A 288,358-nucleotide genomic window follows, 5' to 3' on the forward strand; every position below is an offset into this window, starting at 1 on the left:
GAGCCGTGCTCTGAAAAGAGTAGGGACTCTGTTAGGCACCACACCCCACAAAGGAAGAACTACCCGATATACACAAGCTAAAGATTGGCATCACTGTTGTTAGAACAATAAATTATATGTAACGAAGCAGTAACACCCTTGAAATACAAAGACTGGGGTAATAGTCATTCCATGATTCATTCATTAAAATATTGGTTGAGTAACTAACACCTGGACCCCATGCTGAAAGCCGGGGATAAAAAGTTAAACAAAATATAGGCTATGCTGCCACAGAGGGCCCCGAGAAAGACATGTAAATAAGCAATTTCAGTACAGTGGGTGAATACAGTGCAAGGGGAAGTTGTGGAGCAGAAGATAAGATAGAAGGATAATGGGCCGTTTCGAAAGGAGGTGACGTCACAGCTGGGGACCAGAGCAGTGATGCAGGAGAACAGGGAGGGGAACCTCTGTCCTTACTTGAGCGTTGTGTCATCGCTCTCCAGAGCCTCGGAGAATTTGGAGATGACTCAAAAGAGGACGGAGGGGTGGAAGTCCGAAAGTTGTGACCCACCTGCCAAGAGTGACGGTAGTGGTATGGCGGGATCTTGAGTACTGTCAAAAGTATAATTCTTAAAATGCCAAAAACCATAGACAGGAAGCGTATGTCAAAGTTTCATTTAGCTCATTCATGACGGAAGCCACAGAATGATTCCAAGGCAGACACAAGAAATGGATGTACATATAGTCTATCAGAGAAGACTGATTGGGGTACCCAGCTGGCTCAGTCAGTTAAGTGTCTGATTCTTGACTGCAGCTCAGGTCATGCCCTCAAGGTCATGAGATGGGAGCCCTGAGTCGGCTCTGAGGGGACGTGGGGCCCGCTTAAGATTCTCTGTCTCTGTCTCTCTCTCTCCCTCCACTCCTCCCCCACTTCCCTCTTTTCCTCTCTGAGAGAAGAAGAAAAAGAAAACTAGATAAAACTATTGAATTAGATATAAAATTCATTAATATCCCCCAAGGCAGTAAACTGTCATCTTCTCGGTTGATTTCAATAACAAGCAGAAATCACTTGCATTGCTCCTGGACAAAAATGACTTTTCCTCTCAGTCATTTCTTACATATTAACTTCCAACTTTTGTCATAAAACGTTTGGGCCCTATTCGTTAGTAAATAGTAAGTTAAGTCAAGTCACATTTGCGGAGAGTCCAATGATCCCAAGGTGGGGTTGCTAAGTGAAGCTTTAGCATAACAATTAGAATCCCACCACCGTATTTTGGATAACTTTTAAAATAATTGTAAATTAATTAATGTAAACTCATTCAGATAATGAAAAAGAGCAGTAACTTAAATATTTCAATTATTTAAATAATTGTAATTTACCAAATCTGAAGACCTCGCACAAGAAGAGCTGTGACCGTCCCCAGTCTCCGCGAATGCTAACACTTAAAGTTACAGAAAAAAACTCTTTCTACCTGATTCCAAAACCTGTAGATGATAACCATCAACACCGCAAGCTCTGTTTTTACACTGGTTTTCTCATTTAATCACCTTGCCCACCCCATGTAGTGGGTTTTACTGTATTTAGTTTCTGTAGTGGAGGAAAGAAAGGAGCCAGAAATTAAATAACTTGCTCCAAGTATAATTTAGTGAAGCTAAATGGGAGGGCAAGTATATAGATACTGATACTACATAGATATTGATACTATAGAATAGTATCAATGGAAATTTAAAATATACATATCATCTGACCCAGTTAATTCTCCTTTAGAATCCATTCTAAAGAAATGGTTGCTGCTTGGTACAGCAATGTTTATATTCGCAAAGGAGAAGGGAGGGACGGAGGGAAGGAAGGAAGGAAGGAAAAAAGGACAAGGAAGAAGGAAGGACAGGGAGGAAGAGAGGGAAGAAGCGAAGAAAGGCAACTCTGAGTCATCGAAAGGGAAGCAGTCAAATAAATTAGGATATATCCATATTGTGGAATATTAAGCAATCTTAAAAATGAATGAGGTAGACCCACACTGACCTTCAAGATATATTGTTCGGCAAAAGGAGCAGTTAGCAGAATAATGCAGTTATGTGAAATAAACGGTTTATAAAAGGCGGTAAAGGGGGGCGCCTGGGTGGCTCAGTGGGTTAAAGCCTCTGCCTTGGGCTCAGGTCGTGATCCCGGGTTCTGGGATCGAGCCCCGCATCAGGCTCTCTGCTCACCGGGGAGCCTGCTTCCCCCCTCTCTCTCTGCCTGCCTCTCGGCCTACTTGTGATCTCTCTCTCTCTCTCTGTCAAATAAATTAATTTAATTTAATTTTTTAAAAAAGGCGGTAAAGGGCACACCTCAGTTGTCACTGGTAATTGCCTTGGGCAAGGGGAGTAGGGTGGGGCAGTGAGGGAGGATAAAGGAGGTAAGAGGAGAATTTTCTATTTTTTTCTATACTTACACATTCCTGGAACCACTTACAACGGAAATTGATTACTTACACAATTTTCTCAAAATAAAAAATGGTACCGGTTCAGGAAGGATTACCCAACTGATAAAAGAAATAAAAGTTACAACTCAAATTCAGGTCCGGTTGACCTAAAAGCTGTAGGTTTGGCAAATTATTATTCACCTCAGTGATCACCCATGACTGCCTTTCCCCGGGGATCTTCCTGAGACGTCGTCTACCACATCTGCCTGCGAGAACATTCCTTTAGCGTTAAGGGAAGGGAACTGCTTTGCTTCTCCCAAGACACGAGTGTGGTTTGTTTTCTTCCCGAACAAAGGGAATTCTGTATACCAGAACATAACTGCTTTTCATCTTGATTACCGAGAAACTCTGAGTCAAATCCAGCACCCGACTCCCACATTCTGGTCTCAAGGTAGACGCTCGATTTCAGACACAAACTCAAAGTTAGTTAAGTTGGAATCCAGGTCCACATCAAAATACGGCTATGGAGGGTGCCTGGCGCTTCAGCTGGTTAAGCATCTGCCTTCAGCTCAAGGCATGATCCCATCATTCTGGGATCTAGTGCCGCTTCAGGCTCCCTGCTCAGTGGGGAGTCTGCTTCTGCTTCTCCCTCTCCCCTGCTTGTGGTCTCTTGGGTTCCCTCTCTCTCTCAAATTAATAAATAAAATCTTTAAAAAAAATATATATATATATATATATGGCTACAGAGTCAGACCCAGCATATGGAGCTAGATCTCCTTCAGCCACTTCAGCACAAAGTCAGGATTCATCCTAACAGACAGATAATCAAACTCAAGTGTGCCTAAGCATCACCTGATGTTTGTTACTCATTAAAAATACAGATTTTTGAGACTCATTCTCACAAAAAAATTTGGGCACAAATGTTCATAACTACCCCAAAAAAATTAAAACAGCCTACATGTCCACCTAATGAAGAGGTGAACTGATGTATTCATAGAAAGTTGCCTCTGGGGGACCCCTGGGTGGCTCAATCCGTTAAGCGGCTGCCTTCGGCTCAGGTCATGATCTCAGGGTCCTGGGATCGAACCCCGCATTGGGTTCCCTGCTCAGTGGGGAGTCCGCTTCTCCCTTTCCATCTGCTCCTCCCCCCTGTTCGTGTTCACTCTCTCCCTCTCTCAGAATATATAAATAAAATCCTTTTTTAAGAAAAAACTTGCCTCTGATATCCATAGGAAGTGTGTAGGGAGGGAGGTCTGATGCTGCAAGTATGTACCATACATTTGACACTCAGGTGACCCACTGGGACATCTCTTAGTGCTCTATGTTGAGTTTCAAAGGTAAAGTGACGAGTGCAGTAGTAGACACAGTCTGAGAAGAGCAAGGTAACCAGAGGCTTCCACACCTCAGGGAGGAGCGTCAGAGTCACTTAACTGGACAAGCCACTAGATCGGCAGGAGTACCAGCCCAGGCACACAGAAATCTAGAATGGGTTGCAGGGGTGAGGGGTGAGGAACATCAGTTATAGCTTTGATACCAGCTATAAGCTCAGGGGCTAGATTTCATCCTAGTAACTAACTCTTCCCTTATAAGCTCCCAGGAAATAAGACCGACGAGAATTCTAGAGGGACTGTTCCCAGATAGGACAAGCTTGCGGTAGGATGTGGGGGGAGCTGAGTAGCTCAAGGGGTGGACTGTAATGGTTCCTGTGGCCCTCACTCTGCTTCCCTCTTCAGAGACAATTCATCTGTCCTCTAGTGCTGGAAAGGCTAATGGCCAAAGGCTTACAGCTGTGCCCCTCTTTGGGAATGGCTCTTAGCCACAGGACACGAACCTGCACGGATGGCCATCTCTTCCCAAGGGGGGGGGCCCAGGCCAAAGACGTAACTGGCTTGTAGCTGTCAGTCTTAGAAATGGAAAGTTTCTCTTTTTTTTTTTTTTTAAAGATTTATTTTATTTATTTGACAGAGAGAGATCACAAGTAAGCAGAGAGGCAGGCAAAGAGAGAGAGGGAGGGAAGCAGGCTTCCTGCTGAGCAGAGAGCCCGATATGGGACTCGATCCCAGGACCCTGAGATCATGACCTGAGCCGAAGGCAGCGGCTTAACCCACTGAGCCACCCAGGCGCCCCAAGTTTCTCTTTTTTAAATCAAGTAAAGGGGCTCTTGTTCAAACAGATTTCTGGATAGACATTCTCAGGCTTTAGCAAGGAAGTGGGGCTAACTGAATATGGGGGGAGGGGTTATCTGCAGGCCGGCTTGAGCTGGAAGTCCACGTTGGGCAGATGTTTCCAGCTTTTTAAGATTCTCTCAATCCATGTCTGCGGCTGCACACACCCCACCCCAGTCCACCAACCTCACTAGTCGGGGTTCTCAGAACAAGGCGCTCTGCCCTCTTCCCCTCCCTCCTTTCCTACCCAAATCCTGGCTCCGAGGGTCTTGATCCTGACCCCATTTATCTGATTATCCTCCTCACCTCAAACCTTATGACTTCTTCAGTTTGCAAAATGAAAATCTCTGTTTGCTTGGTTTGTCTTCTGAAGCTCTTCTTTTGGGGGGTTAACTGTCTAGTGATTCCTAAAGATATCCGGAGCGTGGAGTTCTCCTTCTCTTCCTGGAAGAGGGTTTTAGATGATGGAGATAAGGGGAACATGGCAGAGCTTTCGCTGTGCTGGGAGACTTTTCAAAGCCATGTGGGGTCCAGTTCCCACTCCTGGGTCTTCAAGTCACAGTGCTCATAACCTCCGCATCCAAGAAGAGGACTGAAAACTTTAGAACCATCCAAATGCCTTTTTGGTTTTGGGCCAGTGACCCTTGAGATTCAATCTACTGGCATATCATAGGAAACTGAAGAGCCCTGACCTCAGAGAGAGAATTATTTAAAAGCTAGAGCCCATGCCATCCTTAGTATATGTCCTGATTCCCTTATCTTTGAGTTGAGTCACTTAATTAGCTGGAATTCAGTGAGCTTAATTGGTGGATTAGAAACAAAAATAATCACTAATATGATTGCTTAGAGCTTGAATTGAAAGCCTTGCTCTGCTCCTTTTGAACTATAATTAATTTGTGTGTATTGTGAAATAAGAGCACGTTTGGAGCACATCAAAACACATTAGAGACATGAAGATGTGCACTGCAGTTGCAGGGACATGTGCCAGGGGGCGCTCTGGGCCAACACTTGCGTTTTACTCTTAAACCTTCCGGTTTTGGACAAAGCGGGTTTTTGCATGAGATTAATCCGGAGTTTGTTTTTGTTTTTTTACCATAAAATATCATCATTTATTTCATTCTCTTTCCTTTGCACACATCCCATTTTGTTCTTTTTTAATCTTCTATTCGTCCCCCCCCCCATTCTATGCTACTTTTTAAAATATTTCTCTCTCTCTTTCTTCAGTAGCTTCTCTTTTCATCCAGCTTGTCTCTCTCTAAGCCCAGTCCTGATGACCAAAATGACATATGCGCTAAGTATTGTCAGGGAGGGAAAACCCAAGAGCACACATGCTGGAGGTGGTATCAGTCAACACGACCAGGGACCACATTTTTTGAGCCAAAAAGTGGGATATGGGTTCTGATAAGTACGGGGGTACCTTTGAGAGCAGCCAGATAATATTTTTGGAATTAAGCCTATTTAATAAAGTTCAAATCACATAGTTATGGACCCTGTATAGAGAGGACCTCAATCACACAGCCTCGTGTGCTCAAAGGAAATTCCCCATCTAGGCTGTGATGAGCCACTCGTTTTCACTTCTTAGACATAACTCTCCCAACATTCATGTCCCAACCCTGGATTATACAATAAAAATTAATGCATCACATCCACAAAGCCTTTATTGAATTCACATATTTACCTGGGCAAGAAAGAACCCCGTTTGATTTTCCTTGTTGGTTCACTGGCATACAGTGCTACCTTGAAAGATACACTGGGCATCTCTGGACACAGAACTAATATGTGTTAACAGGAGAACCGAAAAGATAGGGGGCATCCAGCAGCAGAGAAAAAGGTAAAGCCAGATGGGGTACCTAACCCCAAAACCATGGTAAGAAATCTAGCTGTAGGACAGGACTGACCTGGTCCCAGAGAACATGTTGCTGGTTTCCTGGTCAAGAAGCAGGAAAGATGTTTACTTGTTTTTCTATGCTTCCTGTCCATCTCTACCCCAACATCCTTACTTTCTGCCCCTTGTTTCCCCTTGGATCTCTGACCGAGTTGTGTCTTGGAAAAAGTAGTCACAGATTCACAAAACGACAGATCAGGAAAAGGGACTTCTAGCCATCTCTTCCAATCCCCTGAATAAATATAGGAGGTGCCTGGTGCCCAGAGAGGACCAGTGACTTGCCCTGCTAAGAAGTACCAGAGGAATGAGACAATGTGTCGTGAACGTAGCCCAAGAATCAGGGCTTTCTCTACAACACCATGCTTCCCTTCTCCGGAAGAATTGTTCAGGCAGTGAGAAAACAGTAATAAAACATTATACCCTATCAGGAGAGAGAACAGGGGGCATTATTTAAAAAAAAAAGAGATGTGGAAGAAGGTACTCGGTAGAATAGGAAGAAGAAAACAAAAAATAAGATGGAGAGAGGGGGTAGAGGCATGGGATGTTCTGAGCTACAGTGACGTCACCAACCAGTGCTAAACTAAACGGTTTAAAATCATTCTGTGGACTCCATTTCTAGGTGTTTATCCAGAAGAAATGAAAACATAGCCGCAAAAAAAGAATTTATACAAGAATGTCCATAGCAGCTTTACATATAATATTTAAAAATTAGAAACAGGCCAGGTGCCCATTAACAGCAGGATGAATAAACAAAATATGATCTATCCAGACAATGGAATGTTGGTCAGAAATACCACTGATAGTCACAAGAACATGGGTGGCCCTCACAGACATTGTGCGGAGCGAAGGAAGCCAGACAAAAGAGTCTATACTGTTCGATTCCATTTTATGAAGCCCTAGAACAGACGAAAGTGATCGGCGGTGGAAAAAGTCAGAACAGTGCCTGGGAAGAGGAGGTTGACAGTGGTAGGGATTAACTGGGAAGAGGCAAGAGAACTTTCTGGTATAACCATACGTTCTATGTCTCGTTAAGGATTTGGATGACACGGGTATATGCGTATCATTGGGAGAAAACTTTATCTTGAAAGAGAGAGAGGGAAAAAAAAAACGAAGAAATGCTAAACCCTAAATAAGGATATGGCAATTCACTTTGACAAGCATCTGAAGAAATAAGATGGGCTGATGAATGGAGAGAAAGGAGATATATGCGAAAGCAAATGCAGTAAAATATTAATTGGACAGTAAGGGTGGTTGGTATATGGGTGTCCTCAGGAAAGTTCTTTCAACTTTTCTGCATATTTAAGTTGTTTCATTAAAGTATTTTGAGGAAAACTCACCAAAGGACACTGTACTTTAAAAACAACAACAACAACAACAAAAAAACCCAAGCTGCTCTGCCTGAGGATTTTTAACTGGAATTTTCCCTGAACATAGGACAGTGAAGACAGAAAGAACATTCCTTGGTGTTTCCAGAGGAAGCATGAGATCCAGTAATCTGAATGAATTTTTCCAAGTTCATTCATTTCCTCCTTCCTACCTACATCTTTGGCCTGCCTCGTATTCTCTACCACTCATAGTCAGATGTACAATCGATAACACCCAAGTATTTTTTTCACTTGTCACAATCCTAGGTCATTTGCTTTCTCAAGAGATCTGGGTGCCACATCGAGCTCTGCTCCACCGGGGACCGAGCTCCAGGAGCTGGTGTGAGAACACTGTGTGCTCCTCTGACCCCCAACCCGGGCAGTGAGGAGCTCCGATGGGCAGAACTATCGCATGGGTTGGAACCCTGGGAAACAGGACTCACAGTGCTAACCCTGGGAGGACGTCATCACCCTGGCATTGGCCATGGACACATTATATTTGCAAGAGTCCTAGTTTATTTTTAAACTATGATCATGAATTAATTCAGTGGATTTTCTAAATATTCAACAGTCACCTGCATGACAGAATTTAGCGTAAGCAGACAATGGATTCTCACCATCAGATTCACTTTTAAGATGTAACCCTACCATCTAAAGGAGAAGAATCACTAATTCCATAGTAATATAAGGCAATTTTTCTGAAGAGTCTAGGAAAAAAGGATTCTCATTTTTAAATAGTTGGGCTCCAGACTCTGAAGACCAGAAGTGAAATAAACACTTGGAAGTAATTTGTAGATGCTGCTCTCCATCCCACGGGTGACATGATTGGTTGCTTTCTGGTAGGAGTCCAATAAAACCCTGATGTGTGCGGGATAGAAGACAAGTCCCCAGCTCCCTGGAGATCTGATATGTCCAAGACATCCCTTTGCCCTGACTCATTTTACGCAGAACGACAGAATCGTAATGTAAATGAGAATCCCAGCACTTTTGCTTGTGGTTCTCCGGAAGAACTTGCCACACTTGTTTGCTTATCACACCCTAAACTGGTGACGTTCCTTTGTGCCTCTGAGTTTTGTGCAAGTTATGCCCCCTACCTGGAAAGCCTTCATCTGTTTTGCAAATCCCTAGTCATACCTAAAGACTTACCATAAATGTTACCTCCACAGCGAGGCCTCCTGTGGCTTGTGCAAGCAGCATTCAGTATTTTCTTTGTTCTGTTTTTAAGTAGGCTCCACGCCCAGTGCGGGACTTGAACTCACAACCCGAGATCAGGAGTCGCGTGCTCTACCGACAGAGCCAGCAGGTGCCCCAGAATTCAGGGCATTTTCCTCCAGCATTCCTCTACATCTTCTCGATCATACTGCTATTATAACGCATACACAGCGCTGTAATTATTTGTGTCCCTGTCTTTCTCTACACCAAACCGAGAATCCACAAACCACAAATGGGTGCGATTTATCATTTTATCCTCTGGACGCAGGGCACAGAAGACACGAATGGCGGGCGGGAGGCTGTGCGGATCAATGATACTCTGAATCCTCACTTAGGAACTTCAAGTGCGTGGGCACGGGCTCTTCTTCCTCATCTCACACACCCCACGAGGTGTAACTCACTGTTTTGCACATAGCAGACAAAAATCGAGAGCTGAACAAATGAGATCTCACAATAATGGTAACTACAAAATCAGTGAAACCTTCCCCCCCACCCCAATTTCTCCTTTACTGTTTTAATCCAGATTATATAGTATCTTCCACTCCAAAGAGGAAAGAATTCACTAAAGAATTTTCCAGATTTACTCCGTCCGGTCATACTGGAGTGTCCTGGTTTTTAGGAACCATGGGAGCCATTTGTCCACCGAAGTCTCTAGCAAAAGTAAGCAGGACCTGCAGCCTGCCTATACTGCCTTTTCTCCACACCTTGGCCTCTTCCGCCCAAGCCCCCTACAAAATCAGTGAAACTTTTCCCCCCACTCCTCAAAGTTCAGAGCCAAGGACATACACTGGCAACCCAACCACACACTTGTTTTGTTCACACAGTATTTTTATGTTTTCAAGTTAGCTGCCAAAATGTGAAGAGTGGGCCATTTCACATGAAAATGCAGATGAACAGCTTCTCTTGGAAAATCCAATCTGGACACTAGACCCCTATCTCTCGTGCGGCAGTGACCGGCTCAGCTGGGCAGTAGGAGTCACCACTAATGGGATGGGGTCACCACTAAAAGGACGTTGTCTCTCCAGGGCCATGGCTGCCTGCTTCACTGATTTGCTTTACCTTCCAGAAGCATCTGAACCTGTGCCTCCTGCCCTAGGGGCGGACCCCCACGAGGCAAACCTAGGGGCATACCCCACCCAGGTTCGAGGCTTTGGTTGGCCATCCTCATTCCTCTAACAGACCTCATAGGGAACTCGTGCAAGTCATGGCCACCTCTGGGCCTCAGTTCCCTCAGAAGCCAGCTGAGGGTGCCTAGAAGAGGTCACAACCATTATTACTAAAATGCCCCTAAAATGAACAGTTTGGAGTCCACATCCCAACACCTTGCCCTGCCCATGAACTTTATCACTGATGATTGCCCCTAAAAATGTAAGTGCTTGGGTGGCTCGGTGGGTTAAGCATCTGCCTTCAGTTCAGGCCATGATGCCAGGGTCCTGGGATCGAGCCCCATGTCCAGCTCCCTGCTCAGCGGGGAGTCTGCTTCTCCCTCTTCCTCTGCTCCGGTTCTTTGTCACCCTCCTTCTCACAAATAAATAAAATCTTTAAAAAAAAAAAATGTAACCACTCTTCAATGACACTGTTCATTACCCACAAAGGCATAGGAGGGCACAGTCAGGCCCTAAGTACACACTTACCTGTCTTCTCAGTCCTCACCCGCCTCTACCTCCGAAGACTCCTAACACCCACCCTTGAAACATTCTGCTCGCTTGGCTCCCATAAATTTACAAGCTCTGCACGGTCTGTCCTCTCCAACTGCTCCTGTGTTTTCTTCCTTTTCTTTCTTTCTTTTTTTTTTTTTTTTAAACCAAATATAGAAATTCCCTAACGTTGTAGTCATTCCCTCGGACCATGTTTCCCACGGCTGCTCTGTCTTCTGGAAAACAGATCGGCTGTGGTGGCCTTCACCGCAGCTCCGTGGGGGTGACCTCTCCCTCTCCTGGGCACCAAACCCACATTATCACTGAACCCTCACCTCGCCTTCCCTGCACCCCAGCCACGATGCAATATTGGTGTGTCCAAAAATAAAATATCCAAATCCAGACTCACTAGGGTGGGTATCTCCTGTTTCCGTCTGCCGTGTGTCTCTGTTGTCACTGGAGGACGACCGCTTCTTCATCTCGTGAGACCGTGGGTCAGTTTCCTACCTAGTCCGAGGGGGAGAGAGCGTGACCAAGCCTTCACCCACTGGCACCGCCCCATCTTCCTGTTCATGGTTATGGGGCTACAGAGGAGGCACCTGACCTAGGCAGGCTCTGACATATGGATATGGAAAGAGCAAAAGGGTCTCTTCTTAGATCATCAACTGTAAGGAGGGTATAACCCCTTTCCTGGCCACATGGACAAAGTGGAAGGAAGACACACAAAGGAAAGCAAAGCCAAAACAGAGGCTGGGGTAGATACTGAAAACAGCATCTGAGCCCCTGAAACCAGGGGCGTGGAAAATCAACTGTTCCCCCCCACCCCCGATTTCACAATTTTATCAGCTAATAAATTCTGTATTTCCTGAAGTTGATTGGAACTGTGTATTTTTGTCACTCGTTACCAAGAGTCGCCTCGTAAGGGGCACCTGGATGGCTCCTTCGGTTGAGCATCTGACTCTTGATTTCAGCTCAGGTCATGATCTCATGGGTTATGAGATTGAGCCCCAAGTGGGACTTTGCACTCAGCATAGAGCCTGCTTAAGATTCTCTCTCTCTCTCTCTCTCTCTCTCTCTCTCTCAAAAGAAAAAAAAAAAAGAAGTCCCCCTTCTATTACCCCATTCTGCTGGTCAACATGTTAGAAAAATCTAAAACATCTTTAACTCTCTTTTTCCTTCTCCTCCAACATTTGGTTTGTGACCAAACCTTGTGAATCCCACTTCTATGACATTGCTGTGTCCCCAATCTCTTCTCCATCCTCATGCTAATACCCTAGCTCATGCCCAACCTTACCCTTTTTTTCTTTTTTTTTAAAAGGTTTTATTTATTTATTTGAGAGAATGAATGACAGAGAGAGCGTGAAAGGGAGAGGATCAGAGGGAGAAGCAGACTCCCACTGAGCAGGGAGCCTGATGGGGGACTCGATCCTGAGGCTCCAGGATCACACCTGAGCTGAAGGCAGTCGCTTACCCAACTGAGCCACCCAGGCACCCCTTTTCCTTACCCTTCCAAAGGCTATTGTAACAGCTGTCTAACTGAGCTCCTGGCCTCCAGGCTCTACATTTTCCCCCCACTTATATAGCAGGGCTACCCCAATTCTCCTGAACCATACATCTGACTTTGTAACTCTCCTCTTTAAAAAGTTTCTGTAGATATCCATTGTTTCCAAAATTAGAAAAAAAAATCCCATATTGGTTTGCAAGGGCTACCATAACAAACTGGGGGGCTTAAACAGCAGAAATGTATTTTCTCATCTTTGTGGAGCCCAGAAATCTGAAACCAAGGTGCTGGCAGGATCGGTTTCTTCTGAGGCCTCTTCGTGGCTTGTAGCTGGCCATCTTCGCCCTGTATTTTCACATGGCTGTCCCTTGGTGCGTGTCTGTGTCCTCCACTCCTCTTCTGAGGACACCAGTCATATTGAATTAGGGCCCACCTTAAGGACCTCATTTTAACTTAATTACCCCTTTAAAAATCCTATCTCCAAACACAGTCACATTCTGAGCTATTGGGAGTTAGGTCTTTGACATATGAATTTTTTTTAATATTTTATTTATTTAACAAAGAGAAATCACAAGTAGGCAGAGAGGCAGGCAGAGAGAGAGGAGGAAGCAGGCTCCCTGCGGAGCAGAGAGCCCGATGCGGGGCTCGATCCCAGGACCCTGAGATCATGACCTGAGCCGAAGGCAGAGGCTTTAACCCACAGAGCCACCCAGGCTCCCCGACATATGAATTTTTGTAGGGGGATGTAATTCAGTCCATAACAATTCCTCATTCTATTTTCTTTTCTTTTTTTTTTTTTAAGATTTTATATATTTATTTGACAGAGAGAGATCACAAGTAGGCAGAGAGGCAGGCAGAGAGAGAGGAGGAAGCAGGCCCCCCGCTGAGCAGAGAGCCCGATGCAGGGCTCGATCCTAGGACCCTGGGATCATGACCTGAGCCGAAGGCAGAGGTTTTAACCCACTGAGCCACCCAGGCGCCCCTCAGTTTTCTTTATGTGGCTCCAAAATCAACATTTTTAGCCCTACCAACCTTATCTCCTACCTCTACTCATAAACTAAGCTCTAGCAAAACTGTTCTCAGATACTCTCTGAGAGTCTCATATCACCTGTCTCTGGGCCACTGCTCACCCCTACCTTCATCTCCTATCCCTGTCCGTCAGACTCCTCCCCCACCCTTCCAAGTCCTTCACAAATGCCATTTCCTCAAACTTGCCTATTTTCTTCAAGGAAGGTGTCGTCTCTTTCCTCCTGAGCAGGAATTAACTGGTCTGTACACCTCTCACCCTACCTTCCTTAATCTCCTCCCTCTCTCAGGGGCATGACTTCTCCCCATTCCATTAGGGCTGGTGGAGCTACCAGGTAGAGAAGCCTTGGTGGCGGGTGTAGTCATGTGACACAAACTCCACCAATCAGATCCAGTCTCCTGAGTTTTTTTCTCCTGAGTGGTAACACACCAGACAGAGGGCCCTGGGCACTGACTCGTTTGATCATGGCACGCTGACGGTTCTTGGTTTCCTCCTGTTTCAACTGCTACTACTGCTCTGGTTCCTGTCACTCCCAAAGCATCTGTTAAGCTCTTCTTTTTCCCTTCAGTGAGCTACCCAGAATCCTTCTAAGAACCCCATTAGTTTTCTTTTTTAAAATTATTCTGATTCAACTAATTTACATATAATGTATTATTGGTTTCAGAGGTACAGCTCTGTGATTCGTCAGTCATGTATAGTACCCAGTGCTCATTACATCAATGCTCTCCTTAATGTCCATCCCCCAGTTACCTCATCCCTCTCCCCCCTTCCCCTCCAGCCTCCCCCAGTTTGTTTCCTTTGATTAAGAGTCTATTATGGGTTGTCTCCCTCTCTGGTTTTATCTTGTTTTATTTTTTTCCTCTATTCCCCAATGATCATCTGTTTCGTTTCTTAAATTCCACAGATCAGTGAGATCATATGATAATTGTCTTTCCCTGATTGACTGATTTTGCTTAGCCTAATACCCTCTAGTTCCATCCATGTTGTTGCAAATGGCAAGATTTCAATTTTTGATGGCTGTGTAATATTCTATTGTGTGTGTGTGTGTGTGTGTGTGTGTGTGTGTGTGTATGCCATATCTTCTTTATCAACTCATCTGTCAATGGACATCTCAGCTCCTTCCATAGTTTAAGCCCATTAGTTTTCTTTCTTAAGTTAGTCAATGTTCATTTCTTTCATATGCAACCAAATATCTCCATTGATATGCTTTGAACCCCAGAGCACAATGCTTGTGCATCTGGTAACACACCCTATTTCTGCCTTGTATAAAAAAGCATCCATGGTTTCCCCATATTTCTTTTCCCCTTTGCTCTTCTCCACATTGAAACAACTAGTCCAGTCTGTGTTCGTTGCCTTAGAGGAATGCGATGGAACAGAAGAGAGAGAGAAGAAATTTCCTCAGTGGACAAAAATAGCTCATAACAGAGACAAAAAATCTGGAAGCAAACATTATTTGTAAGAGCAGGATTCCTACCCCACCTGCCCAGTCTTCCCAACAGAGACTCCTCAGGGCTAGAAGTAAGAAGGAGAGATAGTAGGCAAGTTAGGAGAGCCAAAATGTCCATTGGTTCTGGAGGGAAGAGGTATTTTATCTCATGTTATACATAGAACTTTGGGGGAGGTAATAAGATCCTATTTGAGGAAAATTAATGAAATGTGTGTGTCTTAGTCTGTTCGGGCTGTTATAAAAAAATGTCATAGACTGGGTGGCTTATAAACAACAGAAATGTACTGTTCATAGTTCTAGAAGTTGGAAGTCCAAGATCAAAGCACTAGCAGATTAGGTGTATGGTAAGAGCCCAACTCCTTGTTAATAGAAGGCTGTCTTCTCAATGGTCCTCACATGACAGAAGGGGTGACGGAGTTCTCTGGGGTCTCTATTATAGGGGCACTAACTCCATTCCCTCATGACCTCATCACCTCCCAAAGGCCCCACTTCCTAATGCCATCATTTTAGGGGTTAGGATTTCTACATAGGAATTTGGAGGACACAAGCATTCAGACCATAATGATGTGTTTAAGCATGCTGGGAAGAGTCAAAGTGATTACTGTGCAACCCAGAAAGGCCTAGAAGTAGCAGAGAGAATCAAAAAGTCCTAAAGGGACCATGCAGAGCAAATAAGTATGTCCCTGTGGACACCTGCATCGTCTGATCGTGCTGATCTCCAGGAACAGTGGATGTTCCAACAGATAGTGCTGACAGATGATATTGACAACCAGAAAGGCACCCCATCACTGATGCTTTAAAATTATGTAAATCCTGAGAATGAGTCATGACCCCCAAAATGGTGGGACCCCCCCACTGAGTTTATTCCAATCTAGTAAATAAAAGTAGGCTTAAAACAGAAATTCAGTTATTAAAGAAAAATATAGAAAGAAATTGTTTCCTGAGTTGAATACTAAGATTTATATCCCCCACACATTTATTTCTGTGCTAGTCTTATCCTCCCTGTTAGACTATAACAGAGCAAGGACCATAGCTCTCTTCTCTTTGTATCCCTTGTAACTGTTGTCTCAGTAACTTATGCAAAATAGTCACTCCATATGTTTTTAAGTTGAAACTAATTGACTCAAGTTCAGATTGGGAAGTGTACAGCAGGGTTGGATTACCAACGTCCATCATGAGACAATTATTCTTCATTTATGGCAAGGGCCCTGAACATTTTTCATATTTTCATGAGAAAATTAAAGAGTTGCATCAGTGGTCTAGAAATATTGATGGAATTTGCTTTTCCAGCATAGTGCAGGTTGCTTGACCCCAGTGATCAGAAGGAGTTGGCAGTGCTTCTCACTTGTAGTCAAAGAGTGCTCGCAGTTCTTGCAAAATTGAACCACAGAATTTTAGAACTGGAAGGGATGTTAACCAAATGAGCCAACACCCTCACTTACAAGTGGGAAAAAACTGAAGCCCAGAGATATGTGGCAATTTGCCCAAAGTAACAGAGTCGATGAGAAAGAGCAAAAATCTGTCCTCGAGCTCCCTATTTTCCCCAACCAACTGAGATTCCATGACCTGTCCCTTCAGCCAGTCCCTTGCAGACGCCCCAACTCTCTTGCTCCCTTGTCTCCATTGTCCACGCTCCCCAACCACCGGGAAAAATATTAACTTGGATCATGCCACAGTTTCTGAGTTCTTTGTACACTCGGGCAGCTGAGCTCTGCTTGGGAATGTTGGATGACCTCACAGAGGGTTGCCCTCATAAATTCACGACTACCAGACTCAACAGGGTTATTGATACTGCCAGCAATCCATTCTCTCACAGGTTCTCTGCCCTAGCTAATTCACTACTTTTCTCCCCCCTCACACTTCTGACCTCACTACATCTCCCCTTTACACTGAAGTAAACTCCTCTACCAGGAAAGCCCTTGACCTCCAAGCACCAAGCCTGTTATACATCTGCATCCACACGCTCCCTTTCCATCTCTGCTCTGAGCTCCACCTCCTCTCAAAGAGCTCTTTCGTTGCCTTGTGCCCCCTCTGCTCCATTTTTCATTTTTTCTGAGCCACTTCCTTACCATCAGCACTTGAGAAGAACAACACTGTTGGCTCCTAGTTAAAAATCAAACAAACTTCCTCCCCCTTTGCCCTGTCCTCTTCCTCAACCACCCCACTTATTACACTCATTATCTTCATTTCCCACCGCAGTCTCCCCGCTACCTCGGATCCACTACAATGTTTTCACCAGGGACCTCATTGCTGTTAAGCCCACTGGAGTCCTCAGCTTACTAGACAGTGTCTGATCCTGATCAGCCGTCCTCCACGTCTGGAAACATCATCTCGGTTTCTGTGATGCCTAATTCCTCTCATTTTCTCATCTTCTCTAGACACATCCTGTTAGTCTCTTTTTCAAGTTGGAGTTCTTTTGGGAATGCTAGGCTATCTTCTCTGGTCACCCTAAATACTATCGTTAGGCAATTTCACCAACTTCCTTGACTTCAATTACAATCAGGTTGAGGACTCCCAAATCTACACTTCCCAGTCCAGACCTGGCACCTGAGCACTTGATCTGTAATTCAACTGGACATCTCTCCCTCCTGCTCCATTCCCTTTCCAGTGAAAGGTGATACCATCCCCTCCCCGCCAAGTCATCATCCTGAACTCCACCTTCTTCATGACTCCCAAATTCAATCACTGAACTCTCTCAAGTCCACTTTCTCAATATCCCTCTAATCAGCCTACCTCTTGAGAGAGAGCTGTAGGGAAGTGGTTAAATTTGCAACCAGATGAAGTAGGTTCAAACCCCAGATCTACCACTTGGTTATCCAAGTAACCTAGCCCCTCTCACTTATAAAAATACAGGTGATAATAATAGACCTTCCTCATGGGGACCTAGGAAGATCAAGTGAGATGGTGCATGTGAGCACTTAGAAGAATATTTGACACAAGGAAGGTATTGGTTCTCATCTTTGTTCTCGCTGCCACTCTCCAGAGCCAGCCATGCACTCTTGTCTCTGCTCTGACGCCCCTCCTGTCTGGGATCTTGTCCCTCCTCCAACTACCATCAAACGGATCTTATGAAACAAAATTTGATCAGGTCACTTCACTACCAAAGACTTCGTGGTGACTTCCCATCATTCTTAAGATACATTTCCAATTTCTGAACATGGCTTTCAGGGTCCTTCATGATCTGGACAGGGTGCTGCGTCCTTCCCTCCACTCAGACCCTCACCTACGTTGGTTACGCCCATTCCTTCTCAGCTTTCAGGTCTCAGCTCCACATCACTTGCCCTGGGAAGAAAGGCTTTCTCCTCCCAGGCCTGAGAACTCTCCATCCTCTGGTTGTCTATCAACCTTGCCACTGAGCTTATCATTACATACTTACCTGCTTCTTGGTGGAGTATGAGTTCTGCTAGCTTTTGCATATATTGCTTTATTTTTTTTTTTTAGTGCCTCCATATTAGATTATGAGGTCTCTGGAAACAGATACTTCATCTGGTTCCCCACTGGATCCCAAGAACCTAGAAGACCATCTGGCACATAGGTCGTGCCCAATCAATATTTGTTGAATGAACTAAATGACATCAAGGCTATCATTTTCTCAGTACAGAAGTCAAGTTCTTAGGTAGCAGAGAACATTACAATTCATTTGGGAAATCGAACACCCAGCAAATCTTCTTAAAATAATTTAATCTGTTTTCATTCAGACACCACTCACCCTGAGCAGCCTTGTATAATCTTCTCAGATGACTTCCACACACTCCTTCATCCCTATAGTAATATATCTTCATGGAATTGGCTCCCGAAGACCCTTAACCTTGAAGAAACCTTCGTTCTTCTTTTTATGGAAAGATTTTTACATTAGAAAAGCCCATGGGCTACTTTAACCTGAAATAATGACCTTAATCGCATTGGACAACCCCTTCTACTTAAAATTATTTATGTGATTCAAGTGAGTCATTAGTAAATTAATGACAGATTTAACTTTAAATGGTCCTTCCTTCCTAACACTTTTGCTATAATGACTTGCAATACAAGGTAGCCTTTGTTGGTTTTAAAAAATAGAAAAAGGAGAGTTTCTTTCATTTTAGAATGTTCTCTTAAAATATCTTTCCTCTAGGCTAAAACAGATGAGATTCAAAATGGACATGTGTCATTAATGGTTATGATCAAGCATTTATTCTTCTCCTATTAATGTTTGAATATTTTTTGATCACCCCATCCACTTCTCTATTCTCTTTCTTTCCCCTCCCTTCCCTCTTCTTGGGAAAAAAGAAAAAATAAGAAAGAGAAAAGTATACAATATATATACATATATAGGTATGTGGAGGGAGAGGGAGCTCACAGTACGTTCATATATTGAGAAAGAAAGATTTGCATATATGCATATGTAATATATTAATATATATGCATGTATTTGTGTATGTTTGTATTTATATGTGAATGTGTATGTATGTAAAGAAATACTTAGTATGTCCCAACATGTTTATTAATTAATTTCTGAGCGCATCTTCATAAATGGGTAAAATTTCCATAGATGCATAAGAATATATGGTTGTATATATATGTATACACACATATATGTATATTATATAGGCATAACATATATATTATGTAATATATGCATGCACTACTTCTGTATATATAATATATATTAATATATATGCCATGTATGTATGAATGCATATCTATATACACATATACTGTAAATATATTATATATAGGTATATATGTGAATATGTTTATATTATGTCTATATGCATAATGTATACTACATAAGTGTATTATGTATATATAATGTGACTACATATCCATATGTTCCTATGAATCTATGGAAGTTTTACCTATTTATGAAGATGACCCTGGAAATTAATAAACATGTTAAATGTACTAAGTATTTATGTCCCTGACAAAGCTACACTACCATACGTATTAATCCAAATTTTTCTTGCTTGGTAATCACCAAGCTTTTCAGAAATGTTAATAAACTTTTGGTCTAAATTTGATCTGTTTCCTTTCCTCCAAAACCAGTCGTATTAAGCCAAAGTAAATTAAATGCACTCTGTCTTCAGGGATAATTCTGTGAGACCACATGAAAAGACTAGAGACACCCAAGAATGTTCCAGAAGCAGGCCCAGACACCCTAGTGAGGACCACCTTGTGCTTCTTACATTGTATACCACCCGCCTGTCCCAGACAGGTCTCCATGCAGCCACCACAGTGTGTCCTCATTCCAGAGACCAGAGGGTCTTTCCAGAAGCTTCGGCCCTCCTTATATACCTCTGGTGCAGGAAGAAATAGAGAAGCCAGACATCTTAATGCCTGCCAGGGGGCAGGCAGCCGTCCTCCGCCCTCCCCATCTGTGGTGAGGGCTACATGCCCATGGAGAGTCTGGCTTGCCCAGAGTCAGGGTGGATCTTGGAGTGTTTCTGTGAGCCAGAAGACCTGAGTTTCTACTGAACTTGATTATTAATTAGCTGTACAATCCAGGGCACATCGCCTTCCTTCTCTGGGCCTCACTTCCCCTCTATAATTAAGGAATTTGGACTAAATAATCTCTAAAGTTCCTTTTAGGTCTCCTGTTCTAGTCTAACTTTCTAAGTTGCCCTTCATAAACGTAGGAAGGCTTCCATCCCTCTAATGTGGTAAAAATGTTGACTAGGTGAATTAAAGTTAAATATCTCTTATACTGAATATAGAACAGAGAGTTTGGGAAGTGCTAAAAGTGGACTTGACAATAGTCAGTACTAGGAAGAAGGAAGATCTTGAAACTTAATATCTCTCTACTGCCAAGATCTTAAATGAAGAAAAAGGAACTAGGAGGGCCACTCACAGAAGAGCTTAACTCACTTTAGAGAGTTCTAGAAGCAGCAGAGGTTACTGAGACTTTGTCTTCCTGGCATACTGTCTGATTGTTTGGACAGGCATATAAAAACATCAGTGGTGGAGCGGGGAGGGAAATGCCTGGCTGGCTCAGTCAGTAGAGCACGAGACTTGATCTCTAGGTTGTAAGTTTGAGCCCCATGTTGGGTGTAGAGATTACTTAAAAAAAAAACAAAATCTTAAAAAAGAAAAAAAGTTATCTGGAAGAGACTGGGAGGGATGTGTTACAGCAGACTCTCAATCCTGGGTTTATAGATTTGTATCTGATGAGTTAAACCATGTGCTCTCCTTGAATCCAGGGGGAAGAAAGAAAACTTATGAAATAAAAAGTTTAAAAGTATTGATAAATAAAATGAATCATCCACAATGATTTTTGATCAAGTTCCTACAGGATTTCCTTGGCGTGAGTGAGAGCTCTCCAGGGTAATCCGGCCTCTTGTCCCTGTCCGCCGGGAAGACTTGGTATCTTATTTTCTTTTTTTTTTTTTAAAGATTTATTTATTTGACAGGCAGAGATCACAAGTAGGCAGAGAGGCAGGCAGATAGAGAGAGTGGTGGAAGCAGGCTCCCTGCTGAGCAGAGAGCCTGATGCAGGGCTCGATCCCAGGACCCTCGGATCATGACCTGAGCTGAAAGCAGAGGCTTTAGCCCACTGAGCCACCCAGGTGCCCCAAGACTTGGTATCTTAAAGAGACATGTGATTAAGTGATCAATCACAGACTTGTCCCAGTCCACCAAGGAGAAGGTCAAAGCCACAGTCGCTTTCTCAGAGGGTTCCCTCAGTGTCTCCTCTGCTTTCTCTTCAGAGCTCTCTCCTGCTTTCCTTGCTTCGTGGAATCTTGCCTCTCCCAGGCCCCGGGAGCTGAGAAAACAACCATTCTCCCACCAAGGTAAGAAACAAGGCAAACAAGACTGTAAAAGAACAGGCAGTGTGACAAACAAAATTGTAAGTGAAATTCACTAATGAGTCTTTCAAAGAGAGCCTTAAACAAATTTGTCCTCCACGAAGTCATTTTGTAGATTTTCATTAATTATTGGCAATTCATCTTGGCAGTACCCATACTAACTTACCGAAGTTAATATTGCTAATGTCTCTATTACCTGGCGGAGAAGCACTAGTTATCTCCAGTATCTGTTTTTTCCGTCTTCTTTAAGAAGGATCAGCGTGCTGGTCAAATTCATCCAACCACCTGTTCTTGTAAATAACGTGTCGTTAGAACACAGCCCCGAACATTCGTTTGTGTATCATCTGCGGCTGCTTTCACACGCAACAGCAGAGATAAGTCGTTAAGACAGAGGTCATGGGCTCTGAAAGCCTAAAATATTTACAATCTGGCCCTTTGCAGAAACAATTTGCCAGCCCTTGCTCTGTATTAATAGAACACGCCATTCTAAGCTCTGTTCATGGCTGCCTGGAATAGAGACCTTGTTTCCCCACCTGCTGGCAATTATGTCATGTGGCTAAGAGTTGCCAGGAAGATATAAGAGGAAGTTGGGTACAATTTTATCTTGAACCGTGAGATTAGCCTGAGCAGAGGCCACGCACAGCAGAGCAGTGATCTGGGGAAAGCCAGTCCCCACACCATGGAGCACAATTCTGGACTTGGACATTCTGCCCTGGTTTCTAAATGAGAGGGGAAAAAATTCTTATTTTGGAATTTTTTGGTCTCTTGCAACTAAATCTAATCCTAATACATTGAGTTATGGCCATTTTTACCATAAAATGTAGCCACAGCTAAAAGGATTTTTTTTTTTAATTTATCTTCCTTAAACAAAAACACATGTATCTGCGTTCAAGCCAAAGATGAGACGTCACTAGAACTTCTTAAAATGATTTCAGATAAATGACCCCAGACCATTCAGGAACAGCATCATCGCGGAGAGATGGATGTGTTCCTTGTTTGTATCGAACGCTTTATTTTTATAAGCTGTAATTTCTCAGTGTATCATCGTCGTCCTTAATTGGGTGAGGACAGGATGTTATTTCTAGTAATTATAATGACTATTAAACAAAGTTGTCACGCCCTAAATCATTGAGAATGTCAAATTCAAAATGAGTGCTTTCCTAATGTGTCATCACAAATTAATAGGCATTTGTTGGGGAAATCAGGGACATATTGGCTACGATTCGACTTTTCCCTCTCGCTGTTATTTTATCTTTGCCTTCATTGTTAAGCAGTAAAACTGTTCCATCACAACAAGCAAGAAGCCTACGCCTGGTGACACAGCAGGTGTGGGGCACATGTTTTCACAAAATGCCTTTTTATTAATTTAATTAGCACTTGGGCTCACAGGCTGCTGATGGTAGAGCCAGAGCTGAAGCGTGAACTCTACAAAACCTTCCTTCCCACGTGGAACCGTCTCTCAGGCTCTCCTCTTCCATCTTCTGTCACGGCGAAGGCTCTTATCACTTATTCCTGTTTTCACCTCTTTCCACTTTCTCTTGGATTAAAAAGTGAAAATCAGAGCCTTTCTGGACTGGGGCAATTTATCCAAGTATTTTGTTTTCTTTTGTGAGAAAATATTGGAGACTCAGAAAACAGCTACTCGGTGATAGAAATGTTTAAAATAGAATTATAATTTGGGAGGGTGCGAGAGCCTGCTGAAATCAGTTAGCCTCAGCTCCTCGGTCTGGAAAAGGAAACTGAGGCCCAGAGAAGTGAACGTATTTTGTCCAAAATCGTGGGAAACTCTGAATTGGAAAACAAATCCCTTGATTTCCAGTCCAGGGATCTTTCCACAAATTGGGCGCATTCTTTTAGTCTCAGGTCTTAAAGCTTTTTGAGGAAATGTGAAACGGAACTTGAGTAGGTTTATATAATGGGTTTTCACACCACAGAGAATGTCTCCCAGGAAATACGGACCTCCTCCTTTCATAGCATGTGGAAAGCGTTAGGATACCACAAAGTATGGTCGCCAATAAAGTGGGCTTTGAGATCCATGATTAACTTTCAAAGATTCAGACATAGAAGGGTTGTTCAGTTTGGTCTATATGTTCAGTGATTTTGCTACACAGGAATTTGAATCATGTGCCTTGCCACAAAAATCTCTTCAGAATGAGCCTACAGCCAGTCCAGCACGCATGGCTTTGTTATTCTCTCATGGTAACAACCCTAATGTGATTTTTTTTAAAAGATTTTATATATTTGACAGAGATCACAAGTAGGCAGAGAGAGAGGAGGAAGCAGGCTCCCTGCTGAGCAGAGAGCCCGATGCCGGGCTCCATCCCAGGACCCTGAGATCATGACCTGAGCCGAAGGCAGAGGCTTAACCCACTGAGCCACCCAGTGTCCCCCTCCCATGTGATTTTTTTTAAGTATTTTTATTGTGGAAATTTGTTCCTTAGTTTAACATGATAGAAAGCCCGTTCAAACAGACCCAGGTCCCAAACAGAGGAGGACAGATGAAGTCTTCTAAGTGAGAGGTCTAATCTACCGTACCTGCAGACAAGGCTAGATTCTGATGTAAAATGACGTCATGATCACTCTGTTTCCAGCTTTCCACTTTGCTTTCTGGAAGTCTGGATTGTAATTTTTTGAAAGAAGTAAAGTTGCCTTTCCATCTGCACGGTGAGTACCCTCCATAAAGCCTCACTAACCCCAGAGCACATGGATGTCTCCCTCTTGAACCCCTGCCATCGCTCATCATGACACCGTCTGTGTTTGCTGCGACTATATACTCTCTCGTTTTGTTACAAAAATATTCGTGGGAGACAGCTTTATTCTGCCAAACACATTATTGCCTCCTTCGTGTTTATTTTTTCTCCCCAACAATGCTGAGCGTAACATTAAGCCCATAGAATGTGCTTAATAAAAGTGTATCAATATGAAAACCAACATAGAGTGACAAATTACTAGCTACTAAAAGAACTTGTTTTGGGGCACCGGGTGGCTCAGTCATTAATCGGCTGCCTTCAGCGCCAGTTGTGATCCCAGGGTCCTGGGATCGAGCCCCACATCAGGCTCCCTGCTCAGAGGAAAGCAAGCTTCTCCCTCTCCCACTCCCCCTGCTTGCGTTCCCTCTCTCATTGTCTCTCTCTCTCTCTGTCAAATAAATAAATAGAATCTTTAAAATTTTTTTAAAAAAAGAAAGAAAATAACTTATTTTATGAAAAGATGATGATGCTTTGGTATCCAGGAGAGAAAGTGTTATCTAAGTGTAGAAGTGCTTCTAAGCACTTCAGGGTGCCTGAAAATCATTTCTTCACTTTGAAATTTTATCAAAAACACTGACTTGGTTTTTACAACGTTAGATCATGGTAAAAGGCGAGTTAGGCCCTATTCAAATTAATCAGGTCCCAAATATGAGATGCTCTGTAGATAAAATTCACAGTGACAACTGTCTCTCTCAGCCTGTCCCATAAGTCCACTGTCCACAGTGTGGAGGCTGGTCGAACTTGAGGAATTCGCAGAACTTTGTGAAGGTAACTTCTTTTTTTTTTTAATATTTTATTTACTTATTTGACAGAGAAAAAGAATACAAGCAGGCAGAGCAGAAGGCAGAGGGAGAAGGAGAAGCAGACTCCCCACAGAGCAGGGAGCCCAATGCGGGGATTGATCTCAGGACCCTGAGATCATGATCTGAGCTGAAGGCAGCCACTTAACCCATTGAGCCACCCAGGTGCCCCACAAAGGTGACTTCAAATTAGATGGTCTCAGGGGGCCAATGCATTGTGTTGATTATTGGAAGAGATATTACCCATTTCTTAGGATAGACCCTAAGGGGGCACATTAATGCCAGAGGGAATTTCCAACTTGAATGTGGGGCTCAGTACTAACACAGTTGACACCATTTGACTTGGAGGCCAAGTCATTTTTCTGGTAAGAAAATGGAGACAATTATCACTTAATCATCTTAATTGTTCACACTACATATTAGAAAAGTTGTAGGGTTTCGGATGCTATAATTACAGTGTCTTATTCAGCCTTCCAACTACAGCTGTGCCCTAGACGCTACCCCACCCCTCACTGAAACTGCTTCTTAAAACTATGCTGTTCAACTTCTGGTTGGAGTTCCCTAGTTTAAAGGAGATTTATATCATCTCTCTGAAGCCCTCTACTTTTGATTTTTATTTCTCAGTCTTGTTGGGCCAGCTGCCTTCAACAGATGGAAATGTGGTCCCTTTTGAAGGCTGCATCTGTCATGGTACCTGCTAGTATCATTTCTTCCCATTTCATGTTGAATCACATACGTTTTTGCCTATGGCCTGCTCTAGCCACACTTTAAATTATACCTAAATTTAATTTTAATTCCAAACACAATCTCCCAGAGCAGCAAATAAAAACAAGTCATTAGAAGGTTGCAAGTCTCCTATATGACAACAACTTGAAGAAACAGAAAAATGCTGTTAAGTGTGGAATTTAAGAAAGAATATGTGAAACTCACCAATGGTGCTAAACCACACCCCAAACACACACACAAACATACACACCTTATTATTAAACACATTATTATTAAACCACAGTCAAAATCCCCCAATATCCAAAGGACTTACAGAATGCGATTTTGCACAGTTGACTTTCCCCAGTCAACTTAAGTCATAACTGTTGAACGATTATGCCTTTAAGAATCAAAACTTTAAGATCATAACCACTCTCATTTCAGTACTTTGAGAGACATATTACATTAAGTTTATAAATATAATCTCCTCCACTTCTTAATGACTCATAGTGATACTTGAACATTCCTTGCGGTGCCGCGCTGTTGTGACAGATAGAGCACCAGGACAAAAATAAGTCTTGTTCATTTCCATTCAGGACCACACAAACATCCATGTGTTTGCCCTCTCTGTGCCAGAGATGAGGCTGAGTTCTAAGAATAGAGACAGAAGAAACCTGGTCCTGTATCCAGGGTTGCTCATTTTCACCAAGGAAAGTTAGAGTCCAGGAAATGGCCAATGAATGGTCAGAGACAACTGGCCTTTCAGATGAGCAGGAACCAGATCGTGAAGGAGTTTGAACTTGGACAGTATGAAGAAGGAAGAAAGCAGACGGAAAAATGGAGACAACAAGATGAGTGTGGAGAAGTCTGCTCTAGTCCTAACAGGAAATGATACAACCTAAGCATCAGGGACAGTAAAAGCTCGAGGAGATGAAAACAACAGGATCTGGTGTCTTTCTTCATGGTGGAATAAAGAAGGAGAATCTAGGATGAGTTCTAAGTTTCTTGCTATTGCAACTAAGGGACGCCGTTCACCGAAATGGGAGATTCAGAAAGGATGGCCTTGAAAAGGAAACGCATTGAATTTGGAGTTTCATTCATTTCTTCAACAAATATTTATTGGCCACTTAGTACGTGTCAGTCACTGGGTTGGCACTTTGGATATGACAGTAAGCAAAAAAAGACATGATCGCCTTCTCCTCTTCAAAGGTATCTTGTCATTCTCAGCTTAACCACTAAATTCCTTACATGGCTTATAAGCAGGGAGCATATTAAAAATAGTCAAAACAGGGGTGCCTGGGTGGCTCAGTCAGTTGGGCCTCTGACTCTTGATTTTGGCTCAGGTTGTGATCTCGGATGGTGAGTTTGAGCCCTGCATCAGGCTCTGCGCTCAGCTGGGAGTCTGCTTGGGACTCTCTCTCCCTCTCCCTCTCCCTCTGCCCTTCCACACCTCTCAAATAAATAAAAATAAATCTTTTTAAAAATAGTCAAAACATTGATACTACACAAGTACTGATCATCAGAACAGATGCCAGTATCTTGGGACAACATTTAAAAAATCTGCACTCCCTGCCCCATCATGCCAGGTATTACTCTTTCAATTATTGGACTGTGGGGAAGTCCAAAAGATGGGCTGGGCCACTGGGCTGGTGGAGGGGTGGGGGAACTCCAGGGTAGCTCTGTGTAGTAGCTGTTCATCAACTGTGCAGATCTATGTTACTGTCTTAATGACAGCATAGCCATATTGGTGCAGACTGGCTCACCATCGGGCCTGCTTCCAAGGCCTTCTGTGGTCTGGCATCTCTCCACTTCTCCGGCTTTATCTCTTGCCCTCACTGCTCCAGCCACACTGGTCTTCTCTGAGTGCCTCGAAAATACCACACTCCCACCGTGGAGCCCCCAAACATTCTGTTTCCTCTGCAAACGGCCTTCCTCCCTCCATCCCTCAGCTAACTCCCATATATCTCTTCTCATCTCTTGACCCTGCCCAGTGACAATCCCTCATAGCTCCATATCCTTCTCCTCCCTCGCCATCATCACAGGTCAAATTTACAAATATACTTACATGGCTCCTCCGTCGACCCTCTCTTGCTGGCTCCAAGAGGGCAGAGATCATGTCTTTTGACTGGGATCCTTTTTTTTTTTTTAAGTCTTTTTTTTTTTTTTAAGATTTTATTTATTTATTTGGCAGACAGAATACAAGAAGGCAGAGAGGCAGGCTGAGGGAGAAGAAGAAACAGGCTCTCCACCGAGCAGGGAGCCCGACATGGGGCTCAATCCCAGGACCTGGGATCATGACCTGAGCCGAAGGCAGCCACTTAACCGACTGAGCCACCCAGGCACCCCTTGACTGGGATCCTTTTCAAGACGGCGCCCTCACATGGCTACTGACAGAAGCCCTCAGCTCCCCACCACGTGGAGATCTCCTCACAAAATGGCAGCCAACTTCCCCCAGAGCAATCAATCCAAGAGAGCGACAAAGAAGCCACAGTGCCTTTTATGACCTAATCTCCTGAAACTCACGTTATTGCTTCCATTTCATTCAGTTTATTAGAAGCGAGTCACTCAGTTCAGCACACACTCAAAGGGAGAGGAATTTGGCTCCACCTCTTAAAGGGAGGAATATAAAACACTGTATGGAAATGTGTTAAAGTCACCATAAAGAACATCAACTCCAAAGACTGCTACAATTCAGAGGTTGATATCTTTGGGTGGAGAAACGTGACGCACAAGCAGATAAAGTACAATACAAAGCTCCCCCGTACAGATGATGGGTATTAAAGGATGACAGCTGATTTGGGTAGAACCCATATCATTGCTGACTTTAACATTAGACAAACAATTCTTTGCATTCTTCTTCTTATTATTATTTTTTTTTTGAGAATACTAGTCAGGATGAAAAATTGACATGCATAAAATTCATCTGTCAACAAAGTGGTATTTTCAGATAATCATATTAAAAATAATCTTAATATCCTTTACATAATAATGCATAAAAAGTATTCTAAGCATACTGAGTATCTTATTATCATTGCAATTTGGAGCTTTCTTTGAACATTATTTACCAGCATATTAAATTCCCTGCTCATTAAGTGCATTTGTAAAATATAAGCATTAAGAACTTTTAACCCAGAGTAAAGTTGCCTAAGAAACTCAGAAATTCTTGAGAAATCCTTTCTGTAACATTTGTTTTTTTCATTCCTTTTTGATACTTACTTCAGTCATCAGTTTCTAAAAATGACTTGTTGAGATCTGATTTGACATCATGCTTTTCTTACAGTAATTGTCCCATACTCAGATGTTTGGGCCAAAACCACATTTCATTCATCCCTGTTGTGTCACATGCATGCATCCTTAACTATTTCACCTTCCAAACAGCAAGAAATCCTAATTAAACAATGTGAACATGGCAGTATTTCTTCTCTAATATTTCCATTATATTTACTTCCTTTTCCTTGTCTTTAAAATAAATCCAAGAGTCATCATTGTCCTTGTTTTTGGGGGTATATCTGCCAAGGTCCTCGGTGAGGAGGCAGCATTTTAGACAGAGTGACTGCTTCTGTGTTATGATATCAGAAGAAATCCTCCACGGTTCCTGGGTTTGAAATTTGCTCAGCAAAAGTCAGAGTCTTTCACTCCATGGTTTGTCTTATGGTTAAATGAAAATGATGACTAGCTGTCTGGAACATCACGAGGAACGAACCCTGTCATGTGTAGCTCATCAGTACAGCAAAACTGTGAAGTGGGATCATCCCAGTCTCTTCTGGGAAGGTGCAGAGGATAAGGTGACTTGACCAAGATGGCCTCGTCACGTTGAGTGTCGCTCGATGAGTACAAAGTAGCAGCCATACTTAAATTTTGGGCTTTTATGTCAAAGTCCTGGAGCTTTTCACCATAACAGGCTGACTGAATTCATACCAATATGTAAGTGACAGCCCCCAGAGTTGTGCTTTGGAGCATTGCTGCATAGATAGAGAAGGGGCCCTGATGGACGAGGGTAGTGGCTGAGCGAGCGTGCAGTCTGGGTCCACTCAAGAGACAGAAGCCACACGGTTAACCAGGGAGGCTGAATATAAAGAATTCTTAATTGCAATGAAAGGGAGGCTATGAGACAGAAGGAAACTCTCTCTGCTGCCCCAGCAGAAGGGAGAGAACCCAAGGCAGGACAAACTTGGAAAGCATTCGGATCTTACTGGAGAAGGTATGATTCCGCCCGCTGGATGGCAGGGAGGTTTACCAGTTTGGCCAGCCTGGAACTGGTCTGGTTGCTGGGCAGGTGACTGGCTATCTTCCAGACTGCACCTGGGAGAGCAGGGAGCAGGTAATCAGCAGCTGGTGGTGTGGGCATGGGGTGAGAGTCCGAGAGCCTGCAGGGAGGGGCAGAAAGACTTCAGGGTGCAAGTTGTGTGTGTGTGTGTGTGTGTGTGTGTGTGTGTGTGTGTGTTGTGGGGAGGGGGCTGGCAGAGAAGGCTGCTGCTGAGTGTATGACGCTCCGGGTCATCAGCAGCTCTGTGCCGTTAGCATGTAGTGGGGTGGGAGAGGGAGAATATGCAGAGGGAGCCTAGGGGCTGGCAAGGGTAAGAGGCCTCTCGAGCGTGCAGCACAAGGACTCACATTTCTGTGTCAAGAGGCCTTCCGAAAGGTTATCAGCAGGTTATTGCCAGGTTCTGAAGGAACACAGAAGTCTGACCTCTTTTGATTCTCAAAATTTTAAGAATTAATTCAGAAGTACTTTAACTCACACTTATAAAGCACTTATTATTGATTCTTTCTTTCCACAAAAACGTACTGCATGTCTACTCTGGGCCACTACTCTTTACAGGGTGAGAGATCAAAGCCAACATAAAAAAGAAGACCTATATTGGGCCCTGAAGGCACCTAGAATCTGGACATATGTATCAATAGAACACAATAGAGGACCCAGAAATACAAGCACACAAATAGTTCAGCTAATTTTTTTTAAGATTCTATTTACTCATCTGGCACAGAGAAAGAGAGAGAGCACATGTGGAAGCACAAGCAAGGGGGGCAGCAGAGGGAGAGGGAGAAGCAGACTCCCCACTGAGCAATGAGCCCAACGTGGGACTCGATCCCCAGGACCCTGGAATCACGACCTGAGCCAAAGGTAGATGCTTAAATAACCGACTGAGCCACCCAGGCGCCCCAGTTCAACTAATTTTTGACAAAGTTTCTGAAACAGTTTAAGGAAGGAAAAATAGATTTACAACAAATGGTCCTGGAGCATTAGCTATGCATAGACCAAAAAATAAACCTAAACCTCACACCTCATACAGAAATTAACTCTAAATGCATCCCACAGTTGAATATGAAACATAAAACCAGGAGACGTTTAGAAAACGTCCGGGATTAAGGGCCAGGTGCATGGGTTTACACCTGACACCAAAAAGCACGGCGAACTGGGCATCATCAAAATTAAACACTGGGAAGACCAGATTAACTGGAGTCTAGCGCGGCAAGAACGCGAACTACAAGAATCCGTGTCTATCTTAGAGGCGCAAGCGAAGGGCTAGAACACAGAGAAGATCAATTTCAGCCAAGGGGATCGGAGACGTCCCAGGAGGTGACAAGTAAACTGGGATTTGAGAGACAAGTAAGATTGCAACAGATGGACCCAGAACTATGAAGAGCCTCCAAGGCAGAATGAGCGAAGGCCAGAAGGAAGAGAAGTAGGAGAGTGTTTGCCCAGTGCGGAGCCCCGCGCAGCTCACGGTGGATGGGAGGAGCGGAGTGGGACCGGAGCCTGGAAAGGCGGGTGGGGCACGGATTGTGCAACTGAGTGCAATGTGGATAGAGCCCGGTTCCCAGACAGCGTAAGGCTATGAAATGTTAAATACGGGAAGAGGTGCCGAGAACCTTGGCAGGTGGGCACTCTGGGCATCTCGAGGAAGAGGACTATTTGGCCAGGGGCGTGATGGGAGACGCCCATCTACTCCTGGGGGCGGGGCCGGAGGGGAAACAGGAGGGAGGAGCTAGGGGGCCCCTCCTGGGTGCTTTCTCTCTTCCGCCTCCTGTCTTAGCACAGGCTGGGACACCCGAGTCTGTCTCTTTGCTGTGGGCTTCTCCTCCTTGCTTCTTCCCATGGCCTTGCTCATTCGGTGGAATTGACCCCACTCTGATCCTGCCCAAGGTAAGAGCCACCCCTACCTCCCAGGTCTCAACTGCAGCGGAGCATTTTAGATGCAGGGGGAGAAAGTAGGTCAGTTAGCAAGTGGTTTAGGAAGTGCTTACTCAAGAAACACATCGCAGCCAATGCACTACTCTATTTTTCAAAACTGTGGATACCCTGGGATTTAAAAAAAAAAAAAAATCAGTTTATTTTGGCCATCAGAGTTTTACATCCACTCTTCACATCTACTGACCTAATTCTATCAGGAAAACTTAAGGGTCTGTGGTTCCAAGTCTATTTTATCCCACTGCCAGGTTCTTCCAGGAGATCTTGCTGGTACTTGGGGGAATGGTAAGTCCATTCGCACAGTCCCGAGTAGCATTTCCTAATTTAAAGGCACACAAGTCAGCGATCTTTTAACAGCTAGGAGGACAGATCGCTAGATATTCACCGAGTTCTAAAGTTTTGACTAAAAGGTTAGGACTGTCAGAAGGAAGGACAAATAAAAGAAATAGAAGATATATATATGATATATATATGATAAGATAAATATATGATAAAAGAATGGGAGAGATGGACGGACTTGCCGAATGGGTGGAAAGTTTGAGTATCTGTTTTGGGTATTGAGTTGCTGGTTTCCCACCTCCCTGTGTTCCTTGCTCCCCTACCAAGTTATTCCAGGGGGATGTTTGTAATTCTTGTTCCATCACGGAATTTCCCCTTGACTAACCACTGAAGCTCACAGAGGCACACTTGAATGCGGATGGCATCCACAGAAAAGCCAAAAGCCTGTCAATGGCCTTGTCGCTGCTGAGATGGGACAGTGGCTGATGAGACTGACCTAAGTTTCTGGGACGTTATCAGCAAAACTAAACTGTAGCATTCCCTGCACAAGGAGAATTTGGCTTCTGGACTCACTCTGCCAGCAGAACTAGCCAGGAACTCTCTAACCAGATTCCAAGTCTAAATTAAACACACGGTCTTAAAAAATAGTCAGAGAGATCATGCACATTCGAAAAAGTTCTGCTCACTTGCCATTCCCCAGAAAAAAATTAATGGGTGGGGGTAATTTCCCCCAGAAAATAGCAGTATCATATCATATCATAACATATCATATATCATATCATGTCATTGGTTATCTGTTTTTTTGAGGACACTAACCTGCAGTCTCTTTAGCATCTTTTCTTTGTCCCCGGAGTGAATATTGAGTCAAAAAGCAACCGACCTTACAGATCAAGAAAACCAAGCTCTCAGGTTGCTGGAATTTCTTAAATTCTCTGTACATGTTATCTAAATACTACAGCTGTTCTTTCAAATAGATCGTAAACAAATGGTGTTGATGGGCTATAAAGTTTTTCCTGGCACAAATGTAGTATGACCTGGAAAACACACTTCATCATTCATGACTAGAATGTTCTCTCCAATGTATGCCAACAAAAACTTGGAATAATCCAACATATACTTTATACATCTGACATTACATAGGAGAATACAAGAATAGTGGCTCAGAAGCTTAAACCCCATTGTTGGCAATCAAAAAAGAAAGTTCAGGGTAAGAGAGACTTTCTCAGAGGACTTTTGGCCAATGTTTATGCAAAAGCATCAGGATGCAGACAGGGTAGAGAAGAGGCTGAGGAAACTTCATAAAGAAGGTGGCAGGAAATCAGGGACCTGGGGAGTGATTTAGACTTCTTCAGGAAAAAAAGGAAAGAAGGACGTTCCTGACAAAGAACACTGACAGCAGTCCCTAAGCTTCCTGGGGAGATCCGCCGAGTCCTCGAGTGTGGTTGTAGGGCAAGATCCAGGAGGAGACCCTTGGCCGGGGTGGAAGCAGGGAAGGGAGGCGGAGGTTAGGCTGTGAAGGTTATTATTGAGTGTCTTCTTACAGAATGTGAAATCATTGAATGCTTTTCACAGGAGCGCTACACAGTAATGACCAGAATACAGCAGATGTTTACTAGATGTCAGATATCCAACACCATGGCGCACCGTAACTTACTTCTTGAAACCATCCCCGTGAGGTGTGAACTGTGCCCATTTTACAGGTGGGGAGGTGCAGACTGACGAAATTATTTCTACAAGATCAAACAGCGAATAAGTGGTGAAGCCAAGATTTAAACCTGGGGCGTCTAGCTCCAGATTCCATGCTGTCTTGCTTCCTGAGGGAGTCATTAACCCATTTCAGAAAGATAATTCCAGGGGCACCTGGCTGGCACAGTTGGTTAAGCAACGACTCTTGGTTTTCAGCTCAGGTCGTGATCTTGGGGTCAAGAGATTGAGCCATGTGTCGGGTTCAGCACTTGGTGTGGAGTCTGCTTGGAACTCTCTCTCCTTCTCCCCCTCCCCCACTCTCCCTTTCCAAAAATAAATCTTAAAAAAAAAAAAAAAAGATAATTCCATGGCTATGTGGAGGATGAATCAGAAGAGAGACAGGAGGCAGGGAGACCAGCAAGGAGGCCACTGCTGCGGTCCAGATGAAAGCTGGCCCAGGGCTCAAGTTGATACAATTTATGAACAAGTAGAGATGGTGGTGAAAAAGAGGGTAGAGGTTAAAAAAAAAAGACTGAGTCATCTCCCTTGAAAGGCTGGGTGGGTGGTGCTGCCAATCCCGGAGGCAAAAAAAACCAAAGGAACTACAGGATGGGTCAGGGGGAGGAGAAAGAAGAGAGGGCTTTGTTTGGAGCCAGAGGATTTCACAGAGGAGGGACATTCAAGCAGAGGCATCTGCAAACAGCTGGAATAACGGACCTGGCGAGGTTGGGGCTGGACATGGAGATGGAGGTGGACACTCTGGAAGGTCCTGAAGTTTTAGCTTCAGGGCTCCTCCCATACTTGAGCCCTTCTAAGCTCCCGGTGGGGGTGGAGGGGGCGGCCGACTCTACACTCCTGTAGCCATATGTGTTGGCGAACATTTCAGAAGCAGGTGGTTGTAGCTGACATTGATTAACACTGAGACTGTTAACCTTCTTCCACCCCAACTTCCTCTCCTGGGATCGAGAGAATGCCCTTCCCCCAAACTGTATAAACATCAGGTATCATAAACCTAGGTGTATCCCTGGATTGATCTGGAGGTGATAATTTGTTGTAGTTGACAACCGAAGCCATGGGAATGACAAAATCTCTCAAAAAAGAGAATGTAGCAAGAAAAGATCCCCAAGAATAAAACCTTCAGGAACTCACATTTAAGTGGTGGGTGGAAGGGAGCTGGACAAAGAAAGAGTTATTGGACGGGTTGGAAGAGCCATGAGAGTGTTGGGGGTTGGGAGCCGAAGAATGACTAGTTTCAAGATGGGACAACAAGCTGGAGGAATATTATATGCAGAGGAGGAAGTGTTGAACTAGACAGGTGGGTCGAAGTGGCCTGAGAAGGGCCCAGGAGGTAATAAACTAGAGGCAATGAGGATAAGCTACTTTCTAAAGAAATGAAGTGCCATTTGCTGTGTCCAGGATATCGCGCTCAGTGCTTAGAAACATTACTTTCATTTGTCAACTTGGCTGGGCCATGGTGCCCTGATATTTAGTCAAACATTACCTTAGATGCTTCTGTGAGAGCGTGTTCTTTGGATGAAATTAATACTTCAATCAATGGACTTTGAGTAAAACAGAGTGCTCTCTGGAGTGTGGGTGGGCCTCATCCAATCAGTTGAAGACTTGTCTAGCACCAAGACTGACCTTCCCTGCACAAAAGGCAGTTCAGCCAGCAGAGACCTTCAGACCTGGCCTGCAGCATCTGTTCTTCTCTAGGTCTCCAGCGTGCTGGCCCACCCTGCAGATTTGGGACTTGTCAGCCTCCATAATCACATGAACCAATTCCTTATGATCTCTCTCTCCCATTTCTCCCATCGGTATATAGATCTCTCTACACATACATGCTGTTGGTTCTGTTTCTTGGAAGAATCTTGACTGATATAGTCCTACAGGGACACAAATTTGGTTAAGAATGGCCTCAAGAAGCTTACCCAGTGTGAGGGAAGAGTGGGAAAAGTTATCTGCAGGGATTATGTTTAGGATGTTTAAGGTAGGCCCAGGGGGGCGGATTGTATTTGGGAAATGCAATTGAATGGGAAGGTGTAGTTACATGAAGAAATGCACGGAGCCTTTTGAGCATTTATGGGAGCCCTGTTTGGATTTAGCGTGTGATATATATAAGAAATCAGAATGGATAATTATCCATCAATCTGTGGAAGCCAAAGTGTAGAGCGCGTTTAAATATTAGGAATGAGGTGTTTGTCCTTCTTTGGGTAGGACACAGAGAATTGTTTCTTTGAGCAGGAAAGTCGCACGATTGGGTTTCAGACATTAAACCATCCTAACTGTGAGCTGGGTTCCAACCATTCTCTCGGTATGTCGTGTGCCAGGCACTAGGATAAGTTTTAGAGATAAGGTAATAAAAGACCCAGTGTCTGAATTCAGGGAGCTCGCAGCCTGTGAGGGAGTAGGAGATGGAGAAAGGAAATGTTATAATGCAATATTGATAAACCCTTTCATAACAGCGTGTGGTATAAAAGGGGTCACAAAAGAGGGGCACCTGTGGGTGCCCACATACACATGTGGGCATGGGGCTGGATCACAGAAAGCTTCCTGGAAGAAGCGATCTGGGACAGTTTTTTTTTTTTTTTTTTGGAATTGTGAATAATTGTCTCATAGAGATTCGTTCGGATCATTTGAAAAGGAGTTGTCATTTAATAGGATCCAAACTAAAAGAATGTTACAACGGTGGTCAGGTCTCCCAGGTCAGACCTTGAAGACTTCCCTAACTCATGACTATCTTACAATAGTATTTCCTATATCACGGGTCTCCAAAGCAAGAGGCCTAGGACTTCCTAATATGTAAAATCTGAAATTGGACAGAGAGGATGTTTAAACACTTCCATCTTCTTTCCTCATTCTATTCTTTGCTTATAGAAACTCTTCCCAAAAGTTCGGGACCCAAGGCCTCCAGCCTGCCATGAGGAGCTTGTGTTTCTCCCAAAACTGATTTGCCCCAAACTTTTCATCCTTGAGGTGCTATGGACCCGTGTTAGAAAGAAAGCAATCTGATTGAACTAGTTAATCCCGACCTCTGAATGACTCTGAAACCCTGTTACCCTCCCAGAACTATTTAAGTCTTTAAAGAGAGGATACTACAAATCCTTGGTGAATTATAGGTAATCAAAACAAGGCTTTTTTGTACTTGTTGATATAGGCCATGTTGAAAAGATGGGGCTACACATCCAGGGTTCTCATTTAGACTTACTAGGTTTGCCACTTCAGGAAGTAAATCTCTGCTTCCTAATTTATCTACACTTACCTTTAGTATCATTAAAATATTGTTGATTTGGCATCTGATGGACCAAAACAAGTTTTGAAATTTTTTCTAATGAATGAAAGCAAAGAATTTAAAAGTCCGCTTCTTCAAAAAGAATTTCTGACTCATTGTCCTAAGTGGAAGGAATTATGATATTATTTCATCTCTTTCCTGCTTCCTTTGAATACTAAGTTGGTTAAATTAGCTGTGTAGTTACGGCAGTGTGGCTGTTTTCTGAGAGGAATTAGTTTTTCCAAAAATCACACATAATGTACAATGCATGACATGGATTCAATAAACAAATTGAACTGAAAACTGTTCATTTGGCTCCTCTTCCTTAAAAAACACCTTGTTGGGATGCCTGGGTGGCTCAGTTCGTTAAGCAGCTGCCTTTGGCTCAGATCGTGATCCCAGGGTCCTGGGATCGAGTCCCACATCAGGCTCCTGGCTCAGCGGGGAGCCTGCATCTCCCCCCACTCTGCCTGCTGCTCTCCCTGCTTATACTTTCCTTCTCTGTTAAATGAATAAATAAATTAAAAAAAAAACACTTTGTCAAGACAAATAAGACTTATGGTAATATGCCATACTGCTGATACCAAAAGTTTTAAGGTCATAACATTTGAAACTTTAGCAGAGGAAGGAGTGATTCATTATTAAATCAGTGTTTCCCAAAACTCAGGTCACCAGACTGACCCTGGGTAATTCCTTCATCATCATCATCATCATCATAGGTTATGTTTATTAAGCATTTAATTCCCATCAACCTCATATAAAGTATAATTATCACCCCCTTTTCCTGGATGAAGAAATTGAAGCACAGAGAGGTTAAGTAACTTGCTTAATGTTACCCAGTAATTAGTAAAGCTAAGATAGAAACTCTGGCAGTTTCAAATTGCCTCTCTGCCCCTGCCCACCCAATTTTGACCCAGTAGATCTGGAATGAGCCCTGAAATCAGTATTCAAGTCCTCGGGTGATTCTGAAGCAAAGACAGGTTTGGGAACTATCCCATTAAATGAAGTTGTTTTTCACTGGATGGCTCTGCTTCTTACTCGTGTCTTAGAAATAATAGCTCCTAGGGCCAGTCAAGTGACACAGTACTCCTTCATCTGATCAGTAAACAAAGATATTTGAACGCTTTTCAGTGTTCTTCAGGCACAATGCTGAGGGGCCTGGTGAACTTTAGGAATTACGGCATGACCCAAGGCACAGACTATCCAGTTTAAAGGCATATGTGATAAGTTGGCAATTAGGAAGAGATCAGAAAAGCCGAGGTAGAAGGTGCAGCATAGGCTTCCTGGAAGGGGATGTGAGCTGGATCTCAAAAAGAAAGCAGGGTTTGCAAATGTATGAAAGGAAGAGGGAACTATTTCTGCTAAGGGAGGAAATGAGCTCTCATAAACAGTGATTTAAGGCTGGTATTTGTGAGCCAATGGGAGGCCCAACAAGACTGGGTGAAGCTGGGACTTCCTTTTGGGAGGAGGCTAGAAATAAACTTGGAAAAGTAAGTTAGGACAAGATTATGGTAAACCTTAAGTAAGTGCCCGGTCAGAACTTGGACCAAACCCTATGAACAATGGTGGGGGTGGGCATCCACTGGGAAAGAACCCTCTGTAGTCAGTCACCATGTAGGCTGGAAGGATAGACAAGAGATCAGAACCAGAAAAGCCATTTAGAAGGTGAAAGGAACAATATAGGTGTGGGAATCTATCCTTAGTGTGGACCTGGGAGTCACTGGATCAGGTTATGCCGCTGACCACGCTCAGTGATTTGGACCGAAGTGTCTTCTGTCTGAGTCCTAGGATTCTTCGCTGGAAGATGGGTGTGATTATGAAAATGACTGCCCTCACAGACTGAGCCCAATAACACAGAGGATTTCTCTAGGATGCTGACCAGCTCTGGGGTATAAGGTAAACATGTCAGAATTTTCAGTTTTCAGGCCCCTGTGACTTGGAAAATGGGACACACTTTATGGAAGACAAGGAAAGAAAGGCTAACTAATACTTAGGGTTTTAGGAATTATGCTGGGTTAATAAAGGAATTATCCTTCCCAACAACCTTAAGAGGTAGGTATTTTTATCCCCATTTAACAGTTGACTTAACTAGAGGAAAAGATAGTTTGAGTGGGAATATAAATGAGAGTCTGCCTAAATCTAAAACTGGGGCTTTTTGAACTTCATCATATTGCTTTAGACTCGTTAAGTTCTATTTTATTTCACTGGTTTTGCCCTAATATTCTAGTCTGAGACTATTTTGAATTTTGATTCTAACCTCTATCCAGGGAATCATCCCTCCAAACTTTGTGTCCTCTGAGAGAGGGACATCAGTTTTGCTGAGGTGGGGGAGAAAGATGGAGGAAGGATTTTTTTGGAGCTGAGAGAGACAAGATGCCCTTGCTCCGTTAGGTCTAAGGCAAGGTTACCTGCCCAGAGTAGAAGTGGGATAGATGCAGCCTGGTTGTGAACTGGCGGGAAAGCCAATAGAATAGTCTAGCTGCTGAGAATGATGGGGCAGATGGGTGGAGAGTGAAGGACAGAAGGAAGTTAACGACCAGGACTGAGGCAGGGAGTGGGTAGTACAGAGGCATGAAATACTTCTATCAAAGAAAAACAAAGAATGGATAAACAGTAAAGGGCGAGCTGGCCCACTCAGCTGGTATATTAGCTGTGGGAGGTCGCAGACAAGGAGACCGGATTGAATGGTAACACTGAAGAACCCGGGTTAGGGAAGAGGAGACAGAGCGCTGTCTGAGGAAAGCTCAGGTTCCAGCAACGGGGAAGAAAGGAAGATATAAATGAAGCCATATGTAGTGGAAAACCTCATCCACGGGGAGAAGCCTTCCATTTTTACCTTCAGTCTGACCCCGTGCCCACAAAAAGTTGTTAAGCATATGTAAGCGTTCTTTCGACTAGGTTACCTGTAAGTATGGGATCTAAACCAAGAATTGTTAACCCCTCGCACAGGCTGAGACTGCACACTTCGGCGAAATGCAATACTTCTAAAGGCACTTAGGTGTTATAAAAGACCACATTTCAATCGAAGGAACCGCATACTACCAGTGGGATGTTTCTTCTAAGGGAAACCCAGGTTACTCAGGATAAACTGTGGACCCTGGGGACAGCTTTCTGCTCTGGGCCTAGGATTTCTACCCCAAGATCCTACTAGAATCTCCGTCCTGTTTTGGTTTGAAGCAAAACAGGAAGTTACATTTGCCACATCTGTTGCCCAGATAGGGTCATTGGCAATCCTTCCTTGCTTGTTCCCGGAATTAGCCAGCCCCCTGGTGTGCTGGGAGCCATGGTATTAAAAGCGGGAGCCCCTCACTGAGTGCGGGGCAAGTCCCTGCTTTCCCCACCCTCTGTCACCCTAGGAAGCCCAGTGGCTGTTTGTGCTGCCAAAATGAGTATTTAGAGTATTTCAAGTACCCAAGTGACAGTTAATTTCAAGTGAATGTCATTAACCACCTGAGGTTACAGGAGAAAACATTTTAGCCCTCTCCTACCATCCGCACATGTCAATCCTTGTCTTCTTGATTTGTCTCTACGAAGATTAATGCTAAAGGGATTCTTCGTTATTTGCCAAAAAAAGAGTTGAAGAGTTTACACAGGTAAGCCTGGCTGGGGTTTCCTTTGGAAACGATTTTAAAGGGAGACACACACCGGTAAGCTCAGGCTTCCAGGTACGGACTGCTACGGCCTGCAGGTGCAAAGGGGCTCGAGAACCCACTACACGTTTTTCTTGGAAGTCTGTGCCTGGTTTTCGGGGCCGCTGGCCCGTCTCTGCCACGCTCCTCGGCCCCGTCGGGGATGCTGCGGGCGGCTTTTCCACGCGGCACACTCGTGGTCGTGTTCCACGTTGGCTCCCGGTGTGTGTGGTGTGTGCGCACCGGAGAGGGAGCGGAGGAAGGGCAAGACCCTCTCTTTCAGGGTGTTTTGGGGCAGTTTCTCCAGAGGCTGGTGCCCTCAACCTAAAAAGGTGACCCCCTCCTCGTTAGGTCCGAAGTGGCGGGAAGCCGGGTCTTCGGAGGCTCCCGAAGGCGAGGGAGGCTCTAAAACCTGGAGGAGGACCCGGTGCGCCCGGCCGCGGCTGGCGCGGGCGCTCAGGGGAAGGGGCCGCGGGCTTTCAGGTAGAAACACGCCCCGCTCGCGGAGCCTCGGCCGGTGCGGGGGGCGACCCCGGGGCCGTGGCCGCGCCGGGCGGGAGGTTTCCGGGCCCCTCCCGCGCCTCGGGCTTGTGGGGCGATGGCGGCGACGGTTTCCCGGCTCCCCCGCCCCGGACGCCGATGGCGGTGCGTTCCGGCCCTCCCCCACCAGCGTCTCCCCCACGGTAGCCGGAGCCGGTGAGGCCGGGAGGGCGGGGAGCCCAGGAGGAAAGGCGAGAGGGCGGAGGTTGCGTGGTGCAGGCGGCGGCGGCGGCGGCGGGAGGAGGGCCGGCGGGCGGGCAGGGGAGGAGGAGGAGGCGGGAGCCGTGTCGCACGCAGCTCCAGGCGGGGCGGCCCCGGCGGCTGAGGGACGCAGCCAGACCTTGGCGGGACGGGGATTTAACCGGCGCCCGGGCTCAGCGACCCGGTGGAGACGTCGTCAGAGCCCTTTGGGCACCAGGGAAATGCGGGTGAGTGGCGGCGGCGCGGGGGCCGAGGGCAGGCGGCGGCGGCGGCGCAGGCCCGGGTCGGAGCCGCGGTGTCGCAGTGACTGGGGCCGCGGCGGCCGAGCCCAGGCGCCCGGCGAGGCCTGAGCCGCCGAGCCGAGCCGCAGCGGGGCGGAATGGCGGCCGGGCAGGGGGACTCGTGGGTGGAGGACGCTGGGTTGGGAGGGGAGCGAGCGGGGCCCGGCCCTGAGTCACCCCGGCCGGCTTGGGCCTGGCCGGGCCGCGGCCCCGGACGCGGGCTCGGAGCGGCCAGGCCTGGACTACGCACTGGGGGGGAAAAAAAAAAGCCCGATTCATCGCGCCCGAGGCGGCGGCGGCCTGGTGGCGCCGGCCTCTCGCCCGGCCGCCACCGGGCCGGGGCTTCGGGGCCGGGCGGGCGGGCGAGCGGCCCCGGGCAGCCCGGGCGTGCGCGCCTCGGCCCCTCTCGTGCGGCGACCCCTCGGGGCGCCCTGGCTGGTGCCCTTTCTCCCCCACCCCCTGGGGACCGCTAGTCCCCCGTGCGTTACCCCCCCCCCCCGACTCGTGCTCTCAAGAAAGTACTGGGTTCGCGCGCAGGAGAAGCCGCGGAACCGGGCTCTGCTTTCCGGTTCCCCGCCCGCGGCTCTCGGGGTCCCCGCCTGCATTGTTGCGACTGTGCAGGTCGCTATTGGGTAACAGTCGCCCCTTTGCCCCGTTCTCTCGGGGGAGCGGACCGGGAGGGTGCGCAGGGATGCGGGTGCAGCGGCCGAACGGGACGGAGCCCCTCGGTGCCCGCGAGTGGGGCCGGGCCTCGGCGCGCCCCCGGCCCTGCGCCCGGCGGGAGCGCGCGCTGACCCCGCAGGTAACCCGGGCGCGGGCGGCCGGCGTGGGGCGGGGTCGCCGCGAGCCTCCGTCCGCCACCTGTGCTGCGCTGGGTTCCGTGGACGAAATGGTTAAGCGAGAGGGAAGTGCTTTATGAACATTCCTTGAGACTGATCCCCAAAGTTAAGGGTTTTCTCTCTTTAGCGAGCTCTTTGCCAAAAACAGGATTCTCTTTTCCGATTGGATCACTGGTGTTGCTTTTAGTTCGTAGCTGGGGTTAGTGGTAAGTGTGCAAATGCGGAATTGCAGTTAACTTACTCAAATTATTTATTTGGTGTGTGTAATTGCCCTTCCTTGAAGTGAAGCAGTCAAAGGAGCGGAGTAAATGGTCACGCAGTTTTTGAAACGCGCTTATCGGAGTGACAGAGGGGAACTAAATTCACTTTTACTTTGAGCTCTGAGTTCCTAGGACCTAACCCTATCCTAACACTCCGCAGCAGTTTTAACACTTCATTTTGTGGCCACCCTGTTTACCTGATTTTCTGAAATCCTGAGGAGTTCATGGCTTGTGTAGCAAGATAAGAAAAATTGTTTGAAAAGCAAAACCAGTTGTTTTGTTTTAAAAGAAATTTGGACTTTCTTTGTTCAGAAAGGGGTTTTGGATACTAGATATTTTTTTTTCTTTTTACGGTGCTGTTTGTTGCTTTCTATGGTAAGTCCAATAGTCGCGTGGCATTTCCAATAACAAAACATGCAAGCTTTAACTCTACTATGCCCATTTTTGGAGGTTTCAGGAGACTGCTCATTAAGTTTGAGAGGGCTGGCTGGATTACCCTCTGAAAATATTAAACTTTTTTTTTCCTCGTTGGCACCATTTTTTAAAAAACGTTTTTGCCAAAAAGGAAAGTTTGGAAACACTGTAGATACACTAGGATTTTAACTTGGAATACCCTCCTTCTGTCATCCCCACGCTCAAGTCCTTACAGCCGTGTCTCTCAGTCCTAATGTCTGGGAGGCCACATCAAGAGGCCTAAGGGACACATGGATGGCTGGGCTGATTCTGCCCCTTGCTTTGATATGACAGGCCCTAGAGTTCCTTTGCCTCTTGCTGAATATTGTCTTCTAGGGGTAATTAACTTAGTGTTGTCATTACAGCCTTTATACATTTCAGACTATGAATTCCTTGAAGGAGGGGATATGCCTTATTTTTGCATCCCGGAAGTAGCATAGAACTTGGTACCTCAAGTTTTTTGTTTTTTTTTTTTAATGACTAAATCTGGAATAATTCCCCCAGTGTTTGACCAGTGATGTGGACTGCAGAAAACACTTCATGCTTATAAAAAATGCAGGTTTTGTTTAATTGCTGTTAAAAATCCCAGGATTGAATACAACAAAACAAAAAAAAATGCTCAGGTTTTCTTTAGCTACGGAAATCCAGGAAAAGTGATAAGAAAACAAGTGGCAAAACATGAATTAGCTTGTTTTCCTTCAGAACTCATTTTAAGGTGTAGCTTTTGTTTTGTTTTGTTTTGTTTCTGGAAAGGCTGAAGTATTTTCCCCCGGGTTAAGCATTGCAGCCTTGCTTTTAAAATAAAATCTCTTGGTAACTGAGGATCTTCCCTGTCTGGAGCTGGCGCACACCCGCTGGTGAGGCCGGAGTGGGATGTGGCCTCTTGCAGGAGAGACCATTCTTGGGTCCTTGAGGGCCTTTGTTCAGAAATTCACTCCCAGTATACCCAGCAGGCTTAGTGTGCCTTTCTTTCAGGATGGAAAATTAAAATGAATGTACTTTTTTTTTTTTTTCAAGATTTTTATTTCTCTAAGTAATCTGTGTACCCATCGTGGGGCTCGAATCCACAACCCTGAGATCAAGAGGCATGTGTCCTCCAACTGAGCCAGCTGGGTGCCCCAAAATGGATGTAATTTATTTATTTATTTATTTATTTTTAAGATTTTATTTATTTGACAGGCAGAGCAGCAGGCAAAGAGAAAGGGGGAAGCAGGCTCCCTGCTGAGCCGAGAGCCCGATGCGGGGGCTCAATCCCAGGACCTTGGGATCATGACCTGAGGCGAAGGCAGAGGCTTTAACCCACTGAGCCCCCCAGGTGCCCCATGAATGTACTTTAAATGGAGGAGTTGTTACTTGCCATTCTTCATATTAAAGATGAGGGCCCCAGAAACTTAGGAATGTCTTTGTGTTTTTCTTCTTGGCCGTTTTGGCCCTACAGAGCTCCCAAGGCCACGGGCCTTCTGTCTTCAGCAGCTGAGTCAGTCTGGAACAGGATGGCTTTGGGGAACCATGGGCTTGTTTTGAACTTTGTCTTTTAGATAAACCTAGAGAAAAGAGTGTACCATTTTTAAGGGCCAATTCTAGGTTCACTTTGCCCTTTTTTTCGATACCTGATAGTTTTTCAGTGAAGTGTGTTGTTTGCTTTTCAGAACTGAGGAATAAACATGAAATGAAGAATCAAATTTGAGTAAAACCCTTAACTTTATTCTGTTACTAAGGCCTTTCAGCTTCCTGTTTATAACACATACGTTTAATAATGCATGCTATAATCAGAATTATGGTACTTAATGAGGCTAATTTTTATTCATACAGATATTTTCCAGCCATATGTATGTTATTTATTCATTTATTTTTGCTTGGGACATTTTGCATAGAACATTTTGCTCGGTAGAGAAGACCTGGGGTCTAATTTGAGCTTAACTTTGTTGGGCCTGTATTTCCTCATTGGTAAAATAACAAGGTTTTTAATTGATACTATTTTAAGATTTCTTTAGGCCTTCAGAGTGTGTGGATTCCGTGGGAATATCATTGCTTTTAATAGCCTTTGAAAAACTGTCCTCTTCTAAAGCACAGTCTTACTCATGTTTGAAAAGCCGACTTGTGAAGCCTAGGGTTGATAGTCATTTAAATTTTTTTTTCCTTTGGGAAACCTGGATCAAGTAAGCAGAGTCTCCTCACTGGCTTCCGCTCCCAGCTTCATCCCTGATGTGGTTCCCCGTGCAGATCTTTCGTCGTCTTCTGCTCTGGCTTCCCCTCTGTCTAGAGTCGCGCATCCCCTTTTATCACCGGGCACTCTCCTGCTCCTTCAGAAAGGCTCCATGTAGGCCCTGACCTCTTGTCCCATCCCATCCTGGTCTAGGAGTCCTGCCTGGGACCCCCTGAGGCCCTGCCTGGGTCGGTGTCCTTAGCACCTTACCCTGTGACGGGACTTGGTGGCTTCTCCCACTCGACGGACCTCCGTTAGGGCTGGGAATGTGAGAGAGACCATCTGTCCTCTGTGCCTAGCACCTACCTGGCTGAGTCAACATTCATTTAACTCCTACTGTGTTCAGGAACAGACACCCACCTGGAATCTTTACGGAACTTCGGGAAGTGTAAGTACTGTTGTCTGCGCTACCTTGCAGCGTGTCCATGGAGAAGCTGACGCTTTGAGTGGTTAAGGTCAGGCCTAGTAGGTAGTGATTCTAAAACAGGACAGAGGGGCTCCAGAGCTCCAGCTACAACCAGAGGCTTCTGATGTGTTTTATATGAAAGTGTGAATAGGAGAAGAGATCAGAATGAAAATGCTTTAACGATCGATAACTGATAATTGGTCATTATGACAATCGATTATGCAGAACTCTTTTGACCACAAAGCATGAACTTACTCTTCTTAGTCTTTTAGTAACTGGTAGTCACTGAAGGAGAGTACTTGGACACTGGTGGCGTAGAAATAAACGGTTCTGGAACTTTGAACTGTCGTTGAATTGGGTATGATGTGATTTCATTGGCCTTGCCAGAATTTGTAAAACCATTTTAAGACTATTCAGATCGAACAAGTTGCAATTTTTAAAAAGGCCTGTGTGAGAAAATATTTTGGAAAACAGGTTGTATGAAATGTGTGCAGCCATTTATTTTTTTTAAAGATTTTATTTATTTATTTGACAAACAGAGATCACAAGTAGGCAGAGAGGCAGCCAGAGAGAGGGGGTTGGGGGAGGGAAGCAGGCTCCCTGCTGAGCAGAGAGCCCGATGTGGGGCTTGATCCCATGACCCCGGGATCATGAGCTGAAGGCAGAGGCTTTAACCCACTGAGCCACCCAGGCGCCCCGTGTGCAGCCATTTAAAATCTGTGTGCAGAAAGTATGTATGCACTGGTGAAAACATTTAAAATAGTACAAAAAGGGGACGCCTGGGTGGCTCAGTGGGTTAAGCCTCTGCCATCAGCTTAGGTCGTGGTCTCAGGGTCTTGGGATCGAGCCCCACATCAGGCTCTCTGCTCAGCGGGAAGCCTGCTTCCTCCTCTCTCTCTGCCTGCCTCTCTGCCTACTTGTGATCTCTGTTTGTCAAATAAATAAATAAAAAATCTTTTTAAAAGAAGTACAAAAAGGTTATAATTTTAGGGTGGTGAACTTCTGTGCTTTTCAATACCTTTTTTTTTTTTTAATTTTGAAGAAACAAACGATAATACAAATGATCTTAGGATGGCGAAAGCCTCTCCCAGCATGACACCAAAAGTGGGAACTGTTTAAAGGGAAAAAATCAGAATTATTAAGCTTCTGTATGCTAAAGTGCCATAAAGAGAATAAGGACAAGAGGCAAACTGAGAGAAATATTGTGACTTAGAAGCAATTTAACTTTCCATACTATAAAAAGAGGGCTTGTAAACCAAAAGGTTAAAAGAAGGAGCAGGAAACGTGAAGAAAGTTTCGGCTTCACCCGCAGTACTCCTAGAAATGCCAGTTAGTGAGATACTGGTCTTAAAAATTTTGGCTAGATTAAAAAATAAACCACTTCTGGAGAGGGCATGGAGAAATGAGCCCACTCATACGTTGCTAGAAAAAGTAATGTAGTATGACTTTTGCAAGAGAAATATGTGACACACACTTAGAAAATCTGTGTGCCCTTTGAAATAGCTAATCTACTTCTAAAGTTTAGGAGAGAAACTGATGAGTAGATTAATACTTTGTCATGAGAATACATATTTAACACCCTCTTTGAGCATGTCTTTTCAGTTTTTTGCTATTAAGGATGATTTCGTCATCATTTTTAGATAACTTTGCACTTCTGCAATTCTGTATTTAATGACTGTTAAATGACCGAAACCTGCTATAAAGTAGTATATGTAATGTCTAAAATTTTAGGTTGTTGGGATGTGAGTATATACATTAAAAAAAAAGGGCGGAGGGCCTAAGCCAAAAAATGAACAGTGATTATCTCCAGGCAGTGGATTTAGAAGTTATTTTAGTTTTTTTTTATTTTAGTTTTTATTTTAGTTAGTTTAGTCTTATTTTCGTTTTTTCCTCCAGTTTTCTCCAGTGCACATATATCTATAATACGGTGGAGTAATTGGTAAAAACAACCCCAAAAAAGGCCAGTATAGCTACTGGGACTCCCTACCATTGAGGTGTTTCTGCTTGGTGTCCTGCCCATGTGGCCTGGGCGTGGCTTTGCAAGCCGTCCCTGTCCCCCGTGCTGGGTCCCTGTCCCCCGTGCTGGTGTCCCGTATGTGAGCACAGGGCCGCCTGATCTTCCCCTTCTCTCCCCCGCGTTTCCATCCGTCAGGTCCCCTCATGCCCTCCATGAAACCATCTTAATGTTAAACCATCTCATGAAACTCCTTTATGTTTTGATATTTTATTATAACACCGAATTCCATACTGACCGATCGTCTTGAGTCTGGAAGCTTCCTTTTCTTAGTGATACTGTGAACATCTTACCCTTGTTTGCTTACTTCGTAACTCCTAGTGTGAGTAGGTGCGTTTCTAGATTGGCTGTGTAAACCTGTTGTTGTGCATCCTATACATTTGCTAAAAACTGGAAGAAAAATTTTTTGGCACACCTTGTGCTGTAGCTTGGAAAATTGAAATGTTACCATCGACTTCAGAAATGTGTTCTAAATGACAAATGAGGAATGCTGTTGGACTGATGAGAGCAGAGGTGCACAGAAGTATGGCACCAAATGCCAGGAATAAAATGCCTCTACTATGTAGAAATCAGTTAACCGTGTACTAACTGAGATAGTTCTGTGACCGAGGAGCCGCCCAAAGTCAGGACGTGAGGGAAGGGCCGGGGCTCAGACCTCCCTCGCTGCCGGATGGAAGGAGGCCTGCTCCAGCCAGACTGGGGGACGTTTGGCTCCCAGGAGGATTGAGAAGGGAAAGTCCAAGAGTGGATTCTTCTGACTTCCACCGTGTTAAAGACTTAAAATCCATGAAGAATTTCCTTGCAGGTCCGTCTGAACGTGTAATAATAGCACTATTTGCTCAGCACTTAGTATGAGCCAGAGATGGGGCCGAACCCACGCCGTGACCTTGGAGCTGCTCCCCCTCGGCTTTCTGCTTGTTGCCAGTGCCTCACGTTGGACAGAAGCCTTGTCTCTCTGTTCCTGGCCGGCGGGAGCCGCGGACACCCGGTGCCGGCACGTTTTGCTAGTGCCCGGGGACTCCCCCAGTCGCTGTCTCATGTTCGCTACGGTGAAGAAAGACTACCAACGGGGGGGGACCCAGTAACACAAAGCCGGGGACGGGGGCAGCGATGCTGAAGATCGTCAGCCTGTTGGGCAGTTTGCCCCAAGTGAGCCCTTCTGTTGTACCTTCTCAAGTGTTCCGTGTGTGGGGGACGTGGCCGCGTGTGGGTTGTTGTGTAATGTCTGCAGTCGAGCTGGGGCGAGTGTGGTGAGGCGTATCCTGCATAGAGTCCTGCTCAGATGGTGAAGCTTCCTTCACTTTTGTTTTTTTGTTTGTTCCTTTTTCGGTCACTGTTTTTATAACAAACATGCCCAGCTTTACTGAACATTGACTGCTGCACGTGTTACTGCATTTCCAGTATTTTCATTTGTTTGTTTAGGCTCGAATCTGTCCATTATGTTCGGTGACATGTCAGGTATGAGGGTGGGAGATCTGTGAATAAATACATTTAGGAAATGCTGGGTTGCATGTTGAGGGACCTTTAATATGTTGATGTATGTTGCCGTTACAGGGAGATCTGGATCTTCCAGGGGACATATGTCAGATAGGGCATGTGGGTCTGTACATACGAGGTACACCCTTCATTTAATGTAGCCTTTGAGGGAAGCGAACCTTACTACCATAGTAGAGAACGCATTTTGTTTTGTAGAACACATACTGAGTTTAGAATCCTAGCATGAAAAATAATGCGCTTTGCAGTAGCAAGCAGTACTAGTAAATCGACACGTTCATTTTTGTTCCGTCTTTGGTGAAGCACTGATTGAGTCTGGACGTGCTTGTGTTCTTTGGATCAATATGGGAAGTGATGTAGAGACCAGGATATTAATGAATACGGTCAGACGTGTAGTTGTCTAGAAACGATTTCTTCTTTGCTCCATTCCACGTCTGAATCCTAAATGCTGTTACAGGAAGTAGCCGAAACAGATTTTTAAAGTGCTTTAGGATCTATAATCACGGCTGAAGACCTCCAACAAAGTCAAAGTGTATCACTCACGTTTTCTTGGTGGTGTCGTATTAAACCTACTTTAAAACCTGGAAAACACTGGTTTATGACATAAACTACAAAGATATTTCAAAAAAAATTTTTTTTTCTTTAAAACTCCTGTGTGGACTGGAAAAGCATTTCAGTCCACTGAAAAATCAGACTTCATGTCTCTACTCTCCGAGATTCTTTCCTGGTGTGTAACATTGGTTCTCCTGCATTTCCAGCTCCGTGGTTTCCAGAGTGTGAACAGTGTACCCAGGAGACATCAAATGAGTTTGGGAATGTCTTTTCTAGAGCAGTTCGGTCTCTTTAAGGAGGGGGCTGCAGCGTGCAGTGATTCCCAAAGTTCTTGGCCGGGTCACCCTTTTTCTTCTTGAAAGATCTCGCTTCTGCAGAGACTGCTCTCTGCTCCCTTTGTTTGATCTTTTCTTCTCCTGATGGACCTTCAGGAGATCCCTCTTTGACTTGGTTCTCTGTTCTAGTCGATTCTGCCCTGGGGCTTTGCAGTTTTGTTTCAGCTAAGCAGTTGTGATGCTTCTAACTGTTGGCTCACTGGCCTCCTGCTGAGCATCACACCCTCATCCTCCTGACTGTCCTCCAGGCTTTCTGTCCCCCAGCCCTGCCTTCCATCTCGCTTGCCCCAGACTCCCCTCTCTGGCTCTTTAAAGCAGAGTCCAACTTCTCTCTTGCTGGCATCGTATCTGAGACTTCAGCATGTTCCTCTCATGTCCGTCTTCGGTACGATACGCAGCCTTGCCAGTTCTTTTCTTCCAAATGCTCTGTACTCGCACCTTCAGTTTTGGTTCTAGCCCGAGCTTCGTGTTGCCTTTACCTCCTCGTGCTGCTTCCCCTGTATTCAGGATTTGCTGGGGGTCTGATGACCAGAGCCTGCCAGTGGGTATTGGAGTCACGGTGATTTGGTCGAGTGGGCGCCACTTTAGGTTCTTGAGCCCCCCCACCCCCAAGCCCATCCCCTCCCCAGAAGCTCAACTGCAAGTCCGGCTCTGGGCACAGCACTAGTGCACTGCCCGATGCACTCGACGGCAGGTCTGTAATAAAATTTAATGGAATTTCAACAAACCAAACCAATTTGGAGGAGTTCTGTTAACTTTGAGATTTTACCTGTGCTGTAGAAATTTTCTTTTGATAAGGCTGATATTTGGGAAATATCTATAGTTAAAGAATTCAGACTAACCAACAAGCCATGTTACACAAAAATTTACTTTTGAACATCTCGATGTAGTGTAAGGTAAACATCTACAGTGCTTTTTTTTGGTAGATATATTAGAGGGGGGTGTGTGTGTGTGTGTGTGTGTGTGTGTGTTTGTAACCAGGACAGAAGATTCCCTTAATAGTTGTAGTGAAAAGTAATTTTTTTTTTTTTTGAAAAGTAATTTTAAAACACATTCAGATGACTCCCTTGGCAGCAGTGAATGGAACTACAGTTTCACATTAAAAAGAGGATTTTTTTCCCTCGAAATGTGGAGGAGAGGGTTTTGTTTTATTGAAGGTGTTAGTATAGACTAAGTGAACACATACATAGTGTGTGAGGTCTGACAAAAGATTAATACTAAAATGTGCTTCTTTCTGTAGCTCATTGCACTTACACCTTGCACAAGTTGGTTTCTTTGCAAAGTATTGATGTGTAAGTTTTATTTTAGAAAATTGAGTTGTTTGTGAAGTGTCCGGTTTTTTTTTTGGTTTTTTTTTTTTTTTTTTAAGATTTATATATTTGAGAGAGAGAACTTGCAGAGGGGAGAGGGAGAGATAGAAAGAATCTTAAGGAGGCTTCAGTGCTCGGCACGGAGCCTGACGTTGGGCTAGGTCTCACCTTAGATCATGGCCTGAGCCAAAACCAAGAATCTGATGGATGCTTAACCCACGGAGCCATCCACGTGCCCCCTTTTTTCGTATTTCTGTGTGGGTTTTAATTATTGTAGAGGTTCAAGAGAGGCTCTTTTATGTTTCTTCTGCCCCTAAATAATAACGTAAAAAATCACTAGTTTTATGGTAACTACAAAAACCAGTTAGTTGTGCACCTTCTGAGAGGCATTCACTACAAATTTTTGCAACTAGAAATATCTGGACCCCAAGCAGTTAAATTTTTTTTTTTTTTAAGTGAGGATGCTAGGAGTTTAAATCTGTTTCAGAATCCTCTTAGGGGAAGCTGCTGTTTTGAGTTTACCACATTTTCCCCTTTGTTATGGATATGGCAGATTGTTTTGAGTCAGGGTAGGGAGCATGATTTAAAAGAAAAAAAAAAAAAAAAGCCCGCTCTCACCTGCCTCCAAAAAAAAAAAAACAAAAACAAAACCCAAACCAAACAGACCTGTTATTATTATTAAGGTTATTATCAAATGGCTTGTCTTCATGAGCTTAGAAGATGTACTCCAATAATTGACAGACTGAATTTAATTTTACATTTGATTGACTCAAACCCCTAGTTTAAATACACATAGTTGTGTATTATGTGTCCTCACCATACCTTTCCTTTCTTTCTTTTTTTTTTTTTTTTTAAGATTTTATTTGAGAGAATGAGAGCAAGTGAGTATGAGAGGGAGAAGGTCAGAGGGAGAAGCAGATCCCCCGCTGAGCAGGGAGCCGGATGTGGGACTGGATCCCCAGACTCTAGGATCATGACCTGAGGCTAAAGGCAGTCCCTCAAATAACTGAGCCACCCAGGCGCCCTCCATAGCTTTCCCCCAATATTTATAATAGGAAATAGAAGTACTTGATGTAGTAGCTACTGAGGACTTTTTCAACAAGCTGCTTTTCTCCGGCACAGCAACGGAGCATGCGCATTGAAGGGGGGTGCAGACCTGTAGGAGGCATTGAGCTGTAAGTAACCCCAGTAATCCAGGCCATTGTCCGCGCAGGGAACGTTGTGCCTGCCTACAGGAAGATGATTCTGATGTCTCTTGGTATCTTCCGGAAGGTGAATAAATCGTTAGGATGTATTCAAAACAAACCAGAGCCTAAAAGCTGTAAATCAGAGTGTTGAGGTAGGACTGTTTATCCTTTTTATGATTTTCACTGAGGGGGGCGGGGGAGGGAGAGAATCTTAAGCAGGCGCCAGCCGCCCCCTCGGCAGCCTGAGCGGGTACAGGGCTCAGTCTCAAGACTCTGAGATCATAGCCTGAGCTGAAATCAAGAGTCCGGCGTTTAACTGACTGAGCCACTCAGGCACCACTGTTTATCCTTTTTCAACCAGTTTGTAGTGAAATGGGAAGTGTCTTTGAAAGTTCACTTGGCCAGGGATAGTTGCTGACCAGAATTTTTAACTCAGGGTTGAATTTTTTTTCTTAAAAAAAGGTTGACTTTTTGTTCTTAAGATTTTTTTTATTTAGGGGCGCCTGGGTGGCTCAGTGGGTTAAAGCCTCTGCCTTCAGCTCAGGTCATGATCCCAGGGTCCTGGGATCGAGCCCCACATCGGGCTCTTTGCTCAACAGGGAGCCTGCTTCCTCCTCTCTCTGCCTGCTTGTGATCTCTGTCTGTCAAATAAATAAATAAAATCTTTTAAAAAAAAAAAGATTTTTTTTTTTTTAAGTAATCTCTACCCTCGAACGTGGGACTTGAATTCATGGCCCGGAGATCAAGAATTGCATGCTTTACAGGCGGAGCCAGTCAGGCGCCCTCAGGGCTGATTTTTTAGTATTAGTGGCAAGAGAAGTGATGATTGAAAAAACCCAGATTAGGTGACTGTTCCCGTAGTGATGGGGTGGCTTTCCCAGTCTGCTTATTTGGCACGCGTTATCTCAAGGTTTAGCACCCACCCACTAGAGGGCAAAGCGTTCACCACACATGGGGAAAATTTGGAGATTAGTTGAACAGCAGTGTGGGAACTAGGAGTTGAAAGTTCATTTAAATGAAAGTTACAACTAGTGTAAAATAACGTGCCCTTCCCTGAAGCAGCCCTCGTGCAGGAGAGGGCGGGACTGGCCACCTGCATGCTGCCTGTGATCGGGCCTTCCCAGCTTTCGGCCCGTCTGTGCGCACCCTCAGTGGCCCGAACGTGTTTACTGTACCAGCCGTATCCCGGTCATTTCCAGAGGGAGTGATGCCTTGCTGTTTGTGTTTGGTGTGTGTGTGTTAGCATCTGACAGTGCTGTGGCACCAATGCAGGAATTTTTTCGGTGTTGATGAGCAGTGAAAGCTCTTTAGTATTGGGTTCTCCAAACTTACTGGATTCAGTATGACAGAAGCTCACCCATTAACTAGTAAGATAGATAAGAAACATTTTTAAAGCCAGTATTTTGAAGCATTCTGTTGAAACAAACCTATTTGGTGGTAGAATGAAAGATTCGGATGATTTTTTTAAGATTTTATTTATTTGACAGAGACAGAGATCACAAGGCGGCAGAGAGGCAGGCAGAGAGAGAGGAGGAAGCAGATGCGGGGCTCGATCCCGGGACCCTGAGATCGCGACCTGAGCCGAAGGCAGAGGCTTTAACCCACTGAGCCACCCAGGCACCCCGATTCAGATGATTTTTAAGAAAGAATGCGATTTCAAAGACAATTTGAGCCTCTTGCAGCTACTTCTGGCTGGATCTCCAGGTCCGTCAGAATGCAAAGCTCCCATCTTCCGAAGACAGATACACTTCTGTGGGAATCTTTGGCAAGTACTGCTCTTGGTGTCATCCGTTATCAAGGATATTCAGAAATTTTCAGGCAACGTTAATCTACCTCTTTTTGACTTAAAAAATAAGCATGCTAGCTTTGACATTTCTCCCCTGAGCAGTTTTTGTTGTGTTTTAAATTTAAGTACCACCGTTAGGTTTATCCGGACATCCGATAACCTGTGTAGTAGCGCCGCTATGACTAGAATAGTAGAGAGTGCTTACTACGTGCCAGGTGCTCTTGTAAATATTTTATTTACATAACTCATCTGTTCCTTTCAACGACCTTGTCAGATAGGTAGTGTTGGTATCCCCATGACACAGAATTATAGGCACAGAAGGTAAGGAATCTGCCCAAGCCCACAGAGGTAGTGAGTTGTGAAGCTGGAATGTTGAAGTCCCACAGACAGCCACATACCTTTATAAATTTACATAAATATGTATTTATTTATGTACTAACAACAGTATTTGAAAAAGCTCTGTCCCTGTGTGATGTTGATCTGTGCTTCCTATTGTTTCTACAGTAAGAAACACATTTTGTGGGAGAACCGCGGTCACCCATGGGCATAACTGAGATAAAAGATACACTGAGTAATACTTCTCATTGTGTTCTGGAAGCTTTTTTTCTATTTCACTTTTTTAAAAAGTTCACTTGCCATTTACCGAGTTGATGCCACGATCTACACATTATGAAATTGCAGCCCTCAATTTGAAAAACATACATGTAGGTAATCCTCACCAAATGCAATACCATTTTTCTTTGTTTTAAAAAGTGAACGAAAATGCTTGGAAATAAAGTACATGCCAGCACCAAGTGAGATCCTTGAATAAGTGTGCTTTGTGCCACAGGCTAGATCTGAAATTCGGTCTTTAGCAGTGGAAACGAGTTTCTGTGGACAGACCCGTCAGTCGGTACCGCACCTGTTGACTAATCGGTGTCTGGTCTTCTGCGGGTTTCCGAGTTTTCTGAAACACTTTACCCTAGTGAAGCTCGGGGCGCCCTATTTGGAGGTCACATGGTAATTAAAATAGGAAGGGTCTGTATGCTGACTGAATTGAGGTTCTGTTATGTGGATTTTTAGGATTTAAAAGGACTCTCTTGTGTTAATTGTTCAAGTACCCAAGCCTAAGAGCAAAAATTGTTTAATTCCGAAGATGTTCATGGGAGAAAATTCTGTACTTAATGACATCTGAAATCTCTCATAATTATAAAATCATGTGTGTGGGTGTGTTGGGGAATGAATTAAATTAGCATGTGCATATATTTATATTACATAATTAGACAAAGATTGAACACGAGAAGGCAACTGTATTAATTCATTTAGTATAAGATTGAGGGCCTGCTAATTTCAAACCTCTGCTGGTGTGCAGAGAGAATCACCAAGAAACTTGAAATCCCTTTGCCCTACAGTGGTGGGTCCTGGCCTTAAAAATCTCAGCTTTTAAAGCCATCAGTTTTACATTTTTCATGGCTTGTTTCAATAATTATTTTCATAATCCTGAGTAAATTCTATCCATTATGTAAATGTTGTATCCCCCCCCACACACACGCCACTACACACTCACTCACTCTCTGACACTCGCGCGCGCTCTCTCTCTCTCTGTTTCTGCGCCAGGAGAAAATGAAAGGCCATGTCAACATCTCATGTGGCCTGACATCTCAGGCCATGTCAGCGTCTCTCTCTGCGTGGTAGTAGTTCTGTGTGCTGTTGGGCCGAGTGGGCTTCTGTGCAGGTTTTTGTCTGAGTATCATGGGGCGTTCAGGTTCTTGAAATCCTGGGAGTGGTAAGCTGACCGGTATTTCTGGAGCACTTGGGGTATGCCACGGCCTTGTGCTTGGTGCTGAGGATTCGACTGTGAATGGGGCACCTGCCCTCCGGCCACAGAACGGTCCTAGCAGAGGTTCTCTTGACAAAGGGGTGCCTTTCATTACCTTTTCATTTTGTCATCTTTTCCGTTTTTAGAGTGACAGAAGTATAAAATTCATTTATTGAAACCGCCATTACTCAAATAATAATGAGCAAAAGAACCTTATTTTGAATTCAGGAAAATAAGCAAATACAGTATTTGATACACGCTTTTTGTTTACTCCTGTTTTCCAGATTTTTTTTTTTTTTTTAAAGATTTTTATTTATTTATTTATTTGACAGACAGAGATCACAAGTAGGCAGAGAGGCAGGCAGAGAGAGAGAGGAGGGAAGCAGGCTCCCCGCTGAGCAGAGAGCCCGATGCGGGGCTCGATCCCAGGACCCTGAGATCATGACCTGAGCCGAAGGCAGAGGCTTTAACCCACTGAGCCACCCAGGTGCCCCTGTTTTCCAGATTATAAAATACAAGTGTATTTCATGAGTAAAATATAAAAATAAAAAATCAGCCTCTACTTTCATTTTTTTCCCCAAAGACACTTTTTTAGGGTGGTTTTTTGTTTGCTTGTTTTGTTTTTTTAGAGCTTACAGGTTCACAGCAAAATTAAAGAGGAAGGTAGAGGTTCCCCATGTATCCCTGCCCCCCACATACAGCCTTACTACCCTCTTACGGCCTTCTTGCACCGGAGTGGTTAAATCAGTGTTAAAATCAGTGAACCTACACTGACACATCATAATCACCCCAAGTCTGTAGTTTAAGACATTAGGGTTCACACTTGGTGAAGAACATTCTGTGGGTTTGGACAAATTTGTAATGACCTACGTCCACCATTATAGTATGATGCAGGGTATTTTCACTGCCCTAAAACTCCTCTGTTCTGCCTGTTTATCTGCCCCCCCAACCCCAGATTCCGGGCAGCCACTCTGACCTTTTAACTGTCTCTTCTGTAGTTTTGCCGTTTCAGGAATGCATATAATATGTAGCCTCTTGAGGTTGGTGTCTTTGACTTCATAATGTGCCTTTGAAGTCCCCCCGTGACTTGGCTTGACAGTTCATTTCTTTTTAGCGAAGAGTAACATTGCGTTGTCCAGTGGGCCACAGTTCATTCACGCATTCCTCTGCTGAGGGATATCTTGGTTGCCTGCAACTTGTGGCAATTATGAATAAAGTTGCTATAAATATCCTTGCACAGGTTTGTTTTTTGTGTGTGTGGATGTAAGTTTTTAACTCCTTTAGGTAAATACCCAGCAGTGTACATGCTGGATTTTTTTTTTTTTAAGATTGTATTTATTTATTTGATAGAGATCACAAGTAGGCAGAGAGGCAGGCAAGGTCGGGGGGTTGGGGGTGAAGCAGGCTCCCCGCCAAGCAGAGAGCCCTATGCCGGGGGGGGCCCTCGATCCTAGGACCCTGAGATCATGACCTGAGCTGAAGGCAGAGGCTTAACCCACTGAGCCACCCAGGCATCCCTACACGCTGAATCTTATGGTACAAGTATGTTTAGTTTTCTAAGAAGCCACCAGACTGTGTCTTCTAAGGTGGTTGCACTTTTTTTTTTTTTTTTTTTTTTTTTTTTTTTTTTTTTGCGTTCCCTCTGGCAGTGTTTGAGGGTTCTTGTCACTCCATGTTCTTGCTGGCATTCAGCGGTGTCCGTGTTCCAGCTTTGGCTCTTCTAACAGGTGTGTGGTGGTATCTTGTGTCAGTTTGCATTTCTCTGATGACACATGATGTGGAACATCTTTTCATCTGTTTGCCATCTGCATATCTTCTTTGTAAGGTCTTTGGCCAACTTTTTTTTTTTTTTTTAAGATTTTTATTTATTTATTTGAGAGAGAGAGACAGAGAGAACATGAGAGGAAGAGGGTCAGAAGGAGAAGCAGAGACCCCCTGTGGAGCCGGGAGCCCGATGCAGGACTCGATCTCAGGACTCCAGAATTATGACCTGAGCCGAAGGCAGTCGCTCAACCAGCTGAGCCCCCTAGGTGCCCTCTTTGGCCAATTTTTAAACCGAGTGGTTCTTTTACTGAGTTTTAAGAGTTCTTATATATTTTTGGTTAGTACTCCTTTATAAAATGTGTCTTTTACAGATACTTCCCCTCCCTTTGTGGCTTGTCTTCTCATCCTCTCGACATTGTCTTTCATAAATCAGAAGTTTTAAATTTTCCTGAAGTCCGGTTTACCAGTGATTTCCTTCTTGGATCGTGCAGCTGATGTTGTGTCTAAAAAGGCACCAGCACACCCAAGGTCATCTAGGTTTTCTCCTGTTACCTTCTGGGGTTTCATAGTTTTGCTCCACGTTTTTTTCTTTTCTTTTTTTAAGATTTTATTTACTTACTTTTCAGAGAGAGTGAGCGAGCAAAAGCAGGGGGAGTGGCAGGCAGGGGGGGAAGCAGGCTCCTGCTGAGCATGGAGCCCAGTGCGTGACTCAATCTCAGGACCCTGGGATCATGACCCGAGCCGAAGGCAGATGCTTAAGCGACTGAGCCCCCCAGGCATCCTGCTCAACTCTTATTTTTTTTATTTTATTTATTTAAAAGGGAAAGTGAGCACAAGTAGGTGGAGCAGCAGGCAGAGGGAGAGGGAGAAGCAGGTTCCCCACTAAGAAGGAGCCCAGTGTGGGGGTCGATCCCAGGACCCTGGGATCATGACCCGAGCCTAAGGTAGCCACTTAACCTACTGAGCCACCCAGGCGCCCCTCCACTTTCATTTTTAAGGAAGGTTTTACAAATATTACATGAATAATGTTCAACATATTAAAGGTGTCCTTGTATTTATGTATTTAATGGGTTTTAATCATTTTCTGGCTAAAAGCAGGTGAATTAGATGGGTCTTTTAGGATGATCTACTACCTTTGCTATATTTTAGAGGGAAGAACACAGGCTATCATTTGGGGAAGTTCTACTGTGTAGCAGGCGTAGAACTAGGCATTTTAACATCTGATATCTCCTCTAAATCTCCAGTTGGTATTTGGGTCTTTAATTTAAAATGATTTAACAGAATTAGAACTGACATTGTTGAAGGAACCAGATGTTGCGTTGTACGTGAATCTGATTAGCAGGGCTCACTGGATTTGGATTCTCTGTCGTCGTCTCTTCGTAGTGGTTGGCATAGTATTTTCTCAGTCCCACCTGGTGGTGATCGGAGTTGGGGAGTCCACTTTGAGATCACCAGAGGAACCCCTGGTAGAGGGCAGTTGAAAGCATGAATGCAGACAGAATATAGTAAACTTTATATCAGAACTTTGAATTCAGGGTTACATTAAGTTCAACTGTGAGACCTGCAGAGAACTTTTACTAGGAGACCACTGTCGTAAATAATCATCATTGGTCATACATTATTTTTGAATAAGGTATGTGGTTTGTTTTGGAAACTAAAGCCTGATAGTTGTCATGTCCATATTCAGTGATAAGTTAAAAGTAATAACTGATAAGTGATAAGTAATATTTATGCCTGGATGCTGGCTTTAGAATTTAAAAGGAAAGTTCATGCCTTGCTCACACTTTGATTCTGTCCTGGTGAATGGGGGTCAGAAGTCAGCAGGTCATCCCAGCTAGGCCAGAAGCCCTCCTGTGACACCAGATCCGCTGGGAGAGGCAGGCGGGGGTTGGATCTCGTAGCCGCGTGGAGTCCAGCGGCTTCTCACATGGCTTTGAGTGGGCTGCTTCACCTGGCCGGAGCTCGGCTTCTACTCTTCATTCTTGAAGACCCCCATTTCCTGGTACCGCCGCCATCAGTGACTTCCTCATCGTAGACCTGTTCCTTGGTTTTTCCCAGACCTTTGACACAGCCAAGGACAAGACATTTCCTAAAACTGCCCTCCTCTGTCTTCTGTTTGCTGGATTTCTGGTCCCCCTACCTGGGTGTTCCCTTCCTCTTGCAGGACTCTTTGGGGGACGAGAGGCAGGGACTCATTTTCCCTGTGCTCTTTAAATAGAAGCTTCAGTCCTCGTCTTTAATAAGTTTGTTCTTTATGCTTTAAAGATTTTATCTGGGTTGATGCCAACAACTTACTTTTTTGTGAATTACTAAATTTATTTCTTCAGGTGTGATTTCCTTTGGGCTGCAGTTCTGTATTTTTAAACTGCCTTGGGTATTTTCATTTTGGTGTAATTTTTTAAAATCACTTCACATTCAGTATATTAAAATTAAGCTCTTCATTTTCCCTCTAGATTTAGGCTTCTTAACCTAACATCTCTCTTAATAACATCACCTTTCTCTCATGAGGTTGTTTCTCTTTAACTCCTTTTAACCCGTGGGGTTTTGCCAGCATGAGAACTTTTTCAGTGACTGTTGAATTTAGTGATATTAAAAATTTCATATAGGCAGAGTTACGAGTGTCTGGATGATCATCATTTCCCCCAGAACTGTCATGAGACTTTGTGCTTATAAGTTCATATTTATTTACAATTACAGTGTTGAACCTCTGGCTGGCTCAGTCGGTTGAGCATGCAGTTCTTGATGTTGGGGTCATGAGTTTGAGCCCCACGTTGGGCGTGGAGCTACTTAAAAGAAAAGCGCTTGGGGCGCCTGGGTGGCTCAGTCATTAAGCATCTGCCTTTGGCTCAGGTCATCGTTGGGATCCCCACAGAGCATATCCGGCTCCCTGCTCAGCAGGAAGCCTGCTTCTCCCTCCTCCACTCCCCCTGCTTGTGTTCCCTCTCGTGCTGTGTCTCTTGCTGTCAAATAAATAAAATCTTAAAAAAAAAAAAAAAAAGAAAGAAACGTGCTTTACGCTGTTAACCGTTGCTAGGTGATTACCTAAAGCAGAGGGTGTAATTGGTTGAGATCCCTAGGCCAACTGTGGTTCACAGATGTTTTTATAACTTCTTTTAATCATGAAAGATGTCAAATAAAGTACAGCAGACGTGTCTACCACCGAGAATTACATATTAACATATTTAACATTATTTCCTACTGAAGATCTCAGCGAGTTTTATAACTACTGTAATTCCAAAGTTGTTGTTGGTTTTTTTTTAAGATTTTATTTATTTATTTGACACACAGAGAGAGAAATCACAAGCAGGCAGAGAGTGGGGGGAAGCAGGCTCTCTGCTGAGCAGAGAGCCCGATGCGGGACTTGATGCCAGGATGCTGAGATCATGACCTGAGCCAAAGGCGGAGGCTCAACCCACTGAGCCACCCAGGCGCCCCTGTAATTTCCAAAGTTTTGATGAACATACTGTCACTAACTGGCAAAGAATAATGAAAATATCTGTGCATTTCTTGGTACATTCAGAGGTATTGCTAACATTACTGTGGTCTGTCGCCTACATTCATGATTGGAGGAATTGCCAACTTTCAGCTAGGGTTTAGTGAAAAATAAATGCAACTTTTTTCCCATCTGTAATCACAGTGCCCTGAGTTCTGTCCATGGACCTGCACCGAAGTCTCCTCCACCCTCCCCCATAGGGTACAGTTTTATTAGTTTTTGGTTTATCCTCCCTTTTTTTTTTATTTGAAAAAAAAATGTATCTCTAAGTGCGTGTTGGTATTTATTCCCCTCATCCACAAAAGGAGCTGTGCTTTTTTTCAGTTAGTGTACACTGAGAACTCGCTGTGTTATCAGCCAGTGGAGGTCGGCCGCCTTCCTTTGTCCCGGCACAGTGCTCCATTGTGTGGATATGCCATCCTTCAGTCCATTCCCCGGTGATGGGTTTGGGGTGGACTTCCAGGCTTTTACAGTGACTGAACTCAAGTTTACAACCTCTTGTGGGTTTGGGCCAGTTCATTCTGGGGATAAAGTGCTAGAAGTGCGGTTACTCAGTCAAAGGGTAAAAGCCACCGTGAGGTGGTCAGACACAGCCGGGTGACCGTTTGCGTCACAGAGCCTTCCCATCAGCAGTAGTTAAGTTTTGAATTTTTAACGCAAGGTCTGCCAAATTCTGGCAGATTGTTGGCATAAATTTCAGCAGGTTTGAAAGTACAGGTTTGAGAGGCAGGTCTTGCCGGGCTCTGTGGGTTCCTCCCTGTGCACCCATTTGCGGTGGCCCCCGCTACCGCAGTGCCCACTTAGAGGGGCTCCGGGGGGCTGGGCTGCCTTCTCCCCCTGTGGGAAGTCGAGGTCCAGCCGCTCTCTCGGCTCTGATCGCCTCCCGGTTCGGTTCTCTGCCTGTAAGTCCTCTTTGATCGCAGGCCCACAGGGCTGTCCGGCTGCCGTCTCCACAGTCCCATCACGCCACTTCCCTGTTCGGGAATCTTCAGAGCCTGCTGCCCCGTCAGAACAAAGGCCTGGCTTCCTGCGCCCGCACACCACCCTCGGCCTCCGCTCACCCCCTCCCCCAGCCGCATGCGATCCGTTTTTCTGCCTCGTGCCCTTCATCCCTTGTGGGACACCCTACCTGTTCCTCTCCTGCTGTTCACATCCTGTTCATCCCCAAGAAACGGTCCAAAGCCCACATCCTGTGCAGCCAGGAGTGCTGGCTTTCAGACCTGCCGCGCTCACACGGCGGTTTCTGTCTGTCTGTAATGCGGCAGCAGACCGCAGACACCGGGGCCCTGTCCAGTACCTTCAGTCAGCTAAGCCTCGTACATGACCTTTTCGCTGGTTCTGCTGCAGGGAATGTAGGCGTCTCTGCCGGCAGCTCCGTAAATTGCAGTTCTGCAGGTTCTCAGCACCGTAGAGCACCCCAGGATGTGCGGTTCGCGCTGGGGGCCCCCGCTGTGCGGAACCCGGTCGTCCGTAGAGAGAGAAGGGCCTTCTTTGTGAATGAACCGAATCTGACCCACACACGCTTACAGCTGGCATGCTTTAAAGCTGTCTTTTTTTCTTAACGGCTTTACTGAGGTACAGTTCACATGCCATAAAGTTCAGTTGTTTTTAATGCATAATTCAGTGACTTTTATTTTTTATTTTTTTTTTTAAGATTTTATTTATTTATTTGACAGAGAGAGACCACAAGTAGGCAGAGAGGCAGGCAGAGGGGGACGGGGAAGCAGGCTCCCTGCTGAGGAGAGAGCCCGACGTGCGGCTCGATCCCAGGACCCCGAGATCATGACCCGAGCCGAAGGCAGAGGCCCAACCCACTGAGCCACCCAGGCGCCCCAATTCAGTGACTTTTAATAAAACCCACTGGGTTTTGCAGCCACCATGTGATCAGTTTTAGAACCTTCCCGTCACCAAGGAAAGATCCCGTGTACCTGTTTGCGATCGCTCTCCATCCCCAGCCCTGGGCAGGCAGCACTCTGCTGCCTGTCCCTGGGGTTTGCCCGGTCTGGACATTTCATGTAATAAAGGGACTCACATAATGTGTGTCTGTTGCACCGGCTTTCACTTAGCACGATGTTTGTGCTCTGCTGTGGCACAGACCAGTACTTTGGTCGTTATTGCCAAATTGTGTTTGTTTGGATGGACTGTCTGACGTTTTGCTCATCCATTCACCTGTTACCGGACATTTGGCTTATTCCACTTTGGGGCTATTTTAAAAATATGCTATGAATATTTGTACGTGGGTCTTTGGGGGGACGTATGTTTTCTTGTGTTTTGGGTAGATACCTAGCCCTGGAACTGTTGGATCATTAGGTGAGTTCATGTTAACTAAACCTGGTCTTGTAATGCCCAGAATGTTGAATTACTAGCTTTGAGTAAAGACATAAACAAGGCGATTCAAGCACGTAAGATCCAGTCAGGTCTTGGGGCACTTGGGTGGCTCAGTCGTTAAACTTGTCTGCCTTTGGCTCAGGTAATGATCCCAGGGTCCTGGGATCGAGCCCCGCATTGGGCTCCCTGCTCAGCGGGGAGCCTGCTTCTCCCTCTCCCACTCCCCTGTGCTTGTGTTCCCTCTCCCTGTGTCTCTCTGTCATAAATAAAAAAAATCTTTTTTTTTCTTTTTTTTTTAAAAAGGGTGCATTCAGGTCTTGGAAATTTTGGTTTGAGAACTCCAAAACTCACTTCCCATGTGGCCCTGTGTTTCTGTTGCTTGCTTCTCTTAGTTTATAACCATGGATTTAAAGGTTTTGAATGACTTTAAATAAGTAGGTAATTCAGGTAATGTCTCTAAAAGCCATCTATTAAGATACTAATTGAAATTTTTTATGCTTCTTGTCAGCTGTAATTGTTTGAACTTAATTTCACTTATTCCCTTAGTTCTATATAGAAATGGAATAATATATTTTATAAGTAAGTGTAAGTTTGCAAGTTTGCAAGCCTTGAAATTCAGTAATGAAGTCATGTAGACTTATCTAAGATGGTAAGTATCCTTCCTGACAGATGTACGAGTTACAGCCCTGATTCTGGAATGTGCAAATTGTTGGCCTACATTTATATTAGCCCCTGTTCTAGCATCTTTAAGATTACATCCCTTTTTTTTTTTCTTTTTAAGAGGGGGCGCTGAGGGAGAGAGAGAAAGAGAATCTTAAGCAGGCTCCCTGCCCAGCGCAGAGCCTAGATGCAGGGCTTGATCTCATGATCCTGAGATTAGGATCTGAGCCCAAATCAGGAGTTGGATGCATAACTGACTGAGCCAGGTGCCCCCGGATTCCTTCTTGATTAGAAAGATGAAACATTTAAATAGTTAGTTAACAGGGCGCCTGGGTGGCTCAGTGGGTTAAGCCTCTGCCTTCGGCTCAGGTCATGATCCCAGAGTCCTAGGATCGAACCCCGCATTGGGTTCTCTGCTCAGTGGGGAGCCTGCTTCCCTTTCTCTCTCTCTGCCTGCTTCTCTGCCTACTTGTGATTTGTCTGTCAAATAAATAAACAAAATCTTTAAAAAAATAAATAGTTAACATTCAATTACTAATTAATGAATATTCAAATAAAATAATTTTAAATAGATTTGGGAGTGTAAGTATAAATAAGTGTCCTTGAATTTGCTAGCTCTTCCTTGTCCTTGTTGTCGGTAGTCATTTGGACTTGTCAGTGACACACTCACATCATGAAGTTGTGACTTCATGTTGAAGAAGTGACTCACGTCACTTGTTTTGCGTGGTTTCTTCGGAAGCCAGGTTTCAGTCTCTTGGTAGCATGCTTTGTAAGGAAGTGGAGTGAGAGCTCTCCACCTCTCTAAAGAAGCAGTGTGGAATGTGCTGGAAGGAATGGCTTTGAACTCTAAACACTTGGGTCTCAGTCCTTGCTACTTATTTGCAGTGACTTTGGGCAGGTTACTGAATATCTCTGAGCTTGACTTTCCTCATTTGTAAGAGGTGCTACCATGCAGAGAATATATAGTCACCGTAAGGATTAAAGGAGAGTATTAAAGCTCCTGTTGGCACAGAGTCTAGCAGCCTAGCTTGCCGTAAATACCAGGTCCTTTCCTTACCCAGGGAGTAACTCACATGGAGCGGTTGCACTTGGTGCACACCAGGGGTGGTCATGGATGTGGTATAGACGAAGGTCACTGGGGTTAATTCACTTAACAGAATGAGTGGCTCTTTGTGCTTTAGAAAGTAACTCGGGCAGCGGTGTGGAGGGGGCGTTGGAGGGGGCAGGACTGGTGACAGCGAGGCCGGTGAGCAGGGTTGTGTTCGTGACCCAGGTGAGATGACAGCGCTTGGACTGGAGCTGGGGCGTGTGCGGAGAACCGTGTGGATTCGGGAGCTTGGGAGAGGAGCGCTGCCGGAACTGACTTCACACCAGGGTGAGGGCGGGAGGAGTCAGAGCTGACTTGTCTTTCCAGGCTGGGAAAGGAGGGTGGTTGGTTTGAGTGTCGAAGGGCAGTCGGGGGTTCAGCAGTGCCCCAATGTCAGGGGTCAGCAGAGGGCCTGGGAAGGAGGGCGAGTGTCAGTGACAGGGAAAACGTGGAGCCCAGGCCATTGGGCAGGTGGTGCTTTCATTCGCACCTGAGGCTCCTGTTAATTGAGGTGGGAAGAAGGGCTAAGAGGGGAGAGGGAGGCGTTCAGTTTCGGACCCTGCGATCCAGGGACGGAAAGGAGGACGGGGAGCTGGGTTGAGCTGCGGGTGTGCAGAGGGTTGTGCAGGCGGGTAGGAGCCCCACATCACCCTGTGCGAGGCCAGTCCTCTTCCTGAAATCTCTAGAATGACACTGTGGATGTGTGTCATCAGTGTCCCCCCAACAGAACTGCCTGCAGAGTTCACAGCTGGAGGCAGTAGCCGTCCTGCCGGGCGCTTTCACCTTGGCCGCACACTCAGCCCAGGCAGGCTCAGTCAGCCTCTTGCCCAGGCTCTGCGTACACTTGAAACTTCAGTGAACTTAAGAATTTCTAATAAAAAATGTAAGAATTTCTCAGCCTGGCAACTGTGCGATCTCTGTTCTGAATGGCGTTGAGTACCCTTTCACCTGCCGAATCATTTTCTTACGGACTATGTATCAACTAGATCTTGCTAGCACATCACCGTGTGTGCCAGGCCTGTGAGGTACGACATACTACTGCAGCGAACACTGGTGAACCACATCCTACCTTCCCGGGTAGACCGTCCCAGTGCGGCGCCCCACCGCCTCCTGGGAGCCGCCTGTGTGCTGCCTTCCAGGCCCAGCCCTTCCCTGCAGCCGCCCCGAGTTGTCCTCCCCTCCCCTCCCCTCCCGTCCTCTTCCTTTTCTTTCTAGTTTCACCTCCTGTGTTGTGTAGGTTTGCTCAGATTTTTGTTAGCTTTTTATTCTGGAAAATAGGAACTGTAGTGTTCCTACCTGTCACTCGGCTGTTGTTCCTGCAGTATTTTAGAGTAAATCCGAGCCATCACACCTTTTCATGCAGGAGAGAATGGATCTCTACCAAGTGTGGTATTTTGTTGTTGTTTTTAAACAACATGCAAGCCCAGTAAAAGTGTGGAGGCCTGTGCCTTATCCAGGTATGTGTCTTCTCATTCTCGGTGGGGGATTGCCAGCTTCCCTGCTCTCACAGAAGTGCTCTTTAAGAAAAACAATCAATATTCTATATAGAACATTATCATACCAGATGTAGTCCCTGCCACCTTTTTCACTCAGTCTTTCTGAAAGTCATCCATGTCGAAATATGTAGTGAAAGTTGACGGAATCTGTGTGTGGTCTGTTGTGTGGCTGTCCTACAGTTTATCTGTGAATTCTCCTATAGAGGACATGAGGGTTGTTAGCAGGTTTGGGTTTTTGTTGATGTCCATATAAACAGTGCAGTGAGTGCATGTGTTTGCGTGTTTGCTGGTGTGTCCATATGCAGAAGTTTCCCTAGGTGTAAGTCGTTTGATGTGCGGGACAGTTGGTGTCTTAGGCCGCCACGCTGCAAACCAAAGCCAGGGCGTTAGGCATTCTTTATCCAAGTGTTAGAAAATAAGTAATTACTTCATTTTATTTTTTTTAAGATTTTATTTATTTATTTGACAGAGATCATAAGTAGGCAGAGAGGCAGACAGAGGGAGAGGAGGAAGCAGGCTCCCTACTGAGCAGAGCGACGTGGGGCTCGATCCCAGGACCCTGAGATCATGACCTGAGCCGAAGGCAGAGGATTTAACCCACTGAGCCACCCAGGCGCCCCAAGTAATTACTTTATTGAGTAAAACCCAGGATCATTTAAATTTTAATCAGATTTAAAATGTTACCAAACTAGAAGAGCTAATTTCACCTTGTTTTTATTTCTTCAGTTTTTTTTTGGGGAAACCTCTCTTTTGTTCTGTGCAGTCTCCTCTTACTGCTCTTTTTTCAGGCAGGATCATCTCCGAGTGGCAGGGAATGCTCCCGGGAGGGTCACCTGGACGTGCTCAGTTACCACAGAGTCTATGTCTAAACCCTTAAGTAGAGCAACGCGCTGGTTGTTTGGTGGTTTTTTTTTTTAAGATTTTTTTTTTTAAGATTTTTATTTATTTATTTGAGAGGGAGACAGAGTGAGAGAGCCTGAGAGGGGAGGTCAGAGGGAGAAGCAGACTCCCCATGGAGCTGGGAGCCTGATGTTGGACTCAGTCGCAGGACTCTGGGATCATGACCTGAGCCGAAGGCAGTCACTCAACCAACTGAGCCACCCAGGCGCCCACAACGCTCTGTTTTTAAGCACGTGCAGAAAAAACTCACTCTTTTTGGGCCACCAGCTCTGCGTCCACCCCCCAACTGGCATGGCGCACCTGCCCAGCTCTGCCATTTTCGCGACAGAATGGCACATGCATTGCTTCTGAAAAGCATCACCCTTAGATATCTGGTGGCTTTTCAGATGGTCTGGGCGGTTTCTTAAAGGGAGCATGAAGATTTTAATCACTTGATTTGCATGATTTGTGGGGGTTTCTGGGTCATGAGGATAGTGGATCATTTTCATAGATCACCTCACAACACTTACAGGAAGAGCTTGTTTTGTTTTTTTCGACAGTGAATGTTCATTGTGTTTCCACTAACTCTAATAGAGCCTTTATTTTTAAAAGAAACTAACATTTTAAGTCAGTGCTTTTATCTTTTTACATTTTCAAAAGCTATCAGCCTAACTGAAGCACTGTAGAGAGTCCTTTTTTTTTTTTTTTTTTTTTTTTTTTGAAAAACCTTGTTTCTTGCGTCCCTGGTGCAATTCTGATGTGAATGGTCCTGCTTTGACACTCCTCAGCTTTCGCTTCTGCAGCAACATCTCTCGATATGTCTGGTCTTACAGAAACGTAGGCCAGTATCAAGTTGATTAATGGGCAAGAGTGCGGTGTCTGGACTTCTGGCATGGTTGAGCTGAAACTGAGTTGATAGGATTCTCCCGTCACTTTAAAATATGTAGGTTTCTCCCCTGGGTGGAGATGTAGTTATGTTCCTTAAAGATCTTAAGAATTTGTATTCCTGTCTGTTCTACGCTGAGCAATTGTGAGGAGGATAATACATTGGGAGGGTACCAGAAGCTTAATTGGTTAGATGTATGGCGAAGCGAAGAAATGCTTGGCCCTGTCGGGGAGGCCTTCCTCCTTCCTGCGACGAGGGCCTTCCGTCCCTCTGTGTCTCCCAGGGGTCATGATGCGAGCCCTCAGGCCATCTCTGTCTTCTGAACTAGCCCTCCCAGAGCTGCCTTGCACAGGGTCTCCGCCGAAACCTTAGCCCTCCCTTCCTCCCTGACCTCCCTTCTTCATGGAGCTCCCCGGAGTCCTACCCCGTGACTAGGAAACTCCTGCAGCCTCTGTCCACACTCCGTAAACTTCGTTGCTCATCCTCAGACGTTAAGCCTCCTTGAAGCGGAGCTGCGGCTGTTTCTGTTCTCCCACATCCCACAACCCCCAAGGTGGGGCTGGGTCGGCGCCCCATGAAGTTCACAGCCGCACTCAGAGACTCCGGGGCCGCTGCCAGTTCCCTCCCTGTGGCGCTCCCCTGCTCACCACCGACTTCAGAAGTTCATTGGACAGTCTGGCCCCCAGCTCCTTCTCCCCTCCTTCCTCGGTACGCACCGGCTCAGGTGGTGCACCGCCTTGTGGACATTGCTCCCCGTGCCCTGACCGTCACTTCCTTGAGCTCCATTCTGTTCTAGTCCCTTCTCAGGCCTGCCCTCTCCGCCTGGGCCTTAGCACCCTCGCAGCACTATTTCCCAGGTCATCGAGCCGACCTCCCACTGCCGCCACAGCTCTGTGTCCTCCTGACCCTTGCTCTCTTTCTCAGACCTCACCCTCAACCTTCCAGCTTTCCTCACTCCTTCATGGTCAAAGTAGTCTGCAGTTCTGCCCCTCCCACTCCATTCCAGTTCCTCTTCTATCCTTAAAACCACAGTGAGATTTGCCTTGCTGAGATGTCACCAGTGACTTAAAACTCAAGCCAGAAGCTGCATTTTAGATACCCTCATGATGATGAAGACAACAGCTAGCATTTATTTACTATGTCGCCTCATTATTCCTGACCCCCGGCAGATATATTGAGTGATTTACCCAAGATCATACAAGAAGTAAAGGGCAGAACCTTTTTACGACCATGATGAGGCCCTGCCGACCATGGCCCTTTTCTTCCTGTGGCCTCCAGGATAGGCGTCCTCTCATTGTTTGGACTGTAACTTTGCAGATACAGACTCTGGTTCCCAGTCATCTAGTCAGTTTCCAAATGTTTTCAGGGCTCAGTTTGGGACCATCTGTTTCTGTAATTTCTCTGACTCTGGTTCCCCAACTCCAGTAGCGCCTGTCAGAGATGATCTCTCCACAGCCCAGCCTCGTAGGATGATTCACAAGCACTTCAGATCTGCTATGTCCACAAGCAAACTGCCTCCCACCAATCCGTTCTTCCTCTACCGTGTTGTGACGTGGTAGGTGGCCCCGTAGTCTGTTTACGGTACGGATACATGTATGCATTTATTGTGCACAAAGTCAGCAGGAGAGAATCCGTAGAAGATTGCTTGTTATAGTATCACTTGTAACTACTGAAAAATACACACCTAGAAGCTCTTTAATAGGGGACTAGTTTGATGAACAGTAGAATTTTAGCTCCTAAAACAAGGAGGGGTGTATGTCATTAAGTGCAGTGTATTTCATTATAAAGAAAAAGTTACATAACTGTGTGGTTGATCCCAAGAAAGTTAGGAATAGAAAAGGATCAGTGCAGAGTTATCTTTAAAAAAAAAAAAAATAAATAAGTTGTTGCTCCTTGAAACATTAGTTTTTCTAAAACAAAACAAAAACCCATCCTGAGATATGTCCAAGGAAAAATACTCTGTGGCCAAGTCAGCTTGAGGGGAAAGGGCTTTGTACTGTTCTTCTAATGGAGATTCATAAGATCTGCCCACCGAGTAAGGCCTCTGAAGTCTTGTAACAAACAAAATTACTTGACTTCACTTAAGTTAGTATTTCTGTTGTTCTGTTCAGTTGATGTTCCAGTAAATGTTCGGTGAGAGACTGTTCCAAGTGCTCATTCTTAAAAAGTCCTTTTAGCACTAATGAGCCTCTAAATTGCTGATCTCAAGGAGGAGGTATTGCTCAGGCTTCTCGGAGGTGACTTACTTAGTTTGAACATCTACTCGGAGAAGGGATCTTGTGCACCATTGATCTTGAGAAATAGGCTGTTTGGTTCGTTCAGTTTGAATTGTTAGAAAGCTTGTTTAATGTGATTCCGTCGCCTTTCATACCCCTTTGGAACAACACAGTCTTTGAGAGAAGTCCTTAAATACACAACCTCCCTGTTTCCGTACGACTTGTTTGTTTTGACTCTGAGTTCCCTTCCACTCTCGTATTTTCCCAGGCAGAGATGAAAGCGGAGTCGCGCGTGTGCGGGTGGTGTGATCTGTTGAGGCCTCGTCGGGGCCCGCTGGCGTGGCCATTGGTTCCTTCACGTGATGGGTTGTGTTTTGTGCCTTGGTCTCCAGTACAAATCTGCAGATTCTGTGTCTGGAAACGTCAGTGTTACTCCTGGATGTTCACGACCACAGGAGGCAAGCTCTGTGATGTCAAGGGTCCACTGTACCAGAGTACTTTGGAAAACTACCTAATTTCCTAAGTATCGATTTTTAGTTTTGTCCCTTGTTTTTGATAGCGATTGCCTTTGGGGACCTCCAGAGGTTTTTTGGCTATGTGATAGGATTTATTGGGAAAATATTTTTACCCCTTAGCTGAAAACCATTTGAAACTGACTATTGACAGTTTTGATGGCCTGATCGGTGAGGTGGAGGCTAGAGAGTGCATGTATAGTGATGTATTTCTTAAAATTTCAACATTGACAGAGAAGCCCATCTTGTATGGGCACCTGTGTCGTATGTTATTACTCCCAGCCGTCTCTCAGTCCATTTACTTCACCAAACACTTGACTGACGCGTGAGCAGGTTCACCCCTTGTCCCCCTCTCCACCCACCGTGAGTGGGAAACTGTTAATGGAGCCTTGCGTGTGTCCCTTTGGACAGCCTGGTGGATACGAGGTGCCCCACCTCGGTGCCCCTTCAGGAAGGGAGTTGGCAGTCTGGTCAGCACATGGCCCCAACTTTCAGCTCTCCCGGGGCCTGCCTCAGCTGCCGAGAGCAACCCGGCCTGGCCTACTTTCAGCCACTGAGCCCAGTGGCAGCAGGAAGGCCAGGCCTCGCACCCCTGTGTGTGACACTCGGACGGTGCTTCCTGCAGAGCTCCTGTGGGGCGGGTGCAGGGGCTTGGTCCCAGCTCACTCCTCTGCCTGATCCTGCTTCCCTTATCACACGGACGCTTCGTTCCTAAGAAGCATCTCCCCCCACACTCTGTCCCCCCTGCCGACCATCTGCTCCGGAGAGGACCCCCCCACCCCCCGCCCCCCAGATACCAGCAGGTCGGCTCCTGCTGTCAGCACGTGTTCTGACCTTTAAGATGCTTTCCTGATGTGCTTGCTTGTAACGTTTCCTTTTAGACTTAGTTTTAGACTTCTTTGCTGTAATATTAGTAATAGATGTTTAAGTATACAGGTGTGAGGCTCCCTAGGGGATATTGAAAATACAAGGTAAGGATACCCTCTTTAAACCTCTGGATTGAATACAGGCACCTGGGTGGCTTATGCGGTTAAGCGTCGGACCCTTGATTTACACCCAGGTCCTAATCTCAGGGTTGTGGGATGGAGCCCGTGTCTGGGCTCCGCGCTGGATGTGGGGCCAGCCTAAGATTCTCTCTCTCTCCCTCTGCTCCTCCCCTGCCCCACCCTCCCCTGTGCGTGTGTGCAAGTTCACTCCCTCTCTTTCTCTCTCTCAAATAAATAAACTTCTGAGTTAAATAGACGAGGACGTGAATTTTTGAGAACCTCAGATCAGCTGTGTATGAATTTTGGATACTCAGTGGGGACCATTCTGCATATAAACTGAGGTATGTTGTGGCACAAAGCAGCATGTGTAGGACTAGACATGAAGCATGTATAATGCAATAAACTTGACAATTTAAAAATGACATTTTGACATGATCAACAGGTCTTGGTGTAGAGTAAGAAGTGTAGTAGAGGACGAGAGCGCTTGTAAAAGCGCATTCTTGGACGCTGGTGCTGAGCTAGGGGAGTGGAGGTGTTCTAGAGAAAAGTCACGCTGACCATTTTATTTGGTGTGTTTTAACTTTGCCAGAGGATAAGTGGTGTGTTTTGACTTTCGGCTGTTCCGTGGTTTTCTTAGTTTAAAAAATGTCAGGTGTTTTTTTTGAAAAGTTGGCTTTCTTAAATTTTAAAATATTTGAATGGATTTCATATTGATACAGCTAGGACTGATTTGTTAGCCCTTTCAAACTGTTGCCTTTTTAATTAGAGCTGTTTGGGTTCCTAAGATTAATAAATAGAAAATTGGTGAATCTGGGTTTTTCTCTTGCCTCTTTTGGTGGTTTCCCTGGGGTTTTTTTGGTTTTCGGGGGCTTTTTGGCTTGCTTTTTTAAACGTTTTTAAGATTTTTTTATTTAATTCCAGACACAGTGTTACATTCGCTTCAGGTGTACAACTCCATGATTCCACAGTTCTGTACTTGACTCCGTGCTCGTGGTGGGAAGTGTGCTCTGTAATCCCCATCACCTATCTCACCCATCCCCCGCCCACCTCCCCTCTGTTACCATCAGTTTCTTCTCTGTAGTTACATCTGTTTCTTGGTTTCTCTCTTTTTTCTTTGCTTGTTTTGTTTCTTAAATTCCACTTACAAATGATACCGTATGGTATTTGTCTTTCTCTGACTGGCTTATTTTGCTTAGTATCATATTCTCTAGCTCCGTCCACGTTGTTGCAAATGGCAAGAGTTCTTTTTTGTGGCTGCGTAGTAGTCTGTTTGTGTATATATGCCACATCTACTTTATTCCTCAGTTGATGGACTCTTAGGCTGCTTCCGTAATTTGGCTATTATAAGTAATGCTGCGGTAAACATAAGAGTGCTTGCATCCCTTTGAATTAGCATTTTTGTATATTTTGGATAAATACTCAGTAGCTCATTCACGGGATTACGGGGTAGTTCTATTTTTAACTTTCTGAGGAACGTCCATACTGTTACCAGTTTGCATTCCCAAGAACAGTGCATGAGGGTTTCTTTTTCACCCTATCCCCACTAACACCTGTTGTTTCTGTGGGGGGGGGGGTTGTTTGTTTTGTTTTGTTTTTTTATTTATTTGACAGAGAGCACTAGTAGGCTGAGAGGCAGGCAGAGAGGAGGGGAGGAAGCAGACTCCCCGCCGAAGCAGAGAGCCCAACTTGGGATTCGATCCCAGGACCCCAGGATCACGACCCTAGCCAAAGGCAGTGAGTTAACCCACTAAACCACCCAGGCACCCCTCTGTGTTTTTGATTTGCCATTCTGATAGGTCTGAAATGAAATCTCATTGTAGTTTTGATTTGTAGTTCTCTGATGATGAACGATGTTGAGCATCTTTTAATATGTCTCTTCACCATCTGGATGTCTTCTTTGGCGAAATGTTTCTTCATGTCTTCTGCCCATTTTTTAGTTGGATTATTTGGGGGGGGGGTTGGTGTTGAGTTGTATCAGTTTTTCATCTGTTTTGGATACTAACCCTTTATTGGATATGCCATTTGCCATTTGCCAATAATCTTCCATTCTGTAGGTTGTCCTTAAGTTTTGTTGATTATTTTCTTTGCATGTTGAAGCAGCCTTTTATGTTCTGGTAGATTTTGCTTTGGGTTGGGTTGGGTTGGGTTTTTTTGCTTTTATTTCCCTTGCCTCAGGAGACCTATCGAGAAAAATATTGCTACAGCTGATATCAGAGAAATGACTGCATGTGCTCCCTTCAAGGGTTTTTATGCTTTCAGGTCTCACATTTAGGTCTTTAATCCACTTTGAGTTTATTTTTGTGTATGGTGTAAGAAAGTGGTCCAGTTTCCTTCTTTTTCAGGTAGCTGTCATGTTTTCCCAACACCATTTGTTGAAGAAACTTCTTCCCACTGCATATTCTTGCCTCCTTTGTTGAAGATTAATTGGCCATATAATTGTGTTTAATTCTGGGTTTTCCATTCTAGGCCACTGATCTCTCTGTTTTTGTGCAGTACCATACTGTTTTGATTACTTTGTATAATTTTGTAATATAACTTGAAGTCTGGAATTGTGATACCTCCAGTTTTTTCTTTTTCATGTCGATTTTGGCTACTTGGGGTCTTTTGTGGCCCCATACAAATTTAAGTATTGTTCTAGTTCTGTGAAAAATGCATTGGTATTTTGATAGGGATTGCATTAAATTGTAGTTTGCTTAAGTAGTTATAGGTATTTTAACAATATTTGTTCTTCCAATCCGTGAGCATGGGATGTCTTTCCATTTGCGTTGTCTTCGGTTTCTTTCATCAGGGTTTGTTTTTTTTTTTTTTTTAAGATTTTATTTATTTATTTGACAGATCACAAGTAGGCAGAGAGGCAGGCGGGGGGCGGGGGGCGGGTAGCAGGCTCCCCGCTGAGCAGAGAGCCCAATGCGGGGCTCCATCTCAGGACCCTGAGATCATGACCTGAGCCGAAGGCAGAGGCTTAACCCACTGAGCCACCCGGGCGCCCCTCATCAGGGTTTTATGGTGTTGAGAGTTCCGGTCTTTCACCTCTTTGGCCAAGTTTATTCCTAGGCATTTTTATTATTTTGGTGCAGTTGTAAATGGGCTTATTTCTCTTTCTGCTGCTTCATTATTAGTGTATAGACATGCAACAGATTTCTTTATATTGATTTGCTAAATTTACTGCATTCATTTATCAGTTCTAGTAGTTTTCTTGTAGAGCTTTTAGGGTTTTCTACATATAGTTATCTTGCCATCTGCAAATACTGAGAGTTTTACTTCTATCTTGCCAGTTTGGATGCTTTTTATTTCTTTTTCTTGCTTGATGGTGACTTGGACTTCCAGAACTGTGTTGAATAGAAGTGGTGAGAGTAGACATCCTTGTCTTGTTACTGACCGTAGGAGAGAGACTCTCAGTATTTCCCCAGTGAAGGATGATGATGTCAGCTGTGGGTTTTCCATAGTTGGTCTTTATTATGTTGAAGTATGTTTTCTCCAGATCTACTTTGTTAAGGATTTTTTTAAAAAATACTTATTTATTTGACAGAGATCACAAGTAGGCAGAGGCAGGCAGAGAGAGAGCGGGAAGCAGGCTCCCTGCTGAGCAGAGAGCCCCATGCGGGGCTCGATCCCAGGACCCCGGGATCATGACCTGAGCCGAAGGCAGAAGCTTTAACCCATTGAGCCACCCACGCGCCCCAAGGATTTTTATCATGAGTGGATATTGTACTTTGTGAAGTGCTTTCTCTGTATCTACTGAAATGATAACACAGTTTTAATCTTTTCTCCTTGATGTGATGTATCACATTGATTGATTTGTGAATACTGAAATTAGTTGCCCTATTTATTGACACCTTACAAATGAAAGAATCTAGAATTCAGACTAGAGTACTGGAGAACACTGGCTTTTGAGACTCCAGAGGTCTGCTTGGGGTCCTGCCCCCTTTGAGCTTTGTAAACTTGGTCAGGTTTGATTGCTTCCCTGAATGAAGTTTTTTAAATCTGTAAAAGGAAGGGCCAGAAGTATGTTTAAGGTTAACCTCTAATCCTATTGTAATTGGCTCTTAGGAGCAAATATTTTTGGTACATAAATGTGTGGTACATAAGTTTTCCAGTTCACAAGTCTGTCACATACCAGAAGTTAATGGGTCAGCCTTTCAGGAAGGTGCTTTACCCCAAAGCAGCAGTGAGTTCTGTGCCCGATTTGATTTGTTACTAATAGTACACAAGAGGGCGCCCATGATGGTACATGTCACATGGTAGTTTCCTACCAAATATTTGTTAAATAAAATATTAACGATGACTGAATTTCTAGAACTCTTGTAAGTCTGTTTAAACACAATGTTAAAATATGTGTACATTTGTAATGACCAGAATAACACACAACATTACTAAATGAGACAGCAAGAAATAAATTTGAGCCTAAAATCTAGTGTTTGAAGGAAAAAGTTTAGAAGAAACAAGATAGAATTTAATGGAGATTCTGAAGGGGACTTGGGGGCAAGTTCAGATGCTTTATAATAGTGATATTTCCTTATTTTTAAATTCTTTAAAAACATCCAGCTTTTGAATTCCTTGGTTTTATTATTTCATGTATTCATACAAAACACTGACCTATGCGCCAGGTTCTGAACTGGGTTCTCAGGATCCCATGGTGAGCCAAGGAGATGGTCTCTGTGCCGTGGACCCTTCTCTCTAGAGAAGGGAGAGACCCCGGCAGGGAATTAACTTGGACTAAGGGTGAAGAAGGGAAAGCCCCGTGAAGCAGGGGAACCTCGTCTGGGACTTCCTAGTAAGCCTGGCCCGCCTGGGCACAAGCGGCAGCAGGTGCAGGGATCCCCGGGAGTGGGGAGCGGCCTGGCATAGCCGGGGACGAGGGAAGAGCCTGCGTGCCTGTGCCCAAGGGGACGAAGGGGAGTTTGTAAGAGGCGCACGAAGAGCGAACGGCCACGGCTTGCGCAGCTGTGGCCGGCAGGGCTGGCCTTGCTCAGGTGCGCGAGGGGCTGTGGCTTTTGTACCCGCCCGTGTTGGTGGGGGGCGCTGGTGTGCAAGTGATGTCTCCTATAAAACAACCCAGTAAATCATTTCAGGTTTTCCCAAAGAGAAGATCTGGGAGTGCCTTGTTCAGGATTTCCCTGCCTCAGACTCCAGCTGGACTCCCTGTTACTCTCGGGGTGACGCCTAATCAGATTTATAGCTTTAGACTCAGCTGCTGTGGGAAGCCTCGAGGGGTGTGAGTCAAAGGGAGGGGCGGCACTCTGGGAGCCCGTGTAGACTGCTCAGATGGCGGCCTGGAGTGTGACGACGGCGACGATGATGAGGTCCTCGTCGGGGTCCACGGGGAGAGGAAGTGGAGGTGGTGAGTGAGTGGATGTGACATGACCCCAGAGGTTAAAATCAGTAGCAGAGAATGTGAAAGAATAGGGAGGAGGCATCAGAATTATTCCCACGTTTCTGACCCGTGGTACCTGGAGCTGCCGTGGACGGGGATGGGCAGTAGCAGTGAGCAGTGGAGCTGGGGACGGTCCCTGATTTCAGCCATGGACCTGCCGGGTGGGCGGCATCCAGGAGGGGACGTGAACCGGGCACGCGGGCTAGAGCTGGGCCTGGACTTCCGACAGGCCATCTGGACTGGAGATGCACTCGGGGAGTCGCCAGCACATGGAGGTTTGAAGAAAGAAGGTTGATGTTGGCTCCATAGTAACCTGTTCATTTGAAGTCACTTTTATGCCCAGTGGACGTAATAGGGTGAGGAAAGGGTTAAAGTAGGAGGAATGGAACATTTTTCTCAGTTGCTGCTAGAATTAGGAGAAAAAGGAGTAAAAGAGCATCAGGATGGGTATGAGAAGGCTTATGGGTGTGAGATAGAATTAACTTTGTGAGTCTGGGGAATTTAAGTGATAATTTCCCCTTAGGGGAAAATTAAGTGCGAGAAAGGAGTGCAGGTTTCAGTAGGTAACGATGGCAGGCGGCGCCTGAGCCCCAAGCTCACTATCAAGTGGGGTGTTGGCCTTATGCCCCCAGGGTAGGTAGAAGGAAAGGCAGATCGAACTTGTATTTAGGGAACATTTGCAAAGCTGTTGCTGAGTTGTTGGTTTCCTTAAAACTTGAGGGAATCCCTGTGTTAGCGATCTTTGTATTCTGCACTTGAACATCCGTCTTCGAATGGGTCATGTAAAATACTTGCAGGATCTAGAGTGGGATTGTGGCTTCATAAAATATTAGGTCCCAAAGCTTAGATTATAAATATTAGAGATGATTTAGTTTTCAGTAGTTCCGACTTGATCCTCAGGCGTGAGCTGCATTCTCCTGAAATGTGCCTTAGCCTGTTGAGAGGCCGGCAGTGCCCCCTAAGATGCGGGACGCCCCGAGTTACTTGCTGAGCTCGAACCTGAATCGGCAGGCTCTGACAACCCAACCTTATTGTCCCGGACTCCGTTCACCTCCCAACGTCTATTTTATGGAGCCGTTAAAATAACTCAGTGTTCCTTAATTTTACGGTAGGAGTACTTATTTAACAACCTCCACGTCTCGCCGTGATAGACACAGTCTGTGAGATGTGACTGTAGTATTGCGTATCGAGGAGTACTGAGTTAACATGGTGCTGATACCTGGGGGCCTTGACCTGTGGACCGAGATCCTGAGGCATTTTGAAGTTACATTTTAGGGGCGCCTGGGTGGCTCAGTGGGTTGAAACCTCCGCCTTCAGCTCCGGTCATGATCCCAGAGTCCTGGGATCAAGCCCCCCATCGGGCTCTCTCCTCGGCGGGGAGTCTGCTTCCTGTTCTCTCTCTGCCTGCCTCTCTGCCTACTTGTGATCTCTGTCAGATAAATAAAATCTTTAAGAAGTTATATTTTGGGGGCACCTGGGTGGCTCAGTGGGTTAAGCCACTGCCTTCGGCTCAGGTCATGGTCTCAGGGTCCTGGGATCAAGCCCCACATTGGGCTCTCTGCTCGGCAGGGAGCCTGCTTCCCCTTCTCTCTCTGCCTACTTGTGATTTCTTTCTCTGTGTGTCAAATAAATAAAATCTTTTAAAAAAAAAAAACAAACTTACATTTTGTAGTAGCCTTATACCCTTGGAATAGCCAGTATTAGTTGTTCAGCGTTTACTCTGTGTTAAATATGGCGTGTGCGTTGTCTTATTTAAACTTCACAGTAACTGTCTGAGGAAAATGATGGGCGCCCCCTTTTGTAGATTGAGAAATTGAAGCTTAGAGAAGTGAGAAGTGAAGTGCCTTACCCAGGACCTCCTACCCGGCAGGTGTGGAGCTGAGCGGCCAACCCCGGTCTCTGAATTTAAGGAACATCTTAAATTTTGATAATTCTTGCCTGATTCCCTTCTGAAAGGAGAGTGACCATTTCCCTGCACCTCAGCCTCACCAACATCACATTTTTGCAAAGTGCAAAACTCTGATTCCGGGAGTTTCCTTTGCCTTTCTAATTATAATGTGAAGCAAGTCCTATAGTTTAAGTTTTGATACCTTCCGAAGGCAAAGAAATGCACCAGTGTTAGTAGTGCATATGCAGACTTGCACCCAGCTTCTCTCTCTCTTTTTTTAAATTAACATATAATGTATTATTTGCTTCAGGGGTGTAAGTCTGTGAATCATCAGCCTTACACAATTCACAGCACTCACAATAGCGCATACCCTCCCCAATGTCCATCACCCCGCTGCCCTATGCCTCCCTCCCCAGCCCCCAGCAACCCTCAGTTTGTTTCCTGAGATTGAGAGTCTCTTACGGTTTGTTTCCTTCCCTGGTCCCATCTCCCCAGCTTCTCTTGGGAGCAATTTCTTGTGAGTTCGTATGATTCCGAACTAAATCCCTAAGTAAGTATATCTCTGTACATGAGAGCATATGAGTTCGTTTCCACAGAGGAAGAGCACTATTGTCTAAACAAGTGTGGGCCCCACTAATGCCTATGGACTGAATGTCTCTATCTGTGTGGTAGGCACCTTACTACCCACCCCAGGATGTCAAGAAAATATTCACTAATTTGCTCTATTTCTTCTTCAGGTTTGCCTGCAATGAGATTTCATTCTCTACAGTCGAAGGACATCCTTTCTGAGCTGCTGTGAATAAATCTGGAATGATACTGTATATTTTCATCTGATGGAGAATTAGCTGTACCTTGCACAAGGATTGCTACACTGGACAACTTCAGAATATTGCTCACGATGTCCTCAAACAGGAGTCAGAATCCCCATGGACTGAAGCAGATTGGCCTTGACCAGATATGGGACGACCTCAGAGCTGGAATCCAGCAAGTATATACCAGACAGAGTATGGCGAAGTCCAGATACATGGAACTCTACACGTATCCTACTGTCTGAGCTGAAATTAATTTGCTTAGAATTTTGATTATTTGCTAGTATGATCTGTGAATTGTTAAGAGGTTTTAGGTCGTGTTTTCTCTTTTCAGTTCACCCTGTGATGTAATCAGAGTTCTTTTTTTAGCTTTAAAAATTAATTCACTCTTTTTAAGTTTTGTGACCAGCGGTGAAACCGGCTGTGGGTTAGTCTACAGCAGTGCTGTTCAGTGTGGTCGTCACTCGCTACATGTGGCTGTTTACATTTGAAGTCATGGTCCCTGTCATGGTCCCTGTATTTCAAGTGCTCAGTGGCAAACAGCTTCTGTCATTGCAGAAAGTTCTGTTGGATCGTGCTGCTTAAAGCAGGGCAGCGTTGGTTCCTGTATTGTTTGTGGCTGCCTTCATGCTTCGGGGGCTGAGCGGAGTTGTTGCGTCAGAAAAAGCCAGAAATACCTGCTGTCCACCCCTTTGTGGAAGCAGTTGGCTGACCCTCCTCTGAAGGATTACCACATAGAGCAAAACGTTTTACAGTTAGGACCTTGTTTTACAAATATGGCATTCAAGTATTTCACTCACTCGTTATGTGGTTCGTGGTGTGTGCAGGGGGCTGTCTGACTGCCACAAACGTCGTGAGGGTATAAACGTCGTAGCTCCTGTTCTCTGTTATGTGCTCGATGGGCAAGAAATTGAAACTTCAGCTGCCTTCACTAGAGAGCAGATTGCTAGTGATTGCTGGTTCTAGTAGTGTATAAAGTTGCTGGTTCAATGGAAATTTAACTGTGAACTTTCAGTACATATCGGTAACTGTCAGACTTGGTTTTGTGATATTCCAGCGTACCCTCCCCTTTGCTGATAGTTTAGAATATTTGCCCCCAAATTAGCATTACTTAAAATAGACAAGAAGCTACATGTCTAGTTTAAAATTAAGCTAAAGGTTATTAGAGTACATGTTCACGTGTACACATACATTTTCATTGTTTAAAAACAACAACTTAATCAAGGTAGGCCTCACATACTTACCTTTTTTGGGGGGGCACCCCTGGGTGGGTGTGAAAAAATTCACCCTGCTTTAAAGTGATTTTTAGTGCATTCCCAAAACTGTGCATTGACATTATCTAATTGTGGAACATTTCCATCACCCCCAAAAGAAGACATGACCCGTTAGCAGTCCCTTTCCATTCTCCCTCCCCTCAGTCCTGGCAACCACTAATCTACTTTCTGTCTCAATGCATTTGCCTATTCTGGACATTTTAGATACATGGAATCACATAATACATAACCTTTGAGAGTGGCTTTCTTCATTTACCATGGTGTTTTGTTTTTATCCTTGTTGTATCATGTGTCAGCACGTCATTCATTTGTATGGCTAAATCATCTGGATAGATGCTTTTTTAAAGATTTTATTTATTTATTTATTTGACAGAGAGAGAGGGAGTAAGTATACAAGCAGGGGGAGCACCAGAGGGTGAAGGAGAAGCAGACTGCACTGAGCAGGGAGCCCGATGTAGGCCCAATCCCAGGACCCTGAGACCATGACCTAAGCTAAAGGCAGACGCCTAACTGACTGAGCCACTCAGGGGCCCTAGATGCTGCATTTTATTTGTTCATTGGTGACGGGACATCTGGGTTGGTCCCACCTTTTGGCTGTTGATGAACAGAGCCGTTATGAATATTGTAGGTAGCTAGGAGTGGGATTGCTAGGTCATCGGACACAGAAAACCTTCAAGGATAGAATCTTTGACAAATGAGAGAACTTTACTCCACTCGAGAGGGTTGTGACTGGCTTTGGTGTACAACCTTCGTTATTTTTAAATTTTGTAAGTAATGCCGCCGAAAATGGTGATTCCAGTGGTGAGACAAGGCCCTTGGCTGGATTTCTGGTGTGCAAAACAACCAGGGGAGCCCTGGTGTGGAGACCACGGACATTTAATTGCTGATCTATCTCTGGGGAGTTTCTTAATATGTTGTTTTTGGCTAAATCAGAGTGGGCCTTTGTCCAATACCGTGTTAGGCTCTTAGAACACTGCGAGCACAGAGACTTTGCCTTCAGCAATTGCTGAACTCTTACATTCTGCAAATCATAATATGTAGGTTCTGCAGTTTTAAATTTTTTTCGGGAACGCTGCTCTTGCATTGAATATTCTTTTCCTTCCGGTGTTGTCTGAAACATAACCGCTTCATGCGTTTAGTAAGAGTGGAGAGTCTGGCCTGAGTCTAAAATATTTACTTTGATTCTGTAGCTGTTTATGGATACCCGCTACAGTTTGAGTCTCATGGGTCAGGCACCGTGCTAAGAGCCATCTTCGCCTTCTTCAAGGGTCCCGTTGCCCCTGAGGGCTGGTGGGGATAACCCTCTGCTGGTGTCAGAAACCGGTTCTCCAGAGGCTTCTGTGACTTGCCCGTTAGAGCAGCCACAGCGGGAGGCCCGCCTTAGACCGCTCGGCAGCTCAGTAGTCCGACCCCCGAGCCTGCCTGGGCCCGCCGACTGCCCTCCCGTGTTGTATCTGAAGGAGCCCCGTTTCTCAAAGTGTTTCCTGTACTTTCCTCATGAGGTTCCGCAGAAGAGGGTTTTGGACTTACCGTGTTGACCTGTGGGAGACCGAGCAGCAGTAGAACGTCGGCTTGTGTTTCGTATTACAAATCACGGAGTCGCCTGCCCCGCCGCCTGCATTTTCGGTGTCCGTGTCGCTGTCGTACATTCCCTCCGGAGCACGTCTCCAGTTCTGTCTCCGCTTCTCTAAGACGGCACTTGTCTGGAACCCCACTGCAGGCTCGAGCCCTGCCTCAGTTTGCCTGATGCGGCGGATCTTCAGGGTTTCTCTCCGGGTGTTTATTGCGTCTCCCGTGTAACCACTTACTGAATTGCCTCTTAAAATAATGTCCCACGGGCTCGTGCACAGCGACATCTAACACTTGAGACTGGTTCTGGTTCAGGTGAGCCGGTGCTTTGGGTCCCGAGAAGGAGGAGCAGACTGTGCGCCTCACTATTCACTCTTCAGGGTCAGACAGGCCTTGTCAGTGGTCCCTGGAGGAGAAGGGTTAGAACCAGGGGAGCGGGAAGAGCTGGGTGAGACAAGGGGGTCCTTTCCCTTCCTGACTCTGGCTGGTAGCCAACAGCTGGATTTTTACCGTTCGTTTACCCTGCAGAAACATATGTGACGTGCTTTCTAGAACGAGTACCCTGCTTTTGAGTGTGAAGCAAATATTCTTAGAGCCTCATTATACAGTGTAAACATTTTTCTTGACTTTTTAACTCAGAATGACAAAGGAAAGAGAAGGGTATTTTGGGAAAGAAAGAAAGTCCCAGAGCATCTGCAGGCAGAAAGATGTTGTTCAGTCCAGTTCGTTTCCAGCCATTGCTCCAAGGCCTCATTTTCCTTCTAAAGTTTTAGCCTCAAGCCCTTGCCCCTCCCTGCAGGTCTGCCTGTTCGGTGCCTCCTTCTCTTCAGTTCCGACTGCGAGGTCTTACCTACTGTGCACTTGACCGTTGCACGACATGGGAGTTACGAGCATGGACCTCCCGTGCAGTCAGAACTGCCTGGAACATGACTCCCCCAAAAACCCAGTAGCCTTCCGTTGACCGGAGGCCTTACTGATGACATAAACAGTCGATTGACACATATTTTGTATGTTCTGTGTGTTGTTTACTGTGCCCACAATACAGTAGGAGAAAGGAAATGTCACCAGGAGAATCCTAAGGAAGAGAATGTACTCATAGTACTGCGCAGTATTTATCAAACACCCACGTTTGAGCTGAATCCACCCCCCGTGGTTGAGACCTCTGTTCAAGCAGGGATCAACTGTCTTTACAGTTCAGTGACTTGGGGGAGGGCAGTAGATATAGGAGTGCATTCTGTGCCGGTGGGCCTGTAACAGTCAGGTGGGTAAATAATAAAAAATTCTTTCTTTTGAACTTGAAGTAGGTAATGTAATTTCTTACTCAGTTTACTGACACCCTTATGCTTCGGGAATGCGGGGTGACGTGCGGGTCCTTGTGGTGTAACAACGGGATCGGGTCTGCCCGCCGGGCCGTGTGGTTGAAATGTCTGTGTTTGCCAGGCCCCACATCTCCCTGCCTCTCATTTCTAGGTCAAAATCCTTTTTTTATTTTGGTCAGTATACACTCAAATTGTGATTCTTGCCTTGAATGAAAGAAACCTGTGCGTTGATGTCTTCGTTTTTTTTTTTTTTCCTTATGCCTGTAAGTTCTCATCAACGTTGAAGTTTCTGGTTTCTTAAACCCTGTAGTGCTGTGGGCTCAAATAGTATATTCTGTTTTTTTGAAAGACTTCTCTTTCCCCAACCAGTACGCTGGGAATCAGTCCTGTTTTCCGAGTCTCGGCTGTGTACCTTTGCGGAGGCTGTGTCCACGTGCTCAGGATTCATACTTAATCTCCGTCCCGATGTTCCGTGACAAAGTTCATGATCCCCGGAGTTGGGGGCACTTTGTCACCCGGAGTGAATCAGAGCCCCGGGCCGCCTGCAGCACATGCTCTGCGGGGAGGACATGCCCGGACACGCTGGTCCTGCTGCTCCGTCCCTGCCCGCTGTGCCGGCGGGTCCCAGCTGCTGCCGTCGCTCTTCTCAGCGCCACACACTTAGCCCCTTGCCGGCCGTCCCCCGGGAGCTGTGGGCACTTGGCGGGTGTGCCAGGTGGTGGCCTTTCCACTCCCTTGGCCTGCCTGCAGCAAACATGTCTTTTATAGAAACTCAAAATCTCACAGAAAAGCAGATCAAGCCAAAAAAATAGCAAATTCTTTTCACAATACATCCATGATGATCTGATGGACATTTTCATGGGTTTTTTTGTTTTGTTTTTAAGATTTTATTGATTTATTTGAGAGAGGGGGGAGCACAAGTGGTGGGGGCGGGGCAGAGGAAAGGGGAGAAGCAGACTCCCCGCCAAGCAGGGAGCCCCACATCGGGCTGGATCCCAAGACCCTGAGATCGTGACCTGAGCCACCACCCAGGTGCCCTGGACATTTTCATCTTGTACTTTTTTGTTGTTGTTGTTGTTAGTAGTCTTAACGTTGATATGTTTTGCTCAAGCTAATAAAATGGTTTACATCAAATAAACGTAAACATAAAGGTATTGTATAATTTTTCTAAATGTAAGCTATTGTTCTCATATATATTTATCCATGCTTTGAAAGTAAAGCCGTAAAGGACATAACTGATTCATAGAAGAAATGCAAATGAGAAAATATCCCACCTCATAATTGAAGAATTAGAGGTGCCTGGGTGGCTCAGTCAGTTAAGCATCTACTTTAGGTTCAGGTCATGATCCTGGGGTCCCGGGATCGCAGGGAGCCTGCTTCTTCCCCTTCCCCTCCCCCTGCTTATGTTTTCTCTCTCTCAAATAAAATCTTCAAAAAAAATTTTTTTAATACCAAAACTGGAAAGTTTTTTTTTTTTTTTTAAGATTTTATTTATTTAGACAGACAGAGACCACAAGGAGGCAGAGAGGCAGAGAGAGAGGGGGAAGCAGGCTCCCTGCTGAGCAGAGAGCCTGATGCGGGGCTCGATCCCAGGACCCTGAGATCATGACCTGAGCCGAAGGCAGAGGCCCAACCCACTGAGCCACCCAGGCGCCCCCCAAAACTGGAAAGTTTTAAAAAGAAGTGATTATAGCCAGTGTTGGCAAAGGGTGGAGGGAGATGGAGTTCCTGTAGCGAGATGGAAATGTTAGTTTGCTGGGATCTTTCTGGAGAAAAATTTAGAAATACAAAGACCCAAATGTACTTTGGCCCAATGTTTTGTTTTAATCTTTAAATCCATTCTGAGGAAGTAGTGATATTCAAATTGTATGTGCAGGGCTGTTAGAAACATTCTAATAATAGGAAACTGGAAAACAGCCTCAGTATTCATCACTAAGGATGAAAAGTGGTGTTTGAAGGTTACAAGCAGCCAATAAAAATACATTGAGGAGTATTCATTGACATGTCATAATGTCTTGTACCAAGGAGAAGCAGGATACAAAGTGGTACGTGTCCTGGGAGCCCTCAGCACACGCTCTCTGCTTCTGAAAAACAACAGGGCACCGTACTGGAAGTAGCCTTCCATCGGTACTGGCCTTATAGATGATATTTTTTCTAAGGATTTATGTATATATTAAGAGTGCACACAGGGGGCGGGGAGGAAGCGGGAGAGAATCTCAAGCAGACCATGTTGAGCGAGAAGCCGACCAGATCCCATGATCCTGGGACCGTGACCTGAGCCAAAACCAGGAGTTGTGTGCTTAACTGACTGAGCAACCCAGGTGTCCTGATATATTTTTTTATAGATGACAAGTTTTTAAATGCTCTTTTGTGCTTTTTAGATTTTCAGTGTAGAACATACATATTAAAATACAGTTTATTTAATTTGTTTTCATTATGCAAATATAAGTCCTAGTTATACTTACTTGTAAAATTCTACCTTTCACTACTGACCTTATACTATTAAAATAGTTTTCAGGATTGACAAATTGTATTTATCTTTGAGAGAAAGCCCACAGAATTATATTGCATTTAGTTGCCTCTGGAAGCAATTTTTTTTGTTTTTTATTAGTATAAACCTGCTATGTTCAAGTTTTTCCCTTCTAAATTTGAAGATTTATTGATTATTTTGAGAGAGCGAGCGAGCAGGCACACAAGCAGGGGGAGAGGGGGAGAGACTCTTCACGCAGACTCCCTGCTGAGCGTGGACCGGACTCAGAATGAGCCAGAATCAGGAGTCTGACACTCAACCGACGGAGCCACTCGGGTGCCCGTCCTTCTACGTCTGATTCATAGCACACCCACTTAGAACACTTAGAGCATTTTCCAACCTATTTATGTTAATCGCAATCACTTGCAGGCAGGCATTGCTTTTGAACCATGCTGTGGATGTGGATTTGTTTTACATGGGCCACCCCTTTTCGGAGCCCTACCCAACAGCAGCCTACTGAGAACCCGGTTCTTTCAGGACTTACAGACCAGCCGTACCAAATGGCAGGCAGTCTTGGGGCCCTGGCATGTTATGCAGGTGGTACATGTGTTGATGTGTGAAGATAAGAAAGTATTTTTAAGGCAACTTTCAGTGTAGTCTTTCCAAATGATTTAATACAAGTTAACTACTCAAAATTCCACTGTAAGTTCCAGTTTGTAAGAAGTGTTGGTGGAAGATAGTTCTGTTTAGTTTGCTTCTCAAATTGAATCGATTTTTCTTTTAGAAAATGAAAATGGTTTGAGTTTGGTGGTAACTGAAAGTCGTGGAGGGATTCCCCATATGTGTTTAAGTGAAAGGCAGGGTACTGGGGGTGAAGGGCGCTGGAGTCCCTCACCGTTCCCCCAGATGCCGACAGTCTGACCGCTGGATGTGTGCAGGCCCCTCCTGCAGCGGGAGACGAGCCATCCTGACAGTCCCTGCGGCAGGGAAGGGGCTCTGGAAACATCTGCAGGAAAGCGTGCACATGCGGAGCTTTGCAAAGTCAGATCCCACCGTGTCTGATATGACCCCTTTCAGCGACTTGTCCCTACCAGTCATGCAGAAGTATGCCTTGGCGGGTGATTGGGGAGGTCTGGGGGGACGGAAGAGTTGTACGGCCTATTTTGAGGGCAGAACCAGGCTTGGCTCTTTAACACAAAGTGCCATACCACCTGCCGCTGCCGAGGAGCCCCGTGTGTGCTCGGGTCCTCGTCTACTTTCCGCCTTTAGCTGTGTTGCCAGAGAAACTCGAGAGAACTTTTTTTGAAAAGACTCTCAAAAGCTTTAAAAGTCAAATATGTGGGTTTGTTAGACTCTGGCTTCCTTAGTATAAAACAACTAACCCATTGACTCCTGAATGGAGCTTCTATTTTGCTGTCTTTTAGATTTTTAGTTTATTTTTACCTCTTGATGGTTTCCTCTTAATTCCTATATTTAATTTATCCTCATGGTCTATTTTTAGTTGGTTTTGGTTTAAAAATAATTTTAGATGCGACCCATTTTCTTCTGAATGTTAGTCGTATTTATTTTGTTTTTCTACTCTTCGTCTAAAGTCAGTGCTACATTAACACGGAGTTGTGCCTGTGTTGGAACGGTGGGTGGCAGGTGTGGTCTCCGGGAGCGGAGTGACACAAGGAGCCCCACTTCATGCCGTGAAGAAGCACCTGGAAGCCTGAGGGCTGTGGTTTCCCTGCGGCAGAAAAAACCCACAGCCGGTCATTGAGGAGTACATCCATTTTGGAGTCCTTCCTTCGAGATGGATTCGTCTCCCTTCCAGATGCTGCACTCGAAATACTCCGATAGTGTCTGTCCACACGTCTGACTCCAGGGTGACTCAAGGAAGGACTAGTTCCCCTGGTTTAGAGGACTTCTCTCCAGTAGCTTCTGAGACACACGAAAAATCTGCTTTTTCCTTTTCTGATAACATTTCCTCACATACTACAGTTGACTCAAAGCGAAGATAACACAATCTTCAGTCTGCGATTTTTTATCAGAGCTACTTACACCCGGCGGGTGGGCCACGGTTCTTGTCTTTCTGCTGACCCAGCCTTGATGCAAAGCTCCGTCCGTGCCATTTTTTGGGTAAGAGGTGGTTTGCTGTTCCCTCGGAAGTATACACCTAGGGGCGCCCGGGTGGCTCAGTCAGTTAAGCATCCAACTCTTGGCTTCGGCTCAGGTCATGATCCGGGGTCATGAGGTGGAGCCCCGGCGTCAGGCTCTGCTCAGCTGGGAGTCTGCTGGAGGATTGTCTCTCCCTCTCCCTCACCCCTCCCTTCCCTTCCCTAGCTTTAAAAAAAAAAAAAAAAAGGTGTACACCTATTACTCCTGTCCTCCATATCAACTTTGTTTTCATTTTCCTCTTCACGAAAACAGCAAGCAGGGGCTCCCTAGGCCAGCAGTTTTCATGAGGAACAGCCGGACTTTAGGCTGAACTCTTCCACAATCGGACACCGCCACTCGCTGTGGGGATCACAACTACCTGTAGGAAAAACTACATGAAGAGAAGATCTGTTGGGGGGCTTTTTAAAATGGAATTTTTGTTTTTCAGATCAGTAGTCCTTTTGTAAAATTTAGACGTCCAGAAAAGCACGTGGTGAAAAGTACATCTCCTTTCCTTCCACCTTCCGTTAGAGTCTGGGCACACCAGTGGTCCCTGTAGCTGCTTTCTTGGGCACATCTCTCTCTACGTTACCTGCACACAGGCACGTGTGTACACACACATACATACACACAGGAAATGGATGTTTATATTAACTTAAAAATCACCTTTAACACAAACACATCCTCAAGTGTAAGTAAACATGCATCTATAGGTTTTTGGTTTGGTTTTGTTTTTTTTTTAAATGCAAGTGGTTCCCTGGTAATTGATCCTTACAGAGAACTTGCTCTGAACCATCCCTGTGAGGGAACAGAGATGGTCTCCTGACTACACCCCATTTCGAGCTTATAGCTAACCACTTGTAGCTGTTCCTGTGTCGTCTAGAGACAAGCATCTTTGTTAGAGACAATGGAAAAATTTATTCTATTCCTTGGCTGCTCTGATAATATTTGTACATCAGTCAGAATGAGGACTCAGCCAAGCAGTTGGTTGTGTTACCTGAATGCTGTTAGAAATGCTGAAGGTAATACAAAAGCAAAATTGCTTTTGGCAGATAGCCTTCCAGATAGGTAATATATTTTTTTTCTGTAATTCATATGCAGGTTGCTTTGTTTAGATAAATTTTAGGATTCTGGCTTAGATATTACGATTTTGTATCTTATTTTATTTTCCTGTTTTGTAGATATTCTGGCTTATTTTTAATTTTTCTGTTACGTTTCAGGTATTCTTATAATCAACTTCAGTTGCCTAATGAAGTGGAAGATGATGTGTTGGTGCACGTGGGGTGTGTGTGTGATGGAATATTTATGATGGGATATTTTGATGGTCTCATTTTGTTAATTGCAAAGTCTGTAATGAATAGTACAGACAGGTAATACTGCATAGGAGATAGGAGGGAGAGAGATTTCGACTCTGGCAAGGTTGGAGAGTTCCATGAACCAGTACAATTTAAGTGGGCTTCAGAGGATGACCATAGATACAGAGAAGAGAAGGGACAAAGTTCTTGCCAAGTTTGGTTGGAGGGAGAAAGATGAATGAGAAAGCGGGAAGTAGCACTTGTAGAGGACATGGCATTGGCTAGCTTGAATTGTAATACAATAACTAGATGGGTGCCTGGGTAGCTCGGTGAGTTGAGCGATTGCCTTCCGCTCAGGTCATGATCCTGGAGTCTCGGGATCGAGCCCCGCGTCAGGCTCCCTGCTCGGCGGCGAGTCTGCTTCTCCTTCTCCCACGCGCCCTGCTCGCGTTCCGTCTCTCGCTGTGTCTCTCTCTGTCAAGCGAATAAAATCTTAAAAACAAAAAAAAACTAGATGAATCGGTTAGTTTAACTGGCTTGGATAAAAGGATGATGCCACATTTTAGTGAACCTTGAAAACCATGTGAGTTTGTACTTTATTTTGTTTTTGAAAGTGGAGGTTCATACAGATTGGGTATATGATTTGAGAATCAGTGACCTGATTATCAACAAATTTTAGGATGCTTGATCTGGAAACCATACGGACTAAAACAAGAAATCAGAGGCAGCAAGAGACCAGCTGGGTCTTAATAGCAGTAATCCATGTGGGATATTGCATAAGTTCTGAACTGTGGTAGTAGCAATAGGAAACAATAATAGGAAACAAAAGGAGCCAATTTCTGGGCTTCTGGTTACAGACGAAAATTACGTTTTGACTTTCACATTCATCACTAAAACGATAGTAAAAGAATTTTAAGATCAACGAAGATGAAGGATTGAAGAGAATAAACACCATAGGTGAGAATTGAACAGATTTTTTTTGGGGGGGGGGGGGAAGAGGACTTAAGGTGATGAGTCCTGGGTGTTGTATGTAAGTTAAGCATTAAATTCTACACTTGAAACTGTTACACTGTATGTTAACTAACTGGAATTTAAATAAAAACGTGAAAAAGGAAAAAAAAATTTCGAAGTTGAGAGGCAGATGGAGGCAGCCTACGGATTCTGAGGATATAGGAAGCCTTGGTTTAGAGGGTACGCAGAGGCAGACATGGCAGGAAAGCCACTGTTGCTGCAGGACTGGAAAGGCTCAGGATCTGAAGCCTCCGGTGTGGCAGGAGGTAGTGTGAGGCGGGCCAGTGCTTGGGGGATGACGGAGAGATTGCAGATCTGTAAAATTAAAAGCCCATCATCTCCCTCTACTCCCAAGTACAGACAGTGTATTTAGAGTACATGGAATGGGACCATCTCAGAAGACAGGAGCCTTAGAGGTTGGCCTGAGTAGGAACTAGCAACACTGGCTACGAGAGGAAGCATCCAGAGTGATGAGGCCCCAGTTCCATATCAAAATCCTAGTGGCAAAGCTGGAGACCAGGCAGCTCTCTGGAAGAATGAATGGCCCTGAAAAGCAGACCCATTTATTGGCCTGCGAGGAGGCAGCCGTGAAGTGGCCGGCTCTCCCGCTGTGGCCCTCCAGTCTCACGCAGGCCAGTGCCATTTCCAGCTGGGTTTCAGCACCTCACCGGGATGAGTGCGAAGAAGGAGTCATTCTGTGAAAGAACAGGATCAACAAACGTGGAACAAAAGGGAACAGGAAAAAGCTGATACTACGGGGAACAGAAGAAAATGTTTAGAAGTCAGCATTGTCAGATAGAAGAAACTTCTTCTTACAGTAGTAAATTAGGAACAAGATGCCCTGAAGAAAGAACTCATTGTTCAGATGATAACCCAAATTTTAAAAAGAAAAGTAATAGAGCTAGAAGAATAGCAGAAAATGAAATAAAAGCACACGAAGCTTTGGAGACTGAGAACTACACAGGAGGCCTAATGTCTGACTGTTAGAAATTCTGGAGAAAAACAGGTGATTTTTTTTTTTAATTTGTAATATCTTTCTATAAAGAGATTATAAAATCATTTCTCAGAACTGACTATGCTAAATCTCTAATGCCCAAGATAATGAGAAGATCAGTACCGAGAACAAAATTAGGAAATCTCTATATATACAGAGAATTGAGAGATAACCATGCCTGTGGACTCAATTTAAGGGAGCAGCATGAAGTTCCAGAAGTAGTATTGTCCAGTTGGTCTAGAGCGCAACCCGTCTGTGTTGGAGCTGGAAGACCAGGGACCCATCGTGAATGTTGCCAGAATTAAGACCGTGGGTACCGGGAGTGTAGAAACCCAACTTTAAATTACCAGGAGGTGCGTATGGGACATACTCAAAGCCCCAGGCCGCCCTTCGCAGAGGCGCAGTTACAGAAGATCCCCATAATCCAGCATCCTCTTCCTTTGTAGGCCATCATTGAGTTGTAGGGGTTCTTTCTGTATTTAAGGGACCAGTGTCCTGTCACATAGGTGCTAATGGTTCTCCCAGTCCAAGGCTTGCTATTCCTTTTCTTAAGGGTGTGTCTTTGGATGAGCAAATGTTTCTTTATTTTGAGGAAACCTAATTTAATTTTTTTTTTTTTGGACACTTAACGCTTTCTGCAACCTATAAGAAGCTTTCCCCTACGTTACAAAGATAATGTGTTTTCTTCATAAAGCCTCATGGTTTGGGCTTTTACATTTAGGTCTGTAATCCATCCTGAGTTAACTTTTGTATATCATGTGAGATAGGCTTGAGGTTAATTTTTCCACCCTGTGGACATCCATTTTTATTTCAGCCTCATTTGTTGAAAAGACTTGTCCCTAGTAGATTGCTTTGGGGCCTTTGTTAAAGTGTTAGTGTAAGTGTGGTTCTATTTCTAGAATTGTGTTTCGTTGATCTATATATCCATCTTAAAGGAATGCTATCTTACTACTTGGTTTGTGTTTTGTGAAATATTTTTGCATCTGTGTTCATGTGGCATATTGCTATCTTCGTTTTTTGTTTCTTGATTACTGTCGTATCATGAAAATTCTTAGAAGTCGTGTAGTATAAGTCTTTCAACTTTGTCTCTGCCTGCACCAATTATTGTAGGTTCTTTGCATTTCTGTGTAAATTTTATATTTAGTTTGTCGGCTTCTTCTGGAAACTGCCCGGGTTAAGATTAGGATTGGATTGGGGCGCCTGGGTGGCTCAGTGGGTTAAGCCGCTGCCTTCGGCTAGGGTCGTGATCTCGGGGTCCTGGGATCGAGCCCCGCATTGGGCTCTCTGCTCAGCGGGGAGCCTGCTTCCCCCTCTCTCTCTCTGTCTGCCTCTCTGCCTGCTTGTGCTGTCTGTCTGTCAAATAAATAAAAAATCTTTAAAAAAGAAAAAAAAAGATTAGGATTGGATTGAATTTTTTTTTTTTTTTTTTTAGATTTATTTATTTATTTATTTGTCAGAGAGAGAGAGAGAGGAGCGAGAGTGAGCACAAGCAGACAGAGTGGCAGGCAAAGGGAGAAGCAGGACCCCTGCTGAGCAAGGAGCCCGATGTGGGACTCGATCCCAGGGCGCTGGGATCATGACCTGAGCCGAAGGCAGCTGCTTAACCAACTGAGCCACCCAGGCGTCCCTGGATTGAATTTTTTAATGATTTTATTGAGATAATAATTCACATGCCTTACAATTCATCCATTTAAGTGGTTTTTCAGGGGTTTTTAATATATTCGAGTGTGCTTAACTGTCACTACAGAAAGTTTTAGAACCATTTTCATTACCTCAAAGACCCTATACCCTTTAGCTACCATCCCCTTACTCTCTCCACCCCTAGTTTTCTGTCTCTAAATCTGTGGTAATAGATTGGTCTGTTCTGAACATTTTGGGTAAATGCAATTATATAATACGTGGTTTTATGGGCAGAATTGTGTATCTTCCAAATTCACGTGTTGAAGCTCTAACCTCAGTTTTATGGTATTTGAAGTTTGGGCCTTTGGGGGGAGTAATACGGTTAAATGAGATCCTAAGGTGGGCCCAGAGCCCTTAAAGTTGGTGTCCTCAGGAGGAAGAGACCCCAGAGAGTGCTGTCTCCAAGCAGAAACAGAAAAGGCCATGAGAGGAGACAGGGCAAGGGTGGCCATCTACGAGCCAGGAAGAGCGATCTCACCAGGAACCAATCCTGATGGCTCCTTGATCTTGGACTTCCAGCCTCCAGAACTGTAAGAAATTAAATTTCTGTTGTTTAAGCCCCCTCGGTCTGTGGTATTCGGTTATGACCGCCTCAGCAGACTAATGCCCGTGCTCTTCTGTGACTGCTGTCTTCCGTTTACCATAACGTTTTCCAGCTTCACCTGTGTCGTGGCATGTATCAATATTTCATTCATGTTTGTGGCCATACGGTACTACACCAAGTGCAAACCCATTTTGCTCATCCGTCAGTTGATGGACATCTCGGTTGTTTCTGCCTCTTTGCTGTTGTGAATAGTGCTGCTCGAAATACCTGTGAACAAGTGTTTGTATGCACGTATGTGTTCATACTCTTGGGTAGATGCCCAGAAATGGGATTTCTGGGTCACACGGTAGCTCCAGGTGTAACCATCTTGCATAACTGTTTTCCAAAGTGGAGGTACCATTTTGCTTTCCCACCAGCTGTGTGTGAGAGTTCCGGTTTACCCACATCCTGACCAGCACTTGGTATTATGGGTTTGAGTCTAGCCATCCTGATGGGTATGAAGTGTTACTCACTGTGGTTTTGATTTGTTTCCCTGATGACTAATGGTATGTCTATTGGTGGTTTTTATACCTTGCTTATAACAATGTCAGTTAAGATCCTTTGCCCTTTTTTTAATTGGTTTGTCTTTTTATTGAATTGTAAGGGTTTTTTTTTTACTAAACACAAATACTTTATCAGATATATGACTTACAAATATCTTCTCCCTTTCTGTGGATTGACTTTTCATTTTCTTGATTGTTCTTTGATGCAAAAGTTTTAAATATTGATGAAGTCCAATTCATTGATTCACCACCCCCCCCTTGGTTGCTTATCCTTTTGTTGTTATGTCTAAGAATCCCTTGTTAAATCCAAGGTCATAATTTAGTCTTATGTTTTCTTCTACATGGTTTGTAGTTTTAGTGTACACGTTTAGGCCTTTCATCCATTTTGAGTTTCTATGGTGTGAGGTACAGGGTCAAAAATTCATTCATTTGCATGTGCCTGTCTTAGCTGTCCCAGCACCAGTCGTTGAAAGCCCGTTTTCCCCCAATGACAGGTCTTGGCACCTTTGTTAAAAGTCATTGTCCACACACGCATGGATGTATTTCTGGATTCTCTGTTCTGTTCCACTGATCAAAATGTCTATCCTTTGCCAGTACCTCTCTGTCTTGATGGCTGTGGTTTACAGAAAGTTTTGAAATCTTGAAGTATGAGTACTCCAACTAGGTTTTTTCAAGATTGTTTTGGGTTTCCTTGCAATTCCATATGAATTTTAGAATCAGCTTGTCACTTCCTACAAAGAAACCAACTGGGATGCTGATGGGGATTGCCTGGGCTGTGTCTCAATGCAGGGAGTGTTGCCATAATGTCCTCCTCCCTTTTCTAGTGTAAGCCTTTGAAGGTACAGATTTCTCAATAGAGTTTTTACCTTTGTACCACAAATTCTGTTGTTTTCTTTTCATTATTTAGTTCTAAACATTTTATAATTTTCCTTGTTATTTCTTTTTTGAATCTTATATAGAAATGTTGTTTAGTGGGAAATAGTTGTGGTTTTCCAGGGCAGCTCATTGTTAACTGATGTCAAGTTTAATTCCATTTGGTCAGAGAACAAACTGTCTGATATCAGTCCTTTACAGTGTATCAAGGGCCATTTTAAGGGCCCAGAAAATAGCCTTATTTGATGAACATTATCTTGGACTGTTGAAAAGGATATGGATTCATTGGGTGTAGACTCCGGTGTGCCAGAGCAGGATCGTGTCAGCCTGCGGGAGAGAACTGTGCCCTTCTCAATCCGGTCATGTTAACAGCTTGAAGTCTGCGGTGGCACAAGTATTACGCCAGATTCTGTTTTATGTATTTTGAAGCTCTCTGAGGAGAATACACATTTATGATTGCCTTTCTAATAAATTGAGCTTTTTATTATTATGAAATGTCTGTCTTATCTCTGCTGGTATTTCCTTGAAGTCTGTTTTGTCTTCAGCCTTCTCATGCCCATTTTCCCACCTGTTTACGTCAGCCTCTCTGTGTCTTACAGTGTAATTTTTTTTTTTTAAGATTTTATTTATTTATTTGACAGAGAGAGATCACAAGTAGGCAGAGAGGCACGCAGAGAGAGAGCGAGAGGAGGAAGCAGGCTCCCCGCCGAGCAGAGAGCCCGATGCGGGACTCGATCCCAGGACCCTGAGATCATGACCTGAGCCGAAGGCAGAGGCTTAAGCCACTGAGCCACCCAGGCGCCCTTACAGTGTAATTCTTGTAACCGCATATAGAGTGGTCCTACTGTTTGTCCCTTCCAGTTCTCCCTGTCTTTGGATTGTAGGTTTTAGTCTATTTATTGTAAGTATTAACAGGTTGATTTTTAGGTCTACCGTTTTTGGGGTTTTTTCCTGCTCTTTAAAAAATTTCTTTGTCCCTACTTTCCTCCCTTCTTTTGGGTTATTTGAAATTGCCTCAAATTGCATAAGAGACTTCACATAGTACACACTTGCATTTCAAGGGGGAGAGAATTAATACTACATGAAGCCCTAGAAACAGTAAGCATCTGGTAAGTATAAAAGACTATTTTTCTTAATTCTTTTAAAAATACAAAGGACAGGGGCACCTGGACGGCTCAGTTGCTAAGTGTCTAAGTTGTTAATGTGTCTGTTGGCTTTTTCGCTATTCGTCTGAGGTTGTGTGTACGTGTTACTGCTTTAGGGATTACAACATACTTTTTTTTGTTTTGTTTTAACCACAGTTGGCTGTTGAATAACATGGGTTTGTACTCTGTGGGTCAACTTACACTCAGATTTTTTTTTCCAATAAATACAGTATTTCAGTGTAGTTTTTCTTTTTTGGATATCCTTTTCTCTAGCTTGCTTATTGTAAGAATACAGCATATAAAACATGTAGCATGCAAAATGTGTGCTAATTGACTGTTTATGTTTTCAGTAATGCTTCTGGTCGACACTAGACTGTAGTTACATTTGGGGGGAATCAGAAGTTGTATATGGATTTTTGACTGGAAGGTCAGCACCCTTAACCCTCTCATTATTGTTCAGTGGGGCACTATATTTAGAGTTAATATTGTAGGAGGTCAGAGAATATAGAAACCTTGTAACTGTAGAGTTACATCTTTTTTGTCACATCTAAATTTGCTTTAAAACCCACAAGACAGTATTGTAAGTTTTTGTTTTAAACTATCCTTTGTATTTTATTTTTTCAAAGATTTATTTATTTGACAGAGACACAGCCGGAGAGGGAACACAAGGAAGGGGAGTGGGAGAGGGAGAAGCAGGCTCCCAACTAAGCAGGGAGCCCAAAACGGGGCTCGATCCCCAGACTCTGGGATCATGACCTGAGCCGAAGGCAGACACTTAGCAACTGAGCCACCCAGGTGCCCCGTCCTTTGTATTTTAAAGACTTAAGAAAAATAGTCTTTTATACTTACCAGATATTTACTGTTTCTAAGGTTTCATGTAGTATTCCCTTCCCCTTGAAATGCAAGTGTGTACTATGTGAAGTCTCTTAGTTTTACTTTATAGGAAAATACCTATATATCGCCTTCATTTTTGGAGAATGTTTTTACTGGAAAAAAAATTTTGGATTGATAGGTGTTTCTTTTTTCTTTCTTTCAACATTTAAAGGAGATGTGACTACTCTGTCTTCCGGCCTTTCTCATTTTTGATGAAAACTCAGTGGTAATTTGAATTCTTTTTTGGTATGTTACAAGTAACTTTTTCCTGTCGGCCTTCAAGATTTTTTCCTCCCCTTGGGTTTTCAGCAGTTAATTTTCATTTTCTTTCTCTCTACTTCAGAATTGATCATTTTTGTTGGTGTCTCTGTGTCAACAAAAGATAATGTCTTATCACCATTCTGCTCTCAAGATAATGTCTTAATGCCATTCTGCTCTCAAGCCCATCCAGTAAATAATTTATTCTAGATAATATAACATTCAGGGGCGCCTGGGTGACTCAGTCGTTAAGCGGCTGCCTTTGGCTTCGGTCATGATCCCAGGGTCCTGAGATCGAGCCCCGCATCAGGTTCCCTGCTCGGCAGGAAGCCTGCTTCTCCTTCTCTCACTCCCCCTGCTTGTGTTTCCTCTCTCACTGTGTCTCACTCTGTCAAATAAATAAAATCTTCAAAAAAAATATATATATATGTATATATGTAAACACTCAGTTCTAGAATTTTTTCGTATTTCCTATATTTTACTGCAGTTGGTGTTCACTTAATTCTATACGTGTTTCCCCTTATCTTCTGGATTATAGCTGTTGTGGGGTCTCTGTGTTGTCTTCTGACCCCAACATTCGGGTTATCTCCAGGTTGGTCTTTCAGTGATCTCTTGAGAGTGGGTCTCATTTTCTTGTTTTGTTTTTTTATACCAACAAAATTGGATTGTGCCATTCCCTTCTTCCATGACTAGGATGCCTGTCCATATAAACTTCTTTTAGTTGTTCACTGGTGTCTTCAGACGGTTGGTTTTATATTTCTTCCAGTTCGTAGTTGCTCTTCGCCCAAAATGCTGTTAGATATTACACCGGTACTAGCCTCAGAACCAAGGTTAAATTATAACTTAAAGTTTCCACGTAGACTAATACAGGGTCCACGGTGATGTGAGTACTGGGATGAAGGCGGATCAGAGTGGGGGGCTGCGTTGCGCTGTGTTTTCTGTCAGCAGGATTTCAGTAACTTACGCAAAGGCTGATCAGTCAGAGAAGATAACAGGCATCCGATTCTGCCTGGACAGGTCATCCTCTAAATCGAAAAAACAGTCAGGAGTGGTTGCCACTGTGGGTGGGGGAGGGTGAGACATAGCACTCTTGCTTTTTATTATGATTTTCTGCGTTTCTTGTCTAACTTAGATATACGTTGTTAGAAGAAAACTCGAGTTTGAATGGGCAGGAACCCTAACCACTACCATCTAGCCTCTCCTGACTGCTGTCCACGCTGACTGGGCAGTGGGGAGGATCATCCTAATTTGGGAACGAATGTGGAGTTAAACTGGGTAGAAACTTTAAAAGAGGTTTCCTTTCCACTGCAGTTGTGCCTTTTGGTTTGTTCCGTGAGGCCCAGGTTCCTTGCCTTGGGTCCAGGTCCTCTTTGTGGAGGTGAGGCTGGGAGGACAGAGTGGTGGGGGGAGAGAGTTTTCAGCACACTGGCCTTTCCTCTGGCAAGGGTACTTGGTGAAGGAGAAAGAAATCTGTGCCTAAAAGTTTTTATTTAACTTTCAGGGTCATGAGTTTGGGCCCCACATTCGGTGCAGAGATTATTTAAATAAAAACTTAAAAAAAAATAAGGTCCAGGGGTGCCTGGGTGGCTCAGTGGGTTAAAGCCTCTGCCTTCGGCTCAGGTCATGATCCCAGGGTCCTGGGATCGAGCCCCGCATCTGGCTCTCTGCTCAGCGGGGAGCCTGCTTCCCTTCCTCTCTCTCTCTGCCTGCCTCTCTCTCTACTTGTGATCTCTGTCAAATAAATGAATAAAATCTTAAAAAAAAAAAATAAGGTCCAAATGGATGCACCACCTTTTATCTCCGTGTCTGAAGGGACCAGACTGAGATGCTGTTATTCTAAGCTGCTCTTTCATTTATTGGCATCTTTTTAACATATTTTAATATCGGTCTGTGAATGTACCACAGTTCATTGATTCTAGATTTGGGTTTTTGTTTTTGTTTTTTAAGTGCGTCCTCGTGTGGGCGGCATGGTACCGGAGTTAGTCGGTGGCCGTCATGATACAGAGGTCATTGCAGGCGCCTGCGGACTTGGCTGCACCTTGTTCTGTCAGCGGACCATTGTGAAGAATCAATCCTGAAAAAACCTTTTAAGAATTTTTTTAAATTTTATATATTTATTGGAGGGCGAGGGGAGAATGCCCAAGGAGGGAGAGGGAAAAGCAGACTTCCCACTGAGCCCGGAGCCCAACATGGGGCTGGATTCCAGGACCCCGGGATCGCGACCTGAGCCATAGGCACTCAACCGACTGAGCCACCCAGGCGCCCCCGAAAGAAACTTTCAATACGAAGCAAGCTTAGGGCCAAAACTTACAAAGTGGGTGGGAGCAGGTGAGAAGGAAGTCCTTGGTTCCTCTGTGGACAGCTCGCAGGCCGTGCGCACATCCTCGGTGAGCCAGAGGATGGTGGTACGTGGGAAACACAGACCTGCTTAGGAGGGTCACAGACTCAGCGGAATGAGACTGTGAAAGCTTTCGGGAGTGTCTCAAACAATTCATTTAACTTTCCTTACAAAGAGTGTTAGGATAAATCTGTTTAAGTCTAAACAGCTAATCTTTAAATGTAAAAATTCCATCTAAGAATGTCATATTTTAATTGACAGCATTTTCTTAGTGGTCCTTAAAGTAATGATACATAAGGTTTTTGCCATTGTGAGCAATGCTGTGTAGTTCACTAGCTAAGTATTTTTATGCTTCTGTGATAATTTCCCCATGATAAATGCTTATGAATATAATTGTTGTATCAGAGTAATGCGCTTTAAGGCTTTTGAATATTTCCAAATTTTATTCCAGAAAAATCGTAATTGTGTACGTTCTGAAGCTCCCATTTTCCTGCACTTTAGCTGTCACTGGGCTTATTTTTTTTTAAAGGCCTTTGTTAATTTAATAGCTGGAGATGCATATATTGCCATGAAATAGAAGTCAGTCTGAACAAGGTAACCTAAGGAATTTCTTAGGGGGGGAAATAAATTTCTTGGAGGAGTGCCTGGGTGGCTCAGTCGGTTAACCATCTGCTTTTGGCTCCGGTCATGATCGCAGGGTCTTGGGATCCAGCCCTACAGAGCAGGCTCTCTGCTCACCAGGGAGTTTGCTTCACCCTCTCCTTCTGCTTGCTGCTCCCCCTGCGTGTGTGGGCACTCTCACTGTCTCTCTCTCTCGCAGGTGAATGGACAGAATCTAAAAAAAAAAAAAGAAAGAAAGAAAGAAGGTAAAAAAAAATTCCTTGGACCCAAACACCTAGCAATGGGTGCTAGGTCAAAATTAGGAGCGTCTGTGTGTCTGTATGAGGATTTGGGCTCCAGCCAGGGGTGGGGTGGTAGAAGACAGAGGCCACACAGAAAAGGAGACAAAGCCTTGTACCTGGGCAAGGAAGGGTGAAGCCGCTGTTCCCATGGAGATCTTCAGTGACAAGGTGAAGTGGAAAAGTAATGGACTCACTCTGCCCCGGAGGCAGCTAGAAAGTAGTTCGAGCCAAGTTGTGGATGTGGGGGGAGGGGGAACATCTGGAGAATTTGTTACCTTGGGTTTGAGTTTGTATTACCAGCTTTTGGAGGGATTTCCCCAGGCTCGGAAGTGAAGGTTACAGAGCAGAGGAGAGACTCCACGAGAACAAGTCACACAGCAGGAACAGCAGAATGAGAGCCCCAGGAACATCAAAAGCATCTTCAGAGGGTGCCCCTAAGAATGTGAAAAGTGGTTACATAAAAGAATCAAAAATACAAAGGAATAAAACAGGAGAAAGAAAACAGACTTTAAAAAGAAACTAGAAGCCAGGGGGTGGGAGGGTGGGACCCAGAAACTTCTAGAGTTGTAAAGTAAAATGTTTAAAAAGTAGACAGCAAATCTGACACAGATTCTTTCAGAATCGCTTAACTAGATGGAAAATCAAGAAAAAGTAGAACGTTTGAGCAAAGATAACGTGATGGAACAGAACCGAAGACATGAATTGAGATACGAAGTTGACATGAAAATGTTTGACATACATATATTAGAAAATATGGGAACAGAAGTATTTCAAGAGATGGCAACCCAAGAATTTTCCAGAACTGGTGAAAGGCAAAGAATGCATGTCAGATTTCAAGATAACCAAATAAAGTGCATTAACTCCAGAGTGATGTAAAAACTAGAGCAGATTAAGGGATCCATCAATCCAATAGAAAGAAAAGAAGAAAACAAAAAATACAAACAAAAAAAACAGGACAGTAAAAATCCAGATAGCAATGCATAAAACAGTATGTGAAAGTATATTTATATTTTGATGTTATGATAAAACCAGACTTACCCATCAGAGATTGTTATATTCCACCATTTTTTTCCCAAGACTGCATTTTGCTGTGGTTTGCAATAGACATGCCAAGGCACAGAGATGTAAAAGTTGCAAATAAGGAAGTGGAACAAATATATTTGAGGTAAATTCTAACCAGAGATAGGAGTAAGCGTAGTAACATCTGGTCCGGTGGATTTTCTAAGGCACTATTGTGAAGAGTAAACACAGTTACCTCCTAGTGATAAAAAGAATGAGTTATCAGTAATATTATTCAAAGTTTATATATTTGTTAACAGCCTCAAAATATGTGATGTATTTTAGAGACATATAAGAGAAACTGGCAAATCTGTAATTAGGGAGATATCCGTTAAAAAATTCTCAGTAATTAATAAACAGACAAATCACTAAGATTTGAAAAACAGAGTTGACCAACTTGCTCTAATGGTTCCCTGTACCCAACAGCTAGAGAATGGGAATTCCTTTCAGGCACATGTAAAGAAAATCACAGTCGGCTATAGGTCTTACCACATTTTTAAAAACTATCAAAGAAATAACATTATCTGATTAATTCTAAAATGAAATTAAGGGGTTTGTTTAGAAGTTAAAAAAAAAGAGGTCACTTTGGAAATCTAAAAAATCCTAAATAACTCTAAAGAGAACTAATAATGGAAGAGAGAAAATACAACTGAACAGTAAGGATAACCCATATATATGGGACCAGGTGATGTGAAGGAGAAAAAAAATCTGAAGTTTTAAATGCTTCTATTAAAAAGGACAAAGACTACAAAGCTAACAGACCAGAACAAGGATTTTTAGAGAATAATATAAAGAAGTACATTAGAAAGGAACAAAATAAAATAGAGTAATAAAAATAACCCCCAAACTGGTTTTCTGCATGATTAATCATAAAAACATTTAAAATAAATACATCACAGAACAGGTTTTGTAAAAGAGACTGAGCAAGTGGGCAGGATAGTTGAAAACTTCACTGAGGTGGACAGTTTTCTAGAAGCAGCAGTACTCAGAGTGGGGAAAGGATAGATGATGTCATACATGGTTTGTGAACCGTTGCATATCCCTGCAGAGAAACATACAATTATATTTCTTCCTCATGCACAGTTTTACTTTAGGTAGACTAGAAATCTCAGTGCAAAATCAGCTGTAGAAGAAAACGTACCAGTCTTAGCGCCTTAGCAGAGAAGAGGATTTCCTACGTAAGAAAGTGTAAGCCGTAAGAGAAAATTTGATGATGGCAAATAAGAATTTCTCTTTATATGGTGCTTTCCATTAAAAAAAGGCTACAAACTACGAGAAGATAGTAACGACTATGTAATTGATAAAGCAAGGATTTTCACTATACACTTCCGTGTACAGTACAGTCTGTAACACTTATTACGTGCTTACATTTTTAAAGTTTTTCAGGCAAAATTCACATACTGTGAAGTGCATCGATCTTAAGGGGATAGTTTGAATTTTTTTTTCAATTTTTTTTGACATATATACACCCAGGTAAACAGTATCCTACTCAAGGTACAGAGGTGGTCAGTCTTCACCCTCCAAGGAAGAAGAAATCACTCCTCATTTCTATCAATAGATGAGTTTTGCCTGTTTGAGAACCTCCTGTCAATGGAACCGTGCATATCTGGCTTTTTCCCTTTGACATGTTTTTAAGACTGATTCATGATGCATTTTTTTACATCGCTGAGCAGTATTCTGCTCCACGCGTCTACCACTGTTTGTAGAAGAAACTGCCACATTTTTCCAAAGGGATTGTATCGTGTTGCACAGTCATTATCAATGTCTGAGCGGACTCTGTTTTTGAAAAGATTATGAAGGATAGGACAGAGAATATACAGGAGAGAAAATGAAAATGATAAATTCCTAAGCTGCTTAGTCTCCCTGTAATCAGACAAATGCTGATGAAAACCGGGACAGGCCACGATTTGGAGGTAGGCAATGAAATGTGTGCACTGCCGGTGGCTGCCGGGTGGCTTGTAGAGCACATCCGACAAGGTGTCGTCGAGTGCATGGTGGCCCTCTCTTGTCACCTGCCGATTCTGTACTGTGAGAAACTCGAACGTGTATGTGAGGGAACTTGCTAGTACTGTTCTCTGCAGCTTTGTTTGTAAATACCCCAAGTTGGAACCCAAGTGATCACTGGTAGGCTCTGTCGACAGGAAGATGGATAATTTCTTGTGGGTCTTACTGTATCTGATGTTTGAGTACAGATGGAAAAGCGGTTTCTTGCATAGTTTCACAGCAAGCTCTGAAGACCTTCACAGGAATGCCAGGCACCACATGATGGGGCTGTTTGCCCCGAAGGAGAGGAGGAGGGGTGGCATTAGGGAGGACCATGAGGCAGGTCTGTTGCAAATCTGCTCTATTTAATTTCCTAAAAAGTCGAGGTGGGATGTAGGTAGAATGAGACAGGCGTGGGAATATGAGATTTGTCCAGACTGGATCATGAGTTTTATGAGAGTTCACCCTGTGTTAAGATCTGCCGTTCTTGTACATTTGAAACATTTAATAAAATGATTCATTGTTTTAAGGCATAGTTCTTTGATTACTGCTGAGGTTGAAGGTTTTTTTGTTTTGTTGTTTTGTTTTGTTTTGTTTAGACCCTTGGCCATTAATATGTATTTTTCAGCTTTGGGATTTTCTGTTGGTTTACCCTGCCTATGTTCCTATGGAGGTTAACTTTTTCACACTTTTTAATTATTTTAATTGGTTAAAGATAGTCACTCATTGAAGATCTCTTTTTCTGAAATATTTTCAGAATTTCAGAGCTTTGATGACTTTGCTTAGAAAAAAGCCTTCCCCAATCTGAGATCAAATGTCTGTGTATATTTTGTTTTATGGTTTCGGTTTGTATATTTTCATTCTTAATCTATCTGTGATGTATTTGGAGTATGGGATATTCTTTGAAATCTCTTCTATCTTTAGCCACTGACTTGAAACAAACGGGCCAAAATATTTTGCCTTACGGATTTTTCTTCCTAAATCATTCAGTTAGCTTCAGCCCTGAAGTACTACATGCAGACAAACTGAGACAGTATGAAAGGTTACAACAAGTAGCGTGGTTCTCTGCCTTAGCCATCCTGTCTCCCGTGCTCAGCAGCCCCCCACAGCTGCTTGCTGTCTCTAGCACTGTCTTCGCTGATTTCCGCATCTCTAGCCCTCTTAGCCGCGCAGGAGCCCTGCTCTCTGTGATTGGCCGGTTTTACACACCCCTCACTTTCGGTGGTAATAAATAGTCTCTTGCACTGCCATTTCTTCTGCATTTTGCCCTTCGTCTGCAAAGTATAGCTTTAAATTCATTTATAAATAATTTTAAAGTCTTAGTTATTTTGATAATTATAATGTATGCTTCTAGAAATACAGCTAAGCATCATAATAGACTGTGGTTATAGCTTTTTGTTTGTCTTGAAGGTGATAATTGCTTTTTTTCTCTCATTTGGAAGCTTTGTACCAATTGCCAGTTCTTCTCATGCCTTCTGATACACTCTCAGGACAATATCCCATAAGGTCAATCACATTACGTGATTAGAAAGTCCTGTGTTTCTTCGGCAACCTTCCTCAGAACGTTCCATCGGTCTCAGCAGGCTGCTCCCTGGGCCTGCAGAAATGCTAATTGACTTCAGCTTTATGGTGTTGAATGGAATCTTTTTTCTACTCTAGTTTTAACAGATTTGTGTTGATAGATTGGAAATATTGGTATAAATATATTTTCTTTAAAACTGTTACGGTATTAATCATTGTTGACATTAATGATGTGTGTTGACTTCCTTAACTTTTCTCCAAGTCATGTTTATAACTACTGCACGAGTGTTCACCAGTCAAACCAAGCCCGAGGGGCTGGCGTCCCTCCTTCCAAATCGAAAAAGGGACAGACGCCTGGGGGAGCTCAGTTTGTTGGCTTGGAATTATACAAACGACTTAAAGAATTTTTGAAGAATTACTTGACAAATCTTCTTAAGGTAAGATGTTTAACATATATGCTGACCACTTTATAATAGAACATGAAAAAGTAGTAGTGAAGTGATGATTCTAACTTGAGTGAATGCTGAATCTCACACTGTTAACGTGTTCGTTTCTGGCATTGATGTGTGCATGAAGGTGTTTCGCTATTGCTTAGTCTTTTACCTGTTGTGAAGGTGAAACTTTCATAAGCCCTTTTCTGTTTTTTTAATTTGTTAATGAGAAGTTTTTGATAGCTTTACCATAGTAGTACATTCCTTAAATTACTAACCATTTTATATTTGGTTGTTAGAAATTGATGAATCTTCTAATTTCAAGCATATAATTATGAATTCAGATGACTAATGTATTTTGAACCCAGTGTGTTTTGTATACAAATATATAAATTTTGTATACAAATGTATAAATGATCATAAGATTATCCAGCCTTTGGAAATCACATTTTTCCTGTGTGACCTTGCCTTTTACACAAGGTCATGTAGTATATTTCAGAACCACAGTGAAATCGTGCTCTTGGCTAGGATGGGTTTCTCTACGAATATCCCTGGCCTTTGAGTATGGGTTCCTCCCCCTCCAGGCCATTGCTCAGGCAGTGGTGGGAGTTTTTTCCCCTTCATCTTCTGCTTTCTTCATCCTCTCTAACAAAGGCAGTGTGGTGCCTTCCATCCACTCCCAGGATGGGCAAGTGGCCCCTTCAGCTGGTGCTGCCCATGTCCCGTAGAGAGAGTGAAGACCTCTCTACCTTCTGCCCTGGGAAATTTGTGTTCCGTGTGTATCCTTTAAAGACTTTTTTATTTACACAGGTATTAGGCAAACACTTCAGCATGCTTCAGAATTGTTTTCCTAATACATTTTACGAGGTAATTGGAAACTTAGTATCATTCTAACAGGCCATAGTTGATTGACCGCAAATTGTGACTAAAATTTTCATGTTCCCGAAACAGCGTTTCTGATGTCCTGCCAAACCCACTGTGTCCTTATTTTTATTCACAACGCTTGGTGAAGCGCACACTGGAATTAATTATTCTTCAGCATCGAAGCGAGGAGTAGTAGCGTAGCATGTTGTGTGAGAGTATTGGTGGCCGTGCTGTATCAGTGATATCTTTGCATTTTTAAAAAAAGGTCATGTACCATAATCCAGAGGGGCTCAGCTTTACATTTTATGGTAGTTCCTTTATTTAAATATAAATGAACAAAAACGTGGGTGTATCAAGATGCCGTCAAGTTTTCGTGCGGCTTGTGGGATCACGTGTACACCACATGTTTGTGGCACTTGGGCTTCTTACAGTCCAGTTGAAGACGGGGTGAGCGAAGAGGGCGGCTTGCCCGGGGCCTTAGTCCCCAGCGGGGCTCCCTCCCTCCTCGGCTGCTGCTTTTCTGCTGCAGGATCTGTCGGGGACACTGCATGGAACCTGCAGTTTTCCAAGGATAGGCTTTGCCTTGTGGATGTCGTTAATACCTGAAAAAAAATGTCAAGTTGGTCCTTCACATAAAAATTTGTGGTTTAAGTTGTGGAAATCTTGGTAAAAATAATTTTGATAAATGTACAGTTTCCCCTTGAGGTCTTGCTAAAGAGGAAGAAATATTGCACCATTATATTTACTTTATTTTTACAGAAGTGTGACAGATTACTACAAAAGCTATACATTTATTGTTTTTAGATAAAATTTAATGAAGGTAAAAGAGGCATTAAAAAATCTAATAGTATTAGCCCTGTGGTCATAGGCCATTTTAATTTTTAATAGAAAATATCAAAAATAGGGATGATTTTGAGGTGAATTCCTATCTCGTTAATAAAAACAAATTACTCTCATTCTAACAGTTCAAGGTTCTAAATAAATAAGTATTCCAGCTTCTTCGAGTGTATGTGCATATTTAATACCACAATGGAAAAGTTGCACTTTGAAAAAATTTTTATTAAAATTCACTCTTTAAACTGGTTCATCAGAAAAAAAAATTCTCTAGTCTGATTCTCACAAGCTGTGGTCTGGTGAGAATTGGTATTAATGAGCATGTTTTTGTATACAAAACAAAAAACTCATCTAAAACCAAACACATCAATGTATTTTACTGCAGTAGATTTGTTCTAGTTAATTTTTGTCTTTATCGTGTGACAAATTAAGAGCTTGAGTGAACTTGTTTTTAGGATGGAGAAGATTTGATGGATGAGAGTGTCCTCAAGTTCTACACTCAGCAGTGGGAGGATTATCGATTTTCAAGCAAAGTGCTGAATGGAATTTGTGCCTACCTCAATAGACATTGGGTTCGCCGTGAATGTGACGAGGGACGAAAAGGAATCTATGAGATCTATTCTGTAAGAAATACGTATTTTTTAAACACTTTTCACATGTGTATTTTCTTAGTGATACTGGATCTTATCAGTAGGGGAATCTAGGCAAATGTGAAGCCCTTTTCAGAATAGTAAGCTAGTTTCTTCTACTTTAATTTATCAATAAATGACCCTTAAATATTTTGGGGCAGGAAAGGGGAAGGATGCCGGACTGATGACAAGTGTCTTCTGCAGTTGTTTGACCAGCATCCGGTGCAGCCTCAAACTGTCCCAGTTTAGCACTGGCCTCCCACGCACTGCCCACGTCCGGCAAACGCAGCCCCCGGCCCGAAACCCAGGCCTCACGGATCGGCCCTTGGGGTCTTGGGGTTTAAGAAACTGTTCAAGGAGAGGACTGTCCTGGGAGATGTCCTCCTACCCTCTCACTTTACAAAACAATATGAACAATGTGACCGAAAACTGAAGGTTTCTTTTAGACCCCATGAAAATAGATTTTGAAAAGGCAGAGTTCGCGCGATTAACTCATCTTCATTATCACGTTTCTTCAGTCAGGGAAGCTTGTTCTAGGCCCATAGGTTTCTAAAATGTGGTCGCCGAACCCGCCACATCTCGGACCCCTGAAAACTTGTTAGAAACTCAGATGACTGGGGCCCAGCAGTGTGTGGTCGCAGGCCCTTGAGCTCCGTCTGACGAGCAGTCAGGTGGGAGCACCAGTGTCGGAACGCGGAGAAGGGGAGGACTCGACCGCCGCACGGGCCGTCTGTTCAGAGCGGGCTGTCCGATGCACACGCTGTAGTCTCCTCGGACCAGAGGTGTGAAGATGTCAAGTTCTGCATAATAAAGTTCTCTCCATGTCCTTGAACGTTGGTATAATACCGTACCTTATTGCCTGGCTGTTGACAATTTAATAAGAGGGAAACATGATCTATCATAGATGCATGACAGACTCTTATCATTTATAGAGTTCATTTTCTCTGCCAAACTGTTACTTCGTAAAGGTACTTATTTGTGTAGTTTGCACAAAACTTTCTAGGTTTAGTGTTTTGATTTGAGCCGTTTGTCCTGGCCCTTTTCTTTTCCATTTGCAAATGCTTTCTTGAGACCAAAAAGTTGTCGGTGTAGGAATCCACGTGATTTGGGTTGATTTCCTCTTGGATCCCACCTTGACCCGAAACACCGCGTGTACCCTGCAATAACATCACAGACTCCTAAAAATCATTATAACTTAGCTTTTTGTGTACTACATTCAAGAACAATGAAAGAAAGTGGAAGTACAAGTATACCTCAAGATTGGCCTGCTTTTATTTTTTTTATTTACTTTGAAAATTCGCATTTTCATATCCTTAAATCCTCTAGTTACCATTGGTAATACAATAGGCAGCCATACATTGTAGCAGAGGCCAATTAATATCCCTGTCTAGAAGCAGAATTTCCTCTGTGTGCTCTTCCAGTGAACCTGATGAGTTCATTTAAAGTTTAAGCATCAGCCGTGGAACCCGGGGGCACAGCGATCTCTGATTGTATCTTCAAGAAGTTCCAAAAGGTGGGGATGATTGGTCAAAAGATATAGTTGGACTTTTTTCCTCATAATTCTTCCTTTTTAATTATAGAAAGTTGTTTTCCTTTAACGTCCACCAGAAGACATAAATTAATCTCATTATTGATACATTAGAGTGATTGAGCAAGATTTTTTCCCTGACACTCTTCCTCTGAACTCTCTCTGGTGAACCGCCGGCCTTGCTTTCTTACCTGCCGACTCTTCTTCCTTCCTTCCGTCCAAATGACAAATCATCCAGAGTCGAATTAGAGCTAAGGCTGTCTTAATTTAGAAAAACGTTTGGGAAAAAGCTATTTTTGAAGGTGTAGAATGCCTTCACTAGGAGTTCACAGCCATGGCATCGCATTTTCCCTCCTGCCACACTCCTGCATCGAACAAGTCCAAAGAGTCGAGAAAGGAGAGCGACAGAGAACTTGAACAGGGAGAAATGTATTTTCCAAACAATTACCCCGGGTTGCAATTCTCTTGAAAAATGAGGCTTTTCCTTTCCAGCATCTTTTTGGATATCATAGTTTCAAATAATTCTGAAGTCTTATTTTTATGCTAATATTACACAAGTATGTATTCATACTTTATTAAAAATAGTTTCCTCTTAGAATGAAATCTCGCCATCGGCAGCAACATGGATGGCTCTGAAGAGGATTACGCTAAGCAAAATCAGTCAGTTAGAGAAAGACAAACACCATATGATCTCACTCATATGCAGAACTTAGGAAACAAACAGACCAAGAAAAAGAGTCAAACCAAAAACCAGACATTTCCCTATAGAGGACAAGCTGATGGTTACCAGGGGGGAGGTGGGCGGAGGCAAGGGGACAACAGGGGATGGGGATTATGACATGCACTCCGTGTCCTCATCGTGACGGGCAGGGGATGATGGGTAGGATTGCTGGACCCCAGAAACCAGTGTAACTCGGTTAACTGTCCTGGAATTAAAATTTTTTTAAATAATAAATTAAAAAACAGCTTTCTCTTAAATACTGCTTTCATACTGTCTTTTTTCGTGTGGTAGAAATATCACTCAGTTCATTATATTGATTAAATTACATATAATCGTTTCTGAAATACAGATCTTCTGTAAACCCAGCTTTATCTGTGGTTAAATTTGGGAAGAACGAGACTGAAAGCATTTATGTGTGAGTTCCTCAGTGGTTTGCTTTGAGTCCTGAACCTTGTAAATTTGAATTTTACTCTGAGAAGTACCCCTCTTAACAAACGGCTTAAAAATCGGGAACGAATTACAACATTTCTCTCTTGGGGGGACATTTTATGGTGACTTTTGCCAGTCATTTTCTGGTATTACCTCTGTGGAAAGTTTAAAAACTTCATCAAGGAACCCCCCCACACACACACACAAATATAAGTAAAATGGGAAATCTGAGTAATTTGTGTATAATGAATTGCCTCTATGTAATTTTGGTGCATTTTCAGTAGTATGCATCCAGACAACATGCAACCATTTTGGTGCATTTTCGGTTGTATGCATCCAGGCAACATAAATCACCATAATTAAGATACAAAATTTGGTCTGTTACTTATTTTACTATTAGGAAACTATGATAAAAGGGATTATCTTCATTCAGTGTGTTAGATCAGAAATTAAATTTGGGCCAGGGAATGGTGTTAGAGGTTGACTCCACTGTTGTCCTGTAAGCTGATATGTATCGTCTCCTAAAATCCAGATTTTCTTTTTATCTTAATTATTAAAATGTGAGCTAAAAAACATCCGTACTCTGATACTGCCTGAAGTTGTGAACTCGAGAGAGTGGCTCTCATTTCATCATGATGATAGATTTGTGCCCAGTTATAATCGAGAAATATCGATCAGTGAGATTCAGGCGGATTCTTGTGTCTTCCGTCCTAGAAAAACGTGGTAAAAGTATGGACATTTTATGCTTCTCTGTTTTCTTGTCATGCAGCTTGCATCTGGTGACTTGGAGAGATTGTCTGTTCAGGCCGCTGAATAAGCAGGTACGTACTTGGGTGAGCGCGTGCATGTCTCTCTTTCAAAATCCCTCCCAGGGGGGCGCCTGGGTGGCTCAGTGGGTTAAAGCCTCTTCCTTCGGCTCAGGTTATGATCTCAGGGTCCTGGGATCAAGTCCCGCATCGGCTCTCTGCTCAGTGGGGAGTCTGCTTTCACCCCTCTCTCTGCCTGCCTCTCTGCCTACTTGTGATTCTCTCTCTTTAAAAAAAAAAAAAAAAAAATCCCTCACAGATTTGCTCCTTGGCCATCGTCTCCCCCTTCCTTTAGCACGTCCTGCGAGTATCTTCCATCTTGCACTGTCTCGTGAGCTCAGGCTGAGATGTGTAGGAATCCGCATCCTGTGGTCTAGGACCTACATGTCTCTTTTTCTTTGTTCTTCCCGAAGGTAACGAATGCTGTTTTAAAACTGATCGAAAAGGAGAGAAATGGTGAAACCATCAATACAAGACTGATAAGTGGAGTTGTGCAGTCTTACGGTAAACAGTCTCCCTTCAATGTGGCCATAGTTTTTGTACCGAATGACACCTGTAACGGTGTTCTGCCGGATTCATTTACAGATACTTTAGTAGATTTAAGAATATTGTGTGCATTTATAGGGCAGTCGGAATTCTCTTTAAGTTAGTGTGATTCTGTTCAACGTTACCCATCATTTAAGAATTGTTTGATCTTTGTCCCTTAAGGGAATTTTGAGAAATTAGACATTTGAGTTACTTTCTGGGCTCGCATTGAGCTACTTGTATATATGATATAGTTGAGTGTCATTAACGGATGATAACCAGAGTCTCTATCAGGTTGAAAAATTGAGACTGAGAAACCAATAAGCTAAGGCAGTGTTTTAAAAACTTAGGTGGCATCGTATTTCTCTGGAAGTTTAGTCAGTTTTAGGGAGCAGGTGAAATTGACGAAGGGGGCTATAAACGTCTCGTTATAAACTAAGTCACGGGGGCGTTAAGGTGCAGCATGGGGAATGAAGCAGTAATAATTGTAATGACTCTTTAAGGGACAGATGGGGACTAGACTTAACTGTGGGGACCGTCTTGTACCCAAATACCAGCTTGCTGTGACGGAGCCTAGAAACCAGGAGGCTGTTCGGCAATTATGCTTCAGTTAAAAATAAATGTCATGTTTATTATTTTTAAGCTTTTAGAAATACAAGAGTTTTTTAAATGCACTGCATGATAACTGAAGCACACTTGGCCATGGGTCAGAATTACCTGCTTTCATGTCTTGGATTTTGTGTCTTTTTCTCTCTCATTGCAACAGTGTACTTGAGTACCAGTGAGCAAGAGATTGACCTTCAGCCTTGTCATTGCCCGTTCACCTTATAAACTTAAACTGAACACTACACGTGGGTATATTGGGTAAAATATAATAAAAACTGGGGTAATTGAAATATAGTTCCTCTTTGTTTCTAGTGGAATTGGGACTGAATGAAGACGATGCATTTGCCAAGGGCCCTACGCTGACAGTGTATAAAGAGTCCTTTGAATCTCAGTTTTTGGCTGACACGGAGAGATTCTATACCAGGGAGAGCACTGAATTCTTGCAGCAGAACCCAGTTACTGAGTATATGAAGAAGGTAAGTTAACGGTGGCGCATGCAGTGACTGAAGTGAGAACAGTCCCTGCCGCTCCGATGAGCTCTCCTTTCGCACGTAGGCAGCTTCTGCACAGGTCATCTCTCAGGCCCTGTTGTCCTGTAGCGTCTAGGCAGGTGCTGGTGCTTCTCCCGGGGCCCCGAGCAGCTTTTATAAATTCATCTGAGCATCATGGCTTCGTGTTCTCTTTGCTGCTCTGAGGATGGAAACAGCCGCACAACTTCTGGGCCCTGGGCCCAGCACATCTGCGTGTGTCTAGTGAGAGCCGCAGTCCTGTGTCAGTGAGAAAAGACGTGTTCAAGAAACAACTGTTAAAGATTTTATTTATTTATTAATTTGTCAGAGAGAGAGAGAGAGAGACCACAAGTAGGCAGAGAGGCAGGCAGAGGCAGAGAGAGAAGCAGGCTCCCCGCCGAGCAAGGAGCCCGATGTGGGACTCGATCCCAGGACCCTGAGATCATGACCTGAGCCAAAAGCAGCCGCTTAACCGACTGAGCCACCCAGGCGTCCCAAGATTTGCAAATTTTAGATGTTTGCTTTTTCACGTCTGGAATACTCTCTAACGATCTCCAGTACAGCTTTCGAGTTCCTAGTGGAGGAGGTCCTTCTGAGACAACGGAATCTGAGACAGATCGGAATTTCTGTGCTCAGTGATTGCGGTGAGGTTCTAGTGTAAGTGGTTTTGGGGTTCTCTTTCTCGGGAAGACAGGTACCCTGCACTTCCCACTGTGAGGAGGGACCTAGGTGAGGAACCAGCAAACCCATTCCGTCCAGGGTCAGGTAGCAAATAGCTTGGCCTTCGCGCTCGCTCCCTGGTCTCCGCTGCAGCCGTTGGGCTCTGCCGTGAAAGAGCAGCCGTGTCAGCTTCTGCACAGGCGGGCGTCGCTGTGGTCCGGTGCAATTTTACCACCAGGCAGGGTTTGGCCCGTAGGCTGTCGTTTGCTGACCCCTGTCCGAGATGTGCGGGATCTCCAGGAGGCCGAGCTCACGGTGCCTGATCTCCGCTCTGCCCTTGATTCTCTCTGCTCGGGAGCGAAGGGCGGGCGCGCACAGCCACGTGGTCTGCTTGCTGAGATGGAAAGTTCGCGGGCGGCTCAGTGGGAGCACCCGCCAGCCTCCCTGAGCGCCGGAGTCCCAGCCCAGTTGTGTGTGGCGTTCTGGCTGCATTTTCCCATCGGGGAGCGTGCTTGTAAGAGGGCCTTAGGAGTTGGAAGTTGCAAGTCCTTGACAAACAACTTTCTGCGCTCTCAAAGCCGAACAAAAATGCAAGTCCTCAGAAGTCTTACACTTGGAAATAGGAGTGATCCTTTGTGTAATGTCTGTGGGTTAAATGCCTGAACTTTGGGAATGTAAGTGCCTGTTACTTCCTGGGTTAGCTCAGCCGCACGGTTTTCAGGACCCCGTCTCCGCTTGAGCTCTGCTGCATGTGGGGGGCCCTTCGGAGGGGGGCTTTTGTCGGGGCCGCATCCGCACGAGCACGCGAGCCCGTCTGTGGGTGCTCAGTTCCCGGCATCTGCGTGAGGCCGGGGCTACGCGGGCCCTCCAAAAGCAGGCAGATCGGGTTTTCAGTCAGGCCCAGAACCAAAGTCAGCTTGAGGAGCAAGGATTTCCGGTGGTCTGGATGTTTCCAGCCCGGTGCGACCCAGCCTTCCTCTGTCCTGGTGCTCTCACAGGGGGCTCCTTTCCTGCCCAGTTAACGATTTGGCCCAAATCCAGTCGGATCTTACCCAACATGACTTCTGTCACCTTCTGGAAGTCCATAATGCAGATAATCTGTGAGCACAAAATTGGAAGTTAACCCTGTGTACAGTTCTCCTGGCTGTAGCTTTGGCTGCGAGTCTAGTTTTAATTCCCTACTCCGCATTTACTGGGGAGCTGACCTTTAACCCTCTGATCCTCCATTTCCTCATCTGTAAAATGGGAATGATAACTGTGTAATGAATACATTTGGTGCTGGGCAAAGAGCAAGCGTGTTGTAAGTGTTTGGTACTCGCACACATGACTCACAGCCTCCAGCAGAAGGCTGGGAAAATGCAAACCACAGGTTAGAAGGGGACACATTTGATTTAAAGACTTGAGGAGGAATTGTATTTATATTAAAACACTGTCAGGAAGTAAAATACAAAACTCATGAACAGAATGGAGCTAAAGCAGGAGACTTTGAGAAGTAGCCTTTAGCTGCCACTTTGGGCTTGATGTGCAAATTCCCTGGGGGTCTGTGTCCCTTTTCTGGGACGTCCAGGGGTATTTTAGTGGAAACATTTGGGAATCTTTGGCTTCTCTGCGGTAGGGATGGCTTTGCCGATCCCGCTGTCTCCTGTAATTGAGGCTAATGTGAGCTACAAAAGGTTAGTTAACTCTTCTAGGTTACTAATGTCTCTCACACACACAAACTTTAAAAAATAAAATACATAGTACTTCACTAATTTGCTTACTTTTTTTTTTTTTATCTGTTTTTCATTTTGCTTTCACTGTGAACCAATCCTAATAGAATTAATAGGGGCAGTTCTTAATTGCTTGATTTTCTTGAGTCATTTTGAATGTGATTTGATCCTGGTTTCTCAGATAATTATCTGACAGTGATGATCGAGAGCCTGCTTGACCGAGAATCCACAAAGAGTCTGAAGGGCCGTCCTTCCTAAAACCTACTGCTGCAACCCCTCATGCCTTGGCTTCATTATATATAGAAGAAGCTGTTACTGAGGCCCCGCTGTTCTTCAGGGTTTGTGTGATCGCCGAGGTACCAGTGTACTCCTCCCTCCCCTCCTGGCCCCACAGGAAGGGTCCCGAGGTAGAATGCTGCGACCCTCAGTCCTCCAGGGGCTGGAAAGCCACTGTGCCCCCCAGAGAAGGAGTCAGCAGTGACACCAGAGCCTTGTCTTTCATCTGGGAAAGGGTGAAAGTCTGTTTTAGGAGAAAGCAAAGTTTATGACAGTTGGGTTTTTGCTGTCCACGGGGATCATGTATAACTTCAAACAGGAAAAGTGGTGCTTTGGGGTCTGCAGTCCTGTGCTGTATCAGCTCCAATTCGTGAGGTAACAGGCTTAGGGAAGTTTTAGATCTGAAGCAGTACGTGCTTAACTTAGAACTTCTGACTTAAAACATAAAGATCTCCTATTGTTGGGGTACCTAGGTAGCTCAGTGGGTTAAGCAACTGCCTTCAGCTCAGGTCATGATCTCAGGGTCTTGGGATTGAGCCCTGCATTGGGCTCCTTGCTCAGCGGGGAGTCTGCTTCTCCCTCTGCCTACTGGTCCCCGTTTGTGTTCTTTCTCTCTGTCTCTCTTCCCCCAACAAATAATCTTTTTAAAAAAATCTATTCACAATAACTTAATAATCAGAAAAAATATATACATTAGTTGTAGACTTTTCAGAAAATATGCAAACATAACATAAACCTTCAAGCTTAGGACAGTGTTACTAAGTATGTATGTAAAACCAAATTGGTGGGGCACTTGAGTGGCTCAGTTGGTCAAGCAACTGCCTTCCACTCAGGTCATGATCCTGGAGTCCTGGGATCAAGTCCCGAATGGGGCTCCCTTTTCGGCGGGGAGCCTGCTTCTCCCTTTGACCCTCTCCCCTCTCATGTTCTCTCTCTCTCTCTCCCCCCCACCCCGCTTCTCTCTCTCAAATAAATAAATCTTTTTAAAAATAAATAAAACCAAATTGGAATAAATCTGTAGGTTTTTTTAAACAACCTGTCCCCCCCCACACACTTATTTATTACATTAACGCATTTTATATTTACTTATTTTACTGGTTAATAGTATTCCATTAGCCAAATATGCTGTGCTTCTGTTAACTCCTACCAGAAACTTTAGGTTGTTTTTATATTTCTTCTTTTATAAATTACTTTCACATTTTTTATTGGGCAGTGCTTACTGATTTTTCAGAGATCATTCCATATTAAGGACATTGGCATTTTAATGTGTATTAGAGACAATTCCCGAGTTTATTTTGTTGTTCACATTTCACTATTTGGAATGCATAATAAGGTTCTAACTTCTGTTGTTTAATTAATTGTCCCATCGTTAGTAATTCTTGACAGCATAAAGCCTGCCTGGATTTTTCTTGTTTTCTTGGCTCTTGAATGTTTATTCTTCTAGTTGAATTTTTCTAGGTTTCTCCAAAATTATACCAAATTGAAAATCATTTTAGAAAGCATAGCACTTTTATAATACCAAATAGTTTTCCTCTTTTATTCAGATCCCCTGAATAATTTGAGATTATCATTGAAATATTGTCATTGCTTTGATAATTTAGTGGTGCCTTAGTGACACTTTACAAAACACATGTATTTCGTGCTACTTTGTAAAATATACAGACTTCTTATTTCTATTAAATGACACCTTTGCTTTCCTCTCTTCCTTGAAGGGAGTTACAAGAACTTGAGATGCATGAATAATCCAAAAGTTATAGGAACATGTTCTTAGCAATTGGCAAGAGAAGGCCATAATATCTTTCAAAATTTTTTAGAAGTCTGATTACTAATAATGATTTCCATGTGGTCACTTCAGGGAATATATTCATGTGACTCTTGACTTCAAGTACCTTTCAGTCAGAAGCAGGGGCTCTGCATGGTGTCTTTTTTTTTTTAGGATTTTATTTATTTATTTCACAGAGAGATCACAAGTGGGCGGGGGGTGGGGAAGCAGGCTCCCCGCTGAACAGAAATCCCGATGTGGGGCTCAGTCCCTGGACCCTAGGATCATGACCTGAGCGGAAGACAGAGGCTTAACCCACTGAGCCATCCACGCACTCCTAAACATGGTGTCTTTGCAAAAGGGAGGATCTATAGGTTTCTCAGAGAGTCGAATAGGGATAGTACCCCCAAAAGGTGAAATGCCACATAAAGCAGACATAAACACATTTGAACTGCTAACAGTGATCAACTTGACAAGTCATTTAAAAGTTGCTGGAGGGGGGCGCCTGGGCGGCTCAGTCTTTAAGCGTCTGCCTTCGGCTCAGGTCATGATCCCAGGGTTCTGGGATCAAGTCCCGCATCGGGCTCCCTGCTCAGTGGGGAGCCTGCTTCTCCCTCTCCCACTCCCTCTGCCTGTACTCCCTCTCTCACTGTCTCTCTCTCTCTGTCAAATAAATAAAATCTTTAAAAAAAAAAAAAAAACTGGAAGTAGAAATATATTGCAGAGAAAATTGTGACGGCTTAAATATGGCTGGCGTTCACCCAGAATCAAAGGACCTCTTCCCTTTTCTTTTCATTTATTAGAGCAGGTTTGTGAGTTGAACTTGCCTCATGTAACAGTTCTTTAAAAAGGAATCCAGACCATTCACTTGAATGAATCCCCGCAGGCAGAGGCCCGTCTGCTGGAGGAACAGCGGAGAGTCCAGGTCTACCTTCATGAGAGCACGCAGGACGAACTCGCGAGGAAGTGTGAGCAGGTGCTCATCGAAAAACACTTGGAAATTTTCCACACAGAATTCCAGAATTTACTGGATGCTGACAAAAATGAAGGTGAGCCTCTCAAACTCAAGACGTACGTGCATGTCTCTTGTGATCTGCAGTGTTGAAGCTGTTTGAAATTCTAGACTCAGAGCTCACAACATGACCAGCATCATTTCTTAGAAGATGAATGTGTGTGTACCTTGTCGTGTATGGGTTTCAGACCTCTGTAGAGGGTTTTGGATATAACTTTGAGGGAAGAACATCTTTTCAGTTCAATTTGGAATATAACTTGTTCCATATACTTTATTGTTAAATGATACTGCCTCTAATTTTGTTCTTGTGGATTTTTATTTGGAAAATCCTTCCAAGATGTGAAGTCTTGTAAAAGACTTTTGTAGAAGTCTTTCTTTTTCCCTTTAAGTTTTACTGGGATATGTTAGGAGCTCAACAAAAGATTGATGTTGGAATTCGAAAGTTTTCTCTTTGGTCTTCATAAATTAACTATATGCCATACATACATTAAATGAAGAATTTGGGGTCCCTTTGGTGACTCATTTGTTTGTAGAGTTGAGATGGTTATTTATAAATACTCCTTAAATTTATTCATTTTTTAAAATAAATATTTGAGTGCCTGTTATATATCGAGCATAAATAGTATCTCAACCTTGAGAATTTTAGGAAACATCAGATAGACTTCCTGATACAGTTTTTCTCTGTTTTGTTGCTGGTTTCTCATAGTAAAGGGGAAAGTAGACTTCTACAATAACAACTTCGTTGTTACGTTCAGCTTAATATATATACACTAAGTATAAAACACTTGGTTATAATTCAGACATTTTTTATTTGGATCTAAAAACACCGTTGTTTTATTTCGAGGTATCTGTCATCACAGTATAAGTACATATACGTAGGGGATGACTGTGCAAAGTTCGTTTCCGTGCATAAAGGTGGTGTCTTCTTCTTTCAGATTTGGGTCGCATGTATAATCTTGTATCTAGAATCCAGGATGGCCTAGGAGAATTGAAAAAGCTTCTAGAGACACACATTCATAATCAGGGTCTTGCAGCAATTGAGAAGTGTGGAGAAGCTGCCTTAAATGTAAGTACTATTTAATTGGAAATCAGTCCGGCCTAATGTTTCCACACTGGAACTGCCAGTGTCATGTGCCTCCATTTACGAATCCAAGTGGTAAGAATTCACTAGAAATCTAGTAGGGAACCTTGTCTTGGCTTTTGAAAGTCGAAGGTTCAGAGACCTTTTTAGTAAATTCCTCCATAAACTCTTCTCTGGCACCTTTTAGGCTTTAAGGATGTCATTTCTTGATATTTTTTCCCTTCATTTCTTCTCACAATTACGTGCCTTACACCAGAAGAGCGAAGACTCTTCCATAGAACGAACAGGCTGCAGCCTCCCAGACACAGGCTCTGGCACCCACGGGCCGCAGGCTGCACCTGTTGGGGGCTCTGATCCGAGGACTGCCCTTCCGTTGACGGTCACAGGGCTGTTCGCCCTGGGAAGGCCCTGAAGTGTGTAGTGCTCCTCTGGACCCCCGCGTCCCCAGGAGGTACAGGGAATATTCCCACTAGTGTAGCTGTAGTTCAGGTGATATTTTACCTAGGGAGTACCTCGTGTTCCTAAAAGATGGGTGAATTATCTTCAGTTCTGTCCCTGTTGCACACTTTAATTTTGATAGTGTTTGGGAGAACTAATAAAGCTTCCAGAAGATGGTTGGCTCTTATGTCTGAATCAGAAAACTTTGTAGTTCTGATTTTTATTGTGTTTAATGTTAATGTATTTTTGACAGTACTGCATTTTTTTCCCATACCATCTTTTTCTTTTCTTTCTTATTTTTTTTTTTGACAACATTGTCTTTAATATATCTTTTAAAATCTTCATTTCCTTGTTAAAACTTGGGAAGATTTCTTTCTATGGGTTGCTGCTTCCCTTTTGACACAACTGCGAATTACTAATGGGGTGAATGTAAACCGCTTCCTTAGGGTCGATAAAATAATTAATTTTGCACTTCCGAGATGGAAGGAACCTGGCTTCGTGGGCGTTGAGAAGGAGATTCCAGGTTTCAGTGTGAGCTGGAGTGTGAAGTCCCAGCGTCGGGACCCACTGGGTTGGGACCGTGGCACTGTTGTTACCCTGGCCCGGTTGAGTGTGGCCCCCAACAGTCTCTCTGGGTTCAAAGCCCCGGTCCTGCTGTGTGACCTTGCCGCTAACTTGCTTTTCCTGGCTCTGTCAGTTGGGTTTTTTTTTGTTTTTTTTTTTTAACAGAAATTGACGGTGACCACCTCATAGGGTTTTTGTGAACAAGTGATACATGTAATGTGCTTACTAAATCTGGTGCGTACGTGCTAAGTGCTCAGACGTGATGACAGTTTTCCTTTTAAAAACCTATTTAAAAGTCATCCTTACATTCTGATGGCTTTTCTTCTTTCTACACTTAATGTTCCTTTTTGAAGAGCCTGACACACGCGTGTGCACACAATGTGATTCAGGAAGGGCCGACTTTTCAGTAATGTAAGGTGTTTTCACAGGAGTTAATTCAAAACTCAGCTTAGCTACATGAGCAGTGGAGCCAAGTAAATGACTTCTTTTCCTTGAAATGATCTAAGTGGTGAGTCTGTTATTTCATCAGACATGGCTTGGAGTAGCAGCTGCAGGAAGCAGAGCTCGATTTTCTGTGTGGCCGGCTGTGTATGACTTCCGTGCTGGGAGGTGGCCCCGGGGTCCGTGGTCTAGACGAATGCACGTAGATTGTTTTCATGGGAATGATGGGGTGTTACTTCTAATGTCCATCTTTTCCAAAGCAAAGTAAGGTCCTAGGTGGAGAAATAAATCGCACTGTAATTCTCAAGTACTACTGTTTTCTCTTTCTTTTGGATACAGTCACCTGACTTGGTGAATCTTAAATCTGACCTTTACTTTTTCATGGCCAGTTAAAGCACAAGTTTAGTTTCTAAGTAAAATTACTTCTAAGTAAAATTACAGGTGGAACCTTCATCTGTCAGCAGTATGCAGCACAAATAGACCATCAGCAGTTATATTTTACTGGAAATTGAACTTTTCAGTAATTCTTTTATTACTTAAATGTAAGCCAGTGATTCCCATGGGTTTAAACACTGAAACAGGATTTTCCCCCAGGAAGAGTAATCTGTATAGCTTAATAAACTCACGTGGCATCTGCCTTGACTTTCAAAAGTTAGACATTTCTTTTGTTAATACATTATTGATCATAAATGATATATTATTATAATTATGCCCTCTATAAAAGCCATTTTTATATTGAACTCATGAAACTGATTTGCTAAGTTGTTGTAAAGAAAAATGTTTTTAGGGGGAAGTAAATACTTATTTCTATGTTCTGCAAGAGTTTTTCCTGAATTTCCATCTTATTTAAAGTCTCAGTTGACTCATAGTTTGCAGTGTGCTAAGTGATGAGTGAGTTTCTTACACCACCGTCCTGGCCTGGGTTATACCTGCCGCCTTTACTCACCAGTGACAGGAGCCCACGAAACTTGAAGATGCTCAAGATAGAGCATGTGTACCCAGTGCTTATTAGCCTGAAGCACAGTAGGTGCTTAAATACTTACTGTAGGAAAGAATAAATACAGCTGCTTAAAATATGCATAATTTTAGTAGGTATTTTTATCACAAACATGGCAAATGGAAAAGATATATTGTAACCCCAGCCATGATGGTTTTCCAAAGCCCACTCGTGCTGGAGGAAAAGCAGCGGAGGAAAGAGACTGTTTTCCTTAATAATTAAAAGAAAAAAAATTATTATATATAATTTTAAGTGGGGCTTAATTAACTCTGAGAAAACAATTTTTTTAAAGTTTGAACATTTTTGCCCAGTTGAGTTGGATCATAGTATATGAAAATCATTTGCAGTGAGCATATTAAATGTCATAGAAAGCACTGTCCAAGTGATTCTTTAAGGACCAAAAAGTTTTCTCATCTAGTCCTATGATCCTTTTTATATCAATCAAAACAGGTGAAGTGTCCACAGATAGAGAAATGATTTTACTTAGAAGCCAGACTTCTCTTTAACTGGCCTTGAAAAGGTATTTATTTGGAAAGTTAGATCTGCTCCCGATTGGTTTGGCCTAGACTGAAATAATTACGGGTTTCAAACTTGTAATGTGATTCAAAATAATATTTTATGTGTTGGTACCCTCAAAACCCACCTAAGCATTCTCCTAAGGCTTCTTTTTCATAGTTAAAAATAAATTTTGAAAATGAAAGGCTGTTCCTGAATAACTGGCCCGAGGTGGATGTCCCCTGACCTAAGCGAGAACCGCGGTCCTCGTGCAGCGGCGCTGGAAGGGAGCCCTTAGCACACAGGCTGTTCCCAGACACGCCGCCGCTCCCACCTGCCCGGACAGCCGGCCCGGGAGCGCTTGGGGCTCCTCGGAGGACAGAGACCGTCAGGCCACGGGGCTGAAGCAGACCCGGGTGGGGCCGTCTTACCCCGCGCCGGGCAGGGTCCCGGGGCCTCTGGAAGATTCTCTCCAGCCTTTATAGGTCCTCACTACTGAGGACACGCGTGCTCCACTGATGTGCCGAGTCCTGGGTAACCGCGCGGGAGAAGCTGCCATCGCCCTGGGTACCAGTAGGACTTTGGGAACCTTGTACAGAAGATGCTCAGGATGGGATTCATAACTGGTTTAGAGCCGAACAAAGAACCAGATAAATCATTTTAAATAGGCCAGTTTGTTGTGTAGGAAGTTTCCGAGGCATGGCTTCTAGAGGCCTGGAAGGGGTAGGGCACGCAGACGTGGCCCGAGTGAGTCGGGGGAGGGCGAGCCCCCTCCCTGCCCCGCCGAGTTCATCCAGGCCCCGTGACTTCACTCTCCAGATGCTCTTTCCGCTCTCCCAGCCCTTCCTGTGGGGCCTGGCAGTGCCACCTCTCAGAAATAGTACTGAACGCTCTGACCGCCTTACTCCACGTTCTTCATCCCTGTTTAAAGCAAAGCGAAATAAAGCCTCTTCTCTACGATAGTATATCACATCTGCAACATTCTGGTAAATCAGAATCCTCTTCTGATTTACCGCCGCGCTGATGAGCTTTGTCTTCCGCCCAGATCACTTCCCTCCCGCAGTCAGGCTCTTCTCTTCGCCTGCAGCAGGGGCCTGCCTGCTTTCTGCTCGCTCTGGCCTGCTTTGAAGGCCAGCTCGGATCCTCCCTTCTAAAAAGAACTCTCCACTCTCTCTTCGAGCCCTGAGTGACTGTCCTGTACCTCTGTGGCATTTATAAAAGTCTCTCCTGGGCCCCTCTCTATTTGTGGGTCACCTCTGTGTCCCCGTCACTGCCGTCGACTGTAATCCCTGGGGAGTACGCTGAGCTCGCTGTAGTCCGTGCTCCTCATGGTTTTCGTGCTGGTGTCTTGTGCTCCGAGTATCCGTTGATAATGATACCATCATAATGACAGCGGAGAGGAGGAGTCCTCGGCCGCGTGGCCAGATTCCCCTTTATGGTTTCACCCGGTTTCTCTGTCTCTGCATCGTACCCATCACCTGCTCACCTTCCCGTGACCCTGCCTTGTTGTACCTTCCCGCTTGTCTCTGCTGTGTCCCTTTTTGTTCCTGAGTGTTAAACACCTATTTATCTTTCAAAACCCAGCTCAAATGCCATTTCTTCCACGAGCCTTTCCCTGTCACCGCTTTGAAATTAGTAGCATGTTGGACTGTGTGACATTCATACTACTTTATATTTTAGATATCTGTGAAAATGTCTTTTACAGGAATGGCTTTATCCCTGTTCATATCTTCAGAATTGAGCACAGTGCTTTGTGCAGAGTAGAGTGTCACCCCACTTACATTTTAATTGTACTCCTCATTGTTGCCAGCAGGATTCAAGGCTGCTAACACAATGCATAAAAGACAACGGGATATGAGAGAGAGAGAAGCAGAATCGGGATAGGAAACAGAGCTCAGAGCTGAGACAGACAGTGCTCACGTTCATTGCCGTGGAGTCTGCTAGCCTGGTTAGAGATGGTCACAAGCGGGCCTCCAGTTCTTTGCTGTCAGTGCGGAGAGCTTACCGGTAAAGGCAGTCGGGACTGTGAAGTACAGTCCGCTCCTGAACCCCCCGTGACCATAAAGGATAAGCTGTAACTCAGGAGAATTACTTTATTGGCATGCAGAGCTGAGTGCTCTCTACCGCAGCCCATCCTAGAGAAAACACCAGTAACATGGATATTCGTCAACCTTACACTTACAAGTAAACGTGATACCAAGTCCTTGGATGGCTTTATAATTTCCCTTGATGGTAGCTTCTAGCAAAATACCAAAATAAAGTTCAGGAAAAGAGTCAGTACAGACGTGTGCATACTTAACTGACGAGTGTTTGAGGATACGGTGGGTTCTATGTTGAATTTTTCCTTAGCACGTGATTTCACAGCAAACTGGGTGCTGTAGTACTTCCCTATAAAGAGGGCGTCACATAAATCAGATTAGAAGAGAATATTTCATTACTGTCTGTCTTTAGGGCAGAAATGGCGACAGATAAGCACAGGGTCCTCTTTGAAACCGTATCTTGATTTAGTAATGTCAGTCCGATTGGGGCTGAAGTGTCACCCAGCAAGAGTGGCCTCGTAGATTCTTGGATGGCCAGCAGGGCCATTGGTCTAACAGTGGGGGTGTATGGCTGCAGAGATGGATTGGGGAGCAAAATCGTGAAGGTTTATTTGCAGCTCACAGAGAGGTCGTCTACTTGAGACGGAAGGAGGCATTTTCAGGAGCAGCCCAGGGCTCTGGCTCCAGGAATGATGGTGCCTATAAAAGGGAGCGCTTGAAATGAAGAATGATCTAGGCAGAGATGAAATCAGGAAGCTCTGGCAGCATGTTTTTCAATGTAAGACTAAGGGGTGATGAATCTAGGGCTTTATCAGAATTAGGAAAAAGCTCTGTTTTGGGGTAGAGAAGTTGAGTTAGAAATAATTATAGGAACCCAGTTGTTTGGATGAACTTGCACCAGAGTGAACAGAGGAACACGGTGCAAGGTTTGGGTTTCGTTCAGTCAGCCAAGATTCCCTTTCTCTTCTGGAGTAAAATGTTCTGGTCACGTGGTCCCGACTCAAGCATTCGGTGGGTGCTGGTAATAGAAGAAAATGATACACACAGTGATACAACTGGACAAGAAACTTTACATCAGGCATCCAGCCTGCTTTGGTCAGAAGGGAGGGAATATACATCCCTCCCAAGGTAGGAGGAGGGCAAGGTGAGAGAGTCCTGGGCTTTCCCAGCGGCGGCTGTCCCTTAGCGCGGAGCGATGGGATTATGGGGGCTGATTTTACCATCCTTTCTTATTTTGATGAGGTTTGAAATTCTTGGGTAATAAAACGTTTTATAAAAAAGCAAGAGGGACATCTGATGTAGTAGATGTGGATGTTGATGGAGCAGAATCAAGGAGGTGCTCTAGGACGGAAGGAGGCAGTCTCGTACAGTAAGTCAAACTGACAAATTTAATTACACAAAGAACTGATATATGCTGATAAGGGAAAATGGTTCAGAAAGCCTGTAGCTGAATTTGCAAATCTGTTTTCTGTCTTGCCGTGGGCTGAAAAGCATTCCTGTTTTCTTCAGAAGAGAAATGGCACAGGTGTTCATTTTGGTTTCGGATAAGCAGGCTGTGGGAAGACTCACTGTGTCATTTTTCTACCCAGGATATACCCTTCTCTCTCCCCGCTGTGGGCACGGCCGTGCTCTTTCCACAGGCAGCGCAGTTACGGGAGCCTCTCGCCCCCCAGATCTGACTTGGTGTCCCACATCCCAACTACATTTTGGTTTCATCTTTGCTGTGTATTTTTAAGTCCTGACGTGGCCCGTGCGTGGCTTCAGACGAGTTCAAGGCCGCCCGTGAACTCTCACCACCTTCCCCCGCCGCTTGCCTCCTGGACGCACCGCTTCTGTTGCTGAACTAATGCAGTAACTACTTTCTGCGGCATCATTCTTTCTCGTAGAGGCGTCCCGGGTTTTCCGGGCAAGTCCAGCTTAGTTCCGCTCTCAGAATTGAATATTTTCGCCTGTCTTCGCTCTGTGTCTGACTCCAGTCGGCTTGGAGCCTCGGTCCTGACCGGGCCTCACGAGGGGCCGCAGACGGGGCCTGTCGCCTCCTGTGCGGGCGGGAGCCAGAGCCGGGGCTGGTGATGGAAGCGCGACCAGGGCTTTCTAGAAGTTTATCAGACCCAAAGGTAATGGTTCAAGAGTCGTTATTCATGGTCTGAGAGACTCAGAGCCCCGATTACAGGATAAACACGTGCGGTGGAAGCTGAAGGAGCAGGCGGGCAGAGGGCACAGGTCGTGGTGATGGAGCGCGGGCCGCTGGTCTCGTCGGTAGGTTCTTCCGTGTCGGCATTTTCGACTTTAAACCGCACTCGGAAAAGCTGGTGATTTCTGCTTGTCAGAAGAGGTGAGATGATGGACTAGAAAACACCCAGGAAGAAAACGCGAGACTGCCACGTCCCTGGATGGCGCGTGAGGCCGCTCTGTGCTGTTGTCGCCAGCGTGTGGGGGTTTGGTTTGGGTCGGGTTTTGCGTGTCATTTAATACGGAAAGTAATTGTACTTCGTGAGTGAGCAGCTGGGGGAGCCGGGCTGGGCCTGGGCCTCGCCTTTGGCGGTTGTCAGCGCGGGTCCTCTGGTGCCCCCGGACCCTCCCCTGCTTCTCTCTGTCGTTGGTGGTTTGTGATTGTTCCTTTCCTGGAACTTTTGCTTCTCTGTGTTGCGTGTGGAGAGAATGTCGCTCCGAGGACCATGTGCCGATGCTCACGGGAGGAATCATTGTGCCCCCCGGTAACTGCACGGTATGTTTTTATGACTTCGAGCCTTCTCTTCTCCTTCTCCAAGAATAATGCTCTCGGGTTGTCGACGGTGTCTGGCAAGGCCCCGCGGGTCCTGTGCGGCTGCGTGGCGGTGACAGACTCAGCTGGCTGAGAGGCGTGGGTCCTGAGCGTGCGCAGGTCGCTCTGGGTGAGGGCACGTTTCCGAGGACGGTCCCATCCGCCCCCGCGTACATTCGTGAAGTGGGAGGGTGGCCCTTCGAGCCCGTCACCGCCGCCCCCTTTGGGCAGCATTCCAATATTAGGGTCACAGGCCATCCTGAGCGACCCTGTCTGCTGCACACCTGCTCCCACGAGCTCGTGCTCAGACCTCTTCGCCGGCCGCGTGGGCTGAACTGTTTCAGGGCAGAGAGGGTAAGATGAGATGGACGTCCGGGAGGCTCCTACGTACATTTTTTTCTTTTTTCAAAATTGGTCCTTAAAATTAGGGGAGTTTTTTTAGTGGAAACCTGTGGCATTAAAGGTAATAATTTGACTCATGACTATCAGTGTTTCTGATGTAGCCGTCTGAGAAGTGGTTGGTGAATGTCCCACACTGGGCTTACGAGCAAGGTGCAACGGCCCCGGCAGGCGTCTCAGAGCCAGGGCCCGGCCGGGCCGGGGGGACAGCCAGTGCAGTCAGCATCCCAGCGTGGAACAGGCCCTCCCCGTCCTCCCAGTTCAGGGAGCTCCCCTGAGAAAATCTTTGAGACCAGTAGAAGAGCAGAAGCTAACGAGGCAGAGGGTCCCAGACAGGGCAGAGCCCCTCGGTGGGTGTCAGTACAACCCGTTCTAAGAACCCGGCAGTCTGATGTGACTTGAGAGGAAGGGAAGGCACAGACCGAAACTGACAAACTGACAGGGTCGTTGCTGGCTGGCCAGGCCAGGAGACCGTGAAAGAAAGCCGCCCTTAATGATGGTGCCTGAGTCCTGAGGGCGAGAAAAAACCGGGTGATGGTAACAGACATGAAATGGACACAATCAGATTTTTTAAAAAAGATTTTTATTTATTTATTTGACAGAGATCACAAGTAAGCAGAGAGGCAGTCAGAGAGGGGAGGGAAGCAGGCCCCCTGCCAAGCAGAGATCCCGATACGGGGCTCGATCCCAGGACCCTGAGATCATGACCTGAGCCGAAGGCGGAGGCTTCAAGCCACTGAGCCACCCAGGCGGCTCCAGATTTTTATTTTTTAAACAATATGTACTGTGTAGAAAATAGATTTAAAGTGAAAAGAGCGTGGTCTGTTTTGGTGACCAGATGGAAGACCGCATGGGTTGGTTAGGTTGGGGGTGGGGAGAAGAAGGAATTGGGTTCTTAGACTTTGTGAGGGACAAGTGTTTGTGCTCAGTCCTTGTTGACCCTGGATGACAGGTTCATGGAGTAGATTTTACCGTTCTTGGTAAAGTTTGCAGAGCTTTGAAATTTTCTACAGTAAAACCCTGAAAGTAGGGAGATGGAAAGAGAGGGCTCTGGCAGACAAGCGGGTTCAGGGAGGAGACCCAGACAGCTCTGACATACAGTTTGGGAATCCCATGCAACGGCCAAACAAATCGTGTGAGCTGGTGGGAAAGTCTGGTCTGGGCTAGAAATAAATGTGACCGTCACTGGCATTATACAGACAAGTGAAATCATGTTGGGGTGGGTGACATCCCTCAGGGATAAGCCCCGACAGGTGTGTTTCTTAGCAGAAAGCCCTTGTGTACTACTGAATAAGTACATGGTCAGGAATCAAAGCAGTTACTACTCTGTTCATTTCCTTAAGCACCAAAAATTGACACGTTTCATGAAAAGCATGCGTTTGTTCTAGCTAATCTCACCTCTCATTATCTCTGTTGCTTTTTTAACCCTGCAGTCTGGTGCCCTCTGAAACACCTGCTTCTCTCGTTTATTTCCATGCGCTCCTACCTTCGTCTGCCCTTGCCAAGTTCCTAAGCGGTTTCTCTCTCAGGACCTCAGATTCTCACTTGAGGTTTCTGCGGCTTGATGCTTCATACATCTCCCTTCGTGGGGTCCTTTCAGACCCTCCGTTCTCACCAGCCAGACTGCTGGCTAGGTCTCCTCCCGTAGTAGAAAGACTCTTGGAATCAGAGTCCAAAGATTTCAGTGTCCTTGGGGAAGAGCCCTCTGCTTGGTCTTTCTGCGGGGAATTCCTTCCTGGCATTTCTTGGGACATGTATGTTTTTCCACATCCCGAGTCTGAGAAAAGTTGTTCAAGAAATCATGAAAACAGAGAAAAGCATAATTCTACAAGCATGACAGTCCGCATTCCTGGTTCAACAGAACCCACCGACGGCAGGGACAGGGATGCTCACACACATAGTTGTCTCTGGAACCGAGAGGAGCGCACGTTCCAGAAATGCAGTACTGTCGGGTTCGTCTTCCTCATTGGTGACGCCAGGTTGCAAACGTGGGTGCGTCCTCTCTGCTGCTGAGGGCCTCCTTCTTACAAATAAAATGCACATTAGTGTGTTTATGCACATAATACACTTCATGTAAATCCTTTGAGTGGTGTTCCCAAAAATACCATGTGTTGGAAGCAAAGTAAGTCCTTAAACTGGCAATCTTGACACATGATTCTTTGTAATGCTGTTGACCTTAACCTTGAATATTACCTTATTCAGACACTACCCAATGATGTTTGCTGGCATTTTCCCGTGCTTGGATGCTCGCTACAGGCTAGAGTTCTTTGTAAATACTTTAACAGAAGAAATGCAAAGACAAGAAACTGTGAATATCAAGAAATAATTTGACATGAAGTCAGAAAGCAATCTAAAACCTGAATTAGCAAAAATAGTACTATCAATTTCAGTGGCAAACCCAAAATTAAGTCAAGCAGACGATATTTTCATTGTTAAAAAAAGAAATGAATTTATATGAAATAAGATGTGTGCCAGTTAGAAGATGCTTTTGGATGCTCTTGTGAATTAAATCTGTCAGTGCAGGGGGGCACCTGGGTGGCTCAGTCGATTAAGTGTCTGCCTTCGGCTCAGGTCATCATCTCAGGGTCCTGGGCTCAAGCCCTGCATCGGGCTCCCTGCTCAGCGGGGAATCTGCTTCTCCCTCTCCCCCTCCTCACCACTGCTCTCACTCTCACTCCAAATAAGTAAATTTTTTTTAAAAAAGAAGGCTAAAACATTTTTAAAAGCCATTGCAAAATGGAGAAATTTTTCTACATCTGGAATAGTTGTCATGAAACAAGATTCTCTGATGGGGCGGTGAATGCTGTGTGTGTTTTAACATTTTAAGATAGATAATTTTTAGATGTTCAATATATGTGGTATTAGCTTCCACTATCTTAGCTGATTTCTATTTAGCAATCATTTTGCATTCCCTCCTAACATTTTCCCTTATTAAATGTCTGTATCCGGTAGAGACCACTTTACATACTGTTGAAATTAAAATCTTCTGCAATGTGCTCATCATAATAATAAACTTTGCATTTTTATTTTGTTTTTTAACAGAACACCTCTGAAACTCTTGGCATAAACCTATCACAGGAAAACGATTCATTCTCAGTGCTTACTCGTTTAAAAACAGTATTACAAGATGCAGAATAATTAGAATTTGGGGAATTCTGGTTTCTTATTCCCGAACCCCAAGGACTCATATCTGTCAGGAATTTGCAGACACTGGCAGCCACGTAAGCCCCCAGCACTCAGGCGTCGTGCTCATAAAGGGCCCAGCCGCTGGCATCCCCGTGGCGGGTGACGTCTGTCCCCATTGCCGCCGCTGTGGACGTCCTGTCCTCTAGGCCTTTCCCCTTCTGAGAGCTGCGGAGGAGATACTGGCTCAGGAGTGAGGCGGCCTGGGGTCAGGCCGGACTGCCGCCTCTGATACCCTCGGCCAGATGCCTAACTGACTTAGTTTCTCCGCCTGTCAAGGGAGAATCCAGACAGCAGCAACCTCACAGTGTGCTCATGACAGTCCTTGTGTGGGGCTTGGCACGGAATGTGCAGTGAGTCCCCAGCATCAGCCGACTCAAACCTGTCTCCGCGTCCCTGCCCTCCTGGTCCTTCTGTCTTCTTGGGTGTCCTTAATCAGGGCCCCTCCTGTGGCTGATCCTTGCAATGCCTTCCCCTTACCTTAGTACTCTGCCTGTCTCCCAGGCCCTGGCCAGTCTCAGCCAGTCTTGTAGCACAGTCAGGTGTGCGAGTCAGACCCTGAGCCTTACCTGACCCACTCAGGGCCCTGCCCGCACTTCCTCAGACTTTAGTCTTACACTGTTCCTTTTTTTTTTTTTTCCTTTTTTAAGATTTTATTTATTTGAGAGAGAGAGCACACAATCCAGAGGGGAGGGGTGGAGGAAGAGGACGAAGTGATTCCCCACCGAGCAGAGAGCCCGACATGGGGCTCGATCCCAGGACCCTGAGACTGTGACCTGAGCCGAAGGCGGACACTTAACCGACTGAGCCACCCAGGCGCCCAACCTTAACTGTTCCTACACCACCCGCCCACCTAAGTTCTAGATTCCCAGCTGATTACAGATCTTACTCACTGATAGGTTTTCCCAGGAAAGTCCAGAATTTGAATTTTTTTTCTTTTAGATTTTTATTTTATGTATTTATTTGACAGAGATCACAAGTAGGCAGAGAGGCAGGCAGAGAGAGAGGGGGGAGGAAGCAGACTCCCTGCTGAGCAGAGGCTCAGCAAGGGCTCAGTCCCAGGACCCTGAGATCATGACCCGAGCTGAAGGCAGAGGCCTTAACCCACTGAGCCCCCAGGTGCGCCCAGAATTTGAATGCTTAACAACAGCAAAAATGAGCCGAGCGAACTCTCACTTGGAAAAATTGTTTCCTGTGATCTTTTGAATGTTCACATAATTTGAAGAATCACTGTTTTTTATACAAGTTGGAAATCAGTATTTAATTTCAAGCATGGAGAATCTATTTTAATATGTCTGTAAGAGAAACGCCCTGCGTATTTTCATGGTGGACCAAGGTTATTTCTTGATCTTATTTAACATCTTTGAAGAAACTTCTTGACCTTCTGGAACATTTTATAGTAACATATTGATATACTATTTAATCCCCAGTAACCAACTTTTGTCTTGTTTTTCCCCTACCGAGGACCCCAAAATGTATGTACAGACAGTGTTGGATGTTCATAAAAAATACAACGCCTTGGTAATGTCGGCCTTCAACAACGACGCTGGCTTCGTGGCCGCGCTCGACAAGGTGAGTGGGCGCCGCGGCGGCTGGGTGGGGGGTGGCAGGGCCTGCGCGCCTCTGACTGTGTTCTCTGTGCCCCGCAGGCCTGTGGGCGCTTCATTAACAACAACGCGGTTACCAAAATGGCCCAGTCGTCCAGTAAATCCCCCGAGCTGCTGGCTCGGTACTGCGACTCCCTGTTGAAGAAAAGGTACTCGTGACTCTGCGTGTTTTCCCGTAGTAAACCCGTTTAAAGTCTCAGCTTCTCTATGAGGAATTGAACCTTGTAACAGTTCACAAACACTAAGTTGTAATCTTTGTGCCTTTTGAGAAAATACTGTAAACCTAGTAACTTCTCTGGCTCCCTAAAAGGTGCTTCATGTTACGAGTCTCGGTCCAGTTCATTGTTCGTTCGTTGGTCAGTGCTGCTGGTGGCTTTTTGAGAATGGCAGGTAGTGTGACCTCTTTAGGTAAATAAAGTTCCAGGGGTTGGTCAGGCGGTGCTTGTTTGGCTGGAAGGGAGGCAGGAAGTCAGTGTCTGTCTCGTTCTCCCTGGTGCTGTCCTGCGGGCCCGGCTCGGTCGTGTGTCTGGGGAAGATCCGCTGCGGGAGTTCCCCGGGCTCTTGCCCGGAACAGGACCCCCTGTGGGCCGTGGCTCCCGTGGTATCGTGGGGCCCCCTAACACTTGTCTTCACTTGATGAGCTTGTTTCACTGCTGTTTCGTATTGTTCGTATATTTCTTTAAAGCTTGTTTGTAAGTCATCTCTACACCCAACGTGGGGCTTGAGCTCTTGAGCCCTGAGATCGAGTCCCGCGCCACACCTACTGAGCCAGCCAGGCGCGCCCATGCCCTACATTAACTGTCACGTTTCTCACCTGCTCCTCTTCCTCCTCGGCGTGCGGGTGCTGAGAGCCCGAGGCCTCGTGATCTCCCGTGGCGCCCTCCTCTCCTCTGCCTGTGCTTCTAGCGTTCCAGGCTTGGTGTGTGTGTTGGGTTTTCTCAGCTTCTCTTGCACTTTAACAGCTTCTCTCGGTTCAGAAATGCTCAAGGCTTGTTGCACTTTTCCAGAGCTCCAGCAGCAAACACAGTCATTTCCCAGGCCCCCGTGTTGTCCGGGTTTTGAGTTGAATAAACAGGTCTCGAAGGCTCGCACAACCCCACTGGAAAAAAAATACTAAGAATACCTACACGGACCAAGAAAAACACTGCAGACAATTCTCACCTAGAACGGAGTTGGGGAAATCATGAGTCAAATGTTAGCAGAGTAAATTGTTTAGGGAACTAAAGAAGAATTCTCCAGAACATGGTATAGTTCCCTAGGAATGTGGGGATGGCTCTGCGGTAGCAAATTTAGTGTTATTTACTGTCTTAACAGAACTGGATGTGGTCTTCCTGACATGGGAAAATGTTTGATAAGGTCACTGACTGTCTCTGACTTTGCCAGAAAGCCATTTCCCAAGACCAGGGAGAATGGAGTATTTGAGGGTTGTTTTCTATTTATTGCAAAGCTGGTCAGTGTGTAGTTTAGCTGTTCTTGTCACATCCTTTCAGGTATTTCTTCCAGGAGTAAAAATGGACTCCGAAGTAGAATCACTCTTCTGACCTGATTTCTCTTTTTTTTTTTTTTTTTTTAAGACTAGGGGATGGGAAAATTTTCAGTATTTTAATTGCATGCTTTAGTAGACCTTCAGTTTGTGTGGCAGAATGCTTCTTCTCCTTTTTAGCCATTGCCTTTCCACAAGGGCCCCTCATCGAGTCTCTCCGTGGTCCCTTCGTGAAGGCTGCTCAGACAGGCAGAATGGCGGGCCGGCTTCAGGGAGCTCGCGCTGGGGCACGGAGCTAAGAAGTAAAAGTCTTCCTGGGAGAGAAACCGCCCCAGCCTTCCCACACGCAGAACAGGACTAGACTTTCTGAGTCCGCTGTGCCTCAGCGCGAAGCACCTTTCCAGCGCTTGTTTGGTGGCTGGATCATTTTATACAGATGTATGGGGATCTTGTCTATGGGGGACTCGTAAAACCTTAAAAATGTTGTTTATCCTGCAGACATCTCTCAGGTCATGCTTATTCTTAGAAGAGAAAGAATCTGTTGTTAAGGAGAACCACAGAGGAGGGCAGCACATTAGTGGTTTAAACCCTTTCGTTACCTTAAATGATTCGGCCATTCAGAAACTCTCTCTGCCTCTTTGGTTTTTTTCAGAGTTGAATTAAAGCATATTGTGGAAAAGCATTTGCCAAAGTGAAGTTCATTAATTTTGTATTTAAATAGATTATATGAAAGGAAAATGTGACTGTTCGGGGGAACCCTAATAAGTATCTCCTGTTGAATTTCATCTTGGAGATCCTACACGGTTGTTCCGTGAATGTCCTCTCCGTGGTAGTTTCAGGGGAGGATGGCCACATCGCCATAGGTGAGGGACATTTCCCTGCCGCTCCGTGCCCTGATCTGAAGAGAACTAGGGTTCGGGTGTCGGGAGCCGCGGTCCGTTCTGTTGGTTTGGCTCAGGCGTGCTTGCTGATTCAGTGTTTGCTGACTTGTTTGACCAGGTCTGCCTTTTTTTCTTTCTTTAAATTTCAGTTCCAAGAACCCAGAAGAAGCAGAGCTGGAAGACACGCTCAACCAAGTGGTAAGGCGCCTCTCACTACCCGCCGCGGGCCCCAGCAGCCGGTCACCTGCGGGTTTCCAGGTTACTTGTGGAGGGCATCTGAAACGTGACCGTTAACTGGATCATTTATTTTTCTTTGTGGTTTTACTCCCTAAATTGAGTCCTTAATGTTAGCATTTGTACTTTTGTCATTAGTAGTAAGTCTCGATCAACTTCCTGTGACTTAAGGGGTTGACGAAAGTATCCCTCGAGGCTGTGGTGGTATTTTCGGCCGCTGTGCACACGTTGGCACCCGGGCCAGCCGGATGAAGCAGCCGGGGGCGGCCGCTGGCGTGTGCTCGCGACAGCGGGTTGCACGTGTTCTGAGTGTGCTCTCTTGGTGGCTTTGCTAGATGGTGGTCTTCAAGTACATAGAGGATAAAGACGTGTTTCAGAAGTTCTACGCGAAGATGCTGGCCAAAAGACTCGTGCATCAGAACAGCGCCAGTGACGACGCCGAAGCAAGCATGATCTCTAAATTAAAGGTCAGTGGAGTCACGTCCTGAAAAGGTCCAGTCACTGTGCGGGATCTGGGTTGTTGCAGGTTGTCCCTGGGCAGCGTCGTGGTCCATAGAGAACAAGTTTGTCTAGTGTGGCCCCACTGCCCCGCGACAGGAGGGCTGTCACCGGTCAGGCCCATCCACGCCACGTTCGGGGGCCACGCTGTGCCGTCAGGCTGGGCGATGCCCGCTCGCCCCCAGAGCGTCTCCCAGCTCCGCGCCTCCGGCCCCCGCTCTGTCTCCACGCACCAGAACCGCTCAGCGGGCTCAGCCCACGCTTGCTCTGCTGGGCTTTGGGCTGGCGGGTGCTGTGTTTCGCTCTGGTGTTCGTTCGGTGTCTGCGGCTGTGTCTGCAGGAGGCCGGTGGGGCCCTTGGCTCATTACGCAGCCCCCTCTGCGCTGAGCCCCTGCTGGGCTCCTTGCTCGCTGTCGGTGTCATACACATACTTCACTGGGACCGGAAAGCATGGTGACGTGGCTGGCTGACCCCGCTTGGACCGCTGTAACAAGTCCCACGGGCCGGGGGCCTAGACAGCAGAGCTGTGTTCTCACAGCGCTGGAGGCGGGCAGTCCGGGAACGAGGTTCCGGCTGATGCCCTTTCTGGGGACGACTCTTCCCAGTCTGGCGACAGCCACCTGCCCACTGTGTCCTCAGTGGCGAGGAGGGAGCAGGCTCCGGTCTCCCCTCACAAGGGCGCTCATCCCATCAGGAGGGCCCTGTCCTCATGACTTCCTCTAAAGAGTCATTTCCCCAGGACCCTCCCCGCCCCCGTACCATCACGCGGGGGTGAGCGTTCAGCGGAGGAGTCCGGGGACACACAGTTCCGCGCCCCCGCGGTCGTTGAGAGCCGTAAGCCGAGTGCGCCATCCTGTATTCTGTTGCGTGTCCTGGCTCTTGGATGCTCCACGGCAAGTTACCGTGTGAACGAAGACCGACCGGCCTGCTTGCGGCCCGGGACCGGGGCTCACCGAGTCCGTGCACTGTGCTGCGGTGACGCGCGCTGTAGTCGTGGCTTCCGTGCAGTGCGGGGTTTCCACGAGACTCCCTTGTCTACACTGTGTTTCTGGAGGAATTAATAAGACGGTTGTGTGGCTTCGTTTCAGCAAGCGTGCGGTTTTGAATATACCTCTAAACTTCAGCGGATGTTTCAGGACATCGGCGTGAGCAAGGATTTGAACGAGCAGTTCAAAAAGCACCTGACGAATTCGGAGCCGCTGGACTGTGAGTACCGCGCGGGAGCTGCTCCTAGGGGCGGTTGTCGCAGAGACGGGTAGGGCGTTGTGGCAGAGGACAGAGGTGACACATCTCCAGGGAGGCTGCCTGATGGGTTAGCAGAAGTTCTGGGACGGACAAGCGGGGAACGCCTCCCAGACGCACCGGGGTGGTCCTGCCTCCTCGTGACGTTAGCCTGTGTGACAGGCACAGAGCGAGCCAGCCTTCCCCAGGGGACCCCAGCCGGTTGGGAGCTGGGGGTGCCGAGCCCCGTCCTCTCCTGCTTGCTGACACACCTGTCCCACCCTGGGCACCGCCCAGCTCAGGGCTCCACGCACAGCTTCATAGTTAATACATTTCTTTATCCTTCATTCGGGTCCATTCTAGAATTTATTTTTTGAAAGTACGAGAAACTGACTCAGCTGTATCGATGCCCGCGTCAGACGGAGCAGCGATCTCCCGGCTCCGGGCTGGCGTGGAGCTGGGGACGGGCCGGCTCCTGCGGGGGTGGTCGTGGGGGTGGTCGTGGGCCGATGACACTGACGTCCTCACATACGGACGTTGTCTTCGTAAATGAGAAGTGGGAACTTCCCTTTTCCCCAGAACTGAAGAACCTTCCGTCGTTAAGCTTGGCAGGATGCCGGCGGGCTCCTGCGCTCTTCGTGGCGACCGACTCCCTCTCCTGTCCCGTCCGGTGTGTGCTGGCTGCGGGGCCAGCGCGCGCTGGCGTTTGCGGTGTTTGCTTCCCGGGTGGGGGCCTCCGGGGCCGGCCGTGCTGGGCGAGCTCAGGGGCGCTCGAGGGGCCCCCAGGCCCGGCAGAAAGCCGGAGCGGAGCAGGCCGGCCGCGCCAGCGTCGGAGCGAGAGTGAATGAGCACTGCCCCTCTCTAGAGGAAGAGAGTTTCTGGCTCTTTCCTCTTTTACTCTAATTTTAATTGAGTGAAATAATTGACCTGGCATACGGTCAGTTCCTCATTTTACACGGAAGCGGAGGTTGTTTTTGTGTGTTTCTGTTAACACGAGGCCGCATTTGAGCGGCAGCCTCGTTCGGTTCGTGGCACTAACTGTGTCCTGCGTTTCGTTCCCGCCTCAGTGGATTTCAGTATCCAAGTGCTGAGCTCCGGGTCGTGGCCCTTCCAGCAGTCTTGTACCTTCGCTTTGCCGTCCGAGGTGAGTGTGGCTTGGCCCGGTGTTCTGTATGAGAAGGGCGGCCTTGGCCATGACCCTGGGGGCCTTCCCGCGGGCTGGGGGGAGTGTGGCGGGGGACTGCCTGTGCGCGGGCTCGGAGGCCACAGGGCCTTGGTCCGTGCCGTGCTGCGCCCCCCGACGGGAACCCACGTGCCCGTCGGTTAGAAACGGTTCTCAGTAGGCCCCTCGGAGGCCTGTGCGAGTCCAACACCGACCTCTGCGTTTTACTTTTATGCCCTAAGCATTTTGTCCCGTAAACTCGGGACGGTGTATGTATTGAGAAATGCCGACTGGGGGCTGTGGTGAGGTAGACACTCCACACGGCGCTGTCTGTCCTTTTGTCCAGCTGGAGCGCAGTTACCAGCGGTTCACAGCTTTTTACGCGAGCCGCCACAGCGGCAGGAAGCTGACTTGGTTGTACCAGCTGTCTAAAGGCGAACTGGTGACCAACTGCTTCAAAAACAGATACACTCTGCAGGTAAGATCACCTTTCTGTTCTCGAGCGTGTTTTTTTTCAAGTCTGAATGCAGATAAGACACATCGTAGAACTCTGAACCCAGCGCTTGGTGCCCCAGAATCTTGAGTTAAGCTGGCAGAGTCCTGTGGCGGGCACAGGGCCCGCGTCTGAGGGTCAGATGAGCTGAATGCTGGTGCTCGCTCACGGACGGACAGGTGGCTGACTGATGCCTCAGTTTCCTTCTCCATAAATGGGGGTGCTGACGCTTACGCGTCAGAAGTGACGTGAAAATGGAGTGAAATAATGTGTTTAATAAGCGTTTGGCCCAGCTCCCACCCGACACATGCTAACTGCATAGCTTCAGAGGCCGGAGTTCCATCTGCTTAGTTATGATCATCGCCCTTTTCCTTCAGCAAACAGTTTCCTGTTAATAGTAACCCTCGGAGCTTGCCGCAGTACTGAGTACGGACTAGTGAGAACCGCGTTAACTACTTTTCAGTTTGACAGAGAACTGAGGCCCCGGGTAATTTAAGTGACTTCCCCAGGATCCCAGCGTATGTGTGGCAGAGCCAAAATTTCAGTGAGTGTGGACGCATAAAAGCGTGTATTTATGTACACACAACGTCATAGAAGAAAGTCCGAAATTATTTCCGTGTTGAGAAGGTGGGAAATGATGTCTTCAAGGAGAAGGTTGTGTGATGGTGGAGTGTGACGCTTTGTACCCTCTCTTACATAGGTCCGCTTGATGTTTTGCATCTATCAGAAGAATTTGTTTCATAAATCAGTTCTTCAGACTTAAGCTCCGGCTTTTTGGAGGTTTTTCCATGCATTTAAATTTTGCTTCTCTTTCTTTTATATGTGGGGCCTCAAAGGCATCCACCTTCCAGATGGCGATCCTGCTTCAGTACAACACGGAAGACGCGTACGCTGTGCAGCAGCTGACCGACAGCACCCAGATCAAAATGGTATCGTAGCGCTTCCTGGCCTCTTGTGTGTCAGCTCGCCGCCTCCTTAGTCTCGTGAGCGTTGCCGGAGGGTGTGGGAGAGGAGGTGGGGGCTTTGATTGGAAATAGCAGCTTGCCTTAGGATTATAAATGATGCCTTTTAAAAAAAAAAAAAAAAACTTCATTTTTAAACTCAGTGTGACATGCATGTGACATGCCCCCCCCACACACACACAGACACAGACACACACGAGTACAGCATGCTTTCTCCCGTTTAACTCATTCTTAACCCCCTTTCCAGCTAGGCTTTTCTTACTAAGTTCAAATGTCACTAATTATCATGTTATCCTTCCTATCTGTCATATTCTTTGAGACCAACTTCACATACATAAAATTCACCATTTATAAGTAGGCAGTTTGGTGGGTTTTCACAAGATCATACGGCCACTGCCACTGTCCAGTTCCAGAACATCTCCATCATCCCCAAAAGAAACCCGTTAGCCTGTAGCAGTAACTACCCTCTGCTCCTCGCCTCAGCCTCTGACCACCGTGAACTTACTTTCTGTCCCTGCATTTGCCTGCTCTGGGCCTTTTGTGTTAATGGTGTCACAGTGTGTGCCTTTTCTGTCCGCATTTCCAAGGTTTCTCCGTGTGATAGCGTGTAGATCTCTTCTACTCTCTTTTATGGCTGAAATACATTCCAGTGTATGGGCGGACCACGGTGTGCTTGACCGTTCATCGGTTCATGGACATTCGGGTTGTTCACATTTTGATTACTAGGACTAGTGCTGCTGTGAACGTTCGTATACAGGCCGTTGTATGGGTGTATTTTACAGTTGTCTTGGGTACTTACCTAGGTGTGGAATGTCCAGGTCGTGGTGGTTTTACCTCACCGAGGCACAGCCGGATGGGCCCACCATGGCTGCACCCGTTCAGGGGCTCACCGGCCGCGTGGGAGGGTCCAGTTCTCCACGTCCTTGCCAAGATTTGTCATTCCTTTTTTTTTAAGTTACAGCCATCCTGGTGGATATGAAACAGTCCTTCATTGTAGCTCTGATTTGCGTTTCCCTCACAGCTGATGACACTGCGTGCTCAGGATCTTGGTGACCATTTCTAAGCATCCTTTACAGAAATGTCTACTCACTCGAATCCTCTGCCCGTGCGCATTATTTGGGTTGTCTCTGTCAAGTTGTAAAAATTCTTTATATATTTGGTACATAGAGCCTCTTTTTTTTTTGTTGCCTGTGCTTGTGTTGTCCTGTCTAAGAGATCATTGCCTGATTAAAGGTCAGAGATTCCTTTCCCTGTTGATTGGTGCTGCCGTGTTGAAAATTGGCTGTACGTAGATGGGTTTATTTCTGGATTCTCCATTCTTCTCCGGTAATCTGTATGTCTGTCTCATGACAATACCACATCGTCTTGGTTGTTGTTTTGTAGTTAAGTTGTGAAACCGAGACCAAAGTGGTGTTGGCTGTTCTGGGTCTCTTACATTCCCAAATGAATTTCAGAATTTGCTTATCCGTTGTTCGAGGCGGCATCGAATCTGCGGATTGCCAGTGGGTGCGGGGGGGCTGGTGATCTCCGTCTTACCAGTAGCAAGCGTTCGAACTCATGACCGTGCGCGGCTGTCCATTCGCGTGGGTTGTCTTTCGTTTCTCTCAGGTGTGTTCCGTCGCTCTGCATTCACAGGTCTTGCACTTTGGTTGCGTTTATTTCTAAGTACTGTGTTTGGTGCTGTCGTAAATGGAATTGTTTGTTCTTTGCTAGATACGGCTGAACTCATTTTTTAACTTTTTTTGAATATTCTTCAGTGGTTTTTTAATACACAGTCCTGTCATCTGCAAGTACAGCCAGTTTTACCTCCTTTTCCTATTTGGATGCCTTTTTTTTCCTTGCCTCGTTGCTTTGGCTAGAATTTCCGATACAGCGTTGAATCGAGGTGGTGTGAGTGGGACCCTTGTCTCGTTCCTGATCTTGGGGAAAGCTGTCAGCTTGTTACTATTAAGTATGACGTTAGCTGTCGGTTTTTCTTAGATTCCCTTTCTTCAAGGAGTTCCTTTCTATTCTTGTTTTTTTGTTTTTTGTTTTGTTTTTTTGTTTTTTAGGGTTTTCATGCTGAAAGAGTTGAATTTTGTTAAACTGGTTCCACTCTATTGAGATAAAAGTGTGCTTTGTCTCTTAACGCGGGAGATAACAGCGATTGCTTTTCTCATGTTGCCACCTTGCATGCAACGTGGGTCAACACCACTTGGGCCGCGTATATCATACTTTCTCTATGCTGCTGGGCCTGGTTTGCTGGTATTTTCTTGGGGATTTTTACGTCTACATTCAGGGATGTTGGTCTATTGTTTTCTTGGGGTGTTTTTGCCTGGTTTTGCTGTCAGGGTAATCCTGGCCTCACCGAATGTCACTTAGGAAAATCATTTATTTTTTGATCATGCTTCAAGTTCATCCAAAATACATCTGCAAATTTAGTAACAAAATGGATTTGTCCCTTTGTGTGTAAGAGTGTATCTCATTCCTCCTCACATCAGGAGGACTGGCGTCGGGGTAGAGGCTCAGGTTGTGGGGATGGTGTGGCCATTGTCACCGACCCCGCACCCCACCCCACTGCCACCGCCGGCCCTGCAGGGCTGACGGGTCCGTGGGTTTTCTCTGCTTGGCTTTCTTACGAAAGCTCCGTGCCCGTCTCAGCTGGTCTACAGGCAGGAGTAGTGCTCCGTGTGGGGTCGCGGCTCCCTCCCTGCTCCGCACTCATTCCCCCATCAGATCTGGCTCATGAGCGAAACCTCTGCCAGCGACGCTCTCAACGCGTCCGGCAGCGTCCCGGTCCCTCTAGTCACTGGACCAGAGGCTTCTTGCTTTCGTGGCTTTAGGAGTGTGACCTCGGACCAGTGTGGGTTTCCCTAAAGGCAAGAGCAGGCCTGCTCTGTCCATCAGGGTGGGGGTGGGGGACATGCATCCAGGGGACTGGACGTCGGGCGGGTGGTACCGTCTGGTGTCATGGCATCCCCAAACTGAAGGAGTGCCGAGACGTGACCCACCACTCATGTTGCCAGGCGAGGAAACGGCCAGGGGCGCCACACGGTGCTTGGCATTCGCCAAAGGACGTGGACAGTGGGGTCAGCTGCACCTGAGCCCCACCGTGTCCGCGAGCAGAGTGCCGGCTGCCGGCCTGCCGCGGCCCTCGATCGTCGCTTCTGTGGGATCCGTGTCCGAGACGAGCTGTCCGGCAGCTGAGGGCTGAAGAGGGTCCCGTAGGTTTGAGTGAGGGCGTCGGCGCGGCTTCTGATCTCTAGGACGGAGCATCGGTTTTTACCACCAGCTGCTCACGGCCAGAAAGGGGTTGGCTTCACTTTGAAGTGGGTGCCAGTGAATTCAGTCGTGAATTCTGGGGACCCCTTAAGCTTACCTCTCTTTTTCCCCTGGGTACGTTCTTCTGTTTGGGTGACTGCTGGGTTTCTGAGGAAGACGACAGTGGGATCGCGTGTAGTTTTTATTGCAAAGAGAATTGCGGGGTTTTTTCCTTTAACTTCTCTTTTTCTCTTTAATTGCAGGACATTTTGGCACAGGTCCTGCAGATTTTATTGAAGTCGAAGTTACTGGTACGTTTTTCTGCATTTTCTCTGTTAAGCCGGGACGGAGCCTCCTCCTGAGATCATGTAGTAACCGTTGTCTCTTACAGGTCCTGGAAGACGAAAATGCCAATGTCGATGAGGTGGAACTAAAGCCGGATACCTTAATAAAATTATATCTCGGTTATAAAAAGTAAGGAAAAGCAAGAAGTAGGTGGTCCTAGACCACAAACCTCCCTTCCCTCCCTCCCATCTGTGCCGTGGCTGCAGCGGGTGGCCGGGGATGGTGGGGATGGCGGGGGTTGGGGGGGGGCAGCCGCGGCACCCAGCTGGGGTTCCGTCTGAGGATCCTGGGTGTTCCTCCACTTGACTCCGCCTCAGGTTTTGGTGGTTTCTGCGTTTGGCAGGCGCTCCTCAAACGGCTCCCCGAGAAACTTCGGACCTCTGTGTCCAAGGGAGAGCCGGGGACGGCGCTGAGTCTCCCGGGACGCAGGTGTCGCGGCCCCGGCGGAGTGCGAGGCCACCCGCCCTGCCCTCGGCCTAGGGAGCCGGGGCTCCTGGCGGATGCGCGACAGAAGGACGCCCCCAGCGCTGTCCGTGGAGACAACAGCATCCGTTTCCTTTGTTTCTCGACAGTAAGAAGTTAAGGGTGAACATCAACGTGCCCATGAAGACCGAGCAGAAGCAGGAACAAGAAACCACGCACAAAAACATCGAGGAGGACCGCAAACTGCTGATTCAGGTGACTCTGGGCCCGCGTCGGGGGCGTCCCTCGCAGAGGAGTGGCCCGCGGAAGCCGGGTTGGCCCGGGGCGTGGGGGGCTGGGGCTGGGGCGGCCACCGGGCTGGGGACGGCTTCTGGGGGCGGGAGGCGGCGAAGCGGATGAGCCGGACGCGGGGGCAGGTCGGGGCCGGGGGCTCACGGCGAGGCGGCCTCTGAGGCCAGAGTGTGTCCTCGGTCCGGACGCGCTCCGTGCTCGGGCGCAGTCGTCGGCTCAGACCCGGACGCGCCGCTGCTTCGCCCGAGCGGACGTGTCGCGTCCGGGGGTCTGAGCGTTCGCGAGCTCGCGGGGCCCTGCGGGGCCGGACGGCTCGGCCGCGGGGGGCCGCCTGTAACGGTGGGATCCGGCTTCCCCCCCGGGCGCCGCAGGCAGCCATCGTGAGGATCATGAAGATGCGGAAGGTGCTGAAGCACCAGCAGCTGCTGGGCGAGGTCCTCACTCAGCTGTCCTCGAGGTTCAAGCCGCGCGTCCCCGTGATTAAGGTACACGCCCCGCCCGGCCGAGGCGCCCTCCGTCGTTTCGGTAGAGAGAAGGGGTGACAAAAACTAGGTTCAGGGAACTCGGCTTATCCACACGTGCCGGGCTTCTACAGAAGGAAATAGGCTTCGTTTTTAAACTTTTTTCTTGACGTCTGCAGAGCCGTGCACCCAGCCTCAGGGTTCGGTTTGCTGATTTTCCCAAAGTAAATCCACTTGTGCACCCAAGACCCAAATCAGGAGGTTAGACGGTGACCAGCGTTCCAGAAGCTTCCCTCTTGCCACCTCCTAGCCAGTGTCCCTGTTCTCTTAGACTCCCCTCTGTCCTGGCCGTAGCCTCCCTCGGAGCTCTGTGTAACCAGCTTCTAGAGAGTTCCTGCTCTGTTGTGTGCACTGAGGTTGTGCTCCGAGGCCCGTCTGGGGGCATCGTTGGGCTGTAGCTTGTCAGGCCGTGTGCACCTTCACTGCCGTGCAGTCCTCTCCCGCTCGGTGGGCCGCAGCTCCCGGCGATCGTGGCTTGCTCGGGCCTGGTGGGCTGTTGAACACAGAAACCCGGCGGCTCGCTCTCCGAGACCACGGGCAGGGGACGGCAGCCAGTGCCGAGGCCCCCCTGGCCCGTGGCGGGGAGCGGGGAGGCCTGGAGGGATGCGGGCCCCTCTTGGCGGGGACGTTGGGGAAATGGGCACTTTCCCGTTCAGGAAAGCAAGGTCTTGGCTGCCCGGGAAGTAAAGCCACGCACTGAAGGGACGCGGGCTGAAACTGCTCGCTGGCTGAGCTCTTGGGGGTGGGGGGAGCATCCCTGCTGAGGGTGGCCGTCCCCGTTCTGATAATAAATGTGTTTTTCTTCCCCTTTCACTACTTCTCCCTTTTTAAAAATAACGCCCAGAAATGCATTGACATTCTGATCGAGAAAGAGTATTTGGAGCGAGTTGACGGTGAAAAGGACACCTACAGTTACTTGGCTTAACCCTTCTAGAAGGGTCTGACTGTGCGACCCGCAGCGAATAGTTTCCTGGTGGAGAGAAGAGCTCGAGTTCCTAGCAGCCAGCCTGCCACCACGTGGACCTCCCTTTTTAAACCTGAGACCGAGACTCCCATCAGCTGGTCTCAGATGCACATCGGAACTGCTCAGGATTGACACATTTCAAGTCTGTAAATAAGGACACCAACGCCATTTAACCTAATTTAAGAACGGGGGGCTCGACCCTCCCCGCGGAGGGCTGCATGCTACTGCGTTTAGATCAATACATGGGCTCCGGGGCTCACCGCTGCCTCCTGGGCGGTGTCGGTGTTGGCGGCACTTGGAGAGCAAGTCTAATGGACCCACGTGTAATCTGCTATGAAAAACCATTTGTATAGTGTGTTTCATTTTTTAATGTGTGAAATAAAGAAAATTAAAGGATTTCTGTACAAGTTGCATTTGGTTTTGTTTTAAGTTTTAGCTAATTTGTACATGTAAATAAAAGCCGTAATGATTGTGCGGATTTATAATCCCGTGTCTTCCAGTAGGAAAGGCTGCATCCTTCCGACTGAAAATGTCTTTTACATCTTGAAACTGTAAGCCCCCTCGTAACCTCCCCACGCACTCACCCTCCTTTCTGGGACCCCTGCGGCAGCGTGTCGCTTCTCTTGGCCACGTGGGAGGATTCCGTGGGTTCGTCCTGACGGCCTCGAAGGGAAGTGTCCCCCCTTTCCCACGGCCAGAGGAGGGGGCTTGGCGCCGGCTCCCTGCCATCCCACCGCCGTCCCCACGGCCACGGGCCCCGTGCACCCTCACTCCCGCCTCTGCTTCCAGCCGGTGTAACAGGCATCCGGTTCGGACGAGCACGTCTGTTCCTCCTGGTAAGACGACGGTCCCCCGCCCCAGCTCAAGGGCAGGGGCGAGACCCCCGCTTCCCAACGGGCCAGCAGCTGGGGTGAGAGGACCCTAAGCTCGAGGCCACACTGTGGTCCCTTTGGCGGTCACTTCTTGGCCAGGGGACAGAAGGAAGGGGAAGTAGCGGCAGAGACTTAACTCCCAGACCCCGCGGCCCGGCCTCCTCCAGGGACAGGAGCACCCGCACCTCCGGCCATGCCCAGGCTTGGTGACACGCGGGGAAGACGCAGAAATGCAACTCCCATGGCCTCTTGGAACATTCGACCCCTGCAGGTTTGTTGAAATCAGATATAAACAAGGGTAACAGCGTTTGTGTCATAGCTTCTGGTGTCTATAGTGTATCTTCTCCAGTTTTACAAAGATCCCCACTGTAAACAGAAAGCAGCCCCCCGCACAGATCCTGGGGTGCCCAGGGCTCCCCGTGCATGCTGGCCTTCCCCCCACCCCACCGTCCCCTGACCCGCCTCTGGGACAAACACGCTGCACCCCCCGCGGAGTCCCTTTCAGCACGTGTGTCATCGTCGAAGGTGGGAGAGACTTCAGGAGACCCGCCGGCGACTGGAAGCGAGCCCGGATCGAGAGCGGCCCCCGGGGTGTGCGGCCGGCGAGCGGGTGAGTCCAGCAGCGCCCCGCATGCCCGGCCCGGCCCCGTCCCCTCACGTCCGGTCGGCGGACCACCGCACGGGTGTGGGGAGAAAAACCAAATCTGTGCCTTGTGCCTTTCTTCCGCAAACCGCCCGAGCCTGGCAAAGTGGGGCGCCGCCCGCCGCCAGCCGGGAGCACCGGGTTCCCGCACACCCCGATTAACCGCAGTTCTCTTGCAAGGAGCAGCTGCCGGGACCGGGACCGTCGTCTTCCGAGGCTGCCTGCGGGGAGGGGCCCCGGCGTCCCCAGGGGTCGTGCCCCGCACGGAGGCTGAGCCGGAGAGCGCGCCACCAGGGTCCGGGCCCCGGAGCAGCCTGTGGCCTGAGGGGATGGCTTCCTCGCACCTGGGGAGACCCACGAGGTAGGACCTCGGTCAGTAGCCTGTGGGGGTGACCGGTTCTCCGGGGCACGGCCGCTGTCACGTGCCCGTGTAGACACAGCGCAGGCCGGTCACCTGTCGCGGCTCTGCTCACCGCGGCTCTGCGGGAAAGCAGCGGGGGTCGCTGCCGTTGGGCCCCGAAGGCGCGGGGAAGGGGAGAGGAGCAGGGGCGCCGCAGTTTCGAGTTCTCCTGCCGACCGAGCGCTCGAAGGTGGCCCGTGTCCTTGCCGAACACCGGTGTCTGATTTTCCTTTGGAAGAAAGGAAGATTTCTGCGCCCCCAGATGAAAACCCGCGCCAGCTGACCGACGTCCGCACCGAATCCCCCTTGGGATGAAGAGTTTCTGTTTCAGAACTTGGCTGCGGGGGGACTTGCTCCCGCCGCCCGGGTCTCATCTGCCGGCTCGTGCGCCTGTCGGCCGGCGGACCAGACGGACTTGGCCTCGCCGGTGGGCATGGACCTGCCTGGACCGCCTCCCTGAGGGCCCATCGGAGCCCCCCCGGGGCTGCTGGACCCCCTTCTCCCACCAGGGCACCCCGCCCACGGGGGCTCGCGGGGGCGCATCTTCAGCTGTTGCCTGTGAAAGCCCAAAGCTCCTAAAATGGTCAGCGGAATCCTGAAATTCTTGGGAAATGCTCACATCGGGAAGCTTTCTTGACGAGCTGCGCGCCCGTTTAAATTACACGATGTGTGAACGCACGCGCAGTTGTGGGGATGGGGGCAGCGGCCACGCGTCAGGGCGGACGTGGAAGCCCGGACTTGGTGTCCCTGAGTGGATCCCGTGAAGGCTGGAGGTTGCTAAACCAAGAAAAAATTGAAAAGTAACCAAGCAGCTTCTGGATGGGTGATTACAGTTTGCGTTTTTGCAAGAAACTGCTCAATACTGATTGGAAAATAATTTTGCCCAGCAGAATGTTCATTCTCGGTGCCCTCAGATCTGCCCGTGGGTTGGTCTGTGGATGTTGACACGGTCACGACGGCCACGGGTCACCTGCCTTTGGTCATGTGGTTGAGGACCCTTCGGAGCACAGAAATTGGCCCGCGGGGCACCCTCTCGTCAGGCTGTGGTCATCCATATCCATCCAGAACGAACAACCTCGGGTGTTCCTGACCTACCGAGCCCGTCCCCACCCCGATGCAGTGCTGGGCTCCGGATTCGTCCTCCCAGTCCTAGATTTGCTCTGCTGGGAAGTGAGCCCCGGGCTCCCCGACTTCCACCCAGTGGACGGTAAGGGGAAGGGAAGGCACCGTATTTTTAAAAGGCTGCTTTTTTTAAAAACAGCGTTTTGGCGCTGTTATTGGGTGTTTGAATACCTTGTATGTCACGCTCTGTGCCCACCCCTGCCCCTGATAAACCAGGGAAGACCGAAAGCAGGCCTTTCGTCACGCGTGATGGGTGCCTGTCCAGCACTCCGGACGTGGTGACACTGGACCCTTCAAATGTGGGCACAGAGAGCTTGCTGTGTGGGCTCCAAGTGACCGCTGTCTGTGAAAATGCTCACAGTCCAGAGGACACCCGTGGGTCTCTGGTGTCCTGAGTGCACAGGACCTTGGATCCTGTGCGGCGGGTCGTCGCTGTGAGAGTAGACAGGCTCCGTTCACGCCGAGCGCCAAGGGTGGGACATCCGAGCACGGGCGAACCCCCCGAGTTGTCCCCCAGGAGTGCGCGGCGGCCGGCTGAGCACCTGCGCCGTCTGGGGGGGCTGGGGGGTCGGGAACACAGCAGCCTGTCGCCGTCTCCTGCGGGACCAAACCCCGCCGAGCACGGGAGAGCAGCGTGTCCAGGATGGGATCCCAGGCCAGGTCTCCTCGTTGCCAAAGCGAAATAGCAAATGAACTTTACTGTAGGCCGGCGCTGCTACGGCTGACGCATCCACGCGACGCAGACCTGAGTCTTGTCCATGTCGGCGCCACTGGAGAGGTAGGTTTTAATACGTGTCACGTTAAATATTACCACATTATGTAAGTCAACAAAAGTGTGACTCCAGAAAAGGCAACTCTACCCCCACAGAATGTTGACCGCCCTCAGAGGCCAGGGAGCGAGCGCCCCGTGGCCTTGACGCTTGAGGGTTTTGGGTTTGGTTTTTTTTTTTTTCCCTGTATCTTTTCTTCAAGAAAGAAGACGCGTTTGCTCACACCCATCGCCTTCCGCTGGTAGGAAAGGAAGCTCGCTGACGCCACTGGGCTCGCGAGTGTCCACGTCCGGACCCGTCGTGGGGCCGCTGCAGCCGGCTGGTCCGGCTGGGATCCCGCACACCGTGAGGCTCCCAGGCTTCGGGCGCTGGGGCCCTCCCGGCCTCGCCACTGAGGGTGTCTGCCACTTCGTGACAGACGGCATCGGGGTTACAATGAGACATATCGTCAACTATACATTTCACACCTCTAGGATGAACCCTACCATCTTACATGAACATCTCTCCTCCGTTTGCTACTGTGGCCTCAGGACACCAACGTGCGGGCGGTATGGAAGGTTCACGGAACGCGGCGACAGCCCAGGAGCTGAAGGTGAGTCGCGCCCTCCGGTACCGCCGCGCTCCTTTTCTCTATCGGCGGACAGATCTGCACCAATCAATGACCCGACAACAGGGGGGGAAGTTCAAGTATTCTTTATTCAAAGTTGAAAAATGTACCACACTGCATTATTGCAAAAATTCACTGGTACAAAACACTTTGCAGCTGGTGAGAAGGCAATAAAAAGTTGATTTTTAAACTCATTACTATAAATTATTCTTACAGTACTTTGCAAATTCAGAATTTCAAACTGCATTTTATTTTTCTAAATCGCCCACAGTACTCGAGGTTCCTGAAGCTAAGGCAGCTGTTCCAGAAAGGAGGAGGGGGAGGAGGAGGTAGCAGACGTCAAGGGATTTCCATTTCTCTTTCGATGCCCACGTACTTCAGGGCGTCAGCCTGGCTGTATCTGAAACGGCAGGAGAGAGGAATGAGCAAGGATCCAGCCCCAGGGACAGGTCGCCGCGTCGAGCCCGCTTTCTGCCGCGCGCGAGCTAGAACGTCCACTCGGCGGCCCCGCGGACCCGCCCGCCTCTAGGCAAGGCCTGTGGCTGGGGCCTGGGTTCCGGCCTTGCTGAGAACCGGACAAGCCCGCTCGCTCAGCCCTTCCCTGGCTCTTTCCCCAGCCCTCCCCGTGGGCCCGAGACCCACCGCTCGGGAGGCAGCTGGGCAGCGCGGCCCACAGCCCGGCACCCGGGAGGACAGAGAGAGGCAAGTCTGCTCTGGCCAGAGCCGGGACTCGGGTGCATGGGCAGAACCCGAGGCTGGCAGGCGGGAGGCCCGGGGAGCGGTGACGTCCCTGCGGGAGGGGGCTTCCTGGGCTCCTGTTGGGGAGGGGGCGGTCTCGGGCTGGCCTGCAGCGGGGTAGCCGGTCACCCTGAGGAGGGGCTACTCGTGTCCTCGTTCTCGACCTTCAAAAGTTACGCTGCTTAAGGGGCAACTATGCAGCCACAGGATGGATGTGGCTACAGCGTTCCCTGCTTGCATTGGAAAATACTTTGTGGTCAGCTCCCACCCCAGGGCTTGACTACACTGCCCGCCTGACGCCCGGGGTAGGCCCACGGCGGGGCGTGTGTCCTCGGCCTCCTGATGGTGAACACGACTTCCCACAGGAAGGACCCCGACGCTGACCAGGTAGGACGTGAGCTAGACCCCTTGCACGAGTGAGCCAAGGCGTCCATGCGAAGGAAACATTCACAGGAGGAAATGAAGAGGGTGCCTGGCTGGCTCCGTTGGAAGAACACGTGACCCTCGGTCTTAGGGTCATCGGTTTGAGCCCCACACTGGGTAAAGGAGATTACGTACACTTCTTTTTTTTAAGTGCTACTCCAGTGAACACATGAATGATAAGAAAGTGAAACAGCCTTATTGTTGGCCTGGAGACAGCGGCAGTGGTCCGCACGGGAGAGCACACCAGCCACGCATTCCCTTCAGCCAAAGCCCAATCCAGGGCAAGGCCCGGACTCTCCTCCGCGCTGGGTCGGCGGAGAGGTGAGGCCCTGCGGAAGGAAAGTCCGCAACTGGCCGGGGCGGGTGCAGGGGGCTCCCGGACAGAAGCCGTCTCCGCAACACCCAAGTGCAAGGGGAAGCAGCCAGGTTTCCAGACGCTCCAGCTGAGGTCACCGATGGGGGGGGGGGGCGCCCTAAACAACAGGTTTCCGGCGCAGACGGAACAGCCTTCCCTGGGAGAAGATGCCAGCTGGGGCTCTCACGGCCCGAGAGGAGAGGGCAGCGCCCGGCTTCGAAGCGTCACGGCGGGCGACCCTGTCGCGAGGGGCTAACGCGGCCGGTGACCCGGAGCCGAAGCCGGTGCCGCGGGACCGTTCTGAGACCCCGCGGCGCTTAAGAACCAGGCCGAGTCGGCTCTGCCCGGGCCCTGGAAACGGAACCACGAGGAAACCGCAGGCGACCAGGAGCGGGAGCGGAGCCCGAGGAGGGGACGCGGCTGCCGCAAGCTCGGGGTCCGCCGGGACGGCGCTGGGGGGGCTTCCTCGGGAGGAGCAGAGCGAGGGGCTTCCCTGAGCTGCCGGGGGGAGCGACGGGGGGGGGGCTCGGCCCACGACGGGGCCGCGCGGCTGAAGCAGCGGCAGGGCTCGGGGGCACCGACTCCACTTCTGAAGGCAGTTCCGTGGGTAAAACGCCGTCGGGCAGCACCGCCGGCCGCGGAGCAACCGTTTGGGACGGAAGAGCCATCGGTGCGACAAACCGCAGGGCCGTGCGGCCTCCAGCGCCCAGCGCCCCGACGGGTCAGCAGCGGCAGCGCCGCCGAGACCCTCCACCGGCAGAAAGATCACAATTCACTTTACTGCAGTGGTTGGGAATCGAACCCACAGCATGGGAGCTAAGCCCGTATGTCAGAAATAACCACTACTTGTGTGGTGGGAACTACGTTACCAAGAAAGTACGGCCTAACTGCCCACCAATGCCCCTGACACGTAACAACCAGAAATAAATCCCTCTAAGAATGGAAGATCCTACAGAGAGTGAAAAGACAGCCTCTGTGAGCTGAGTTCAGGAAGATGAAGCCCTAGGATCACACCAGAAATACGCGGTACTAACCTGTAATCAAAAAACAGCTCTTCGCCAGTCTGGATGGCTCTCTTAGCGAAAATCCCTATCCTGTGATCGCCATTCACCATCATGACTGGAACAAGAAACACACCGGGGTCAGGGAGTCGGAGGAAGACTGGCCCCGGGGAGGGCCTGACCCCGGTGCTAGGCAGCATCGCTGCGGGGCCATCCCAGGCCACCGGCGCGGGTCTCAGAGAGGTTCCCTCGGGCATGCGGCTCCCTTAGCACCTACCTTTTGCATAGCAGTTTGGATTTACTGAGTGATTTGCGAAACGAATTTTGTTACCCTTGCGGGTTGCATCCACCACAAAATCTAAAAAAAGAAAAAAAACAAGCATAAGTGAGCCGTTTCCGTCCCAGGTCTGTGAACACGAAGTTCTTACAATTCTGGAGACGCCCCTGGCTCTCGTTCCTCAGGGCTTGCCTTTACAAAACAAGGAATCAAAATTCCTAACTTCAAGAGTAATCACTTCACATTTAAAATTATTTTTTTCACTCTACTCGCTATGGAACATGTTTGCAGAAAGATCTGCTACGTGTCCCAGGGGAGTTTCTCTGAGGTTGGGGGTCAAGCACCCATGCATTCTCCTCGTGCCCCCCCAGGCCCCAGCAGTAACACCGGCCTGATGCCCTACCCGAGAACCCATCTGAAAACCCGCTTCCCTCTTCTCACAGGCCTTGAGAACACCCAGGGCTGGAAGTCCGGGAGCGGCTGCCCAATCCGGCACTCCAGCCCCTTCCCAGATCAGTGGGAGCGCGGATGACACAGAGGCCGGGGGCCACGCGGGGCCCAGGCCCCGGTCGTCGGGAGCAGAGCAGGAGAGCAGCAGCAGCAAACCCGCAGCAAACCCGCAGCCGTCTGGCGCCGCCCCAGCAGCAGACGGCTCCGAATCATCTGGTCCGGCCTGGTGGGCTCGCAAGCACACAGCCTGTCCCGAAGCCTGTGCCAGGGCGTGAGGGATCCCGGGCGCTCGTCGGCCCTGCTCTGGCCCTGGAGCCTCTGCCTTCACGTCTCCACTCCAACCAGGGGAGGGCTCCGGGGTGGCCTCCAGGTCCCACGTACCGTTGTTCAAGTTGAACAGAAAGCTGCACATGTATTTATCGTACACTTTCCCTCTTCTGTCTGCTTCGTCTTGAGAAATAATCTACAAAGAAAGGCAGAGGGAGAAGACTGTTCTGGATTAGGTGATCGAGACTGGCAGGTGCACACACAAGCTCAGGAGAACCTGGGACCTTCGTCCCTCCGTCCCTCCGTCCCTCCCACTCAGGCTATGTGCTGGTGTTTCACAACCAGGACCTTTTTTAAAGACTTTGACTCCGAAAGGAACCATGCTTGCAGAAAGTCATTAACAACAATCTTTCCACTGAGGAAAAAATACAAACTGCGTGGGTTAGTTCCAGAATGAAGCCAGCCCGATGGTTTTCCCCTAACTCTACGACTAAAAAGGTGTATGACTGATGACACGGTCGTTTCAGATCCTTGGCAGGCCGGCTGCGGATTCAGTAGGGCAGACTCTACAGCACAAAGCCCCGTCCGCCCCCTCGCCCCCCGACAATAAATGCTAAGTGCGACAAGGACGGCCTCAGTCCGTTTACCAAGCAAGAGTAGTAAGTCCGAGCTGAAAAGGCATTTTTTATTAATTCACTTCTGATCAAACCCAAAAGACTTGTCCGGTGACCTCAACCCCAAACAAAGTCGCATCCGACCCCACACGAGCACACGCAACCCGCAGCCACTGAACTGCCCGAAACCGGGCTCCTCGCGCCTCACCTCTCCACAGTACTCCGAGATGAATTCATTCTTCTGTACAGGATCTTTGATGAAAATCCCCCAGCCTGCCACATCCGACGGGGCCAGCAGCAAATGCTAGAGAGGAAAGCACACGCGATCGCGTCGTCAAAGGACAGCAAGGACGGCATGTTGACAGACCGACAGGAGGACCCGCTGTCCGTCCCCGGCCCGTTCGAGCTGGCATCCAGCCGGTCGCCGGCGGCCCGAGAACTGGGAGCATCTGAACCGGGGCCGGCTTCCCAGGTATCGGAAAACCACAGTTTCCTTGAATAACTGAAGCAATCTTTGGTCCCACCGTTCAGCAAATGAAGCCCAGCTGGTAAAAAAAAGTGTGTTATCTTTCATTTCAGGAGTTCTGAAAGAAGGCGACGGTGTGTCAGCGTGAACCGTTCCTGAAAACACGGAGGGGAGTTCACGGTGGAACAAGTACGGGGGGGGGGGGGGTGAGACGGTGAGGGAAAAGGAGACGGTGAGGACTGAGCAGGGGGCCAGGGGCCTGTCCCCAGCATCACTGCGACGTGAGGACGAAATTAACAACTTGGAGTAAGAAAACCACCTGAGCCCGGCCCGGCCCGGACCCCACAGCTGCTGCCGGGACCAGAGATCCGGGTGGAGGCCCCGCACGCCGTCCCGGGTATGTCCTAACGGCTCCGGGACCTAAGATGGGAGTGTCGTCCGTGTCTGTCGTTCCGCCCCACACTCGTGGGCAACACTGGCCCGCGGCCTCAGCCGCAGGGGGCTCGGGGCCACAAGGTCTGGACGTCTCTAACTCCCGGAGTCGGGACTAGTGAGCAGACACAGCGCTTCGAGAAAGGATTGTCTCGTGCGGCAGGCCCCATTCTAAGAGCGGACGTTACCGGGAGAAGAAACCCTCAGTGACCCTCACCTAAGGGCCTGAGCTTCCCCCTAGGACGCGGGCAGGTTCCTCTGCTCAGTCCTCGCCTTCCCGGGGCTGCCGTTACCGTCCCGGCCTGCACCTCGCAGGCGGCAGCTCCGGGCCAGGCTGTGCGGTCAAGGTCACTAAAGAAACGGGAAGTACGTTTGCAAGAACTACCCCAGGAGACACTCCTCTTCCCTGGGATCATATTTGGTAAGAAAGGGTCTCTCCACCCCGACAGGACCACCACCTACTCACACGGAGACCGGAGCACGGGTTCTAGACAAACTAGAGAAACTCCTCTCCTGAACATGACGCCGCCCGGGCCTGTCAGAACTCACTGGTTCACCTCACGCCAGCGGAAGGGGCCCGCAGAACGCGGAACACTGCCCCGGGGCCCAAACCGCCCCAAGTCCCCTGTTTTCCTTCTGGCCGCTGTGGCATCCAGGGCTCCCCTCCGCTTTCCCTAGGTCCCACCAGCGGCGAGTCTGCCGCGGCCCCGGGGGGGGGGGGGGGGGCGGGATTGGGAAGGGGGGGGGCGCACCTTCTTGGAGCCGCGCTGGATGCTGCAGTTCTTGCAGGACACGTTCTTGCTGTCCCAGTGGTCGGCGGCGCCGCACGTGAGGCAGAGGTCGGGGTCGCACTCGCGCACGGCCAGGTAGCACGGGCACTGCTTCGTGTTGCACTGCGCCTTGCAGCGGCAGCCGGGGAAGCGGTTCTGACCTGCAGCGGGAGGCCTGGTCAGGCGGCCGCGAGCCCTCACCCCCGGCCCACCCCGCCCAGGGCCGGCGGGAACCGCGGCGGTCACGGCAGAGGGCGGTCACGGCAGAGGACGGTCACCACCGGGCTCCCGGCTCTCCGGCTGCATGTGTTGGGTGGCACACGGGCTGAAAAGCTCTTTGACTTATTTAGTCTAAACCCTTCTTCCGCAGCCGTTTTGTAAGAGCCGTGGTTCACGACCCTGCTAAGGGTCCCGAGTTCTAGACACTTCCTGGTATCCGAGCTGCCTGTGTCGTTTCTTTAAACGCTTCCAGCCCCCTCTACACGGCATTCTGACCCAGAACTGCTGACAGCTGCCGGCAGCCAGAGGCCCTAGGGAGCCACTTCTAGGTGCCCTCTACGTTCTGTGCCAACTTTACTATGATTCAATTTAAACGACCCAGTCCTGCCTGGCCTGTCCGCAGCCCTGCTGGCCGCGCGCGCAGAGCCCGATACGGCGCCCCGCAAAGCCCCGTAGGATACGCGCACTTCCCAGAGAGCTAAAAGGGAAACAACGAGGCGAGAGCTGCTATGGTCTCGTTCTGGCTTAAACTGCTGACCAAAGGCCTCCGAAATTCTCATGCAGTTCATCAAAACAAAACAGATACTTACACTCTGAACTACACTGACAAAACTTTTCACAAAAATTTTGTGCGATCACACAAGGGCACGAACTGTCGCAAGGCTGCCGCGGGTGGTCGCAGGGCTGGTAGTTGTAAACGTGGTTCGAGGAGCCGTCTGCGGGGAGAGCACAGCAGTCAGGCCACAGCCGCGGGGGGACAGTCTCCCGCCAGGCGTGCAGCCCGTCTTCCGTCCCGGACTTGCCTACGGGGTGACGGCAGAGGCTGCCTCCCCGACCCCATGTGCCTGGCCAGTCCAGAGCACTGTCCCCCGACCCCAGAGGACTTCCTTCTCTGACTCACTCACTCCCGCTGCACCAGAGGACTGACTGGGAGCGAGGCCGCAGCCGTCCTCCGTCGCAGGGGGTTCCGTGGACGCGGTCAGCCGTGTCGGGACTCCCGAACACGGATCAGCTACCGTTCTTAACTGAGTAGACGGTTTTAAGTTAGTTACGAAGTTGAACAGAAGGATGCTAACCCTTTTTCAGCTGGATCTTTCTGCAGTGTGCGGCCCACAACCTGCAAAACACAAACCGTAGGTCGCCTTTGCGAAGCGAGGAGTGCGTCCCAGCGCCGGTGCAGCGGCCGCACGACGCGTCAGCGTGTGCCCTGAACATAAAAGCGCTTTGAACCCAGGTCCAGAGGATGGATGACCCTGGCCCAGCGTGGGGCTTGGGGTACAAACGTCCCACACCATCCAAATCTGCGTGTAAGCTCTGACTCCCCCACTAACCCAGCCTGTGGACCAAAAGCCTTACTGGTAACGGATTCGCACAGACTCGGTCCTGCACGTGCCGCGCCACGTTCCGACAAAGCAAGCGAGAGAAGCGGCTACGGGGAAACTACAGTTACGGGACGAGAAGACACACTGGGTGGCCCCGTGTTGTCTGCGGGTCAGCTGCAAGCCCACGGGAGGACGCGCCGTCGGGGGGAGCCCAGCCCGCGGCCCCGCCTTCCACAGCGAGCTGCGTCCCCCGGGCTCACGCGGCTGCGGATTGGCTGAAACAGTGTCGCTTCTCTCACCTCGGGCGTCTGCGGTCCCCCACTGTGGTCCCCCACTGACCTGCGGGGTCAGACTTCAACCAAGAGACTCCGCTGCGGCTGCAACAGCCTAACTGCCTGAGCTCCTCCGGTTCTAAAGGAAGGCGACAGTCCCGCCTTCCATGAAGCAAGGGCCGCTGAGCATGTGCACAGTCGGAGCAGAGCCCTCTACCCCTCACCCCCTCACCGATGCGGCCCGTCCCCCGGACACCCTGTGCCCCTCGCCGCACGCGCGCCCGTGAATGGCGAGCCCCACTGGGCCGAGAGCAGCCCTGTGCGGGGACAGAAGTCCACCCGGCTCGGGGACAGAAGTCTGACTCCCAGACCAGCCAGCCCGGCGCTCCCATGAACCATTCACGCTCAGTGACCCTCCAGCGCACAGCTCCCGGCTTGGTTTCCTCGACTAAACTGCAGGGCGGTGACCACACTCCCGGGACCCTGCGCACACCCCGACCCCGCAGGCCGCTGTGCTCTCGGGAGCGGGAGCCGAGCGCAGCCCGCCGCGGCCGCACACGCGCTCACCGGTGTTTCCTCTTCTTCTTCCTCGGCGGGGTGTCCACGTCCTCGGCCGGCGCCGGAGCGATGATGCTCGACTCTTTGACGCGAAACTCATACACCTGACAGGAGGCAGAGTCACGGGGCCCTAAGCGCCGTGTGCGCAGGCGAAGTGGCCTGAGACACGCCCGTTCTGGAAACCTCTCCGGCCTGGCCGTGCGCTGCCAGGAGCCGGGGGCCGGCGGCGAGCAGAGCAGACGCTGGCCGACCCTCACGCGGGGACAGCAGCGGCCACCACGCTCTGGGCAAGAGCCACGAGGCCAGCCTAACGTCCTCCTGGCTTTGCAGATCCACTCCCTGAAACACCTCAAGTCGGAAGGATCGTTTCCCTCCAGCTCCCACCCCGTGAAAAACCAGGTCAATCTACTTCTTTTTCGGGACATGAACAGGAGCTCGAGCATAACCACGAACAGTCTTCCGTTTGGACGGTGACGACTACTTTCCCCCCGTCTCAAGTTCCTGAACAGTATTTTATCAGCTGTGCTTACCTGTCGACAAGTTTTGGTCCCAATGAGCCTGGCGATGGCACAGAAATTGTCATAATACGTGCCGATGAGGACCCTGAACATTGAGGCCTCCGCACCGCTCCACTCCACGTTCTCGGGAGGCTCAATGTTTGGCTTCATCTTTATGGGTGTTTGACACCGAGAATTCGCTTCTAGAAAACCAAAGTTAAGCACTGGTCAAGAGAAATAACAACTGGAGAACAGTATTAAAAAGTAAAACTACACGGCCTGGGTGGGTGAGTCAGTTGAACGTCTGCCTTCAGCTCAGGTCATGATCCCTGGGTCCTGAGATCGAGGCCCGTGTCAGACTCCCTGCTCAGTGGGGAGCCTGCTTCTCCCTCTGCCTCTCCTCTCCCCTCCACTTGTGCACACGCTCACTCTCTCTCTCTAATAAATGAATAAAATCTTTTTTTAAAAAAAAAGTAAAACTCAGGTTGTGCTTAAGAAAAAAAGCAGGAAGCGAACCATCTTAAAAATAAACAGTCAAGCCTCCCACAGAACCCAGGGTTGGTTCCCTTGAACACAGCCTCCGAGGTGCAAGCCGAGTGGCGACGGGCTGGCTCCGAGAAGCAGTGACTCCTAATCTCGGGCACGGACCCCAGGCTGGGTGTAAAGCTTACTTTTAAAACAAGTTTTTTTTAAATAAAATGAAGAAAATGAGAAGGATAGAGAAAGAACAGTGACGCCCAACCTGACAACACAGGGGACCGTCTACCCTCCAGCAAGCGGGCGGGCAGGCCGCCCTCCAAGGCCGGGGCGGGGTGCAGGCAGAAGGCAGCAGAAATTCCACTCCACACCGAGGGAGTTCTCTGCTCTCGGATTTGTCCTCAGCCCGAGAACGGATCCGCTGAGCACAGGGCACGACCCATCCCACTCCCTTCATCCGGGTCTCACCCGAGGAGCTGGAAGTCTCGTCCTTTTTCTCCTCCTCCTCCTTATCGTTGTTCTCCCCGCCCGTCTCGGTCCCTGCTTCCCTGTCACTGTCCGTGTCCTTGGACTCCAGCACGCTGATGGTGGGGGTGCTGGGCCGGCTGCTGTTGGGGAGTCTGCCTCTCCTGCGGCCACCAGGCCGCTTCGGCGGGGTCTTGATCCGCTCCGCGGTGAGGGCGGCAGCAAACTCCTTTGCTCCCTCCTACAAAGGGAAAAGTGTACATATCACGGTCAAGTTCTACAGCTTGTTTTGCTGGATGAGAAAAAAAAGGATTGCATAAAGCAAATTAAGTCAATAAATGTATCACAGCATCCATTTGTACAAATCATCATTTCCCGATCTAGATGCTCTCGGTTTTCTAACTGCTTTTGACAGTTTGAAATATTCAGGAAGGTACATCAGGTTCTCTTTGTGCTACAGGGGTGTGAAATCGACAAGATAATTCTATGTGAGCATTTGAACTATATACAGTGATTATAATAAGTTAAAATATAATATAAAAAAAGTCTCTTTAAACATGAACGGTTATGAGAAGAATCATACCTAATGGGCATCCAGAGTCAGACTTTCTATTTCAGGCTTCACGAGACCTCTCTCCAATAGTAAGTCAAGTACCCAAGAAGCACACACAACGCAGAAGTGCGCCGGGCGTGGCTGCTTCCAGCCTTACTATTAATTACTATTAAAATCTCCCATTTTTTTTCCCTGTGAGGGAAGCAGAGCCTGCAGGGGCCGTGAGAGGAGCCTGAGCAGCGAGGCTGTGAGCGTTACAGTCTGCACTGGCAAGTCAGTAACCCAGACTTGGGATGAAACAACAGTAGATCATGGAGGGGAGAGAGACCACAGACACCTCCCGGATGGGCCAAATAAAATGCCGCCTGTAGAGAGTATTATAAAATAATGCTCCAGAATCCCATTTCTAGTGGCAGGAGAAGGGAGAAGTTTGAGGGCAGCCAACAGTTTTACACTTCATTCTACAAAAACCAAATTGCTTAAAAATAGGATACCTTCTGCACGTGCCATTCAATGAATCTTCTGTCCAAAATCCAACAGGGAATATATACCCATTAGTTCCTAGGTAGGAGTGGCTTGGTTCAAAGGGAAATGGTAAAAATAAGATAGTACCCGTCAAAAGCAACTTTTCTACCTCACATTCTCCTAAACCCTTACCTTTTCTCCATCATTAAAAAACAAAACAAACAAACAAACAAAAAACCACCTGTGGGACCGACTACCATGTAAAACTCGAGAAGGCCTACGCTGAGGAAGGCTCACCAAGCTTCTGGGGCTTGAGGGGCTGTCTGTGCTGCTCACGCTCATAAGTGTGGTGGCAGGTCTAACAGTCCGTGATCCTAAAGGCCTTGGAAGGTTGCTGAAGCAATTACCACAGACAAAGGATAATACAAGACTCAGGAAGGACTAGAATGTGCAGCGCGTAGCAGCGAGGCAGGAACCCGCGCGGGTGAGAATGTCCGCCGTGCTAGCACACGGCCAAGGACGGGGGCCACCGTGCCGACGCTGCCTTCATAGACCTCGCCACCGTCCCCCAGCAAGACTCCTCCAGTGCCCTCCGGCCGGGCGGCTCTCCGGCTTACCAAGTGCTGGTAACACTGCGGTCCACAGGGTTTGTTGTCTAGAGCCGTCTCCGTGTTCTTCCGCTTGTAAGTATTGGGTGTTGCATGAAAAGCTGCAAAATAAACATAGAATATCCAGATATTACTATATTTACTTTTTCATTTCTACTGTTTCAGTGGAAAAAATCACTTTTCCACACTACAAACTTGCCAGTGTATCATCTCCGTGTCAGAACTTTCCTTCCAGCTCTTACTGAATCATCTCCATGCGTTCTCCTCAGCTCTCCCCTGGAACACTGCCACGCCTCCCCACCAACCCCTAACCAGGGAGGAGACAGTAAATTCTGGAATAATCAGTGATTCCCTATTTCTCTCCTTAAAACTACAATTGATACACAGACCTCTAAACTCCGATTATGAACATTTACTGAGTCTTTAATATCTCCATAGAAACAACTGATATGTCCCCTCTACAAGGAAATCAGATTTCCTATTTTTACCAAAAGAATTCTAGCATCTACAATTTCTTGATTTCCAAAAGAAGGTCAATAATCGGCTTGTCAAAATGGAGAAAAACAGGACAGCACTTGTTAAAAAACTAAAACTACAGAGAGGCCAGGGCGCCTGGGTGGCTCAGTCAGTTAAGCAGCCGACTCTTGGTCTGGGCTCAGGTCATGACCTCAGGGTCCTGGAATCTCGCCCCTCATCGGGCTCTGTGCTCAGCGGGGAGTCTGCTTCCCGCCCCCCCCCCGCCCTCTGCCGCTCTGCTTGTGCACGCACTCTCTCTAAAATAAATAAACCTTTACAAATAAAGAGGACAAGGGCGCCCGGCTGCTCAGTTGGAACAGCACGAGGCGCTTGAACTCGGGGTCATGAGTTCGAGCCCCATGTTGGGTGTAGCGATTAAACAAATAAACTTCTAAATAAATAAAGAGGACAGCCTCAGACTACTGAAATTCAGTTTCTTCAGATCAGACACAATTCAGGAATCTAACGAGAGCCTGTAGTCAGCACCCTTCTACAGGAAACACATGGTCACATAAAAGAGGTTCTAGAAAGAAGTGTTTGAAACTTAAAATCCCCAAATAATGTGATAACAAAAGGATTCAGATTCTATTACAAGGCCGAACTAAATAAACATGAACACACAGTGGTGAGAACTTGTAAAACCCTCGAGAAAGCCTACTTTCAGCCACCAAGGCAAATGTTAGAAATGCCCTGTTCAGAATTACACAAGATGAAAAGTATCTTAATTTGGATACAGCAAATAAGTGACACATTCATGAGACAAACCATTTAAAAAACATCTGTAGGGGCGGCTCAGTCGATTAAGTACAGACTCCTGATTTCAGCTCAGGTCCTGATCTCACGGGTCACGGGATCCAGCCCCAGGTCGGGTTCCACGCTCAGTGGAGTCTGTCAGATTCTCTGCCTCTGCCCCTCCCCCAACTCAAGCATATGCTCTCTCTCCCCCCAAATAAATAAATCCTAAAAAAATAAAAAAACAAACTCTGTAAAAAGCCATGCTCTATCCATAGAACTTAAATGGGAAAGACAGACTGATAAGGGAAATAAGGGAAAAAAGACAAAGTTATGTTTTTGAAGGAGAAATTCAAGGCTCAAATTCTGTTTCAAGTGTGTGTTAGAGTTCCCTATGAAATGAGAGACTGATACCACAACGAATTTAACATTGGGTTATGTTTTTGAACAGGTGAGGACCCCTACCATACAAAGTCTGAGCCTATAAAAGGTTAAGGTTACATCAGCAGCTAAGAATTAACTTCGATCCAAAAAACAAGATCGTCCTTAGCCAGTTAGCAGCACATGCGGAGTGATCTATTTTTGGTAAAATTTGTTTTTAGTGTGGATATCTCCCCTATTCATAAATTGATGTTCTTGATTTCACCTGATCCAGTGAAAAATACAAAGGCACATAGGTATCTGTACTCATGCGCGCTCCGAGGAGGAGGGCAGCCCCTGCCAGTCCTGGGAGACACCGTAGGGGCATCAGAGCAAAGTCACAGAACACTCACCAGCCAAGTTCTGGCTATGAAGGAAAAATGAACCTGCTAATAATCAGAGGTACTTTATTATCAAAGGTAAAAAAAACTGTTAATTTCACATAGCATTTAGCTCAAGAAAAAGAACTATTCTCCTTACTAGACTTCCCTCAGAATATCAAACTTCAATTGTTTAAGAAAACTAGGTATATTAAGAATTCCCTCTTCTAGAAATGTCTTGACTGTTTGAGATTTCCAGAATACTTAATATTTTCACATAGGCATCTTGAAATACCTTTATTTCCAGTAAGTTATTAAAATATTTTTAAGCTAAATATAATATGGGGGGTAGAATATGTAAAATTCCCTGATCAAAAAAATTATTAGGAAATTTAAGCAAGGTGCTTTCTTAAAAACTGTACAAAAAGGAAAGAATATGGGATGTTGAGGGGTTTTGGTTTTTTTTGTTGTTGTTGTTTAATTTCAAAAACAACCTATAAAATCTTGGTAAAAAATCTAAAGGTTTTCAAGCAAAGGTAAAAAGACTGTTACAGGACGCCTGGGTGGCTCAGTGGGTTGAGCCTCTGCTTCGGCTCAGGTCATGATCTCAGGGTCCTGGGATGGAGCCTGGCATCGGGCTCTCTGCTCAGCGGGGAGCCTGCTTCCTCCTCCCTCTCTCTCTCTCTCTCTCTCTCTCTCTCTGCCAGCCTCTTCACCTACTTGTGATCCCTGTCAAGTAAATAAAAATAAAATCTTTAAAAAAAATAAATTTTAAAAAAGGACGACATACAGGGACTGTTACGTATATATACGCACACTGTTACGATACACAGTTCCAGCTATTCCCTATCCCTGTGAGTAAACTGGCAATTCTAAAAAAATGGCTTAAAAATACAAAGTAGGGGTGCCTGGCTCAGTTGGTTGAGTATCCAACTCCTGGTTTTAGCTCAGGTCATGAGCTCAGGGTTGTGGGATGCAGCCCCACAGGGGGCTCCCTGCTGAGCAGGAAGTCTGCTTGAAGAGTCTCTTTCCTGCCCCTTTCCCCTCATGCATGCTCCCCCACCAAATAAAACTTTAAAATTACTTCTTACTCAGTATACTTCTTACTCAGTATAAGTATACTTATGGTTGGAATCACATAATTCTTGTGTATATCGCAGATCTCAGATTTTTAACACTAAGTACCTTACAAAATAATAGCATCAATGTTCAGAGCACAGGACAGTAGTGAGAGCAGCAGTGACAGCAGCTCGCAGTAAAGGCTCCTGTGTTCAAAGCACCCGGTGAAAGGTTTCAGGCATTACTTCATTTAATCCCCACAAAATCCCCCAGGTGTGCAGATTCCCATCCCCATTTTACAGATGAGAAAAACCAAGATTTAGGGAGGGTAAGTCACTCTAATTACATGGCAGATATGAACTCTGTATGTCTGAATTTTAATCATTACTCATCTGAAATAAATTTTTAAAAAGTCAACCATCAACTACAAACTTCGGAATACTGTTTCTGAAAGTCTAACCATTAAAATGTTAAAACCTCTACAATAAGCATTAATACACGTTCCAAAAAGAACAGACTTTTTACGTAATATCAGAAATGACAGACAGAATTGGATTTTATGCTTAAAATGGATTCCTCTGTAGGCCATACAGATAATAGAAAATGTAGCAAACCATTTATTCCAAGATTCTACTTTTGATCCTATTTAAGCACATAAAACTTCCCAGACTTAATTTCCCAGTCTGCCTCCCTTCCCTCCCTATCAGAAATGCGTTACATTTCTGTCAATGTGTTACATTACAGTCAGTTCAGGAGCTGACCCCGGTTCCTCTAACAAGTGTCAAAAACCAACCAGGCAGCCCATTTTAGGCTGAAGCTTTTATAAAGAAATTACATGATTCCAAGTTTGCAGAACAACCCATTTCCAATTTACAAAATGGATCATGATCTCAAAGTTATTTGGAATACAAAGTGGGATTTGTTCCCAAACCAAAGCCACTTATCCTTCAAGGTTCATTAGAACACACAAGTCCTCTAATAGAAAAGACCCACGGTCAGATACTGAGCTCTGGATAAGATAACTGCCAAACCCTTACCATCAAAACATCTTCTTTATAGATAAAAATGGTAGTCACCTCTAACATCTAAATAACCTATTATCAGTAAGGCTACCACACAGAAATAATAAAAAAATATAAAACATCCAAAAAAGGCCTTTCACCCAGAAGTTTAAAAAATTCTCCCTTAAACAAGGAGCTAAAAAGGGAACATAGAATATTCTTTAAAATTCCTTATAAATTATAGTATTGCCAAACATAAGAGAGGTTGAAACAGTACTCTGGAGACAATTCAATCCATGTTAACCACATACATCAAAAAACGAGGAAAGAATGAAAACAATGCAAAAATCACATTCGTAAAGAGAAAAATAGTAAACCTAATACAGTAGCTGATTCTCTGAGGGGGAAATAAACAAAACGGATTTTCAAAATAAAGTAAAAGAAGCCACTTCATGAGCTCATCAAGAAAAATGAGAGAATGAAACATTTAAGAACAAAAGAATCATTAGAACACTTAGATCAACTTTATACAAATAAATTTCAAAACCTGGGTGAAGCGGATAATTTTCCAAAAGTAATCCAGAAGAAGAAGAAAAAAAAAGTATCTACTAGTATCAATGTTACTTAACACTCTACTGGAGATACAAACCAATGCAATTAGACAAGAAAATAAAGTCATCAAGACTGGAAAGACAGAAAGTATCAGTAACTGCAGATAGTTTACTTACATAACTAGAAAGCTCAAATAAGAATCCACTGAGAAACTCTTATAAACAGGACAATTGAGTAAAGTATCAAGGTATAAAATATGTAAGACTGAAAGAGAAAAAGCCAGGCAACAAACCCATTAATACCTAGAAATCCTCTTAAGAAAGAACATACAAGAGCTACAGGAAGAAAATTTGAGTTTATTAAAGGACACAAAAGGTAACTTGATCATATAGTTACACTTAATCCTCACTTTAAAATGTCGGTTTTCACTTAGGCAATTAATAAATCTAATGGGATTCCAATAAACATACTACTAGACCTTTTTTTTTTAAATTAAACAACCTTAAGATTATAAAATTTACATTAAAAATAAGCAAGAATAGCCAGGAGATCTCTGAATAAAGCCTCTTGGACAGAATGACTCAAGGAACAAATGCAAAGAAAAGAGACCCAAGCACACATGGTAATGGGGAACGAAGGCAGTGGGCAGGACAGCAAACGGGGAACTTTCCAGTAAAAGGTATGGAAACAGGTCAGTAGCCTTGGAGGTGGGGAGGAGGGGTGCGTCAAAAATTCTATCAGAATAAATTCCAGCGACCCAATGTTAGACACAAAACAACAAAGCCTATCTAAACACTGGGCATTGGGTTAACTTGCACTTGTGGGAAACGATGTTCAGGTACAGCCAAGGTGACTCACTGTAGCACCGTTAGCGTGTGAGGCACAGAACAATCCAAATGCTGACCCTTAGGAATCAGTTCAGTAAGTTCTCCCCCTCCTACAGCGGAAGACCACGCAGTTCTCCAGACAGGAATAATACTGACCAATATGTACTTAGTCGAAATGGGGAAAAGCCTGAAAAGTATGGCACCTTTTGAACAGGATACTCAGAAAAAGAAGAATATCTGCATTTTGCCAGAAAAAACTGGCGCTGAGCGGCGTAAGAAGTAAGGTGCAAACTCTACGGGCGAGGGCAGAAGTGACAGGGAGAATTCACTAGGTACCTTTCAATACATTCTGAAATGTAATGTCATGTGAATGATGACCTGCTGTAAGCAATGATGACTAAAAACAAGCCAGGTACTCTTTTGAGTATTTGACTCTACGTAAATTACACGGAGTAATAAACTGAATCCTTACAACCGACAGCTTCTGAAGTACTACTATGTTATTCTCCTCTCACACAGACAAAAACAAAATGAAAGCACAAAATGCTATCTTTAATATATGTTTAATGTAGTTACTGACTCATTTTACTTGGGAAAAACCTACGGTGTGTGGTTTTTGTCAAAGTTAATGGAAAGCAATGAATCCCTGTGGGATCTATCCAGGCTCAATCGTACAGAGATTGGCTCTAGTGTCCGGGAAAGGAAAAGGGACCACAGCAGCCGCTGGACCCCTGCTCCCCAAGGGCTGCAAGCGAGCCACCTGCCGCTCCACAGAAGCAGACTTCAGGAAAGGCAATAATTGTCTATCTTCTTCTCCCCAGCTTGAATAAAGAGGTAATTATCAGGTTCAAGGTTCATAGAAATTACTCAAATCTGAAGATCACAATAAAATAATTCATGTTAAAAGTAGTATCTTACTTCCTTGGATTCATCTGTACAACAAGAAAGACACAAGAAACGCTGCATCTACAAACAAATTAAAGGGACCATTTTACAGACTTGCAAGTAGAGTCCACCCAATTTTTTTTTTTTTGCTATCATGTATATGAAGGCAATTTATAATATTTTTAATAAAAATTGGACATAGTTTATAGAACAACTGTGTGTAAAGGCGAATTAAATGCAATTCACGGCAACTGTTTCAAGGGCTGTATGAAGACAACACTGCCAAGCCCAAGAAAGATATTTGATCTTTGTCTGATGGCTGGAAAAACACATGGCTGGCGCACCAGAGATTGTTACGGCTACAAAATCTCCGAGACTAGGTGGTGAACAACAGCAAGGACATGGGAAATATAATAATTCTGAAAATCTACTTCAAATTTTTCTAATTGAAGGTAACTACACCACTAAAGCCACACACACACACACACACACACACACACACCAGTTCCAGGTCAAGATACCTATCACACAACAAATTATGAGGCGCAGCACATGAAAGCAGACAGAGCAAAAACTCAAAATGAGACAAGATGTAACCGCGTGTGCGGGCTAATTAACATTAAGAGGTGCTACCGGATAATGAGGGGAAAACTTCTGTAAAAGCCACAGAATGCGAAAGGGCCACTCAGCACAGGGGGGACCAACCTGGCACAGGTCAGAAGCCCCTGAGAGTGTGGCCTTGCCACAGAGATGGGCGCCCTAAGCTGTAACATGGATAAAGCTAACCGTTATTAAGTAAACTCTGCTTAGAAAACCAAGGAGATATCAAATATGTTTCCAAAATAATGCGCCTCAAAAGTAGTTGGTGCCTTTTAAATGGTGCTTTAAAAGTTCCCAGTACCTAGAAAATTTCCTACAAAACCTCACTCCCCAGCAATGTCAGAAAAATAAAGCAGTATTACATGTGACATACTTAAATTTCATCGACAGCATTTTATGCTTTCCCCGTATTCAAATGCAGATTTTTTTTTTTTTTTTGAGAGAATGAGAGTGAGGGGCATGGAGTTGGGGGGCCGGGACACGGAGGGAAAGAGAGAATCTCCCAACAGACCCCCCACTGAGTGCGGAGCCAGATGGGGCCTTGATGCCACAACCCTGAGACCACGACCTGAGCCAAAGTGAAGAGTCGGACGCTTGGCCGACTGAGTCACCCAGACTGCCCCCCAAACGCAGACTAAATTTTTAAAAGTAATTTACTCAGAGGACCCCCCCCAAAAAACACAAAGAAACCACTAAATAGACAAAAACATATAAGCATCTTTTCAGCCAATTTCTTATTCAACAAAATCTGTTCATCAATATCACAGTGTTGCTCTCAGCTATCAGTCCACAGAAATAGCTTTATTACAAAACAAGTGCTTGGTTAGCATTTATGGAAAAACCACTGACCTGTAGTCCCAATTCGTGGGAGGCACGTGCTCCAAATTAAACACGTGCAAGACTTCACAGCAGCCCTCGAGCAACAAAGTACAAAAGAACGATACTCTGATCCTAACATATTTTTCAATCATAACTGCCAGATTAAATGATAAATTCTAGTTATAATAAACGACAACACTTTCCAAGTTGCTTTAAGCCATAATTTCACAACAAAGATAGAAAATGAAAACGTACAAGAATTGCACTTACGATGTAGGAAGCAGTCATATTTAAAACATCGCCTACAGAAAAGCGTATGAAATGAGTGCAAGCTTTGCTCCCTCTGCACAGACTTAGCGTTTGGTCCGTCTATGTTCGGGGTGCATTCGGGAGGAAGCGCGCCGGGGAGCTGCTGCTCGGTGAGCTCTTTATACCTAACATTAACCAAGAAAAACGCCAAGTGAAGGTGGGGCCAAAACCACTCCGAAAAGACAGTTTCCGAACGGGGCCATGTACTGGCTGTGGTGTTCGTCTTGCCCGAAACACAAAAGGAAAGGTCTAACTGACAATAATCTATTTAGATGAAAAGCCAATTAAAAATTATGCATGGTATATCGAGAATCAAGTTCACAGGTAGGATCCAGATCATGAAAAATGTTACTATATTAATTAAAATAAACGTCAGTGACACCAACGTTTCTACGAGGGTCCGGAGAAATTCCCCTCTCCGAGTACGACCGTCAATGATGTCGTGTGTATACTGCGCCTACGGCGACTGTCGCGAGCAGAGCACCACAGACGCGGGGTTTCGAGAACCCTGCCAGTCAACAGAGGAAGCCCAGGGGCTCGCCAGCTACATCAGTTCCGTTTCTGACAGACCAAAATGCTGAGCTTCGTACCATACAAGGCAAGACCGCCTCAAAAGAACAAATCTTACTTTTCCTTTAGTTCTTCTGCTGTGCCCTTATCTGGAAACATTGAGGAAATGGCTTCAAAAATTTTATCAGAAGGAAATTTCCGAGGTGGGCGGCTTTCTTTATCTAAATGGGGAAATACGAAAGGGAAAAAAAATCATAGTAAACAAGTTTTCAATCCTTCCTTCTCTCCACACAACTACATCTAACAAAGCGGATTTCCTAAGAAATTATCGACTCTGTTTCACTTACTTCGGACATGTGTTATATGTATCCACGGAGTGCTGGTGAGCCAGACAAACAAAACCTCCAAGTCAAATATGGAAAGTTTAAGGCACACCAGGAGGCCGAAGACCCGGTTCTAATCCCAGCTCTGCTACCGACTGGGTCTGTGACCTCGCCTGGCCACTATCTACTGGGGTCTGCCTCTTCACCGATAAGCCAAGGAGAGGAACCACATGATCACTGCCTGTCACGGAACCATCGCGCTTCCTTCAGATTGCGATTTCTCCCCATTCTTCTACGCCGTTCAATAACGCGCTATGCCGAGTCTCCACCGACTGCGGGCTCGGGTTTGGGGTCCTCTATTTTTCTGGTAAGTCTTCACTAGCGTAGGGGTTAAAAGCTCTCGAGCAGTCAGAGGGATTACCATCAGAGTGTTCTGGGTTCTGTTTCTCCCCAAGAGTATGGTCTTAAGTAAGTTCCTTCACTGCACTAAGCCCGTCTCTCCAACTACAAAACAGACCTGACGCTAACAGCCACTGTGCTCTCTGTGCGGAGCACAGAGAGTGACTGGCACACTCACTACTTGCACGAAGTCGGTGATCAACAGGTTATATTATAATGATGATTACGATGATCACCCAGCAAAATCCCGAAAACAGAGTATGTTCTTTTGTTAGCCAAAGGAAATAAAGATGCCTAACTACAGGATGAAATGTTACAAATGATATTCTCATTCTGATTCTATTACTATTGATATGCTAGTTCAGAAAAGGAAAAAGAGAAAGAAGGAATTAACATCTGTTTGTACTTTATTGTTTTTGAAAAATGCTGTCAGGGCTACACACAAGCCTAATACACAGACATACCATCTCTGTTCTCCTCTAGATCTTTCTGTTTTTCTTCTCTTTCATCAGGATCATCTCCATCATCATCATCATCATCATCATTGTACTGACCAAGAGCATTCACCAACTCCACAAAAATTTCATCATTTATAAACCCACATTCTGAAATTCATCAAGTCAAACATCAGAAATACACAGAGGAAAGTGGTGATGACAAAAGTTTACATATGCCTTTTCTAACCTGGAAGAAACAGCCAGGGCCTATTAATTAGCACTAGAACATCGTCGTTAAAATGAGGCAGGAGATCATTTTCAAGACTGGCCTGAGGCAAAGTTAGGAGGAATATATCTTCAACACCTGGACCTTCTCTTTCATCACACCCTCCCCAAGTTTCCAGAGCCCGCTACTCAAACCTAATTCTCTAGAAACTAACTGTGGCCTCAGCCTCCTCCCAACAACTCTTCCCGAGAGAAGGGATGGCGATGATGTTACACACGCCACCCTCCTGCTGGACGCTTTGTTGGGGTCTCCGGGATGGGACAGAAACCATGGTTGCAGTGGCAGAAGTGTAGGTCCTGCGCCACCTAAGTGGGGCGTCCTTCTGAGCATAGGGCCTTCTGGAGCCCAAATGTCACGCAAGCAGGGCCCTGACCCTAATTTACCATGAAGGAATCTTAAAACCTACAAACACCCAAACAACTCTATTTAATTTACATGTTACTGGCATCATAATTTATGTTATAACCAACTATGCATCATTTTCAAATAGCAAAAATGATTTTTCAATTTAAAAATAGTTAGGGATAACACTAAAATGTTTAGGCTTGGAAATAGGCCCAGGCCAGTCCAGCAAAAAACTTACTTTTGATATTAAAAATCTTTTTCATACCTATACTTAAGAAATTCAAAATATCTCTCAATTCTTTGGCCCCTTTTTCCAAGAGAATAAACACAGGGCTCACCTCTATCCCCATGTACTTTTCCATCATAATTTTTTATTAGTTCTTCAATGAAAGTCCCATCCTGGTCTAAAACTTCATCCCCCATGTAAGGAATGTTATGTAAAACAGTTTCATCTTCCACCTAAAAATAAAAAATATATTTTAAAAGCAGGCTTATCCTAAATATCAAAATATTTTTTAAGTCAATGTAATGTAAAATACAATTTTTTTCCTAAGTAGATGTCTCTACTCAGTTCTCCAGATCTAAACTAACAGAGAGCAAACTCTAAAATATAAAATAAAGAGCCCTCCCATCAGTAAGGATTATCTCAGAAATCAAACTGTTTATAGGAAAAAAATTAAGAAAAATACCCTATTCACCTAATCTGACATGTCATCAATCATTAAAACTTACCATTATTTTAGGTACCTCAAGAAAGGAAAAAGTATTACATATTACCACATGACCAATCAATTTGAAGACACACCCAGTGTCTTAGAATAGTTTATCAAAACCACTTAAAGTAGCCATATAACAGAGGATAATAACATAAGGATTTCTAAACTTCACTTGATGATCTAGCTATTCAGACCTTCAATATAATAAAAATCTAGGGGATGTAAAATAGAGTTTCATAAAGTTTATGCCAAAAGGATTTGCTCTTATACATAAAATAAGAACATTCTAAAATTACATACAGTATTTCAATGCTGACAGGAAAAAGATGCCTATCAAAATTGATCATTTGGGGGCACCTGGGTGGCTCAGATGGTTAAGCACCTGCCTTCGGCTCAGGTCATGATCTTAGGGTCCTGGGATTGAGCCCCGCATCAGGCTCCTTCCTCAGCGGGGAGCCTGCTTCTCCCTCTCCCACTCCCCCTGCTTGTGTTTCCTCTCTTGCTGTGTCTCTCTCTGTCAAATAAATAAATAAAATATTTTTTTTAAAAAACTGATCATGCTAAGCAAGATGAGAGATGAGTTTATGAAGGTTCTGAAGACAACAGGAGAAAAAGAAGGCACTACCTTAGCCGAGAGCCAATCTAAGAAAAGTTCGGGAGAACAGAGAACTGGAGAACACACGGGGCCGGCCGCCGACGTGCATGGGAGGGAGAGACTCTTCAATGAAGGATAAAAAAGACAGTAATGATAGATCAAGACTGGAGGGTTCTGAAGTCCATATTTGAAGAGACTCAAGCGAGGACAGGTCTGTCTTAAGAAGTCTTGGTTAAAAGGAGAATTTTAGAAGGATAATTCTGATCAACAGAGTGGACTGGCTAAGAGGAGAGGAGGACGTGGCAGCTGCGGCCAGGGTAGGAGCCTCAGGCAGGGAGCACGATCGACAGCGAAGAAGCCACTAGGAAAAGGCCATGAGACACACAGGGGACCGTCACATAGCAGCAGGGGGGAAACACGGAGAGAAGGGAAAAATCTCAACTAATCCCCAGGTAACAAATTTAGGACAACTGCAAAGTTCAGAAAGACAACAGAATCGTAGATGGACAGGGAAAAGGGAAACTGGGAGGGAAGGGCATAAGGGATATAAAATTAAAATTGAGATTTTAATGCCCTGATCTATCCAGGACCAAACTTACAACTAACGAGTCCAGTCTGCACATCTCACTTTCACTAATCCCGCTTAAACTAGGAATGTTAATTTTTTTGGATAAAAGCCAAAATTAAGTCACAGCTGGCTATTTTGTCTTCCTAACTGTATGGTGTAAACTTTGCTCCTCAAAACATATCCTAATCATAATAAAGATAGTCTACTTAATTTGCCTTGGTCAGTGACCAGCAAAACTCACAGATAATTCTAAACAGGATTAAACACCATAACCTTTCAGAATTTTAGTCTAAGAAAATGTGAAATCTCCCATAAGCTCTTGCAATATAATTCTTAAACTAAATGTTTTTGCAAGAAGCCTTAAACACACGAGGCAATTACAGAAGAATATCTGAAGTTTGTCTTTAATCCCTTGCTATAAAATCTTTAAGTTACTAAAGACATTAAAAACATCTTTTAGGGCGCCTGAGTGGCCCAGGGGGTTAAAGCCTCTGCCTTCGGCTCAGGTCATGATCCGCCTTCTCCCCCTTCCCCCTCTCTCTGTCTGCCTCTCTGCCTAGTTGTGATCTCTGTCAAATAAATAAATAAAATCTTTATAAAAAAATAATAAACAACTTTAGAAAAAAAAAGTCTCAATGTGTGCCTGGCTCAGTTGGTAGAGCACATGACTCTTGATCTCAGGGTTGTGAGTTCGTGGAAGCTACTTAAAAAAAAAAAAAAAAAAAAAAGGTAAGCAATTCCCTAAAGCAGGCTCACCAAGGACATCTATCAACACTTTTAGATTATTTTACATATCAAGTAAGTAATAAAACTACCTATTTTTTACTTAACAACACAAGTCAGGAATGTGCACTCGAATTTCTCGTTTCACCTTCCTTCATCCTACTTCTATAAAGAATTAAATACCAGCATTTTGTCACAAAAGCTATTGGGCCAGTTTTATCTGTGGAAATATGCTAAACTTTGTGTTTTATAAGCCCTGAGAATATTTCATAATGTACATTATCATTTAATAACATGCTGCCTAAAACCATTTCAACAAAAGTTCTCAATTAATAAAACCTATATATCAGACTGAAATTACAGAATACTGACTGACCTTCTCAAGCATAAGAACTATAAGCTTCATCTTTTAAACATATTTTTAATCCCAGGTAGGATTTCTGCTTAACACTCTTTCTTTAGAGAATATTTTAACTAGGAAAGACTAGAAAAAGAGCAACACCATAAAGGTTTATTAAAAAATATGTATCAGTTTTAAAAAATCACTGAATGTTATCATTTCGATAACTTTTTTTACTTATATTATTTTTGATTCACCTGGACAAGAAAATTGTATTTTATTTAAAATAAGTTATTAAGTAAGCAGATGACGCATGATTTACATACCATAAAATTCTGCTGTAGGGGAGACCAAGAATACATTATGGGTACTGAAGCAACTGCATTCAGAGTCTTTAATGGGATGACTTGTGTTGGAAAATCCAAGTCACTGGTCACTGAACACTAGAACAGAAAAAATAAAATTGACTCATAAGAATTAAAAGACAACCTTAAGCTGTCAACATATTATAAAGGGACGCTGCCCACATAGGTAATTTTGAAAAGGAAATTCCTTTAGCTAAGACAACAAGGTTCCTAACAACCATGAGGGATTCTCTCCTTCTTACTTTCTTTTACTTAAGGTGAAAAAAATGCTTCAGATTTCACAAATTTTCAAAAGCTTCCAAGAACCCTTCCCATACTTACCATTATCAACCAGAATCAAAAATAGTATGTGCTAGCCTCAGGTTAACTCACTATAAATTTCCTAGCTCGATGCTTAATTTCTTTTAGATCTCAACCACATGGAATAATATTATATATACCAAATATGCCTCTTAAATCTCACTTAATAAGAATATGAAAACTGTTAGGTTCACCTTTCTTATCTTTATCCTCCCTTTTAAAAAGCCCAAGCATCATTTACTGATATTACCAGATGATAAACAAAAACGAAGGGTAGTAACAGATCTGAATTTCAATCACAACAAAAGAAGTTCATATCCATTCTGCAAAAGTATAATCTCTAAATTAATAATAATAGCTAGCATTATTAAGCACTTTCTATGTGCGAGGCACTATTTTAAACACATTACATGTCTTATCATATTCTGTCCTCTTGACAACACTGTAAGATGAGGACTAATTCTTAGCCCCCATTTTACAGATGAGAAAACTCAGGTGAAAAAAAGGTAAGTAACTGGCCCAAAGTCATGCAGTAGATAGGGCTAAAATTTCATCCCAGAAAGCAAGCCTGACTCTGGAGCCTCCGCTCTTACCCACTACACATACTGCCACCAATACCGTATTCTAGAATGTTTAAGTGCATCTACTCTCTTGAAATACCGTATTTCATCCAACCTGTGATGACCTCAATTTCAAGGCATTCCATTACTTTCTGTATCAGTGAGAAAATAATGTTGCCAGTCAAACTGTAACATAATGCTTTCTTATCACAGCAATTCTAAGATGCATTCCAGCCTCAGATGTTAAAATGTTCAAAATTCTGCATCTTTGATTCTATGAAATACGGTAAAAATCTGTGCCCAAAGGATCACAGCACTTTCTATACTGTCTAGGAATCCAGCTTTTCTTAAAGAGGACCATTACCCAATTGTAAGGCTTCCAAGAACCTGCTCAAAAATACCCTCGGACATATATTCATAAGCTACAATGAGTGAAAATAGAGTAAAAAGAAGAATTGAAGGAGTAAAATGAAACAAAAATCATATATATACACACACGTAATTATTAAATGTTTGATTTTTATTGGAGAGGTCTTAAAAATAGCAGGACTAGATTTGGTGAAATTACAGTGAAAATCTTTGGCTTACAGGCCACACCTGGCCCTCAGCGTCTCATCAGGCCAGGGGGACAATCTTGCCATGGTCACAGTCACTGCAGCACAAAACAGTTCCTTCCTGGTGGAAGTGAAGGTTTAAAGATAAGAGTAGTTAGAAAGAACTGTGACAGTAATTAATCCATTAATTTGCTTTCCAAAAGGGCCAAGATAAAGATAATAATACTAGAAAGCTCACAGCTCAAGTAAATGAGAAGGTGTGTACGGTCCACTAAAACTCCAGAGCCACCATCCCTCCCTGTTCCGCGCTCTCGTCTGATTCAGTTCTTCATCCATCCGTCCATTAACGCAGTAATAGCAGTTAACATTTATTGAGCACGTACTATGTTGCAGGCACTGTGCTAAGTGCTTTGTAGACATCGTCTTAACCACTGCTCCTCTCTGCCTCCAGCATCACAACCTCACAAATGAGGAGGAGACTGAGGTTCACAGAAGTTAAATAACTTGCCTAGTCAGAAAGGTAGGAAGTTAGCAAGCCAGGATGGAAGCCTAAGTCTGATTTCAACACCCACGCGCCTCATCTCTGTGCTGCGCCCCTGCCCTTGAGATACTCGTAGGGTCAGAGACCAGGCACAGCCGCGCCCCGGGCTGCTGCCTGCCCGACGCCCTCTCCGCCAGGCCCTCCTCTTAGTCCTCTTACTACCAAGTCGCCTCCGCTCCTCCCCACCTAACTGCCTAACTGTGGGGCCGGGGGTCCTCCTAATTACTGAACCAAGTAGTATACACTGTCCAGGGTTTTAAGTACAAAGTAACTGTAATTTCTTACCAAAAAAATTAGAGTTTGGGGGTTTTCTTTTACACTTGGAGGAAGTAAATTAATATTGTGGCTTTAATTCTGAAGATTAGCCTCCTTTAGAGGTTTAGAGGAGAGCGTGTTGCCTTCCAACTCTGACTTACCCACCTGTGAACTTAACATCTGAACCCAAGGTCAGACTTAAGGCTAGACAGCTTACTATTCCTTTCAACTACCAGACAGGAGGGACTCTACTTCATCTGTTTGGTCTAAGGATGTAGAAAATGCTCTGGATCTACTGAATGAGGTCCAGTGATTTTTGCCCCTGAACGAAAGAACTCAGAGAAGCACAAAAATGAGACGGCAAAGGCTGCAGCGCTCAGTACTGCCTCCCACCCAGCACCTGTCAGACCCCAGCCTCTCAACCCTGAAACCCAGCAGAGTCACCAAGGGGCCAGAAATCAGCTCTCTGAGGGCAAAAGCAGCTGAGACAGTGTGGTTTTACTTCTCTGTCTCACAATGATACTCAGCACAGTGTCTCAAAAAAAAGTAGGCACTCAAAAAATGTTTCTGGAATGAACAGACTGCATTTGCTGATTTTGCCTAATGGAGGTTTCACTCCAATTTCTCTTGAACGCTAAGAGAGCATCTACTTAGAAAACTGAAGGCCTATACCCACCTCATTATCTACATAGTATCTCTAGAAACCTAAGCCATTCCTTAACTATTAACCTTAACTAATAACCATATTCCTTTCATTTATGAAATAATATTCAAATGCAAAAGCATTTGTTGGTAAAACAAGTTTGGGAATTCTTATTTATTGACTTAACAGGAAAATTACTCAAAAAATTCCAGTTACTTACCAGTAACTTTTTTTCTTTGAAAATGTATCATCCTTGACAGTTTATGTAATTAAGTCTCATATCACAATACTGAAAAGGATTTTGACCTCATGGGTCTCCAAAGCATTTTACCTGATTGGGCAAGTGTCCTGGGCTCAGGAACTCACTAGGAGACCTACATCAACAGATAAAATTCTCCAATTCTCATTCCTACTTGAGGATCACACAAGGAAGTCATTATAGGTGATTCATCATCAGTGGTAAAGAAGAAAAAAAGCCTATTCGTTATCAAGGATGCTACATTTTCAGAGAAACACAGCTTACTGGTAAGTGACCGGGTTCCTCTGAGGATGGATAGACTTACATCAACCAGCTGGTACAATAGGCGACTGTGTGGCTGGACCACTGGGAGCTGGAGAGGGAAGTCAAGCCAAAAATAGTAGTTGTAGGAGTACACAACCAAACTGAGACTCTTGGCAGAAGGCTGGTTCCAAGTAAAAACTGTGTTATGGAAAATCGTAGAGGGAAGAGCAGGTGAATGGCCTGCAGGGAAGGGAAAGAAATTAACACACCCTACTATGTGCCAAGCACTGTGCTAGAGACTTTACCAAAGTTAACTTCTTTAAAATCCACCACTACCCTATGAGGTCGGTATGACTCCCCATTTTACAGTGGGACATCCCAAAGGAAATAGCCATGGCCATCTGGTCTCTGAACAATCTTTAACATCAGAAGGGTGAAGTCCAACGTCCATATAGTGGAGGGGGAAAAGAGAGTCAGTTAGCCAAGTTAAAAATATTCCTGGATACTGGTTGGTCCATTTAATTCATGCCAGAGACACAATGCACTGTTGATATTGTCTAATATCCTTCAGCCTTTCCAAGTAAAAACAATAAGGAACCATCTTACAACTAAGGGGTAAGGAAAGAAGGAACCAACTGCCACCCAAACTCTAAAGAAAAGCAGAGGATGATTTCTGAAACAGCCTCCACTCCTCAAAATCACAGCAGAGAAAAGATAACACATCCAAATCTTAAGCTAGCCCTTCTGGTGAAAATGACAGTGTATATAATTTAATTTCTGACTGCTTTTATGTGGGTAAGTCCTAAAGAAAAAAACCAGAATGAGTAAATACCAAGTTAGGATCAAAAGAAGCTAGACAGAATCAGTCCCTAACCAGGTCTCGGAGGCTGATTAGGAGAAGGGGAGTAGGAGACTTGAGAGTTAAACAACAGGAGAAAAATTTCTCATCAGATCACGACACAGACGTATTAATACAAGCAGCTGATCAAGGGTATCAGGGCTAAGGAATCAAAGAGTGGCTCATAACCAGATTCTCAATTATTTCCATTTTTGTTGTAAAGTATGTTATAGAGCCACCCCAGACTGGCAGAAAAACCTCAACCTGCAACACAGGGCTCTTGCTTCTGAGCTCATGTAAGCATCACAGAAAGACAAAAGCCTCTAAGTGCCAGTTCTTACAGTTCTTTCCAGAAGAAACACACACATACCCACACGCACACACACAGGCATTTAACATAGAACACAGAACATTTGGAATGCAATTTCAGCAAGTTTAAACCCTTAAAACTCTTCCCTGCATCCTAATTTCAAAAGCCTAATATCAAATGAAAGCAACCATAAATATATCAACCTACATAATAAGTGAATCTTATTAAAACCCAATGCACAGAGAAAACCCAATGCAGTCTGGGGTCAGAAGGGGCTGTATTAAATCACTCCCCATAATCACAATCTACAAACGCCAGTTTTGCTAAAATAACTGGAAACCAGAAACTGAAAGAGAGCCACGTACATACGTTTTGGTAAAACTACAGAACACCCAAATGGCATAGGAAGCAGCTAACCGGAGCCAAGCAAACTCGAATACCTAATTCAAGAGTAGTCCTAGGAGTGGGAAATAAGATCATTTCTGCCCCCTGAAAAAACAAAAACAAAAGAAAGCAGAAACTAACACATGGGAGACCGAGGGCTGTGAAGCCCCCGCTTCCGTAAGCCGCAGCAGCGGCTCACCCCGACGCTTCCCTGAGTGGACGGCGCGGAAAGGTACAGGGCAGCAGCGGCGCGATTTCCGGAGAGAGCCGACACCGGCATCAGGCCTCCGAGAAGCACAAAGTCCCGGCTCGGGGGTAGATCGGGGACCACCAATCAGGTCGGCCACGTCTCCTGACTTTTGCAGAAAAGATTTTTTTTTAAGATTTTTTATTTATTTATTTGATAGAGAGCACGGGGGGGGGGGGGGGGGCAGGAGAGAGAGAAGCAGCCTCCCCGCTAAGCAGGGAGGCCCATGCGGGGCTTGATCCCAGGACCCCAAGATCATGACCTGAGCCAAAGGCAGATGCTTAACCCACTGAGCCATCCAGGCACCCCACAGAAAAGATTTAGAACTGCTTCTTGACTGTTCACTATTTACTAAGTAGTGCTGTAACAACTAGAAAGCTAAACAGAAAAATACTAAAAACCAAATCCTCACTCATTGTTTATACCAAAGGAAATTCCTGATAAGTGAAAACAACTAACCAGAAAGATGCAAAGGTAATTTATATAATCTTTACATTCTAAACCTTTAGAAACACAGAAATCAAAAGAAATTCTAATTTGACTATATAAATATGTAAAACTTCTATAAATCAAAATATACCAGAAATAACATCAAAATGTGGGGGATGAGGGGAAGAATCTGTAAAACATGATTAAAGAATGAGTATTTAATAATATACAAAAGTCCTTAAAAATCCTAAGAAACAGTTCAACTTAATTTTAATAGATCCAACCCCCTAACAGTTAATTATGAAATATAAACAACAGAAACTTGACCTCACTGAGTAAGTAATATAAAGCAAACGAACTGATAACTTTTTACCTATCACACTGACAAAGATCCGAAAGACCAATATTATGCGTTGGGAACAGAGATAAACAGACACTACCATAAACAGCTGGTGGGGTATAGATCAAAAATCTTTCGGGAGAAAGCTATGGCGATACCCATAAAAATTTAAATATGCCTATATCATCTTGACCAAGTAATTTTATTTCTAGGAACTCCTCCTACAAAATCACTCAAAGATGCAAAGATGTAGATGAAGGGTATTGACTGAAATACTAATTGCAAAAGTAAAAAAAATTAAAACCTAAACGTTCATCTGTTTAAGAATAGGGCAATAAATGGTGGTATATTCACGGTATCAAACACTGCATTCTTAGAGGCTGAGGACCTGGACAGAGGCTGCAGAAGTGATGGCCCAAAATGCAGGGGGTAGGGAGATGGACAAAATCGGGGAGGGGAGCAAGACACAGTTTCCAGTTGGGGAATGACTAATTCCCGGGAATAAAAGGCTCAGTTGACTGAGCAGCCGACTGTTGGCTTCAGCTCAGGTCACCATCACAGGGTCATGGGCTTGTGCCCATTTGGGCTCTGCACTCAACAGAGAGTCTCTCTGAGATTCTCTCTCTCCCTCTCCCTCTGCCCCTCCCCCCATGCACGCTTGTGCACACATGCTCTCTCTCAAAAAAATTAATTAATTTAAAAAAAAAAAAGTAAAAGGCAGCCCAGGGAATATCATCAATATTCTGACACAGGGTGTGGTGACAGACGATGGCCACACTCATGGTGAGCACAGCATGAGGAGCAGAGAAACTAAATCAGTATGCCCTACACCTGAAACTAATGTAACAGGGTGTGTAAACTATACTCAAAAAAAAAATTTTTTTAAGTGATGGCCCAAATTGGCAGGCACATTTTATCTGGGCGGTAACCTTTTGAAATATACTATATATTTTCATTATTAATATGTTGCATGTAGAAAAAGAGATTAGAAAGATTAAAAATCACAGGGGTTGGACTACAGAACTTTTGCCTTCTATTTTATGTATTTCAGTGTAATTTGAATTCTCAAGAGTCGTTTTGCAATGGCCTTTCAGTTGAAGAGAATGATTAAAGTTTCATTAACCACAGAGATATTCACATGACCTGGTATAAAACTGCCTCAATCAATACAAGGTACTCATGAAATCTGTCCAACCCTCCCAAAATGGTACTCCAGTAATATTCTTTTATAAAATCTATTAAGATAAAGCAGAATCCTAAGCAGTAAATTTAAGTCAATCCACATTATCCCAGAAGTTCTAGGTCTTACAAAATTTTATTTCTTCAGAGCAATAAACAATTTTTACCAACGCAGGCTAGACAAGCATTTCTTCTGGTTCAATCTGTTCTTAAAGTAGCTGTAAAAATTTGGTTCTGTGTTTTGGAAAAAGAACTGATCTTTGTAGATCAGTGATCATTGATCTTATCAATGAGCTCAATCTTTGTAGTCAGTTAAACAGCTGATTATCCGTGTATGTAAAACACCAACTATATATGCAATGTTCTAGGAGAAAAACAGCAATTGAAAGCAACTTCCGCTGGTTTTATTGGGTGCACAAAATACACATTTGACATTTTTGAAAAATTCACTTTCCAAATGTCAGATACAGAATCTGAAGTCTAAAAAATAAACTCAGACATCAAGTATATGATATATATTTAATATGATAGTGATATACAAATGCAAACATCGTAAGTGACCCTTATTTTTTTTAAATGACCTCTTGGAAAAGCATAAAACACTTATAACATTAGTTCTTTTCAAAAAAAAAAAAAAAGGAAAAGGAAAAGCCTCCTTACGTCATGTAAGAAACGTTCCATCTATTTCAGCCTAAAAAAAGCCAAGAGGAAGCTAAGGCTGCAGTGATTTCTTGAAAAGTTATATGGGTGGGAAGGACTGGCAGAGTTAACACAGGACTCAACTCTCCAAATAAATACTAATAAATGATTAAAGAAAGGCAAAGAACTACAGTAAGCAAATTGGAAACTAGGTTCTTTGAAGCACCAAGAAAGGAAGGCTGTGTTCAGACCAAGAACCATCCATTTATTTCGAAAACATGAGAAAAATGACCTTGCTCCCTACTATGTTTGCTCAGATGGCTCATGAGCATCTAGACCTACTGGTTCTACAATCCTGAAATTTACCAAGGAAAGAAAACAGTTGCTATACTAAAAGTTGAGAGTGTATTTAAAAGCACTAAATTATATAAAGGTTACACTACTGTATCATTCTTGCTTGGTAAATAGTAACAAGATTTCTATTTACAATTAACTAAGGAAAGAGTATTATGAGTCAAGTGTCTACATGCAAACGAGACAACGTTATCCCTCTCCTTCAATAAAAATAGTGAGTCCAAACTGCAAAGGTATAAAAGAACTTACTTTCTGTTATTTTGACAGAAGCCTCTCCAACACTCCCACAAAAAATTTGCAAATATCAAATGACAGATGATGAACATAGTCATTTCAAATATTACTACGAGGATCAAACCTGTATGTATTAAAATGTTTTAATTCTTCATAAATGCGAGGACTACGATGCTGCTGTGTTGGGCACCCTGAAGAAGCCCCACATCTCAATATACACTAAAAATGCTGTTTTCATTAGGAAACAAGACACAAAATTCCTACAAGAACATTAAATTCTCCTGGGAATCTAGAAATGCATACTGGCAGGATATTTTTAAATTACTAGACCAATCATACCACTTGCCCAGAAGACAGACATCACTGGACCAAGCCTCTCTTTCAATCATGATACACACACGGAATAAATATCCTGATATGAAGAATCAACGAAGGAAAGCATCATTTGGTTTTCAGCAAGAAATGGACAAATGTACAAAAAGAAATGTACGCGTAAGAACTACAAGAGTAATTCCTAAACCAGTTTCCTCATTAAAACTGGAAAAACAGACACACTGCAGAACAGGACTACCAAGGTGAGGACTTAGAGAAGATAAAGTTTTTTACCGATAAGACAAAGTAACAAAAATCAACTAGAAGCAATGGTTTTTATAAACAGCCACACACTCCGTCAATAAGGTATTCATCCCTTGGGCCGTGCTTAACACTTAGTGACATTTTTAAGGTGACTGTTCCTTGAAGAGATTAACTAAAGAGCAAAGGAAATAAATGTAAAACACACCGCCAGGTCTTCAAATATTCAGGAGTATTTTTAAAAAGAAAAATATTGACACGGTCTGTATAAAAATTGTATGGGCCACACTGATTAGGTTCTGTAACCTCAAGACCAAAAAATAAGTACCCACAGATATCTTAGAAACACATGTTAAGAAAACACGATATTGAAGACGGGAATCTCTAAGTTCAACTGCAGAGCTCCTTGATCTGAGGTCAGCGTCTACAGGGGCCGCTTCGTTACATCAGGGAGTGTGTGACCTTTGTCAGACGTTCTCCACTACAATAACCTAGATAAAAACCAGTCATTTTAAAACTGAGCACATCTACTTTACATGCACAGAAGGAACTAAACTATAAGACTTCAGTGAAAAACTGAAAATTGTCGTTGAAAGGTCCTCATGCCACAAAGGACTTAAACTGAAGACAGCGCTTCCAAAGGATCGGTTTATAAAAATAAGCAGTTAATTAAAACAATGTTATAACAGCACTTCCCAATGTAGAAAGCCACAGACTTTAGGTGTTTGGACCAACACTGCAGTCTGAACTCCCGCCAACCCTACTACTAGGAAAGTCTTTGCACAACACACTTTTATTTATCCTCCTGCTTCTGACCTACTTCGGACTCCAACTTTTAAAGCATATAAAAGAAATTGACGTACAGCTGGGAATGCTCAAACTGAAGAAAAAAAAATGGAATACAGTCTCATCTACAAAATAAGGAGATGAGACAGAGATCACTAAAGTCCTTTCAGTCCTAAAATCTTATTATTTTTATTGTGAGAACACCAAAAAGCTTATCACAAACTGCGTAAGCGTTCAACTTCCAAAAGTCAGTGAGTATGGTTTTAAAGGGGGTTGGGAGTGGGGGAAGTAAAAGATGAATCATCTGAGGCAGAATCAGCTATCAAGAGTAGCTCAGAAACTAACAGCCTTGACCAGGTCAGAGTTCCAGGCAACAAGAACCGAGTTCCTGAAGCAGGGGGTGATTTCCCTCCTTTCCCTCCTATTTTGTGAGAATGGTTTTTCTCAACCTGCATGGGGTACTAAGTTTAGAAAGCAATTCTGTTTTATTACAATGCTATTTCTTCTTACAATTTCTCACATAAATTCATATTAAAAAGTTAGTATCTTTACATTCAATGATTTATCTCCATTAGACAGAACCAAAAGCAAAACTGACTTAGTAAATATTCACCTGAATGAACTGTACTTAAAATTATATTATGAACAATTCAAGTTGTAAATAAACAACGAACTTTACGCATTTCCTAATGTGTCTGAGCGAAGTTGCTCTTCTGGGCCCGCATCAGATCACTGGAGCAAGCGAACTGACTAGTCTTCCAAGGCCCAGTGTCCTCGTCTCGGGAGAAACAGGCCTAATATAACTATCGCAAAGATCAAAGGAGGTTCGTGTGTGCAGAGTACCTAGCACATTACCAGAAATGATTACTGCTGTTAACTTTACTTATTAAATAGAAGATGGGCTTTTGTTAGCATTTTGAGTCAAAATGGGTGGCAAAAAGTAAGTGTTCCAAGTGTGCCTACTTAATTCTCCAAATCTCTGAGATGTATTCCACCGGGAAGAACAAACAAAGTTTCTTTGTCCTTCATCCTCAAAATTTCCAAAAGGTCACCAGACAAAACTTTTGAAAGAATGACTGATAAGCCCCATCCCTCTCCCTTTTGAGATCATACTGACTAGCATAGAAACGAACCCCTTTCACCTTTAGTGTATTAAAGTCATTCACCTCTAACATGTAGGCCCTGACCTGTCCCAGATGATGTGGAAGGTGTCAGCAGCGTCGAACACATACTTCCACACCTGCAAGCCCAAGCTGTAAAGAGCTATCACCTGACCAAGTGAATAAAAGACTAAGAATCATTCCAAGTCATGTGCCACCACGGAGACCACCAGAGCATGATCACAGTCATCACAAGACCACGCTACGGGGAGAGTACTGACGAGTCTCTGAGGCAGCGCGTCTCGCGTGCCAGCCAATTACTGCTTACTACAATGTTTTGTAAGTATCACATCCTCACCGAAAACACATTTTAGAATAGATCCCACTGTCTAGATGCTTCCTGTGTTTAGGCACTCAGAGAAACAACTATCCACTGCACATTGTAACGTCAACTCCAAATCACTTTCTTCCTTCTTGTTTGGGTGCCCGTTCCAGTAGCACTCTACCTCCCACGCCGTGTTTTCCTGTATAGACACGTACTCGCACTGCCGTGCTTTACCCAAAACCCTACTGATTGGTTCGATACTGTTTGTCAGCTTCTGCCACTGTCTATCTTTTTCTTTTCTTTAAATAGGCTCCACACCCAGCGTGGATGGAGCCCAATGCAGGGCTTGAACTCACAACTCTGAGATCAAGACCTGAGCTGAGATCAAGAGTCAGACACTTAACCGAATGAGCTATCCAGGTGCCCCAAGCTTTGGCCATTTTTTTTTTCATTTTGCTGCCACTGTGTTTTATGTGTCTTTTAATTATAAAACCCACAATACATTTATTGCCTTCTTTTGAAAACAGATTTAAGATCTACTGCCTTCCTTTAGAAAAATGCTATAAAAAAGGACTTCTGATCTCTCAACAGCAAATTTAAAAATTCTTAGAGAGCCTTAGAATTTGAACAAAATAATTCAAATAATAAATAACTTTCTTAGTCCATGAATATGAATGAAAAGAAAACACTGCTTATAGCATAGCTAATTCATATTAAGAGGCAGGAAAAAAAGACAATTGTGAGTCAGAAAGCCTTGCTCTAAACAGTGATCTGATGAGGCCATTAAAGAGTATTTAACTTAAGGTTTTTTAAATCAACAATCCTCTAAAAAATCTACACACCACCTACCTGGTAACTGAAAACATATGCTAAACACTACAGCTCTCTCACAGGAGAAGCTCCTGGCGTTACCTAAGGCAGCCACTGACAGTTACCCATGAAAAAGAAAGAGCAAGAAAAAGATGGACATCCTGAGGTGAACAACTTCCTATCAGTAACCCACCAACATTGCAACAGCAAAAACCAGAATGCACCGATAATTACTACAGTGCGTGAGTTAACCAACCTCCCTGGTCCCGCGCAATGAGCTCACAGAAGTCAGGATGTGCACAGGCTGTATCCTTCGCTGTTTCCATTCTTGGTTTAAGATTTCCGTTCTTTCCAAAATTTTCTGACGATTGGAACTAAACATACTCTTTAAAAAAAATGAAGGAGAGGAGAAGAGAAATTGTTCATTGTTAGAAAATTCGTAGTATCTCTAATGCAGGTTAAAATCTAGTGATTTCTCAAAAATTTCAGGAGCATTCCTTCAAACACATATAGATTTTACACTAAACTGTAGTTTTTCCCACATTCAAATAACACAAAAGCACCACATGTATTATTCCATTAAGAGTGGGCGGGGAACAGAATATCATCCCATCCTTTCTTTGTTAACAGCTTATAAAAACAAAATCACAATGACTTTAGAAACATAAAACCCTGAAACACATTCCTTTATATTTGGGTCCCAAATCTGCCCAAGCAACACAAAGGATACACTAAAAAGATAGTGATTTTCGAAGCACAGTGACCGGCCATTAGATCACAGTCTTTCCATTCTCAATACTGTGCCTGGGACCATCTTTATGTTAATTAAGACAGATCAGGGCCCTGGGCTTCCCAGCCTTCATTTATCTTACTATAAATATGACCTTGGCTGAAAATGGACCCTTGCAAATTGAAACTTATCTTTTGGGGTGGGGGGGGCGATCCTTAACCGTGGGTGCACTTCCCAGAAGAGAGAGCTGTACCTTCACTTCGTCAGCCCGCCTGAACCGCTTGAGCTGCCGCAGCCGCATGTACTCAGATTTTACACGCTTGCGCCAACAAACCGGTCCCTTCTCAGATTTCTTCCCAGTCTGGCCCATGATTACTCTAAAAGCAATGGTTTCATATTAAAATCACTAATCTAACCATCCTGCATATGATCACTTGTGTTTTCATCCCCAGCAAACTAACAATCAACCAAACAGTACATGACGCTGGTGACACGTGCGAGAGGGGTGCTCACTCGGGCCACAGGGTTACAGCCTTAGAACAGCTCATTCGCGTGTAAGTTTTGATTGAACACAGCTTTTAAAGGATATTTTTATTGACCAAGGTTCTCCACCCCTAAAAAGCAGCCGTCTTCCAGAAACGGGATCCTGTTACAGAAACAAAGCATACCACGACAAGCTAGTTTTTAGTCTAGGAGATCCACACTGCCAGAGGGGAAAAAATGCAGACACGTTACTCTACATCTTTCATCGTTAAGTCAGCAGGTTACAGGCATAAATGAATAACATGACTGAAAAAGAGAAATCTGAAAAAGAAAAATTTACATGCAGCACTACAACTAAAAAATACACAGTACAACGTACAACAAATGTACAAAGGAAAGCCATCCCCTGCACACACTTTTAACCGTGCTTCTCACCGGAAACACCGAGAAAAGTCTGTACTTCTGCCTCTTGTGCCACCTTTACTCACATGAGGGGTTTCTCGGCTAGCAAACCAAAACCGCAGCAAATGCCAAGTAAATTCTTCAGTCTTACCTTCAGCTGCAGGCTCTAGGAACCAATTACATTTAAATGTAGGGAAAGCCTATAGTCCCGCAGGTGCCTAAGTCGTAACACAGAGTCCCCATTTTAAGTGTAAACAAATGTCCTCTTCTAGAACATCTGCCTCTCAGAATATTAAAATCGTTACTTGTGCCCTCAAAATATTAGGACATTTCTCTGTCAGACGGTGCAAAGGAGCCACATCAAGGATGTTTAAATTATCTAAGAGCAAAGGATAGCCAGAATGTTTCAAATAAAAGGAAAGGGGGAGATGGATGTTCTGGAAAGAGCTGCTGCCCAGCACAGGGGGTCAGACAGGGCCGCAGTACAGTCTCTGCACAAGAGAGGAGGGTAGCGTCTCCCACCACACTGGTGATGAGAGCAGAGTAAAGGAATTCAGGAGTCACTTAAGAGGAAACTTGGTGATGACTTAAATATGGGAGTGGATGATGTTCCAGCTTGAATGGCCTGTAAGGGAGTAGGGCTTCATTTACCAGACCACGGAAAACCCTCGGGCGCAGAGAAATCGCAAGGAGACGAGATTCCGAGAAGACAGCCCCGAGGTCCCTGGGTAATTCTCGGTCAGAAAACCCAGCCACCAAGAGCCGCAAGGATTATTCAGGCTGAAAGCGGAGCACGATAAGCACAGGATAACCCACTCCCAGGAACCCAGCCCTGAATATACACAGATAAATGACACAGAACTTGCCCTTGTGGAGCTCAGGTCCCACCTACCAAGGCTGAAAAGAAGACAAGACAGTATGAGATCTACAAGGAAAAGTCCGGGGGAGGGGATGGTAGGAAAGGTGACAGCTCAACCCTCAATGTCGAGCTGGACTTCGAAAGGCCAGGAAAGAACAGAAGGGACCCTAAGGTCTGAGCAGGGGACAGCTGGATATGGGGCTCTGAAGGCCAGGAGGTCCGGCTGGCAGACCCCATTAACAAAGATGGCCACGAAACCAGCTGAAGACCCCAAAGGACAAGCACTTAGGGAACGAGAAGAATGAAGAGATTTCAGAACTTGGGCTAGTAAGTCTGCTGGATGAAGCCACAGAGATAACTGAAAAGGTTCCAAGTGGGACCTTGCTTTTGGCAGCAAAGGTAATAATCCGGAGACCCGGATTCGGGCAGATGACCCTATCTCTGAAGCAAAGCACAAAGTGAGGAGGACAGAAGATGGTGAGGCGGGCCAAAAAGACACCGACATGGGGGGAAAAAGGGCTTTATGTAAGAAGTAACTGTGGTAATCGTTTGCTTTCATATCTGCTAGTTAACAGATGAGCTCAAGTAATTCTATGCAAATTATTTTCACACACGGAGCACTTCAAAGGCCTAGGAACTAGAAGGGAAAGCCATCAGATACAAAGGGCTTATCTTGCTTCATTAGCTCCCGGACTAATCACCACTAGTCCATCTGCTGCCTCGACAAATGCTTGGTCCTCGGAGGTAGCACCCCCGCACCTGACGAAACTGGGCACAGGACCGCGGCACTAACCTGCCACCAACGTGGGATGCGGGGGTACCACAGCCCGTTTCTTCGAGGTGCAGAGCTTCTGGGCTGGGGAACAGGCATCGTTCCGTCGCTTAGCATTTCGTGGTTTCATACTAGAACCCTCCTTGTGGAAGAGAGTCTGGTGTCCCTTCCGTGGTGTTCCTGCCACTAGTAACATCTCTGATGAAGTGGGTCACAACGGAACAGTTTCTCTGACCAAAGGTGTGACTATACGAGCTTACAGGATCCACAACAGAACATTTAAAATTGATTCTGGAACGAACCGCTGTAAGACAGCACGAACGGAAAGATTCCCATGTCCAGAAATTCCACACGCTCTCCCACGAAAGGAGTATGTGAGTGAGGGTGTAAAGCCACAGGACGATCTAGTAAACATGCACAACAGAGAGAAAATAAGAGAAATGATGGTAATTCACTCATGGGAAATTATCCAAACACAGGGATCATGACCTCTCAATAACACCTATGAAATAAAGCTAAAAGTGAGCGGACTGTTCTTTGAACACACAAAGATAAACAGGCTGGTCGACTAAAAAGTAATAAAATTTAAGGCACCATTTAGAAGAATGTTTTATGTTAAATAAAACCCTCCTACTATCCTAGCATTTATAACATATTAAAATCCTATTTTCATGTTTTTCACCCCAATTCATCCTCACTGGAAGTTCTTCAGCAGCAAGAACCATTCTCACTCATTTGTAAAATCTCCGAGCCTGGCTGTGTGCCTGGCAAATACGTTTTTTTCTTTTGAGAGAGAGAGAGAGAGAGAGAGAGAGAGAGAATGGTGTCTGTTCACACGGGGGGGAGGGGAGGGTAGATGGGGACAGAGAAGCAGGCTCCCCGCTAGGCAGAGAGCCCAATGCGGGGCTCGATCCCAGGACCCTGAGATCATGACCTGAGCCGAAGGCAGACAGTTAACCGACAGAGCCACCCAGGTGCCCCCGGCAAATACATTTTAATACAAACAAAAACAAAACTTGTCTACAAAAGTACACCAATGGTGAACTGCTCACAAAGTCCAGTGCCACAAGGTATGAAAAGGAAGAGTGGGGCCTCCCCTGCGCGGGCAAGAAAAAGGAGGGAAACGTACTCCACTACCCAGAAACCTCCAAGGAGAGGAGTCTCAGGGATAATTCAGACCCCATGGCCAGATGCCCTACCAATCAAGAGATCCTGAATACAAAACCTGGAGCTTCTGGTATTTCTTTTTACTAAGAAGTACTCCAGGGACAATATCAGTACCTCCCAGTTGGTTGCAAACACCAAACCCACAGACTCACCTAGTTGTGAGCGGGCTGTAGCCTCCAAATGTCAGCCAGCCCCTTCCCCTTCCCAGTACACGACCGCCTTGAATCAGGTCTTCTGACCGCTTTCTGCCATACCACAGCCCAGTAAGTATCAGGATTTTGTTCCAAACATTCATATATTGGCAGAAAGAAACCTGTATTAAAATAATGTGCCAGTAAACAGATGAGGATTGGGGCGCCTGGGTGTCTTAGTCAGTTAAACATCTGACTCTTGGTTTCGGCTCAGGTCATGATCTCACAGTCGTGGGATCGAGCTCCACGTCTGGCTCTGAGCTCAGTGTGGAGCCAGCTTCAGATTATCTCTCTCCCTCTCTGAACTGCTCACTATCTCTCGAATATATAAAATACTTAAAAATTAATTAATTAGGGGGCACCTGGGTGGCTCAGTGGGTTAGACCTCTGCCTTCGGCTCAGGTCATGATCTCGGGGTCCTGGGATCGAGCCCCACATCAGGCTCTCTGCTCGGCGGGGAGCCTGCTTCCCCCTTTTGCTCTGCCTGCCTCTCTGCCTACCCATGATCTCTTGTCTGTCAAATAAATAAACAAAATCTTTTTTTAAAAAAATTAATTAACTTTAAAAATGAATGAGGATTTGTGAATACCTCCAATTTTTAGATTTCTCATTCAAAAGACTTGTTTAGTTTCATAGGTAAATTGGCGCTAGTAGAATTTTTATCCAGGATGTGAAAGGGACTTCTCTTACTCAAAACAGAATACCTCTAGTCGTTAAAATAAAACTCTACCCATATACAGTAAAACCAAAACAACAGGTTTTCTTTAATTCAAAAGACACACCAGATTATGGCAGGAAACCATCAAAACCTTCATACAATGCAGTAAAACCTTACAGAAGAACGTACATATATAGGTTAAAAAAACTTAAGGAAAATTGCATCTATAGTCTATTTTATGAATCAAAACAAACTCCTAGAGCCTGAACAGCAGGCCCTCATAAGCCAGCTTTGCCCAACAGAGTGGACATGGTGTCATCTGCGTCCCCCTGCATCAGCTCACCTTCTCTGGAACCTTCCCACCAACCTTTCTCTGAGGACAACCAGCTACCCGGTGCCTGGGCCCACCCCTCCCTGCCGACCGTCACCAGTACACACTGGATACGTGACCAGACTGGTCTGGTCACAGGGACAATCTCCTGGCTCCCTGCAGCGTGAGGACAAGAATGCTTGCTCTTTCCCATTTAGATTCCAAGCTGGATATACATTGCCCCAACAGTTGCTGGAAGCCAACATGCAAACATGAGACAAGAGCCTGCAAAAGAAAAAACACCCAAAGCCAAGAAACAGACTCTAATCACCTCACCGAGCCCTGAACCAGGCATGTTTGCCAAACCCAACTCTAGAACTTCAGTTACATGAGCCAAGAAAATCCTTTTTTCCTTTTAAATCAGTTTGGATTAGGTTTCCTTGCCACATGAAACACAGAGGGACTGAGATACATTCTGGTACTGGGATTACATGTGCAACAACGCCGGAATTAAGAGATGTGTTTTGGTGACTACTTCCTCACTGTCACATCAAGGGCACCACCAGAGGGACCAGAAACAACAGTGCGGCTCTGCTGCCCACCTGGTAAGGCGCTTCCTCCACCCTCTCAGGCCTAGACAGCCCCAGGGATGTGCCAGGACCCAAGACTCCGCCTCGCCTCTCGGGGGAACAGGACACAAAGCCCAAAGAACCAGCCTTCTCCTCTCTCAGGTCCAACCTGTGAACGGCCTTTCCCTGCGGGGGCATCCCTGCCCCTCCTTACTCGGGGACCAATGACAAGGAACTTAAAAAGTTCCCTAGGCACTTTCAGTCCCTTTGGTGCCTTTCTTTAAAGGTTTTTCATCCCTAAATGATTCGCTGAATCAAGGCACTAGCCATCTATTTAGTCTTGCTGGGTTTTGTTACTACTTGTCTTATGGAAACTAAATAATAAACTACATGTACTACTTATTCTCCCTAACTAAATTAACAGCATTGCCTCTGACTCTTTACTACCAGACTCAATAAGGTCAAATCCAAACCTAACAAAATTTGAGTAGTACGACCGCAATATTCTTGATGTCCTTCCACAACAAAAACGTCTTTCTACTTCACACTGAGCCTGCCATTAAACTGCCGACTTTCAAAAACTGCCCGTCTTCAATTGTGTTTATGTTTAAAATGCTTTGAGGGCAGCTGTTCGTCTCATTTAACAATTTCTTTTTTTTTTTTAAGGTGAGCTCTGTGCCAACATGGGGCTCAAACTCATGACCCTGAGATCAAATTTCATGTTCTACTGACTGAGCTAGCCAGGCACCCCAATTTTTTTAAAGATTTATTTATTCTAGAGAGGGAGGGGGAAGAATCCTCAAGCAGTAGCCCCACTAATCACGGAGCACAGAGCCCGAGGAGGGGCTCAATCCCAGGACCTTGAGATCATGACCTGAGCCAAAATCTAAAGCTGGCCTCTTAACCAACTGAGCCACCCAGGCACCCCTCATTTATTTTTCAAGTTAAAATCCATTGCTTTAATAAACGCAAAAATAAATGAACAGTGATTAACATCTGTAAATAAGAATAAAAAAATATAAAGAGAATTTAGAGAAGCATATAAATGTTACCCTTGGTAAGAGATAAAAATTAATTACCTGAGAAGCAGATCTTATGCCTAAGGGGAAATAAAGACAATGCGGCCTGTGAAGAGGAAGACGGAGAGTGAGGGGTGCCGTGGGCCAGTCCTACTGCACTGGCCCAGGCGATTGCTCGAGCGTCAGGCAGGACTACGTTCTAGCTCAGCCAAAACTGGAACCATCTGAGTACCAAGGAAGTTACCACGGTACTGTATTACAACCGGATTAACAAAATAAGTATCGGTGAGTCCATGATATAAGTAAGTGATTAATAAGTAAACGGGGAGAGAAGGGACAAATCTTCCTTACAGGGAATTCCAAATAGTAATAAAACGTGCACGCTTCTCTAACCTGAGAGGTCGAGCTCAGGTCGCTTCGCCGTGAGCAGGCGCTGGACTCAGGCGCTCATTTCCACAGCCGAGTCTGGCACGGGAAACAGTAATACCCCAGCGGAGAAGCCTAGAAGGCACCACCGTCCCCCCAAATGATTATGGATAAAAGATCAGGGACGAGCCATGTTGCCGCGGTGTACCCTGCAACGTGACGTGAAAAGCAGCACATTTCACCTCTGTGGAATTCCTCCCCAAAACCTCATAACCCATAACCTCAGTCTTAACGCACAAACACATCAGATAAACCCGAACTGAAGGACAGTTCTACAAAACACCCGACCAATATTCCTCAAAACTACCAAGAGCTCGTGAAAACAAGGGGAGCCTGAAGAACCGTCACAGATCTGAAGGCCTAAGGAGACGCCTAAATGCTGTGTGGCACCTGGCCTGGATGCCGGGACAGAAAAAGGACATCAGTAGAAAAACTCGTAAACTCTAAATAAAATCTCTAGTTTAATTAACAGTAACATACTGATTGATGGTGGTGTCTACGTTTTAACAAATGTACTAGAGTTACAGAAATCTAAATTTATTCCAAAATAAAGTTTAAAAGAAAAAAGAGAGAGAGAATTAAGTTATACAACAACCCAATATAAAAACATTCACTTTTTTTTTTAAGACTTTATTTGTCAGAGAGAGAGAGAGAAACCAAAAGCGGGGGCGGGGGGGGGAGCAGCAGGCAAAGCAGGCAGGGGAGAAGCAGGCTCCCCACCGAACAAAGAGCCCACGAAGGACTCGATCCCAGGACTCTGGGATCATGACCTGGGCCGAAGGTAGACGCTTAACTGACTGAAGCACCCAGGCGTCCCAAAACATCAACTTTCAAAATGACACCCACGTTTGAGGAGCCTGGCTGGCTCCACTGCTGGAACACGCGACTCCCGATCTCAGGGTTAGGGTTGAGCCCGAAGTTGAGTGTAGAGACCAGTTAAGAACAAAATCTTTGGGGCGCCTGGGTGGCTCAGCGGGTTAAAGCCTCTGTCTTCAGCTCGGGTCATGATCTCAGGGTCCTGGGATCGAGCCCCGCATCAGGCTCTCTGCTCGACAGGGAGCCTGCTTCCCCCTCTCTCTCTGCCTGCCTCTCTGCCTACTTGTGATCTCTGTCAAATAAATAAATAAAATCCTTAAAAGAAAAATTAAAAAAAAACAAAATCTTTAAATAAATAAATTTTTAAAAATAAATTAATAAGGTGACATCCACTTTTAAAAATGTAAACAAAAACACGTCAAGAATGTGAAAATGCGATAGAAACTGTTAAGGTGGGGGCGGGGAACGCAGTGATGATTAGAACTATTTAAAAACATAAGGTTAAGGGGCGCCTGGGTGGAACAGTTGGTTAAGTGGCTCTTGGTTTCCACTCAGGTTGTGACCTCAGGGTTGTGAGATCGAGGCCCAAGTCGGGGTCCACACTCAGTCCTGAGTCTGCTTAAGACTCCCTCTCCCCTGCCCCTCCCCAACCCAACACAGGTGCTTGCTCTCTCTAAGATAAATAAATCTTTTTTTTAAAAAAGTGAAAAAGAACAGGCAGTAATTAAGGCAGTTGGTACTTACAAACCTTAACTTCAAACAAAACTGAGGAGAAAATTCCCACGTATAATTGTACTATTTTAAAACTCAGATAACATTACACTTGAACAATTTAAAAGGAGAAAAAAAAAAACTCCATAAAAGCTTTAAGATGGTGTCTACTTAAAAAGATAATGCACATTTAGGCTGCATTAACAGAAATACAGAATCTGTACCAAGGAAAGTAATTGTGCCCTGATTTCACATGCAATGATCACAAGAACCAAAAGGATTCTGTACAACTCAAGTCTAGTTTAGCCGTGTTAAGATGGTCAGAGAAACGTCTCTTTGCTCCAGCTGGAAAGACAGCATTAAGCACATTACACAAAAAAGAGCATTTGAGTTTAGAGTCTGAACAGAGAGAAGCGTTAATATACATTCACTCATTCAACACCTGTTCAGTGAACGGCGAACACACAGAAGCTGAAGACTTAGCAGTAAATAAAACTAGACAAAACCCTGTAACCCCAGAGAACTTAAAATCTACTTGGATGGAAATGATCGAAAACAAAGTAAAACGTTTAGTATGCAAGACATACTGAGTGCTAAGAAAGAAACCAAACAGGTAAGTACGGTAAGGCAGGGATGGTCAGTTCCCAAACAAAGGGACCTGTGCTGGGGGCACTCAGCACCCTGTGCTTGTTGCAAAGTCAAGGGGATACAGAGATCCCACCAACCAGCAAACCCAGTAGTAAAATATGCAGCACAATATTTTATAGTAAAGATTCCAAGACGATGGGATTAAATATCCATCCAACGCAGATCTCACCACGCCACACGATGCTCCAGTGATCAATGCAGCGTGACAGGAGAATCCGCTGGCATTAAAACTGGCAGTCAAGGACTGCTAGGTGCCGCCGCTCAGGTTAACTACAGCGTCTGATTATCCTGGAGGTCAGCATGCCATTTTATAAAATATATTTATGCAAATAGCCATTAGCTAGGTTAGTAGTACTGAGCCAAAATAAAGAAACAGATGTATTATAAAACTGGTCCTGCGGCTACGGCGCTCTGTTACAAGCTCTCCCGCTGGAAACTCGGCTTTAACCAAAGAGCATCGTTAAATACGTGTTGCTGATAAGACCAGTATTTAATTTGTACTTCTGTTCTGGTTTTACCGTAAGAAGATTGTACATTTTCAGGGAACATACAAATAAAATTAAAGTCAAGTCAACCCTCGGATTCCATTCAACACTCAAGTTTGAAAAACATATTAGGAAAATCTGGAGCCCTGAAGTAATTCAGGAACAAAGTGAGAGGGGCTCGGACTGCGTTGACAGCAATGTGAATGAAGAAAAAAGATACCAAGAGATATTCTAAAATTAAAAGCCCAAAATTAAATCCAAAAAAAATAATTAAATTAAAAATCCAGATGCACTTATATGAAGAGGGAAAAAAACAGTTCAAAAGAGGAAGAATCTGGAACTTAGGATGCAAACTGAGATGCTAATTCCTCACATGGCCATTCCTAGCACAGACAAGCAGAATGATGGGCAGTTACAGGAAACACAACATTCTTCTCGAACATCTGGTCTGAGGACCTCTTTAGTTTATCTGGGATGTAACTATGGCTATTTAACACCTCAGAAATCACAACCTGAAAATTTTTTAAAACATAACTCATTTAAAAATAGTAATAGCAAACCTATTACATGCTAATAGAAATAACACATTTTATTTTAAAACTATTTTCCTTTCAAGAAGAAAATCAGTGAGTGGTATTGTTTTATATTTTTGCCAACTTTTTAAATATCTGTCTTAATAGAAGACAGCTGGATCTTATCTGCTTCTGCATTCAATCTGTTCCAATATGTTGTTTTGGTTAAAGAATATGAAGAAAATCCATTCCCAAACAGGCATTTAGCTAGAAAATAGAAGAGTATTTGAACAGCCTTTTGAGGTAATTGTGGATGTCAGGCTTTGGTATTGGACCAAAACTGTTCTCTGAAAAAAGTGGCTAGAAGAGTTAGCAGTTCAACCTCCTAGGTGCTTTTCCTCAAGACGACACTATTCTACAGCAAGCAGCGGTGGTTTCTTAAGATTAATTGCAAGGTAGAATCTGAAATAACATCAGTAAACTTTCTAAACCCTGCCCCGTTAAAATTCACTGGTCTATTCACTTTGAAGGATCTTTAACCTGTGCATAACCATTCCTCATCTGAAAAATACTGGTCCACTGGCTTATGCGGATTTTCCAGAAACTGACGTTTTCCCAAAAATCATTATTTGATAAATCCACTGATCTCATCAGAAAAGTCTTTTAAGTATTTACTGGGAAGCTGTCAAGCTCACGGTGACAGATAGAAGTTTTCCAAAAATTCTAATTTTGGCTTGAAAGCTCAAACATTCTCATTGGCAACAAATACTGTTGTTGTTTTCCTTGAAGGACACGTTCCCTTCATGGAAAAACGTTTGCCAAATACCCATCTGAATAATCTTTGTCTGTCAACCCCTCTTTCACGTAAAAATGTTCTCCCCGGAAAAAGCAGCAAGGGCAGCCTGCAACCCAATCAGCTCAGGGCCGTTCCTAGGGGCCCACCTGCTCGGGCTCGCGGCACAAGCAACGCGCACGCGGGCCCATCGCGCTGCACGGAACATTTCCTCCGCAGTGTGCACTCAGGATCACGAGGTAATAAAATTTACAATTTTTACTACTTCATCAAGGACATTCTCTAGAACTGGTTTTTGGGTGTTTTGGTTTTTGGGGTTTTTTGTTTTTGGTTTTTTAACTCCAAGTGCTACAATGTCAATAGCTTTTACCCACCCCTGCTTTTCCACCATTGGTGCCCATGTCAACACAAGGAAGCAGGAAAAGAAAGTGGCAAATAACATTTTAGGGTTATGACAAAGATAACCTCACAGACCCTCTGAGGTCCTCAGACAAGGCTTTGAGAACAGCCGCTGTAAGTATATCCAGACACCTTATGAATCACGTCATAAGAATCCCTGACTTTTCATCTGCTCGCAAAGCACCTAGAATGGACAATATATTCAAATCATATACTTTTAAAGACACGTTAAGGATGAAGGCCTAGAAATCACCATTCTTGCAACTAAAAAAAAAAAAAAATCCATGTGAAGAATATTTAATGAGGGATACTTTACCCTGTCAAACTATAGAATCTGGATGGCAGTATGCCATACATCTGTGCCAAATCAAAAGACTAATGTCTAACAAAATGCATTTTCAACAAATTGCTTGTTTCCACCCATCTGTCCTACCCTTCCCCACTGTAAGAAGGCATCCCCAGTGGTCATACTCTTCTGACTCTCCAGGCTACCTAAAACCATCGCATCCTACCAACCAATGCCCATTTACTCAGACTTACCCCTACCCCCATAAAAGAAAGATAAAATAAAAATCTTGTTCCAGGAACCTTTTCAATTCCTAGAATGCCTCTATTTGTATTTAAAAAGGAGAAAAATGACAAAAATAGACAAGCTCACTACTGCTGGACCCAAGCATTCTACCCAAAAAACCTGCCAAACACTATCTGAAGTTTTGGGTTGAAGGATCTGGAAAAGCCAGAAATGAGAGGTATTATCAACCAGAATTTATGGAGCACTCTGAAAATGCTAAATCCTGTAATGCAACAGGCATCCTGGTGCCTGAACACCAGCAGACCGCTTGTACGTGCAGCTACAGCCGAACAGGTGTCGTGAACAGGGACTGTGCTGAAGAGGCTTCAGGAAACAGACGAGCCGGTGACTGGAAATTGGAAGAAGTAAGGGGCAAAATACGGATCGTGTTTGTAGTCCTGGGTTAGGCAGCACTAAAAAAGGCCAGTACTGTTAAAAGGCGCAGGAAAATGATAGTGACGGGGCAATCTTAGCTGAGCAGAGACCACTGACTTGATTGTCACAGCGAAAGTGAGTAGACTCTAACTAACTAACTAAATGCACTAACGCATTTTCCACAGAAATAAGCTCACTCTCCTCCTTCTAGAAGAGTAAACAACTCTAGGTCCAACGTGGAGTCCACAGAGCAGCATTCCTATGTTCATCTAAGCCACTATCAGTTTACAAAGACAAGTCTTAGAAAAGAAATGGCCCTCTAAATTTAAACCCACTGGAGGGGGCGCCTGGCCAGCTCCATCCGGGGAGTGCACAACTCTTGATCTCGGAGTCCTGAGTTCAAGCCCCATGCTGGGTGTAGAGATTACTTTTTAAAGTTTCATAAATTTAAACTAACTGGAGAATTTAACTATCATAAATGTTGTCAAGAATTTGCTTCAACAGGGGTGCTGGGGTGGGGTGGGCGCAGGCGGTTGAGCCTCTCTGACTCTTGGTTTTGGCTCAGGTCGTGATCTCGGGGTCCACACCAAGCACTGCATGAGATTCGCTCTCCCTCTGCCTCTGCCCCTCTTGCTTGGGCTCTCCCTCTCTCTAAAATAAATGAACCTTTAAAAAAAAAAAAAGATTTATTTATGTATTTATTTATTTGACAGAGAGAAAGAGAGAGAGATCACAAGTAGGCAGAGAGGCAGGCACAGAGAGAAGAGGAAGCAGGCTCCCTGCTGAGCAGAGAATCTGATGCGGGGCTCGATCCCAGGACCCCAAGACCATAACCCGAGCTGAAGGCAGAGGCTTAACCCAGGCGCCCCTAAAATAAATGAATCTTTAAAGAAGAAAAAAAAAATTCTTCAACAATTAGACAAAACAGATTAACTGACACTTGGAAATGAAAAGCAAAATTATGGCTCAGGAACTAAAACTATGATACACAACTCATGATTCAGACAACACAAGATTCAAATCATTCACTACTAGTTGACAGAAGCAAAAATGTAGGTAAATCTGATGCCAGATGCTCTTCCCTCCAGGAAGTCAATTTTAAATCTTATACCTCTGATAAGCCAACACAATTTAACAACACACACTGTGCAAAATTTTAAGAGAAACTCAGTTCAGGTAAATACGAGGGCTCTTGTATCCCACTGTTCCAGCCAACAAGTGCAGGAGACAGGTGACAGGAATCTGCCGTTCCCACAGCCTGCGCCACGTGCCTCTGATGCCATGTTTGGCCGCTCAGTGAGTCTAGTGCTCAAGGCAGGTATTTTTCTGATAGCACTGGCCCTAAAGTGCAAACCAACAACTATGCTCAAAAAACAAGGAAAAAAAAAAAAAAGATGTATTCCTCATGCTAGAGGAGAGATGGTCTGGTTTGGGGCCTGAAGAGAAGTACTTATGACATGGAATCTTCCTAGAACATCTCATGGGTAACCCTGCGGACATACTGTTGCGGCCCTGCACACTGTCCTTACGTCCCAGCCCCCAAATAAGATGCAGTTTCCTCTATACTCTGAAGACAGAATTTAAAAAAGAAAGAAAGAAAAGACTGGGTAGTTCAAACTACTAAGTGCAAAGCATTTACAGAACGTCTCAGAATTCCCAGGCACCCTATAACCAGTGGCTGCTGTCAGCGAGTCTCAGCATTAAGTTCACACAACAGGGGAGGCAAGACGTCTGCAAGCGCCCTTCCTTGGATGCACGGAACCAACAGAACTCAGTGAGTGAGACTCTTCAGAAATTCCTCTGGCTCGTATCAACCCTGAAGTTCATTTTCTTACTAAAAATAGTAATAGTTCAGGGAAAAGATGGAAGTAAAGGAGGTAGGGACCGTTATGAGCTACGAAGCGTTTTCATGATTTTCCTATCTGTAAGGCTTATCAAGAATATAAACACACTGCTGAGGTACTGGAAAACTTCGAACCTTCCAGTATCATTTACAATCAGTGATATCTTTCAGTATTTATCAAATATATTGTCTACTGAATTTTTTATTAGAAGATCACTTATCACTAATACTTAAAGCCCTGGGAAAAAATCTCTTTTTCTGCCTCCAAATACCTACGGAAATGTATAAAGAATTCACCAACCACAAGGAAACCAGTGACAGAATCCCTGCAGTTATCGCTCTGAAATTTCCACACCAGTATGAAGGCTTTTAGGCGGGAAAAAAGCCCTCATCCCGGCACCTCCACGTGGGAAGGAATGAGCAGGCTCCGATGAGGGCCCAGCATCGGGGACTCTGAGACCCGGGCTAGGAAGGAGCGCGCGTTTTGTCCGGTAGTCCAGCTGCCAACACTGTATTTCCACTAGTACAGAACGTCTCCTGACAGAGGGTAAGAAGGAGAACATCTCACCCTTCATCTGAATAGTCCTAATGGGTGAAGACTGAGGCACCCAATACTTTGAAGACATTTTCTTTTCCAGACCATGTGAATGTTAGGTACAGCTGGCTGTTTGGTTGCACGCTGTTAGCGGGTAACAAGTGACAAATGGTAAAGAACACTATTTTATTTCTTTAAATACAAGACTAAATTCTGTAAGAAAAATCGGAAAATAACTTCGAACTTGCCAAGCAGAGACGTGTAGAGAGAACTATTCCCATTTACACCCCCCACACAGTCCTCTCCGAACAGTACTTCTCTTCTGATACTTCTGGGCACCAAGTGTGTGGCACCACCACCCGCAGGTCCTACAATCTGACTCACTTTTGACACTAGCTCCCTGGACAGAGCATCAGACTCCACAGGTTAAGGGCTCAGTCCCACAAGACTTGTCTCAGCCTACTTCAGATCCCAAAGTAAGCCCAGATAGTCACTTGAGCTCCTCACCAGCCAGGTCCAGACTAGGCGCCCATGATCCCCTTCTTGGGTTCAATTAGTTTGCCAGAACAGCTCACAGAACTCAGGAAAAGTTTCTTTACTAAATTAGCGGTCTGTTATAAAAGGATGCAACTCGGGAGCAGCCAGATGGAAGAGAGGCACGGGGTGAGGTACATGGGAAGGGCGCAGGGCTTCCAGACTCCCCGAGGCAGGACCTCTCCCAGCAGCTCCACAGGTCCCCCAACCCGGCTCTCCCAACCCTGTCTTTCTGGGTTTCTATGGAGGCTTCATTATGTAAGCATGATTCCTTCAATCTTTGGCTCTTAGTGACTGAACTCAAGGTCCAGCCCCACTCCTTCCACAGGGCTGGGGAAAAGGGAGGGTCTGAAAGTTTCAACCCTTCCAACCACATGGTGAGCTCCCCAGCACCCAGCCCCATCTTTAGGTGCTTTCCACAAGTCATCTCATTTGCACAAACTCAGGTACTGTTCAAAGGGGTGTGTTAGGAATATCGAGACACCTTTATGTGTGTCCCTTAGGAAAGTCCAAGGGTTGTAGGGGTTCTGTGCCAGAAACAGGATAAATTTATTATAAATCATGAATCCCAACCTGACTGTTTACAAAGCTAGTTCAGTCAGATACATAATAGTCCTAAGAAGCTTTTAGGTGCTATTATGCCTATAATGCAGAGACAAAAAAGGAAAAAAATGGGCTTTTAATCAGCATTAGAGGTTTTATGGATTAATTGATAAAAAGAATTTCAGAGAAATGCATATAACAATTCAATTAAATGCCAGCTAGGGGAGATCACAATTACCTGTGGTGGTGATGTGAACTCCAGTCCAATATTTCTCGGACTCTCCAGAGGAATTGCTCTAAGTGGGTAACAGAAACCAAGATTTGAATCCCAGTATTTGAGCCAAGAAAGACCCTACAGGCAGCGAAAGCCTGTAAGGGACTTGGGTCCTACTGGCTGTGCGAACCTAGGCAAGTTACTTACCTTCAACAAGTTTCTATTTCTTTATCTTCAAAACAGAGCTCTCCTCTTTGAAGGCACATGGTAAACCCTCAAAATCACAAGGTGTTCACTTGTTCATCTCCTTCATTTTGCAAAGAAGATGAAATCTACAAAAGCCACTTGCTATGGAAATAAAACTAGTTTAGTGGCAGCGTCTAGCCTAGAGCCTGGGCTCTCTGCAGGATATCCAGCTGCCAGTGGAAGGTGCCCTTTAAGAATAGCTTCTTTACAGCCTAACTTGAGCTCTGTATTTCAGGCAAATATCCTCCACAGGCAAAATTACTTAGAGGCCAAAGTGGGACAGCAGCTCATCATTTCCTTCCTAGACTGTTGAAGCAACATTTCTATCACTTAAAAGTCCCTCTTGATTACTCTAGAAGGGCATTTCCCAACCTCTTCTGACCCATAAACACTGCATGGTAACATATCTCATAGTACAAATTATGGGGTTTTTTTTAAACAATTTCGCAAATTTTGTTTGTACTATTAAATAATTTGTATACGGAAACATTTTAGATCAAGATTTTATAAATAAGAATACATTGCAGCTTTTTCCATCTAATAATGATAAATCAGTATAATGGTAAAAAATTAAAGTTTATCTCAACAGAATCTTTCAAATATTCACAAGACAGATATTTTTTCCCATTTAGCAAATAATATATGGTGCTTATTTTTAAATAATTAATATGCATGATATTCAACAAGTTTCAAAAATAAAATGTTTGGTTTAGAGACTCCATGTTTATTAAGCACAGGGCAGGTTCCTCAATAAAGAGTTGTCAGTTCTATTATTTGTAGGCACGGGGCAGGCACTCCTACATCTACAAATAAACTACTGTGACATTTCACTATCAGGCTCTGGCACTGAAAACATACAAAGCTCCTTTAAAGATTGAAAATTTCAACTGTTTAAAGAAAAATCATCTAATTTTCTTAAATTTGGGGGATTTGCTTACAAAGCACTTCTCAGATAGTATCAAAAACCAAGGCACTGGGGCATGTGGGTGGCTCAGTGGATTAAAGCCTCTGCCTTCGGCTCAGGTCATCATCCCAGGGTCCTGGGATCAAGCCCCCCATCGGGCTCTCTGCTCAGCAGGGAGCCTGCTTCCCCCTCTCTCTCTGCCTGCCTCTCTGCCTACTTGTGATCGCTCTCTCTCTCTCTGTCAAATAAATAAATAGATAAAAATCTTAAAAAAAAAAAAAAACCAAGGCACAAAAACAGACAAAATAGACATGATGTTTTGTCCTTCTGACGCGTCTGTAACTAGACATGTGATCTGTGAATTCCGCTCACGTGAATGCAAGCGAGGGACAAGGAGCGCTCTGGGACACAGCTGCAGAATTACTATCTTATTCTCCTCCCTTTTTCCCAGTTCATCCACCTTTTGACCTTAACCAATAGTATATGAAGGGTATAAATGAAAATTTGACAACAGTACCTGACAACAGGTAGCAAAGTTCACTGGGTGATACACAATATAGCCACACAAAACTCACCGGGACAGAACTTCCAAGGCTCTGCTGTCGGGGCAGGGCTGCTCTTTAAATAAGTATGTACTGAGTTGTTCCTAAAGAAGCAATCTCCCAAGTTTTCAAGGCTGTGGTCCTAAATCCACCTCACAAAAATTTTATTTCTATCCACTGTGTACAAAACCCTGTTCTACTTCCCCATGCAGATAAGTAAAATAAAGCTTAAAATGAAGGGGAGAAGAAAACACAAGAGATGCGTTGAGGTATTTCTTTCTGTGCAGGAGATAAGCTGGCTAGTTGGGTTGGGAGAGGGCAACGGTGTTTTGAACCAAACAAGCTAAATAGTATCTTGAGATACTGAAATGGCAGGGAAGACATTCCGGAAAGACGACCAAGCACAGACTTTCCATGTGAAACTTCCTAAAGATTAGTAAAAAGAGGGACGCCTGGGTGGCTCAGTTGGTTAAACAGCTGCCTTCCGCTCAGGTCATGATCCCGGCGTCCAGGGATCGAGTCCCGCATCGGGCTCCTTGCTCAGCGGGGAGCCTGCTTCTCCCTCAGCCTCTGCCTGCCACTCTGTCTGCCTGTGCTCCGCGCTCTCTCTCTCTCTCTCTGACAAATAAATTAAAAAAAAAAAAAAATCTTAAAAAAAAAAAAACCCTCTTTCTAAAAAAAAAAAAAAAAAAAAAGATTAGTAAAAAGACCAAGTTCAACAGGGGAAAGGTATAAGAAAACTATCAGATCAAAAAAAAAAAAAGAAAAGAAAAGAAAACTATCAGATCAGACCAATGAGGAGAGTTAAGGCTGCTCTGCTGACTGCCTGGCTTCACGAACTTCTTACCTGAACTGACAGCCAGGGAAGGGCGGAGTTGGGCGATGGCACGATCGCAGGCACCGCTGTCTGACACCCAAGGGAAGCCCAGAGGCTTGCTCTCCCCATCCCCTTTATTAAAGGAGGAGGAGGAGTCATGTGTTACTTGTATAATGAAGAAAAACCAGAACTTTTTGTGAGGGTAAATTGGGTGTTGAGCAAAACAAAGAACTGAAACTCTGCAGAAATAAAATAATAGGATGAAGAAATCAAGTATCTAACCTCTTAAAAACCATCTGTTTGTATAACAAAAAATTTACTTAACTATCAAAACAGGTAGCCCAAGCTTGCAATCTCACCACTTTTTACATACCAGATTCTAAGATCAAGGCTACTTTGGATTTACTTTAAAATTGTCACTTATCCTTTAATGCTAATAAATGAAAAGGTCTGAATTACCCAAAACCGAAAATATGAAGAATTACTAAATATTATTACCATGAAAACAGCATAATTTTAAAATTTTCCCAAAACAGGGGTGCCTAGGTGGCTCAGTTAAGCATCTGCCTTTGGCTTAGGTCAGGATCACACGGTCCTGGGATTAAGCCCCTGGGGTTGGGGGGGGCCTGCTCAGGGGGAAGTCTTCTTACCCCTCTACCTCTGTCCCTCCACCCCACTCATGCTCTTTCCCTCTCTCCAACAAATAAATAAAATCTTAAAAAATAAAAATTCCCAAAACACCTAACAAAAACTTGAAAAAATAAAAATTCCAGTCCAAACACACACACACACACACACACACACACACAAATAATACTATTTGTATGAATAGTATCTTTTTCACTTTGCAGAAGCAAACACATGACATTTTGTTATACTAAGAATTAAATGGTTTGTGGATTAAGAATAAATTCGTTTTCACACAATTTAACTGAATTTAAACAACTGTACCTCCTGCATTAACATGACTTAACTGGACCTATACACTGTCAATAATACGTAAAATTAAAGCAGAAAATAAAGGAAAAGACATTTGTAATACATATGACAGAGAATGTGTACCAAGAACATACACAGACCTCTTACAACTCTTTTAGACCAAAAAACCCAATTTTTTAAATGGGTAAAAAGCCTCATCAAAAAATGGCCAATGAAGCACGTGGATAGATATTCGACATCATTGATCCCCTGGGAAACATGAATTCAGACCACAATGAGATACTGAACACTCATTAGCCGGCCCAAACTTAAAAGACTGGCAACACAAGTGTGCGAGGAGACCCGGAGAAACCCCGGCAGAGCAGCAACGGCCACTATAACCCTCCGTCAAAAGCCACAGGACGTGGGAAAACAGTTTGGCAGTTCCTTATAAAGTTCAATCATTATTTACCCTATGACCCAGCAATCCACCTACAAGGGATTTACCCACCCAAGAGAAATTAAAAGATATGTCCACAAAAGACTTACATAAACGCTCATCACGGCTTTACTGAGAGCCAAAACTCTATAAACAGCCCATGTGTCCATCAACGGGTAAATGAATTAAAAACAGTACATCCATACAACGGAGTACTACTCAGAAATAAGAAGAAACTACTAAAACAAGCAACATAGATAAATCCCAAAAACACGCTGGGTGAAAGAAGCCAGTCACAGAAGAGTATATACTGTGTAATTCCATTCACAGGACGTTCTCGAATAAGAACAGTTCCATCAGCGGTAGAGAGGGAATGACTGTAAACTCTGAAGACGTCAATGTCACAGACGGACTGAGGTAGCTGTGACGCCGATGGAGGCGTTCTCAAAGCTCTTCAGACCATACTCTTCAAATGTGCGCGTCTCACTGTATGGAAGCTACATTTCAATAAAGTTGATTTTTAAACAGAAGAATTAGTACATTTCTAGAAAGCCATTTGACGATGTCTGCTAAAACTTGAAACGTGCATGATCTTCAAACAGCCACGTCTCCTTACGGAAAGTTGTCCCACAAACGTTCAAAGATATGTAAGGATGTTCTATTCTTTCGACAACGCAGTGTCCATCACAGGGGTTGGTTAACGGTGTGAGGACACATCCGTAAACGGAGTAACAAGTATTCCACTTAACAAAACAGCCTATTAGCTCAGAGCTGGGAGCAGCAAATTTTTTCTATAAAGGGCCACATCGTAAGTATGTTAGGCTTGGAAGGCTACATCCAGTCTCCTCGTGTATTCTTTTTTGGGAGTTTTGTTGTTGTTTCACAACTCTAAGCAGTTCGTGGGCCCTACCAAAACAAACAAAACAAAATCCAGGCTGAGAGTGAGACCCCACAGCCTTGAAAACAAAGTGTGCCAATCCAGACCCTTGCTCTACCACTACCTGGCTGTTGGCCACTCTCTCCATCTCTCGTTATTGCAGTAGCTATAGAAAATAAATGAGACCAATGAGCACAGTGCCAAGGACGGAGCACGCACTAAAAGAAAAGCACCTATTTTTAATACAAAGATGTGTCTCTATATTGCCCTAAAAAAACTGTTCTAGAACAAAATAACTTGATCCCATTTTTGTAAAATACATGTATAAATGCATATTCATATAAATACATGTAAAAGTTTGAGAAAAATATACACCAAACTATTAAGGGTAGGGCATGGGATCAGAGCGATCAAGAAAGCTTTCACTTTGCAAGTCTGAATTGTTTTCAGAATTTTAAACTGAATACCAATTGCTTGTATTTAATCAATAGGACCCTGGGGTGAGGACCTGAGCGGAAGGCAGATGCTTAAGGACTGAGCCACCCAGGCGCCCCTTGATAGACATTTCTAACATAAAGCATATGTAGCACCATTTTCTTTATTTGCAGATCCTAAGCATATACTTAAACTTAAAAAATGTTTAGTTCCATTCATGAGAATGTATATTAATTCTGAAAAACAATACTGGCACGATAACTAAAAATCTTTCATTAAACAATCTGTGCTGGATATAGTTCTAAGGGTTTCACGTGTATTAATTCATTCAATCCTCAAGAACCTTATGGAACGAATACTGTCATTATGATCGCCAAGTTACAAGTAGAGGATGCAGGCATGAAGGACAATTTGCCCAGGGCACAACCTGGCAGCTCAGAACTGGAACCCAAGCAAAGGCACCCCAAAGACCACACTTAAAACTCAAATGATTCCTCCTTAGAGCACACACCATTACAGCTCTGAGAAAGAAATCTGCAGACACATCTTTTAGTTTGTCTAGGGCATCAGACCATCCCCTCCCGTAAAACTACAAATTACCTACTTTTAAATATAACTTTTTGATTGAGTCAAATAAACTCTCCCTGGGACCAACATGTCATTAATCAACCACACCAGCAGAGAACACGGAGTAGATAATATGGAGTCAAGCAATTTAAATTTGGATCCTGAATACAAATTCCTAGCTGGACAACCTTAGAGAAATTCTTAAACCCTTCAGACCAAAGTTTCCTTAATCTGCAAAGGTTTGCAGAGTGTGACCTTACCGTTTAAAGTTTTTTTAATTGTAAAACATATATAAAATGTAACATTATAACAATTTTAAGTGCATAATTCAGTAACATTAAGCACGTTCAAAATGTTGCTCAGCCATCACTAACACCCAAGCCCGGAATTTTTCATCATTCCAATCAGAAACTCTGTATATTGTACCATTAAATACTAATTTCCCGCTCCTCTCAACCCCTAGAAACAGACATTCTACTCTCTGTCTTTGTGAGTTTGCCTATTCTCAGTATCTCCTATAAACAGAATCATACAATTTTTCTGCTTTTGTGTCTGGCTTATTTCACTTAGCATAATGTTTTCAAGGTTCATCCATATTGTAGCACATACCAGAATTTCATTCTTTTAATGGCTAAATAATACTCCATTGTACGTGTATACCATCCTTTGTTCGTCCATTCATCTGCTGATGGATGGATGCAGGGTGGTTTTAACAATAATTAGAAATAAAGCATCTGGGGCGCCTGGGTGGCTCAGTCGGTTGAACAGCTGCCTTCAGCTCAGGTCATGATCTCAGTATCCTGGGAAGGAGCCCCGAGCCTTAGGCTCCCTCCTTGGTGGGGAGTCTGCCCCTCCCTCTGCTCATGCGCTCTCTCTCAAACAAATAAATATTAAAAAATAAATAAAACATCTGATGTAAATACTACCACAATAAGAAACAAACCAAACAAATGAATAAAGCATCTGATAAATAGGGGCTTTACTGTCTCTTTTTTTCTTAGTTTTCATCATATTTTTGTACCACGTAGCAGTACAGTGGCAAGATATGGAACCATCTTAGCCACTTAAAAGCTTTTGCGATGTCATTGGACTTGCTCATCTACACTTACCATATTTTAAAAGAATGAAGAGCATCCCAATAAAGGACCTGTAATTACGCTGGCACTACTTTCTGCAGTTTTAGCTTCAAAACCTACCTTAAATTATTCCAATAAAGAACTCATCAATTTTAAGCGAACACCTTTCAATTAAAAGATTTACTACTTTCCCCTCCTTTTATTTTTGGACAAGGACCATCAATACTGACATCAAATCAAATTAAGCAGATGCTATATGCAAGGTAGCCAGATGATTCATCAAGTTTCTCTCTAGCTGCCTGAAATGCCAAATATGAGTACCAACAGACTACCTCAAGGATACATGATTTTCCCTATCAGAGTATTATAACTAAGAGAAATCTTGGAACTTAACCACCTTAATGATTATTTTTCTTTACGATCACTGCCTCTCAAAGGAGAAACACACCTTCCAAAATTCCTCACAACAGAAATATAAATACGTCCTGTATGCCTTGCAAAGTTCGTTTGTCAAATTATTTCGCTACATTTTTCGTATTTCCTTCATTCAACTGTTAAACCCTCTATTCTCTAGCAACTACTACGTTTACAAAGAAAAACAAGACAGAGCCTCTGCCTCAAAGCACTTAAGAGTGTAGTGAAGGAGCCAGATGCATAAACAAGTGATTACAATACAATCTGATACATGCCGTAATAAAAGTATGAACAAAGCCCTGTGCAACACAAGGGTGCCTGGGAACTCAGGGAAGGCCTCTAGAAGGCAAAGGTATCATCTGATTTTGAACCTTTCTCTGATTTTAATGAGTTGTTCATCTCGACTCAGGCTCTCCTCCGAACTAAAAATTTTACATGCATACAGAACCCTTCATAATGCACAGAAAATGTTTTCCTCCTTTGTACTGACATAAAGACTTCAAGACAAATCCATAAATCACTTCTAACTGACCCCAGAATACATCAGACCCGCTGGGGGAACTTCCCTTGTAGTCAGTTTTTAAAACGCAGAACAACTTTCTTAATCACTACTTAGGCCAAAACAGAAATTAATTCACACTCCCTGAGCATGCCAGCTCCAGGGATGGAAGATACTCTAGAAAAACCTCACTGTGACCTGGAGAAATCCACTCAAAATTTTTAAACGGCCAATACAATTACTAATATATGGATATGCAAGGCAAAGATGGCATAAAAGTATTAGAATTTTTTTCCTTTTGCCCAAATCAACAAGTGTTTTTTTAATCACTGGTACTTAAAACTGTCTTGTATATACTCACAATTCAACCAGAAAAAAAATTAAAACAAAAATTTTAAGCCAACTCCCCAAAAAGCCTTCTTAGAAAATCTGGTGGCAAAATTAAGGACAGTAATTATCAACTACAGAATACACAAGGGAAAAACTAAAATCTTTTATTCTAAAAGATCCAAATTTCTACCAAAATTTACATAACTCATCTCCTAACAGTGGGCAAGAACTATCAGGTCATTTTAATATGTAACTCTCAGTAACTAAATGTAAATGTTATTTAGCAATCCAAACGCTTAGGGCAGCAACTGGGATGTCTGTTCAACGGTGTCTAACACTCTGCAAAATACCCGTAATAAAGACTTTTACATTACATTTCTTTGTCTCCATTTTTATGAAACCATAAGACAGTGGATGCACATTAGCTCTTTATCTGATAGAACACACATGAGAAGAGTGCTAATGTGTTTCTCAATTCCTTTTCTTTGAATATATTCACTTTCCACAAAAATTAGAATTGAAGACGCAATTTTCCTACATGTTTCCTAGAGTTTAAACATTGTATACTCTAATCCACCTCCAGAAAGATAGACAGGAATCTTTATATCAGGACTAGAATCCCACCAATCCCCAACTTAGAGACTATGAAAAGAAAATTAAAATATATCTTAAGCATTTTCATGTTCTTGCAAATAAAATTATCAATAAACTGGTCAAGTTTTGAACACCATTAACAGTTGTGAACGCTCAGAAACAAAGAGTAATGGAAAATAAACTCCAAAACCCATAAAACTATAGATCACATTCAACTGTACCAGCATTCGAGTCTTTTAAAGATTTTTTCAAATGTTGTTTTATGTAATTTTGAAACGCCATAAAATTAAACTGATGAGCTTCAAAACCAAGAAAGTAAACCTTGTAATAAAATATTTTTAATTCCAGATTTTTATTTCCAAATGAATTTTAAGTTTTACAGATCCTGTATGATAAACAAAGGAAGTTTAGCTTAACTGTGGACAGCACACATTCAATTTCTTAAGCAATAAACATTTCTGCATCCAGTCTTTTCTGACTCCCCAAAGCTATTGTTCATGGAAAATTAAGACCAATCAGTAAGAAATAGCCAACCATATAATGTAAATACACATTTGTCATAAGTATTTTCCTTGGTCAACTATTTCTACCATCTCATCCTCATTCAACCCCTAGGGATCTGGGGAGTAATCGCTTACTAAATGACAGTTGATTTCGTTAGCACCTGTCGCCATTCTCAGACGCATCATACAAGTTGGCCAAAACAGCTTGAATTTTTTTTTTTTTAAGATTTTGATTCTTTAGAAAGTGGGAACTCGCTAGGCGCGAGTTCACCAAGTTTTCCAAAATACCGTGCTCAATTCCTCCCATTTTCCAAAAGCGACCCTGTGGCACAGACTTTTTGGTGGCTGGAAGGGGGCACACAATGACGCGGGAACTCGACGGAAAGCCTTCCAAACGAACAAAACCAAAAAGGGGGAGAACAGCTCGACCCTGCCCGAAAACTTAACCGAAAGGCGGACGAAAAGGGGAAGGCAGCCCGGCACTGCCGCGTCCGAGCGGCTGCAGCCGCGAGGTTCCAGGCTGCCGAGGGGGAAACGTCAGATGCGCGGCCACTCCGAGTCCCGTCTCCGCACGCCGTCCCGGCCGCCGCGGCCCCGCCGAGCCTGCGCGCGCGCGCGGGGAGGGGGCGTGGGGCCGAGCCCGCCCACCCGCGCCCGCGGCCCGGGCTCCCCACGCCCCTCTCCCGCCTGCTGTCAGGCCCGGTGTCACTGCCCCTTCCTCGCGCCGAGCTCCCCCGAGACACAGTCCGTCCTTTGTCTGAGTGCGCACTCGGCTGCGAGGTCCCACCAACTTGTGTGTGTCCCGTCCCACCCGGGCGCTCCCGCCGCGGCGCTCCACACAAAGGAGACTTGGGCTCGGGCGGCCAGCCCGCCCCGGGCACCGGAGCGCCCCCAGCCCAGCCCCGGCGCCTCCGGAGGGGCGGGCACGCGAGAGGACCCCTCCGCACGCCCCCCGCGGGCACCCGCCCCTGCTCCCGCCTCGGGTGTCGGGGGTCCGGCACTGCCCGCCCGCAGGGGCGCGCGGGTCAGCCCCGACCCAAGGCCCCCCGCCGAGGGGTCTCCTCTCACCCCGCCTGCAAAAGCGGCGCCCGGGAGAGCCCGCTCTGGGCGACACCCGGACGGGCAACGCGGCGGCGGGGATATCCCGGCGCCGCCAGCGCCGCCGCCGCCGCCGCCCCTCGCCGGGCTCCAGAGCCCCGCCGGCCGGCCGGCCGGCCCGACAGCGGCGCGTTACCTGCGCCCCGCGCCCCAGCCCGCGCCGCTCCCGCGCGCCGCTCCCGCGCGCCGCCGCCGCCGCCGCCGCCGCCGCCGGGGCCCCACCGCCTTCTGCGTCCCAGTGGGTGTCGGACGCTCCCGGACCGAGCGCCAAACCCGGCAGCCCAATCGCCATCGCTTTTATTTGGCCCCCCCAGTCCAACCAAGCGCCGCCCCGATTGGCGGGACGCGAGGCAGGCTCCCGTCCAATCACAGGGCCCGCCGGGCTCGGAGGCGCCGAGCCAGCCCCACGCAGAGGCGCCCGCGGGACTCGGCCGGGCCGGGCGGGCGGCGCGTGCGCGCGGGCGCGGGCGGGCGCTGAGGGACGCGGCCGCGGAGTGGAAGTGCCGCGCCGTTTCTTTGTTCTTTCTCTGAACGCACGGCGCCTCTCAGGAAGGCGGCGGGCCGGCGGGCGGGGGCGCGGGGCCTCCGGAGCCCGGGCGGCGGGTGGGGGTTGGGCAGGGTGGGGTGGCGGGAACCGGCCGGAGGGCGGGACGGCGCGCTCGCGGCACTTGGCGGGAACCGTCGCCTCGGAGTTCCCGGGCCGGAGAGGCGGGGCGGGGCCGAAAGCCAAGTTTGAACCAGTTCAAAACTCGGGGGTGGTAACGGTTTCAACTGCCGCTCTCTTTTCCCCGCGCGCCGAGCCGGGGCCGGCCGGCGGGCGCGCGAGAGGCGCTACGCTCGGGCGAGGAGCCGCGACCCTCCCGCGCTCCGGTGGGGCCCGCGCGCCGCCCCGGCCGAGCCGAGCGTCCTCCGCGCGACTCCCTGTCCGCTCGATCCCCCACGGCCCGCGGGACTTTGGCCGGTGGAGCCCGCAGTGCCCATCGCCTTAGAGACCTGGGCGAGAGAGACGTTCCGGTTACAGATTCCTCATTCAACACGCCTTGTTCAGATCCTTCCCGTGCACGTGTCAACGTGAAAAATCATTTATCAAGGATGAGTGTGGTTCACTTGCCTCGTGCTAATGCCCCTGGAAAATGTTAGGATAATTACAACACTTTTCAATTATTAAAAGGTGATCTTGGAGTAAACCTGTCTCAACCCAGAGGAATTAGGAATATTCTGTTTAGGACACAATCTGTCCTTTGGCTTTATCTGTCAGTGCAGTTACGATTAGTCCGACTTATTTTTAGTAGGATGCAGTTATAGGGCGAAATAATCACTCATGTGAACTGGGATTCCATACTAAGAGTTAAGACAGGGTCAGCTATGAACTGTTGAATCAAAAGCTAAAGAAATCGTTATATTTTTTAATTGACAAAGACTTCTTAATGAAACTATAATTCTTCGTTTGATGATTTAACCCATCATTTTTCCACCTTTGCTAAATCACCATCCTATTCCCCACATACGTTTTGAACCAATTCAGCGTTAGAATTACTTGTGGAGGGAAGCTACAGAGAAAAACAATCATGTTCCCAAATGAAAGCACAATTATGAACACATAAGAGTGCAAGAGTAGGTTATGCATCCGAGATGTAACTATAAAAATTCCATCTATCAAACACCCAACAGTCCCCAGCACCTTAATATTCTGAGGTAAAAGGCTCCCATCTAGAGCAGGAAATTAAAATTGCTTTTTTAAACAGCAATTTAAACCTCAAAAGTTAACTACTTATCCCTAAATTGCTTATCAAATTACTAGTTTTACCTGTACTTTATATTAAATATTAAAACAATGTGGGCATTATTGAAAGAAAAGTCAAGAAAATCACATTAACAGGTTCTCAGCAAATCAAAGCCATATATAAACACATCCAGCATTGTGTAAACTGTCGTGTGAATTGCTAGGGGGTTTAGAATCAAGGAATGACGTGGATCAAGATAATCCCACCACCCACCCCCGAAAAAAAGAAACCTCAGAAAAGGAAATTTTAGCTGGACCCTGAAGAAAGCATAAGATCTAGATTGAGGAAGCAATAAGGGCACTAGAGATGGGAATGAACATCTACTCCCAGAATAAAAGCTGAGAGCTCCAACTAGGCGAGTAAGAGAGCAGGTTAGAGAGTTAAGTGGGGCTGTATTAAATATAATATGTTTATAATATGATACACATTTACATTAAATAGAATACGCAGGAGGACTTGGAGCAGGAAGTAGAGACGCCAGTGGATCACAATATTATCTTAGTTCAGGGCTGACATTATTCAGTTAAGCAGGACATTTTAGGTCACAGTGATGGCAGGAGAAGGATAATTTTAAAATATTGCAAAGGATTTCATTCTATACAGAGGGCATAGAGTGTGCTACAACTCTGTTTTGTATATTGACAGATACAGGGAACTTGAGAGGGAGTATTTTTTTTTTACAATACTAAGAATAATTTTCTTAGGATTCCAAGGACGGAAAGCAAGAAAATGGGAGGGGAGTGCTAGTCTCCATGGGGGCCTAAAGAAGCAGAAAGCTAGGCTGAGCGCAAGGTGAATGTGAAGGGAGAAAGTCACCAGCTTTTTCATTTCTGTAAAGGTGCTCCGATTACAGCTGTGCTAATACTGGCAGGTCATTCCATCCTCTGTTACAGACAGACATGCACTCTTTCAGTTGCAGATAGAAACCAAAAATGGGGAGTTAAGCTCCCCCGTGGTTCTTGGGGGAGCAGGAGAAGGTCAAGTGCAAAGTGAAGACTATTAGCATCACAGAGCATTCCTTTCAACCCCATGAATGGGATTTACTTCTCACACATCTCATTTATTCACTCAGCCTTCAACAACTATTTATGGAGGGCTTACTGGTTGAAAGACACTGTTCTGGGGCTAGGAATACAATGTGAGCAAAACAGAAATTCCTGCCTTGATGAAGCTGACATTCTAGTGAAGAGAAACAAAGAAACACAAAGTAAATGTCAGCATATGAGGTGGTGGTAAATAATAGGGAGAAAAAAATTGAGATGAAGGAAGAGAATGGAGGGTAAATGCAACAATTTTAATAGCTTGGTAGGGAAGACCTCTCTGAGAAGAGGGCATTTGAAGAAAAACTGATGGACAAATGGTGAGTGCCTGGCCCCACGGGCAAACCTGCCTCGTGTGGAAACTGGAAGGGAGCGGGAACAGGAAAGGAGGCCGAAGAGATGAGGGGCACAGACAGACTTTTGGGGTCTGGTGGGCCACTGCTGGGACTTTACTTTTTACTTCACGGAGAGGATTTTGAGCAGAAAGGTGATCTGAGCCTTTAAAGCAAGATCATTCCAGCTGCTGTGTGGAGAGTAGCCAGGAGTGGGGCAGGGACCAGACCAGAGGAAGAGCTACGAGTCTCGTGTCATCATCCAGGCAAGAAGTGACCGCGGCGGGAAGCCTGAGCGGTAACAGTGGAACTGGGAGGAAAATGTTAGATTCTGGATATATTTTGGAGGAAAAGGCAATAGGATTTGCTGACAGATTGGATATAGGATACAAAAACGAGGTTGAAAACAAGCCTGTGGTTCATAATTGAGTTGGACACTGCAGGCCGGCGGGGCGGGGGTGGTGGATAGGAACAGGAGGGTTTATGGGGATGGAGGTTTGGAGATCAGAGTTTGGTTTGGGATATAGTGAGTTTCAGATGCCTATTTTCAACCAAGTAGAGATGTCAAGTCGTAGCCCCCCGGGCACAAGGGGGATCCCCAACAGACCAGGTTCAGCCACTCACCACTGACAAAATCCAAAGGTAAAGAGAGGAGCAGTGGTGAAACGAGAAAGGAATTTATTTCAGTGAGGCCGGTGATGTGGGAAACAAAGGCAGAAGGAAAATTACTAAATTTTCTTACTACCTACAGCCTCTAGGGGCTCAACTGCCTCTAGGTTAATACTTTGCTAAGGCCAAAGGCAAGCTTAGCTTGACCCCCAGGATACTGTAAGTCTACTTTAACATATAAAAATTCCTTTAGAAATTTCCTCTATCCCTAACCCCCCCCTCAAGATATGTGTTGGCCGTGATCCCCCAAGCATATGGCCCACTGATACACATCTGAAAGGTCTCATGACTAAGGTTTTATCAGACGATAATAAAAGACCTTTTCCCAACAATAGCTAGCCCCCTCAAGGTCCTGGAAACCTTGCTTCCAAAATTCCTTAGAGACTTAAGCTCTCCCTAACTTCCTTCCAGCTTGAGAGTTTATAATGGGCCACTCCTCATGACCCTGGTGCAGCTCTTTCTGCCCACAGGTCCTGTCCTCATGTTTTACTAAAATCACCTTTTTCCACTGAAGATTTCTCAAGAATTCTTTCTTGGCCATCGGCTTCGAAGCCTAACGTCTTTCCTACATCAGCCAGCACAGGGAAGACAGTGAGTGGACTGACATCTCAAAGACTGTCTCCAAAGTGCTGAAAATACTTCTGGGTGCATTTAAGGAGAATATGGGACAAAGGTCAGTGAGTACAGGCAGGTGGGCAGAAAAGGTCACGTCATTATTGTCTTGGGGTCCATCACGGTGGAGGGGAGGGGTTGCATCTTGCTGGTTCCAGGGCTAAAGGGGCTAATTTCCGTTCCTATCAGAGGATGCTTGGCCACAGGGTCTCGCCTGAGATAAGAGATAACCTGGAAAGAAGGACTTAATTAGGAAGTTCGAGGTCAAAATGGAGATGGTAAAGTCCTCTTTCAGAGTAGGTGGTAAGTTTTTGTTGGGAGGAAAACTCTTCCTGGAACAACTTGGGTCCTAGTTATCAGGCCCTGTAAATTAATTGACAACAGAGTAACAGGAGAAAAGTTTATTATGCATGCAGGAGTTTCCCTAGATAGAGTAACTCCCTCAACAGCTAGAGGTAAAAGTTTATATAACCTGCTTAATAAAGGGGAGAGGAAAAAAGGGGCTTAAGTTTCCAAATGCTGAAAGGTTCTGATAGGCTTGTTTAAACAGTTGGTTTTGGAGTGTCCCGAAGCCCAAGGCACCCCAGGCCAATCAGCTCCCAGACTGGGTTCTTGGGAGGGAGTAGATAGGAACTCCTAGGGCTCAGGTAAGAGAAGTTCTGGTAAGTTGTCTTCAATCTCTGCTGTAGTTCAGATATGTACACTTTGATGCCATCTTTAGACCATTTCTGGTATAAATAAGTCCCTCCATTATACAAGTGTGGAGTTAGGGGAGAGGTCATGACTAGGAATATCAGTTTAGAGCTCATCAGCTTATAAACAGCATTTAAAATCAAGGAAATGCATGTAGATAGAAAAGTTGTTCACGGTACACCAACATGCAAAGGAGACCATGAAGACAGAGGGAATAACCAGTGAAAGTGGCAAAGAGGGCATCCTGGAAGTGAAGGGAAATTGCGTTTCAAGGAGGAACATGGTAACATGCTGCTAACAGGTCAAGGTCATTGAGATTTGGTTCTTGGGTGACATGATCTGGAGGTCATGGTGCCCTTGATGAGAGTTTCAGTGGATGGCTGGAGGGGGTTCCAGAGTGAATGAGAGAAGACTGGAGACAGCAGTTACAAGTAACTGTCAAGGATTGTGCTAAAAAGAGAAGGAGAGAAAATACAGCTGGAAGAATAAGTGGAATCAAGAGAAAGTTCATAAGATCTTCAGGAGAAGGAACATACCCTGTTGGTATTCTGATGAAAGATCCAGCGGAGGTGGGAAAATTGACGGTTCAGGAATGAAAGACTGTTGCTGGCGCAGCATCCTTGAGTGTGTTAGAAGGGGGGGACTCCGGACCTTGAACAGGTGAAGAGGGGTGGGTCCTAGAGCCCCAGTGGAGGACTCGGCCTTTGCCGGGAGCAGGAAAGTGTGTGGACACAAGGCAGGGACATGGGGAGATCGGGTAGAAATTTACATGTGATTGCAACAGACACCCACTGGTGATTGAGAATTGGTAACTGAGAATGGGGACTCAGTCTGTTAAGGTGAAAAATTATTTTGTGTATCAATTCATTCTTCTTGGTCATTTTAAAATAATTTATCAGTCTGAACCAAGATTAAAAAAAAAAAACTGATGACTTTGGTTTTAAGCATAGGGAGTAAAGAGCAAAAGTAAAAATGTAAAAGTTTTGGGAGGACAAATGGAAAGCCATGGGATATAAATTTGGGTAAGAGATGTGAGTTCATCCAAGAGAGGAACGTCAGTTGAAGGTCTGATAAGTCGTGTAAAGAACAAGAGTGGCATTAGCCTGCAGTGTGGAGAACAGCCCAGGCTGGGCAGGGGGAGGTGTGGCATACAGAGAAATCTTAATTAAAAGAAAAAAAAATTGTAAGATAATTTGATCATGGGTGCCTAGGTGGCTCAGTTGTTTAAGTGACTGCGTTCAGCTCAGGTCATGATCCCGGACTCCCAGGATAGAGTCCCGAATCGGGCTCCCAGCTCCCCTGGGAGTCTGCTTCTCCCTCTGACCTTCTCATGCTCTCCCACCCCCCTCAAATAAATAAATAAAATCTTTTAAAAATAATAAATAAAAAATTTTAAAAAGATCATTTGATCATGATTTAAATTAGCCTGACCCTTTTAAGAAAAAGGTGGAAATAGTCACCTCCAAAAAGCCAAAGGGAGGTGTGATAAGCAGAGCCTCAAAAACATTCCCAATCATCACTGCCTCCTGACACGCACCCCCCACGCCCCTGGAGTGTGGGCGGGACCAATAGAATGCGGCCAGAAGAGTGACGGAGTATCACTTCTGAAATTAGAACCGCCTCACTCCTCTTTTTCCCTCCCTCTCTCTCTATCTCTCTCTCTCTCCATGTCTCTTTCATCTCTTCCTCTGGATGAAATAAGCTGTCATATCGGTTTTCCCTCATACTTCCACCACCCTAAATTCCAGCCATATCGCACTACTCATGTTCCTCAACACAAACTCAGCGAAATTGATCAAGATGTTACCATTTCATTTTAAGACTTTTAAAGAGAAATTTGATCAAGTCGAATGAATAGATTATAACAGATTTCATGATTATAACAAGATTAATTATATAAAGATTAGTTAATTACAAAGTTAGCAAGGTCCCTGGATACAAAGCTAGTTTACAAAAATCTATTTTTTTATGCCAGCAATAAACAAAAAGGAAATTAAACTTAAGTTTAAAGTTTAGGGGGACACCTGTGTGTCCATTTAGGGGGACACCTGTGTGGCTCAGTCAGTTAAGCATCTGCCTTCAGCTCAGGTCATGATCCCAGGGTCCTGGGATGGAGCCCTGTGTTGGGCTTCTTGCTCAGCGGGGAGTCTGCTGGGGATTCTCTCTCTCCCTTTCCCTCTGCCCTCACCCCAGCTCCTGCTCTCTCCCTCTCTCTTAAATAGATACATCTTTTTTTTTTTAAGTGAAATCATTTACCTTTTGAAAGCCATCAAATACCTAGTAAAGAATCTGATGAACAACAAATATGCAAGACCTATATACTGAATATTATAAAACAATATTGGGGGAAACTACAAGGAGACAAGTAAGTGGAGAGACTATCATTTTTATGACTTAAAAGACGCATAGACTCAACACAATGCCAATCAAAATCCCAGCAGGGTTTACGGATGTATGTGTGCATGTGTGTGCATATGTGTATGTGCATGTGTAAATTGACAAGTTGATTCTAAAATTACGTGCAACACAAAAAGCCAAGAGAGCCAAGGCAATCTTGAAGAATGAAGATGGAAGACAGCACTACTAGGTATCAAACCAAGATTTTTAAAGTGATGGTAATTAAGACCATGATACTGGCACAAACATGGACAAATAGGGCAATAGGGAGACAGAGTCCAGGAACAGACCCATACCTATATGGCTACCTGACTCATGACAGAGTGAACCCGGCGGTGCAGCAGGGAAAGGACAATCTTTCCAATAATCAGTACTAGATATCGTTTCGGGGAAAAAAATCTTGGCCTCTACCTCACACCAGATGGGTTACTGATCTAAATGTGTAAGAAAACATAGAGAAACATCTTTATGATCTTGGAGTAGGCAAAAAGTGCTTAAGCAAGACACAAAAAGTATTCAGTGGAAGGGGGGAAAATGATACTTTGAACTAAATTAAAATTAGGAACTTCTATTCAAGACACCACAAAACACTGAAAGGCAGGCCAAAGATTAGAAGAAACCCACCATACTCCCATCTGACAAAAGAACGGTCATCATATAAAGAGCTTCCACAAAACAACTTCTAAAAAAGCCAAAATATTAGGAAATGATCCAAAAAACACCAACACAACACTTTAAATGGGCACCCGAAAAGAGTAGATACACAGAATTCCAATAAACATATAAAAAGGTACTAAATTACACTAGTTACCCAAGAAATGCAAATAAAACTATAATATAATAAATACTACTACATACCTACTAGAATGGCTGAAACAAAAAAAATACAGTAGATATCGAGTGTTGAAAAGATGTGGAACGACCAAAATGCTTACTATCCTGCTAACTGGAGAGTTGGTTCACAAACTAGACCCTGTCCTCGGAGGGTAAGGAGAGACCAAAGAAAGAAGACCACGGGGCGCCTGGGTGACTCAGTGGGTTAAGCCTCTGCCTTCAGCTCAGGTCATGGTCCCAGGGTCCTGGGATTGAGGCCCGCATCGGGCTCTCCACTCAGCGGGGAGCCTGCTTCCTCCTATCCCAAGGTCCTGGGATCGAGCCCCGCATCTGCTCAGCAGGGAGCCTGCTTCCTCCTCTCTCTCTGCCTGCCTCTCTGCCTACTTGTGACCTCTGTCTGTCAAATAAATAAATAAAATCTTTAAAAAAAAAAGAAAGAAAGAAAGAAGCAGACCAGTCCTGATTGGTGGATGGCAAGTCTAATAATCAAGGGAATTTACATACAGGGCTCATCTTGAACCACAGATCTCTGCCTCCACTTGCCAGAATCTTAAAAGTTCATCTAGAGCCCTTCATGGGGTTCAGCACCTGTGTTGTCCAGATGGTGTTCATAACATCCTACTCTCTCAAGGCTGCGTCCTCAGAACAGCTCCCACTGCGGGAACGATGGGTGGAGCACCAATTCCAAGGGCGGGAGGGAGGGAGGAACCTCCCAACTGCCGGAGTCCAGCTTTCAAGTCAACCACATTCACGTCCTCTTGATTACCTCCTCCAAGAAGGAGTAAAAATTGGCATAACCACTTTGGAAGATGGAGAAGAGATGAACTTGAACAAATATTGAAGACTGAATGCCTAGTCGTTCTCCCAGGTATGGATCTAGCCGTACGTGTATATGGACATAGGTAGGAATGTGTGTATATTTACCAAAAGACACACACCCGAATGTTCTTAAGAGCACTAATACTAACGGCCACAAATTTGGAAACTATCCAAATGCCCATCAACAGCAGAATGAATAAATTGTGGTAAATTTACATAATGGAATGTCCTACAATGATGCAAATGAACAGTCTACAGCTACCTGCTATAACATGAATAAATCTGATCAACATAATATTGAGTAAACGAAATCAAACAAGAAAGAATATGTATCATGATTTTGTTTAAAGTTCCTTAACAGGCAAAACTTACCTATGATGTTAGAAATCAGAACAATTAGTTATCCTTGGCAAGGGTGGAGACCAAAGAGAACAGAATTTCTGTTCTGGGGTGCTGGTTAAACAAGTTCATTCCCCTTATGAAAACTCATTTAAACCATTTCTCTTTCAATGTTATACTTCAACAGTAAGTTGGGGGTGGGGGTGGGAAAAAAAAGATCAGGGAGAAGAGAAAGAACCAGCAAAGAAGACTGAAACAGACCAACCATGAAGAAGAAAGAAAACAAGAGTGTAATCCCCTGAAAGTCACTTGAAAATAGTTCATCAAGGACATCTGGATGGCTCAGTAGGTTGAGTGTCTGCCTTCTGCTTGGGTCATGATCTCAAGGTCCGAGGCTCCCTGCTCAATGGGGAGTCTGAGTCTCCCTCTGCCTCTTCCTCCTGCTCATGCTTACTCACACACCCTCTCTCTCTCTCTCACTCTCTCTCTCTCCCCCTCTCCAATGAATAAATTTAAAAATCTTTAAAAGAAAATAGTTCATCAAGAAAGAAGAGAGATATCCAGGATACTTAAAGAACTCTAACAACTCAACACCAAAAAGACAAATATTCCACTAGAAATGGATAAAGAATTTGAATAGACATTTCTGCAAAGAAGATCTGTGCATGGCTAATAAGCACGTGAAAAGCAGCTCACCATCATTAGTCATCAAGGAAATGCAAGTCAAAATCACACTGAGGAACCACTTCACGCCCTCTAGGACGGCTACAATCAAAAAGACAGACAATAGCAAGTGTTAGCAAGGATGTAGAGAAATTGGAAAACTCCTACTTTACAGGTGAAGAGTTAAATGGCATAGCCACCATGGAAACCAGGCTGGCAGTTATGGAGAATGATGGGCAGAGTCACCCTAAGAACCAGCAGTTCCACTCCTAGGAATATATCCAAGAGAAATGAAAACATAACAACACAAAAGCTTGTACGTGAACGTTCATAGCAGCAATATTCACAATATTGAATAGTGAAAATAAGCCAAAAGGTGAAGACAACCCAAATGTCCGTCAACTGACGAATGGATAAACAAAAGGCGATACATGCGTACAATCAAGAATTACCCGGCAACGAATAAGAATATGGTTTCAACACAAGCTACAACAAGGATGAAACTCCAGAACGTCATGGTAAGGGAAAGGAGCTAGACAGAAAAGGCCACCTATTGTGTGGTTCCAGTTCCGTGAGATGTCTAGAAGGTGTGAATCTAGAGACACACAGAGTACATCAGCCATTGCCTGGGGCTGGAGGGGAAGAAGGGAGGAAGGGGGCAGTGACCACTAAATCGTACAAGGTCTTTGGAGGGATGACAAAGATGTTCTAAAGTTAGATCATGGTGATGGTTGTACAACTCTGTAAACACACTAAAAACCACTGGATAGCACAGTTTAAAAGCAAGACTTTCAGAATATATAAATTCTATATAAATTGCTTTCTTTTTTAAAAAAGGAAGCAGTGATCACTCAGAGGAATGAAGCTAGGAGAACTTGTTTGGACATCTTTTCTACAAAAAGATCCTATTTCTAGAAAAATATTTGCTCATAAGGCAAGTTGAAGACCGCTTACTTAGGGATAAAATAAACCCTCCGTGCATTGAAAGAAGATGTCTGCAACATCGATGAAAGCCTCAGGAAAGGCAGTTGGAAAGGCAGTTGTTTGAAAATGAGGTCTTAGAGCCTAAAAGGCAACAAAACAGTATTTGTCTCACCATCAAATTTACAAGCAAAGCCCAGTACAATCTGTGAGATGAAAGTCTGTGCAGAGATATCTTTGCATAATTCAAGAATGTAAACTTTTTTTAAAGATTTTTTAAAGAATTTCATTTATTTATTTGACAGAGAGAGAGATCACAAGTAGGCAGAGAGGCAGGCAGAGAGAGAGGGGGAAGCAGGCTCCCTGCTGAGCAGAGAGCTCAATGCGGGGCTCCGTCCCAGGACCCTGGGATCATGACCTGAGCTGAAGGCAGAGGCTTAACCCACTGAGCCAACCAGACGCCCCCAAGAATATAAACTCTTATCACAAACTCTTTATCCTTCTTTTAGGTGGTTCAAATATCTCACTACCAGTTACACACTAGTTCAAATTCAATTCCAGATAATGTTCTACTTATTAACGACAGGGGACCTCTTACATTCGTCTCTATGGACTTCGCTGTACTTAATGCTGTGTCTTGTGTATGGGCTGTGCCTGGTAACGATCGACTGGATAAAGGACTTTATGAATTAGTGAATCAGCGAACAAAAGAATGAGTGAATGAGTTATATGAAATATTTTTTGTTCTAAAATCCCCTGAATCTATGCCTCCTTTACACAGATCTGACCCAGTAGCTAAAGAAATATAGAATCTTTTCTATGTGGTTTTCCCTAATTTTGTGGCATATTGTATCATCTTTTGGCTCTAAGAAATACTCAGGCAGTATGGAATTTTGTTTAGGGCTGTTCCCAAAGCCAAACACAAAAAAATCCTTAAAAGCAAAACCAAAAATCTCTGAGGTGTCCACAAAAGAAAATGCAGCGCCATCAAAAGAAATGAAATCTTGCCATTTGCGATGACGTGGATGGAACTAGAGGATATTATGCTGAGTGAAATAAGTCAATTGGAGAAAAACAATTATCGTATATGATCTCCCTGATGTGAGGAAGTTGAGAGGCAAAGTGGGGGGTTTGGGGGGCAGGGAAGGAAAAAATGAAACAAGATGGGATTGGGAGGGAGACAAACCATAAGAGACTCTTAATGTCACAAAACAAACTGAGGGTGGCCAGGTGGAGGGGGGGTAGGGAGAGGGGGGGTGGGGTTATGGACATTGGGGAGGGTATGTGCTATGGTGAGTGCTGTGAAGTGTGTAAACCTGGCGATTCACAGACCTGTACCCCTTGGGCTAATAATACATTATATGTCAACAAAAATTTAAAAATTTAAATTTTTTTTTTAAAAAGGGAAATGCAGGAAGCATTTTCATCACAACACCTGGAAAGATTAAGAGAGAGTGAGAGGGAGGCAGAGGCTGGTGAGGAAAAGAGAAGAGACTCCACCAAATGCAGACAACAGATCTGAACTCTTCCGTCTGGAGACATGAAGGTTGAGAAGTGAATCAGGAGTTCAAACTCTCTGAAAACACATGCAATCTGGATAGAGTGAATCCAGGTTTTGTTTTGTTTTGTTTTTCAATGAATCCCAAGATGTCTCCATTAAAAAGTACTGCTTGCATTCTCTACAATGTATATTGAAAACAATTAAGAATTACTTCATTTGGTAAGTAACAAGCTTTAAGGAACTCATTACCCCAAAATACAGTATAATTAGACAAACATAAAAGAGTTTATTTAAAATGTTAGCATAGGGGCGCCTGGGTGGCTCAGTGGGTTAAAGCCTCTGCCTTCGGCTCGGGTCATGATCCCAGGGTCCTGGGATCGAGCCCCGCATCGGGCTCTCTGCTCAGCGGGGAGCCTGCTTCCCCCTCTCTCTCTCTGCCTGCTTCTCTGCCTGCTTGTGATCTCTGTCAAATAAATAAAATCTTTAAAAAAAAAAAAAAAAAAAAAAAAAAAAAAAAAATAAAATGTTAGCATAAATGTTTAAACGTCTGAGCCATACATGATCATTTATTCATTCAAAAGACATTTACTTAATGCTTGCTTTGGTCCTTGCCTTGCTTGTACCAGATCAGGAATACAGAAGGGGTTGGCGGGGACAACACAGAGAAGTATTTCTCAAGAAAGCAAGAAGAGGGGCGCCTGGGTGGCTCAGTCGGTTAAGTGTTGGACTCTTGGTTTTGGCTCAGGTCATGATCTCAGGGTCGTGAGGTTGAGCTCCGCTCAGCACAGAGGCTGCTTTTCCCTCTCCCTCTGCTCCTCCTCCTCTCTCTCTCTCTCTCTCTCAAATAAATAAATTTTTAAAAATCTTAAAAAACTTGGACACCTGGGTGGCTCAGTCGGTTGGGCATCTGCCTTCGGCTCAGGGTGTGATCCCAGGGTCCCAAGTCCAGGCCGGTGCTCTCCTCATACTCGTGAAAGTCCACAGTGAGTCTGAGCGGAAAGGTTCTCTCTACCACCCTGTGTCCTCCCGCACCTGGGGACCAGTGGGCAGAGGGCTACCGCCCTTCGCTGGAAGAGGACACCAGGCTGGACAGACTTTGGTTTTAGACAAGTTGGTTTTAGACATGTAGCTTTGCAACTGCAAACAATTGCAGTGTTCTGACTGTTGGCTCAAGACTCAGTCCTACCATTAAAAGAAGAGCATGCTCCAATTCGATATTTTTAATGTAAGGAATGTTTCCAACTGCAGAAATTCATTTCTAACTTGAGGAGAAAATATTTTCCCACTGATGAAATTTATCGACGTGGTGTATAATCTTTGGGGAAGAAAAAAACCATAGCAGTGATGAAATGTCAGCCGGGAACCATATGTTTAAAAAGCAGCCGTTTTATGGGGCACCTGGGTGGCTCAGTCGGTTAAGCATCTGTTTTCCTTCCGGGTTATGAACTCAGGGTCCTGGGATCAAGCCCTGCGTGGGGCTCCCTGTTCGGTGGGGAGCCTGCTTCTCCCTCTGCCTGCTTGTCCCGCTGCCTGCTGTTCTACCTCTGTCAAATAAAGAAATAAAATCTAAAAAAAAAAAAAAAAAAAAAGAACATTGCACTGGAAATGGGCCTATAAGTCACTTTTTGAATACTTTCATACCATGATCATCCTAGAATAATCTTAAAAGAATGATCAATTACTCAATGTATGTTACAAACGCAAACGAAAGTAGCATATAACAGTCAACACACCCTGGCAGAAACTTCTCAGTAAAAAGACATTCACTTCCCCTATAAGGTTAGTATTTCTCAACAATCATATTATTTTGTAAACCAAGGTCCTTGTAACATAGGCTGGATTCTAGCAGAAAATGAGATTACTCAATTTTTTCCAAAGGTGTTAAGTCATTACTACTTTCAGACCACAATAATTATATGTACTTTAATAACTTTTTAAAAAAGAATCCACTCTAATGTCTATTCCAGATAACTGTTTTTGTATACCAAACGCCCCAGCCCACACTGCTTTGCAGTATAAACGAACCAATTTTATAGAATAGAATTCTATCCAGTAGCTTTCTGCCTCTCTCTCTCTGTATTGTAACATTTATGTGTGAATGTCAACATTCTTGTTTTAATTAACTGTCTTTTTTGCTTCGGATTATTAAAGAAATGAAAATTTCCCATAGCCTCTCTTCCAAAGAGAATGACTTTCACCATTTCGGTACATTTGCTTCCAGTCTTGAAAAGCAACTTTTTGATTTAATTTTTTTTACAGTTTTTTTAAGTCATCTCCGCACCCTATGTGGGGCTTGAACTCACAATCCCAAGATCAAGGGTCACCCCCTCTTCTGACTGAGCCAGCCAAGCGCCCTGATTTTATTTCTAAACGTTTTTTTCTTATTATAAAAGGAATACACACTCATTCAAGAAATCAGCCAAACGTTCCTGATAAACTTGTGTTTTTCAAAATACAACATTCATTGAAATACAAGAATCTGAGGAAATTGGACTCATTTCTGCTGGGAGTGTTAAGTGACCAGTCTCTGAGGAAGGCAGGTGGCAGTTTCTCTCATTAACAAATAAATGTGGGACCTCTGACCTAGAGACTCCATGCAGGAATCTCTCCCACAAAAATTCTTGTGCACACACATAAAGGTAAGGATAGTCACTGAAACACTGTTTATGATAGAAAAAAATGAGCAAACAGCTTAATATCCATCATTAAGGATAGAGTTAAATGAATGGTGATACAGCTTTTATATATATATGTTTATATATATTATAAATACTGTGCCACTATTGAATGAGATTAAGTGAATTAGATCAAGTTTATTTTAAAAGTTTTTGTATTAAAAACATGAAGTCAACCAACATACACTGATATTTAAGAATCTCCCAACCAGGGGCACCTGGGTGGCTCAGTGGGTTAAGCCACTGCCTTCGGCTCAGGTCATGGTCTCAGGGTCCTGGGATCGAGCCCCACGTCGGGCTCTCTGCTTAGCAGGGAGCCTGCTTCCTCCTCTCTCTCTCTCTGCCTGCCTCTCTGCCTACTTGTGATCTCTCTCTGTCAAATAAATAAATAAAATCTTTAAAAAAAAAAAAAAAAAAAGAATCTCCCAACGGGCTCCTGGGTGGCTCCGTCGGCTCTTGGTTTCAGCTCAGGCAATGATCTCACGGTCCTGGGATCCAGCCCCACATATCGGGCTCCCTGCTCAGCAGAGAGTCTGTCCCTTCCTCTTCCTCTCCCCCTCCCCCTGCTCTTGCTCTCTCACTCTCTTAAATAAATAAAATATTTTTTAAAAAAGAATGCATTCAGGGCACCCGGGTGGCTCAGTGGTTTAAAGCCTCTACCTTCCGCTCAGGTCATGATCTTAGGGTCCTCGGATCGAGCCTGCTTCCTCCTCTCTCTCAGCCTGCCTCTCTGCCTACCTGTGATCTCTGTCTGTCAAATAAATAAATAAATAAATAAAATCTTGAAAAAAAAAAAAAGAATGCATTCATGTATTACTTACATTGTTTTTAATTTTATTTATTTTTTTTACCAAATTTTTAAATTTTATTTATTTATTTTTGAGCCGAAGGCAGATGCTTAACTGACTGAGCCACCCAGGTGCCCCTGAGATTTTATTTTTATTTATTTATTTATTTTTTTTTTTTTAAGATTTTATTTTTAAAGAATCTCTGCACCCAGCAAGGAGCTCGAACTCACAGCCTCAAGATCAAGAGTTGCCGGCTCTTCCAACTAAGCCAACAGATGCCCTGTCTTATATGTACATACTTCAGAAAGTGAAACTATATGATTCACTTCTTCATTGTCAGAGATCTTATTAATTTAGTATTTTAAAATAGCATTTCTTAGATGATAATATATGATTATAAAACATTCAGATGATGTCAAAATATAATTAAGAAGATAGGGCACCTGGGTGGCTCAGTGGGTTAAAGCCTCTGCCTTCGGCTCAGGTCATGATCCCAGCATCCTGGGATCGAGCCCTGCATCTGGCTCTCTGCTCCATGCGGAGCCTGCTTCCTCCACTCTCTCTGCCTGCCTCTCTGCCTGCTTGTGATCTCTGTCTGTCAAATAAATGAAATCATTTAAAAAAAAATAAAAATCACCAGAGATAGCCTTTTGTACTTTTTTCTATTCATATATGTACGTATACAGATAAACATATATACGTATATGTATATAAATAATATTTTAAAACAAAATTGAGATCATACTGTATATATATCTTAAAACCTAATTGATTCTTCATTTAATATTTTATCATAACAGTATCGTGTGGTTAGAGTTTGAAAACACGATTTGTAAATTATAAAATAATTCAAGCGTACCAAAACATAGAAACTCACATGGTGAACACCCATGGACCCACCACCCAGCTGAAGAAATAAACATTACGGATTAATAAACCTCATTTGCACACTCCTCAACCCCACGTTCCCTTCTCTCCCTACAGATATAGCACGTTGGTTTAAATGTGGTGTTTGTGGTTCCCATATGAGTTTTAGACATTTTACATATAATATACATAGTAGGGGACAATACATAGCATAGCTTTGCCAAAAACATGACTTTTAATGCCTGATTAACATTCTATATTATAGACCTGCTATACTTATTCAACTTATCCCCTGTTAGCGGGCATTTTAGAATAAATAGCAGGGCACCTGGGTGGCTCAGTTCATTAAGCATCTGCCTTCGGCTCAGGTCATGATTTCAGGGTCCTGGAATCGAGCCCTGCATTGGGCTCCCTGCTCAGCAGAGAGTCTGCTTCTCCCTCTGCCTACCTCCCCCCACTCATGTTCTCTCTGTCAAAAGAATAAAGAAAATCTTTTAAAAAAAGATAGAACAAATTGCATTTTTACTTTCTTTTCTAGGTAAAGATTTTAAAGTTGCTACAAAAAAATGTAGTCTCCTTGGTAGAATTACGCTATTACAGTCACAAACTCCAGAGCCAAACCCACATTTCCCACGTCTTCTTTACTTGGCTCGGTTTTCAGAGAACTTATTTGCAAATCCACTGTGAAAAGAATATCGCAAGGCTGGTTGGCAAAAGAAGCCCTGGGCCAGGGCTGGGCCTTTGGTAGACCTGTTCTGGGACTCTTGCTTCTCCTGTACACACCACTGGTCTCGCAAGCTACACCCCGGACACGAACAGCACAGGCTGTCCCGTTACCGCCCTTTGTCAGATGGGGACAGCAGGCTTCTCTTTCCAACCTGGACTCTCCTTCGTAACGGGGTCATTCTCCACCTCCTGCTCTAATCTAACCATAATCTCCTTCGGTCTCTAGGTTTGGATTTCTCCAAATAAGTCAGGTATCTGTCCCCTGATGTGACATGTCATCAAAATGATAGTCACTTCCCGGAAGTCACTAAGTATATCAGTCACCAGGAAGTCCAACAAAATAACCATATGAGTCCTTGAATAAATACACCAGAATTTCTATGCTTTCAACCACCTAGCGGTCCACTTGGAGAAGGAACCATTTATTCCAGCCAGTGTCCAAATTCTCTTTGAAAACCTTTTAAAATGGCCTTCATGAACCCAGTCTCCTAAACGGTGACAAACCTTTTCCTCTGGACAGTAGGGTGGCGGAGCTGGTGTCGAAGGAAGTCGCCCTGTCCGCCAATGAGGGGACACCGGCAACCGTTGTGACATCAAGCCCCATGTTTGGTGTAGAGATTACTTAAAAATAAAATCTTTAAAAACTTAAATAAATAAAAATAATTTGAATCTCACACCTCCTAGGGGACTCGATCACCCTCCCCTTTCCATTAGTCATCCCCAAAGTACCCCCAAATCGTGCCATTCTTTTTTTTTTTTTTTTTTAGATTTTTTTATTTATTCATTTGAGAGAGAGAGAGAAATAGGAGAACACAAGCAGGGGAGAGACAGAGGGAGAAGCAGACTCCCCGCCGAGCTGGGAGCCCTATGCGGGGCACCATCCCAGGACCTGGAAATCACGACCTGAGCCCAAGGCAGACACTCTTACATCTGAGTCATCCAAGTGCCCCCAAATTAACCCATTCTTGTTGAAGAAGCAAAAATACATACTGGTTGAAGGAATAACTGTTGACTTGTGGGTCATGTGAAAACATTTTGGGGCTTAAAGGGTGTGCTTGACTATTTCCCGTTTATACCACAAGTATTTTTTTTTTAAGAACACCCTTTTTAAAGGAATTTGTATAGCTTAGAACAAACGAAAAGGACAACCACTCAAATGACTGTTGAAATCATTTCAAAGTCCAGAGACTCATTTTGTTCAGATCAATGAACAAAGGATGAGTTTGAAAATGGAACAGCAAAATCTGATCCAGAAAGAGGCTTTTTGAGGATCTGAATTCTGGAGACACTCTTCAAACGTTGCCCCGTGTGCTGAGCTAACACTGGGCTTCAGAAAAGTATGCAGAACATAATAGAGAATCAAGGAGACCAAAAATGGAAGTCTTTTAAGCACCAAAGGGACATGAAGACCGCCCGCACGCTCCTCAGCGGTCCACAGGGTAACAAGGGACACTGGGGCTAGCACCCGCCATTCAGGGAGGTAGCAGGTGACTGGGCACAAGACTTGAGGCTGCCAGGCCACTGTAAGCAAGGCTGGCCCCAGGCCACACTGGTTTGAGAAGCCAATGAGGCCAGTGACAATCACAGCCCCAGTAAACGAGAGAGCTCGGAGCGAGCATTGCAAAATTCACATTTGTTTTGTACAACGCATTCTTTTGCTAGCAATCAACCCAAATCCTCAGGATATAGTGCTCAGAAGCAATTTCAACAGGCAATTTGCTATATGACAACACACAAAAATGCAGTACAGATGCATAATTTGTTTTATTTCACAACATTATGTTTCATGATATCGGTTTGGCTGCTGCGGCTTCGCATGTCAGCCTGGGCTAGAACAAGGGCATGAGACGTGCAAGGAGCAGCCGTGTGTGTCCTGCTAAGCACGTGAGCACTAACAGAGCCTAACCAGGTTCAAGGGCTGGCCCTGGGAGCTGCGCTCTTAGCAGGTTATCTACCCCAGGACTCAACTTCCTTCTCTGTGAAATGGAAAGAATAAACAATTGCTACTTCATAAGGTTGTGGCGAAGACTTAAACAAAAGAATGTACATGAAGAATATGGCTATTGTTTTAGCTACTGTTGCTAGAAATACAGGTCATGGGCGCCTGGGTGGCTCAGTGGGTTAAGCATCTGTCTTCGGCTCAGGTCATGATCTCAGGGTCCTGGAATCGAGCCCCGCATCGGGCTCTCTGCTCAGCAGGGAGCCTGCTTCCCCCTCACTCCGCCTGCCTCTCTGCCTACTTGTGATCTCGCTCTCTCTGTCAAATAAATAAAATCTTAAAAAAAGAAAAAGAAATATGGGTCATTAGCACATTAGGGATCTTATAAATACAAGCTCTCAATAATCCCACAGTACAATGACAATAATAATGACGATAAAATCACGTTTCTTTCCACAGAAACACAAGGCTAGCACTGGAAAGGTGTATGACTAGGACAACGGGGGATGGTGATCTTTTCAAAAGCACTGTCGAGATCATTCTCGTCAGCATAGCCTAAATCATGTTCTGTACGAGCAACACTACCTCCCACACCAGGAGTGCTGGGCATCTCTGTTGCCTAAGATAATTCCTTTAATTCTCCGTCCTGTCCTGTCGGGTTCTAGGAACTGTGCAGAACAACATCAGAGGCTGTTCCTGCTACCAACTCCCTTCCCCTACAGGGCGGCATTGTTCCCCGGCTCTTCTCTGCCCTCTCCGGCTGCACACTTTGCCCCGTGACGATGCAGCCCGGCACTCACGTCCCCTTCCTACACCGTGGATGTTGGGTTTGGCCCTGTGACTCAGTTTGGCCGACGACATGTTTGTGGATGTGATACAAGCAAAGGCTTGCAGTGTGTATTTGGGCTCGCCTTCTAGCATCTGGCACTGTGTCATTGCCATGGGAAAAACATGTCCCAGCCAGCCCGCCAGTCCAAGAAATGTGGAGCAGACGCAGATCCAGCCTTGCACTTGGAGCCAAACCCAGTCAGGCGTAGGCTGGACCCACCAAGCTGCAGACACAGGAGGGGTAACATCATTGCTGTTTAAACCACTGAGTTTTGAAGGACTTTGTTACACAGCCAGAGCTAACTGATAAACTTCCAGTCCTTTCGCCTTTGGTGTGCTCTAGACAAAGCTTTAAAAAAAAAACAAAAATCCACAAAAACCCACAGATACAGATAGGGATGAAGTAATAGATGGGGTTGTATAAATAGCATAGAAATAAATACAGGGGACAAAATTTGCTAGAGGAGAATATGCTTTCTCCTTCCTCAAATTTTCTAAGTGAGTTACACGTCAAAATGGCTTTATTAGAGTACAAAGAACACGTGAAAAAACAAAAATCTAATCTTTAATGAATGGGTTAGTGTTTTATGTCAGGATGTAAGCAAATGGGATGAAACAGCACAAAAATTTATCAGGATAGTAATGTTTAGAGCAGAAAAGCACGTAAACTTAAAATTAATTAATTACATTAATTAACTATATCTCTTTGCCAATAATTATTTCTATTCATTGATTGAAGTATTAGTCACCAAAAATAAGGTAAAATCCACTAACCTTTTTTTAAAAAAGATTTTATTTATTTATTTGACAGAGAGAGAGAGAGAGATCACAAGTAGGCAGAGAGGCAGGCAGAAAGAGAAGAGGAAGCAGGCTCCGCATGGAGCAGAGATTCCGATGTGGTGCTCGATCCCACGACCCTGAGATCATGACCTGAGCCAAAGGCAGAGGCTTTAACCCACTGAGCCAGCCAGGTGCCCCTCTGCTAACCTTTTTATCAGAAACAATACTATTTGGTTCGGAGGACTACTAGTTTTCACTCCTCATTCTTCCCAAACATTTCCTACATGTATGTTTAGCATAATAATAGGGGTAGTGTCATCCAATGAAAACATCATCTAGATGCTTTGGGTACGTTCTGAATATACAGAATCAGTTGACTGTATTTGAAGCTGAAGAGATTATTCACTGTACCCACGAAAGTACATTTTGGCTGCAAGAAGCAGAAACCCTCCACTAAGCCATAAAAACATCTACCGTTTACCTAACAGGAAACTCAGAGACAGTTCCTATCGGGACGAGTCTGCCAGTTTAGCAAGGTCATTAAGAACTCAGTCTTTCTGCCCTTCCACTTTGCCCACCCCCCCCCCATGCATGTCACCTCATGGTTGCAAGATGGCTGCTACTGTTCCAAGTATCACACGCAAATTCCAGGCAGGATGAGGGAGCAGCCACAACTGAGTCCGCCACTACCGTCTCAAGAAAGCAAAAACTCCCTAGAAGTTTCCCTGAAGACTCCCCCTTGCATCTCATTGGCAAGAAATGGAACACGTGCCCCCAACACTACTCACTGAGAGGGAAACTGGGCAACTGATTATCTAGTGAGAGAGGATGAGATTGTCATGATCGGTTTTGAAACTTGATGAATCATCCTCTCAGGCTGGGCACACTGTCACTGTGAGCAAAATCTGGGTTCTGTTAGCAGAAAGAAGGGAGGAAATGGATCTGGGTAAACAGCAGTTGCACGTTGCCTTAGCTGCCCTCATGTACCTTGTCTTCTCAACCTGCTGGAGGCAGAAAAATAAATAAAACCTGGAAATGTGCTTTTACCCTTTTACCTTTTTTTTTTTCCCTAGCCTGGGCAACGTAAGGTGCTTTGGGCATCTGAGTAAGTAGCATAAAGTGCTCTACCCCCAAAATGTTCAAACACAACATCCCAGGGAGTGCCTAGAGTCCCTGAAACCCCTCCCTGGGTGACTAAGTTAAGAAATCCAATCAAGGTCAGCTCAGTCTTGTAAACACAGCCTGGTCCCCCACAGTCTACAGCTTCTAGGTTCTGCTCTGCTGTTTCAAGGATAGCTATGAGCAGGGTCTACTGCTTGCTGACTCTTAACTTTGTGGTATCACTCCGTATCTGAGTTTGCAGTGGAGGAAACTTAACATCTAAAAATAGCATAGCAAGAAAAATGAGATTGTCGTGGTTCGTTATGTCAAAAATGAAGAGACCAAAAGTTAAAACCTGAGTTCCCTATTTCAAAGCGTAGTCATTCCAGAATATCAGACACGGGAAACCACACGAGCCCGGCTCCCACTGCTGAGAATCTGTAATCCGAGACAATCTGGTGATAATCTCATTTGGGTCATCAAAGGGGAGGGCATGACGTTAAGTTATTAAATAATATGTGGTTGCTTTCAGACACGCAAACTCTTGTGAAAACGCAAAGTTCTGGAATCGGTTGTTAAGTCTTCACTCCCTGTTCCAACAAGTAAAACCAGGGGTTGCCAACGACCTCAATCACACCTGCTTCTCTGCAGAAACAGATTACCGGGAACGCTTTGATTGTGAAACAAGGACCGTGATTTGAAAGCACGGCTGGCAGAATTCGTGTCCTCACTCTGCCATCACACCTAGAAATACTGTTAGACAGATTCCTAGTGATAACAGAACGATGATTCAAAACTGATTCTTAGGCAGAGAAAAAAGTAGAGGAAAGGAAGAGGACAGAAAATTGGGGGGCACATGTAAATAAAATTCTTTTTTTCTGCCTAGATTAAAAGAGCTTGCTTTTCAATTTCATTTCCTTCTTTGCCAGTCCAGTAAAGCAGCATCATACACAACTTTATGCTTGCTTAAAAAAAAAAAAAAATCGGAGCTTCTGTTTCAACTTACCACATTTCCTCTCTACCAGCAGACGTTCTCCAGGACTCCTCCCCTCGGTCTCCGTGGGATCCTGTACTTTGCCTGAGTTTTGATTTTGTACGGACCTAGAATCATTCTGTACACGATTATGAAATATCCCCCATCGAGCTATGGCCCAGGGCAGATGGAGAAATTCGCTCGACGGAGGAAAGAGCCGTGTGAGCGGCCTTCCTCCCGGGCAGACAGCTGTCAATGTGATCTCAGCTCGAGCCACGGGACGGGACGGGGCATCAGCTCCTCCCCCAGGTCCACAGCTCAGCCCGAGGAGCCTTGGTTCCATCCAGGGAGGCTCTGGGCTCTGCTTGCAGCCCAGAGACTGTGAGATCCTATTTCCTCCCTGTCCGAGCCCGGTTATCTGAAGCAGATGCCTGTTGGAGACTGCCTTCAATCACAGCCTTACTTTGGCCCCTTATCGTTTAGCTTCTAGCTCGGCTTCAGCTCCCAAGGCTTATTGATGCTCACGAGGAACTCGGTTTGCCATCCCGACTTTCTCCTAAGCATAAATAACGCTTTGCAGGGTGGAGAAAGGTCTGGGCTCCGGGGGGGGGGGGGGGGGAATTTCTCCCCGAACATAACCGAAAGCACAGTGATTTCACATCCACTTTCTTTTCTTTTTTTTCTTTTTGCTCCGTCTGTGCTTTCTTTCCCTTCCCCCCTTCCTCTCTACAAATTTATAGCAGAAACCTGCCATTCTAGTAATTTAAAAGCTATTTTACTCTTGTATTAAAGATGTCCTGTATAACAGAGCTCGTAGTTCATTTCATGGAAATTTATTCCCGTACACATGAACCAACAATTTCAAAGACTCCAATGCATATAAAGTTAATAAACCCGAACACCGCCTGGTTACACAACCATGGTGAAACCTACAAATTGAAGCCGCTGTTGCAGCCCCGATATATTCACATTTTAAAACTCCATGGCCTTCCAAACCAAATAAATGTTTGCCCTCTGGTGAGCAGTCTTGGTGTGGGGCCAGGGGGCCCCAGGAGGGCAAGTTCAGCCATCCTTAGGACATTTAGGTTAAGACAAGAAGGTCTAGAGTTGGGGCCATGGAACTGTCCCGGTGATAGACCAGAGTAACCCAGGACCACTCAGGCTCTTGCCACAAAGAAAAGAGAGGGAGGAACCAGGAGCTATGGAGTGCCTGACACCTGCCAAGGGTTTTCTGCTCACTTTGCATACATCAATTCGTTTAATCTTTGGGTTTCGTACGTGAAGGAGGTAGGTTTTCCCCTTTTAAAGATGGGGAAACTGAGTTCTTTGAAAACTCCCTGGTCAGCAGTCCTCAGTTCATAAGGACTGATGGTGTAGGTCCTGTTTCCCTTGTTCCGTGTTATTCCGTTGCTTGGCATTGTGCGCCGTATACAGAAAGCACTCACTCAATACTCGAATAAGCAGCCCTTCCCTGTCTTCCTAGTGGGGTCTGCCCCTTAGAGCAGATCTTATTAGACTTTAATAAGACCTTAACTAATTAGGGGTGCTCTCTGTTTCCTTTGAGGCAGGGGATCAACCATAAGCCCTCAGTTCCCTGATACAAATCAGGACCACATGCTCTGGCCACATCTGCGTCTCAGTCCGGGTAAACATATCTGTAAGAGGCTCCCGGGGTCAGGTTCCCTGTTCTGCAGTCCAAGCCCTCTAGTTGCTATCTCAGGCTTTCATCGGGCTTCTTCCAGCAAGACAAGCACATGACCGCCGTATCTTTCCTCCATCCGACCCTCTGCCAAGCCCACCACGTATCTTAACGATAATATTGTGTCCTGTGTCCCCAAAGCATTTGATAAGAACATCCAGAACAAATACAGATTCCCCCAAGGGATTATAGTCCTATCAAGTTTGATTTTACATCTACGTTAGTCAAATTGAATCCTTCTGGGCTGAGATTTATACGTAATTCACAACCACTATAACAGCAAGTTCCGACCTGATTTATTCAACTATATCTCTATGCATCTAGGAAAAAACCCAAAAAGATTGTTTCCCAAGACGTTTGAGAAGTTGAGCTGAGTATATAGAATCCGGCTGTGCGATCACCAATTTCTTAGAAACACTGTTGAGGTTTGCTGCTTCCTATCATTAACACACCCTATCACTACACCCCGCCTCTTTGGAATGGTCATCCTCGAGCCACCACCATGCTGTGAGAAACCCACACTACATGGAGAGGCCACGTGCTGGTGTTCCCGCTCACATCCCCACCTGAGCCCCCAACCAAACTCAGCATCAGCTGTGCTCATGGGGGTGCACCATCTTGGACATCTGACCCAGCCAAGCCTGCAGATGGCTCCAGTCCCAGTCACCATCCGAGATTCCAGACAGAGAAGGACACAACTGGGCCCCGTAAACCCATAGAAATATGAGGGGTTCGTTCATTTCCTAGGGCTTCCCTACCACAGTACTACAAACTGGGTGGCTTAAAACAATAGAAAATCATTTTCTCTTAGTTCTAGATGCTAGAAGTCTGAAATCAAGGCGTAAGCAGGGAGGTGCTCCCGCTGAAGCCTCTAGGGGAGGGTCCTTCCTTGCCCCTTCCAGCTTCTGGTAGTTCCAGGAGTTCTTTGGCTTAATGGCAACATAATTCCAATCTCTGCCTCCAGTGTCACACAGCCTCCTTCACTGATATCTCGGGCCAATTTCCCTCCTCTTGTGTGGACACCAGTTATACCGGATTCGGACCCAACCCTAAAAACCTCATCTTAACTTGATATATCAGCAAAGATCTTATTTTCAAATAAGGTCACATTTACAAGCACTGAGGGTTAGAACTTCAGCATGTATTTTGGGAGTGGGGGACAGACACAATTTAACCCACAACCCTTGTACACAAGGGACAGAAGCTGACCATCTAGGGGACGCCAGCCTATGACTAAAAAGTGGATATGCAGGGGCACCTGGGTGGCTCAGTGGGTCAAGCCTCTGCCTTCGGCTCAGGTCATGATCTTAGGGTACCGGGATCGAGTCCTGCATCGGGCTCTCTGCTCAGCGGGGAGTCTGCTTCCCCCTCTCTCTCTACCCACCTCTCTGCCTGCTTGTGATCTCTCTCTGTCAAATAAATAAAAATAAAAAATCTTAAAAAAAAAAAAGTGGGGGCGCCTGGGTGGCTCAGTGAGTTGGGCCTCTGCCTTCAGCTTGGGTCATGGTCTCAGGGTCCTGGGATCGAGCCCTGCTTCAGGCTGTCTGCTCAGCAGGGAGCCTGCTTCCCTCTCTGTCTGCCTGCTTCTCTGCCTACTTGTGATCTCTGTCTGCCAAATAACTAAATAAAATCATTTTTTAAAAAGTGGATATACAGATAATTGAAATGTAATTGACAGTTTGACTTGGTTTTAGTACAGATTTTTGTTTTGTCTCTCTTATGGTGTATTCCTCATTAATCTCTATGTACTTTTACAAAAGTCAAGATCTCTATTCTAAGCCTGTTCTATGTAACTATCAAAGGCAGAGAGTCAGAAGAGTTGCCTCTGTCCCTGACTAGCTGTGTGATCTCATGCAAATCAACCAGCCTCTCTGGGCATTAAATGCATGCATTCAACAACCATTTACTAGACTCCTACAATATGTTGGCAGTGCAGGGGATCAAGAGTTCATACAGCCCAGTTTCTCATTTCACAGATCAGGCAGGTGAGCCACGATGGGTTCAAGGAGTTTCCAGTCATAAACCAGCTGTATTCTGATAGTATTCATCTGTCAAATGATGGGTTTGGGGCAAATTTTCTCAAAGGCTTTTTCCAGTCATTAAACTGATTCTGATGCTAAAACCGCGAATCTATATTTTACCCATTTCAAATTAAAAAGAAATACTACGTTCAATTCAACAGATCATTTCTGAGACTCAGAAGTCGTGGCTGCCAAATTATGTCACCACAATTTCCTTGACTTTGATGCTTATGAATTACGAAGCCAGTGAATAGAAAGTTTCATCAAACCATCAAAAGCTAAAATGGTCTTTTTTTGTACTTTCAGTTTGCATGATTTTGAAGATGCTGTTTTTACTAATCCTGATGATGTCTCCATACTTTTAAAAGCCCCTAGAAAAAAAAAAGTAATAAAATAAAATAAAAGTCCCTAGAATACCTTGGCAAAGCTGAATCACAGGGCTCATCTACCAAGAGCTCAGTCTTGCAAAGGCACTCGTTGCCTGATTTAATAGAAAAAAAAAAATTTGAGACTAACATTTTTTTAAAAGGTGAGTATACATTGTACATACATGATATATACACGTATCTGTACATGATATATACACATATGTATACATCACATACTTGTATATCTTTTTCTTTGAAAATAGGAAGAGATCTCAAATGTTGCATGGCTATGTGTTGGAACTGTTTGTTCGAGATGAGTATTGGATTCATCCTCCAATTATGCCCAGTGCCAGAGTACCAGACTTAATGATCTGCAGGAACATTGCTACGAATGAATTGCTTTTGGAAATGGAAGGCCCATCATACAGAACGCAAGTTAATGGTAACACCAAGCATGCGCGGGGTAAAAAAAAAAATGTTTTAATAATATATCAGGAGAAAAAATCTGGGTAAGTGGGATTAAGATACACTTTTAGACTCTATGTTCTGCCAGCATTGCAAAACCTGAGAATATGAATCAGAATTAAAGAGTCATAGCATGAGGAAGTGTTTGCTACTGTCTGAGCACAATATCAATCATCCAGGGCTCTGAATGTTGAAAGCCTGTCAAGAGCACACAGGGACCATTTCTTTGTTCCTGGACACTCCTGGGCTCCTTCCCCTCTGTTCCCAAATCCTTTCTAAATGCATTTTTATAGCACTTGACCCATGCAAGGTCATTAGTAGTTTATAGTTCATGTCCCTGTCCAGGCTGTGAGCATCCGTGGGAGATAAATTATGTCTTAACTGTCTTGTGGACCCAGGGTCTCCAGGTGCCTTGGGTACAGAAGGTGATCAATGAGCCATCTTTCTCCAGTCCCCTCACTGACAGCAGCCAAGATGCTGGGGGGCGATGCAGCCGCGAAGAGGGAGCTGAAATAATGTGCATTTGGAACCGAACAGATTTTTCCTTCCCGGCAGCTACGGGTAACTGTTAACAAACCTGCTACTCATGCTTGGCTCCCCCCATCCATCCCTGTGCGGTGGCTTCTAGCCTCTGGACTGGTGGGGGAGGACCTCTCCACCCGCCACCGCCCGATGGCAGCCTCAAGGGCAGCTGTCACTCCGAAGCACCTGCCGCTGCCTCAGACGCACACAGAGCCGCCCTCCCACAGGTCCTCCTTCTCCACCGCTTCTACCGGGTCCGGAGCGGGACTCAGACGGGGCAGCGACAAGGGTTCTGGAAGCGACCAACAGTTCTGGAAGCAGAGATGGTACCACACCTCGGCAGGAGCGCACCCCTGCCCTGAAGGGAGGGTCACCCCTACCCCTGGCTGGGCCCCGGCCTTGCAGGATGTCCTATCCCAGCTGCCACTGCCCGGGGACCCACCGAGGACAGCGGTTCGGCCCCGGGTCTGGGTCCCGGTCCCCCCGGAGCATGGGGAGCAGTACCCGGTGCCAGGCGCTGGGCCCGCCGCTCGCGCCTCGCCCGGAGGGGGACAGGAGCCAGCGGGACGTCACTTGGGACGGTGCAGCTGCAATTCGCCGGGTGAGACCTCTCGGGTCGTCCCTGCCAAAGCCGGAGCTGGCCGCGCTGGGCCGCGTCGTGGGCTGAGGGGAAGCTTCTCCACTAATCGTCTCCCTGATGCCCTTCGCCGGCGGGAGCGAGCCGGAGCCCCGCTCTGCTCTTCGGACGGCTTCGGGCGGGACAAAACGCACAGTCCCGCGGGGACTTTCCTCCTTCCTCCGAGCTCCCTTTCCCGCCGCTTCATGTCACAGGCGCGTAGCGAGGGCCCAGGGACACCGGCGGGTCCGCGCACCTGCCTGGACTTTCCACGGCAGCGGCTCCTTCCAAATTCCCCGGGGAGGTCGGCCTCGCTCGGGCCTTCACTCCTTCTCCGGCTGGAGGCGGAAAGGTTCTGGGGAGCCCTGTCTTCTCTGACGAGGAGAAAATGTCAGCGGTGTTGCCCGCCGCAGCACCACGGAAACGAGAGGACTGGCAGGAAGGGACTGGCGGTGACCTGGGGCCGGCCGGGCCCTGTGACGGAGGAGTCGCGCTAGCCCGGGGCTGGGCGTTGGTGCCACTGTGTCTTGGGCCCTTTCAGATCCCATTAGTTATACTCCATCCTCACGACAGCCTTCTGAAGAGGGTGGGATTCCCATTTCACAGATGGGCAAATGGAGGCCCAGAGCCATTAATGGCTTTCCCAGGCTCCTGCGGCGCACCCCACCCGGCTGTCTCCAAGAGTCATGTTTTTCGTGTTTTATTGGATTACATCACTGCACTTCACCTTCCTCTGCTCCTTCTGGCCTCTTGATTATGACAAAGTCTCCCTGGGGTCAAGGAGTAGAAAATTCTGGTCGTGACTGTCTGCAAGCTTACTGGGTCAGAGTTCAAAGTCCGTGCGTTAGGGCAGTTCTTCTCCAAGTGTCCTCTGTGGAGCGGGGACCAAAATGTCACCCATCTGCCCAGAGGAAAATATAAAAACTAACCACCTAAAAAGTTTTAAGACGGTTTTTTAGTCTTGGCACTGTTGGTATTTTGAGCCTGGTTATTCCTTAGCATGGGGTCGGGGTGGGGATATCTGTCCTGGGCACTGCAGGGCATGTCACAGTCTCCCTGGTCTCCGCCCACCAGATGCCAGGAACACCCCCTCCCCAGCTGCGACAGCTGAAACTATCTCCAGACATCGCCAAATGTCCCCTCGGGGTGGGGGGACATTCCCACCCCACAGTTGAGAACCCCTTTTTTAAAAGCAATTTGCCCGAGGGATTTTATGTCTTTCCAATCTAATAATAAAAATATTGGACCCTGAATTTTGTATGTCTTCCTTGTTTTTTAATTTCATTTTTCCAGTAATTCATTTTTACTGATTTTATTAAAGTATCAGTCTGGAAAGCTTGGGGGAAATAAAAAGCAAAACAAAACTGGTCTTTCCCCATCTATGGCTGGAGAAGCCCCGTCTGGGGGAAGAATATAACGGACACCCCTGTGACAGGCCACTGGGAGGCGAGAGGCTCTATCCCACCAGAATCCTGGCAGTCCTCACCAGTAGCTGTGGTGTGCGGCCCAGAACAGAGCCTTTTTTTTTTTTTTTTAAGATTTTATTTATTAGAGAGAGACAGAGAGTGAGCGAGCAAGAGAAGGGGAAGAACAGAGGCCTGTGGGAGAAGCAGGCCCCCCGCTGAGCAGGGAGCCCAATGCCGGGCTCGATCTGAGGACTCTGGGATCATGACCTGAGCCAAAGGCAGACGCTTCACCGACTGAGCCACCCAGGCACCCTGAAGTGAGCCTTTCAATATTTAACTTTTTTTTTAACACGTGGCAAAGACACATGATGCAAAATCGCAAAGGCACAACCCCCGCCCCCCACAGCCCAGCTCCCCTTAGGGCTACCAGGATCTCATCCTCCCCCCCCAACAAGATCTTCCTAGTCTGGGCAGACAGACAGCACAGACGGACACACATTCCTGTGCCCGCTTTCTCTCGCTCCCACGATAGACTTTCAAGTGGTGGCAGGTCTCTGGCCACTTCCCGCAAGGCCACAGCACATGCCACCCCCGCCCCCGCCCCCTCCCACGCACACAGGAAACCATCTTGATGGAGGCCCCTGCAACTAGATTACTTTCAGGCTCTTGGCGACACTGTTTTTATTGTCGGTGTCACCAACTTCAGCTCTGTACATTAATACATTTTTTTAAAAGATTTTATTTATCTATTTATTTGACAGGCAGAGATCACAAGTAGGCAGAGAGGCAGGCAGAGAGAGAGAGGGAAGCAGGCTCCCTGCTGAGCAGAGAACCCAATGCGGGGCTTGATCCCAGGACCCTGAGATCATGACCTGAGCCACCCAGGCGCCCCTACATCTTTTTCTGATTGCATAAGAAACATGTGCTTATTATAAAATCGAGTATCATAGCAATCTATCACTCTAAACGTAAAAATACCTATAATCTCACTCTGCCCTACTCCTCATCATGACCACTGTGAAGTGGTTAATCTTCCAGCATTTTGTGTGTGTGTGTGTGTGTGTGTGTAACCATAAATGTGTGTATGTTTGTATGTGTGTATGTATGTGTGTGTGTGTATGGGACTACACATACACATATATTTAAAGAAATGGAATCATACTGTGTATACTGTTTTATAACAAATTGTCCTTAGATGTTAAAGATTACATAGGAAATGCCAGACAAATTTCTGATACTATGAGAACAATTTAAAATAACCTATTTGTAAAGCAAAGAACTACTGAGAATACATCTCTCCAGATTGCAGAGATGTGAAAATTCACCGATGTGTAGCCATATGGTTGTATGTTTATTTCCTTAAAGTTTACCCAAAAGGATTGTTCTCATGCAGTATTTATTAAAATGTATGTTTTCCGTCTAACATTATTGAACAAAACAAATATTTCCCTGGACCAGCCTAACCATCTTATTAACTGTAAATTGCATTATCTGAAATGCAATCAATATTCTTCTGGTATACAACGCTCCTAACATATAATTCTAAACCACATTAGTAGAGGGAGAAGCCTGCACAAGATTTAACAGGCTTTGTCTTGTCTAGCTATTGTTCAGATGTCTTCCTCCAAACCCTGCAGACTGAACTGAGCATTAATTATCACCGAGAGCAGGGAAAATGTCATTTTTTTAAAAAACAACCATGACAATCGTAGGTCAAGAAATGAGACTTTCAGGTTTTGGATACCCAGATCAAGCATTCCTTCCGAGAACATGCTCTGAGCGAGTTTTATACTCCAAGTTCTGAGCTGAGGTCCGTGGGTGGCACGAAGATGGTACGGATGAGATCTCTGTCTTTGCAGAGATTTCTGAGGACACGGTTTCTCTCTTTAAGAAAGAGCCTACTGTAGGGATGACTGGGTGGCTCAGTTGGTTGAGCAGCTCCCTTCAGCTCGGGTCATGATCCCAGGGTTCTGGGATCAAGTCCCGCATCCGGCTCCTTGCTCGACCCGGAGCCTGCTTCCCTCTCTGCCTCTGCCTGCCACTCTGGCTGCTTGTGTGTGTGCTTGCTCACTCTCTCTTTCTCTCCTTCTCTGACAAATAAATAAACAAAATCTTTAAAAAAAAAACAACAGAAAAGAAAAGAAAGAGCCTACTGTAAAACATTCTACTTCTTGGTGATTCAAGCTCATGTACTAGATATCACGTAAGCATTTTTGCTGCATTGGTGCATACTAAAACCCCCTTCTTGGGGTGCCTGGGTGGCTCAATCAGTTAAGCATCTAACTCTTGATTTTGGTTCAGTTCATGATCTCAGGGTCACGGGATGGAGCCCCGCATCAGGCTCTGTGCTGGACGTGGAGCCTGCTTGGGGTTCTCTCTCTTCTCTCTTACTCTGCCCCTCCCCACACAACCCATTCTCTTTCTCTCAAAAAAAAAAAAAAAAAAAAAACAGAAAGAAAAAAACAAACCAAAAAACCCACAACCTTCTCAGTCTAAACATCTCTCACCTCATGCAGAACAAAATTTTTTAAAGTTTCCTTAAACTGAATTTCCGCTAAATGAATCCTTCCATTATAAAATCAGACGGGCTTTCCAAAAACAAAACAAAACAAAAAGCACTGTCTTGAAATGCAAGGGAAGTGTCATTTAAAAAGCCGGCATCTAAAACATGCACATGCTGAAAATGCCTGCTTAAGAGCGTAGAGCACTGAGCAAGCACTCGATACATTTTCATTGTTGAATTAACATATTAATGATACTAATATTGGCCATGTTTTTCAAATTCTCCTTTGTTCATAAAGGCCTTATCCACTTCCTAACTCTGACTCAGAACGCGCCAGCACAACCATCACTGCAAAAGGAAACCTACCCAAATCTACCCAGCAACCCTGACAGTGACCTTGGGTCAGTTTCACATCTTGTCTGCCTGTGAATATTGCAGTTCCTGGAGCTTTAGGACTTGGTGAAGTTCTACTTTACCCTCAAACCTCCACATCTAGCTAAAGCAATTTTTTATAGGTTTTCCTTTAATTTGCTTCTAGAATTTACTTTTGTCCTATCAATGTATTCAGTAAAGAGGTAAGTGGATAACTGATTAGTTTCTTGAGACTACGGAATTCTAATATCCGAGCCTCAGTGTGAGGGGTCTGATTTCTAAAAACACAGCTTTCTCCTTACTGACCCGGGGAATCTGCCCCAACAAACACACAACTTCTCTTGCTGGAGAGGCAGCTCCAAGGCATCCGGATTTCTTGTTCATGGTTGTCACCATGAGGTAATGAGAGATGTTGTAATTGCGTGGTCTGGTAGTAAATCCCCGCCTTACACATACAGATCTACTAAAACTGCTAGAGGAGTGCCTGGGTGGCTCAGTCGGTGAAGCATCTGCCTTTGGCTCAGGTCATGATCTCACAGTCCTGGGATCAAGCCCTGCACTGGGCTCCCTGCTCGGCGGGAAGCCTGCTTCTCCCTCTCCCACTCCCCCTGCTTGTGTACCCTCTCTCACGGTATCTCTCTCTGTCAAATAAATAAATAAAACCTAAAAACAATTTTTTAAATAAAAAACAGTAATAATTAGAAAATTAAGACTACTGAAAGTGCTGGATTTAAGGTGACACACCTTTTAAACAAATTAATACTAACTCTATCGTACATAAACCAACCTTTCTACTACTTCTTTTCCCACGGTAACTTTCATGCTCTCTCCACTCTTATCCCAAACCTTTATTTAAAAGGTCACCTTTAGGGGCACCTGGGTGGCTCAGTCAGTTAAGCGTCTGCCTTCCGCTCAGGTCATGAATTGAGCCCCGTGTCGGGCTCCCTGCTCAGTAGAGAGTCTGCATCTCCCTCTGCCCCTCACCCTCTCTCTCTCTCTCTCTCTCTCATTCAAATAAATAAATAAATAATCTTTATATTAAAAAAAAAAAAAGGTCACCTTTAGAGGCACCTGGGTGGCTCAGTTGGTTAAGTGCCCAACTCTTGATTTCGACTCAGGTCATGATCTCTGGGTCGTGAGACGGACCCCGACCTGGGCCCCACGTTCAGTGCAGAGTCTGCACTGGAGTTTCTCTTTCTGCCTCTCTCTTTGCCCCTCCCTCTCCCTCTCTAAATACAACAAAATAAAAAATAAAAGGTCACCTTTATAATTCACCCACACTCTATTTGTGATGTCAGCTCCCAGCGAGCAACACTGGCCTCTGTTCTTTCCAATTTAGGTTGGTGTCTGGTGTCTGTCTGTCTGTCTCTCTCCCCTGTCTCTTCTCCTGCATCTAAGATGTCATTCCTTTCTGCACGCAGCTCCAGAGGGCAGTGGTGGCCCAGCACTGCTCCAGCTTTCTGTTTTTCTTTCTCTGCTCAAAAGCCTGTGTCCAGCGGACACATCAGAGTCTATGAAAAAAAAAATCCTGAGTTCTACTATTCACTAAAAGAAGAAAATCACTTAAACTTCTCTGTATAATTTGCCATAATATTCAAGTTTACAGGCTTTAGGTCATAAAGCTTCCCTTAGCAAGAGATGTCCCTGGAAATCCTGAGCCGCTCAGCTAACACCCTCGTCACACAGAAAGCCGACCTCACACACAGGTGCGCACGCACACACACACACAAACACATTCACTCAACTTATGAGGTGTCAAGCCTACAGAATTTCAAATGACGTCAGCCACACCTACTACAATTTTATGGGCTTGGCGAAATCTGGAGAAGACGAGCCCAACGTGTTTTAACAGTAGCCAGGAGTTTGGCACCACAATTTCCCGTCAGGATATCACCCCACCAGTAAATTCTCCTCTGTAATTGCCTGGGATTAGTCTCCCAGCAGGTACTAGATCCTCCTTCCAGAACTTTCCTAGTGCAGTATCAGTTACCAACATCTACATATGATGATTTTTTTTTTTAAAAGAAGAGAGACAGGAAATGAATCGTCATAAGGTTGGTTTGGTGGGAAAGAAAGATGTGTGCTCGAGTTCTAGCTTCGGCATTTTACCATGGCTTGGACAAAGATATGTTGCAGTCCTAACCCCCAATACGTATCTGGAACTAGGGTTTTTGCAGATGTGATTCGTTAAGGTGAGGTCATACTGGAGTAGAGTGGGCCCTTCATCCAATATGACTAATGTCCTTATAAGAAGAAGGAAGACACCATGTGACGACGGACACACAAGGAAATGTCATGTGATGCCTGGAGGAGGCGAGGTTGGAGGATATGACTGCCGGGCAAGGGACACCAGGGGTTTCCAGCCACGGCAGAAACAGGAAGAAGCAAAGAAAGATTCTACCCAGAGTCTCAGAGAGAACTTGACCCTGGCGACACCCTGATTTTAGACGTCCAGCCTCCAGGATTGTCAGACAATCAAGTTCTGGGGTTCTCGGTGCCCAGCGGATGGTACTTGGTTCAAACAGCATGAGGACACCGACCCACGTGTAGAAGGCAGGTGACACTGGATGAGAATCCTCATCTTGCCGAGAGATTTTGTCACCGTACAAAACAGGCTGTGAGGCAGGTACCACAGGACTGTGAGGACCCCTTGGTGTAAAAATAACCATAAAGCTCTGGTTATAGTTGTGTCATTCGATTCTTTTCTAAAAGTGGCTCAGGAAGAGCGGGGTGGTGATCCCCTGGCCTTCAGCATTTGGGGTTTCACCCTCGGGACAAGTTCGGTCACACTCTGAGAACAGCAACGAGCCGAGAGTGCCAATCCCTCAGGTGGGTGTGGAAAGATCCCGGCCTGGGAGGGGGTCCAGCCACCTGGCTCGCGGTGTGTCCTGGGCACAGCCAAGTGTCCCAGCTACATCCTCAGGAAGAAATTCTGAAACCAGCACTTATTTTACTCCTCAAAATGGCAGCCCACGTGACAAGTTGTATTCAGGACAACAAAAAAGCCAGTCTGTCTGTGGTGCCCTGAAACCGAGTTGACCTTTGCTCTTTTCTCAAAGGTCTAGGAATCTGTTTCCACCAGCTGCGCTGGCCTTGAGATTTTTGCCTCCACTTTTCTTTAGTTGTTTTAAATTTCACAAGTGATTTGAAAATATATTCTCCCTTTAAAAAATTCAAATGATGGAGCCCCTGGGCGGCTCAGTCATTCCGCGTCTGCCTTCGGTTCACGTCATGGTCCTGGGGTCCTGGGATCGAGCCCCACATCAGGCTCCCCGCTCAGTGAGCCTGCTTCTCCCTCTCCCTCTGCCTGCCCCGCCCCCGCTTGTGCTCTCTTTCTGTCAAATAAATAAAAATAAAATCTTTGAAAGGAAAATGAAAGATTCAAATGATACTAGAGTATGTAGGGGAAAAGGGGGAAATCCCGTCCCTTTACCCCATGCCCACCTTCCTCCTTAAAGGTGGCCGCTGTTAGCAGCAGGCCTGGCCTGTTGAGCACTTCTCCTGTGCGTTTGCACACACACACATGGCCATAAGCACTCAGAGAGCTAAGATGTCACATCTTACGCCTCCAAAGGCCTATAGGTTGTCCTTTCCCCCAGACGCAGCCCACACATTCAACCTGAACTTTATCACAGTGTAACATTTCACACTGTGCCCTTAGAACATTGAGCTGTCACGATTTAGGTCAGGGATGCAATAGAAACTATTTGTAAATACCCTTTAAAAGCAATTTTCATTTAACTTGGGGACAGTGTCATCACACAACTATGTACAATGTACAATGTAATATACAATGTAATGCATGTATGTACAATGTACAATGTAATGTACAATGTAATGTACAATGTAATGTATGTATGTACAATGTAATGCAGGTCGTAGGACAACTGGAAACAGATTGTGGAGAAAAGGTGAGCCGGCCGCTGGAGCTGAGAACAATGAAGTCTGTGTTTACCATGAAAGAAAAGTTCAAGATGCTCATAAATGTGATTTATCATTTCTATCGTGTCTACAAGTTCAGCCACTAGGGGTAAAAGTGTCCAAACAGTACGGGCTTTGTGACTGTATAAGCAACAAATGGAACCTGCCATTAAAACCCTTCTTCACCTTAGATCCGAGGGCCTCTTTCGCCTGTTCTGGGCTGGCAAACCCGGAGTTCTGTTTTATTTATTTTTTTTAAGTAGGCTCCATGCCCAACGTGGTGCTTGAACTCATGATCCTGAGCTTGAGAGTCAAAGGTTCCACCAACTGAGCCAACCAGGCATCACCCCCAGAGTCCTGTCTATATCCTTGGCCCTTCACTCTCCACGGGCAGCCCTCCCCCTCTGCCCTTTCTGAATGTGCGCTGGCTTTGACCTTCCCCACAGCTGCAGCGCGGCCTTCACGGCCTCTCTCCTGGGTCGCGCCTGCCATCTCCTGACCAGAGTCCCTGGTTTAGACTTCCCTGCTCTAAGCGGTCTGGGACCCTGGTGCCCTTGACAAAACTTCCAGGCCCAAGTCTTTGTCATGCTATAGGGTGTAACGTGGGCTGGACACTTTTCTGAGGTCAAGAGTTGAGGTTCCAACTAGTTCTCACAAGAAAAACGTGGCCATGCTCTCAGGTGCTTGGTGGGCTCGGTGCTCCTCATGGGCTGGCTGACCCTCCCATCTGTGCATCCCTGGGAACTGTATGTAATCACACTAAGTCCGGTTTTGTCGGGAAGGAGATCCATAATTTTCCACTGCATTCTCAAGGGCATTTTTGACCCCACCAAAAAGGGCATAAGAACCTTTAACTATTAGAATGTCTTCTGGATTTCAACACTGGTCAGAGGTCAGACTTAAATTGACTACTCATTCATTCATCCATTAAAATAAGGGGGGGGGGGCTGGCTCAGTCAGTAGAGTAGGCGGCTCTTGCCCTCAAGGTTGTAAGTTTGAGCCCCACACTATGTGTACAGATTACTTAAAAATGATCTTTAAAAAATAAAAAAAATAAAGGCAAAAGGGCCATAAGCTATCCTTCGGCAGGATCAGTCCTTCATCAAGGTAGATCACAAGATGAAAACACATCTGGTGAGCCAAGGCTTCCGGGGAAATACTGTGGTTGATCTTTGGTTCTTGGTTATAACCGTGGCGTTTTATTATCAGGTTATTTTCAATTTGCTTGATTTTTCCCTATAACACTTTCTATCACGCAACATGCTATGTCTTGGAGTTATTTAATTTTCTTTTTGTCTGTCTTCCTCCATCGGGCTCTAAGTTCCATGAGGGTGGTAGGAACTCAGTCCACTTCTGTTGAATGAGCGGTGCATTCTCCCACATCCAGTGGCACTCTCCATGTCACCTGTGACGTCATCTCAGTCTCTGTCCACATCTCAATTCATCCAGACTCAGTTCATCCCCCATTTCCAGTTGCCTCAAATCTGCCCCTTCCTCCTCCTGGTCACCGCTACCACCACCATTTTGCCCAGTGACCCATGAATTAGCCTCCTAGGTCATCTCCCTGTTTTAGCTCTTCCCTTGGTACACCCTACATTGCCATCTCATGTTAATTCCTAAAAGTATCACATAGTTAATGAGTCTCCCCAGCCAAAAAAAAAAAAAAAGAAAAGGAAGCAATCACAATGGCTCTAAAAGAAAAGAAAAAGAAGCAATCACAATGGCTCTAAAAAACAAGATTATAACTTCCTCTTGGTACCTCTCTGTTGTTTTTTTTTTTTTTCTTTACGAAGCAGAGAGGCAGGCAGAGAGAGGAGGGGGGAAGGAGGCTCCCCGCTGAGCAGAGAGCTAGACGAGGGGCTCAATCCTAGGACCCTGGGATCATGACCTGAGCCGAAGGCAGAGGTTTTAACCCACTGAGCCACCCAGGCACCCCAGTACTTCTCCGTTTTCTTCTAATTTTCCACATCAAAGGTATTATCTTTTCATTATAAAAGGTTATTGAAGACAAACCCCCAAAATGGTTCTCTCGTGCCTACATGAAGGCTGTCCACAGTGTGACCACCGCTGTCCAGACGCCCTCAGCTCCCCTCTGAACGGTCGCCACCCTTCGATGCACCGATGATGCTGAGCTCTGACCTGAACTTCAGGGACAGAGTCTCCTTTTGATCTCATGAAAGGAAACCAGATGGGTCAGGACGATTCCAAAGCACGAGGGGCTACAGACGTAGTCAGATGGAAGCCATATGTTGAAGCCACACATCTGACCAATCGAGAATCCCCCAGGGCCAGCACTTGAAGTCTCAGCTGCATTACTCCCTCCCACACTCCGAAATTCCTTCCTCTCACTCCATTATACTTAATTTGAATTTGGAATGTTGCTCTGATTTTTTCTCATTGCTTACTTTTCTCATGCCAGCATGGTCATTGTGCTTTACTACTCAATAAACCATGAGAAATCTAAAATGCAAGTCTTCCTCTGAGGATAAATGAAATTGATTTTTTAAATCCATTTGGATTCACCAGAAACAACTGCCTTTTAACACTCATCTGAACTCCCACCTAATTATTTTTAGGGTTTTGGGCTAGAAAGCAAATTGCATTATGTTCTTCTAAAAGTATATACTTACAGAACCATCTGTAATCCCTTCAAAGCAATCTTCGCAAGTCACTACCAGAATACATATTGTTGTAAATTCCATTAGATCATAGAATTACAGGGCTGGAAGCGATCTGGAGAACTGACAGATCCCCAATGTCCTCAAAACCACATCTTCACTAGGCCAGAAGATAAAGGACCAAATGTGCATGTTCCAAAATTTCTTCCTGCTTCTACTTCCCTAAGCCATAAAAACACTTTCATGTAGAATGAGACCAAATCCAGAAGCATTTAAATTCAGAAGAGGAGTGCAGGAAGACTTTTCCAGTGCCAGGACCTATGACGACTTCCCTTACCATGCACATCTGCAGGAAACAAGTGCAAGTACCCAGAGGTCAGCCCCACACCCTCCAGTCCCACTGTGTCACCAGCCTACCAGAGGCAGGAGCCACCAGCAGTCAAATGCAGTCAATGGAGTTGACCCCTACCCGAGTTCCCAGCACAGAAGCTAGCTGTTAACCCTATAAATACAATTGACCCTGGTGCTGGGGTCACCATTAACGGAAGGAATCAAGAGCTTCTGGAAATTGTTCGGCTAATGGATGGAGACACTTCTCTCTCTCCCTGAGGTTACACAAAGGCCACTTGTACTGGTTACTACCAGTCTCTTCACGAGAGAGGCCAAGGGCCCTTGACTCTTGATGCACTCAGGGTACAGTGATGGCTGAGGTGACTTCGAAGCCACTCTCTGCCACCAAGTCCTGGGGATGGAGCTACCCCCCGAGGACAAGTGGAAGGGATGGTTCAGCCAAGCCATCCACCCCACCAGCCTCCCTGGGACCACCCAGTGTTGCACGGACAGACCTGAAAATCAGACAACGCCCCAGGCTTCTGTGACAATGCCTTCTGTTGTTCTAGGTGGCGATTACCCGGGCATGGTCACTATAAAAATTCAATTGTGCACCTTCTATCTTTCTTACACTTCAGTTCGAAAGCTTATTTAAAATATCAAGCAATGCGGTTCACTTTTTGGTTATTGTTAGCATTATGGGGAAAGATACTATTTGAGCTGGGAGAGAACTTGAGAGCAACTCGTACAGCAATTACCGAAGTGTGTTCCCTGGAACCCTGGCCCCGAGAGATGTCCTGTCAAGAAGAAATGGATTAAGGGTCCAATAAACTTGACAAATGCTACAAACTATTTACTGCAGGGGTTCACAATACTGGCTCCAAAACCAAGTTCATTGGCCTCCACACCCCATCAATACTCTCCATTTCAGTATCACCACCATACTGGAATGGGTACCAGTATCCCCCCAATGGCACAAGCCAGAAAGTGGGGAATGTTCCTAACTATGCTCTTTCCCTTATTTCTTGCAATTACATCTCCATAATTGTTCTCAGGCCTGTCTACTTTTGCCCCATTTTCACACCCGTCACCCAATATCACCAGCATCTCTCTTCTAAAATACGACAGGCCGCCTAACGGTTCTGCCTACTCTCCACAAAGCAGCCAGAAGGGTCCCTGCAGAAACATGAATATCACTCCCCCTGTTAAAATTCTCAGTAGTGGGTGCTTGCCTGGGTAGCTCAGAAGGTTGGGCCTCTGCCTTTGGCTCAGGTCTCGATCTTGGGGTCCTGGGATCGAGGCCCGAATCCGGGGGGGAAGCCTGCTTCTCGCTCTCGCTGCCTGCTTCTCTGCCTACTTGTGATCTCTGTCAAACAAAGAAGTAAAATCTTTTTAAAATAAAATAAAACAAAGTTCTCAGTAGCTTTTTTCTCCCCTCGGATAAAGTCCAAAATCCCACCAAAGGCTTTCAAGTTCCACAGTGATCTAGCTTCACGCCTGACTTTCTCCGATTTCTCCAGGACTCCGTGTCCTCTCCCTTAGAGAGCATTTATTTGCTCTTTTCTCTGCCACCCTGGCCCTTAACCTGGGCAGCCCCCACTCCTGCCTGGCACTCCTGACTCCCCTTCCCAGTTCCCCCCAGAAAGGGCCATGTTTGTCCTTCCGCACAGGCATGAACCCCACGGGGCCACGGTGTCTTGGCCGGAGGGCTCTGCTTCTCGTGATGCCTTTCGTGATGCCTCTCGTGATGCCTCTCGTGATGCCAGTAAAGGCTTCCGAATAACTAGTAATCTTAGAGGTAAAATAAAACATAAAAACTCTTTTATACTTTGTGTAACTCAGAATTTCCAAAACAAGTTTGCCCACACAATTCCTTCTCATTGACCCTTGCCAAACTTGTGGGGCTCAGAATATCCAGGGGGCTGGGGTGGGGGTGGGGCTGGTCCAGCTCAAGTCTCTCATTTTACGGAAGATTCTGGGACCCAGACTGGTGAAAAGAGCTGCCCAGAGTCATTCAGCATGTTAGTTCTTGAAGGAGCGCAGTGTCCTCGGAAAATCACCTGCAGCGTCGTAAAATTTCACTATTTTTACACTACCTGGAAGTGTTTTAAAGCTAAGAAACCCCACAGAAATTAGAAATCCTAATTAAGATAAGAGGGAACAGCCAGGGAAGGAAGACGAGAAGCTGGTTTGTCATCACTCACACTGACATAAAATTAAAGAGTTGAATGAAATTAACAACGAAACCTAGAAGGAAATGTAGGTGAATATTTCACCGAATTATCATCAAGAACTTTAAAACATAAAAGCAGTGGAAGAAACCGGATAAGAAAAGATGTCACAACTAAAAATTAACCTGAACTGTCTCATTCCTACGTGTGGTCCACATGGGCCGGCGGATACGATCCTTTTTTCTCTGCCTGTATGAGCGCGGCCAGCTCTACAGATAACCCGTGAACAACCTTACCCCACCATGCGCCCTGTCCAAAGTCTGCATATACTGATTTTTTTAGATTGATTGGTTTATTCGAGAGAGAGAGAGTGAGTGCACAAGTAGGAGGGGCAGAAGGAGAGGGAGAGAGAATTCAAAGCAGACTCTATGCTAGGCGTGGAACCCGATGGGGGGGCTCCACCTCACGACCCCAAGATCACAAGTGGAGCTGAAAGTAACAGTAGGATGTCCAACCGAGTCACTCCAACGTCCCTGCATATAACTTTTGACTCCCTAAAAACTTAACTACTAACAGCCTACTATTGGCCAGAAGCCTTACTGATAACAAGAGTTGATTAACACTTATTCTGTATGTTACATGTATTATATATTGTTTTCTTATAATCAAATAAGTTAGAGGAAAAAATATTAAGAAAGTCATGAGGAAAGAAAAATACATTTACAGTACTGTATTAAAAAAAGATCTAGGGGCACCTGGGTGGCTCAGTGGGTTAAGCCTCTGCCTTTGGCTCCGGTCATGGTCTCAGGGTCCTGGGATCGAGCCCTGCATCGGGCTCTCTGCTCAGCAGGGAGTCTGCTTTCCCCCTCTCCCTCTGCCTGCCTCTCTGCATACTTGTGATCTCTCTCTTGTCAAATAAATAAATAAGTAAAATCTTTATAAAAAAAAAAAAAGGTCTACAAGTGGACCTGCGTGGCTCAAACCTATGTTGTCCAAGCGTCAGTTGTATACAACTGGGTAGCTTTAAAGAGAAAAGAAGTATCATTAGCATAAGTCCAGGAAAATAGAAAAGCATAACAGGAAAGGAAAAACAAGACACAAATGCAAAGTGGGTCGGGTCAGTTATTAAAACTCTAGAGAATCAAACTCAGGGGTCATTAATGAATAGATTCAAATGAATCTTTCTTGAGTGTCTATGACATGTGCCTGGCATTAGATAATGTAACTTTGAGCCCTGCGGTAATATGAGGGAGAGAAAGATGTGTGTGGGGCACGAAGTAGCATTGTGATATATTAGCATTTAGCCTTTTAAGCTCAGAGAAAGTACTTGCCCCATCTTGTGTTTCTTTTTTTAAGTATAGCTTTTATTTATTTATTTGACAGGGACAGGGAGAGAGAGAGCATAAGCAGGGGGAGCGGGAGAGGGAGAAGCAGACTCCCTGCTGAGCAGGGAGCCCCTGTGTGGCTTGATCCCAGGACCGTGGGACCATGACCTGAGCCAAAAGCAGACATCCAACTGACTGAGCCACCCAGATACCCTATCTTCTCCGTATTTTATAGTATGTGGCCCCAGGGGATGTTACTTACTTTCTCTGATTTAACGACCTGATGAAGTTGGGTTTTGGTGGGGCTTTTTTTAAAGATTTATTTTTTATTTTTTATTTTTTTTTTTTGGACAGAGAGAGACACAGCAAGAGAGGGGAACACACAAGCAGGGGAGAGGGAGAAGGTCCCTGCCAAGCAGGGACCCCAATGTGGGGCTCGATTCCAGGACCCTGGGATCATAACCCGAGCCACCCAGGTGCCCCTGATGGAGTTGTTTTGAGGGTGAAATGAGATAACGCTAGCAAAGATCTTAGCACAGTGCTTGTCAGGGAGGTGGATCTCAGTAAAACATTAAAAGAAAGCTGACTTAACTTGGGCACTGCAGATCTAGGACTAAGACCGTTTCTATAAAGATCAAGGGCTAAACCCCTCTCCCTCCCCGCCCCCTTAACCTATTTGATCAGCGCATGTCCTGATATTTCCTGTTAATTCCTTCAGGTCAGTAAGGGAGGAAAAACCTTTTCCTCCACCCTCTCATGGTCAGTGTCTAGGATCTGTGAATTGCTCCGACAGAAGACAGTAGGAAGAGAAGAAAGCAGAGCACTCAATGACGAGTAACTCAAAGGGGTAGTTAGAATTTGGAATTTATATACTTAGCAGGGGAAAGGAAGGGGGAGGAAAGCTTGCTGGGGGATAACAACAAGGTTTCTTTAGGAGAGACAAATAGGTTTTCAGGAGAAGAACAGGAGATAAGAAAGTCTGTGATGTTTATCTATGCAAGTTTGAGGGGTCTTTCTGTCTTCTGCAGGGCCATAAAACTCTCCCAGAGAGGGCATTTATGAGTAGACACTCCCCAAAGAGGGAATTTACAGCAGCCTTAATTCCCAGAAGTTGCTGCTTCTGGTCAGATAAGGGAAACTCTGAGCAATCTGCTTTCTTCCTCTGTTGATTCTCAATTGCCTTCACCTCAAAATAATTGTATGTCAAAGTGGCATATTTGGGGGTAACACAAAGCGGACCTGATTCCTTTCAGGTCCAGTTAATATTACAAAGGGGAGTAAAAGCTCATGTGTTCTACGGATTCCTAAAGATAAAGATACCAGTGACATAAAATAAATGTGGTAATATAAAGAAAAGTGGAAATTGTGCAAACTACAATGATTACTACCATATATATTCCCATCTTAGTCAAAAGAAAGAATCCTAAAATTCATAAGGATGTCACTAGAGTAATTATTCTCCTTTAAAATGCAGGATCTAAATACCTTTCTTCATCTACTGCCTTTCTTACATGTATTTTTTAAGTATCACTGAATCAGCTAGTTCAGACTTCAGAATTTGCTGGGTCTTTTGTATGTACATTTTTAGTAGTATAATTTAAAAATCTTAAATTTGAGGGTTTTTCCATTTTTCCAAGAGTCTCAACCCAGCCCCAATATTCCCTATTTCCCAACTTTTTCTCACTAATCACAATAGGTAGTTAGGAAGCCAGCTCAAGCCTTTTTCTAAATAATTTCCTGGTTTTGTCTTTACAGGAAGAAAGAACACTAAGTTAATAGGAAAACCTTAAGAAATATATTGAATAAGAACTTTAGTTTGACTAAGTGCAGGAAATCTGTCAAAGTTTCCCCAAAAGGAATTTTCTAATTAAAAAAAAAAAAAAGACAAAACTATCTTTAGGGAAAAAAAAAATCAGATAATGCCAATATTCCAAAAGGCTCATGTATTAAATCTATCTCATTGTTTGGTTTCTGGGACCAGTAATTCATATCTGACATGTAGAACCAAAGTTCAGCCCCATATCCTCGCCGAAACCCTCTCTCTTAAGAAAAATATCTTCACGTTTTGGGCAATCTCCTCTCAGTCTGTCCTTAAATTTTCACTATACATATTCAAAGCTTTGAAAAAAAAAATAATAAAGCTTTGAAAGGTCAGCAAAGGTTTTGCATTTTCCCAATCAGTTCTTGAGAAGGAATACCGGGGCCCCTGCGGTGAGTCGAGAAAACATTGGTCATTTATGGGTGTTTAAGGCTGCTGAAGAACTCCCAGAATGGGGTTTTGAGCACACTCGAGGTTTCCTTGGGGGGGGTGGGGGTGGGGGTGGGGAGAGGGACTCGCTGGAGCCACCTGTTTCCCTCCCTAACTCACCTTTAATCCCCAACTACTACTGACGTGGGTGTAGACGCTCGGGATTGGGGAGGGCTCCTAAGGATAAAAGCAGCCGAAGGGTGGTACCTGCCGGGCCGGCGGAGGGTCCCGCGGTGGGCGCCCCCGCCCTCCCCGGCCCAGCAGCCGCGCGCCGGCCGTGCACCGTCCACAGGCGGCCGCGCGCCGCCGACACCGACACCGACACGAAACCGACAGGACCGCCCGGAGCGCCCGGCAAGCAGGCCCCGGGGAGCACCGCCCCTCCCCGCCGCGGCCCGCGGTCCTCGCCCAGACCCAGGCGCGGCTTTCGCAAGCCTCACCCTCCCGCCCGCCAGCCACCCGCCCGGTTTACTTTCATATTCAGCGAGGCACTACCCAGAATGCATTTGTAAAAAACGAAATGCAAAAATAAAAGAAAAGAGATTAGCATTTAACGGAATCCTCACAAACCCTACTTTTAAAATAGCGATTTTTGTTTTGTTAACCTTCTGTTTAATTGGGAAGTTGTACTCGTCTTATTTTTTATGGTTGTGGCATAGGCCATGAAAAGTGTCCTTACCTAGAAAATAGTCTGGATGGGAACTATAAATAATCAGAGATTCAGGATGTCTCATAGTTGGTCCGAAGGTTGTGGGTTATTGTTAAGCTGTTTAACATTGTCTCCCCCCACAACCGTTCTTGACTGGCTTGGAGTTTTACTCAACCATTAAGGGTCCTGTGTTATGTTTACAAAAATTAACCAAAGTGCAAATGAAAGGAATTTTTAGCTCATGATCTGAATCGGAAAAGCCTTTAAAAATTACCTACTTGTTCATAATTATTTTTAGTAAAAATAACTTGTCAGCAGCATTTATGCATTAACCTTCAAAGGGCCTGCAAAAAAAAAAAAAAAAGAATGACTTCGTTTTGAATTAGCTTTAAAGTTATTCAAGAATATAGCTGGTTTTTAGAAATCCTATAAGGAAGATTGTTAACTTGTAGCTAGACAGTAATGTATTTCTTATTATAAATCAGGAGGGAGGAGGAAAAAATCAATTGAAGAAACTTCTTCTCAAGAACATATATAGTACCATCTCATATGTCTATGTATATAAATATATGCATGTTTGTAGATGGATAGGAAAAATCTGGAAGATATACACCAAATTATTAACACTGTTGAACATAAGGAGGGCATTTAAAGAAACTTTCAGAATTAAAAAAGGTATAGAAAGTTTGTCGCTATCAATTTAATAATGTTGTAAGTGTCTGCGAATAAGCAGAAAATGTACACTTTTTGCAATATCTTGCTTATTTCATATATATACACAGCACATAGGTTCACAGGCACTGATCAATATCCAATTTAAAACCAGGTCTGAGAGGAGGTGTAAGTCAGTTTCCACTCTGTATCAGCGCTTCCTGCTCCACATTCATCTATCCTTTCTGCCTGCAGTTGTCACCCAGCTGTCATCTGCTCCGTTCGTTCTTTGCTGTGATCTGTTAGAGGTGATCTGTTAGAGGTAAGTCAGGTTCCAACACACTGACTTACTTCATTAGCAAATAAACTTGACAGCTTTGTTGCAAATCTGCACCTTCTACTGTAAATGTGCTTTAAAAAAAAAACAACAACTTGAAAAAACTGGAAGGAAAGGCTCTATGTTTAACCAATCTTGATAGAAAAAAAAGAGGGGGGCATCATTTGTTAGTGAGTACAGTACTTAACGGGCAAGCACCAGCAGCTCACATTCACAGGTTGCTGGGGGTTTGTTAAAAACAGGTGTTTTCTGTCAGTCAGGCTTGTTGGACTTAATACTTAAGTTAAATCCTGAATTAAAAAGCAGTAAGATACAGAGTCCCCAAAAGCTAGGTGACTGCTAGTCTAGAAATGTTAGAAGACCAAAATCTTATTCAATGTTGTAAACACGATGGGCACTTCATTATCTGCTTTGGAGGACTAAAAACCTGCCAGGGAGGTGTGTTCCTGAAGGAGATGGACTAGGAGTTAGTTCTTCCCTATGTAATTCAACCCATGACTCAGACCCACAATGACAATGCCTCAGATCATGTTGTTAGTGTTGGGTAATCTTCCCACAAAAATATATCATAGGAAAAAATGCAGCATCCTTATAAAATAATGAAATTTTAACAATCAGAGAAAGAGAGATCTTAAGGAAATGAGGGTTATCATTCAACCTTGTCACTCCTGGGGAATTATTCAACGATCCTGCCTTTTAGTATCCACGTCCTTGTGTAATCATGGCTCCCTGAGTGAGGCCTGAACTTACTGACTCATTTCTGGGGGGGGGGGGGGAATAATAATAATAATAATAAGGCAAAAGTAATGGGGTGTTACCTCCGAGATTAGGTTGAAAAAGGTCATTTTTTATGAGTGTACTAGAGCTCTCATGCTTGTTCTTGTACTTTCTCTCCCCCCTTTCCTTGGGGGTAGAGAGCAGCCCCATGGAAATGCATAGAACTGCGTCCACCACCAACAGCTAGTCAGGCCTGAGGCATTGTGAGTGAGCCTAGAAGCCGATCTCTCCAGAGGAGCCTTGGGATGACCATAGTCTACATTTTGGCCCATTCAGAGTGAGCGACCCTGAGCCTAGCACCCAGATGACTGTGGCCAGATTCCTGACCCAGATATGGTGAGGGGGTGGGGGGAGACAATGCTCCTTTGTCTTAAGGAGTCAGGGACAGGCAAGGCCAGGTAGGGAGAGACAGGTAGGGGGCATTGTGACTAGGGTTACCCAGGGAGACTATGTAACCCGCTCACAGAAATCTCAGAGGACAAACAGACATGATATTTACAAGAACACCTTGTTTGTTCTAATGATGGTTAGGCATCCACCATGTTTTTTCTGAATATAGACATGATATTCATAAATCCACCATGGTATCTACAAGAAATTGACCAAGTTCTCTGGTCAGTTTCCCATAAAAGACCCAATTAAAAACAGCCCTCAGTGGCAACCCACTCAGGACCCGTCTCACTCAGGGGAGCTCTTTTCTCTCTTTTCTGTTCTCTTCACTTCACGTTTTTGTCCCTGAGAATCATTCTTGGACTCTGTGAGAGAGAACCCTGAAACCCTGCAAATTAAGTTGCTAAATTTGGGGCTAATCTTGTGCAGGAACAGATAACTAAACCATAGACTTTGCCAAAAAGCGCTGCCATTGCTTAAGCAGATCTGGAATCCTTCTGTTCCCAAGATCTCAAAGTGTGAGCCACACAGAAAGTGGACTGTGTTACTTTAGTCCCCGCCTCAGTTTTGCCAAGAAGCACTTCCCAGGTTGTTCTCACTGTATTCACCATTCTCGACTGTTTGACAGACTCTGGCCTGTTTAAAAAACAAAACAAAACAACAACAAAAAAAAACTCTACCCACTAGGAACACTAAAAAAGAACATGCCATAGTTTCCGAACACAATTTCACCTGCCTGCAGATCTACTTGGACCAAAGACTACCTCACTGGAATAATTATTCTAAGGGGATCATTTTGAAAGGGATAATGCTTACTTTAGATTTAACACATAAATTAGTCAAGGAATGAGTTGTTCCGTGTTTACTTAGTATCTAGCAAATGTATCACATGTCCCGCTGATGATTACTCCCTGAGTTAAGTGTTATTATCTGCCTTGCAGACGACAGAGACTGAGGCAGAGGATTTGCTGGAGGGCAGGGCGTACAGGGTCTGTGCTAGAGCAGAAACCTCATCTGGGCAGTCCGGTTTGGGCCTTTGCTCTTTGCTACAAAGCCATCTGGCTTGTTTGCTTGATTTCTAGTTATATCTCGTACAATTATACCATGACAATAACAAAGGACAGATTCTTATTCACTGTGATAAAATCTCACCTCTACTCAGATAATATTTCAGTGTGATGAGTTTAGGAAATATACAAAACATTAATGTTTCTAAATACATTCTCCTATAAGAGAAAGGAAAAGAAATCAGAGCATCTAAGTCTTTGGTCAAATTTAGGAAGGTACAAGCTCCAAAGAGCAAACAAAGATTTGGGTCTTTATGTAAAAACCTGACAACTTTTTTTTTTTTTTTTTTTAAGTAACATATCAGACTTTGACTAGAACTTTCCACTCATTCGGCTAACCGGGGTCTTATGTACCCAACTGCAATGCTAGCAAAATTTGTGCCAGATGTGGAGTCTGGCTTTTCGGAGAGGGTTTTACAAGAGCTACTGTGTTAGAAGTCTCAGAGTAACTACTGAGTTACTTCACAGGGTTCCTTTGCTGAGAAACCCACTCTTTCATGTTCTTTTTTTTTCCGTGAGGGTGTCTGGCTGGATGTGTTCCCTCTGGCTACAACCAAGAAAAAGGTCATTGCTGATTCCGGTTCCCGGGACAATTCTCTACCCTTAGTCTGTTCCTTCCTCCTGGGAACCACAAAAGACCCTTTTTATATCTTTGCTGTACGTTATTATTAACGTATCTTTTGTTGTTTTATAATAATTTGTAAATGTGTCCGAACCTCTTTACTGGTGGGAATGCAACTGTATCCATTTTAGTAGCCTGGCAATGCCTTGTACAGAGCCGTCGCTTATTCTGAAGACTACTTCTAAGTGGACGGACAGTTTTCATCTCCAAGATCCATGTCATCAACTACAGACAGGATCTGGGTGGCTTCAGAAGTCACGCAAGCACCAAAAGATGATCACTTTCTGATGGTCCATCAGCCGCAGCCCACCTTTTCGAGATTCCAAACTGCTAAGACTATTGACGAAACTCAGCAGGACAGAGGATTCACACTGAACTTGACCATTTTGAGGTGTTCCCAGACTACTATTATTGGACAGTGTTCTTTTAAAGAGGTTACTTGATTTGTGTTCATTTGGGCATTCTTCAGCAATTGAAATAATTGCCTTCAGAGACTTCTTTTAATCCCTAAGGACCTGAATTCAAAAGGGATTCGACAGAGCCTCCAGCTAACCCTTGAGTTCTCCTGTCTTTGCCATCCTTTACACGAAGTGTCAACACCATCATTTTAATAAGGAGACTGTCAATATTTACTGGTGCCTGTTTTGGGGAAGCACCGTGGTGAGGAACGCGTACGAGAAATAACCTCTGTCCTCGAGTCGCCAAGTAAATAACATGATTTACCTGCCACTGTGTTTTTCTCCAAAGTACAAGATAACACCAAAGCACAATGTAAGGTCCCGTGGCACAGTGGACATACAGTGAACTTCAGATGGGAGAGGCTGCGTGGCTCAGTCAAGAATGCACCACTGGAAAGCGATGCAGCCCAAACTCCACTCCACTTTTCTGATGCCAAGCCTGATGCCACTGTCCCCCGACTGTGATGGATGTGTAGGAATATACATTCAGCCTGAAGAATTTCCAAAGAAAAGGAAAGGCTATATATGACTTCAAGAGATTTTACTGCATTTTAGGGGCATCTGGCTGGCTCAGTCGGAGAAGCATGTGACTCTTGGACTTGGGCTTCCAAGTTGGAGCCCCACGCTGGATTTAAAAAGGAAATCTAAACAAATAAAGAGATTTTACTGCATTCTGAAAAAAATGATAAGTGCCATGCAAATTTACAGGTAGGTTATGTTTGTGAAAACAACTAAAGAAAAAAGCTTCCATAAAATTATAATACACACAGTAAGGTGTGTTAGTGGTAAGAGAATGTATTTCCAAGGAAAGAACATATGTGATTTTTGACTGATGACTGGTGATAGGAAGTCCATGCCACGGTCCTGTGATGGCAGCAGAGACAGTGGGGTGTGCTCGTGGCAAGGAGTTTGGTTAGGAGGAAACAGCTAGGCACTGGGAGGGCAAAGGGACCCCTACAACAGGGGACAGAGATCTCTCCGAGGCCACACAGGGTCACTTCATGGGAAGGAAACAGCTGGAACAACTGGCAGCAATCTCTACTGTAGTCTTGCTTTCCTGGAAATAAGTTGTCATTTCCATTTGCCTCCTCCAGGAGGTAATAAGCAGGACAATCAGCAGAGGTGCGGGCGCGCGTCTATAGCTTCCTGTATGCAGCAGACACGCGGCAGATACCCGTGACTACATGAAAACCACATTCCACGGCACAGGTGCTGTCAGGATCCAGTGACTTCGTTGCCGGTGTCTTGCTCTGAATGTCACATACAGAGAAAGGTCCTGAGTGCCTAGAGATGGGTGCTATGTTAAAACCAGGAGGCTCTTGCCACCTTGCTACGGACTGAATGTTTATGTCTCCCCTCAATCCATATGTTGAACCCCCAGTCCCCAATACAATGGTATTTGGAGGTGGTGCCTTTGGGTGGAGCCTCCATGGATGCGATTAGTGCCCTTCTAAGAAGAGAAGAGAGAAATGACCTTCCTCTCCACCAAGTGAGGACACAGCGAGAAGACAGACTTCTGCAAACCAAGAAAAGGGCCCTCACCAGAAATCAGATCTGCCAGCAAGCACACTGCTCTTGGCCGTCCAGCCCCCAGAACTCTGAGAAACAAATGTTTGCTATCCGAGCCACCCAGCCTATGGTCATTCGTTTCTGCAGCCTGAGCTGACTGGGACACCACTCATGACATTCCATTTCTGCCACTAGCAGCGCCATCGTGTGCAAGGTAGGCATTGGAGGCTCAGTTTTCTCATTATGAAAATGGGTATAAGAAAACATAGGTGTGAGCTCCTTGCCATGGGTCTTGGTGTGACTTTTTTGGATCTGACCCCAAAAACAAAGGCAACAAAAGCAAAAATAAATAGTGGGGGTGGGGAGCCTAGCTGGCTCAGTTGGTAGGGACGATTCTTGATCTCAGGATTGTAAGTTCAAGCCCCGTGTTCAGAATAGAGATGACTCGAACAAAATTAAAATCTTTTAAATAATTAAATAAATAAATGAAAATAAACAGTGGTTCTACCTCAAACTAAAAAGCCGCTGCAGAGCAAATGAAACCATCAATAAAATGAAAAGGCAACTTACGGGATAGGAGAAAATATTTGCAAGTCATACATCTTACCGATAAGGAAGTGCTATCCAAAATATATAAGGAACTCATAAAGCTTAACAACCAAACAATCCAATTAAAAATGGGCAGAAGATCTGAATAGACGTTTCTCCAGAAAAGACACACAGATGGCCACCAGGTACATGAGAAGATGCCCAGCATCTCTCAGCATCAGGAAAATGCCAGTTAAAACTATAGTGAAATATTGCCACACACCTGTCAGAATGGCTATTATAAAAAAGACATGAAATGACACGTCGGAGGCTGTGGGGTAAGGGAACACTCGGGCTCTGTTGGTGGGAATCCAAACTTGGGGCAGCGACTATGGAAATAGTATGAAGATTCCTCAAAAAAATTAAAAATAGAGCTACCCTATGATTCAACAGTCCGCTTCAGGGTATTTATTAGAAGGAAATGAAAACACTCACTTGAAAAGATATCTGTACCCCCCATGTTCACTGCAGCACTGTTTATAATAGCCAAGACATGGGAGCAACTTAAGTATCCATTTAGCAATGAATGGATAAAGAAACTGTGGTACATATGATGGACTATGATTCAGCCATAAAAAAGGAAGGAAAATTTTGTCACTTGCAACCACATGGATGGACCTTGAGGGCATTATGCTAAATAAAATATTATTTCATATGATCTCACTTACACGTGGAATCTTAAACAAAGACAAAGAACAAAATCTTCGATGCAGAAAACAGATTGGTGGTTGCGAGAGGTGGGGGGGGGTCGGGAGGAGGGAGAGGGGATACACCAAATGAGTGGAAGTGGCGGAAAGGTACAAATTTCCAGTTATCAAATAAATAAGTCATGGGATATAAGGTTTGAGGACTCTAGTTAATAATATTATATTGTATATTTGAAAGTTATTAAGAGAATAAATCTTTTTTAATTTTTTTATTTTTTATTAACATATAATGTATTATTAGCCCCAGGGGTACAGGTCTGTGAATCTCCAGGTTTACACACTTCACAGCACTCACCATAGGAAGAGAATAAATCCTGGAAGTTCTCATAAGAAAAAGTATTGTCACTGTAACTACATGTGGTGACTGATGTTAACTAGACTTCTTCTTATACCTCTGGTGACTCCCAGCTGATCTGCTCCTGGTGCCCCAAGCTTAGCCCCCTGTCAGTTTCGCCACCCCCAGGCCGACCTTGATCTCAACCACCAGCTCTATTTTGTTCCAGCCTGGCTCTGGGGCTGGGACAGGACCCGAGTGATCTCAGGGCTCCAGCACCCCGTTCTGGAGGGTGAGTAAATGCAGGGTGAGTAAATGCCCAGGTGACTGAAAACCTCCCCCAGAACACCAGACGCAGCAATAAAGGATCGTCCTTGAAGGCAGTTTCAACATAAATGCAAAAAAACAAAAACAAAAACAAAAACAAACCAAAAAACAAAAAACAACGTAACTCCCAGCAGTGACTGTCACTAACGCCACACTCACGGACAGACCTGGAACAAGGCAATCTGAGCTGGTTTAGGAACCACAAAGGAGAAAGAAGAGAGAGTGTGGTGGCCACGGGGAGTCAAGCCCTCGAACGTAGCGAACGGTGGCCACGAGGTCCCCCGAGCGCCCCCTGCGCGTGCAAACGCTCATTCCCATTTAACGAAGGGAGAGAGACCCAGAGAGACGAAACGGCTCGCACGTGGCGGCACGTGGCGGCGGAGCGGGGACAAACACCGGATCCCCAGGCCCCTCCCCCGCCCGCGCCTTCCCGCCGCAGCGCGGCTGCCTGAAGCGGAGACCGACCGGACGAGCCCGTTCTAGAAGCGGGGCAAGAGGTCTCATCTGGGCAGGAGGAGAGGTAAGTACAGAGGAGAAAGGAGCAAGAGTTTAAAGGGGGAAAACGGCTCCCGAGGGGTCAGAACGCGGAACGCGCCGCTGCTTTGGCCGGCGGTGGTGTCGCCGCCTCACCCGGCCGCCGAAGGACGCGGCACGGTCCGTCCCTCGCCGGGACGCGGAGGCGCCGGAGGTCGGCAGCGGCGCCGGAGGTCGGCAGCGGCGCCGGAGGTCGGCAGCGGCGCCGGAGGTCGGCAGCGGCGCCGGAGGTCGGCAGCGGCGCCGGAGGTCGGCAGCGGCGCCGGAGGTCGGCAGCGGCGCCGGAGGTCGGCAGCGGCGCCGGAGGTCGGCAGCGGCGCCGGCTGACGCCCGCGGTTCGCGGCTCTGCGCCGCGCAGGCCCCGCCCCCCGGCCCGGCCCGGCTCCGCCCCGCGCCCGTCCGCAGCTGCGCGCGCCGTCCAGGTGCAGCGTGTTGCGAGAGAAACCTGGGAGCGCCGCGAGCCGCCGCTCCGCCCGGCGCCCCCCACGCACCCCCGGGGCTGCGGACCCCGGCGCGGCCTGTCCCGCAGCCCGCTGAGCCACGGGCGGGGCCTGCAGGACTCCCGTCCTTCGGGATCCCGGCCCGCGACAAGTGCCGTCTTCGGGATCCCAGCCTCCCCGGGAGGAGGGCTCCCGGACGGGGAAGCAGCACCGGTTTCGTTCCGCTTTTTTTTCCTTTCTCCGGTCGGGAAGCCGCGCTAAGCCGCCCGCGCGGCTCAGCTTTACCGAAGGCTCACGGTGCTCCGGTGGCTTCCGGCTCCTCTACGGGTTCATCTGGGGCTCGGAGAACTCCACGGAGATCAGACATCGATGTTTATCCGCGTTCTTCCCACCACGGGGGACTCGTTTCCTCTGCTTTGCTTCTTCTGACTAGATGAGCCGGGAACAATGAGGGGAGGAGATTTCGGATTGTCGCGCCAACAACGCCACCAACACTGTCTGCTGCGGGGAGGTCATACCTACGTGACGCGAAGGAAAGAGACACTATCCCAACATCAAACTTTCAATTTTCAGTGTCCTTTGCTTTTACTCGCTCTTCTTCTGTGTGGTGAGCACAGTCTGACTTGGTTTGCTTTTTGTTTCTTTCCCACTGAACTTTATATTTAAAGTTTTCCTTCGTACTACCGGGTCTTCACAATTTTCCTTCGTACTACCGGGTCTTCACAATTTTCCGCTTTAATCTGTGTAGCTTTCCATCTTACAACTAGATGTATAAAATATATTACTACGTTTCTTATTGTTGGAGGTGATCTGGGGGCACAAGGGTTTGGATGACTGGGGGCAGGTGCCGATTTTGAAGGTTGGGCATGGCTGCCCCAGGGCAGCTCTGGATGGGACAAAGGGACAGAGAAGCGAAGGAGAAAGGGACAGAAGACGTGATACACTTGAACAATTTTTGCAGTCGGCCCTCTTTATTCCTCAGATTTAGATCAGATTTTTCTTTTTCTTCCCTGAAGATTCATTTATTTATTTGAGACAGACCGAGTGCACACGCACCAATAGGGGGAGGGGCAGAGAGAGAGGGAGAGAAGCGGACTCCACGCTGTGACACGGGGCTCAGTTCCATGACCCTGAGATCATGACCTAAGCTGAAATCAAGAGTCAGACGTTTAACTGAGCCACCACGTGCTGGGATCAGATTTTCTTAGTCTGAATTCATGGTCAGCTGGCGGGGTGGGTTAGGTGGGGTCCTCCAACACTCTGATATTGTACACAGAGTGTGTGCACTTCGGTGAACATAGATGTATAACTTTTATCAGAATCCCGAAGAGTATAATGATTTTTTGTTGTTGTTGTTGTTTAAGATTTATTTAGGAGCTGGGACGCCTGGGTGGCTCAGTTGGTTAAGCCACTGCCTTCGGCTCTCGTCATGATCCCAGCGTCCTGGGATTGAGCCCCACATCAGGCTCCCCACTCAGCGGGGAGTCTGCTTCTCTCTCTCTGCTTGCCGCTCCTCCTGCTTCTGCTCGCTCTCTCACAGATTAATTAATTAATTAATTAATTAATAAGATTTATTTAGGGGCTTCTGGGTGGCACAGTCAGTTAAACGGGGGATTGTTAGTTTCAGCTCTGGTCATGATCTTAGGGTTCTGAGTTCTGGCTCCACATCATGGACCCTACTTGAAAGGGGAAAAAGGAAGAAAGAAAGAAAGATGTATCACTTAAAAACAAAACCCCAGTGAACAAAACTGCTGCCTCCATGGGTTCACCTGTAGCTTCATCATCTGGCTGACGTACGTGTCTGAACACAAGACAAGTTCCTGTTTCCTGGTTTGGTCAATGCTGCGAGGGCCATGAGGCCTGCCCACGTTCCCCAATGTAGCTTTACCCCCTTCCCCACAGTACATGTGACACCCCCTCCCTGGGCCCCTAAGGCCAGCCTCCCATACAAGTAATTTTTTGTTTGTATTTATCTTTTAAAGTTTTTTTGTTGTTCTTGTTTTGTACTCTCTACACTCAATGTGGAGCTCAAACTCACGATCCTGAAACCAAGAGTTGCGTGCCCCTCTGACTGAGCCAGCCAGCCAGGCACCCGGTACAAGTAAATTTTTACAAGAAAGAACGACCTGGTGTTCTACCACTATAGCATCGCCAATGTTTTTTTTTTCCCATATTCCTTTGTGATCTTTGCCCAAAGGACATTTTGCTATTGTTGTTTCAATAATTATATTCTCCTTCAGCATTTTATTTATTTATTTTTTTAAAAGATTTTATTTATTTATTGACAGAGAGAGAGAGATCACAAGTAGGCAGAGAGACAGGCAGAGAGAGAGGGGAAGCAGGCTCCCTGCTGAGCAGAGAGCCCGATGCGGGACTCGATCCCAGAACCCTAAGATCATGACCTGAGCCGAAGGCAGAGGCTTAACCCACTGAGCCACCCAGGTGCCCCTCCTTCAGCATTTTAGAAGGGGCGTCTGTTTACATCCCATGCACAGAGATTTTTTTTTAAGTGGAGAAATCATAGGGGAGACCGGCTTACACACAGCTGGCTGATGATGCTTTTGTCCACGAAAAGATTCCCCTTAAATAAGGGTTTGCTTGCTTCCCTTTCCGGTTAATAAGCGGGCGGTTATCGTGGAGGGGTGGGGGGATGGGAGCTGGACAGCGGGGAGCTACCAGCAGGCAGTTCTTGGGTCTGGGTGGAGAGCAGAAGTCGTGGACAGCTTGCAGAGATGAGCCTGTGGAAGACAGGACCCAGAGACACTAGGGCGTTTAAATGTCATCTGAAGACAGCAAGAGGGGCGCCTGGGTGGCTCAGTGGGTTAAGCCTCTGCCTTCGGCTCAGGTCATGATCCCAGGGTCCTGGGATCGAGCCCCATATCAGGCTCTCTGCTCAGCAGGGAGCCTGCTTCCTCCTCTCTCTGCCTACTTGTGATCTCTATCTGTCAGATAAATAAATAAAATCTTAAAAAAAAAAAAATGAAGACGGCAAGAGCCATGGAAGAGTTTCCAGCACATTCAGAAGACAAGAATAGGTTAGCACGTGAAAAGTATTCATCCCTATGACCAAGTGGCCCAGGCTCCTAAAGAATGGCCATTTTTCCAGGTAGGCCGAAGCCCAACTGTGAGATGGGCTAATTATGTTGTCTGTCCTCCCACTTCCTCTCAGATCCCTTCCCTGCTGCCCCCTAGCTCTCCCCAGCCCCCGCTCCTGTCCCAGAAGCTACACTCCTGGGTGCCCTTGTAGAACCTTGAGCTCAGCACCCGTTCGACTCCCATTCAAGTCCCAGCGTGTGAAGCTCACCCCATGGGTTTTGTGAGGCCCAAATATCACTCTAACGGTTATCTACACAATATTTTCTTTTCTTTTTTTTTTTTTTCCTTAAGATTTGTTTATTTATTTGAGAGAGAGAGCAAGCAGGGGGAAGGGGCAGAGAGAGAGAGAGTCCCAAGCAGATTGTGTGCTAAGTGTGGAGCTTGAAGCTTGGCTCGATCTCCTGACCCTGAGATCAGGACCTGAAACCTGAAACCAAGAGTCAGTCCCTTAACCAACTGAGCCACCCAGGCGCCTCTCCCAATATTTTCTTTAAATAAATTATTTTACTTAGGTACTTTTTTTTTTTAAGATTTTATTTATTTATTTGACAGAGAGAGAGATCACAACTAGGCAGAGAGGCAGGCAGAGAAACAGGCTCCCCACTGAGCGGAGAGCCCGATGCAGGGCTCGATCCCAGGACCCTGAGATCATGACCTGAGCTGAAGGCAGAGGCTTAACCCACTGAGCCACCCAGGCGCCCCTAGCTACTTCTTTTTAATGTCTTCTCCTTATTGAGGAATAATTTATATAATAAGATGCACACATTGTAATTGCGCAGTTCAGTGACGTTTGACAAACGTATACCGACACAGAATCACAACCAAGATGCAGAATGTTTTCATCACCACGAAACAGTTCCTTCAGGGCCCTTTGCAAAGTTCCCACCTTCAACCCCATCCCAAACAACTGCAGATCTGCTTCTGTTACCATAGCTTATTTTTCCCCCTTTCTAGAATTTCATATGAATGAAATTGTACACGGTGTACATTGTTGGAACTGCCTGCTTTTGTTCATTATTGTTCTTGACATTCATTCATGCTGTTGCATCTATTGCTAATTTGTCCCTTTTGTTCCCCAATAACTTTTAGAAATATATTTATTTTCTCAAGAAAACTTGATCTCTCTACGCAAATTAGAAAATAAATATCAGGGGCACCTGGGTGGCTCGGTCGTTACAAGTCTGCCTTCAGCTCAGGTCTTGGTCCCAGGGTCCTGGGATGAAACCCTGCTCAGTGGGAAACCTGCTTTTCCCTCTCCGCCTGCGCTCCCCATGCTTGTGCTCTCACTCTCTCTCTCTCTGTCAGATAAATTTTTTAAAAATCTTCTAAAAAAATCAATACCAATTACCATCAATAAAGGAAAACATAAATATGGATACTGTGAAAACAAAATAACGTTCTTAAATTCTACTGAGATTCTATTGCTGCAAAAGTTCCTCTCCCTTTGCTTAAAAAAGTAGCTGAGCAAATGGGAGGTGTTAAAGACCTATCATCCATGTAATCGGAAGGATCGAAAGGGATAACGTTCTCATTATAGGAGTCAGTGTTATTTAAGCCCATGCACAGCACAACCTAGGACTTCTCATCCCCCGATTGTGATCCAGTTAAACATATCCCATGCCTTAGGTACACTCTTTCCGTAAGTTAGGAATGCGTTGAGCTGCATCTAACAGGAAAACCAAATAACAGTGCTTTGAGTCCAAGCACACTGACTGTCCTCATGACCCAGGAAGTATGGAGCTAGGCAGGGTCCAGGGCTGGAGCAATGCCCCAGGTGTCCTCAATGTGCCAAGATTTTTTTTGTTTTGTTTTTTCCAACTCTAGGTACCAATCCCCGTTTTAGGCAGGACGAAGGAGTGCAAGTGTGTCTTCTTTCTCTTCTCTTTGTCCTGTGTTTAGTATTTCACTCCGTGATAGTGGGATTCGAGAAGGAATTCAGAAAAATGCATGTGTTCAGGCTACCATGTTAAACAAAATTTGATTACTTAAATTTTGATAAGAGATGTCGGAGACCAGAATGGCCTTCCATGCAAATGAATGGAACCTCTCAAATGTGGAAAAGGGGAAGGTAATTTTGGACTGGTTAGGCTTCCAGGAACCCCCAGCTAGCCTGCTTTGGCAATTGATCGTAATTGCTTCATGGATTAGAAGATGAGGAGAGAGACTATCTTCTCTCTACACTTTCCAGAAGTCTCAGCCTTTTCCCTTCCCTAAGCCCGCATTCCCAGGGAACTGTCCAAATTGTCACGCCAGGTACATAAGAAACTCCCTGTTACCAGCCAGGCTCGATGCATATGAAATTGGCAAACGTCATTCCGTAGAAAGTGACATTTCTTAAGCATTCAAGTTAATCATACTCTTGAACACACATTTTCTTCTGTCCTTGAAAGCTTCAATTCACTTTAACATTTAGTATTTTAAAATCTTTGAAACAGCAATATATGATTTGGCAGGCAAAGATAATAACTAAAGTTTCTTGATGCTTTTTCTCCCGGCTAATGTGAGATTTCTTACCTGGAATTTGGCCAGGGTGCCTACACCTTGTCATTGAGTGGGACTCCACCAACATAACCATTGGTAAAAGGCTATTTTCAGCATTGATGGCAATCTCCGCATTGCAATAGCAGTCTTTCTGGAAATGGAAGGATACAGTCATATTAAACTTGGCATAACTATTCCACCAACTGTGACTATTAGGGATTATTATTAGGAAAAGAAGAAGAATTCTAGAAAACAACAAGTGTGAACACCAAATGTGCTCTTGGCTACGAAGTGTTCTAGCCAAAGCTCCACGTAGAAACTGGACAGAAAGTGAATCCTCTGTGTGTTTACTGCCATCTGCTGCTGCCTTGAATCAGAAAGGCATTTTGCAGCTCATAGACAGGAGGACGATTTAAAAAAAAAAAAAAGAAAGAAAGAAAGCTTATTTTGCTGACGTTATATGTTTTTTTCCTTTATTGATAAAAATTTGGCACAAGTATGTTCATTTATTTTTTTCTGTGAGCCCCGCATGTCCTAAGATATTTGTGAAGGACAAGAGGCCACCACCTGGCCGTTTGTTTCTATTTCCCATCATGCAACTACATTCATTTTGAATATCAGTTTGTGTTAAACTGTCCAAAACTCAAGGAAAATAACCAGGAAATATACTATTTTTTTGTCACAACCAACCGTATGGTTCGTGTGACATTAAGCCTCTTTAAAAATTATTAAAACATGTCGTCCTAAGTGATTTGGAGTAGCTCCTTAAGAGATTTATATAATGAAAGTGAAAGCAACTCCTTTGGCTGGTCCGATGGTAGTGGGTTATCAGAACTTATTAACATTAGTGTCACTAAAGTTGGTATACAACCCCCCACTGCTAAATTTGACTGGCTTTTTACCATTTGATTTGCTATCCAATTACAAAGATAACCAGGCAAACAATTCACTTTGGGGGGAAACATTCTTGATTGAATGCAGTTGTAACAACCAGGAACAATACCATTCTTTTTCTAAATTTAATGATGACGGTATGTAATCTCCCCTCCCCCCCTTTTTTTTCCTACCAGAAATGATCTTTTTCAGGTTTGATTCTTCCATCTGTGCTTAGCTGAATGCCAGTTTCATATGGCTTCGGGGATGGACACACACCTGCCCTATAGCAGCTTTCTGCGAAGGAGCGGCTGCCTGGGAGGGTGGGGAGAGAAGGGGACAGAGGACTGTGCCAGGTGCCTGTTTGTTTGGGAGGGAGGAGCGGTTTTCAGGGGACCAGAGACAATGTCCCCCGGTTGTCTCTTTTGAGGGTCAAGGCTCTCCTTGCTGTCATGGTGACCTATTATTTAAGCTGCAAATACTTGGCAATTACCTGTCTCTAAGAGCATCTCTCAGTAGCTCAGGCTTACCCACTTTGTTTAGAGGAGTTTAGGGATGAGAGCCAAGGTGTGGGGCAAAGAGGGAGAAAGCCCCAAGTTTTTCCTCTATGCTGTTCTATTATATTTGCTTTAGTTTAAAATAGTAATGATGGGGGTGCCTGGGTGGCTCAGTGGGTTAAAGCCTCTGCCTTCAGCTCAGGTCACAACTGGGATCGAGTCCCACATCTGGCGGTCTGCTCCGCGGGGAGCCTGCTTCCTCCTCTCTCTCTCTCTGCCTGCCTCTCTGCCTACTTGTGATCTCTGTCTGTCAAATAAATAAAATCTTAAAATAGTAATGATGATTAAAAAATAATAATAAAACCAACATAATCTTTGCTTCCTAGAGAATAAGGCTGCCCATGGGAGCAAAGCAGAGAATGGAACCAGGGTAACGTCACTCCCAAAACTTTCTGATTATGGAGGAAATAATGCATAGATCTTTTTCTTCTTTCTGCAGTGGGGAAGAGGAGGAATGGCTGGGGGCTGAGTGACTAAACACACGTAGTCAGAATCCCTGGATATACCATGTTAGATGATCTCTAGTCCAGACTTCATCATCATTTCCACCAGTTACAGGGAACGAAGAACTAAAACAAATATGTGGGTCACGGAGGCAGCCTTCCCATTGCTCCCCACTTAATAGCGTTTCCTCAGGTGCCTGAGCCGTGAGATTGTAGCAACCCCACTGCTTTCTCCTCATGGTCCCTTAAGGCTAATAATTGGATTGAGCCGGGTATCAAATGTCTTGCTCTCCAGGGGCCAGAATGGAAATTGATCCCTTGGAGAGACTCACTGCTCCCGGGGCCCCACCTCTCTGATCCCCCACCGCATCGCTGAACCCACAGCCACTGCCTTTGGCAAAAAAAAAACACCCCTCCCTCCCTCCAGGCAGAGTGCCTGGTGGGGTCTTTCTCCTGCCACCTATGGCTTCAGTTTCTCATTCTCCTCCCTCTTTTCTGGCCCCCCAGCTCAAGAGTGAGTGTCTCCCAAGTACTTTTCCCCAAGCTTTCCTTGTGCCGAGCACCCAAACTCCCACTTCCCAGGTACTCAATAAGTGTTTCTGGAATGAATGAACAATTGAATAAATGTTTCATAAAATTCACCAAGCGTCATATGCAAATTTTTCAATGCCTAGGTCTAATAGTTTATTCCTAATGAATGGGCTGAGTCAGCGGGGACCCCCTGTGGGAGCTGCTGCGGGTGGTGAAGGGAATTAGCAAATGATGGGGTTAAGCAGATGGGGAGGCCAGAAGGACAGAATGGAGGTGGACACGGCTGGAGACGGCTCTCGTGGAGCACGCTGGGCATGCCTTGAGCCCTCTGCTCGCTTGGAGCCGTAGTGGTCGGAGGTATGCTGGTCAGGACCCCCTGAAACCGCTCTACTCAGAAGCAGCTCAGAAGCGCCTTCACATCTCGCCAACTTTTTTTTTTTCAAGGTTTTATTTATCTATCTGTCAGAGAGAGTAAACACAAATAAGGGGAAAAGCAGGCTCCCCATTGAGCAAGGCGCCTGATGCTGGACTCGATCCCAGGACTCTCAGATCATGACCTGAGCCGAAGGCAGATGATTAAGCGACTGAGCCACCCAGGCGTCCTGCCTCTTCCCAACTTCTGAAAGTGGAAGGCAGGCCCTGATGCTGTTTCCTATCACCCAGAGCCTCCCTCGGGGGTCATTCGCAGGAATCCAGCAGGTGCCTGTTTTCTTTGTTGAAAGCTGCACCCTTCCAAAGAAGGGTTAATATGGCAGCCCTGCGTCCCCCAGCTCTCATGTTTAGGTACAACCCTCCCTGCACTTTATCTCCAGAATAAAACCGCTCACAAACAGAAAGCATGTGTGTGTGTTAGTTTCAGCTCGGCAGGTGCACGGAGGTTCCAATAAGATTCTCAGGGGAGCTCTCATCAGCACTGTTTCAGCATCAGTTCTTTTTTCTTCTTCACTTCCATCTCTGCAGAATGGGAGTGTGAGCTTCCTAACCCACCAAGGAGTTAACAACAAAGGTTGCACTGGGAAAGGGTTAAAATTGGCTACAGAAACCTGGATTCTTCGGTGGTGGCCCACCTCCTTGGTGGCTGCTGGTGATGGAGACTTCTGAAGAAAGGCTGGGTGGCTTTCTGAGCACTGCTGTGTCGTGTGGCGCACTTATCAGCTGCAGGAGCCAGAGGACACCCCCAGCTGCTTGACCATCATAGTCACACTGTGCCTCATGTAACAGGCTATGGGACAGCAGCTTGAAGAATATTCGCTTGTATTTACGGAGCAGCCACCAGCCCATGGCCCCCTCCCCAGCAGCCTCAGAGAAGGTGGCACACATTCCTGGTGTGGTATGATGGTGCCAGAGTGGGCATAAGGACTGTGTTCCCCACCCTGCCCCCAAATCAAGGTTGTATGTTTTGATCTGCCTGGTGAATCATGGAGAGACCCGCACAGATCTGGCCAGGTTTCAACTGCTCGGGCAGAAGCAACCTTCTGTCAAAAGAACTTAAAGAGATAAAGAATTTTTCTTTTTCTTCCTTCCTTCCTTCCTTCCTTTTTAAGATTTATCTGTTTACTTGAGAGAGAGAGAGAGAGAGAGCACAAGCATGAGTAGGGAGAGGGGTAAAGGGAGAGAATCTTCAAGTAGACTCCCTGCTGAGTGCAGAGCCTGTCACAGGGCTCAACCCATGACACATGAGATCATGCCCTGAGTGGACACGGTCAACCAACTGAGCCACCCAGGTACCCCTTTCTTTTCTTATTGGATTCAGGCGTTCAGATCACAGGCTGACGGTGGAGATGATGGAACAGAGAAGTCAGTGACCGCACATAACAAGGAATAGAGTCTTAGTAAAAGCAGTTTGGAAAAGCCACTAAACAAACAGATGGCTATCGGCCTTAAAAGGCACCAACACCAGGGGCACCTGGCTGGCTCAGTCGGTTAAGCATCTGCCTTCGGCTCAAGTCATGATCTTGAGGTCCTGGGATCAAGCCCCACATTGGGCTCCCTGCTCAGCAGGTAGTCGGCTTCTCCCTCTCCCTCTTCTCTGCCAACCACCCACCACCCCTGCGTCGTGCTCTGTCTCTCAAATAAATAAATATAATCTTAAAAAAAAAAAAAAGCACCAACATCAATCCCCAGGGAGAAAAATGTTTTTTCCAGAGTTATCACATTACAGTATTCAAACTGTCTAGTTTTCAACCAAACATTAGGAAGCATACAAAGAAACAGGATGGCTTAGTCACAGGAAAGAAAGAAATGGTAAGAAACTATCCCTGAAGAAACCCAGACCTTAGACTTGTAAGACAAAGACTTTAAATGAACTGTGTTAAATATGCTCCAAGGACCATGGACACAGAACTCAAGGAAATCATAAGCCTGAAGTATGAAAAAAATAGGGAATCTTCATAAAGAGACAGGGATTATTTTTATAAAGAACCAAATAGAAATTCTGAAGCTTAATACACTAGCTAAAATGAAAAGTTCACTAGAGGGAGGTCAACATCCCAGAAAAACATTCTAGACCCAGTAAATAATTTTTCCCCATTCCAACTATATGCTGCTTACAAGACACTCACCGTAGATCCAAAGACACAGTGGCACCTGGCTGGCTCAGCCAGTAGAGCACATGACTCTTGATCTCAGGGTTGCAAGTTTGAGCCTGTTGTTGGGTATAGAGATTACTTTAAAAAGTAACATCTTAAAAAAAAAACCAAGACACAAATAGATAGAAAGTAAAAGGTTAGAAAAGTTACTCCATGCAAAGCATAACCAAAGGAGCTGGGAAGGCTAGGTTAATGTCAGACAAAATAGATTTTAGCTAAAAAATCGCTACAAGAGACAAAGACTTCATGTAATGATAAAAGGATCAATTTACCAAGAAGGTGTAACAGAAAGATATACACACCAAACCACAGAGGCCCGAAATATATGAGGCAACATTGATAACCGAAGGGAAAAATTGATAGTTATACAATAATAGTTGGAGACTTTGATAGTCCACTTTCAACAGTAGATGAAACATCTAGACAGAAGATCAAAGTGGGAATAGAGGATTTGAACAATACCGTGGACCAGTGGGGCCTAACAGACGCACAAAGCACTCCACCAATGTCACCAGAATACACATTCTCCTCACGCGTACGTGGAACACACACGAGGACAGACCTTCTAGTGCGATGTTTCCAGGTCATAAGACAATTCTCCTTAAATGGTTGAATCAGATAATGTGTCTTCTCCGACAATAAAATGAAACTAGAAATCATTAACTGGAGACAAACAGCAATTCACACATAATGGAAATTAAGCAACTCTTAAACAACGAGCAGGTCAAAAAAGAAATCCCCAAGGAAGCTAGAAAATACTTAGAAACAAATGGAGATGAAAACACAGCATACCAAAATGTATGCCATGCAGTGAAAGCAGGGATCAGAGAGAAATGTATGGATGTAAATGCTTACATTTAGGGGTGCCTGCGTGGCTCAGTTGGTTAAGCAATCTGCCTTCATCTCAGGTCATGATCCTGGAGTCCCAGGATCAAGTCCCATGTCTGGCTCCCAGCTCTACGGGGAGTCTTCTTCTCTCTCTGACCTTCTCCCCTCTCATGTTCTCTCTTACTCACTCTCTCTCAAATAAATAAATAAAATCTTCAAAAAAAAATAAAAATAAATGCTTACATTTATTTTATAAGTAAGCTCTACACCCAATGTGGGGCTTGAACTCAACTTGGAGATCAAGAGTTGCACGATCCACCAACTGAGCCAGCCAGGCACCCCTAAATGCTTACATTTGAAATAAACAAACAAGGGGCATCTGGCTGGCTCAGTTGGCGAAGCGTGCAATTCTTGATTTTGGGGTTTTGAGTTTGGGCCCCACACTGGGCCTGGAGCCTACTTAAAAAAAAAATAAATAAATTTTTAAAAAATAAAACAAACAAAACAAAAACAAAGAAATAACCTGGGTTTACATCTTAAGGAACTAGAAAAAGAAGAGCAAACTAACCCAAAGCCAACAAAGCAGGGAAATAATAAAGATTATTGCAGAAATAAACAAAACTGAAAATCAACAAGACGAGTAGAAACAAGACGAAGAAGCTGGTCCTTTGGAAATCAATACAATGGCACACCTTTAGCTAGACTGACTAAGAAAAAGTCGGAATAGACACCGTGGTATTATTACTGACCTGATAGGAGTAAAGAGGATTATCAGAGAATACTATGAGCAATTCGACACCAACAAATTAGATCATCTAGATGAAAGGGACAGATTTTTGAGAAACACACATATTACCAAAACTGACTCAAGAAGAAATTAAAAATCGCAACAGACTAAAGACATCAGACGGCCAACAGGCATATGCAAAGATGCTCAACACCACTCACCATCAGGGACGTGCAAATTGAAGCCACAGCGAGGTATCGCTCATGCCTGTCAGAGTAGCTCTTAACAAAAAGACAAAAGACAAGTGTTGGTAAGGATGTGGAGAAAAGGGATGCGGGTGGGAACGCAAACTGGTGCAGCCATTGTGGAAAACAGTATGAAGGGTCCTCAAAAACTTAGAAGTAGAACTACCATATGACCCAGCAATCCCACTTTCTGGTACTCATCTGAAGAAAATGAAATCATTATCTGTATGCCCATGTTCATTGCAGCATGATTTACAATAGCTAAGATATGAAGCAACCTAAGTGTCCATCAAGGGATCAATGTTCCTCCATGGATGAATGAATGAACATCGACAAGTTCTTTTTTTTTTTTTAAGATTTTATTCATTTATGTGACAGACAGAGATCACAAGTAGGCAGAGAGGCAGGCAGAGAGAGAGGAAGGGAAGCAGGCTCTTCGCTGAGCAAGAGCCCGACGCGGGGCTCGATCCCAGGACCCTGAGATCATGACCTGAGCCGAAGGCAGAGGCTTTAATGCCCTGAGCCACCCAGGTGCCCCCATTGACATGTTCTTTATGTATGTAGCATATATACTGTACATATACAATGGAACATTATTCAACCATTCACCCATTAAAATTCAACAATTTCGCCATTAAAAAATGAAATCCTGGGGCGCCTGGGTGGCTCAGTGGGTTAAGCCTCTGCCTTCGGCTCAGGTCATGATCTCAGGGTCCTGGGATCGAGCCCCACATGGGGCTCTCTGCTCAGCAGGGACCCTGCTTCCGCGCCTCTCTCTGCCTGCCTTTCTGCCTACTTGTGATCTCTCTCTCTCTGTCAAATAAATAAATAAAATCTTTTTTAAAAAATTAAATCCTGGGGTGCCTGTGTGGCTCAGTTGGTTAAGTGCCTGTCTTCAGCTCGGGTCATGATCCTGGGGTCCTGGGATCAAGCCCTGCATCGGGCTCCCTGCTTAGCTGGGGGTCTGCTTCCCCCTCTCTCTCTGCCCCCTCCCCACTCCTTCTGTCTCTTGCTCGCTCACTCTCTCAAATAAATAAATATAATCTTTTTTTTTTTAAATGAAATCCTGCTATTTGCAACAACATGGACGAAGCTTGAGGGCATTTTACTAAATGAAATAAGTCAGACAGAAAAAGATAATTACTGTATGATTTCATCATATGTGGAATCTAAAAAGAAACAACAAAACCAAACAAACAAAAGATCCTGAGCTCATGGATCTCGAGGGGCTCGATGCAGGGAGCAGCAGGGGGAGGGGGCAGAACTGCCTGAGGATGCTCGAAAGTCACACCTTTCTGTTATAAAATGAGTAAATCATGAGGATGTAATGTGCAGAACAATGACTATAGTTAAAATACTGCACTGCATATTTGAAACTAATTAGAGGATCAGATCCTGAAAGTTCTCATTATAAGAAAAAACTTTTTTATAACTATATATGGTGACAGCTGTTTCCTGGACTTACTGTGGTGACCATTTTGCAACACATACGAATACTGAATGATTATGTCGTACACCCGAGACTAATATAATGTTATTTCAATTATATTTAAATAATAAATAAATTGCAACATACCTCTAACAAGTTAAGAAACTGAATCAGTTATTTAAAATACTCTCAACAGGGGCCCCTGGGTGGCTCAGTGGGTTAAGCCTCTGCCTTCGGCTCAGGTCATGATCTCAGGGTCCTCGGATCGAGCCCCGCATCAGGCTCTCTGCTCAGCAGGAAGCCTGCTTCCCCCCCCCTTTCTCTCTCTCTGTCTACTTGTGATCTCTGTCTATTAAATAAATAAAGTCTTTTTTTTAAAAAAAAGACTTGCTTTAAAAAAATTTTTTTTAAATACTCTCAACAGAGGGGTGCCTGGGTGGCTCAGTCAGTTAAATGTCTGTTTCTGAGTTTCAGCTCAGGTCACGCTCTCAGGATCATAGGGTCAGGCTCCGTGTCCAGTGTGGAGTCTGCTTGGGATTCTCTCTCTCCTCTCCCTCTGCTGCTCCCCTGCTCTCACACTCACACACACACTCTCTCTCTCAAATAAATGAAAATCTTTAAAATAAATAAAATACTCCCAACAAAGAAAATCCAAGTCCAGATGGCTTTATTTGTAAATTTTACCAAACATTTAAAGAAGAATTAATATCAGTCCTACTCAAACTCTTCCAAAAAACAGAATAAGAGGGAACACTATCTCACTCATTCTATGAGGTCAGCATTACCCTGATACCAAAGTCAAACAACGATACCACAAGAAAATAAAACTACCAACTAATATCAATGGTGAACATAGACCCCAAAATCCTCAACAAAATAATGGCAACCTAAATCCAACAGCCTATGAAAAAGATTACATCCATGGCCAAAAGGCGTCTGTCTCAGGCACACAAAGGTGGTTCAACACAAGAAAATGGGTCAATGTAACAAACTACATCCACAGAACACAGAGGAACAACCCACACGATCATCTCAATAGATGCAAAAAAAATAAAAGCATTTGACAAAAATGTGACACTCTCTCATGATAAAAACACTCAGCAAAGTAGGACTGGACGGTAACTTCTTTAACATGATAAAAGGACATTTATGAAAAATCCACAACTAACCATGTGATCAATGGTGAAAAATGAAAGCTTTCCTCTTCAGATCAGGAACAAGACAAGGATGCCCATTTTCACTACCGTTCCTCAACACTGCACTGGAAGTACTAGTTAAAGCAATTAGTCAAGAAAATTTCCATGTCTTAGGGGTGCCTGGGTGGCTCAGTGGGTTAAAGCCTCTGCCTTTGGCTTGGGTCAGGATCCCAGGGTCCCAGGATCGAGCCCCACATCCAGGTCTCTGCTCAGCAGGGAGCCTGCTCCCACCACCCTCTGCCTGCCTTTCTTCCTACTTGTGATCTCTGTCTGTCAAATAAATAAATAAAAATTTTAAAAAGTAAAGAAAATTTCCATGTCTTGGCTATTGTGAGTAAAAGATAGGTTTTCCTCAAATAAGGCAGAGCACAGAGTCGTAAGATTCCACTCGGTTCATTACAACCACAGCCCAGTTCAGGTGCCCTAAGTTGATATAAGACGGTTCCATATTTTATGCTAACTGGGGAGTGAATTCCAAAGCAGGTAACTGTATTCTTATTTCTGCTCTTCCAGGAATTTAGAAGATACCTCCCTGTTACTCCTATGTACCTCTGATACCCGTAATTCAAGAATTCAAGGTTAGAGATGGAAGATGTTAGCAGCACCAGCATGGTGAACAGTTGGCTTTAAGAGGGAAACCTGTTTCCAGCCAGGACCCCACGGAAAGCGGGCTGCACATTCTTATGCTTGTGGTTGAAACTCTGAGTTCCTTGGTTTCTCCACTGCAAGGGATAAATCACTTTACAAGGGAATACCTAAATATTCGTCAACTTGGAAGGGGCCTGTTTGTTTTAAATAAAAAGATGAGCTTTTTGATTATAGATTTACAGAATTATCCAACAGATAACACAGAGAGTTTCCATATGCCCGGCACCCAGTTTCCTCTATCTTACATTAGTAGGGTACAGTGGCCACAATTAGTAAACCAATGTTGATACTTTATAATTAATTAAGGTCCATACTTTATTCAGATTTCCTGTTTTCCCCTAACATCCTTTTTTCGGTCCCAGGATCCTACCCAGGATACCACATTACATTTGAAAGTCAAATCTCCTTAGGCTTCTCTTGGCTCTAACAGTTTCTCTAGGTTTTCCTGTTTCTGATGACCTCGACAGCTTTGAGGATTGCTGGTCAGGTATTTTGTAGAATGTCCCCTCATCGGGATTCCTCTGATGTTTTTCTCACAATTAGTACCATGAGTACCATTCCCGTCCTGTCATATGAAGGTTACCCGCCATCAATACGACTCATGACTGTGTGTGTACTTAACCTTGCCTCACTTTGTTAAGGATTTGTCAGTTTTCTCCACTGGAAAATTACTCTTTTTTTCTCTCTCTTCCAATACTGTCCCTTTTGGTGGGAAGTTGAGCCGGCCAGTGTCTTGATGCTATTAACATCATAAGCGTTGCATTCCTCTGGTGGCCTGACTTCCCTTGATCATGACAACACCAACGTCCGTGCACGCACACTCACACTTCCTACGTGAGCTGTCACAGACCCCTTTTCCAGAGCGCTCTGTCCCTTCCTTGTGCATAGCTTGTTCTCGATACAGTGAGTCTGCTCTGTACTTTGAATAAATATTCTCACGAAGCAAGAACCGGGCAAGTGGGTATCGCGAGGGAGCAGGAGACAGTTTGTGTGACCTGCGTTGAAGAGGCCGTGAGTGGCGGAGAAGCCTTGTTTGTTTAATGCTGTCAGCGGTGACACGCGGGCCAGCTAATCACTGCATCACTCATCGACAGCATAATTACCGTCTCTGTTAAAACATCAGTGCCTGCTAGCAAGAATCATTAGGCTTAAATTGGATCCCTGGGCAATGTTCTAATTACAATATTTGAATTTTTAAAATGAACTCATAGAAAGATTAATTGCCTACTGTAATTAGTGATTTCCTCCTATTGGACAGAAATATGCAATCTATTTTTTGAAGTAAGTGATCATTTCATCCTTGCAGCATTAAGTTGGCCTTACGTGTATGATTCATTAATCACAGCTCACTTATTAGAATATATTAATTCCAAATATTGTATTTTATATATAACCTACAATATGTACTATGTTACATGCAATATCTCATATATACATATTATAGTTTACATATTTATAACCATATGTTTGTTTATGTATAGATAAGTATGATATGGAGAATATAGAATGTAATATCCCATGTCACATCATATATATTCTATATTCTATTATATGTTATGTTATGTTATATATAACAGATTTTTACATTCTATATTTTTATTAGAATACACATGCATGTTTATGAAATACCATCATGATTGGGGGCACCTGCGTGACTCAGTCATTAAGCCTCTGCCTTCAGCTCAGGTCATGATCCCCGGGTCCTGGGATCGAGCCCCACATCAGGCTCCCTGCTCAGCGGGAAGCCTGCTTCTCCCTCTCCCACTCCCCCTGCTTGTGTTCCCTCGCTCGCTGTCTCTCTGTCAAATAAATAAAATCTTCTAAAAAAAATCATCATTGTTTAAAATTTGCCAATGGGGGGATGGCAAGATGGCATTTCTTTTCTCTTTTTAAGATTTTATTTATTTGAGAAAGAGAGAGAGCATGAGTGGAGGGGAGGGGAGAGGCAGAGGGAGAGGCAGGCTCCCCGAGGATCAGGAAGCCCAACCCAGGGCTCAATCCCAGGACCTTGAGATCACATGACCTGAGCAGCCGGCAGAAGCTTAACCAGTGAAGACATTCAGGTGCCCTGGGAAGTCATGTTTTAATTAAAATAGAAAATGTACGCCTCAGTATTGACCCCATGCTTTTTCAGGCTCCCACAGAGCAGACATGGATATGCCGGCCCCGGCAAACGGGGAGAGCCGGTTGAGAATGTCAACCTCCCGCCCCTCCCCAAAGAGGCTGTGTTTGGCCAGGCAGGCTGACCACTGCACAACTCCGGAAAGCATTGTTCATTCTGGGTCTACAGTACTCCTGAGAGGCTCCTCGAGTTGTATCATGTGACTTTGGGTCTCCCATAAATTATGTCTCTGGCAGAGAGGTTTTCTGAACACTTTCCTCATTTTTCTCTTTGTTTCTTCTCATCCCATGTGCTCCCAGGATATTTCTATATAATGACTTACCCCTCTTGTGGCGAATCCATTTGGCTCTACCATCAACGCCAGGGAAGAGCGATCTGGCCATTAACCATCACTGGATTCTTTTCTCTCTGTCTTTGTTTTCAGTCACTCAACGAATAGGTATCAGCACTCCAGGCTATGCCTCTCAGTGGGCTTTCCTTCTCTTGTTTTGAAGGGCAGGCATGGAGAATCTTTTCTTTCCTGCAATCCCATGACCCACAGGGGTACAAAGCCTATCAAGATCTGCTGAAACAGAACCATTTAAAATCATAGTGGAGGGGCGCCTGGGTGGCTCAGTCGTTAAGTGCCTGCCTTTGGCTCAGGTCATGATCCCAGGGTCCTGGGATTGAGCCCCGCATCAGGCGCCCTGCTCGGCGTTCCTGTCTGTGTTCCCTCTCTCTGTCAAATAAATACATAAAATCTTTAAAAAAAATAAAATAAAATCATATTGGAAACTTGTACATAGATATTCATGGCAGCATTAGTCATAATATT

General features: G+C 45.2%; 2 protein-coding genes across 13 annotated transcripts; one reads left to right on the forward strand and one right to left on the reverse strand.

Annotated features, from left to right (window-relative positions):
* The first annotated feature begins 41,498 nt into the window (after positions 1–41,498).
* CUL1 (cullin 1) lies at positions 41,499–147,065 on the forward strand. Its single transcript, XM_080818017.1, is given in 23 exon segments — positions 41,499–41,679; positions 80,680–80,980; positions 106,803–106,977; positions 109,125–109,292; positions 112,746–112,751; positions 112,753–112,797; positions 113,196–113,286; positions 114,226–114,389; positions 119,716–119,878; positions 120,777–120,907; positions 133,707–133,814; positions 133,892–133,998; positions 136,363–136,411; positions 136,783–136,914; positions 138,034–138,151; positions 139,234–139,310; positions 139,675–139,806; positions 140,658–140,750; positions 144,287–144,334; positions 144,415–144,497; positions 144,941–145,046; positions 145,454–145,567; positions 146,448–147,065. Coding segments are annotated over 22 exon segments (2,331 nt in total). The 5' UTR covers positions 41,499–41,679; positions 80,680–80,840; the 3' UTR covers positions 146,529–147,065.
* Positions 147,066–151,050: 3,985 nt separating this feature from the next.
* EZH2 (enhancer of zeste 2 polycomb repressive complex 2 subunit) lies at positions 151,051–238,122 on the reverse strand. Of its 12 annotated transcripts, none has more exons than XM_080818459.1 (21): positions 237,899–238,001; positions 188,744–188,867; positions 188,017–188,145; positions 179,274–179,452; positions 175,819–175,935; positions 172,889–173,009; positions 171,947–172,087; positions 170,879–170,981; positions 170,212–170,375; positions 162,220–162,311; positions 160,588–160,825; positions 159,676–159,845; positions 159,155–159,249; positions 158,070–158,110; positions 157,584–157,709; positions 156,757–156,935; positions 155,315–155,410; positions 154,607–154,688; positions 153,776–153,856; positions 153,532–153,616; positions 151,051–151,381 (listed from the first exon to the last, which is right to left on the reverse strand). In XM_080818459.1, the coding sequence occupies exons 3-21, from the start codon at positions 188,084–188,086 to the stop codon at positions 151,321–151,323; spliced, it is 2,241 nt and encodes a 746-aa protein (XP_080674585.1). In that variant the 5' UTR covers positions 188,087–188,145; positions 188,744–188,867; positions 237,899–238,001; the 3' UTR covers positions 151,051–151,320. The 12 variants fall into 12 exon arrangements, with proteins under 12 accessions (XP_080674585.1, XP_080674580.1, XP_080674583.1 ...); XM_080818454.1 differs by having other exon boundaries at positions 170,197–170,375; XM_080818457.1 differs by lacking the exons at positions 179,274–179,452; positions 237,899–238,001 and adding exons at positions 204,350–204,407; positions 206,865–206,892 and having other exon boundaries at positions 170,197–170,375.
* Positions 238,123–288,358: the final 50,236 nt, after the last annotated feature.

The sequence above is a fragment of the Martes martes genome (genome assembly GCF_963455335.1).
Source record: "Martes martes genome assembly, chromosome: 11".
In the NCBI taxonomy this organism is placed as follows: Eukaryota; Metazoa; Chordata; class Mammalia; order Carnivora; family Mustelidae; genus Martes; species Martes martes.

Coding starts and splice junctions, on each gene's coding strand:
- EZH2 (XM_080818454.1), bottom strand. CDS start 188,086: ATGGAAACAGCGAAGGATACAGCCTGTGCACATCCTGACTTCTGTGAG. Junction 173,010..175,818: donor CCCTACAGCAGAATTTTATG/GTATGTAAATCA, acceptor TTTTATTTTTAG/GTGGAAGATGAAACTGTTTT. Junction 153,857..154,606: donor TCTGTTCAACTTGAACAACG/GTACGTGGGACC, acceptor TTCTTTTTTTAG/ATTTTGTGGTGGATGCAACC.